Consider the following 288,358-nt stretch of genomic DNA (forward strand, 5'->3'; position numbering starts at 1 on the left):
TGGTGCAATTTTGGCTCATGTTTTAGGAATTTCCATGACGTAATATTCAGTAGACCCGAACGGTTTCTACATGACGTTTGACCAGGCGAACAACCGTCTGTAACAAGTGTCGTTCCAGTTACAGTGCATAGTCAAATTTATCTTACGATTTTTCATTTTATGTATTGCAGATTTAATTCCTGATGAGGACACACGTACGTATCGAAAACGTTTGAGTTTATTTTATTTTAATTATGTTATATTTTGTGTGAAATAAAGTATGCTAAACCCGCTAAAGTTACTATGTTTTATTTCTCTATCGAGTAGTTAAAAGTAAAATTTAGCAATACCAACTATATAGCCTACCTTTACCCAGGTTGCTTATAGTAATTAAGTTATTATTTGCATCATCATTGATTAAAAACTTCGTTTTTTTTCAAATACACAAAAAGTGATCTTGAAAGTGATCTTGATCCTCAAGATCACGATCTTCAAAATCACCTGATCTTTAAGATCAAGATCACCTATCTTGATCTTCAAGATCACCAATATCCTACTGGTGATCTTGCCCATCTCTGGGTGTTCCCTAACTGTAGTCTAAAATGTTAGTTTGATATGCATTGCATATACTCATGCACAGTATATGATTATTCAGATAACATGAAACATTTATCTATCTATAACATTTATCTGTAGATTTCCATCACGCATTGAAGCGGTGATCTGACAATGAAATTTTCTACGGTTCGAGAAAAAGTTTTCTCTGCCTATAAAACGTTGAATGGTAGTTTAACTAATGAGTATATGATTACTTCTATGAATCCCTGTATGATTACATTACATCACACAAACAACCTGATTTATAAACAACTTCAGAGAAAAGAGTAAAAAGAAGAAAGCGACTGCGGCTAGAACTATAGGCTCACTTTAAAGTTATGAATGTAAGAAGAATTATGTACAAACATTTTTTTTAACAAGTTTTGCAATTGTTTTTGAAAATGGAATAGCCTAGCCTAAAAATGGAATAGCCTAGCCTACAAACTTGTTAAAATCTTCTTCTTCTGGGATGTCCGTAGTTAGCTTACAGTTTTCTCAAAAAGTCTGTTTGATATAAATGGAATAGCCTAGGCCTACTTCTATTTCTGCGATGCTTGACAAGTCAACCCACTGTGTTACATCATCTCCCCAAGTTTGTCTTCTCCTGCACCTCTTTCCTTCCATCATACCTATAATCAGAGATGTACGTATACGCCGCATACTTGCGGCGTAGACTTTTTGTTTGCGCTAACGCTTGCGGCCACATTTTTTGGATAGTTTGCGCTTGAGGCTACGCCGTAAAGTTTTCGCGGTTTTTTAGCGCATAGCGTCAACGCATACTTTTTAATGTATTTTTTTCTCTACTACACGCCAATACCTTCCAGCGCTGCAGTTGAAAGAATGTTTTCAATGGGCAAAGACATATTGGCACCAAAACACAGCAAAATGTCAGATGAACACTTTCAGATGCTTGTGTTTCTTCGTGGAAATTCAAAATAAAACTTGTTTGTTTCGAGTGGTTTATACCGTGTGCATGTTTGGCACCAAGCAAACAAAATGAGTTTACACTAGTGTATGCGCTGACGTTCACGCCGCCAACTTTTTTTACAAGTTGCGTTGACGCATACGGCGTATGTTTTTTCGAACGTTTGCGTTTACGCTGACGGCGTCAATATTTTTTGTATGCGCGTACATCACTGCCTATAGCCTAATCACCAATAGGCTGTAGGCTAGCCTGTAGCTGTTCTACTGATTTTCCTAAAATAGTCTCGCGCAAATCATTTTTTGTTTTGCTAAATCGTTTGTCCAATGTCCGTCTATCTTGCACTCCACATCTTTTTCTACTGTAGCCCATAATTGCTTCGTTTGTAATGTGTTTTTATATGATAATTTTAGTAGGCTATTCTTATGTAGCACCAGAGTTGAAAAACAGGATTTATTTTGTGAATTTCTTTGCTGTTGGTCAAACTTTTACTTCCATATGACATAACTGGTTTGACATAGCAAGATAGCCTAATATTCTCAGTTTAAATTGCAAATCTACATTTCTTCTTAAAAACTCCTTGCATTTAAAAAATGAATGCTTTTTCTTGACCGATGCTTCTTTTTACATCATTGGTGCTTCTTTTATCTTGTAGCCTATAATGAGGAACCTTGGTTATATAAAGAGTTAGTGACCTGTTCGAACTGTTTCAGTTTATTGTTCTCCTTCCAGCTTTTGTTTTTTGATTCCTTTTTCTATCAACATTGTTGATAGTATTAAACAATAAATAAAATGAGTTTATAAAAATGATGTAGCCTAGTGTAGGAACTGCGTATGTCCGTAAATAATTATGGTGCGCTGTTTCGAAGGATCACCTCTACGAATCAATATGATGATCAGGGCCGTTGAAAGGATAATTTGGGCCCGGTACCAATAAAATTATCGGGCCCCTAACAGGGGTAGATCTACCAGGCCCACCCAGATTGACAGTGGGCCCACCCAAAATCAGATTCATGAAAAAACAACATGTTAATGTTTAACGCTAGAAGTAGAACAGCTAAGTGGCACGGAATTGTTTATTTCACAGCACTATTTCACAGCATGATATCACTTTAACATTTGTACCACTATACCACTTTAATTTTTGTATGCTGACCCGCCGTGGCATTATTGATGAAGGCCCACCAAGATATAGGCCCACTCATAAATTACCAGTGTTGTACGTTGACGGCGTCAACTTTTTGTTGACGCTGAGGCTAGCGCCGTCAGTTTATTTTTTAGTTGACGGAAGTGATAGCGCCGTCAACTATTTTGCCGATTTTAAGCGTCAAGCGCTATGCGTCATTTTTTGTTTTCATGGAAAATCTCGTTTCACTATGAGAGTTTCACAATGTATTCTGGCCAGCGCGACTCATCCGATTTACCGGCTTTCGCGTTGGTTGGAATGGCTCCCTGGAATACAAGCGGAAGAAGTTCGCCTAATGGTGATCACTCATATCGTGAGCAGTATCGAGAACGAGAGATCAGAGAGGGAAAGCGAAAAATCAATGAATTTCATCGCGGAGGTTGAAGAAACTTTATTTCAAGAGCTCTATGCCCCTGAAAAGAGCTATTTTTTTCATTGACGCGTACAACACTGTAAATTACGTTCTGAATCCGACACTGGCCCCTAATCAAGACACTTCTAAGAAAACAGTGCACTAGATCCAGAGAATATGGAGTGGTTTCTTCAAGTTCTAGGCCTCTTGAAAAGATTGCGGATACCTAAAATTATTCTAGGCCCAGGTCCAAAAGTACCGTACCTCTTGGACCCCCTGTTAACGCCCCTGATGATGATGATTTTGCGCGCTCAAGGAAAGAATTTAGAAGATTTATTGGGCCAATTATGACATAACAACAATTACATTGTTTGGTCATAACCAATTAATAAACAATTCATCATTACAAAAAGTTAACAAAATACAGTACGTACTAGAAGTCGAGCCTAGGCTAGGTCATCATAAATTACCAATGCTTATGAATTCGCTAATAGGTTAGGGTTCAATGTAAATTGCAAAAAAATGGCCTCACTGAGAAGCGTTTCAAAGCTGGGCAAAAAGATTATTTCAGCTCAGCTTAGATGGGCGAGTTCAAGGAAGATTAGCTCAAGCAGCAACCGTGGAACAGCAGATATCTCCTCGACTAAAAGTAAGAAAAATGTTTCTTGGTTAGATTTTTTACTGTTCATTTAAAGTTTTAAGCGATTCTTAATTTTGTCAATGAGCTTATGCATGTACAAATTTTTAGCGGAATAAACTTCTCTAATAAAGGTAAGTATTGTAGATGGTTTTACTACAAGGCTCAATTTAAAAGATATTAAAACTTTATTTGTTAAAATAAAAGTCACCTGAAACAAGGTTTGATTGTCCTAGCCGTAGCGATCGAAATACACAGGCCTGGTCAACGTGTATGGAAGCCTATGTAATTTCGATTTTGAACTCGAAGCTAAATTTTCTAGTTATCCCTTTGAAGTGATGGTTTAGAGCAGTGGTTCTCAACCGGGGTCCGCGGACCCCAAGGGGTCCGTGAAGCGATTTCCGGGGGTCCGCGAAAGTTTTTGAGTTTTCAACATGACGGATAAATTAAGAAATTTAAAAATTGTTTGTGCTTTGTTTATATATTAGCCTACAGTGATTCTTAAACTGTAAGTCGCAACGCACTGGTGCGTCGTTTGAAATTGCTAAGGACATTGCACAAAGGTTTGGTTTCTTAACTAAAATATCATATAAATTACTTAAACCTTTTAATAAGGCTATGTTGGCTATGTTCAACTAAATTCTTTTAAGACAACAGATTGTTGATCAATGATTAATTTAGAAATACAAACGTTAGTCAGCAGTCTATCACCACTCACAGTTTTGCAATGACTGTGATTATAACGAATTAATATTGATTTCAAATGAAAAAAGGGAGAAATTCTTTGTAACAGTCGCAAGTATTCTATTAACTTTTGATAAAAGTTATAGAAAAACATCAAATGAGCATATAGCTTACCGATGTTTGATCCTGTGTGCCAACATATAGCTCATAAGTCATAACATAATTTCGTCAATCTCATCAATCGTCAAGTGCGTTGCGAATTCAGCAAATTCTTTTCAGTGTGTTGCTTTGAAACTTATGTAACATATGATTCCATAAGGAAACGCGATATACCAACATTTCTAATTGAAATTTTTAGTGGTCCGCGACCGCTTCGAAGACACCAAAAGGGTCCACCAAGACAAAAAGGTTGAGAACCACTGGTTTAGAGAATCCAAATTGCCAAAGTGTGATCACCGAATCTCAATAGTCCGAGCCTAGACAGACAAGACTTGCTTTTTTAAGATTAATCAAAACAAATTATAATATTGGTCTTTGCAAATACTGAACTCTAGGTTCATTTGGCCTTTAATATTTTGAAAAAAATTCAAAACTATTTCTGGTAAAAATTAGACTCTTTTTTGCTTGTTATTTTGCTACTTTTTGTTTCATAACAGACTACTCTACAACGATGGTAAGCAACATCGCACCAAGCAGAAGACTGTTCACCCCAAATACGCTTAACGTCAGTGACCGTGTGAAACAAGCAATGATGGTGGTGGACCCTGGTTCAAGACATGCTGACTTTGTATATACAGTCGAGTGAGTTTGATTGTAAGCTGTATTTCTGTTGTCATTCATAAAATCAACATTTTAGGATAAAGTGTATTCAAAATTCAGCCTTAGTTTAATTTGAATGCAAAATTCTCTGTACTCATTTGGATTCGAAACAAAGCGAATTTCGTTTCGTTGCCTAAACTCGAAACAAGTAAATCGGAAGATCAAGGACCTAGGGTTTACATTACTGCGTAGTTTATGCAGTTGGGCATTGCAAAAGATATGTCCTTTTTTTCGTAGCCAGATATTGATAAGTTTACAAACATCCACTACCAGAATGAACTACACAGTTAATTTTGTTGACAGGCCCTGGCCTAGGCCATTGGTTTGAAACCCGTACAAGTATACCAAATTGAGAAGATAGAGCTTCAAAAAAACATATTCTCACTTTGAGAAGAATCGTCCCTTGCATCAATTCGGTGTTTTTTCAACCATACGAACTCAATATTCGTTTTTATCAGATTCGTTCGACAGGCAATGCTGCAGATTGCGAAGGTCAATGAAGACGATCATACTGTCATTACATTGGACGGTAGCGGTGCTTTTGCAACAGAAGCCACTTTACGCACGATGCTGAAGAATACCAAAGGAAAGGTAAAACTTTTTAAACTGCAAATCTCTGGAGTGAATCGTTTGCAAAATGAAACTAGAGCTTCGTCATTGCTTTAGAAATGTATTTAAATATACTGAACAGTGGCGCACGCAAAGCAGTAGGCTAGGGTTAATATTTCGATAATTTTTTATGACGAAATATTAACTGTATTCTCCCGTTTAAGTACACAACCCAACTGTCAAAGAAATCCTGATTCAAGTCTATCGGAAATTTTTTTATGTCAGTTTAGCAGCAGTGTACTATTGAACTATTTTTTTTCAACAACTTGCAGTCGCAGATGTAGCAGGTCTAAAACTCTGCATGACGTAATGCCACAACAAATAAAATACACAAGACACACATATACATGTAGACTTCACTATTTAAAGGATTTCTGACAACTTGCTCACTGGTGTTTGAACATATCCATTATCCATACATCGTCAACTGTTGCATACCTTGCACATTTTTGTGCTTCGCTTCCAGTGCTAGGCTACCCATTTTAGAATTTTTTTTTGTTGTTAAAAACTTTCAAATGAAGGCTATACTTCTCAAATTGCTGTAAGCATTTCCTGCTGCAGCTTGCTCATCTGGGAACAACAACTGATCCTCAAATGTCGAACGCTTTTTTGTAAAGGGGCTCAATTGGGTCGTTATTTGGGTGATAAGATAAGTAGGCGGTGGATGAGAAGCAGCTGTGACAAGAAGGGCAAGACTGGGTGGAGCAAAGTTATGGGAATGTGGGTAAATGCGGAATGAAAGAAAGTTTTTGTTAAAAATGAAGAAAAAAGTTTATAGAAGTTGTGTGCGACTGCTTTATTGTACGGTAAATAGCGAGACTTGGATACTTAAAGAGAGTGAACTGGCAATTTTGAGAGGAACAGAAAGGGCATTGGTGAGAGCAATGTTTGGGGGAAAGAAAAAGACTGAAGAACTGATGAATATGTTAGAAATGAAGGAGACTATTGACGAACTTGCATGGGCAATTGGAGTGAGATGGGATGGGCATATGCTGAGAGAGGAAGGAATAAGTTTCTTCGAAAAACATGACTTTGAAGGTAGATGGAAAGAGGAAACGGGGACGTCCAAAAGTAACATGGAACAAACAAGTGAAGAATGAGGCAGACAAGGTTGGTTTGAAGGATGAAGAGAAGGAGATGGAGAAGAAGTGAAGACAATCACTGGGTGGAGAGATTCGGCCATCCCCACAGGTGGAGGCAAGTTGGATGATGACGTTCAACCCTTTAAAAATGGCGTCGTTCTAAATGACACCTATGAAGTAAATTATTTACTTCATAGGTGTGCAATCGTCATTTTTGCCAGCCTCATCGTTTGATTCTTTGTAAGCGTTATCAGTTTTTCCACTTTGCATTGCAACTAGCACCTCATTAAAAATTTTCAAGATCATCCACGCATACTCTTCGTCGTTTTTGTCACCAACGTGGTCAAAATATATACATATATTTTTTTTTTATTCAATTGTAATATTCAAAGATTTGAGACTGTGCAAAAATCTCAGCCATCCATCAAGCCGACATCTTCAACTGTGCCACCATTCAAAGAGAATAATTCAGAATTTTTGCTGATTCCGTTATCAAATCCTATGCATGGTTGACCTAGTTTGCTGCATCCATCAGATGAGCAGAACTGCCATAGGCAACACCTGCTGCCTCTCTTGGTACCGTGAAACCTTACAACTTTGCCCAGATATCATGAGTTAGCTGACAATTATATGTTGTAAATTTTGTTGCAAAGGAGGTAATTCTTGTTGCAATGGCTTGTCTGGTTTGCAAAGACATGTGCTAAAGCATGCAACAACTTAAATTATCAGACGTAACCTTTTTCATTATTTTTTTTTGTTTTATTTTGTTGGGCAAAGTTGTCCCCAAAGTGGCAACTTTGCCCACAGCTAGTTTTTTGGCTATATTTTACACATTTAGTTGTGGATCAAGCAATTTTAACATGGTATTATACAACTTTGCCCACAAGCAGTGTTTTTAAAAATAACTTACAGTAGAAAAATAACTTTCTGCCCAATTGGTAGGGACTTTATACAATTGGTTACCCTCATGGTCGCGATTAGCCACACCAGGCTTAATGACCGTATATTGAAATCAACTTGTTTATTGAATAGAAGTTGCTAACATAAACAGTAAAGAAATATGAACAACTACTGAACGACAGTATCATCAATCATGCACCTTTCTGTTACACAGCGGCAACAGTGGATGTTACAAAAATGAATTTTTGGATACCAACAGCAAAACGATTACAATACATGTTTTACAGTTTGTGACAAATTACACTGAAAAGAAAATATTGTTTCGTCGATCAAAGATTGGTTCTGGAAGAACGCGAGATATGGCATCAAAGTCCACAAAGGTCTGATCCTTATTCAAGGGCCATGAGTACTTGTCACAAGAAAAATTGTATGGGGGCCTTAAGAATTTGACTTAAACTGAATTGGAAACTTTTCTTGTGATTTGGCCTGATACAATTTGCTATTGTCACCAGTTGTGTTTCGGGAGGTTGAACCAATATTAAATTCCACCACTACCCAATTAGACACCATTAATTCATCTTTGTTTGGTTTTGAAAGAGCTGCTGTTGTTTCCATGTCGGCATTGATATAGATTCCCGTATTTTTTCTGCACAACGTCGTCAGATGTCATATAGTGCCAAAATGTGGTAATTTGGAACGTCAACCTGGTAGACTGCACTAGTGATGGAGCCAGCTGTAGCTCTGGGACCAGAGCTGTGTGCAAGCTTAGGGAACGTTCAAATATTACGTAACGCTTTTTTTCCGAATTTTTGACCCCCCCTCTCCCATGTAACGCCAACGTAACGCTTTTTTCAATCCCCCCCTCCCCCATGTAACGCTTTTTCACTACAAAATCAGCACAAAAAACTACCATTCCGTACTCGAAAGCGTTACGTAACGTTTTGCTTGAAGCCCCTCCCCCCCGATGTGACGCTAACGTAACGCTTTGCATAAACCCCCCCCTCCCCCTCGAAGGCGTTACGTAATATTTGAACGTTCCCTTATCCTAAAAATTATAACTAAACAACAGAGAAAAAATCATAGCCATCAATCCCGCTTGTTTCTGCTGATTTAACACTTTGCTCCTCAAAGGGAGGCCAGATTTGGCCCCCCCCTCATATTTCCTTTGATTATTTGAAGCACAGTAACGCCATGCACTTGGTTTTTCTTGACTTTTCCTAAAATTGCCAGGCGGATCTGATGATATTAAATTTGATGCTAACAGTTGTGTAGTTTTCTTGTAAATTCAAGATTTTGGTGAATTTTTGCTATTTCTAGCTAACTTCCAGCAAAGCGTGAAATGGATTACATTGCGATAACAAGCCATAAGCTCATAATTGCTTCGTGCATCGATATGCGCGAGCAGAGAGAAACGTCCTCTTGTTTTCCTTTGTTTGGTTTGACCTCAATAATACAAAGCGCGTTATTTCTTACGCTACAAAAGAAAAGCCAGTGATCACAAAGCTGTTAATTAGAAAAAATAATAGCAAACGTTTTTTGCGTTATCAGCTCTACAAAGAAGAATAGCAATCCACGATCAAAATAGTAGGCTATGTAGGCCACAAACTATTCAAAACAGTTATTTCAAGTAGATAATATTCATTGACGAATAAAAAACGTTACAATAAGAAATCATGGGTAAAGGCACGAAAACCTGGTTTCGAAATAAACGTTTTATGGAAATACTCTCATTGACAAGCATTGCAATTGCGGAAATGTATGACTGCAAATGCTTTTGGGAGAAGCCGGAGAAATAGCGTTTTTGCAAACAGTAATTGTGAGATACACTCAAAATTATGAGATAGGCTCCATTTACACGTAGCAGCTAACTCGATGGCGTCCTTTCCCTGCTTTATGTCGCCTACTTTTTCTTATGTCCTGCATTATTGTTTCACCGTGCACTGTGTGTTGTTCCAAAGAGCGCAAAATAAAGATGATAATGCCTCATGTACATTACAAAATATTTTGTAATGTAGACAAGGCATAAAGTTAGGCGTCACATTAGACAAAAAACAAATCAGCTTTCTTGATCATTGATTCAACGTCTGAATACGTTGCGTCAATGTACAGAAAAAGAGGCCGGCTATTGTGAAGACCCGCCATTTATAAAGGATCCGATTATACCAAAAGTGAGACAAACTAGTGGATCAAAGAATGAATAAACAATGCTGAGGAAACTAAATCTAAGTGACGAACAATACCGATGTCTTCATTTATCTTGGAAAAATGCTGCCTAAACTTATCAACAAAAAATACAGTAAATAACGGCAAGGATCCCGAAAGCAGAATTTGCTCAACTTTGGCATGAATTTAGTCAGACATTTACAGTAATAATTCCACACATACAATAACGGGCTTTCAACGGCTGTAAGATACATAATAATCAACCTGGTTCTGGGCGGTTTGTGTAACAGCTTAGAGGAAGACACTACTTGAAATGATGCACCACTCAAAATATTTTCAATGAAGATTGAGTCTAAAAACCGATGTGGATTGTGCTTCACAATGACTTCAAGTTTAGGACAGAAAAGGCACAAAAATATCACGATGAAAATAAAGACCTTGTGGGAAATTTTCGAGAATCATAACACGATGCAAATACCAAAAACGCGTAGTTTGCATGCTGGTCTAAGCTGGCCGGCAACCACAAAGGTAGACAATACAGGCAGTTTATATTTCGATAACAGCGCAATAAACATTATAAATACGTAAACCGACAATTTTCTTTTACAAACATTTTACGTCTAATAGTAAATTTTTCCCAACAATTTTTTGTAAAGCGCTTGCAAACCACGGTTTTGTAAAATAGTTCATCATTATTATTTTTTACTTCTCGGATATTCTAAAACGTCATCAGCAAAATCACAAAAAAAAATTTATTACTTCAATGTAGTAGGCCTAAGAATTTTTTATAGAATTGTAGCCACGTTGTTTCAACAAAGAAGCCATTTTTTGGCAATATAAAGTTATAGAAAATAATTTGCAATCATGCAAATGTTTGGGAAGAATCTAGGAAGTCTTCTCACAATCTGGCACAAAATGATTATGTTTATTGTATTTCTGCAATATTTTTTACGACAAACTTTGAAGCTTCGTTATAATCATTTTTATCTTTGAAGTCAAAAGTTAATTTTTTTTTTGGCCAGAAACATAATCGCTGCCTTGCTGATGTTGTCGCCTTTACGCGTATTTTTTGTGCTTCAAACAATAAGAACCCAGTCAGCAATCCAGTCCTTTTACATTGATTCAACATTTGTAAACGTTAAATTTATGTAGATTTGCTGACTGTGGGTTATTTCACATTTCCTTTGTTTACGCATGTTCCTCAATTCACTGTTGTATTGTTTCGACGCTGGAGGACTAAAAATGTTATTTCAAATTCATTGACACAATCTTCAATAAAAAGTGAGCTTCGAACTTAGCTTTGTTGATGTAAATGCTGTATTTTTTGTGGATGTAATTTATGAGTCATGTTTAAAAACACCCGTAAGCGAAATGACTTATGATGTGGCCTGCATGATATTTGTGTTGCGACTTGACACAAATCCACAATTTCAAAAGCACCTAATTTGAACTTAGAAATTTCAGATAATTTCAACAACTTGTTCAATTGTCTTCTCTCTACTAAAAATATTCATACTACAAACTCAATTGTAGACATAAAATACACAAACGAAGATGTAAACAGCTATTCAAGCAGGCTAAGGTGTTACTTATGAGAAATTTGGTTCCATAAAACTAGAAGCTAGCCATGAGTTTCGGAATGCATTAGTTTAGGATAAAAATGTAAGACAACAAACGCAGTTTTGTTTTTTTTCAAATTCGTGTAACAATGTTACTCTGATTGTAACTATTTTAGAATCAGTGAGTAGCTTACAATAAGATTTGCTCGCAAGTCGTAAATTCTAATCAATGCAATGATTCGGCACACCGCACACACACTTCGTGCGTTCGATCGAGCTCTTTGTTATTCAGAAGTTTGCATGAAATCGGATTAGCACGGTAATTAAATAGCGGCAAGTTAAATCAAAATTGTCGTTTTTGGGTACTTTTGCAAAAATTGAAATATCAAGTTTAATATATAAAATTTTAAAATAATGACTTTTCAAACTTATAGACAAATGATTTGCTTTCACACCAGTGCAACTTCTGTTGAAATATCACCAGCGGATAACACGTAACAGCTGATTGAATTTGATCCAAAAATGGCCCCCCCTTGAGCAGTTAACTTCCAAAAAAACGTTGAAAAGCAAAGGGTTAAAAACTGCTAGCAATTAGAGATTTAGCTGAATAAGGTATCACCTCATATTCATGATGTTATTTTAACCAATCACAGCAATGTGTCTCTTAGTGACCTGTAATCAAGTTCATGACCTTAGGTACAAACTTTATAAAAGTTATATGCAAGAAATAGGCAGTTTGTGTTCGCTGGAGTGATCATGAGGAGTGGGCAAAGTTGTACCCAAAGCACAAAATAAGAGGTCACAACCACTAAAATGCCCAAAAAAATATCAAACTTCCTTGAATTTAATAAAAACTCATTAGCACATACTCATGAATAAATATAGAAGCTTTGCATATGGAAAACACTCTGCATGGATAAATGACCTTTGCCCCCCATGTGAAATTTCCGACACATAGTTTTTGCATTTTTTTCCCTTGTATTTTCATTTGGAATTAACTTAATGAAAATAATCTTACAAAGTTATTTTTTTCTGCTGAAACAATTGATAAAATATTCATATTTAACAATATCATCCATTAAACAAAACCAATAAATCATGAAAACCGCATTGTGGTTAGATATACAAGTCACAAATTTTGGGCAAAGTTGTCCACCCGGGCAAAGTTGTAAGGTTTCACGGTAACCCTTTTGTTGGCTCTTATTTGTGTATTGTTCAAAGTTTCGTTTAGCTCATAAGAGCTAAGAACATGTTTAAGATATAAGTAGGGTACCGGTAGCCGACACCGTTTTAGTGATGTTTTCATCTCATACAGTTGGGAAGGAAAAGTGCCACCGTGACGTAGTTTCTTTCAAACCAAAAAAAAACAGGTTGTCCATTAACAGAAGGGCCCGCGTTCTCTTCTCTCTTACATCAAAATAAAACAACTCCTCAAACTATTTCCAACATGTGTCGACATCCACTCACGCTTTACCTTGACTTAGATACTTTGCAGACTATTCTCGATTCCGTATAGGCCTACAAGCCAGAAACTTTAGTTTTCTAATGATCTAATCAATGCACATAAAATTTTATGTGTTCCTGTGATCTGCAGTAGCCTTTTGTCACTACAGTATAGGCTATCTACTTCAAAAGCTGAAAAAAAGCTAAGTACGCACAAGGCGACAAGATTCAACTGCCGTACCGTGCTTAAGTGGGAGATTACTGATAATAAACTAATAATCTATTGTTCTTTCTTAGCTTATTGTTATGGAAAACGGAATGTACGGAAGGCAGCTGGCCCACATGTGCAGGGCGAGTGGAATAAATGTGAAAGTTATTCCTATGAATATGAAAACTCTTCAAGACAGCATGCTGTCGATGAACGACGTCGGTGGCGTGATTGCTGTTCATTGCGAAACTTCATCAGGAGTCATTAATCCAATCAATGAGATTGGCATGATTGTAAAGAAATGTTTACCAGGTATTTTAGTAAACAACGAATCAAGTGAAGGTCTTACAAATGCAGTTGCATTTATACCTTTTTCTTTATAAAATAAATGTAAGTTATAGAGTTTACATTGTGTAAATAGAAAATAATAAAAACTTGTTTCAGACTGCCTGTACTTTGTCGATGCGATGATAAGCTTTGGAGCCATTGAGATCGATATGAAAAACATTGACTTTTTGATGAGCACGTCTTGTAACAGCTTGCAAGGCATTCCTGGCATTTCATTTGTCATTGCAAAGAAGAAGCAAATGGAAATGTAAGATATGAGCCTTAGACGTGAAAATCTTCACAGACTACAGTAGTCACAACAGTTTACGTGTGTTTTTGATCGATCACAATATTTTAGTGACCGGGTAAGCTACGCTGCCAAGAAGTGATATGTGAATGTCTGGCTGAAGGGTTGCTTTCATTTCTACGATTGTCAACTGCAAATCTATCATGTTAAAGATAACCTTCTTCTAGAAAACGAGAATTACAAAAAAATCGAAGTGCAACAGCATTATGTGTATTGAAGCTCCATGTTGCAAAACAAAACCGCTTATTAGTTATTGACAGGATTAATGATCACTACATAGTTAAAATAGCAATAAAAATGGTACGTTTACAATCAAGAACTTTTTTTATTTTATTGTCGTATGTTGATAATTAGGGAGAGTAATATCAACAGTGTTGTTCTGGTGCTCAATAGCCTCTGACCAAATTATCCTGACACTAACTCATTATTTTTAACATTTTTTATTTGCTGAAAAATTTTTAAACCTACAAGTTGTTTTGTTATACTAAACGTTATATTTCCAAAAAGTTTTGAAACTAAATCAAAGAACTTTGCTTGGACTAATTTCCAGTGTTCAGAAGTTTTTTTAAAACAATAGCTTATTGCTCAAATGTCTTCTACATCAAAAGCTGTTATTTTGTAGGATTATTGTGTATTTATTAAAGGGGGAGGTTGGAAAGACCACGAAGGATATTTTTGATTGCAAACCATCAATGCAGCTTAAATTAGTGCTTCGCAACCAGTGGGTCTCCAATATCAAGAAGTAGGAGAAAGTGGGAAAAGCGGAATATTGGAATTTTTCCACCAACGATTGTCACTTTAAGCAATGTCCGTATTATTCATATAGCGAAAGTGATATGGGATTTAGAAAAATTGTTCTGCTTTACCCCAATTTCCCGTCGATCTTACTTTATTTTGGCTTCATGCAAGCAAGGAATACCCTTCACTATAAGAGCGCGCCAACAAATTTTTCTTGGCTGTAGCTGTAACTAAAATCAAATTCTAAAAACAGCCTGAAAACGGACTTTCTTGATACTTTATTGCTTGTGAGCTTGTCTCCTCTCAAGCATCGACTTGATCTGCTAACATCCAATATGCCAGCTCAAGTTTTTCATAAACAATAAGTTGCATGAGGATTAAGGATATGAATGAATGTTTCCTTCTCGCATGTTTTGTTCGTTCGTTTGATCACAACATCTCATTGTGGGTCGCATAAAAAATGACAATAAAGCCTCGACGTAATTACCCAATTAAACGAACAGGTAGAATAGAATTTCAACTAATCAGAAGTTTGAGGTAGAACAGAGAAAAATCGCAAACCGTTCTGATAAAAAGTTAATTAAGTGAACGTTTTGCAGTAGCCAGCGTGACATTTCGATGACGTGGGTTCGATTCCCACCTCTGTCATAACTCTTCTTCTGTCATTACAAAAGTTCAAAACACGGATCGATTCTGGCTGAGCGTTAGAAGGGTCACAATTGGACGGTAGCCACTTAAACATGTTATGATTGGTTGACGGTGTCATTGGGTCTTACTCAGAATTGAAATGTTAAAGTGGCTACTCGTTTTTATATGCTTCTTATAAGGTAAAGAAAGACAAAACTTGCTTAATGATCTGAATTTTTTTTTTATTGAATCTACATATTGCAGTTGCTTCAGAGCTGTGAACTTTTCGTTCTAACATAGCTACAAAATATTTATTTTAGAAGTAAGAGTTTGTCTTTTTAAGTAAACTTCAAAAAAGTTGCGAATCAAAGTCATAAATTTAGGTACACAAACAATAAAGGAGATAGCTTGGTACTTGACATCGGGGCACAATTTGAAGAGCTGGAAAAGAGTGGGCAGTTCCGCTTTACACCACCAACCCATGTCATGATAGCTCTTAAAGAAGCATTGTTGGAGTATTCTGATGAAGGAGGAATGGACGGGCGTGTTAAAAGGTCAGTTTATATCGCTTTCTATTTTATTCATTGTCATAAACGTCTATCAAAAAATTATACTACGAGAGATGATGTTCTAGGCCAGAGGTCTGCAACCTTTTTCTAACAGCGGGCCAAAGCCAAACTTTGCATGGTCTAGGCGGGCCGTAGTCTACTAATACCAGTTTTGATAGATTCAGACTCATGAATTCAAGGCGTTGACGTAGTGCCTTCAGAATATCGGCTATTGTTGTAATACCCTTGACAGGATTCAGCTGAACTAATTGTACAACATCAAAATCTTTGTTTACTCCACGCACAAATATTACCATCTTAGCTATAGGTCTATCTGTCGTGTCTGTGCTCTCATCAATTGCTATTGAGAAAAACTGTAGATCTACAATAACTTTTTCGCTAGATTTTACGTTCTCAGATATCTCTTCTTTTCGTCGAGATAGGATTCTTGCTGAAAGATTAATATCTGAAAAGTAGTTTTTTCTTTTTTCTGGACATATGTTTTCAATAACCTCCATCATACATCTTTTGCCATATTCCCCATCAGTATACGATTTCTTGCCTTTTGCTATCACATTGTGCTACCTTGTGAAACAATTTTCTGATTCATTGGTTTTCCTTTCTTTTGTAACAGAGAAATTTTCTGTTTTAAGCTATTTGTGAGTAAATCAAGTTTATCTTTTCTTGTTTGACCCATTAACTTGGAAAAAAACAGTACGTTTTGTTACATTATGTGACAATTTTTTACCGGCTCGGCTCCAATTTACGATACGTCCGCCTCTGAGTCGTTGGCATGGGTCCGATACTCTGTCGGGTCATACCAAAGACTTTTCAAAAATGATAGCCTACTGAATCTAATTTCTGCTTGGCACTGAGCAATGGAATGGATTCGGATAATAATGTTTACTCAGTTGCGCCGCTATACGGCTGCATTGAAACTGTCTGCTTTGTAAAGCGCTATGAGGAGCAACGCGTTCTACGATAGATACAGCGCTATATAAAAACAAGTATTATTATCATTAGACTATGGCGCTTTATGTTGAATTCCTTTTTACAGAAAGGGAAACGCTGCAAATCAAAGACGTGAGCAGGTAGACACTTTAACATGCATATTCCCAACCCAACCACAAACCATTAACCAATCAGAAGCTACGCAGTTCATGACGTCATCAAGGTTGCGTTTAGAAAGAACAAAGGAAAAGCGCAAATTCTAGCTAAATTAAGTCATCACTTTGTCATCGGTTGACTTGGAGCAGAGGGTTAGGGAGGTGGTAGTCATTTCGTTGACGTGGGAATGCTGGAATGGTCACAATTGGACAGACAACGTAGCATCTGATTGGTTCGTGGTTGGATTGGATATCTGCATGTTAAAGTGCCTACCACGTGGGCATACCAAAATGATTAACGAAAAAGTATTTGTTTTCCCATTCGATTATAATATACCACTGGCAGGGCCATATAATGCTATAATTTGTAAAGGGGCTGCGGGCTGGATAATTTTTCTTGGCGGGCCGTATCCGGTCCGCGAGCCGTAGCTTGCCGACCCCTGTTCTAGGCAATGTTATTTCATTTTAGGCCTAAGAAATTTTGCTTCGAAACTACAATAGCCTATACGTAGTTTTACTCAGGCGAGAAATATCATTTTCACCAAATACTGTAATACTCATTATATGACGGCCTAATAGTTTTTAGAAACCAAAACGCTTCTAGGCCTACTATGTAAATAATGCAAAGTTTATGTGGTGTAACTAGATTTTAGCTTATAGGCTACCGTACCTGTATACTTTTACACAAAAAGCAAAATTTCTATACATGCTTTCTTAACGCAGGTACAAAGAAAACAGCAAGATTCTGAAAGAGGAAATGGCCAAGATGGGGTTCAAGCAACTTCACAAAGATGAAGACAACCCGCAAGGATATTTTATGACAACTTTCATGAATCCGAAAAACCCACTCTTTGTTTTTGAGGAGTTCTACAATAGATTATGCGATAAAGGCAATTTTTACTGGATTAGATTTTTACTTACAACAATGATCAATTCAGCTTATGTTATTTCTGTTGTTTGAAAAATCATATTATTCTGGCTTAGTTGTAACTTTTCGGCGTTAAAATTTCTGCTTTATGAGCTGCAGGCAGTAGCGTTGGCAGGAGGCCCTCAAATTATCCTTTCAACAGATCTGCCTGCAGGTTACGATAAAAGTTGTCATTTTAGTTGGCTTTGTTGAAATTTAAAATCTTATCATATTTTTCAGGTCACGTGATTTCTTCAAGTAGACTCAACCTGACCGATTCCTTTCGCATAGGAAACATTGGCGACATCTATCCAGACGACGTACGAGATTTGGTCGAGAGCATTCGCGAGGTTTGCCAGGAGATGAGAATTGAATTGCCGCTGCAGGAAGAGAATTTTTGAAAACACTTGCACTTTTGTACAACTTTAAATTAGATATCGATATTAATTTTGGTTACTGATTACTTTCTCTTCGCATTAAACAATAATGCAGCAGTAAATGTAACGCCTGACGATGTCAACTAAATGAAAATACCAAAGACATAGATTACATAAATGCGTATGGAAGGTGATTAAAATGCCACAGATATACATTATACTTGATAATTGTTTTGTTTGAAATTTTTAGGCTACTAAATAAAGATGTTAAAAGCAGAATACCCACAAGTCTGAACTACAGTATAATACAGAAGTGATGCTGGGTCGAGCTTGATTAAAGCGAGCACTTTTTGCTATAAATTTTATGAGTTTAGGTTTGTTTGAGTTGGTGAGTTAAGTCAAAGTTGAATTTAGTGAAACAGAAAGTTCTTATGAAGAGATTTTAATGTTACTATCGTTGCATGACACAGCCAAGAACGCTTTGCAAACAAACTGCAACGTCTATGATACCAAAAGCAGCATTGGCACTTTCGAGTAGACTTGTTCATACCAAATTATACAGTAGATTGTAAGTACGGTGGTTGTATACAGGGCTGTGGCGTCGAAAGAAATTTGGCCTGTCGGGGTCGTGTATTTTATGCCCTATTTCACAGGGCAGTGGAGTAGGAATTTTAACTTGTCCAGAGTCGGAGTCGGCCAGTTATAAACCGAGTAGTCGTATATATTTAGCCCGGCGCCACAGTTCTGGTTGTACACTATAACTTCTGCAGTCTACGGTTTAAACCAAAGTAGGGCCCAAAACATCCTGGAAAAGCATTTCTTTGTTCGTGGCCGTACGAACCAGGAAGTCACATCACCCTGTTCCCATTTTAAGGTAAAATTTTCAATGACACTTTTTACTTGACGGCCTTGATACAATTTCTTATTTGCACGTAATTGTTTGGCCTTCAGTAGAATTTTTGTTCGGTACTCTCATATTAAGTTGTTATTTTGGACATCACAAAATTTTGTTCATTAGCAATGCAACTCAGAGATCCCTGATGCAACTGCGTCGCTAGATTTGGAGAGTCACCAAAATCTGAAACCATATGCATCAGATCAATTCTTTGTGAAATTGCTCAAAATCAAGATCACGTAGTTGTCATGAAATCATTTTAATTTTGTTCATTTACAAAAGTATGTCATTTAGAATTGGGTAGCCACAAGACAAGAAATTAGATTATCTGATAAATCGTTTCTAGGAATTTTCCAAACTGACATGATCATGTATTTAACATGATGTAGTTGACTAAAACTCATCATCTAAATTCGGTTTTGTCCCCACTATTGGGGCTGGCCGAATCTTTCTTTGCACCGATTATCTTCACCACTTTTAACCATCTCGTTCTGTCCAATTGTTTCTTTCTTTTACAGTCCGACCACGTCTGCCTCCCCCTGTTTCCATGTTTTTTTAGACGTCCCTTTTTCCTATCCTCCTTCAAAGCCAATGTCCTGGAGGAAACTTTCTTGTTTCTCCCTAAACACTTGCTCAAATCATCTTACTCCATTTGCTCTTCCAAGTCGGTCAATAAAAGATTATTAACTTTTTGTTTATTTAGGCTACATAACTGTAGCCTATGGCAATGGACAGCAAGGCCAGGTAAAAAGTTAAAAAAAATAGTTATATTTCTAAAATGATGGCCTAGGCTTAAAAAAGCATGTCCTATTATGTTTTTGAACGGTTGCCCCCAACACTGCTCGTTCAATTTGAGGGAGTGTGAATCAGAGGGGCAAATCCACAATATTTGTACCGTAGCCTATAACTTGCGAACCGTCGGTAATAGAAACCTGATTTTCGAAAAGAATTGTTAAATATAGAAAACCGGTCACCTTCCTATCGTGAGGAAAAAATACAGATTAGATGACGATGATTGACTGGTAACTTTCATCATGCAATAAAACACATTTAGTTTCAGTTAACCTTTGTTAGGCTTTAATAAGCTGGTTGCAAACTTAATACTATTAAGCAATTGATTGAGTTTCGCTTTTAGCAGCATGATCGTTGCTTACTTCACAGTGTAGATTACAGTGTAATCTGTGTGAATTAATACTATTACTATGTGAATTATTACTATTGTAAATTAATACTATTACTATGTAACATAAAATGGAATGATAATAAATGATGCGGTCATACTAAACAGCATGCAGCGCTTCCTAGCCACTGCACTATACAGTGTGAGTAGCAGACTCGCGCAGCAATCAGCCAGCCACAAGCACAGTAAAGGAAACACAATAGCAATAATAATAACGCAATTTTACAACACATCATTAATCACTTAAATTTAAATTCGAGATGCCATTTTTGTATATAAATTTGATCGCAGTGGTAGTCCAGCACTACGTAAAATTCAGGAAAAAATACAGATGCAAAAATAAATAGGATAGTAATTTGTAGTAGGCTAACGTAGGTTATTTGAAAAGAAATACATTCCCAGTCAAGCTGGTGATTAGGAAAACCCAATTACAGATTCAAAGTATGCAATGCCTGGAAATTCTATAATCATGCAAACTGTATGACAAAGTTCAAATCACACCAAATTATCGTGTTGCACATCGCTGTTTCGGATATTGAATGCCTCGGTACAAGTAGGCTACGCCCGAATGGATAATGATCATAGAAAATCGATACAGATAAGCTAATGGCAACTTTCAGCATCTAACGAACTAGACGTACGTAACAGAAACAGTTTGGAATTAGCTCTCAATAATTTATCAAAAACAGTTGAAAAACTGTAAAGGCTACATTCGATAATAACTTGCAGGGCATTGCAACTCAGTTTCTCTTTCTACAAATTCTTTATTTACAAATTCCTGGCAATTTCAGTTACCTGAATTTTCCTGAATAATTTTGGAGAGGCAAAATGGTTCTCACACCAGCGACGTAGCCAGAAAGAAAGTTTTAGGAAAGAACAAACAAATGTTGAGGGGGGGAATATTTTAATGCATGAAATAAAATGGTTTAAATATGTAGCAACTCTTTGCTACTGACGTAGCTATAGGCTACTGCTTGCCGTTTCTGATTTACAAATAACGTCGCCGTTTGTTTTTCTTCAAATGTTGCAAAATAGCTTCTTTATAAAAGATTTTGTTAACTTCTCTTTTTATGGAAGGCACAATTAGCTGACAATCTCTCTGTGCGTTCATTTTTTGCCCAATTACTAAATTAGAAAAGCCCAATTACTAATTCAAAAGATGAAATGCTTAGAAATTTTATATCCAAAGAAAATGTAAGACCAAGTCTAAGTCCAAATTGTCATGTTACATCGGCATTGCGATTTCATAAAATTTCAAGCAGTTCATTTAATAGGCTAAAGTTGTTCAACTTAGAAATAACATTTTTATGCGGTTGCTGAGATACAAATAAACTTAGTCTACGAGCAGTGATAACAACAATTATAATGCAAATTATGAAGTGCATTAGAAAATAAATTTTATAGCAGCGACAAAATCGCGATATGCGACATGACAATTTGAACTTTGTCTTACGTTTACCTTGAATTTAAAAACCATAACTGTAGGGTAATATGATGTCATAAATACGTAATAAACAGCATTGTTTATCACAGCAGCAAACAAAATCATGGCAAGCGCTTGTAATAAGTTTTTGTTTGCAAAAGTATTTTGAAAATTAGGGTGCACGATAGGGTCCGGGAAAGTTGGCAAAATCTGTATTCTAGGAAGCTCACTCCGTCGCTTTGCGGCTGTATGAACTGCACAAGTTTCATAAGAAATTTGATAAAGCCAAGTTTTTTTGAGTAGTGTAAAGAAAGAACAAACGAAGAAAATATGGCCTTACCAAGTCGGTATGCTCAGTTTTTGTGCATGCAGCAATTAGCAGCTGGATTGCGATGTGTGTCAGCTAGAATGTTGTCGCACGAGACGAAATATCACATTCCTAGACAGGTTGATTACGAAGTGAAACAAGTTCAAGAGACTAAGGTTCCACTACATGCTACTGAAGGTAAGAATTGCTTATTTCATGCTACAATCAAAAACACCATCTCTTCTCTATGGCCTATATGTAAGGCTGTCAGCATATTTTACGATGTTTTATGTTTCGTAGAATTTTAAAACTAAAACAAGTACCAGTAGTTGTAGTTTACAACGTATTTGCAAGAGTATTTTCTACTAAGCTTGAAGTAACTGGATTTTTTTGAACAGTTGTTACAAAGACTACAACTGAGGTAAATAACCTTCGAGTGATTGCCATGAGAAGAAAGCTGTTCACCCCAGGTCCCTTGATGGTCAGCAATCGAGTGAAAATGGCCTTGCTGACAGATGTCGGCAGAAGGCACTCAGAGTTTTCTTATATTACCGCGTAAGTATCACATGACATCAGGAGCTCAGTATATTTTACACTGTGGGGAGCAATAGGCTACTTTTTCGAAACGAGACTATATTCTGATGCAAAAGGTTTTTTATTTGGTTTCGCTTCAAGGTCGAAACCAAACCAAACCTCATTAAAATTTCAGAAAACGTTGTTTTATTTAAAAATGCTTAGAATTGCACCGTGTTTTTCAAAACTTCCAAACCAGCGCTGAATTAAGGCTTGTGAAGAATTACATTTTGCCCAATTAAAATTCGTTTTGAACAATATTACTGCAAACACTAAACAGTTTGCTTTCGATTGAAAATAATAAATATGGGAAAATATGGAATATTTTTGCTTTCCAGCATAAAAAAAACAATAAGCATGCTTGCAGAAAACACTGAACTTTACTTGAATGATAAATAAACGTTTATTGTTTGTTTGAATCATAACTTACCTATTATACATTTTAATAGCCAAAAAAAACGTTTTAAAAGCTAGCCTACGTCCAAAAAATAGTGTTTGAATTTTTTTTATTTTTTTGTTAGATATATCAGGGAAGCCCTTCTTCAAATAGCGAAAGTAGGTCGTGATGAGTACACGACCATCCTCCTCGACGGTAGTGGTACTGCAGCCACAGAAGCTACCATTCAAACGATTATGGGGAAAAAGAACAAAAAGGTTTCGTAATATCTTTTTTTGTAGTTTACTGAAGAAAATTTATAAAATTAGTGAGGAAAAAAGATAGCCTAGTTAATTGGTTTAAACCGTTATCCTTGGACTGAGAGAGTCTCTGAAAAGTTCTTCCTGGCAGTTTCACATACTTGTAGATGTAGAGGCTTTGAACCACTGACGCAGGCCCGGTTACCGAGGATGGCAGAGTGAAGCTTCTGGTTGTTAAAGTGTTGTTGTCTGTAAATTATTCCACCCACTGTATGCAGCTGAATGAAGTTCTGTGCTTAAAATGCAACAATCGAGCAACGCTGATTCAACTCTCAGATTGCGCGCTTGAGCAACAAAATTTAAGGCCAGGACTCCATTCAGCGGCGCTTTGTGTATAGCAGTGGTTCTCATTCTCAACCTGTGGTATATACGTGTACAACCAGTGATTAGTGTTATGCGGGAGCTTTCCAAATGGTACACAAGTAGCTTTCTTCTATAGTCAATATTTCTAAAATCAGATAAAAAATTACAACAATTTATTGTTGATTTGGCTAAAATAAATCAGTAACAGTTTCTCTCTCTCTCCCTAGTGTAGCCTTTGTATTGGCTAAACGTTATGACATTACTATTGCTGTATGACGTACAATCACATCACCATTGCTGGAGAAGAACTTGCAGATCACCTGAGGTTGCTCAGAACGGAACAGATGCATTATTTTCTGGATACAAAATGTCACACACACATTGGTAATCCGTTTTCCGTCAACTCAACACTTCTACCTGTGAGAACTGGTAAACAAGAAGCGATCAGTGACATCTAAGCTGATGAGACAGCGAAAATGAATCACAAAGAATGCTCACTAATCAACTTCTGGATAAACATAGCCTCCACTTACCCGACATTGGCCCACAATGCTGTTCCTGAGCTACTGGTTTTTCTCTCACGGGAGTGTAAGCAAAGATTTTCGGCCATGATAGCAATTAAAACCAAGAGCCGTAGTCATCTTGATGAGCCGAGGCGTTATTTCTGATGCGCGGTTAGTGAGGTTACACCTGGCATCATAGAGCAGCTTGTAGAGAAAAAAAAGTTGCAGCCCTCACACTATAAACTGTGTGTTTTGTAATAATAAGTGCACTTGAGTAACTTGAGTCTTTCTGAAACTAGCTGGTATCCAGCGATAGTAAAAGTTGTCAGGTAGTACGCAATCAGTAAAAGGTTGAGAACCACTGGTGTATATAATTTAGAGTAATCCTCACTTCAGTGTTGACGGCGTCATTTGACGGCGTCAACTTTTTGTTGACGCTGAGGCTAGCGCCGTCAATTTATTTTTCAGTTGACGGAAGTGATAGCGCCGTCAACTATTTTGCCGATTTTAAGCGTCAAGCACTAAGCGTCATTTTTTGTTTTCATGGAAAATCTCGTTTCACAATAAGAGTTTCACAATGTATTCTGGCCAGCGCGACTCATCCGAATTACCAGTTTTTGCGTTGGTTGGAATGGCTCCCTGGAATACAAGCGGAAAAAGTTTGCCAAATGGTGATCAGTAGGGCCATTTAAAGTCATTAAAGTCATATTTTTTTCTATGCATCAGTAAGTCGTGAAATCAATTTTAACGCAAAAACCGCATCCCTATGAGGTATATTAAGAAAGTTATAAAGTCATATAAAGTCATATTTTCCTGGTTAGGTCATAAATCAGCTTTTTAAGTTATATAGTCATATTTTTGAGTTATAAAGTCATACCGTTGTATACTTTAAATAAAAAGTACCAATTTAAGCGGTGAAGCAATTAAGCACTAAGAATGTAAGGCAATTTCTGATTGAACGAAGGCAAACTGTAGGATTAGCCTACATAACACTTACAGTCACAGACCTATATTTTATGAGGTCACACATTGCATTGTGTTGCAACACAATCTGTTCTACTTCTGTGCATTGAAGTGGGAGGTCATGTGAAGTTCAGTCAGTGGGTAAGCAAGCTAAAAAGCTCAACCTTGGTCTACTTATATACAAATACAGTAGCCTACAACTAGGAGCAAACTGAAGAATATAACAGTTAAATATATACAGAGACTTAGACATAGAGAGAATATCTGGTTCAGCATGCCAAAAGTGAAAGAATCAAATGCAGCGAAAGTCAAAGCGATTGTAAAACTTACTAAAGTCATTTTTACGTCTAAATCGTAACTTCAAAGACTCTAACATTCCACCCTACATGAAACTGTACTACAACAGTGGTTTAAAATAAAAGTGGATGTGTATTACTGTTATGTTGCGTATGTTTTACTCTTTAGTTCCGTGAGTGACGTTGTTCGCATGTAAAAATAAACGATTTTCACATAAAGTCATATAAAGTCATATTTTCCAAAAAATAAAGTCATATTATTGATTTTTTAAGGTCATAAAAAAATGGCCCTAGTGATCAGTGATCACCCATGTATTGAGAACGAGGGATCAGAGACTGAAAGCGAAAAACCCATGAATGGCATCGCGGATGTTGAATATACTTTATTTCAAGAGCTCTATGCCCCTGAAAAGAGCGATGTTGGTGCAGTGGACCTCGTTAAAAGATTTATACATGCTAAACTATCACAGCACGCTTGGAACAGTGATACTTTTCCGACTAAACGTTTTCAACTTGTTTTTGAAATACAACACACCAATACCAACCAGCGCTGCTGTGGAACGCATGTTTTCACTTGGAAAGGACAATATGCGCAGGGGCGCCACAATCGGGGGGAAGCAGGGGGAGCGGATGCCCCCCTGCCCTCAAATTTCTGTGGATGGGGAGGGAAGAGGGGGCAATGGTGCCCTTTTAAGGTCATATAAGCTACTGCACACTTTGCAATATAACAATTTATGCTATTCGCTTTTAGCCTAATTATAATGTTCTATTTTTGCCTCAAAATAATATTCACGACACAAAATTCTCCATCGCAGTAAGTTATATTACATCATTATAAAATAGCATGATGCCCTTCCGTGCCATTGTTCTTTTGTATAGCGGACGCTTGTATCATTACTCGATAATGAGGTGATAGATGAGCATTATCGCTATATCTTATCTTAAAACTTAAAAAAATTAGCCTTTCAGCAACAGAAGTGCCCTTTTTTCATACTACTGCCCCTCCAGTCAAAAATCGCTCCGGCGCCCCTGAATATGCGTCCCAAACGCAGCAAATTGTCAGACAAACGTTTTGAAATGCTTGTTTTTCTGCAAGGAAATAACTAATTATATAGGCTGAGCAGCTAATTACAATACAGTCTCAAAACATAATACCTGCTCTTTATTTATAGCTATTGTTAGCCTGAACTTGGTTGAAATATTTCCGTTTTATGAGACGCTGGCAAAAAATAGCGCTAGAAATTAGCGCTGACGCTGACGCCGTCAATTTCTTTAAGAGCTTACGCAGTCCTTTACGCCGTAAAGTTTTTAGGCAATTCGCGCTGACGCTGATGCCGTCAAATTATTTCAATGACGCGTACAACACTGCCTCACTTTAACAACAAGTGGAAACTTCACTGTATTGATCTCCGTGACTTGGCCTGCGTCAGAAGTTCAAAGCCTCTAGTCTCCGCAGAGTCTTCAAAACTGCCAGGATTAAGCTTTCAAGAACATTTTTTTAATCCGAGAATGAGTTTACCCCCATGTACATTCAAACCCAATGCTTTTCTCAAAAAATCCTCCTCCTCAGCACAAATTGATTCCAATATTAGGCTACTTCATTTGCCTTCCACACTTTTTACCCGATTGTTTGTTTACAGCTGCTGATCATGGAGAATGGTTTGTACGGTGAACGCCTTGCGGAGATATGTCAGTGTAGTGGCATACATTACAAGAAAATTCCCATGCACATAAAAGCACTTCAGGAAACGCTGCTTTCTAATAATGACATCAGTGGAGTCATGGCTGTGCATTGCGAAACTTCCTCAGGAATGGTAAACCCAGTCAACGAAATTGGGAGGATTGTGAAGAAATGTTCACCAGGTAGAATCTATGAAATTTGCCATGCAAACAGTTATACATGAACGTGCAATGATCAAAACTATGATACAATAAGCAAAACATTGGGAGAAAAGAGTTTCACATTGTTTATTTCTTTTACAGTATTTACCTTAGGCCTATGTGGTATTTTAAAGTTTAATTCATACTTTACAGCGCGATAGTGTCTCGACCAGTTCGTAACAGAAATAGCCTACCATTCGGGTCAAACGAATGTGAGTACGCTACGTCCTTTTTAATTGCACTCTTCAGGATAATTTCAGTTGTCAATGAAGAGGAAATGGTGAAGAAAACTCATTGACTGATTGCGTATTATTACCAGAATACCAGTGGCTGGTTTAGAAAACAAACTAAAATTTTTTTATCTACTGTCTAAACCTTTAAATCATTTGGCTATGTTAACACTCACAACAGTATTTCTATAAAAGTGTGTCACTTTTTTGCTCAACTTGATTACCTTCAAGTAAGCAAAATAATTACAATAATGTTGCTTGTTACTGATAAAAAAAATCTACCGTGCTTTGAGCGCATAACTCGTTGAATACCTCACTCAGACTGCTTGTTTTTGGTCGATGCCATGACCAGTTTTGGAGCAATCGCAGTGGACATGAAGAATGTTGATTTCTTGATAAGCAACTCATGCAAGATTCTTCAAGGTGCTCCCGGAGTATCTTTCGTCATTTGCCGCAGGGACATGCTTCAAAAGTAAGTTTACAAAAGGTTTTTGAAATATTTATTTCTGTGCTTTACAATGTGACACTGGAGCAACTTATCGATAAGTTTATTTAAAAACGTATTTTTAGTACCATAAACATTAAAAATAGTGGTTGAAATAGTTTTTTGCCCCAATATCAGAGATCTTGTGAGATTCGTTTGTCTGCGACACTTGTCGTTGGATGATTCTTGGTCGCTTGTTTGAATTTTCATCCTCGGCTTACTCAGTCTGAGAATGGAGATTCAAACTAGCAGCAGTTGTTTTTCAATCTCAGTGGCGAACCATTTTTATTCATTGAAGTAGTGTGCCTGCCTCTGCAGTCTGCACGCTAGTGTGTATGAATGTGTAGTTAGATTTACTGTGATGGGGTGGTGGCTGACTAGATGACTGCTTATGGTCTTTCGCTACCATCCTGATTGCGCCATAATCTAACCAACAGTTGTACAATGCATTGTTTTGACAATTACATTTACTCTGCTCGTTTGTTACTATATGGCGCTGTTGAAACAAAATAAATTGACTTGACTTAATTTTTATTCAACAACCAGCTTGCTTGTCAATCGTATCAACAAGCACTAGGCCTATGGTCCGATGAAATGCACAAGTGCATATTCGTCACTGTATGTCTAGAACATTAAAGATCATTTGGGATATTTAAATTCACACTTTGTACTGTAACTAGTGCCGAAAAATATTGTTTTAACGGTTTTCAATAAGCGAGAACCAAACCTTAACCGTACCAACTTATTACAACTGCTGAGATCTGACATCAGAAAAGCTGGCCTGGGATCCCTGCTCAGCACACCACATCTCCATCGATTGCAAAACATCGCAAAGGACAAAACAGAATGAAGATCCTATCAACCTTGTTGAAAGACTGATCGAAGCCAGCGGATGCCAAACGATTTGGCTACACTGGCGGCAGAGACAGTTACAATAACAAACCTTTACCGAGCTTATACTTTTCTGTTTAGCATTCAATCAAATTTTAAAAATTGTTTTAGACATCGCTGCAAAGGTGTTGGGTTAGTGTTGGACATTGGTGCCCAGTGGGATGAACTAGAAAAAACTGGTCACTTTTTGTTCACGCCACCAACTTACGTGATGAGTGGATTTAAGGAAGCGCTAATGGAATACTCGGAGGAAGGAAGTATAAAAGCACGTTTCGAGAGGTAAACCTAAAGAAAAGCTTTTGCTTGATAGGTAGCATGACACCGAAACACTTATTATCTGTCTCATCACACTCTTGTGTTATGTCAACTGCATAGAAAGCTTTCCTCTTAAAGATTACAATTGGCTGTTTTATTCTGAATGGCCCGTTTCGGTGAGTTCGATTCGCTGAGTCTGATCCCTATTCGGTGATTTTTTCAATTTTTTTTTTAATTATCTGGTACCATAGCCTAATTATCATTGCCGTTTTAGGGTCAGAGGTTAGGAACTTACCGAATCGAACTCACCGAATAGTAGCAGACCCGTTTTATTTGGCTTCATACTTTTCTTGCATTTCTTGTTTTATTGGTTCTGCTCTCAAGGCAAATCTAATGATATTTTACTCTATCTCAAGAGGAGCAGACGTTCTTAAAGATTTTAAACTTAGCCTAAATATTATAAGAAAAAGAAGGGGTGTACCATACCTACAAACATTTGTCGGATTGCCTCATGAAGCATGAAAAGGATCTACAAGGATACAAGCTGATTTGTATAAGTTCAACAGTTGAAAACAAAAAGAGCAGCAACTTTTCAAGCACGTGTACTCGTGTAGCTTCAAACAAAGTGAAAATGACGAAAATGAAATTCTTTTTTATGATTAAGAAAACTTTTCTTATCATTTTGTTTCTTAAAGTCTTAAACACCTTCAGTCCTTCATGGCTGATGAACCAAAAGACACGCCTGAAGAAGTAGATTTTGGTTATTTTATTAGTAGCCTATACCCTTTTTTTAGGAAAAGATTTAACAAGCTTTGCATAAAACCTAGCTAAACTTATAAAAAAGAAATTTTCATGCGACATTCATCCTGTATATAAAACATTTAAAGTGCACCAATATTTTCAACTGAAGTCGCTTACTCCCTTTGCTCTTTATTCAAATGTTGTGTATAAATTTATTTGTTTGCGTGATGCAAACCAGACATACATTGATATGTCAACCAGACATTTGTTGACAAGGGCTGGAGAGCACTTAAACCCAAACTTGACAACCAAAGGTGCAATTAAAGAGCACATCGCCTCTTGTGAAACGTGCACTGGCAATGTCTCAATCGACCAATTTAAAATCATCTCTCGAGGCAGATCTGAATGTCAGACTGAAATCATGAAAGCTTTAAGAATCAAACGTAACAATCCGTCTCTCAACCGGCAGTTATTCGCCTGTGGCTCATCGTTCCTATTGTGTGTGTTCTAATTTGTTTGTCAAATGCCTGTAGTTTACACTTCATGCGATCTGTTTTCCACCGTATAATTTACTTGTAATCATTCCTGTGTCACTTGTTCAGTTTGTGCTTTTCAGTCTGGAATGTCGTTAGTATACAGTCACAGTTATAGTGCAAAGTCAAATTTACCTTACAATTTTCATTTTATGTGTATTGCAGATATGTAATTCCTGATGAGGACACACGTACGTGTCGAAAACGTTTGAGTTTATTTTTAATTATGTTATATTTGTGTATGTAATACATCATGTTAAACCCGCTGAAGTTACTTTGTTTTATTTCTCGATTTTCTTTCCCGCCGTAAAAAAAGAATAAATTTTAAAGTCATGCGATTTTCACTTTGTGTGGAGCTACATGTGCTGGAGAGGTTGCTGATATTTTTGTTTTCACTTGTCTAAATAGTTATCAATTTTCGACATTTGATGTAGGGCCACTGTAGACCTTACAAAGACAGCTGTCATCTTGCAGGTACCAGCAAAACACAAAGATTCTGAAGGAAGAGATGAATATAATGGGATTCAAGCAACTTTTGAGAGATGAAGAAAATCCCCTTGGTTGCGTTGTCACTTGCTTTAGATATCCTAACACACCTCGATTTGTTTTCGACGAATTTTACAAAAGGCTAACTGATTATGGTAGGCTACTTTACCTCTTTGTAGTTATTCTAAAAAATTATTTAAGAAAACTACCATTCAACGTTTTCTTGGCAGAGAAACTTTTTCTCTCTACTTTTCTCTGCCTACAAAACGTTGAATGGTAGTTTTATTAAATATTTCTGGAAACTTCCTTGGTTTCATATTATCTGAATTTTCTAAAAAATTGTCTAATGTAATTAAATCACGCCTTTCAAGCAAGTGGCGTTTATAATTTTGTTTTGCCAATTGTCCTTTTCACAGTTTTTTTCAAGTTGCTTTCCTCACACTTTTGTTTATTTTCAACGCATTTGACAGAAGTTGTCCAATGTCCATGCATGTTCTTGCTCATAATGTTTAGGGATTTCTGTCCCGGGCTACTTCGATAAATTAATAATCAAGATGTCATGCTGTATTTGCGACTAAAAGATCAAAATCAACAAAAGTGTAGTTTGTCTTGCTTATCGCTTTGAAACGAAATTTGCTACCCCGTTTCAAGCTAAAGAGTCGTTTGTTGGATGAAAAAAACAACAACACCGTATCAGTAAAATAGCAACAGAGAAGAGAATAAGTTAAACAAGGAATAAGCAATTATTGAACAGGTTAAAAATGCTTGATTTTTTTTTTTAGGACATCTTATTTCAATTGAAAAGATCGCAGCCAAAAAGTGCTTCCGCATTGGAACAATTGGACACATGTACCCCGATGACGTCAAAGAGCTAGCCATCAGCATCCGGGATGTTTGCCAAGACATGAGGATGGATCTTCCACTCACAGACTTTAATGTAGCAGTGAAGTAGCTGTTGCATTACACGAGAATCCGTCTTTGATCAGATTGCAAATTCAGTTTTGCAGTAAATAAAACAAAATACGCTAATACCTTGCTAGTGTTTCTTGCTAGTGTGTTTAGTCCAAATCAGTTGAGGGAGTTAGAAGTTGAAAAAAAATGAAGTCTTTCTCCACGTAACGGAATAACGATGCTGATTTAAAAGTATTGTGTACATCTAAGGCCTACGAGAGCAATCAGGTCTGGTCGAAAAACAATATGAAAAATGGGCTCCAACAAAACAATTTTCAGCGAAACTAAAAGCAAAGAATTTGTGCCATGGGTTGCCTCATATGTCTTAAGCTGAACTTGGCGAAGTTTCGATTTTAACAGCGTATCGGTATGTAAAAACTTCTTTCGTTATGAAAACCACTCGACTACATTTGTAGGAAAATTGCCATTGTTGCTCATCACGTTGTTTAGAAAAAAGTGTAATAGAGTCGTATGGTGTGCACATCTCAAATGCGGTGCCCTTTGCACTTCAACCAGCGTTTAAAAATGTTGCCACATGCATGTAGACAATAAACATAGCTCAACAAAGCATCCAATCTATTCCAGACCTTTTGCACTGCAAAGTTATGGATCACAGCATCAAATAATAAAGATCTTGAAATGTTTGATTTGATGCACAACATGCATAGGCTTTAATCGGTTTTGAGTCATGGTGGGGCATAAACAATTCCTTATAAATTTCTGTGTGCTAAAACCACGGTTTCAACTCGCAATCGTTGGAGGTAGGCTACTGGTTTATGTAAAAACAATTTCAAAGCAATAACATACTTGGAAAAATCGGGGACATCGTGAGTGAGCTCAGGAAAAATGTTTCAAAAGTTGCAATCAATGATTTCCTCGGTAGAGATCATGAGCAGGGCCTCCGAGAGAAATCATGACTGGTCGGGAAACAATTCTAAAAGTGGGCCCCAAAAAACATTTTTCAGAAAAAATACAAGTAACGACTTTGTATTATGCGTTGCATCATGTGTCTTAAGCCGAACTTGGCTACTTTCCTCATCGTGAAATTGAATTCCTTTAAAGTTTCGATTTTAAACAGCATAGGCCTGTCTATATGAAAAAACTTCTTTCAATAATTATGAAAATCAACAAAAATCACTCGACTACACTTGCAGCAAAATTGCCATTGTTGCTCAATATTTTCTCTTGAAAGAGTTGCAGTGAAGTGATACGATGTGCACATGCACACCTCATACATGGTGCCTTTGGCCAGTTGAGAGGAGAATGTAGGTCCGGTACGAAAACGATTTTCCGGCCCCAAGACACTTCCAAGAAAAATGCACCATATCCAAAGAATGCAATATAGTTTATTCAAACTCTCTAGTGTTAAGGCAGTGCGGGCGTGTTTGCTGATGAATTCTTGTCTGTTCGTTGTGTGGAATCCTGCAAGAGCCGCTATTGGGTCGGTGATAACGTCTCCTCCCTTGACAAGTCTGCGTCCCTGCGTCTGCGTCCCTGCGTTGGTTCCAGTCATGTTGTGAATCGAAATTGCTAGGCCTATAGGTGGTAATTTTAGTATAACCTACAGTAGATAAAGGAAAAATTGTAAACACACAATGCGGGCAATGAAAATAGCTCAACAAAGCATTCAGTCCATTCCGAACATTTTGCCATGCAAAATTACGGATTACATCATCATCATGATTATGATGACAGCATCAAATAATAAAGATTTTGCAAGGTCTAATTTGATGCACAACATGCATAAACTGTTCACTCGGTTTTGTGTCGTGGTGGTGCGGAAACAAGTCTTACAAATTTCTGTATGCTAAAACCACGTTTTCAACTCGCAACCGTTGGAGGTACTGGTTTACGTAACAAATTTTCAATTCAACAAAAATACTTCGAAAAGTGTTTCGAAAGTTGCAATCAATGATTTCTTTGAATAGAGATCATGGGGTGATGCGTTCCGGTTTGCAGCTCAAGTTTGCTGGGTAGCTTTCTTTCAAAAGTAGTAGGCCTACTAACGTATCCAAAATGTCATTGTTGTAGAAGTTGTTTAAATTTGTTACACATGCCTGCAACTACACATCAGACATGCAATGATATTTCCATAGGACTTCAAACTTATCGATATCTTGGAGGGCGTTGATACATTTGTGAATAAACTACGAACAGCTAGCGATTTCTTTGCAACATAGCGTACAATAGAATAAATTTTGTTTGTAAGATTGAGCTGGTGAAGCGAAGTTGTTGGAGAGTTCCGTCCCCAGAAAACATTTTTTTTTAAATTCATAGTTCCTATAACAATTTAAGCTTGCGAGCAGCCTACTTTCAGTAAGCTTGCGAGTAGCCTACTTGGGGTCCAAATGCACGATGTTCTCAGGTGACACTGGCATATACTAGAAAGCAGCCTATTTGGTTTCATCAACCAATAGACACGCAGACTTTCCATTCCGTTAGGTAGCTCGAAAAGTGATGAATAAAAAGTATACAAATTTGTATCTGCGAGCTTGTTTTGTTAGTTAAATTTATTTAAAATTTTCAAGTTTACTTAAATAACTTTAAAGGTTTCAACTTAATTTTTCTTTGACGAAAGGCTTCATTCAAGTCTGGCATTAGGCCTAAAGATCCATGTAATTCTGTTAAAAAATCTTCAAGTCGGACTTACAAGTCACAGCCCGTGGGGATCGAGCTGACTAAACGTAAGCTAAGAAATGGTGTGTAAGAAGGGAGTATGACAAAGAGAGAGGCGTAGTGAGGAAATGCTGAGAAAACGTGGTTTCGTTTGAGCAAGATATGTTCCACATGATACGTGACAAGTTATGTCAGCTTGGGCATCATGAACATTTGTAGTTCCGTTTGGAACCATATTCTTAAGACTAAACTTGCGTGTATCTTGAAAGCAGTAGTAACTTTGCCTGATACTTGATAGAAGCGAAACAGTAAGATTTATACAAAATTTTTGTTGCTACCTGCTGAAGGCGTGTATGGGATTTTCAATCAGAAATTCATACTCAAGCCAGTTCATTGCAATTGCCAAAATAATCTTTTGAACCTGTAAAATTTAATTTTCATATCAGACTTTTGTATCATCAACACTCGTAGTTTTCTAAACTTAGGCCTATCTTAGTTGGAAGTGATCAAAAATTATTTCTCGTAACAATAAACACAAAAATTTTGTTAGCGTTGCTTGTTTATTTTAACTGGTGAGTTGCAGCAATGTTGGAAGTTATAGTGAAAAGAAAGTTATCTCGATACGTTTGATTAAAACTTTGGTTTCTTTAAAGGAAGTTCTATCCTCATATCCTGGCACACATCACGGACGCTGATAGTCAAGTCTCTCATGTCGTCTGCGTTCACATGTCCTATGGTACCAATTCGGAAAGTGTTGGGATGGCTTGTCTTTTCCGATGATATAAGAAAGCCTGAAAGCAATACAATAGCTTTGATGCAAACTTCCTGCCAGTAGCCTATTGAGTTGGCAGTTGTTTTAAATCCAGAAATACTTGCTATAAACTAATCACATATTCGAACACTGAGAGTGGCCTCGATCTTCTTGCAAATGTTCGCTCTGTGGCGAAAAATACTTGTCTTCGAACAAAACAGTTTTACTTTAAACTCAATTTCTCGTAAATCTAATCACAGAAATTTTACATCACAAACGCTAGTCAAGTCATTGCACTTGACAGTGGTAATTTTTTATTGTAGTCGAAGTACTGTAACAAGAACTATAATAATATAATCCTAATACTCATGTTTTATTTTGCGCCCATTGCCACAAAATAAAGTAGGCTACACTGCAATCACAGATACATCATCACAGAAAGCAGCAAAGGGTCGTATAGTCACTCTTGACAGTGGTAATTTTTTATTGTAGTCGAAGTACTGTAACAAGAACTATAATAATATAATCCTAATACTCATGTTTTATTTTGCGCCCATTGCCACAAAATAAAGTAGGCTACACTGCAATCACAGATACATCATCACAGAAAGCAGCAAAGGGTCGTATAGTCAGCTGTTTCCTTTATTTTGGTATTGAAAGTGCCGGTACTACGACAGTTTATCAAACGACAGTTGATCGAACGACTATTGATCGAACGACAGTTTATCGAAACGACAGTTTATCGAAACGACAATTAATCGAACGACTGTTTATCGAAACGACAGTTTATCGAAACGACTGTTCACCGAACGACAATTTATCGAACGACAGTTAATCGAAAACCTAACCCCTAACCTAAAACCTAACCCTAACCCTATCCCCTTAACCCCTAACCCTAGTCCCTATCCTCTATCTCTTAACCCCTGAGTATTTCATTGCTTATGTGCTTTGTCGTTCGATAAACTGTCGTTTCGATAAACAGTCGGTCGATGAACTGTCGTTTCAATAAACAGTCGGTTCGATGAACTGTCGTTTCGATGAATTGTCGTTAGATAAACTGTCTTTCGATAGACTGTCGTTCGATTAACTGTCGTTCGACAAATTGTCTTTCGATGAATTGTCACAGAAAGTGCCGGCCTATCACGACACGCGTGGCAGCTGTCATCAAAACCCACCTGTCAAAATGGCAGAAAACAGACAGCAAAATGGCACTGCAGCCTTGTTATCATATTTTTGATTGCGATATATCATACGGGTTATGTTTTGAAGGCGTGCACATGTCCAACGTGTCAAGCAAGTTTTAACTTACTCAATGTCCAGTTTCGTACACTCATAGCTTTTTAAAACATAGACCAAAAGTCGAAGTCGCCTAGTTAGGCTATAACCTACTTCACATGAATGTACGATAATGAAAATTTTTTCTTGCAACTTACCCATATCACTCAGCCTGGTATAAAAATCTTTGAAAATGAAGAGAGGGTTGTTGGGATAAAGGTAAGACGTTAAAATAATACCATTTGGGTTTTCTAGATCAGCAAACAACTGTTTGAAACCCATTTCTGACATTCCCTCTTTCAAAACCTTGGTATTTTCTCGATACCTAAAACAGCAAATTGATGTTTTCGTTGATTAAATTCTAGTGAATTGTAAAACAAACCAATACTTTTCAAATCAATCTTGACAACCGCTTGTTCAATTGAACATTTTTTTAAATTTTGTTTCAAAGGAAATGAAGAACAACAGAATAAAAAATTAACAAAATAGAGTATTATGTAGTTATCAAACGTTCAAGTTTTTTTTTTGTATTTTGACAGACTGTCTTCTCGTTTACACACATGAACCACAGAAAATCTGTGGCTGCAATAGTTTCTAATCTTTTTCTAGCCCTTTGTTTTGAAAGGAAGTATTCATTCAGATCAGGAAGAAAGATTTATAATGGATAGCCATTATTTTCTCACATCCTTGCATAGTCTTACACCTTGACGATGCTAAAAGAATAAAGTAAATAGCCTACTGTAGGACTAGGCTTTTTTTGGAAACATATTTTAAATTATTTGTTGAAATCAGGTAGTTGTCCGCAAGAATCATTGTGAACGTCTTAGCAGGTTACCTGGCAGCTCGTTTCTTTTTCCCACCTTCATCTGTATGCTCAATAAGGGCTTCTTTGAATGCTACCATGACGTGTGTTGGAGGTGTAAACCTGAACTGACCGGTTGTTTCCAGTTCATCGGACTGAGATCCGATGTCCAGAACCAAACCATTTCCTTTGCAGCGATGTCTACGTTGTTGTATGCAGAACAACAATGCACATTCAATTCGGATGAAGGTTTAGAAGCAGAATTCACTATTTGGTATAACTTCTTACAGTTAATGATTTTAAAATAGATATAATTGGGATGATTTCAATACGGTAGAAAGTAGAAACTACTGTAACAATAAACTTAAAAACACTGGCACTGCCAAATTTATATTTTATAATATCTGTACAATTTCAGTTAACAATCTTTTATTATTTCTGTAAGCAGATGCCCATTAAGAAGAAGCATTTAAAAACTTTGGTAGTTAAAAAGTCCAAAACATTGACAAATTAAAGAATGTAATATTTATTAAGAATGTTGCTTGAGAAGAAAACAGACAAAGGTCAATTGCGAGGTCTCATCCATTAAAGAAGGAACATCCATTAATGATCCATTAAAGAATGATGCTGTCGGTGGTAAGAAAAATCTTCAACTGTCAAATAATTGTTGCCAATAAAACTGGGCTGATTGTTCCAGCAACATATGCGGACGTTTCAATCACGTAAAAATAAACAAGCTTTCTAATTGGAATGAGCGTAGCCTCCTTTACAGACATATCAAATTGCAATAAGCTACCTTTCCATCATTTCTCTGTTGGCAATAACAAACGAAATGCCCGGAACTCCTTGCAAGCTTTTGCACGAATTGCTCATCAGGAAATCAACGTTAGACATATCCACGCCAAGAGCACCGAACGTTGTCATGGCGTCGACAAAGTACATGCAGTCTGAAATATATTATGTGATTCATCGTCAACATATCAGTACAAACTCGTCAGGAGCATGAAAACAACCATGCCGATGACCCATATAGTAAAGATTTGACATGTGCTGGTAAGACGAAAGGCTTTATGAACAAAAGTATCAAACTATTCAAAATCAAGTTTTGCAACCGTTTTTCCAACATAAAACTTTAAATCACTATCTCATATGCGCATGTTAAAACTAAGCCTACATTAAAATGAAAATCAAAATATCTGTAACCTCTCAAGAACATGTCGCTTCACACAAAGTGAAAAGTACATGACTTTAAAAGTATTTCGTCAAAGAAAACGCCGAAAAAGGCATTGTTAACTGCAGACAGAGGGTGAACTGCTTCGATGTTAGGGATCTCTTTAGTGCAGTGAAATGATAGAAAAAAACGGTTAAGTCTAAACTGGCAACAAAAATTTTTTTCAATCAAGGCAACAAAAGTTGTCGCAGGTGTTATTTAATACTCTATTCACAGAGTTTATTAAATGAAACCAAATAAATCTTCAAGACAGTGAAATCATCTAGCTCAGTGGTTCTCAACCTTTTTTTAGTTACAGACCCCTGTTAATAATTTTTTAAGTCTGCGGGCCCACACCTAATATTTTCCAAGATATCGATCAGAAAATGTTTAATGCATAACTTACTACTGAGAGATAGTTTTTGTCATATTAGATATACGAGAAACACCCCGGTCTCCCCCTTCATGAGCAAATCCCAGACTTCAGGCTGGGAACCTGTGATCTAGATCGACCATAACTGAGTATTGAGTAATGTGGCCTACATTATCACCCAGGCCCGGATTTAGGGGGGCAGAGGGTGCAGGTGCCCCGGGCCCCCGACTTTTGAAGGGCCCTTTACGTGGAAAAAATGTGATTTTGTGTTATTTTTTTCCTTTCAGCCTTTAAAGTTTCTGCAAAATGCTGTGCAGTGCTGGATTAATGCTACTGTAGACGTAGAAGTGGTTTTTCGCGCCTACGGCGCGAAAAAATCTTTTGCACGGGGGCCCCCCATTAGCTAAATCCGGCTCTGTTATCACCCACACTCTTGCAAATACTGCACAAAAAATAAAACAAACCTGGCGAAACTTTCTTGACAACCCTTCCAACTTCTTCGACAGGATTAACCATCCCTGTTGATGTTTCGCAATGCATTGCAATCACGCCAGTGATGTCCCTGTCAGCAATCATCGCGTCGTTGAGCTTTTTCAAGTTCATCGGAATGACTTTCACGTTGATTCCACTTGTTCGGCAAATCTGAGCAATTCTCTGCCCGTACATTCCGTTTTCCATCACAAGCAACTTAAAATTAGTAATGGTGCATTGGTTAGTTTTTATGGTAATGGAATAGTAAGCTAACATAAGTTTTTCGACATAACAGCACATAAACACGATACATAAAAAGCTTTTTTGGCGTGCCAGACAGTCTTTTAGTGAATGAACGGTTTCGTTTTATGATTTCAATTTTAATCTACATCAGGTCTGGTGTAAACGCTGGGATGAGACTTCTACACCAGAGCAGTTGACAATACCTCCAAACGCTTCACTCCCACCAGGATCAGAGTCACCCCGACAAGATTGAGACGTTTTCAATGCAATACGTTTCAATAGGGTCTTGCCAAATCGCCATCCTGTTTACGTGGATCAGCACCTCAAACGGCACGAAATATCATTCCTCACTGCCCCATTTACGGACCTCGAAATGGAAATGTCAATCTCAGAGTGTTTGATAGCAACACAGTCCAATGGTTACAGTGCTTGGATGGAACAATGTGACTACTACCACCTCATATGCAAGAAGAAGAAGGTTTCATTTTTACATCTTTATTGCAGTTGACACTGGGAAAAGTTTAACGAAAAAGTCTGTTGTAAGACGTAGATCATGTCAATAGTAGGCTTAATGTATGTAAATTAATAATGGTTAGGCTACAACTAGTGCTAGAAAAGCTGGTGATGGCAATCCCCTACTTGTGCAGTAATTACAAAACAAGTCAAATGTGCATCTATGGATATCGGATATAGTCCAGCTAGTCTATATTCATAGCTGGCCTGGCTGTGGAGATAGTCAAGCTGGCTGGTCTTCCACAGGTGCATATATTAACCAAATGGCGTGAATCCAAAGCTCTCCATGTTTAACTTGTAGGTCAAAATACAATCGGTGGGATACGGTAGGTTTAAAACAAAACAATTTATTTATTGATATTGCCTTTTCTTGCCTGGTGTGCAATGCCGTGCATTGTATTTAAAGAAAAACCTTCTGAAATTTCACTTCACAGTATTGTCTTGGATGGAAATTTCAAAAATTATTTACCGGAAGTCTTAAAATATATTGTTGTATCTTAAAATCAGGGCTAAAGTTGGATATAAAAAAGTCAATTAATCCCCCTCCCCTTAGCAATACTAAAAGAACAGGCCTACGCTAACGCTAAAATGTTTACTTTTTTGTTGTTGCCTCCCATCATGCTCCTAAGCGTGGACTCGGTGGCGAAGGTCCCACTTCCATTCATGGGGATGGCACTGTACTCTTCGTCGGAAGCGTTTGCAATTTGAAGCAAAGAGTTTCGAACAAACCTGGTTATTCAAAACATATCGATCAACAGCAGCAAACTTTTCTCCCTTTCACACAGCCGTTAACGTATTAAAACAAAAGTAAAATATTTATTTAAAATGATTAAAGTGAATCGTTGTTTGTGCGACAAAGTGGTGCCTGTATTCAACTCTTCAACCCTTGTTTCCGCATGATTAACAAAAAAGATAAAATTACCACTTATCATCTGACTTAGTAGTTACATACATAATAATTAAACAAAGAACATTTTCACATTTTTTTATTATTGTTTTGTGCTATTAACTGCAAAATAATAAAATTGGCACTTGATCACTCTTAATATTTTGCTCTAAGTTTATATAATTATTTTATACAGTTGAAGTTATTGCTCTTGTTGCGATTTAAAAAAGTCTACAACTGCTGCTTCAAAATAAAGTTTCTCCTTACTTTACTATATAGGCAAAATCAGCATGTCTCTTTCCAAGGTCGATCAGCATAGCTTCCTTAACACGATCACTTACTCCAAGGGGGCCAGGAGTGAAGAGCTTTCTAGAGGGAGCCAGAGGTCTTGTAGGGCCTGTGTAGCCTAGCAACAAAAAGAACAATATTCAACCAGCACAGAGAATGCAAGCTTGAAGTTTATGTTGTTCCAGACTTTCTGAAAATATCTAGCGCATCTGGTGAAGGTTTTATACATTCTACTGAGCAGGAGACTACTTAATCTTGAAAAGTTAAATTAAAGATTTAACCAACAGCCTCGTTTAAGAAAGCTTGGAACAGAAGCAAATATACGTTTTGAAGTTTCGTTATAGCAGCATACTTATCGGCTTTAACATCAGCTGGTTTCTTTGATGTAATCTTTGGTCATCAGACATGTCATACATCTTATCAGCTTGTCGTAGAAAAAACGGAGCAGTTTTTGATACATGCCCAACCTGGTCTTCTGTCAAAAATGCACAAAGTATCAAAAGGTATTCAAAGTTACAGACAAAATAACCAGGGAATTGTGGCCAAGGACAGGCTTGAGAGGCAATCGCACCTCAATTTTTTATTCTGCTTTCCCATCTGGAAAAATATGCTATGATACTATTACAACGTTTTAATTAATCTCTCTCTGATGCAGTGAGATTGATGCAAATAAATAAATAAAATACCGTACGGTACACTTTTAATACATATAATTCATGTTGAATGATGTTTTCCCTCCCAACAGTTCGCTTTTGCCTTCTTAAAATTTTCTTTCTAGCTAACTCACTGAAATACTCATTTTTATTATTTGAGCTAAACATTTTTTTGTTTCAAACAAATTTACGCAATGATTTTGTTCCGAAGCCTGCAAACTTTAACAAATGAAAAGTTTTGAAGAATGCAATGCAAAGCAGCCCATGCACTTTGGATTTCACACTCTCTGCATTTTACGATTTTTCACTTTTCACTCTCCGCATTTTCACGTACTCGTCGGTTTCGAACACGTCACAAAAATATATTTGAAATTATGACACAAGTATGTTTTGGGTTACGAAAAAAACAAACCAAAACGATGGAGCTCTACGCAGAAAAGGAAAATGTTTTAAATATGTTTGTTTTGAAGTTCTTAAATCATCTTAGTTTTGACATGGATTGATCTTTAGATAACACAGTGACATCATATACACATGTAGTCTCTAATTTCTGTCCAGAAAAAAAAGGAAATTAACAGAATTGGTCCCTGTGCATGATAATGAAGAATGATATAAATTATAAAACATAGAAGACCCAACAAACCTGTCAGAAATTATGTGGGTTTAGTTTAGTTTGGGAAACACTGTAATAACTAAATTGATGACAATTTGTTAAAATGATAAGCGCATTTATTCTGCTTGGGTCTTATAAACAGGAGCAGCTATTTGAATCAGGTCTGAACTGACTTACAATAAGATAGGCTATGACGTTTTGGTGAGACGAGCAACGCTTTCGAAAACGAAAACAAGGAAAATTAAACAAAAAGTAGAAGTGTAAATATGTTAAAGAATTTTTAAAAACATTTTCCAGTTTGAGCGGTGTGCTGCTATGCCTACTAGGTTGATAGGTAGGCTATGTGGTATAAGTAGCTAGTTATATTTTAGTAAAGGTTTTTCCACTTCCTTAAAAGTTAACACTCAACGAAAGGGGTTCAGCCTCTATGCCTAAAATGCTGACAACATCTATGAATACCTCTGTTTCCAAATTGCATGTCACTGCGTTTCTTAACGGTGTTGGTCGTAACTGCTGCCGGTGTCATTCCGTTTCCAACGTCCGTGATTTTCCTTGTAATTAAGGGATTCCAAAATCTTCTTATTGATCCCATTTTTCTTTTTTTTTTTGCTTTTTAGATTTTCATATGCTAGGCCTACCTAACTAATTTACATTTAACCCTATGATTTTTATCTAAAAAAACTAGGTATTGGAAGCATCTTAAAACTAGATTTTTGACTAATTAAGCATCCTATTACCGTGGACGTTGCTGCTACAATAGCGACGTCCACGTTATTACCACAAAGTTTTACCAGAAGGCTTCTAAAAGCCTTCCTCATAAAACGCCTACATTAGCAACATCGTTGCTTTTTGAGTTTATTATTTTTTGTTGTGATGGCATTACAAATCCTTTTCTTCCAAAATAATTTTTCTTGTTACATCACAATGCACAGCATTAAGCCCACACTTTCCCAACAAAAAGTAAATTTGAAACCCTCCTGCCTGGTTGAAGTGTGCACTGAAATGTAAACAACACTCAACACTTTTATGGAAAAGAAAAACTTCACATTTTTTTGAGTTTTTTCTATTAGAATTTTTGCTTAATGACAATGTGTTCACAGGCACATACAACCGAATGTGTAATAATGAAATTGTTGCATCATAAATCCTTCAAAAGTATCAGTATGCGTTTTAGTTTCGTATATGAAAAGCACAAGTCATGGTAAATACTGTTCATCTTTGAGAAAAATGCAGTAAAATCGATGAAACTAGTTCGATGGAGAATTAAAGAGGAAAATAAAAATGAGATGGCAAAAAGTGGTACAACTGAGCAAAAAATACGTGGTATTACTTCCGCAACGGATTTGTTCTATTCATCTGCAGTCAAGAAACAATCTCCTTCTTCTTCAAAGAAGAAACAATCACACAGGAAGTAAGAAATTGTAAAACAGATAACGCGATCGCGCTTTCTTTTTTGTTGCCTGCATTAAATATTTCACATCGTCGACGTCAGTCTCGTCTCCGAGGTTGAGTTGAATCTAGCTACGGACTCTAGAAGCTACAAGAGTTTATTGATTTCAAAAGTTTTCTTTTTCCTCTATTATTTTTAAACACCCAAAATAAAGTTTACATTTGAATAAAACCACAGGACTTCACTTGAGGATCGCAGCAGCACATGACTTCTTTTTTTTTGGTGCTGCTATTTTGCATTCATCAAATGCTGGCATTTGCACAACAATCTAACCTCTTAGTGTTATTTATTAAGTAAGAATCGATTTCGCTATAGTAATAGCATCTTCAGCTAGCACATGTTAAAAAGAAAATGTGAAAAATACGTAGAACGAACAAATAAAGCAAGAACTGAACATCAGCCTATCTTGTTTCAACGTAATTTGCCGATGCTTGATATTTGCGATGATTGATATGGTCTTTCGCTGCTTCCTGTCTGTTGTGGTATCTAGATTGCTATGGTGCTATTTTATTTATATTATGTAAAACTATTAAAGTAAAAAAATTGTACCGTACTGTACTATTCTCGCAACAGAAAAAATAAAAGGTTTTTCTTTCTCTCTCACTCTCTCGCTCTATCTCTCTTTCTCTACCTACTCCCTAGAAAAATGCTGACACTAAAATCTATACATTTTGATTATTGTTTTCTGAGCTCAACCGGTGTGCTAAAGCTTTGCAAGAAAAAAGAGATCAGAAATTTTTACAATACGGTATGGAAATCTCAACATTTTCAAAGCACAAACTGCTAAACAGAAAGTGTCATATAAAATGGCTTTTGTAGTATTACTAGTTTTTATTGTTTAAAACTAAAACTATATTTATCTAATAAGAAGAGGGTAAAACCTTCTTGCTTTACATTTACAGCTAAAATTTATGTTAGTTTTTCACCATCACAAAAAGTCTTTCCACTAGAAATTCAATTTGTACTCAGCCCAACCTTCACCACCAGATAATCTCGGGCGGAGCCATTATCATCTTAGTGGTAAAGGCTCAACACGCATAATAACAGCCCAAAGACAAGCTGGAATTTGAAATGAAATTCTTTAAGCTCTCCACATCAGACGCAACAATCCCTCGCAGACAATAACATACTTGCAATTCGTCAGTTTTGTAGCGTGATTTATCCACTTTGGAGACTCTGTAGTTTCCTGCACCGTCCAAAAAAATCCATGCGAATTATTTCTGTTAAATTTTTCAGCATACCCCAATTGTCGGAGTGGAAATCAACACAGAAAATTGTTCACTCCAGGTCCGCTGATGGTTAGCGAAGGGGTCAAACAAGCAATGTTGATTGACGTTGGAACTAAACACATGGATTTTGCATACACAGTCAAGTGAGAAATTTTAAAAGTGTTCTTTTTAATGAGATGTTGAAGTATTCTTCTTGTTTTATTTGAGTAACTTAGCCTATCTATTTCCAGGCTTTGCTGCGCTGTACGCACATGCAAATAAGCATGGCAGTATAGGCCGCCTACTGGTAGGCTACTATTTTACCAACCACACACATTAGGCCTATAGCCTACTCAATATAGTAGTAGGGTAAGTTTTAAGTGCTTTATTTCTCATCGTTCAAAATGTCCATTCAGGAAAAACACTGGTGCAACATTAGAACAATATTTTTATAAAGAGGCCTTAAAAAGATTAAACAGACCAACGAATATTTTTTTCCTGAGTCAAAACATAATTTTCAAGTTACCTTTAACAGATTCGTTCGAAGTTCGTTGCTGCAGATTGCCAGAGTAAGTGACAATGACTACACGGTGATACCTTTGGATGGCAGCGGTACTTTTGCCACTGAGTCTGTATTGAGAACTATGCTTAGTTCGAAAAAAGGAAAGGTGAATGTTATTCAGTAAATAAACCGCTCCTAAAAACATCGCCAGACTAAGACGGTTTTTGATGATTTCTTGCGTAGTGCATCTAACTAAACGAAGGCAATACTTAGAGAAACAAATTTAATGAACTTGTATATCTATCCGAATTTTGGTAAAAGTGTTAGCCTACTTACAAGACTCTACAGTCTACTCTATACAATCTGTATCAGTAAACTGCAATCTTATTATAAATGATTATACGATGAGCAGTTACTTTTGCTTGCAGTTAATTGTGATGGAAAATGGAATGCACGGAAGAAGGATAGCTGAAATGTGCACACGCTGTGGCCTAAACGTGCAAGTCATGCCAGTATGCAAAGAAAGCCTACAAGACGAACTCGTCAATGCCACAGAAAATATAAACGGCGTTTTCATGATTCACTGTGAAACATCATCTGGAATCATAAATCCAGTCAACGAATTTTCAGAAGTAATAAAACGATGTTCACCAGGTAGGTGGTAACTAGCAACGCGGTAGGCCTAACCAGCAGGCTAAGTGCTGACTAGTTTTTAAATCATGTTTCGCCAAAAATTTTAAAATACTTTGTCTCTAGGCTTGATTGTTCCGTGGCCAAAACAACAACAAAGACAATTCTTTAGCTCCATGTTAGAATTATCGTGAAAGGAATCTTCATTTAACAATAAGCAACCAAATTAAAGTATGCTTAGGAGTTTAGCCTACTCATGGAATAGTCTCGATGTGATGAAAGTTTGAATTTAAATCAAATGGATTTGTTCTAGAGATGCAACCTGTCCCCCAATGAAATCAATCAAGCAATATTAGGGGCAATAAAGTGATTCTGGTGACTCTAAAATCTCCGTTCTGGCTTCTCGGTGTCGAAAAGAAGAACTGACGAAAGGTGTTTAGATGTTGGCGAGCCGACTATACGACGGGGAATAAATAATCAAAAAAAAAAAATTATTGGTTAGACTACCAAACGTGATTGTTTTTACTTACTGATTTTAAGTGTTTTTATTTTACTAGAAAGTTTAGTTTTTGTGGATGGCATGACCAGCTTCGGAGCGATAGAGTTGGACATGAAGAACGTTGATTTTCTAATTAGCAACTCCTGCAAATGCCTTCAAGGTGTTCCGGGAATTTCATTTGTTGTTGCTAAAAGGGAAAAGTTGGAAAAGTAAGAAATCAACTAATCTGCAAGCTGTGCCAATTTATTATGTTTTCCGTTTAGCAGAAGAGCAGTTTAACCAAATGGTATCATGATCACAGGAGCCTTTGTTAAAAGTAAATAAAATAAATTAAAAAGTCTTTCAACCGAAATTCTATATGGAAATTTTTGAAGCAAACATGTCTCGTTTTATTTGTACATAAGTCTCTTCAGTTTTAATTTGAATTGTTAAGGTCATTAGTAAAGAGATTTGTTTCATCTTCAACTGTCGTTCGTAGAAAAAGCGTTGTTTCGTTTTCTATACTCTTACTTTTATAAGCAAAAATAGTTTATTTGGGGTTTTATTTACAAACTATACGATATCTTTAACTTAATCACAGCCATAGAAATGCCATAAAGTTGCGTCTTTATTATTTAATTATCCAGGTATAATTAATATACCCTGCGCAAAAACACAATTCCGCAATTGGGCTTCTCTCTAGCACCAGCTTGCTGGGCGTGCAGTTGTTCTTTTACGTTATATTGCCTATTTCATTATTTTTGTATTATATCAAAATGTCGTGCAACCTACACAATAAAAACAATAATTACAGCCATAACGTGCCGCAAAGTCTGCGTTTTTATTAAATAATATCCCGGTGACATCAACTTACTCTGCATAATACAGTATGTACAGTATATACATGGATTAAGAAGTGTAACAGCATAAAGGAACAGCAGTTTGTGTCGTGAAATTGTATCAAGATGGCATCACTTTCATGGCAACTTATTACCATCATTAGACGATTTTTGAAATATCAACATTCAGCTTTAGATTTTGAAAAAGTATAGATAATCAAAATTCTGTAGCGTTATAAAAATTTCGGCCATTGTAAAACAATAGTAAAAGTTCGGTTGATGTCTTCTTATAGTTCGATGTTTTCCACTCAGGCATCGGGTACACACGCACAGCACCGTGCTAGATATTGGTGCTCAGTATGATGAACTTGAAAAAACTGGACAATTCCGGTTTACTCCACCCACTCACGTGATGTTGGCTTTCAAAGAAGCTCTTTTGGAATACGCCGAGGAAGGAGGTTTAGCTGGACGTGCCGCAAGGTAATTACAGTATTTCAATTTTGAAAAAAGTCATTTTTTTAACCCTTGAAACTTTGAGTCATCGTTGAAAACCTCCAATTTACATTAAATCCCAGTATAATTCATGAGGCATTTCCTTTCGTTATGCCTCCGAAAGGGAACAAAACGCACAAGTAATTCAGAATGCAGAAGCAACAAAACCTCAAACTTTGAAATGACCTTGTTTCGTGTTTTTATAAAAATTTACTAATGATTGGTATCGCAAAATGGGGCATACAAAATACGTTGATCAGGTGCAATGCTGCAAAACTTGTCACGGTTCAAAACTGCCAATTCATTTAATTATCAATTTTCGGAAGCATCATTAATATTTGCAAGCATTTGGCAATTTTTTTTTAAATTATGCATCCGATAGAAATTTTAACTTTCTTAATCCAGGTTCAACAACCTCTATAGTTATCTGGCTTTATACATGAGGAAATATTAAGATCGACGTTGAATTCGTTAGTTGTGCAGTCAAACAGTTCATATACAGTTTTCCAATCAGAGGCACCGTCCAAATTAAATACACTGATCTAGTAATTTAATGTCAACACACTAAAAGGCAATCAGTGCTCGTTAAAGTCGAGCAGGGTTAGTCGGCTTACCATGATTACAACATCATGCAAAAACGAAGAGGTCGCCATGTCATTTGCAAAACTGACTAAGCATCACCAATAAGTTACATCAAAAATAAATGATAGTTTCCTCCTTTTAAGCGACGTAGCGTATCCGCCGACAATGGCAAGACATGAAATAATCGCAAAAATATTCCTACCTTATAGACCACCCGTAATTATTAAGTTCGTTAAAGTGCAACAGTAAACTTGATTTTATAAGATCTTATTAAGGTCTTGAAAAGTTAAAATCCTTCCGACCAAGAAATACAGTAAAACATGGTGGTGCAAGATGAACAGATCGAATACACTTCTGGTCTATTAACGCAAACTCTTGATCAGGTACCAAGAAAACACAAGAATCTTGAAAGACAAAATGTCAGAAATGGGTTTCACTCAACTCTTTACGGATGAGGAAAATCCGCAAGGGTATATTGTGACGACGTTTCTGTACCCCAACAATCCATTGTTTGTGTTTGATGAATTTTATAAGAGATTAAGTGACACAGGTTTGGATTTTATCTAATACAATTAACAACTTGCAGATTATTTTGTTGGTTTAAAGTTTAATACATTGTAGCTTACAGTATAAACAAAGATCCCAAAAAAACTTTTAGGCGACCCAGCCAAAGTTTGCTGAATAAGGCAAAGTAGTCTCTCATTTGTAGAATATCAACTTTGTTTTTGCATTGAAACCTGACGTTTGAAATTGAAGATACTGTTGTCTTAAGGTGAAATGAATTTTCTTCAAAATGTTTTAGCCAATCAAAATTTACAAAATTAGAAGTGCATAACCTACATTATTACTGTATAAAGCACACATGCGCTTCGACGATGAGACTATTTCTTTTGCTAGGTTCAAACTTCAATCTTGTGTAAACACGACTGGTAGAAAATTAGCGACATTTTGTTGAACTGCTGTTTACTTTTCTCCAGGTCATGTGATTTCCTGCGAAAAAACAAACGCTATCAACTGTTTCCGCATCGGAAGCATAGGTAATATATTCCCGGATGATATGAGGCATCTGGTGGATTGCATCAGACAGGTGTGCAGTGAGATGAGGATAAAGCTACCACTGGAGGAAATATATTTCTGAAAGAAATCCTTATGTTCTTCTTAGTGGATTGAGCCGGATGTTCAGCGCCAAGTTGTCGCTTTATGAGCAAGTCCGTAGCGTTTTGCGTAATAAATTATTTCGTTCGATGTGACTCGTTGTGCAAGCTCTTCTGCTGACGTAAACATACAATTTCTTGCTTGGAGCACTGAGCAGTTGTAGGTGAATGAATGTGGAGTTTATATGATGGTGAAATTAAATGAGATTACTCTTCAAACTCAAGTTGTCGTTTACATCGTTTTATCATTTCCAAATGTTGAAGTTGTCAGAACTTGTGTTCAGCTGGGAAGGTCATTTTTGTAGTCAATCCTTCTTCATCACGCCACGACTGGTAAGCAGCCTATCGAAGCAAAAATTCATCGACAACGGGTCTCAGCCGAAACTGAATAACCAAATCCAGGTTATAGTTATACAATATTGTTTGCGGCTGTAAGCTAACAAATTTTTCTTAGCATTTTCATGAAGCGCCTCTTGAACAAATTAGCCAGTCAGGTAAATATTTCACAAAGTAAAGCACACTCAGCAAAAAAGAGAAATTTACTGAAACCTCGGTATTCGAATAAGAAAGGTAGGCTTATGCATATATAAGCAGTTAACATACAGCTTTGTTCAGTGTTTGTTCTCGTTCTCACCAAGTCATTTATCTGCTAATGCTTTTGTACTATGATCCGCATTTAAATAGTTAACTTCTCTTTTATTGAATAATACTGTAATTCGTTTGTGTTAATAACTGTGATCTTCATTTCGTTGCGCGAAAAACAACAGCTTAATGATATAGATAAGCAAAGGAGCAAACAAACCTTGATTCTTGTTGCTAGGAAACAAACGTTAGTTGATGTTTAACTTCAGCTTTTAACTTGATACAAAGCGCGAAGTCGGTAACAAATTACAAAGTATGTTTCTCGGCAGCCGATTTGTAGCAAGAATTGACAGCGATAGACACGTGTTTCGCCCATGAGGCTGGGCTCATCAGTATCGCACCGTATTCTGCCACAAATTACAAAGTAGGCTAAGAGATTCATTTAGTTTGCAAGGAGCTAGCTGTAAAAAGATTGTGATAGACGTAGATAGCCTAAAGAATCAAGTTGAGGTGCAAAAGGGGGAGGAATTCAAATAAATATCAGATTAAATGAAGGAGTATAGAACTGATATTTTTTTACAGCATTGTGATACAAGCAAGCTTTACAGCAAATGACCAAAATGGCTGAGTGTCCTGTTGTTGAAACCGGTTTAGGTATTGTGAGAGGACGCTTACTTTCAAAACCAGCTGGAGGAAAACAAGTTTATAATTACACTGGATTACCTTTTGCCAAACCACCAGTGGGCGACCTTCGTTTTGAGCCTCCATGCAAGTAAGTTAGCTGCCTCACCGTAACTGCAACTCTGGACGAATAGCCACGGGGGGCAATTGCCCACTCCCTATCCCGCCCAAAAAATAGTTTTAACACTTTTGCAACGTTTTCATACCATTGTAATCCATGTTGAATAATGTTTTCCCTCTTAAAAGTTTTTTTTTGTAGTTGCATCACCGCTGCATATAAAGTTTTAAACGGTGTGATTTTCACTAATTGAAACTTTTCTTTTGAAAATCGACTGCATCATATTAAGCTTAACCGGAAAGATTTTTTAGTAAACATTGATAATTGTTTATTGTTAACTTTGTGATTTATTATTTACCGTATGTGGTTTATGATCAATCACTACTACACTGTGTTACAGGATATTTAAAATAATTGAATACAAACAAGCGTATCGCTCTAAATTACAGCATTAGGCCTATAAACTTAATAGTAAAAATTTCTTTAAATTATGCAAAAGATTAAGTTTTGCTTCTTTAAACCTTAGATTCTGTACAGATTTAGCACTGACTCTTAAAATCAGGCTAAATTTTTGGGAAGAAAACCTTATCTTTCATAGGTCTTCGAAAGAATCATATTGTTAAACATACTTTAATACTTTTTAACAATTTGTTTATCGAGTATTTTAACCTTTGAGAGATGCATCAAAAAAAGCCTTTTGATACATGTTCGGAAGCTTAGTAGCCTATGACACAAAACTTAAAAGTGTCTGAATTGGTTATCAGTTCAGGTGGAAAATCGATTTGAATCCAATATTTGTGGCGGCCTTTGACATTACTCCATTATTATTTTAGTTTTGTAGCCATTCAAAAACCGATTACCATTTATGAGCTCACAGACGTTGTTGCCCGCCTTGTTGAAAATTCGTACCACGAGCAATGATTGTCTGATTAAAATGTTTTTGATTTTAGCAAGGACTTGTTTGAATACAATCGAGTGGATAGAATTGCAAATAGTATCACACCATTCTGATGTGATAACGACAGCCTTCTAGACATTGCACGTCTTCAGCAACATCCAACTCTGCAATCTTGTAGTGGTCTGTTGAAAATAGCCTAACACAAACTTTACGAGTCTATTCCTTGTACTTGTAGACTTATTTTTGCGATTACTCACAGTTATCTGCTTTCAGAGCGGAGCCCTGGAATGGAATCTTGGATGGTAGCATTGATCCACCAATTCCTTATCAAGTTCAAGAAGATGTGGAAAAGTTCATGAAGTATTTGGTTGTAAGCAAGGAAGTTGTAGCTACAAATGGCGCCATGAGCGAAGATTGTCTTTATTTGAGCGTATATACAACTAATCCTTCAAAAACTGCAAATCTACCGGTCAGTTCATCTATAGGTTATAATTACCAGTATTATTATTATTTCATTAGATATTCTTTTAATTAACATATGGCCTAGCTGCCCTAACTTACGGTTACTTCAAGAAAGACGTGTTGTTAGAAATCCTGTATAACTTTTTATCGCAAAAACATTTCAAAGAACCAATTATTTTGATACCTTATACTGTAGTTTAAATCCAAATGGAATACCCGACTTAAAATAAAAGGATTGTTGGCCTTTATGTGTCATTTTATACTAAATCTTCCAAATTATCTTTATTCGTATGCTCTCGTATATTTTTTGTGTATACATCGATCAATACGATCCGAACCAGCAACAGAAATCGTCTTTTGAATCATTGATTTGAAGATCACCATAGAGTATTTTTTATTGTTTTGTTAGGTTATTTTTGGAATTTACGGCGGAGGATTTATGATGGGTTCGCAAAGTTTTTACAATGGAAATGTTCTAAGCAGTTTGAATGACGTTGTCGTGGTGGTACCCAACTACAGGGTTGGAGTGTTCGGATTTCTGTCAATGAGAAATGAAAGCATTTGCTCAGGAAACATGGGTTTGCTTGATCAAGTGATGGCGTTGAAGTAAGCGTAGATGATTCACAGAAATCCAAGTCAATTATAACAGCTTTCAGAATACTTTCAAGCTTATAGAATTAAATTAAAACAAGCAAAGCAGGTGACAAATTGATGTTTTTAAAATTAAAGCACGATGAAGCCAGCTTCGTTTTTTCTTTTGCAATGTAAAAGTTGTAGGCTTAAGCTATTTGATTCATTAGTCGTTGGTTCTTCACGACTATTTGAGTACCATGTAGTCTATCGTCTTTTAAATCTAGTTCAAGTTTAAAATTGGCACCGTAGGTAAAATTTGCAATCATACGAGCGGAAAGGGGAGAAAGCTAATTCTCATGTCTACCTTTCAACCTACCATTGTAGCCTATGTCTTTTCAAGACAGAGACGCGATATGGAACATGCACTGAAGACGAACGTTGAAGAGTCTGTGTTCAGACTATATAGGCACCTAGCTCGATGATTGGTTAAAGTTTTCGACGCATTGAGATCAGCTAATTCTTAAACATTTGCCAAAAAACTGTAGGATGGTAAGCTACAAAACACAGTTGAATAAAAATGTATTTTTTACTTTTTATTCTGGTATAAATGACCTACCGGGCGTATTTGCAGATGGACCAGAGACCACATTGGCAGTTTTGGCGGCAATCCGAACAACGTCACTATATATGGTGAAAGTGCAGGTTCAATGTCTGTAAATTACCATTTGTATTCTCCATTATCCCGGGGTTTGTTCCATCGAGCAATATCAAGCAGTGGATCCATATGTCATCCTGGTAAGCAGAAAAAGCTGCAGGTTTGAAAACCACTTTACGAATACAAAGCAACGTTTTTGAAGCGTTTGGGTTGCTTTGAACATAGCCGTAGGAGAATAAAACATTTTGAAGGTGCGAACAAAATTTGCTCGAATTTTGTCTTTTCAAATATATTTGTAAAAACGCAACAATTTACAATTTGTCTAAATTCAAGATTTTTTGTAGTAGGGTTGCGACTGCCTCTCTGCACCCCCATTTTTCCTACGCAGTAAAGTTGACAAGGGAGTCAAGGGGGTACTTTTGGACCTGGGCCCTGAGTAAATTTAAAGGCCCGAAACATTTTCAAGGGCCGGAAATTTGAAAAAAATCACAGCATGTTTTTTGAATATAGTTTAAAAGTCTTTTGACTTCAAAGCCGACGATTTCATAGGTACCGAGTCCTAATTTTCTTTTTAACGGCCCTGCTCCTACGGCTATGGCTTTGAAGGTAGCGTTACTTTTATCCATTGTAGTTTTATAATACTGTAGTAGCCTAGTCTTTAGGCCATCACAAATTTGTGAAGTTAGTTACTGAGCAACTCTCATGCACAGCCCACAACTTGTCTGTTTAAAACTAAACAGTGTTTCTTAACCTTTTCTGTGTTTACACCATGAAATTTTACCATGTTTTCTCGTACCCTTTGTTATACTGATCCACGAAAGTGGATAAAAATGTAGCAATGCGAATCAAGTAATTTATTCATAACATATGCGTTGAATGCTTGCATTATTAAAGACATGAGTTTGCAGCACATCAACTAAAATTAGACGCTCAGTCACTGTTGTATTTCCAGACGTTTAATATAAAATAAACAATAATAATAATTGTAGCGATAGCCAACCAAGTGAGAAAACTATTTACCTCTTGTTACTTACTCACTTATGTGCACAAAAACAACTCAATCAATACCAAGAAAGAAACGCAAAACAATCAACTAAGGAACGTGGTAAAGAACGCTTAATTGATTACACGCGTTGCGCGGTGGTAATCAATTCCAACGACTGTACCAGAAAACGCTGAATGTAATTATGTAGTGAAGCAGGTCACAGGTTACATAAAATCAACGTAAATAAAATGACGACCATAACACCTCCCTCGATAATTTTTATACACAAAGAAAAATATGAACAAGACTCCGAATTAAACAATCAAACTCAAAGTCTGAAACGGGCCGGAGGTCTGCGGCGACGGCCCGACCTTCGTGGGTTGTGTGGCCCGAATTCCGGTACAGTCGGTGTGTCATCCGAATCCGTTCGAGCTGAGGTGGAAACAGCGGAGGAGTCGACTGTTGGTGCAGGAGTTTCTCCCGGCTCCTGGTCCTCCGATGATGCATAACGAGGTTGCAGTTGGTCCATATGGCGCCTCCACGTCGAACCATGAGGCAGCAGACGTACCAGGAAGATTCGGCTACCCTGTCGCTTAATCACCTCGGCTGGAACCCAACGAGGATCCTGGCTCCGTCGTGGAGTGAATGATAGCGCGTAACAGGGATCTCCCGGTTTGAAATGTCGTTTTGTACCTTCGGAGGCGTCCGTGTTGTGAGGGTTTTGTCTTACTTTGCAAAAGTAAGAACCTTACTTTCGCAACTGGTGCTGGTGTTAAACCTTACTTTCGCAACTGGTGCTGGTGGGGTGCCGTAAACAGTTTCTTTGGCCACCTTGGCTGCCTCTTCGGTTTCTGATGCAACCTCCACCGCACGTTTGAAAGTAAGTTCATTAGCTCTGATTTTGAATAACGCCTTAAGCACCGCCTCGTTACCTATTGAACAAATAAAACGAGTACGTAAAGCTTCGTCCAATGGATTTGAAATGGACGAGAAGTCACAGGTGGCAGCTGCTTGGCGTATGCGGACGGCTAGTTCTTGAGCTGTTTCACCGGGCTTGCGCTTCATTTCGCTCCAGAAACGGAATCGCTCCCTCACGATGAAGCGTTTTGGGTCGAATTGTTGAGCCATGTAATTTGTAATTTCCGTCATGGTGAGATCGATGACTTCCTTTGGGTTTGTTTCCTGCGCAGCCAAATTTGTTAACATTTTGTAGATTGTAGGTGATTGGTGAGAAAAACCTGCGGCATTTTGTATTGTGCGACTGAATGTGCTGCTACAAAGGTGTTAAACCTCTTCCAATAGTCTGCCCACAGTTCAGTGGTGGCACCGAACGTTACGAACTTAGGTAAAGATACCTGCTGTTGTATTGTTGTTGGCTGTGATCTCGCAGTTTGGGCTCGCATTTCTCGTAGTTGTTCTAGGTGGCGTTTTTCTTGTTCTTGTTGATGAAGTTCTTGTTTAGCAAGTTGTTGGTTGGCATTTGATTGGATGAGTTGAATTTGATCTTGATGACGTTGCTCTTGTTGTCGGTGACGTTCTTCTTGTCTGGCAATTTGCTCCTTCGTCTGGCGTTCTTGGTTGGCAATTTGTTGTTGCAGGACTTCGATCAGCTTCTCCATGTTTCTAAAATCCTGTCGAAATTCTGTAAAGATCCTGCCGACGACGCCAGTTAAATGTCTGTTGTATTTCCAGACGTTTAATATAAAATAAACAATAATAATTGTAGCGATAGCCAACCAAGTGAGAAAACTATTTACCTCTTGTTACTTACTCACTTATGTGCACAAAAACAACTCAATATATACCAAGAAAGAAACGCAAAACAATCAACTAAGGAACGTGGTACAGAACGCTCAATTGATTACACGCGTTGCGCGGTGGTAATCAATTCCAGCGTCTGTACCAGAAAACGCTGAATGTAATTATGTAGCCTAGTGAAGCAGGTCACAGGTTACATAAAATCAACGTAAATAAAATGACGACTATAACAGTCACTTTACTAATTGTGTTTTTGTTATTGCTACTGATTCGGAGTTATTGGAAATTTGTTTCTTCATGAATATGCCTAAATTGCTTTTAGTTTAATACTATTTTTTGCACCCGCAACTTTGGTGCTTCATACCTCCAAGGGGTACACGTAGCCTACTACTGTCGTACCCCTGATTAAGAATCTCTGATTTAAAACGTCCATTGCCTACTGTCGAACATATTAAATAACGTGCAGTGTACGGCTACAGGTTTCCCACTGGAATCCAATGCACCGGCGTACGATGCATTGCTGAAAGAGCTAAACATAACAGAAACGGATGAAAAGAAGATACTAAAACAACTCAAAACACTTCCAGCTGAGGATCTCATGGCAGTTTTGAAAAAATTGTTCATGGTTGGTAGCCCAATACGATTAATAAGATCTAAATTGGCTTGGATGATTAGTTGATTACACTGGTCAACACAATTTTTGGTGCAAGAAAGAAAAAAATAGTTTTGGGCGTTTACGAGGGTGGGGAATCCGAAAATGAAGTCCGTTTTCGCGTATCAAATCTTCCTTTTTCACTGCAGCCATCGGAGTTTGTTTTCGAACTCAGCGACCCAAGTTCAACCTAAAAACAATCATTTTGTTCATGCACTAAAAAGTTGGTTTTAAATTGTTGACCAGTGTTATTATAATAAAAATCAATAAGAGTTTTATGCATGTACGCTACTGACAATATAGTACAGTAACATTGTAGTGCACATGTACAATGTACATAAAACTTATTGTGGACAAATAGACTGTTTGATATTTTATGACGAAAACCTCACTGTTGTAGTGTGAGGCTACCTCGCATTACCACGGTAGCCTGAAGTCTCTAGCGCTGCGTTATCATGATTTGAGTAGAATTGGGCCTAAATAAACACGATATCACGTATTTCTATACATTTATTGCAATGATACACATTTTGTACTCACGTGGACAAGTCACATAAGCTGCACCTGGGTATGCGACATACAGTATGACAATACACTTCACGCTGTAATTGTTTCAAATTTTTAACATTATGTCTCTTTAGATGTCCACCTTCTTTTTCAGTGAGCAATCTCTTACTTTTACGATCTCTGGCTTCAAATCAGCAAACCTGCAAATCCATGGCATTTTGTCAGAGCTTATAGAAGAATATACAATATATCTCTGAATTTGTTGGTAATAAAAATGAAAGTGGGGACAAGGGCCACATGCTACGCCTTTCGCATGAACACGAATATTCCTGATTTATAAAATGTTCGTGTTTAAATTATTTCTAATGTATAGGGTTACTAAACGGTGTTCTTTATCGATTAGATTTTTATTACACTTAGACCCCTTAATTTCCGTAACATTGCTTTGATAAATCTTTTTTACATTTCAGAAAATGATGTTCTTCTCGGTAGTGATTGATAAGAAATTCTTCCCAGATACCACAGAAAAGTTGGTTAGCAAAGGAGACGTTGCACCAGTTCCATATCTTCTTGGTTGTAACAATAGCGAGGGATTTGGCATCATGAATTTGCAGTTCATTCCTGGATTTGATGCTGGGATATCAAAGGAACAATGTGTGATGATGATAAAAGGATTCATTGGAGGAACCGTATATGTGCGTAAGCTGCTCATACATATAGCTTACAATGAGTTTTTATAACACAATCAGTTAGGACTTCTGAGGATATCTTTTGATCAGACTGAAAGACCTCTTTTAAGCTTCGATTAATCACAGCAAACTTCCATACGTGTTATAGATTTTCAACTAGGCTACTAAAACACTCTGCGTCTTTGTATTTGCATTACGTACATAGTCTCAGCATTATTTCTAAAACACGTTAGGGAATGGAGCTTTAAATTTTTCCTGATGAAAAAAAGTCTTTCTGGCAAAGTTTTGCTGTGAGTTTGACTTCTATTAAAAAATATTTCTTCTGTTTCTTAACAACAATTGTGATTTTATTTTGGGATGTCTTCTTTTAACAGAAAGGAATCACAGATTCTGCAATTGAATTAATCCTAAACCAATACCTGAAAGATGTAACGGATGATAAATATAAATGGAGCAAAGTTTACGGTGCCGTTTTGGCGGATTCAATGTTTGTTCTGCCAACGCGTAGAAGCGCCATTGCTCATACAAGTAACTTCTTAAATCTAAAAACTAGTTTCATCAAAAAAAAAATTTCATTCTTGATTTATCGTTTTTTATTTTTATCATTAAGCAAAATGCTAATTTTTCAAATGCAACAAACTGGTTCATATACCTTACTTTAGGACTGTACACAATGGGTTATGTTTCTCATAGTTATATATTCTCATTGCATCAACGGACACACTTGAAGTGAATTTTAAACGAGATTAAATGTGGACATTGTGGTTATGATAACGAAAAAAAAATTAAGGGAGACTGTATTGTATGATACAATTATGAGTTAGTGTAGAACGTTTGGGTGCAGATTTGTTGCGTGGGGCTGGTTAAAGAGTGCTGCCTGTGAGTGCAATAAAGTAAAATCAGGAACTGTCCGCCCTACAGACTACCCCATGGTGTAGATGGCCTATTTTCTATTGACGATGACACAGGGAAGTGGTTAAGCCAAAGTGCCCTGATATTTAGCAACATTGCGAGAGCAGAAAAGATGGATTACGATTATTGCTTTTCTCTGCCTTTTCCGATGTCTTAAAATTTTCAACGTTTATATACGTAGTAATAGGCCTAATTTATTATATTTTAACGGTTAATCTTTCCGTTATCAACAGAAACCAAACAATCAACTTATTTCTACTACATGACGCAAAGTTTGAAGTTCTCTCATGATCCGGAATTTGGTCCAGAGAGTACGAGAAAAGCAAAATTTTGCAAATGCGATCATGGTGATGATGTAGTATTTACTTTTGGAATGCCACTGGATGTCGGAAAGATGAGCATCGACATAAAATTTAGTGAAGAAGAAAAAGAATTGAGTAGGGAATGGATGAAATATCTGACCAACTTTGCCAAAAATGGGTAAGATTCCTTTCATATGAAAAAAATATTTTGTTAAAGCTTTAATGAGTGCAATGCCGATGGTCATTGGTGTGTTGAGCGGCATGTAGTTATAGACTTGTGTTCCTGGTATGGTGAGAGCAGTCTTTTGGTTTATGACTGGAGGAATGCTGCATGGCGTGTTTTTTGTTGAGCAAAATAAACTTAGGCTACCTGCAGATTTGACGCTATAGAAATGTACCGTTTTAAAATGTTAAAAGATTTTGCAGATTGCTTATTATATTGATCTGTAGCCTACAGTAACTTTCCCTGTTGAAATCAGACTGACCATCTTATAGTTAAAAAATACAACCAATCGGGAAGCTTTATGCTTTGTAATTTAAAGATGAATTTTTGTCAACCAATTATGAAAAGATCAATCTTAATATTGTAGCCTATAACGGATGTGTTTTGATAATTTACTGCATACCAAATTTACAAAGAACAACTTGTGTAACATAGGAATCCAAACGAGGGAGTTCCTGTGAAAGTGAAGTGGCCACAATTCACGGAAGAAAACAAGGAATACCTCTCTGTACAGCAACCTTGCTCAGCAAAACAAAACCTGACGGCTGACCGTATGAAGTTTTGGCAAGAAGAAATTGAGCCACTGCTATAAAACAGAAGCTGAAAAAACCTTTGGAGCTTCATAGTTGTTTTAATTTATAGAAAATTAGATTCACTGTTAGATATTATACAAGCCTAGTTATCGTTTTGTGAAATAATATTGTTCAATTGTTCAAGTTTAATTGTGCTATCAAAAAAGTAATTGTAGCAAAGGTGACATCATGGCAACGTAGTCCATCAGATTACCAATTATTGTCTAATAAAATCTTTCTGTTTGTGTAAACCTACCCAGCAAGCTGTCCACTTGAAGCGGTTGACTATCTCGTATATCATTAGTAAGCCTAGTTACTCTCGCAACAACACCCCACCAACCGCATTTTTTAATCATAAATCAATTTCGTGGCACTGCTACAGCATCGTCAGTCTGATAACATTATAATAATGTTATACATAGATTACCAATAGCAGCAAACTTTTCAGTTGTTTATTTTCATCCGATGCAAACATTTGAATTGAGTTCTATCCCAACAACGTCATGCACACTGAGTCAAACGAATGACATTTACTTTTAACTTTTCTGAAAAAAAATTTTCGAGTTCAACATGACCTTTGAACTGATGTAGCTTACATCAGAATTCTCCTGCATGTACATCTCCAGCTCGAAACAGTGACGGTGACGCTCTGTCTGCAGTTAACCTTCATACGTTATATATCAAACATAGATCTTGTTCAAAGAAAATAAAGGGGTGTACCAGCAAACATCTATAAGATTGGCCCATGATACAAGAGAAGAATCCACAGAGAATACAAACTGATGATCTGCATAAATCAACAGATGAATAAAAAAATAACAGTAACCTCTCAAGTAGGCTACATGTGGCTCCACACAAAATGAAATTTAAAAGACTTTGAATCTTTTTTATTTCTTTAAAAGTAATGTCCATAAAGACATTATTGTCTAAAATGACATTATTAAAAGTAACTACGGACAGTGCGAGACAGTCATTGCGAGACAATCATTGCGAGAGAAATGATTTACAAAATACAAGGATTTTAGCACAGTTGCAACACCAAAAAATCTATTTTAATGTGAAGCAAAACATCGGGCATGTGTAAAATTTTGAAAGTATCACAATTCCTTTCATCTGTTTTTATTGATGGGTGGCAAGGTTGTGTGAAACAGACAATTTCTGCACTTGCTTTTTTTTTTTTTTTATGTTTTCGCGCAACTTGCTACTTGCACTTGCTACCTTACAAAATATTTTGTTATTGTTTGTTGTTTATTGTGTTCTCGTGATGACTGTTTATTTTCACACAATAATTGCGCTAGCCAGTGATGGTTTATAAAATAAAATGATCAAATTCAAGAGTGCACCTCAGCCGCATTGCAGTAGCGGAGCAAACGATTTGTCCTTGTGGAACCTAAGCTAAATCAAATAAAACCGAACAACCAGACGGCATTTAACATTAAAATAAACTAAAAATTATAAACGTTTTCGGCCATACTCATGTTGGCCCTTTTCAATTATCCAACTGACAAATGTTCTTCATAAATTGAAATTACAGAGCTGATCTACATACAAAAAATCGAAAAAAGAAACGCATAAGAATGAAACAGCAAGGTAAAGGAGAGGCAAAATCACATGACGCTTAATTGCCTATTACCTCGTTTGAGATGTCTCCACTACCTATAGTGTAGAACAAGGTATTTTTTGCCTCATAAAAATATTAACACTAAAACTTATTAAATTGATTGTTAACTAGTTGAGTGAGCAGTGTGTTTGATTAAATGAAATTTATCCTCGGACTGGGAAAGCTTTTTTGAAAACTTAATCTTGACAGTTTCGCATACTTGTAAGTAGCTTTTGACGCAAAGCCGGTTACCGAGATTGACAGAATGGAGTTTCCGATTGTTGAAGTGTTGTTGCCGGGGAATTATTCTATCCATTAGATGCCGCTGAATGGAGAGCAATCCTCAACGTGCGTTGCTCAAGCGCACACCACAAGAGTCGAACCAGCACAGCTTGATCTTGAAGCCTCTTCCTTCATGAAGTCACGCGCTAACCAATTGAGCTATCGGGGTATATACTTCAAAATATTGCATCATTTTTTAGTTTTTGAAAGTACATAAAACATTTCTACTTTTTTAAATCTACTGCTAAAACCTTTCCATACAGATACACAGCATTTAGCTGCAGCTTCGAGCAACCTTTTAGTCGCTAATTAACGTAAAGTAATGTAAACTACAACTCAAAGTTTACTTTTATTAATGTTCCTATGCCCCCAAGCTGAAAAATATAAAAAAGGGGCGTTAATTCATAATATGTATTTTGTTACAGAAATGTTGATTCAATCATTTTTTTAAATACCCATTGTCGGTATTGCAGGATCGGTTCAAGCAAAACTAGTATTTATCTATGAGTGTCGGTTCCAAATGAAAAAAACAAAGAAATTAACAATACCACAACTATAAGTTTCTGGGCAGCCGATTGTAGCATCGAATAGACAGCGATAGACACGTGTTTCGCCCATGAGGCTGGGCTCATCAGTATCGCACCGTACTGTGTTGAACTATTTTATTCGCATCAGTGGCTCACGGTACAAAAGATTGACACGGTGAGAGAGTACAAACAAACATAGCCAGGTCGAAGACTTTAAGAAACCGGCCTGCCACACCCCGCGGCGGCGGGGAGCGGCGTGATTTATGGGGTGACGATGCACCCGGAGGGTTAAGTCCACCAGCTTAGGTCGCGAGGGCCAGGCTGGGGAGTCGAGGTAGGCTACCTGTGGAGGGAGAGTGTGGATCGAAACACTATATGGCCCGTCCGCAAATTTAGAATGGCGGAGCGGGCCAGGGAGACAGGCTCTTTCTGCATAGCCCAGAATGAAGCCCTGCGACGGACCGGGCGACCCGTCGCGTGTGGACGCTGGAACCGGCAGTAATTGACCGCCGGGCAGCGCCCACGTCTCCTTCACGCGTCCTCGCGCAAGTACTTTGACTCTTATACCCGGTCTGCCAGTAGGCAGAGCGGATAAAATTGGGGTCTCCCACGAGGAAGAGAGTCGAATTATTTAAGGATAATTTGGCTCTCGTGGCAGACGAATATTCAATAAAAATGTGGAGCAGAGGCTCGATGAATCAATATACTGTAATAAAAAAAAAAGATATGTAATTAATACTCACTGGAGAAGAGTAAGCTTTCATTCGGCGAGCACGGATGTGCACTGGCCAGACGTTGAGGCAGGTTCGCCCAGCTGGGTCGGGGAGGCTAGCGATCGAAACCAGAGGCACTGATAGGCTACAGTATCGGTAAAAATAGAAAATTGGGGTAGAAGTTTTGAGGCTGCATCGAGTTGATCAGGGGATCGTGTTGATCAATACATTGAAAGCGGAGCGATGTTGATCCGAGCGGGCAAGAACAGCGTTACAAGGCGAAAGCAGCGTATGACAGTTCGAAACAATTGATTGATTAGTACATAGAGAATCTAGTGATGATTGAAACTGCTTAATTGCTATTAAACCAGTCTCAAGTCACAATGTACATGAGGTATTTTATTTCCTTCCTTTTTACTTTAGAATGATTGTTTTTGAAGAGATTGGAGTATCATATAAAAGAAATGGCGCAGGTTTATAGAAATAAGGTGATGACATAAGGTGATCAATTTTAAGCCAATATTGTTATAAGGTTATAACGTCTAAACGGTTTGCTGTCTTGCGCGCTCGGATACTTACTGCAACGTTATTAGGGAATAAGTTTCTGATCGCTGATGTAGTCTTTTCTATGACGTAGCCCCTCCACAAGTGAGCCCGGCGTTCCAAGCTTTCCAGACGCGGAAGGATCCTTCGATTGAGAGGGAAGCCACTTTTCTAGCCACCTCTGCTACCCCACGAGAAGGAACGCCCAAGGCCGTCAGAGCTCGAGAGCTCGTCGGGGCATAGCTCCCAAGGGAGCCTACGACAAACGGAAGTGACAGGACGTCCCTGCAAGGGCGCTTCCTGTCTTCCTTTATGTTGACACATAACTCGCCGTACTTGTCGTGTTTCCTGTCGGCGGCTTTTCGAAGAGAATCCGCGCCGTTGTCGAACGGACATGTGACGTCACATACGACCGTGACACCGTCAGGGCGTTGCAAGACGATGTCAGGACGCAGATCGGCACCGCCCGCTTCCACGTGCTGTGGAACCGTAGGCTACTATCTATGGAAAGCCCGGGTTGCCATTCGGCAGGCACGTGCCCCACGATCTCCCTCAATACTGAATTGTGTCGTTCCGTGACGACAGTCATCACGGTAGGGCAGTGATTCAATATGTGGGGGAGAGTCTCTTCCGTTTTCCCACACGCACGACACATGGAAGGTAGGTAACGGCGGCCATGGCTTGGTTTTGATTCAAGTGGCATTAGATTCAATCTAGCTTTGTACGCAAATACTCGGTCCGCGTGATCCAGGAGCTCCGGGCGCCGGGTCCAGGAATTTGAAAATCCGGACAGGCAGTGGGCACTGACCGTCTTGCCTTGGTCAGGTTTGGATTCCCACTGTCTCCTCCACCACAAGTCATTGTGTTGATGGAGGGTCGGCACCACTTTTTTCCTTATAGGGGGGATGATTGTGGAGCTCCCCGCGGCCAACTCAAGGCCGCCATCCGGGCGGGCGGACCAACGTACGTTCAGGCGACGGGTGGCCGCCGGAACACGGCCCCACAGGCTCTCGCCTGTAGGGCACGGTCTAGGACGGGCGCCGTCAGGAGGGGGGTCACTATTCAGATAACTGGCCAGTTGGTCAGTCGTGGGATCTGGAGTGCCGAACCTCAGACAGGCATGACGCCTAAGCTGCCTGAGAGCGACGGCAGAGACAATGCTGTCAGGTGACGTCAGCATCTTGAAAGCATGAGCTAGCGAAAGCGTGTCACTTTCGCGACACAAGTTTGTGATGCCCAAACCTCCCAATGCAGGCTTACAGTAAAAGAACGCGCTGCAGGCCCACTTGGGAAGACGCCACGCCACCTTCAAACACCGCAAAACCAGTCGGTCAAGCTTCAGAAGCTCATACTGTCTAAAGCGCCGCACTCGCAGATGGTATGATGCGGTCGGGAGAATGATGGAAGTGAGTGCCAGAAGTTTCTGGCTTGGGGTAAGAAAGGATTTCATCAATAAGAAAATGTGCTTCTCCAGAATGGAGATGAAGGGTTGGGTTAGGGATGCGTCCGAGGCGTAACCGGTTCGAGCGCCGAGGTATTTATACGTCTCGCCTTTGGGGATGACTCGAATTTCCTCCCCGGCAAGAGAGAAAGGTTTCGGGTCGACCCGCAGACGGAACGCCGACACTTTCCCATAGGAAAGGGTGTGGGTTGAACCGTAGCCCGGACCAGGAAGAGAAGGGTTCAGTAGCAGATAGAAGAGAGATCATCTGCTCGCGATCGGAAGAAACGAGACAGATGTCGTCCGCATAAGCCATACAACGCACTTTGATGTCGTCTTCTTTGGCAGGAAGGTTGTAGCCGCAATCCGTTTTGTCACGGACGCCCCTGAGGAGCACCTCGATGACCAAATTGAATAGCAGCCCCGACAACGGGCAGCCCTGACGGACTCCCCGCCCCACAGGGATACGATCGGTTTCACCATTGCCGCAGCAGACGGTGCAGGTGTTGTCGACGTATATGTCGGAGATGCACTCAATAAGGTCTGTGGGGGCGTCGAAATGACGCAGGACCTCGGCTATGCATTCGTGCCGGACACTGCCAAAGGCGTTTCGAATGTCCAGAAACGCAACTGACACAGGCCTTTTGCGTGACTGTGCATCCGAGAGGATGGTGTCGAGCATGAACACATGCTCATTGACGCCCTCTGTGGGCATGAATCCCTTTTGCTCTCGGCTGATAACATTCCCCTCCACCGCCCATCGCTGCAAGCGCCGGGCCAATACGGCGGCGTAGATTTTATAAATGTTTCGGCAGATGGAGATGGGCCGCCAGTTGCTGACGTCGTGCAGGTCACCCTCAGGGTCTTTACATATGAGTGTGATCCTGCTGGTTCTCCACTGGTCCGGTACACGACGGTTGATCCGGCAGGTCTCGAAAAGGCTGTCCAAGAGTCCCCCTCTTAGGTCCAGAGTCTTCCAGAAACCGTAGGACATTCCATCAGAACCAGGAGCGGAACCGACATCAAGCGACTGGAGGACCGCCTCCACCTCCCGGGCCGTAATGGGACCTTCACCGTCATCGACGGGGAAGAGGTTTACACCATCATGCTCGTAACGGTGGGAGTTTATCCACTCGGGCATTTGCGAGCAACTCCCAGCTTCAGGAGCGGTCATGTCGCGTCGAAATCTCTCCTCAATTTAATTTCGCAACGACGGTCACTGTTTTTGCCTTCAACGATCCGGCGGACCGTTCCCTTCGCGTCCCGCGAGAAGGCGGCTCGCAACCCCACGCCCTTACGATATCGGGCTCCGTTCCCGCGCGAACCCCCGCCGCCCGACCGAGGAGAACCCCCGTTCGAACGACGGCGAGCCGCGCGAGCCCGGGCGCCACGATTGAAGCGTGGTTTGCGAGGACGTGTCCTCTTGGGCGGCGAAGTGCCAACGGTCCACTCTTCCAATTCAATGCAGAACTGGTCGAAATTTATACCACCCGCTAAAGTAAGGTTCACTAAACTGCAAAGAGCCCGCCTGGAGCTCTTCGTCTTACTTTCCCTGACAAGTTCAACAGGGTCTTGGATGGATCGTTGAGTGTTGGGTGTGGTGGACATCCCTGGGGTAGTCTGTGGGAGTCCGGAAGCAATCGTGGCTTGGTTGCATGCCATGGCGTCACTTCGGGGTCGAGTCAAGGTTTGGAAAGGGATAGTTGACAGGAAATTAGAGTGGGTGGTTTGGGTAGGTGGGGTAAAAGGCTGTTTTAACAGTCAGTTTAACTCTTATCTTTGTGGAAAGAAAAGAGCCAACAAAACCAGCAGGTGCCAGGGGTAGAACAAGTGAAGAAGGGGTGTTCTTCCCGGCCATCAGCACAAGGCTCAAATACCACAACTCGTTGCAGGCCTAATATCCCCGCGACTACGAAACAAAAGTACTGCAATTTTAAGGCAAAAATTGCAGAACTGACAACTCTAACAACTTGTCAAGCATGTCGGTACTTTTAGGTATTGGTAAACATTTTAAATGCTTATCGCATTATGTTTACCCTCATCTTAATCGGCAAAACTAGTCTGAATTAAACTGGCAACCCTGACAATAAATATTTAGGCGTACCACTTGGCAGCAGTGGACAGTAGCACGTTGCGTTTGTTATCGGATCATAATGTTACCCCCACTGCAACCCGAACATTAATCGAAAAAAATAGTCCAAACGGAATTGGCAACCCTGAAAATAGTTATTCAGAGGTAACCCTTGCAGGTCTCTGATTTAAAAAAAATACAATATGGCTCATATCGATGACTACTTTTAAATCTGACTCATTGAAATTTAAATTTTTTTTTATCTAACCTGGCAACACTGTAAACAAATAACTTAAGTTGAATTCTTCATTGAAATTATTTCATAAAAGTTAGTAATAAAGCTTTGATAGAGAGTTTGCTTTGTTGAACCATAGAGAAATAAAACAAAGTAACTTCAGCGGGTTTAACATGATGTATTACATACACAAACATAACATAATTAAAGGCATACTAAAGGAAAATTTCAAACCGGAATTAAGCATTAAAATGAGTAAACTGAACATTTAAGAATACATTTCAAAAACAATTACCCAAAAAAATTTGTTTTCAATGGCGCTGGCAAGGCCCAAAGTCCAGTGTTTCATTTATTTTCATTTTTTTTCAAAATGACCAAAACGTGCAAACACAGCTCAAGAATACGTCATAAAGTCCAGCAATAACAAAAGCCACGTTACCAATCTGATGTTTTGAGCAAACTGTCTGCTGTTTTAATGTTAAAATGTGCTGTTTTGATGTAAATACATACATAGCCTACAGTCAAATCGCCCGCAGTAACAATTATTGCGTGATCGGTTGATTGCTAGACTTTATGACGTAAACTTTATGACGTTCTTTACAGTCGCACGCTTCGTTGCTCAGGCCAATCTCGTTTTGAAAGCTCTGACAAAAGCACGCGCACAATGGTGGTCAGACCGCAATGGGGCAAAATTTTATTGAAAATTGTTTTATGGTAGCATGTTAAACACAAAGAACGTGGAAAATCGCCAAGTCAGGTTTTTCCTTTAATACCCCTTTAAAAATAAACTCGAACGTTTTCGACACGTACGTGTGTCCTCATCAGGAATTACATATCTGCAATATACATAAAATGAAAATTGTAAGGTAAATTTGACTTTGCACTATAACTGTAACTGTAGCCTATACTAACGACACTCTAGATTGAAAAGCACAATTGGACGAGTGACACAGGAATGATTACAAGTAAATAATACGGTAGAATAACAGATCACATGAGGTGTAAACTACAGGCATTTGACAAACAATTAGAACACACACAAGAGGAACGATAAGCCACAGGCAAATAACTGCCGGTTCAGAGACGGATTATTACGTTTGATTCTTAAGGCTTCCATGATCTTAGTCTTAGGTCTTAAAAAAATTATTAAGTTCAAGAAACCAAGTAACTTTTCTTGATGTTTATCGATCTCAAGTTGAAGAACATAAAAAAACCTTGGTTTGATAATATTATAAACATGTTTGTTGATGTTACCTTACCTGATGTATACAAGCAGATTGTTGTTGTATTTTTAACTCAACTAAACAAAATCACTGGAAAACATAATTCTTATAAACATCAATAAATAAATAAAAACATCATCGATCCTTGTGCGTGATGTCACCGAGAACGCCAACATCGATCTTCAACATCTGTAAAAGACAAAGCGAATAATTGACGTTGATTTCATGTTGACACAATAATTTGTTATAACGTTGATACAACGTAAACAACTCTTACTTTATTTTCCAACCTATCCAGTGCTTCTTGTAGCTTGGATCTTTCCTCCATGTTCGGATCTCTCCCCCTTCCATCTCCATCATCGAGGGATTCCCACATCTCAACTTTATCCTTAACTTTGTGTAACACATCGATGACGTCATCAACAGATAAGAGGTTGTCTTGCGGATACAAACGAACAATCTAAACACAAATTAATCATGATTCAACAATTAAACATGAACAATTTATTTATGCTGTGACTTTTTGTTTATTTATTTCATGTTTACAAAAAAAGTTAGAAAATGTCTGGTTTGATCATATGCCCATTAGCTCGGGCTAAAATGATTTGCTATAATGATGCTCTTTTTAATATTGAAATAAAGAAATTAAAACAAATGTTCTATAATAATGGGTATCCAAAATTGTACTTTGAGAAAATATTGAATCGCTTTATCTCCGAGAGTTCCAACCAAACAAAAAGGCTGAAAATGAGTTAAATATGAAGCATTGCTTGTCTATTCCACTTGTGGGAAAAGAATCTAAAACGTTTGCTCCTAAAACCTGGACAGTTTATGAAAAGGAAATTTGATGTGGACGTTTTTCCTATTTACAAAACATTTAAAGTTAGTTCGTATTTTCAACTAAATTCCCACACGCCTTCGTCTCTCTGCTCAAATGTCGTATACAGTTTTACATGTCCGTGTGATTCGGCATTGACGTACATCGGAATGTCCACCAGACATTTGACCACGAGAGTATGGGAGCATCTGAACTTTAGAGACTTAAAAAAAAGTGCCATCAAAAACCATATCATGGAGTGTTCTTTTTGCACAAATCGAAAATTCTCGGCTAACTCATTTAAAATTTTACGCAAGGAAAATTCCAATTTGACACAAAAAATTCAGGAAGCGCTTTTAATCAAACGCTACAACCCAATTTTTAAACAAACAATTATTTGCTGCAGGCGCCTCCATTCTCCTCAACATTTACTAATTATTGTATCGCGTACCCCGTGGTGCAAATTCTTTTGTAGTCATGCAGTTGCCTTTTCCTAATGTAATTTGTTTTCCGTCTGTCTGTATGTTTTCCACACTATTGCTTTTAATCGCTGCGTGATTTTGCTGCTTATAGTCGGTTATATAGCTAGTTACCTTCAAAAATTGAAATTTATTGCATTTTTACAAATATTTTCAGATTCCTAGTGAATAAAACATTTGACTGTTAAACTATTTTTAAATATGTAAAATATATTGTTATAATGCTCAACCCTGTTGTATTGTTGTGTCTTGCCTGTCTTTGGTACAAAAATGTTAGAAAATGATTAAAATTGGAAACTTGAACTTACTTTGCAAAACTTATTGGAATTCAGACGTTAAGACAACGTAATGCAACGTTGAATCAACGTAACAACTGACCATGAATCAATGTAAACGTTGGTTATAAAAGTTAAACATGACTTACGGATCCAGGCATCGATTTGATCGCCTCCTTCCATGGACGGAATTGATTGGAAGTCATTCTGAGTGACAGACCAAGGAATTCAAGTCGCGTCGTCATCGACTTGAGGAATGACGTCACCGCATGGATGTCATTCTGAGTGTCGGAGGATCTCATATATATCCTCCCTCCATCAAAATGACTTCCTGCTGTGACTGTCACTTCCAAGTCGTTGCCTTCTCGCAGGACTTTTGTGATGGGGATGATGGAGCGTTCATCACTTTGATCTAACAATGAAAAAATAATAGCAATCAATATTAGCTTGGCTAACCAGGTTGTAGTCTAAAACCACAATTTGGTTTTAACCATAAAATAATCAAACATTGAACATAAGTTGTTTACTAAAGAATCAAACATTAGTTCATTCATATGTCAAAAAAATATATAAACAAATTATTTTGAACAAAACTTTCATGTTTGAGTCGAAGTTCTAATTTGAAAATAACCTGAGTAGACTTTCGTTAGCTGGTCACAAAATCACAAGTCTTGTCTTCAACTACTTCGAAGTTTTATCAAATTTGATTAAAATACTTAGGCTAGCTTTGCAAGTGGAAACTAAACCTCTGTTAAAACATTAAACTAACCACAACTTGTAAACTAAAATAAAGTTTGATTTCTTTTTCGATAAATCTTCAAAGCAACTTTAGAACTTGATCATAAAAAATTCCCAATCAGCCATTTCTTGCTGCAGCTCAATTCAAGCTGATGCTTTTTTCAAACTCAAAAGAAACGAACAGAAACAAACTTCAAAACATTTGTTTGATAAAACCAATGAAGCGGGAGCCCGCGACGATCACGTCTGGGTGATATGTGAGTATCATAATTTAAAAGTCTGCCGGCCGCCAGTGGTGGGTGTGGGATGGGGGGCATTTTTCATGGCTCAAAAATGCTCTAGATCAGCCGAAATAGTTACCTCTTGAAGCTCGATTAGTTGTAACGTAAACTGATTCTGAATGATTGTCTGGTAACAGACATTATGGTGGTGGGGGCTCTGTCAAACAAGTTTTATATCTCTCCAAATCTGCGCTAGGTCAGCTGAAAAATTTACAGGATAAAACCAATTGATAATTATTAATCTCTGAGTGTTAAGCTTCACAAAAATGTACGTGACAGTCTGACAGATAAATTTGTTGGTGGGTGTCCCCTGACAGACGACCTAAAAAAAATGACCCTCCTAACTAGAGCTAGGTCAGCTGAAATAATTACTGGATAAAATTGATTGAAAATTAATCTGTGAGTGTAAAGCTTCACAAAAATGTATGTGACAGACATTTTTGATGGTAGGTGTTTTCTGACAGACGACTTAAATTAGGCCTATTTGACCCTCAAGTTTGCACTAAATCAATGTGCAAACTTGAGTTTTGTGCTCCAACCTTCTCAGGAGACTATTGAACAACTTTCCTAAGATGGTATGAACATGCACAAAGGAGTGAGAAAGTTTTCTTTAAAAAGCTTTGACTTTGAAGGTAGATGGGAGGAGGAAACGAGGATGTCCAAAAAGAACATCGAAAAAACAGAATGAGGAAGACAAAGTCGGACTGAAGAAAGAAGATGCGATGGACAGATTGAGAAGGAGCATAGGAGTAAATGCAATCGCTGCAGAAAAAGAATTGGCCACCCCACTACTGGGGACACAACTGAATTCGGATGATGATTGACTTAATAACAAAATCACCAACCAACAATGACATTGTTAAAGAAATACTGGAAAGAACGATGAAGGTTGCAAATTAAACCCATCAACAATATGCCGTGGTGATGTACGATTTAGTTGTTACACAAAAAGCTTACTCCATTCAATCCATCAAAGCCTCTCTTTTTGACATCTCCCCATTGTGCTTCGGAATTTCACACGTCCCTCCATAAATGATTACGGGATAGAGTAGCCTACATATTGTGGGAGTCAAAGATCCTTGCCGAGAGATCATTAAAGTGAAAATTTTACAAGAGGGATACACAGAATTACAACCAACGTCCACGAAGAGAAAGCTATACGATCAATTTTTAACTACTGTAGATGCAGATGAGATTGACAACTTCCAGCAAGCCATCCACTATTCCACCTGACCCAGACAAGGTAGAAATTTGTTTGGTCAACACAAACGTTTCCCAACACAAACGTCTCCCAACACAAACGTCTCTGAACACCGTGAAAAGTATGAAAAAAATTTAACAGATCTATGAACGGAGTGTTGCGTGAAAACTGTCAGGTTTAAACATGATGCTTGTTTTTTTTAAATCTACTTTGTCGAGAAGTACAGAAGTGCGCCAAAATGAATGATGTAAGTAGGCTAAATGGTTACTTAGCTATTGTAGCCTATCGATAGCCTACTTTTACAAATGTATTTCGTTCTGAATCGTATGAAGCTTAAGAGGCATATTTTTACACATGATAGCTATATTAGCACAGAAGACATCATTTTATTTAAAACACATTTTAGGCTATCGCATAGCTCAGTACCCAATTTCCCTTGCTCAATGTGATGATGGGGTATTGAAAACAAAAAAGACAACAGCGACTACACAAATTGGAAGCCTACCAGAGGGATACCACCTTACACACAGAGCCGGATTTAGCAGTAGGCAGAGTAGGCAGTTGCCTAGGGCGGCAAATTATTGGAGGCGGAAAAATATACGAATATATTACATTGATAATACTGTACGTGAATATAATAATTCACAACAGATATATAGGAATTATTAAAACAATGAAATATATATAAATATATATATATATATATATAATAATAATATATATATATAATAAATAATAAATATATATATTATATATATATAATATATATATATAATAAATATAGGAATTATTAAATATGTTATCACATCACACACATTTATAAACAGTGCGGCAAGTCATGTATGGCAAGTCATCGCCCCTAGAATACTTCACGCTTGATTGGTTTTCAACAATATGTGCTGCTTCTTTTATTCTATTCATCTGTCTCGCTTAGTATTGTCCGTTTGTCGTTGTCCGTTATTAGTATTGTCTATTATATTTGTCCGCGGGCTCGAGTTCCTACTCAACTGGGCAGCCCGGTTTGAAATTGTTTAAAAAAAAAACGCTTCCAAGCGGCGTCGAACCGACGTCTTTTGAATTTGGATTCTAGACAGATACGATGCGCCACTGAACCTCACGTCAATAAACTTCTAGTGCAGAAGTAATAAATGCAGCTTTACTTCGTAGTTGAAAGGCAGGTGCAAGAACAAAATGTGTAAACGTATTTATGTTGCTATTATAATTTAAATTTCTAGCATTCTGAGTTAATGTAAATTCTGTCACGTACATTTTTGTGAAGCTTGACGCTCAGAGATTAATAATCAATTGGTTTTATCCTGTAACTTTTTTAGCTGACCTAGCGCAGATTTGGAGGATATAAAACTTGTCTGTCAGAGCCCCCCACCACCAAAAATGTCTGTCACACACCAAACAATCATCTAGAAGCAATTTACGTTACAACTAACTAAGTTTCAAACGGTAACTATTTCGGATGACCTAGCACATTTTTTGAGCCATGAAAAATGTCCCCCATTCCACTCTGTGTGTGGACCACACCCACCACGTGTGGCCCGACAGACTGCCAGATTATGAGTACCCACATACCACTGGACATCGCTGTATGAATAGAAATTGGTAACTTTTTCACCTAGGGTGAACGTCGCGGGCTCCCGGTCTACATGAAAATGACATAGTAAATGTTGAGGAAAATGGACGCGCCTCCAGCAAATAATTGTTTGTTTAAAAATTGGGTTGTAGCGTTTGATTAACAGCGCTTCCTGAATTTTCAAATTGGGATTTTTCCTTGCGTAAAATTTTAAATGAGTCACCAGAGAATTTTCGATCTGTGCAAAAAGAACACTCCATGATATGATCTTTGATGGCACTTTTCTTTAAGTCTCTAAAGTTCAGATGCTTCCGTACTCTCGTGGTCAAATGTCTGGTAGACATACCGATGTATGTCAATGACGAATCACACGGACATGTAAAACTATCAACATATAATTCCCCAACTATCAACATGTTTTCATATTTTCTTCAAAATTTACACATCGTACTTATTTCTAAGAATTGTCCTAAATTTGAAAAACTTTTTCTTATAAAATATTACTGTCTTAATTTCTAAAAAAATGACCTTATTTTCGACTTGCGTCTTTAGGCTACTTGATTTTATTTTCAGCAATTCAAAATATGAATATCACTTTTGTACAAAACAAATGCTCTATTTCCTAAACTCGCTGATTAAATAAAAAACAGATTAAAAATTGGCAAAAAATGCAATTTGAGTGTGAAAAAGAAACTACATATTTTAACCTTTTATCACCTCGGCTACTTTTCAGTTAAACAATGAATGCACTTAAATTGTCAAATTGTGTTTCTTTGGCGATTTCTGTAAAAAAAATTGAAATTTTTTCCTGCATTTGATTTATCAAAATTTAAAGTAAAACTTTCAAAATAAAAAATTCTGGAAACTTGTCACCACTGTACTTACATGTTTCTAGATTTATAACCTTCTTGATGTTCATTGAATTGAAGTTTTAAAATAGCTTTAGCCTACTTTTACTTACCTGCAGCAACTTTCCGGGTTTTTTTCAACAATTCCTTAACAAATAGTTGCCTTTTTTGCATTTTTCTATCTAAAATATGAAAACTTGTCATTAAAATTATGATTTGTAAATGTCGCTTTGATAAGGTAGCAGGACTACAATATATAGCCTACATTTATGTTAACTCTTAAGCAAATTATCAAATATGTCATTAAAATAAAACAAATGTTACCAAATTGCAAGTGAATGTTCATACAAGTTTGCTTCAGTAAATTTCCAGATGATTTATCAGCAAATATTCTACATTTTATAATTTGTTTTAATGGGTCTTAACAATGGCAAACAGGTTTGTATGTCTTACAGCTGCAAAACTGTCAGCTCGATAGCTCAGCTGGTTCAGCGTCGACTATGTGTACAAAAAAACCATAAGATCAAACAAAGCTGGTTCGACTCTCGGGGTGTGGCGCTTAAGCAACGCATTTCAAGGACAGGTCTCCATTCAGCAGCACCAAGTGGATGGACTACTTAACAAACAGCAGATTTTGTCAAACTAGGTAAACGGTCATGAATCAGTGGTTCAAAGCCTCTACAAGTATGCGAAACTGCCACGATTAAGCTCTCAAAGAGTTTTCTCAGTTCGCGGATAAAGATTCCACTATCCCTCAATTAAATCCTATAATGCGACTTTCGAGATGATTCGAATATATTATATTTGCAATCTATGTATGACGCTTAGTGTAATAATAATGTTTGATTAATTACTTCGACTTTGAATAATTAAGTTTGGTTTGTTGTTCTTTGTCACCTTCGCAAACCGCTTACTGGCGATGATCTTTAAAAATTTATGCCAAATTTGCTTCAATGAGTGATAATTTTAATAGTGTTCCAATTATCGCAAACTTGCAAAATCACGTTCAGAGGCAACTTAATGCTGTTGCAGTCATCTATTGTTCAATGAGCTTGTTGGCATTAAAGAATGTAGGGAGGCATTTGGTCACGTACTATCCCATAAAAAAAGTCGAGAAAAAACATGTAGTTTGTCTTCTTTTTTGCAATTGTTTTTCAATTGCTTTGCCCATTCAACCTCATTTTTATAAACCTAATTGACGGCATTTTGCACATAAGATTTCAATAATAGATGCACAAAAGGCGGCCAAAAAAGGTTAAAATAGTAGTTTTCTAGGGCAAGCCTCGAGACCATCTCCAGCAATATTTTATTTGTCGGAGCTCAACTTCTGCGTTGTTCATTTTGTCGACACCCTTTCAAAACATTTCTAGGTTTGCTTCTGCATGCGATGTTATAGACGTGTCATGAAGCCACTTTGAAACTACTGTTTAAAAGTATAACGTCATTTTTAGATTTTTTCCATGTTTGTCGTATTTAATCCATTATTTATATCTATCCCACGTGTGGTCACAAAACACTGAAAACTTGTTTTTATTTGATATAAATTTTGACATTGATTTTGTGGTCTCCATTGGGCTTCTTAATTTAATTTGCATAATTTTTTACTTACCGGTAGGCTTGCGTAGAAATATTTTTTGCGTTGTAGATCTGACACTTTCCTTCAGTGTTTGTGTTTTTGACTTGAGTTGAAAGATAAATGAAGAACTTTGGAAAGATGAACTCGCTGTAACAAATTAAAACCAATTCAACAATTAATGTTTTAAATAATATTTAACTCGTAAGAGAAAGAAGCGCTTACAAACAATTTTTAAAATGACAAAGCAGCAAAAGTTTAAGGCGTGCATATGATGTAAACTTAAAGTTTACATGTAAATCAAAGTACATTTAAACACGGCGACCAAACATGACAATATGTCAACAATATGTTTATTGGGATATTTATTTGTTATACGATAATATTACCAGAAGAGCTTGATTGGTGGAAAGATGATGGCGTTTGTGATGAGGTAGATGCACTTAAAGGTTGTTTGGTTGTTTTGGAGGTTGAGTTGTCTGTAAAATTTTAATATGATTAACTTTAATTTAAATATAATGAAGTTAAAAGACTTCCCTTGTTAGCTGAAATAAATAAACTTCAAAACTGAATTACTTAATTCATTTTTTACTTGGAAATATCTTTTTTCTTAAAGATGTAAATCTTCGCTTCAACGGTTGAGGTTTTGAGTCTTGTAAAGCTGAAGATGAAGCATTCTGGGATGATGATTGAGGTCGATTTGAAGCATTGGACTGTGTAGTCGTTTGTTGAGATTCTTGAAGAAAGGAATCTTGAGGGAGATCTAAAAATAATATATAATATATTATACTGCAGTTGCTTGGGAAAGCTTTTGGAGTGGTTGTAACAAGATACACTTTCCAACTATGTTTATAGCTTAGTTTTGTTTAGAATAAAAAAGATTAACAACAAATAAAATTCAATTATTTGGTGATTGAGATGATTGTACATTATATTTTCGTGACCAATAAACATTTTCACTTAACAAAGACTCTATTAAACTTAAACATGGTGATACCTTTCCACCTGACTAAAGGCGGTAAAACTTGTAAACACAGACTATCAAATAACTGATCTAAACAAAAAAAGACTGCCAGATTATGACAACTAAGGAACCAACACATAACAAAGAACTTGCAAATTAAAGCATTGTGATTAGTAAACTTGCTACTGCGCTGTCCGGAAGAAGGAAAATGTGTGACGTGTCACAATGATGTAATAATCCTGATAGCAAAATTGTTTTTTTTTACATTAATTCAACGTCTACAGATGAATCAACGTGAAATGCACAATTTTTTCTACCTGAGAGTTATATTTCAAATGATTTTTACTTTACAAAGATCACAAGGAAGTCGGTTCAACTCCCATCCAGGAAATATTTTTAGACAAGGCACTTAATAGCGTTGTCTGAACGTGGAACGCAGGTCGGTTTTGTTAGATTTTCATTCACTATTTTCAATTTTCAACCATCGAACATCCGTTTGGCTTCTTGCAGTGACAATTTTTTTTATGATTTAAGTAAAAGCCAAGTTTTAGTTGGCACTGGACACCGGTTAGGAAGATTACAATTCCATCATCCAATGCAGCTTGCTACTAACACAGTCAGTGCTCATATACAAATGATCCCCTACTTCGATGTACACCGCGCTTTATGCAGCTGTGTGGATAAGGCGCTGTAAAGCAGAGATTGCCACCAATACAGGTCCTATCAGGCCCGTAACAAACAAATAATGACTTTGTCTTCTGAAGGCCAACGATCACCAGTATTTTGCAGCACTGGGCCAAGTTCGCCATTTTGACAGAGTCAGTGGGTAGACTATTTTACGTATTGAAAATACAACACGTATAAAAGTAATCACGTTGGACCAGACGTTGGGAGCCGCTGAGTTAGCCACCTAAACAATATTCCTACTTGAAGCGATTTGTGACGTCTGAGATGTTGATTGCATCAGTGTTGACGTAGATTCAATTGGAGGAAGTTGGTTGCCTGCAGAGCTCGATAAATCTATATCATCATCAGTCGTTATCTCCGCCTGCGGCAGATTGCGCATCAACATGGCTTATTTGCTTCCAAGAGTGGCGGTTTTGAGCCAACTCACTCGCCCAGTGTCGTCAAGTGGAGTCCGGTCCATGATTGAATGTTGTCTTGCCATCGTTTTGGTTGTCTGCCACGTTTTCTTTTTCCTTCTACTTTGCCTTCTGTGCAAACTTTGCTGATTCCGAATTGTGATTTGTTAGTGTGGCCGAACAGTTTTAAAACTTTTGATTTTATTATTGTTGCAATTGGATGTAGTTTTGTCATAGTTAGAAGATCTTCTATTTTTGTGTGATTAAGTAACCTTTTGTTGGTCATGCTTCTCATGATGTGATTTTGGAAGGTAGTGAGTTTTTTCATTGTTGATGATGTCCAATTTACGCTTTCTAGACCGTACAGCACGACTGGTAAAACGTAGGTGTTGAAAATTTTTGCTTTCAGTTTGATTGGGAGTCTATTGGATGTTAGAATCTTTTTGTTCTTTTCAAATGCTGCCCAGCCTAAGATAGATCTATAGCGATGTTGTAAAAACAAAATTAATAAATTGATTATTGTTGAAATAATGTTGGTGGCCATGTTGCAAACCGCAGTGCCCACAATTCATTCCCCACTATACAATACACTGCTCTGAACCAGCTGAGTGGTGGAAGAGCTGGAAAATAAAAACTGTCGATGCATATGGGCGATCGCTTAGCTTAGGGGTTCCCAAAGGTGATAAATATATTTTACTTGTAGCTGACAAGAAAGCACATGTAGTATATTGTTCCTTGTCACAACATAGTTACAAAATAGTTAGCCAATATTCCTACTTGAGGCAATTTGTGAAGACGAAGTTGATGGTCGCGTCAGTGCTGACGTTGACGCAACTGAAGGACGTTGGTTCATTGCAGAGCTCGATTGATCTGTAAATTTGAAAAAATAATTTGTTGTTTGTGCAATAGATATCATTTATTGATAGCAGACAAACAAGCAAATATTGTTTATTGCCACAATGTACTCACTGTATAACACTTGTGCCTCTTCTTGGCTGCATAAAGTTATGAACCACAAGATTGAGAAAATACAACTCACAATATCAAAAAAAGTATTAATTACATAATTGTCTGAGCGCTCATTCACAAATAACGTCAAGGGTCCAATTGCCAAAATTGTTGAAAGGAGTATCAAGTATTATTATGAATTTCTCCATTAAGTTGACAAATTATATCTTGACTTGGCCTATTACAACGAGGAAAACCTCAATGATTAGATTTGTTCTTAGTGGTACGATAAATAAACTGTAGATGAAACAAAAAGTTACCTTTGTTTATGATCGGATCCAAAAGAAGTCCTGATATAAATTCTACAACAACAGCCCAGTGGCCCTTCAGCAGATTATTTTGAACAAAATTTTTAAAATCGGTTAATGACATTTCACGACAGATGTATAAAGCACTGAAGTACTCTTGGAAGGTCTGGTGGCTAAAGTATAACCGTTTCTGCCCTTCCAGGAGTGCATATTCTCTGTTTGCTCCCAGTAGAGTGACGACAAGATCTTGAACTTCTTGACTGGAGAGATGTTCTATTTCAAGATCGTCTGCTGTGATTAAAACAGTTCCTTTTTTTGTTGCTTCATACGCGATTTTGGAAAGTTTAATGACAATATCATCTGATATCGAAACTCTAGCGTGTCCGGAGGTTTTAAGGTTTAACAATACAGTATAAAATATTCTGGTCATTGTTGATATATCACCAATTTGTGACGATCCAAGAGATGCTCTCACGTAGAGTTGCAACATCAGAGGGTTGTGGCACAATGATGTTAAATGTGGAGTTTTTACTGAAAGATTGTTCCAAAGGATCTCGGATTGTTGTTGGTCGTTAACTAAGGCGTTGAATAACGTTTTCATGTTGTCAGACGTCAGATCACGAATGAAGTAAGTGCGATTGGGTCGGCATCTTTGAGGAACATTAAGCATAGCATGTGGTCGAGAAGTGAATATCAAGTGACAGTTTTGAAGAAATTTTCCCAAACAAAGATTAGACAAAAGTTTCCAATATTGAAGTGGGGTATTGTGGTTAGTTTCTTCCACATTTTCGTTCAAGTTCCAACTTACTTGATCAAGTCCATCAAAAACAATGAAGCAATTTTCTGGATTGGCTGTCATCCATTCAAAAACAGAATTCTGTTCTTTTTCGTTTAAGTTGTAGTTGCAATCTCCCAACAGAAACTTTTTCATTGTCAGTTGTTTGTTACAGTCATTCATGTCCATAAAAAGCTTCCTTAGGACAAGGTAGTTTTCGTTTTGAGAAAGTCGTCTTGCCAGGCGTTTCGATAAGGTTGTTTTTCCTGACCCAGGATATCCGATTACCGACACAAACCTATTGGTTTGAATATCAGAAACTAATCGATCGATTGTTACTGCTTGGTCAGATTTATTTAAGTTAATTCCTTGACTTTTTGGATTGTACTTTTCATCGTCAGGAATGAACCGTCCTTGGTAAAAATCAACTTTATACATTTCACAATAAACTTCTGGAAAACTCTCTGGAGAAACATCAAAGCTGGACAGATCAACGTCATATTTGGTATGATATTGTTTGCGAGCTGCTTGTTGCAGCTTTTTTAATTCTTTTGTTGAATCTGAAAAATGGAAAATAAAGAAATTATTCGTAAAAATTACTTTTGAATTGGCGATTGGTCTTACTGGTAATCTCACTTTATTGGACTTTGAGTGCGTTATGGTTCAGCAAATATTAGAAGCTTGGTAAAATGTCCAAACATATACGGCTAAGTACACTAGTACAGTTACGATTCTGACTTAAGCTTGTTTAACACGTTATGTGTTTTACGTTTCCCAGTTTTTCAATACAATATTCAAAACTTTTGTGAAGGATATTGCAAATTGTAAGCCTAAAGAATCGGACTTTAGCAATTTTATCAAACCACCACGTTTAAAAGCAGGGCTTTTCGAAACAGTCCCCTCGTCATGTGCTATATGACGAGGGGACTGTATTTCGAAAGCTAGTGTACTCCGCTATTACCACATCGAACTCGCAGCATCAGGCTAAAACAGATGGTTAATATCTACATTGTGAAGTAAGCAACGATCATGCTGCTAAAAGCGAAACTCAATCAATTGCCTATTAGTGTTGTTTTTGATAAAATGAACAAAATGCAAAGAGATGTATTGATACTATCATAGATTATATTATCCCTTTTTTTAAATGTTACTTTAAAAATATCTCCATTCTTATTTCAACAGAACAAGTGACTTTATAGTGTTTTTTATATCATTCCAGCCTCGCAATAAAATCAATGATATATTTTACTAATTGTTATAGCATTTTGCTGTATCTTTTGAGTTTCCGTTGTTACGAAGATTAAAAGTATGATGCTAGTTTGTTATTGCAAAGCTTGGCATGGTTACAGTTGATAGTGAAGCAAGATTTATTGACAATTAAAATATTAATACAGCTTTTTAATTAAAATATGGCAACATATAGCAACAGTGTACAAAGTTTCAATGTCTATTATCATTCAGCTCAATGCTCTGATACTTTTACAACCGAGAAATTATTACCATAGTTATGGAAACTATTTCAATCAAATATAAACAGTACAAACCTTCATCTCCAGATGGAACACAACTTTGCTCCGGCAAATTGTAGATCACCGTTGTATAAAATTGTCTCTGGTCAACCTGAACCACTTGTTGATTAACATGCTGATGGTGAGTTGTAGAAAACTGTCGGTTGTCCTGGTAAGTTAGTTGTTGATGAGTTTGTCCTGTAAGATAACTTATTAAATATTGTTTTGACAATTAACAGCCTTGAATTTAACGTAAGAAGACGTCGATGGCTTGATGTCGGGATCATGGCGATTGCAAGTTTTTGTTATCTTTCAGTAAAATAAAGCAACTTATTTTAAAATGTGTAAAATACATAAAAAACAATGCTATCAACATTTTAGAGCAACCATCAAATCAAATTACCTTCATCAACCACTTCTTCACTTGAAACATCTGCATTTTGTTCGGCGTTGCTGGAAAGTGACATGTTTTTAATTTGAGAATGTCGACAGAATAAAATACTAAAACTTTGTAGTTGCCTAGTTGGTGCTACAAAATGTAATTCTACATGGTTATAACGCCATTTTCCTCATGAAAAAGACAAGCAATTATAAAGTATGATTGAGCAAATCAGCATAGACTCTCGGTTTGAATAATAACTTTGACAGACTCTGGTAACTTTTTAGCGTAGGTTTCTAGCGTCGTGGTACGGCTAAGGTTCTCACCACTACACTCTGACTTATCATCGCCATTTACACTAGCAACAGCAAAATGTACTGTTTTATTTCTACTGTTTTTGATTTGACCACCACTAGATTCGAATCTAAACCTAACGACTACTCCACTGTACCGAAGCCATCAGCAGCTCGCGTTTTATATCCGGATGATCACGTGAGCAAGACGTGGCCAGGAAAACAATAGAAAAAGTAAAACACTTTTAGTGAAAAAGGTTTTACCTCACAGGCATTAACAAAATTATACTCTGTTTTACGTAGTTGTAATGTTGGTTAACGTTGAATCATTTTATTTGCGATTTTAGATTTGGTTGCAATTTGTTTTTTTTTGTTTTTTTTTTAATTTAAAAGCCAGAAGTTGATAAATTTTATTTTTTTTAAATGTTTTATTATTTATTATGACATCTTAACATTAATCTTCTATTTGTCATCTTCACCTTAAAGCTTTAATGTCCCCTGACACTTTGTACAATTTGAATTTTTTTGAACACTACAATGACAAGCTCCACTTGCCATTTTTCTAATTCTTTACGATCTGCATTGCTTGCATTTTTCAATCGGAAGAACCCGCCAAGTTTTGCGGAGCCGTCCGCAGTCCATTGTATCTGCCAGTGTCTGTGCTAAAATGTTTTCTGGCTACTTTTGCGCCGCTGGTGTGTGTTAAACTGTATGCCGTTTAATTTTTGTGTATTTTTTTTGGTTTGTTCATTCGAACATGGATATTCTTGTCTAATGCAAATAAATAATACTAATATTGTAAAGTTTTAAAACACATCGTTTCATTCCAAAATCATTTAATTTTTTATTTGTTTATTCAATTTTGTTATTCTATCGAAACAAGAACGAAATGCATGGAAATGTTAAACCATAGAACAGCGCCTTGAAGCACAAAAAGCTTGACATTGCATATAAAACAAAAAGTCGTAGCATACACAATTACACAATCTACTAAATATTGCTAAGGAGTGTTTTAAAACAAGCTTACTAAACTTCATTGTAACAAAGTATTACGAAATTGTAGACCAGGGCGACCCGGCTTAATTTGTTTCCAGAGTTTTGAAGAATGATTTCTGAGCCAATGACGATGTTGTGTTGTTAATACTATCACTACTTTTTAAAAATATTATGCTGAATAATCAAGTCGCTAAGAAGCTACGTGTTAAAAGATGCAAAGACGTTTAGAACATTAGTAATTGTTTTTTTTTATTTCTAGTTCATGCCTACTTGGTTTCCTGCCATGGAGTAAACTTAAACCACTAAAACCAATACGTATCGTACTTAAAGATCCTTGAACAAGTATAGGAGATTAATAAGTACACTTAGATTTACTTTTACATACTTTACAAGTCACTTGGATTAAATAAGCGAAAATCTGAGTTCGGCCTAACCCAAGCCTTCCAATGTATATTTTAAAAAATCTAGGAAATTTTTATAAAATTCTATCTGTGCAAGTAAATAGGAAAGAACTGGGGTTTTGATGAACAGATTGAACAGATACTTTTCTTATTTAATTCGGAATTCAACTGCAAAAAAAAACTGATTAAAGTTTAAACGATGTTCTTCACATGACGCACTTTTCGAATTAAAAAAAATCACTCAACAACAAAAATAATTCCACGATGATTTCTAGCAAGTAATGCTGACTTGAAGAATGGTCGCTTAGAGCAGGGCTTCTCAAACTATGGGTCGCGACCCCAAATGGGGTCGCGTAATGAAATTTTGGGGTCGTAATGAAATAGTTTAATTTAGTCTAGTGCCGGTAGGTTGTAGTCTTGCCATGATGTCAATTGACCGCAACCGTTAGTGTGAAATGTCGAACGATAAAATATAACCAATCGTAACAATTGATGCATCAGAGAGAGACTGTTCACCAGGCATTTGGTAATAAAATTAAGTTAAAAATTGATGCATCGTTACGCTATCATTGCACCGCTCGCATTATGATTTCAGAGTAGCCTAGCAACTAGCTTCTGAAGGAACTTAGACTAAAGTTTAAAGCAGTTACAAGATTAATTGACTATGGATCAGTGGTTAGGTAGATTCATGTGGTAACAATGGAAGCACAAAGAAAACAATAGATAAATCAGAAACAAAAAGAAAATATAGTGATCATAATGATCCGTTTTAATGTCATTAACGTGGATGTCCCCATAATGGGGTCGCATAGAAATATATTTTTCAAAATGGGGTCGCAGAACAAAAAAGTTTGAGAAGCCCTGGCTTAGAGCATGGTTCGATTCCACGCCTGGTCATATTAAAGTCTTTAAAGTAGATCGATTATGTCCTACGTTTTACATATGCAGACGATTTTGTAGTGAAGTACTTGGTTCCTAAAATATTAATTAGTCCGACAAAAATTAATGTAAGCTATATCGTTATTAGGTTTGGATGTATTTTATCACTAAAAATAAAAGTGGTCCCACAAACCATTGGCTTGTGTCACAGGCTTTCCTGTGGTGAGGATATTTTGTACTTGTTCCGCAACAATTGTCAGTAGTGACAAAAGTGCTGTAGATACATTGTTCTTGCTTAATTGCATTGTTATTCTGCATTTAAACACAACCTTGGAAAATAACTTAAAATTTATAATTTTAAGATTATCATCTGCTTAAGTTGTTCAGCCATAGCATCCATCAAGTAGAGTTTAGTTTGTAAGCCTCATGTTTATCGTGACACAATAAAGTCATATTGTCCTTAGATTCTCAAGTTATTAGCAAGTTGACAAACCGACGGACGTTGGTTCCAACACAAAGCGAGGGTCCTTTACGCAAAGTATGGTATTGTATGACTCGCTACCAACTATAAACAGAATGACCTCACAATGAAAGAGTCTATGATTTCACACACAGCGAAATTAATTTACTGAGAAACAAACATTCAAACATCAGCTCTAATTATTAGGAATCAATGATTCCCATGGACTTTAAGCTAACATGTCAGGGTTAAATTGGGTCAAAGTAAAGCTTTCAGTTCCAACTGTACAAGAATAACTTTTCAATGTTGTTTTTAACACGAACTTTTTACCGGGTCACTGGAACGCGCGGCCTCCATTATATTAAACACAATGAGGAAAGTTCAAATTACCAAAGATCCAAAGAAACCAAGCTATTCTATCGAATCCACAACAACGAGTCTGTTTGTTTTTGTTATACAAGCGTCGTCGACTCACAAGGGAGTTGTCATAGTGATCTGTCGTCTGTGGTGTTCAATAAAGGGCTCAATAAAGAAAAAAAAAAAAAAAAAACTTAAATGTCCAATTTCACACAAGCCAAAAAGTTAAAGACTCTTCAATGCAGAATACTTCAAGAATATTTTATGTTTTTAAAAAGTTGAGACAAAAAACTTGTTTCGTCTTGAATGCACTTCTTTGGTTTTTCTTATTAAGCTCGTTGTCACAATCAATGTGCGAGGTCTTACGACGGGCCGCTTGTATCTCGATCGAGCGTGTTGTTTTGATTGTAAAATTCTTCTGCTATAGGTTATCATCGGTCATTATCCTCTGATTACGAAATCTGTATTATGTAACGTGTATTCTAGGTCATTCGATTGCTACGTGCAGTTCTAGAGTCTTCTTTAAACTTGCTTGTTTATGCCGCTCAATGCAACGTGACCGAACGATGAGTTCGTGTGATGCAACATTACGTAACCTTCTCGAAGTTACTAGACCGAACAAACCTTTTATAAATAGTGGTGTAATTTGCGTAATGATTTATTATGATGATTATTATGAGTTGATTATGAGAGTTGGGTTATGAGTTGCGGATTAGTAGTTGGTGCAGAAATTATTGTTGATTGAGAGTTGAAGTAATCGAATACAAGTAGATGAGAATTGGTGCTGATATAAGTTGTGTTCGAAATTAGAGTTATTTGAGAAGCTGTTCGTTAAAGTCCTTCAAGAAGTTAGATTATCATCTCACTAGTAGAACCATTCGACATTTAATTGACTGCTTTTCGGTTTGACCCATTAAACTACGTCATTGAACCTTTCCAAGTCTTTTTCCTGGTAAGAGATAGAAAGAAATCGTGACACTCGTAGTAGTCTAAAATCTAAATCAGTAGTTCTCAAACTATTTGTCTGGGAAGATCCTTTTTGAAAGCCTTAAAACGGCCACGACCCTTTTCAAATTTTATTATCTGATGACCATAGGCAATTAGGCATAGCTAGCTTTTTGTGTAAACTACAAAGTCCCAAGCTGTATAGTCCCATACAGAAAATAAAAGCCATTATAGAGAAAGAGTCTAATAGAACAATTTAATTAATTGTGTCTCACTCTCTTTCCTGACGTGAAGCAAATTTCGTGTCAAGCAGAAGCTGTTTGTTAAGAAAGAATAACTTAGTATAGCGTTCATTGTAAAAATATATTGTTTTTGTATTGACCAATACTTTGCTTATACAGTTTGGTGAAACCTGGTATACCGAGAGCTGCACGGCTGTGTGCTCTTGACCTTTGCGTGTGACCAAAACGTGATGGCTTCGATAAACGACGTCAACTTACGTCGACAGAAAAGATATGGACAGAAAAAGTTTGGGAACCATTAAACCAGTGGTTCTTAAACTGGGGGGCGCGTTTCCTTTGGGGACGTGAAGATTCTCCAGAGGGGGCGCGAACGTAGATAAGCTGTTGTCCTTGTTACAACTAATCTACTACTGTATTATAGGCTACGAGTTATGAACAGAAATATTGGTAACAACTTACGGTTCTCACTTTGTATCACGGTTACTAAGTGAATGTGACCTGGTTTTGACTTTAGTTCACAGCGCTTATTCTTGCTGTTTTTGTTTAGTTTATTAACCAAGGCCTGTGAGAGGGGGGTACGGAGGGTACAGCGTACCCTTGAAGCCCCGGTACTGTAATTGCTGGGGGGCCCAAAATTGTGATTTTATAGTTTACGCGCAAAAATGTTTGGTTAAAGCCATCCTCAACGACTAAATTCAAACATAAAAGTTGTTATTCTTTAGTCCCAGGAGGCCAGTAATGTAGAAAATGGGCCCGGAAAGGTAATTGAATGCATTGCCGGGATCAAAGTGGTGATTTAATGCTTTAGGCTACGTGCAGAAATGTTTTGCTAAAACACCGTAAATTAAATCATAAAAGTTGGTTATTCTCCTGTCCGGTGGGCAAAATTTTTTTCCCCACAAACTTTTTGTCTCATTTGCATATTTCTGCAAGCGTAGCCATTACTGGTTACCGCGCGGTGCGCGTAACTGTTTTTACCGATTTTCTCCCTCACAGCAGCCGATTTTCGTCCTCCAGCAAGTCCAAATGTAAACATTGAAACATTGAACTTGAAAAAATGTAAATGTTGTATTGATGAAAAATTGTAAATGTAAACATATAACTTGAAAAAATGCGTAGCTTGGAGATACACCTAGTCTAGTCAAGTTTAAAAAAGTTGAGAAAAGAAATCGATTGTGGTCACTAGTTAAAAAGTAAGATTTTCCGAATTGATTAAGAATTAACCCTAACCCATTAGCCCTAACCTTACTTTTTTTGAAAAGCTTTTGTGCACCGCAAAAATTAATGTAGGCCTAAAGAAAAAAATTGACTTTGATGGGCGTCGAACCGACATCCTCACGATTACAAGGCAAAAGACGAAATCACTGAACCAAACGCGCCAACGAAAAATGTTCGCATTCATACAGTATAAATACAAACTCTATGCGAAGTAGCAAAAAGTTCGTGAGAAAAAAAATTCGCGTCCAGGGGAAGCATAGTGTAGCAAAAGCAGGGTTGAGAAAAACACGAGTTTTTTTTAAAAAGCCCAACTCGATAGGAATTTTTGGGCTTTTTGTGTTTTTTAAAAACTATTTGAAAAAGGTAGTTTCATGCTTATTTCACTTCAAAATGAATTTCGGAGCAGGAGCCGGAGTGAATGCTTTCGGAGCAGGAGCGGAACCGGAGCCAAAGAAACTGACTTCGTTCACTTTTGCTAGGCATGTGGACGTGGTGAATGCAAAAGTTAATGAAGAAAGTTTATTGGTCAAATGATTAATTTAATTATGTTTTAACAAGATGTTATATTTGAGCCTTGGTAGAGAGCTTGACTTGTTGTAGGCTACCAGATACAACACTCAGTAACGTTAACGGATTTAACATTTTTATTAAACACACAAAAAAATGAGAAAAATCTACTAAATCCAACGTTTTCAACACCACATAGTGTCCTCATCAGGAATAATTACAAGCTACATCTACGAGAAATAAATTACATAAAACAAACTTGAAATTTTTACATGAAAGCGACACCTCTCAACAGCACCATCAACAACTGACACACGAATTCAATGCATGATACATAAACTGGCGAGGGACAGATCCCATGATATGCACAACACAAAACACTAAATAATAGTTTTGTTGCAGCCTGATACTATTATTGCGCATATTCAATTCTGCAGTAAAATGTTGTGTGGTGTGCAATATACCTAAGCAAACATCACGCATTTTGCCCATGATAAAGGGGGCCCAAAATGAGAGGGGGGCCCGGAATGAGAGGGGTCCCGGAATGACTTTGAACCAAGCGTAATGAGGATAAGTTCAGTGGCGTACGGCCGATTTTATTACTAAAGAAAGAGAAGCCTTAATATTGTTTGCAATAAAACTCAGAAGTCCAGATATATGGAAGTGTGATTCGCATCGTCAAGTTGTATCTTTTTTGTGAGTCGTGCAAGGCCTGGTGCGTTGCGGTTGAAATGGCTTTGCCCGTGGTAGGATTTCTTTGTGGGATTTTCTTTGCCTGCCTTGCTCTTCTTTGCTATGAGCTAAACGCATCAAGACGTGTTCCCCTCACGACCATCAGCACTCTTGATAACGCACCATGGCCGATCTTCATAGCAACTGTCCATACAAATCTTAAATATATCAGCTAAAGCTATTTGGGCTAATAAAGCTATAACCTAAATATATGTTGTTTATTTTATTTTTTTGTAACAGTTTCTTTTTTTTATTTTCCTTTTATATCTTAAATTTTTCTGAAGGTGTTGCGACCGTGCCAAATTTCTCAACTTAATAACTTACTTCGGTCACAAGCACGTTTTAACGTTCGCGTTTTGTCGCTTCTACCTTCTTATCGACCTTTGCTATGTTGACGTGTATTGTTTTTTTGATATGATGGTCAGAAATAAAAACAACTGAACTTTGTGGCTTAACTAAACTTTATTGCTACTGCCATCTCGTGGAAAAAAAGAATTTATTCACTTACAGTGAAATGTAGGCTCTTAAATAATAGGTAGTGCTGCTGTGAGTCTCCACTTGGGCTGCAAGATGTTTGAAATTATGCTGATATGACGTCAAAGCAGTTCCTTCAAGTATTTGTTCTTCAAAACTGAACCGTGTTTTGACTTCACAAATTACATCGCGGAATAAAATGACTCACAAGTCACAACGGCACTGAAAGCAATGCTGGTGTTGTGTCTATGTTGTTCTGAAATAGATAGCAGGATGGGGAAAATGCGTGTGCTGTGTAATTCATTAATTTTCTTCGTGTGAGTTTCTGAGAGCGAAAGTCAATATTTTTACCATCCAAGATTCACGATGTTCCGGGACTATGTGGGAAAGCTGCTATAGAGAGCAGCCAGTCTTTAGTTTCATCATCCAAGACTCATAAACCTACCACTCCGTTAGTAGATTGAAGATGATGCAATCGTTGATGATGTGGTGTGCAATCTGTTTTTCAGCACCACATTCACAAGAGACCATTCCTCATTGCTGCATGGGCGGAAAAGTCCGACGCTCGCACGAAGACGGTTGAGGCGCACCCGCTTGCCTGTCTAGTAGAGTCAGACCGATAGGACAGGTGTCAGCGTTGGGGTTACATGTTACTGAAGTCAACGAAACATTCAAAATGAAAGTTCAGCATCTAATAAATAAAATATTTTCGCGTGCAAACTTTGAAACTAGTCATGATGAATCGAATTGTGTACGCACTAACTGCACAGTTTACAATCAGCATGAAACCAATTTAAAAGACGTGAAATAAAACTTGCAATAGTTTTTGTAGATAGCAGGAAAAGATATACCACCATTGCGATTCATTACATAAGGCTTTTAATAGATAAATCAACTTTCAAGAAACATTCGCTTTTTATAATCGCTTTCAACTTTTAGAACTGCTCCAAGTTATTTTGTGATCTGAAGTTATGGCATGCATGCAAGGAGCAGATTGTTCCGGGCGTTGATATTTGAAAGCTCTTTTGTGTTTATTAATGCGAGATTTAAGATCTCGTTTTGTTTGGCTAACATAACTAAATTGCAATCATCACAAGATACTTGGTACACTAAACCTGAGATTTCGCTTTGTTTCAAGGGATCTTTCCAAGACGGTTCACGACAGAACAAAGGATCACACAATACTTTTGAGCCTCAATGGATTTCCAAGAAAGCATGCTTGATAACGACAACCTAAAAGTTTAGTACTTCCATCTACCCAGTATATGTCTTTTGTTTCTTTACCTTATGTTAAGGGAGTTTCTGAAATAATAGGGCGTATCTATGAAATTAGTGTAAAAGCCGCTTTGAAACTTTTCTTGGCAATAAGTAAATTTTTGTCGTCTTTGTCACACTTCACTCTGTCACACTCGGTGACTGGACTTGCGTCAGTGGTTTAAGGCCTCTATAGTCTATAAGTATGCGAAACTGTCCGGATTAAGCTATCCGATGAAAAAGATTCAATTAATGTCAACAAGACAAAGTCTGTAAGATCTTCTGCTACACAATCTATTCGTTTTCGTTTGGGCCTTCCTTGCTTTCGTTTACCAACTTCCAATCATGCTCCGGTGGAGCTTTGGTACTAAAGACGATTATGAGTTTGTCTTCGTTTTCTTCTTTTACTTCTTCATATGAACCTTCTTCGTCACACCAGGGCTCGAGGGACTCTGCTTTTTACCACCTTAGGGCAGTAGCGGCGACTCGGTCTAGATGTTTGGGCATATGTTGAGCAGCCATTGAATTGATTCGTTATCCAGTTCACGCAGACCACGCACACCATTTGGTGCATGGTGAATGGCGCAGTTGCAGATGGTGTGGTCTGCAGTTTGTTCCTCCTTGCCACAATCACAGATTGCGGATGGAGCCATTTCCTATTTGTGCATGTTGGAGCGGAATAGTGCGACGCCAGCAGCGCGCAGGCGGTTGAGCCGCACCCAGGCCTTTCTTGGCAAATGCATTCCAATTGGGTGAGGGCCTGTGTCGGAGATGAAACTTTGGAGTTTTGAGAAGTTTTTCTTTCACTCTGAGCTCCATTGGTGGTCCACCCAGGTAGCCGCATTGATGGATTGGTCTTCATCTGTTTTCATCAACTGTTGTGCGGCCAGTACAAATAGGTATCTCGAGTCTGCAAACGTTGAATCAACGTAAAATGACGGATTTTGCTGTCTGGGTACTGCAATGTTTTCTGTGTGGTTTCACTGTATAGGCCTAATATACCTACGAGTTGTCTGAGTGTTTACAAATGATTCTATCCAGCTTTGGTAGAATAAAGCTAACACGGTTTATTGGTTATTTTGTAAAGTGATTTTGCTTCTCACATGACGGAAGCAAAACAAAGCAATCGGGTTGGAATGACGCTATTGAAACCCAAAGACCTTGTTGTCTATCGTCTGTGTAGCCTATGATTTAATCTGTGTCTATCCATAGTAGTCTCCTTTTTTACATAAATTTGAAAATCATGTTTTTTTAGTTACTTTGAATGGAGGTTATTTCATTGTACCACAGACAATTGATAGACAACGAAGCAATTGGGTTGAATAACGACAATTAATCCCAATTAACCTACTTTGTTGTCTATAAACGCACAACCGTTCTTTCACAGGCAGCGAAATCTGTCATTTTTACATTAATTCCACGTCTGCAGGCGTTGAATTGATGTAAAAACTTATTATTTGTTATTTAGTTATTATTATGTTATTGCGATTATTTCTCTTATTTAGCTTCTGTTTATTAGTTTCTATAGTAGTCGGCCTGTGGTCAGGTTCATTATGTATTTTCGTTCAAAATTTTGAGAGATTAGCAAACCTATACATTTTCGGAAAGCTTAGACCTTGTGGAATCCGAAAAACGTTGATTACCTTTGCAGAGATGACCGCATGGCCGCCATTTTGAATTTTCAAAATAGCAAAATACTGCCGCTTGTCAACCTGGACCACTTGTTGATGCTGCCGCTGATCAACCTGGACCACTGCTTGATCAACATGCTGATGGACAGTTGTAGAAAACTGTCGGTTATCATGGTAAGTCAGTTGTTGATGAGTTTGTCCTGTAAGAAAACTTATTAAATATTGTTTTGACAATTAACAGCCTTGAATTTAACGTAAGAAGACGTCGATGATTTGATGTCGGGATCATGGCGATTGTAAGTTTTGTTATCTTTCAGTAAAATGAAGCAACTTATTTTAAAATGTGTAAAATACATAAAAAGCAATGCTATCAAAATTATCAACATGTTAGTTGTGTGTGCATGTGTGAGCAGCGATCAAATCAAACTCACTTTCATCCACCACTTCCTCATTTGGAACATCTGCAACTCCTTCGTCATTGTTTGAGAGACATGCAGGCCCGTAACTAGGGGGGGCGCAGGGGGGGCGAAGCCCCCCCTGCAAAAATCTTGGCACCCCCTGGAATAAATTATGTTAATTAGCTCTGTTCGCTGACTTTTTAGTTTTATACTCAATTTTCTTGTGTTGTTTAATTGTAAACATTGTGTGTTTAAGGGTGTGGTAGAATGTTGTCTCTAAAACAAAGTTTGCATAATTTTTGAACGAAGCTGCATTAAAAGAGCGAGTTTTGCCAATACCAAACATTCAAATATCTCAGCCAAGAATTAGCAACAAGAAAACATAGAGACTTAGCTTTATTACCGAAAAATGCCCTAGAAAACATGATCTTATCCTTTTGCTATGCCACCGGACAGCACCATTTTACAGGAATATTTATACCCACATGTTTGTTGAAAATGCTCTCAGAATGCACCAAATTCAAAGTAATTTTTCAAAATTTTTTGCGGGAGGCCCCCCAGACCCCCCGCTCCTGGGTGTCGCCTTTGGCCAAGACGCCGTCGGGCTTTGCCCGCCGGCCGTCAAACCCCCCACCTTTCAAAAATCCTGGCGACGCCACTGACTGTTTCTATGATAAACTAGTCTAATGTAAACGTTGTATTAGGCCTACGATTAATGTTCTTGCGTAAATATACCCACATTGTGTACAAACGTCGTTTTCGTACATGATTCGGAAGATAAAATTTGGGCCCCATCTAGAATACTTTTTGCCCCACCTGCTGCTCCAAGCTAGTTACGGGCCTGGAGACATGTTTTCTTATTTGTGAATCTCGACAGAATAGAACTCTAACAAAACATAGCCTACTACAAAACACAATTGCAAGTGATTACAATGGCGCTTCAGTAACAACAAAAAAGACAAATCAAGCAATTATAAAGTTTGATTGAACTTGTTTTATGGCGACAAACCACCTTGCTTAGCATCCAATTTTACAAACTTGTATAAACGTTAGACACACTATTTTGTCTCATCTAAAGCTTACGCCCGAGGGTTGGAGATTTAGATTGAATGGGTGGAAGGCAAGGAAACCAATTTTCAGGCATGCGTCGTTTAAGTGTCATGTCAAACACACAGTCGCATACTTTTGAGCGGTGCCCTCCCAAGGCTCTCCCCACTCGGTTACGCAGTCGACACATTGTTGCTCTAACTCTGACTTGTCCTCATCAATTAAACTAGAAACAGCGCAATTAAATTTAGACTGTGTGACCAGGAAAACGATAGAAAAAATTAAATGCTCTTCGTGAAAAAGGTTTTTAACTCTCAAGCATGAACGAAGAGACTCTTTGTTTACGTAATTGCAACGTTGGTAGACGTTGAAACATTATTTTTACAATTTCTTACTGGGTTTAAAAATTTAAAAGTTGAAGAAACCCTTTAAGCCCCCGGTGGCCGGTTCGGGCAATAAAATAGGACAAGCGAGGTAATTTTGCAAAAAGGAAGAAAAATTACATGTTGTTTCTCGATTGTTCGAGAGCAAGTGATCTCAAGTGTCCTCCCATGGATGGGTCGCAGTTTGTATTTTACTTATTCTTTGTTACTGTTTCTGTGAAAGGGCAGTTTGTTCAATCCTGCTAGTCAGGTTCGGTAGAAACTAGATTCTAATTGTAGCAACAAGCAAAAAAGTGACAAAAGGACACCATTTTGTGACTATTGATCTAGACATGCTTCCCGCATAGTTGTAAAATCCATTGTTACCAGATGAATTTTCGGGAAGTTGTAGATAAACTATCTCTCTGTAGGTATCATGGCTGATACAGCCCTCGATGTACAATGATGTTCCAGTTTGATCGATCTCGTGCGTCTTGCCAAATTTTAGTAGGGTTTTTGATTTGTGGTTGAAAATTGTGCAAAAATGTGAATCTTTGAGCTCCTCTTGATCGTTTTCCTATTATTTTTCCACTTAAAGATAAATCTTCAAGTTTGCCTTTCCTTATGCTGTGACCCAAGAACTTCAGTTGCCGCATTTCTATAGATCTCATTATCTGCTGCTCCTGGCCCATCTGTTGGAGAACTGCTCTGTTGGTTCGAAAAGCTGTCCATGGAATTTTAAGAATTCTTCGGTAAAACCACATTTCTGCAGCTTCAAGCTTTTTTCGGGTTTTTGTTGTTAGCGTCCAGGTTTCACATCCGTACATCAAAATTGACCAAACAAAGCATTTTAACAAACGAATTTTTAAAGTTTTGGAGAGCTTTCGATCTTTAAAGATTTTTGTCATGGTGTTGAAACTCGACTTTGATAATGCAATGCGTCGTCTAATTTCTTCTTCACATTGGGTGCTTGGATTCAGTATTAAGCCCAAATAATTGAATTTTTGAACCTGTTCAATTTTGTTATCATTGCAGTACACGCAAATTGTTGGTTCAGGAAGACGTTTCGAGACTGCCAGAGTTTTAGTTTTGTTAATGTTTATTTTTAGTCCCTATTTTTTACTGGATGTTTGAACTGCATCTAGAAAAATTTGCAAACCACATTGTGACGTTGCAAGCAAGATTGTGTCGTCTGCATATCGAATGTTATTTATAAGTTTTCCGTTTATATTAATTCCTTCATCAATATCTTCCAGTTCTCTAAGGATGAGTTCACTGTACAAATTGAAGAGATCTGGGCTCATGACACAGCCCTGTCGAACACCTCTTGATATTTCCATCCATTCAGAGACTCCATCGGGAAGCATGACAGCGGCTTGCTGCTTGTAGTATAGATTATGTATCATACGGAAATCTTTATCATCAATCCCAATTCGTTTTAGTGATGAAAGAAGCTGGAAATGGCGTACTTTATCGAAAGCTTTCTGATAATCTATGAAACACAGAAACACATCTTGTTGATGTTGAATTGAACGTTCACACAGCATGCGAACTACAAAAATTGCATTTCTCGTTCCTCTGTCAGGCATGAATCCGTATTGGCAAGCAGATATTTCCGGTAAAATCTTTCTTCGTATTCTTCGGAGGACAATTTTCAAGAGCAGTTTTAATGTATGTGACATTAGACTTATCGTTCTGTGATTTCCACATTCAAGTGTGTTTGGTTTTTTCGGAAGGGCAATAAAAAGAGATTTCAGCATATCCTTTGGTAATTCACCACTTTCATAAATGGTATTAATGAGATTCCACAACAAGCTTATTCCATCTTCTTTCAAGGCAATCAACATTTCCACCACAATTTCATCTGGGCCTGCTGCCTTGCCGGTTTTTGAATTATCTAAAGCCCACTGTACTTCTTCCTTTAATATTGGTGGTCCAGTTTCACAATTAATCATATTATGATCAATATTTTCTCTGTCATCTTGAAAAAGGTCAGTAATGTACTCTTCCCAACGTTTCTTCACATCTTTTGGTTCATAGAGAATTTTGCCATCAGAAGATCGAATGCACTTCGAGGTTAATACAGGACCGGTTTTGGATATTAAGTGTATTTCCTTGAACAGTTCCTTCGGGCTGATGTCTTTAAGCCTTTCAATTTTTTCACACTTTTCTGCTAACCATCGTTCTTTTGCAGATTTGCACTTTTCTTGAATAAATTGATGAATTTTATTATATTTTTCTCGGTTTGTTTTTGACTGTCTTCTTTCTGACATAAGATTTTTTATTTCTTCAGTCATCCAGTGAGGCTGTTTAGTTCGTCTGGTTTCTTTTGGTATAACTTTATCTGCTGCTGTTAGAATACTTGTTTTGAGATTGTCCCACTGATTATCTACTGTTTCGTTCTTTTGGTTAGCTGGAAGATTACCCAGGACAGCATGACAAAAATCTGTTCTTGTTACAGGGTCTTTCAGAGCAGTTAACAAATATTTCGGTTTGCATTTCGGTTGTTTTAAAGTGTTTAAACGAATTTTAATTGTTGCAATTACAGGGTTATGATCACTGTTTGCATCAGCACCTGGATAGGCTCTTGCATTAGAAATGGAAGACCTATATCTTTCATTTATCATAATGTAGTCAATTTGATTTTTTGATCGGTCACCAGGACTTGTCCAAGTATATCGACGTCGAGGGTGTGCTGCAAACCATGTGTTCATAACAGCAAGCTTTTTTCCTTCACACCAGTCAATGAGCATCTTACCGCGATCGTTTTGTGATCCAAGGCCGTGAGATCCAACAGTTTTTCCGTGTTTGTTGCAGCCAACTTTAGCATTAAAATCACCCATCACAATATTCACTTCCTGTGATTTACATTCTTTGTACAATTCATCCAGTGAGTCGTAGAAATCACCAATTTCCGAGTCATCTGCATCCGTTGTTGGTGCATAAGCAACAATCAGATTGATATTGAAAGGACTAGCTTTCAGTTTTACGAGAAGCAAACGATCAGATTTAGGCCAACTACCCAATATTGATTTAGAAAGTTGTTTGTCAATAATCACAGCAACACCTCTTTGATGTTCATTACCTCCAGAATATATAATTGTTTTATCATCTTTCATGAATTGACCAGTTTTTGTCCATCTTACTTCGCAAAGACCCAAGCAGTTCATTCTCATTCTGTCCATTTCTAGCATAATATTGTCCAGTTTTCCTTGTTGATAAAGTGTTCGTACATTCCATATGGCAATTCTTTGAGTTCGTTGTCGGAATGTTTTTGCATTAATTACAGTTGTTGAATGACGATCGAAGGAGCCCTGCAATTGATGACTCCGACTACCGGGCGAGGGGCTCTGGTTTCTTGAACTCGGAGACCCATTTACGCCGTTTCTCGTAGTTTTGTTAAACTTTTGCATCATTGTAGACTTGGCCATAGTACTGAAGTAGGTAGGCCAGTTCCTTTCTTCTGATGAACTATAGTTGAAACTTTAGTTTAACTATAGTTGAAACTTTAGATGAACTATAGTTGAAATCTAAAAACCTTTATGGTTGCTCGCTAAAAGGCGTTATGTAAGCAGTAAGCTGTACCGCGTACACTACTAGTCCGGGGCTGGTGAGGTTGACCTGTACTGAAATACTGAGTGAAACTTTTTTGTAGAAATAGTTAAAGGGGTCCTATAGGAACAATTTTAGAGATGTTGCCACCTTCCAAACCCTGGGCAACATTTCGATTTCGTTCGGTATCCAAAGTCCGTAAAATCCGGAAAATTTGCCAAGGCAAAATTTGGAAAAAGTCTTAATTGGTCCAAACATAGGCATGTTATATATCATTTTAAAGGATTTTTTGTCCAGATTAATAATATTGAAGTCTTAAGTTATTCACAAAAAACTCTGATCAGTTTATCACATTTTCTCCCTCAGTATTTGTTCATTTTGTTGGCAAATTGTGTAAAAATAGAACATGAAGACATGGTATTGCATTGTGAAGTTCATTCTAAACTGCTATGGCATGTCTTCATTACTCTTGTTTGGAATATTTGCATTAAGTTTGTTTTCTCATTTTATTTCTTTTCGTTTTTTTCAGAATATAAAAAGTAATTTGTCTAAATAATAATATGCAGAGTATGGAATCCCTTTTTGTATGCTTCAAAGTATATTGGATTGTTCTGATACGCATAAGCTAGTGGAGGCACAATTGACATTGACACGTAAAGAAAAAGTAAAACAATGCAGCAAAAGAAGAGGTGATCACTTTCATGAAACATTGGATTCAAGCAATGCCTTATATTACCATCAAAACTGTTATCTTACTTATACGTCAAACAATCATATCGGGAGATATCTGAAAAGGAAGAACAAAAATCAAGAAACGTCATATGTGATACGTAGCAAACGATCTTCAAGTACATTTTTTGATTTGAAGAAAAATTGTATAATATGTGGGGAAGCATGTGACATTGAGAAGGATAAAAAGCATCCAGAAAGATGGGAAAAGAACAAAAGCTTCTTGTGCAGAACTGCCCATCATGGAAAGGGAAAGCTATCATTTAAAGACGTACTTCTTCAAGTATGCTTAATTGCATTCGAATTTTGTGTTGTCTGGAAAAAGTTTTGTAGAGTTACAAAACAAATCTTGCTTTATACAAAGTCAATGAATTCCGAGTGTACTTTTTTTAATTCTTTGGGATTAGGCCATGGTTCAATTAGAGATTAAAGAGTAGTATTTAGAGATTAGTATTAGATATTTGCATATTTAAAATTGGATAATAATTCTTTTAGCAATGTTTGGAACGTGGTGATGCAACTGGAGATTTAGTTAGAATCAGAATAGAAGGTGCATGTAGCGACTTGCATGCAGCAGAGGCAAGGTATCAGTGTTACTATTATTAATAAGTCATTATAGTTTTTGAAATATAGTGATATCTACAAGCGTACAGCCTTTTTTTGGTAGGTAGCACAGTGATCTTCTCTAAACTTTGTTTTTGTCTGTGTGGTGCAATATTCCTTTTTAATAAAATGAAGCAACTGTCTTTAATTGCCCATTGTTTTGCTTATACAGGTACCATGAAAAAGTTTAAAGTTATTCCAGAACCCCAAAGAGATCGCATCAGCAAAGCATGATAATTCTATCAATTCACCAGAAATCTCTGCTTTCAAGTACGTTTCGAGGTCATTTAGAAACCTTCCAGACAAATCATGATCATCTTTGGAGCTTCACGAGATGTATAGGGGCCAAGGAGGGCTAAAAGGAAACCGATCAAGATTTATCACTAAATCGAAGGATCACATGAATGGAGAAATCTATGTCTTTTCTTGTCCAGGAGTAGCAAGCATTATGATGTTGAAGCGAAAAGCGTCCCATTTGGTAAAGGCTGTTTCTGAAACCGACAACGATGACGCTGATTCGTCAATGAGTGTCCTTTCAAAGAAAATAAAAGAAGAGATTCGTAAGCTGCCACATTCCAAGAATGAATAAAGTGTTATTGAACCCGAAAATCTCATGAATGAATGCAGAGAGACTCTGATGACTTTCTTGTCAAATATGTCTCCGACTTTCGAAAGAAGTTTACCTGCTGCTATGATTAGATATATATTGTCCGCTGTGGGAACAAAACGTTTCACAAATTACAATTGGCACTGTCACTTCTAGCAAATGACAGGAAATTGATTGAACACTTGCATGAGTACGGGATCACATCTACATATCAAAAATTCCGAAGATTTAAAATATCGGCAGCAGCATCAAGTGACAACAACGATAATGAAGTTAGGTCGAGAGATGGTCTTATCCAAATAATTGCAGACAACTTCGATGCACATATTCTTTCCCAAAATGGCTTAAAACAAACGCACAAAATGGCAACAATCGTTGCCTAACCAACACCAAAATCTGAACCGTCGAAGACACCTATTTCGAGACTGAAACAAGAGAACTTAAAAAGTGTTGAACTGAAAGAAACTGAAATGAAGTATTTCAAGGGGCAAAAGAACCCCCCTATGCCAGAATCATTTTGCAAATACCAAATACTGCCACTGAAGATATTGTGTCATCAAGCTTTGAGTTTGAATAGAAGTAGATGTGACGATCTTTCATTTATTAAGAAGTATTATGCATCAGAGTTATCTCCTGACTTCAATGGATATAATTGCAGGCAGCTGCGAGAATCTGGCATCTCGTTGAAACCAAAATCCAAGGTAACTTTCTTACCACTCATCGATAAAACACCATCTGATCCCTCAACAATTTTGACTGTGATGCATGAGGCTGAAAGGATCACTGCTCAATCAGGGAAAGGGTTTGCTGTTTTCACATTGAATCAGCAACTTTACAAAGTAGCTTTAGATGTTATCTGGTCTGATGCGTTACGATGAAACCACATTATTCCAAGACTTGGTGGTATGCACTGGTTAATGAGTTTCATAGAATGTGTTGGAGTTCTAATGGAAACAGTGGTCTTGTCCCTTGGTTACAATCTGCTTTTGCAAGTGTACCGAAAATGATGACTGGTAAAAAGTTCCCTATGAACATGCGCGCACTACGTTTTGCTGTCATGGAATTGCTTAAGAGTTTCATAGACGATGTACAGTATATTCCTTTGAAGATCTGGAGAAAAGAATGGAATTTTTAGCACAGAAGAGTATGATTGCTGAGCATTGGATTAACAATCTGATAAGGCCAGTTCTGCTTATGATGTTGTTTGTACAAGCAGAACGAGAAGGAGAATTTCCCCTACATCTTTATGCATGTCATCAAATGATTCCTTACTTCTTTGCTGCTGGACATATCAATTATGCAAGGTTTGGGTTATGTTATCTGCTGACAATGTCAAGGTTACCATTTACAATCCTCGACCAGTTTTTGAAAGGAGGACATGTTCTGCGCCAAAGAGAAGGCATATGGAATGGTATTTGGTCTGACATGATGATTGAAACCTCCTACATGAAGTTCGGCAAAGGTCCTAATGGAATCATCGGAAAGACAACAAAGCCAAGAACTTTGCAAATCTGAGTCAAAAGTCAACACTCATGCAATGAAGTATTCCAATCTTTGGATGCCATCAGAGAGAATCAAGAATGTACAATGCCAACCCACAAGGAAGAAACAGAAGTAAGGATGAAAGCAGATCTTACAGACAAGGTAAAGCTCCAAAACTTTCTTGAAACATGCCTCCATCCTCTTGACTTTTCAAACCATCCAGAAAGTGCTTTTGATATGTATGATATCATATAATAGCAAACTTAATCTTTCCATAGCTTTGATCAATGATAGTCACGTCACATGATACACGAATTCATTGTTTTACCTTTCAGTTTGGCTGCTCCATCCATTTTTAGAAGAATGAATTGACAGCCATGTTTAGTGGTAAAAAGACAAGGATTATCATGAACATGAAAAACTCTAAGACAAACTCTTTTCTTTTTTCAGCTTCGAAATGCAACACAAAAGCATGTTCCTGTTCGAAATCGAAAATTGGCTGTACCGATTTTTGTACATGCAGCGATTGCGAAAATGAATGGAATGTTGGCAATAGTCCGAGTGAGAGTGACAGCGACGAAGAACTTTTATCTGCTAAAGAATGACTATGTATTTTGTTAAATAAAAAGAAGAGTTGAGCAGTTTTTCAAAATAATGCTTCTCTAAATTCCTCTTTTTCTTACGATTTTTTATAAAAAAAAATTGTTAATTTAAATAACTTAAATTCAAAATGATTAGAACTTTTAAGACCTCAACATTGTTAATCTGGACAAAAAATCCTTTAAAATGATATATAACATGCCTATGTTTGGACCAATTGAGATTTTTTCCAAATTTTATCTTGGCGGATTTTCCCGATTTTACTGACTTTGGAAACCGAATGAAATCGGAATGTTGCCCAGGGTTTGGAAGGTGGCAACATCTCTAAAATTGTTCCTATAGGACCCCTCTAAGTATTTCTACAAAAAAGTTCCACTCAGTATTCCAGTATAGGTTGACTTTAAAAACCCACTTTCAGCCCCGGACTATACAGGCAAGTTATCAAACTGTAATGTGCTGATTGTAAGTAAACAAAATAGTAGCAAGCAAACGTGTATGAAAATTGCGCGAAGGGGATTCGCAAGAGGGAGCAAGAGAATAACAAATTTAATTAATTTATATCCTTGAATATCACAATGAGTTGAAAGAAAATATTCATTCTTTCAGTTTATTCCTTCCACGCAGAGGTTGAGATACAGCGTAAACCACCTTTTTACTGATGAACGGTAGTCTAGGTTCCTATTTCAAAGCTTTCAGTTTTATAAGTATGATGAACACTGCATCTCTATCGTCAGCTACAGTGAATAGACGATGAAAAGTAGGTTCATTTTGTATTTGTAGGTAGGGTAAGTAGTTATAATTTGTAGAGGTAATTTTGATTAGTTAGTTCTTACAACTTAGTTCGTAATGATTTTACAAGTATTAACACTGGGCTTTATAGTGCACGTGCAACCAATCAGTTTGTTGTGATTAGTTTTGCTTTTGATATATTTGCATAAAAAATCTTTCTTACTTCAAATAATTCTTTTATTTTTTGTTAATATTGAAATCCAGAGTGATTCGTTTCACACTTAAAATACACTATTCAAGTAAACGTACTGTAGGCCTGCTAAGCTTCCAATCTATTTAGTTTAGTCTTATGTTACCCTCCAACAAAGAATTTGTTCATTACCAGGCATAGAAATCGTCACGTCAGATTCCCTTGAAGAAACTTTATCCTGTGATGACATTTTCCTGGAATACTTTAATTCTTTTTTATCTCTCCCGGTAAGACAGGGTTTCATGAACATACTACTTTATACAGTTGCATCGAGTTTTATCAAGTGAAATATAATGTCAATTTACTGTTCATTTAGCCTTACTTCTTTAAACTGCATTAAGATTTATCCATTTCATTGAACCAGTGACAAACAAAACATAAAACAGTCTACATTGATATTTTATCAATTTCGTGTAAAAACGCATTGTATTGACTGAGGTTGTTGTAAAAATTTGAGTACCTTTCAAGTAGCATAGGTTATCAATACTTTGAGATAATCTGTTCATATGTGGATAGAGAAACTTAACAAGGGCTTTTGTAAACAATATCAAATGGTCGGTTAGCTGTCTGTTCAATAGTTGGTAGTGTTTAAAGCTTTTTGTTCTTTGGTATCAAATGACATAGTGACAGGTCTATTGTTATTCACTAGTGAACCGCCCGCTTTAAAATTTTGCTTTCTTTTTTTAAAACTTTGTCGGATTGCTGGCGTTGTATTATGGCAGTTGTTTCACACATGTACTCAGTTCAATTGCGAAATTTTGATCATTAATTTTATGAAATAATGGCAAGAAGACAAGGGAAAATGAGTGTCAAATAGCAAAAATATTAAGTATCTTGTTTTCATAAATCTAGTCTTATTCACGAAATTTATTGACAAATGCGACAACAAAATAAAAATTGATTGGCGGTATGTTTTGCTTTTTCATCGAACGCATACCCTGATACAACATTGATATGACTACAAGGAACAAAATCATTTACTTGCAGCACAAATGTTCTTTTTCAGTAAAATCGATACTGACTCCTTTGTATTTCAAAGACCTTGGGTCAATATTTCAAATCGGTTTTATTTTGACTAACCAACGTATTGTGATGATGAAACAACGTAAGTGAGACTTTCGTGGCTTTGCGATGCAAGAAAGCAAATATTGGAGAAACATTGTTTGGATTGGGATAGAGAAGATAAATTAACCTTTGGCAAATGTTATGAAAATGGTTATTTTAAGTTCAGTAGCTGACATAGCAAGGTGATCTATTCTTGAAAACAGTTTGTTTAAATAACTACATGTGTAAGCTTTCTAGCGGAACAGCAAACCTTACAAATCACAGAAATTTTTATTGATAAAGACTCACCACTACGCTAAGTACAAAGACGCAAGATCTAAGGACGGTGGTTTAATTCTCGATGTGAACAGTTAGCAGCGTATTTCAAGTAAAACCACTCTATTTAACAAAACTTAAAGCCTTAACAATTAAACTAAAAAATTATATGACGCTATTTTCGTGCCTGTTTTTTTTTACTCTCTGCAAGATATCTGTCACCAAACTGATACAATGCAATTTCACAGTTCTGACAAAAGAGTGGTCATGTGATATGTGAACAGTTTTCAATTGACTGGACAACTTCCAGGATAAAGTTGTTTTGATTACAAATTCGTGTTGTTAACTTCGGAGCTTACGTGCTTGCCAAGTTGTAAATCCCGGAAAGATTTTCTCAGTTTGAAGATGAGTTAAGTGCCTGAGTTGTGGACTTAGCTTCGGCACCGCTCTAGAGCAAACAATGTCTCTTGGCAAAACACTAAGGCTAATGACATACTAAAATAATGCAAGCAGCTGGCTCTTTCAATACATGCCCATTCACTGCTTCCTTTTATCTGCCATGTTGCATCTGTGATCGAAGTGTACTGTATGTTGTTGCAATGGGCGCAAAATAAAATGATTATTATGCCGTAATTATCCAAATAGTAAGTTACTAAACTAAATGTTTATTACGACGCTGTAGCTTATCATTGCAACTAGACAATAATAACATCTTAATTAAATTACTTTTACTTGTAGGCATTCCCACAGAGGTTGTGCTATAGCCGGTTTACAGGAACGTTTCATGATTTGGATAAAGAAAATGTTCCAATCGAACCAATACGTCATGGCTCCGATCAGAAGGAACAAGAAGGTAGATGAGCGTAGAGTTGATACTTTGTGACATAAATTAAGATATGTTTCTGGTGGGAATGCAACTGGAAGGAGTCCGGTAACATTTCTTTTTATGCAAATGCTGTGTTTTGATTTCATATAGGCCTATGCTGAAAAGGGAAAATTCTTTGTTTTGATTTACTTTGTTCATAAACTTGTAATTTCAGCAATTTTAAATGTATAACACCACGTTTAAGTTTTAATCTTTATTTAAAAAATTTTAAGGCGATTTATTTCTTTTAGCAAAAAACAATACATCACTCTTAATGTGCTGTGAAAATAAAAATAATTTCTCTGCTGGCTAAGGGCCTGTGAGAGTGTGTATGTAGCCTACTATTTGAAGACTAGGCTAACACGATATGCCTGTATATCTGCTCATTTAACTAACTAATCACTTCTTTCAAATTCATCATTAGATCCTCTCAATAAAGAGTTTCCAATGAGAGGAAACAGCGGAGTCGGATCTAAGATCTCAGTTTACGCAGCCAAAGAAGATGAACGGGAACGTGTTATCAGATGGGCTAGAGAAAAGAGACTGTTCTTGTTTCAGGAGTAAGGGCAGCGAGAGACTAAGTTTGTTTTATTTTATCAACAGCATCAGTTTTTTAATGTAAATCACAAAGTTTATTGGTTTCTGACAAAGACAACTTTTATCAGCTTTATTCAAATACTCAAATACTTTTTAAGTAGTTTTTCTTTTGATATTTTTTGATATTGATTAAAACCCAAGCTATACCAAACATTTGTTCTTTCTGTTATGAGTTATGCCTTTGAAACATAAGAACTAACATTAAAACTTCAAAATACCATTAACATATTACACACAATCATTAAGAAAAAATTTCAAACTTTAATGGACTGAATTCACAATGACTTGTTATATGGTGCCGTAAGACAAACTCCCCTGCTTCAATAAGTCAGCAAACGTCAACTGCTCTGGTTGTGACATAGAATACGACTTCCAACAAACTCAGTTCATAATGAAAGTCTCCTATTTTCAAAAAGGATAAAAAGCAAAAGAAGTCAAGGAAGATCAGCAAAAACATTCATGCGAAGGGTTCAATCTGTTACAAAACACATCCCGGAAGAAATGCAACAGTTGGCTGAAAATCCCCAATCATGGAGACTTTTTATTGACGCTATTTACACTCAACTGGTGTGAAATAAATGATTATTATTAATATTATATCTTTAAAATAAATATAGAGAAATACCATAGAGAAAATTCTCTATGGTTCAACAAAGCAAACTCTCTACCAAAGCTTTAAAATAAATATTCTATACAAACGTGAATAACAACATGGGATGCAAAAATTATTTGTTGAAATCCAAAATCAATAAATTTGCTATCGAACTTTAAAAAAAACCAAACCTTTTTCGTCTATCAAGTTTTCATCAAGAAGTCCAAGCATGCAAAAAGGGTCAGTAAAAAGTTCTATTACAGCCTCCCACAGTAGAATTGCAAAGAGTGCTTACAAAACTGAACAATACAGCTCTATAGAAAATATACTAAAAAATATGGGCAGCAACCAGCAGGCATGTAGATTACAATTACTTGCTTAACTGGGCATTTTCGCAATTACCTTTAAATCTATCCTGCAATGCTTACTTTGATAGGCGTATGCTTGTGGTATAGCAAAGTCAACTTTCCAACAACGCTCTATCATATATTTTTCCTTACAGCACACAGATGTACCGCGAGTTGAAACTTTGCAAGCTTTTACTCCGACCTCTTGACCTACGACGTGGGAGCAGCCGCATAAGAGGATACAGCCGACTCTCCATGGGTTTCGCAACAACCACATCAATCATCAGCGGAACAGGAAGGAACGAATCCCCATCCAGAGTGCTAACAAGCCTCGACAATCAGTCTACCGAAGATTGGACAGAAATGATAAGCACAAAGTATACAGAAACTGTCGACTCAAGGCCAACTAGTAGAGCTTTTAGCCTTCCTCCTAACCTTGGAATGGGTAAGAAATTGTGTCTAAATTAGTTACCAACTCCAAGCAAATAAAGGAAACTAAAAAATGACATCAACAAATATGGCAACACTGACTTAACCAGCGGTCTACGAAAATAGATGACTTAGGCACGTACACAAATGAAAGCTGAAGTCAATTAACTTACAGATAAAAAGTGAACTTGGGTTTTGTACTTTTCGTGAACTTGGGTTTTGTATAAAAAGATATCTAATAGCTCACTGACTCTCATAAAACTACTTTAAGATGTTTCTTTCCAAATTTGGAGACAAACTCTAATTTAAGATATCACTGTTTAGGTCGAACGTGGTCAGCAACAGCAATGTACGACACGTCAGCAACAGAGACCAGCAGCGCAACAGGTGATGACGCAACAATGAGGCATCTCAAGCGGCCAAGAACACACCGGCGACGGTATCCAATCACATCTCCCGCTTCCCGACGGCTTGACCAATCGGAAACAAGCAGAATGAATTTGTATTCTGACTCCGGATTAGGAACAACTGGTTTGGACTACGCACAGAGTGGTGAGACGTTTGTAAAACATCCCAGACAACAAAATCTGTCATTTTTACATTGATTCAAAGTCTGCAGACGACATGATTGATATGACTGGTTTTGTTGTCTGGAATATTATTGGTAGTTTTAATCAAGTCACGTGCAATATGATTTTGAACTTGAAGCTGTAAGTATGCTTGTCATTAATAGCTTCCATTTGTGATATCCAAATGTCATAAAGTACTGGTGCTGGTCAAAAAAATGCGGTATAGTATAAAACATAAATTTATACCAATACAACTTGCAAAGATCCTAACTGAACGTTTCGAAACTAGGAGTTTTCAAAATCTACTTTTTAGTTTTTAAATTGCCGGTAAAAAATCGAGTGAAAAAAAAAACAGTGAAAAAGTTAATGAGAACATTCTGACTTTCACTCCAGTAGGTAGGCTACATGCATCATGACTAGTTGCCCACTATTTTTTTAATCTTTGGCAATGCACAACGAAATCGTACAGTAATTATCAATAGTTAGAATGACTGAAACCAATAAGATAGCTGAGAAAACGCATTTCCTATAATCACTCCTATGGCATATCGTTTCTGAAAACCACTCCATTTGTTTTGTGCTGCAGTAAATTATTATCCATATACCCTTTTTGTAATGAAGTGCCAATTAAGAATAACACTTTCAAATATTTTGATGGAAAGGCAATTTAAATTGTTTTCTCTTTTCGAAAAATTAATTTTTCAATGTCGAAAGTAAATGTTTTGAAAAACGGCAAACAAATATAGGCTACCTAATAGGCTATTTTACACAAAATAGTTTATGGTTTTATGATTTAAACGTGTGGTGTTTATTTTGAAATGGTGAAGTATTTCACTTCTATTTATTCGTGTTTGGCTTGGTAACAACAAAAGAATTTACCGAGGGAAAAAGTGACAAATGATCTTTTGTTTTTACTTCCTTCAACAGAATCGATTTATGCTTGCTGTGGGATAATTTTACTCCTTTTGTTCATGTAACCCGACACAAAAAAAACAATAGTTCCTAGAGTTTCTGATTTAAAAGCCCTTGAAATACTGTATAGATACAGTATATCGTTTAAATGTTATCATTTTACTGCAAGCATATCACATCCTTGAAAAACTCATTGATAACCACAATATACAAGGAGAAAAATAAGAAAATCTATTTATTATTGTGCTCATAAGGTCAAAAAAATGAAGCACTAGCTCTACACACATCCATTCATATCATTAGCAACAGTAGATTGCAATGCCTCAGACTATTTCATTTTTATAGCCCATCGCTATGAGATAATATTATTAGTAGTGGTCACCAAATTGGGTTTACATTTAAAAACTAGGCACGGAAGAGTTTCAATGCACGATGCTGCAGCTGCGAAAGAAGTTTGCGGAAGCTGGCGCTGCAGGCTCGAAGATGGTGATTGTCGCACAACATTTTTCTCATAAGTTTGTACCTTTTCATTTTCAGTTGGAACCAGCGTCAAGACAAGAAACATTGCCACCAGAGCGGACACGCTAGGACTGGGCTCAAGATGGGAAAGCGAAGACGGTTACAGCGTTAGGACAAAAACAGCAATGACGTCATCATCTTTGCCAACCGACGGCTTTCTAACTCCGGGATCACCATCAGCGTGGATGATCAACAGTAAGAAAGTGATTTATTGAAGAAATCTTTATCATCGGACTGAAAATATTTCCTTGGAAGCTTAACCTTAGCAATTTTGTGTACTTGTAGAAACTTTGGACGCAAGGCCGGTTAACGAGATTGGTTGAAATGTTGTTGCTGGGGAATTATTCCATCCATTAGGTGCCGCTGAATGGAGAGCAATTCTTAAAATACGTTGCTCAAGCGCATACCCCGAGAGACGAACTAGCGCTGAGAGCGCTGCTTAATCAGAATGAAAAGACATAGTTTGCTATTAATTTAAGAAGTGTTCTTTAACAAGTGAGGCGGTTATAGTAATCGCGGCTGTTCCAGTTTCATAGTGATATTTGCTTGCCCATCCCCCAAGTCCATGTAAGAGGTTGTGTTGATACTGATAAGGAGGAATGTTGTGTCTTAAGATTTTTGAAGTTCCTCTCGAAAGTTATGAATAAAGCCAATAAAAAGTATTACAGCTTTCATTAACTTATCGCTTTTATTTTACCAGTATTAGGATGATGTGGATTTTTGGACAACAGGCTACTCAAAGTTTTTTGCTGCTGAGCAAATATTTCTCACGATTTCTTATCATTTTTCCAAAAACAAAACTTTGGATAAATTCACTTTAATAACTAAGTTATTTATCTAACACACTCCACCAAAATTATTTTAAAGAAACAAAGTATGAAGGAAAAAGCGCTTTGAGAACCGCGGATTCGCCAAGCAAGCCACATAGAGCAACCATTGTTCTACCAAAGTCCAAGACTCAAGCTCCAACCGTACGTGTCGTGATGGGGTAAGTGAAAATCAGTATCTTTCTGCAAATGGCACAATTCTGCCTTAGACCCTTTTTTGCTTTTCCAAAGCGACAAAGAGTATCAGCATGGAAATAGTGCAGCCTAACCCAATGAACAACAATCAACTTTAAGTGGGCTGAAAATTTTTCTTTTTTAGTTTTTCTAAGAATATTCAATGACATGTAATTTGCATTTTACTGCTTTTATGAAACAAAGATCTGCGACTGAAAATGGAACAACATCCAGCTCATCCAAGGCAGTGAAAGATCAAGTTGATGATGATGTTACTTTCGAGAATGAAACTAATGACGCTATAGACGACGATGACGAATTTGGTGAAGACGAAGGAGAGTTCCTAGATTTTGATGATAGAGAATCTTCATGCGAAGAAACGGAAACAGAAATTGCCTCTATTGAAAAAGTCCACTCAATGTCGATGCAGCACATCAAAGAGCGAATTTTTCGAACGGTAAGTTAGAAACAACGCAATACCAATTTGCAAATACAGTAGGTCTACTGGTATTGTAAAACAATTACAGTAACAAATAATAAAGATATGGGCTATTCAATAATGTGGAAATTGAAAAGGCTTATTAAGCAGGTCTTGTTTTCAATACCACCTAGTCTAGAAGCAGTATTACACCTAACTTACTCTTTCAGGACTGGTTTCATACGGTCATACAAATCCCCAGCAATGGATAGCTTTTTTGAGCTTTGAGACGCAGAAGTTCGACCTGCAATTGTAGAGTTTATGTTGAAAATGCAGACACGTTACAACTTAGCTATTACAACCGGCTGTATTCTATAATAAGCCTACTCTAGCCACAAAAACAAGCAAGTTGATCTGCGTAAGTAAAATTGCTTTTCCACAGAAATCTGGGATGGACAGTTTCTTAAAATTCATCAAAGGAACAAGTGGAGAAGACTTGGTGGAGTTTTGGTTTGATACTGAAGCTTTCAAAGACTCTATAGCCACATATGAAAAAAAGGGGTAACAATAGGTTATAAACTAGATCCTAAGCAAACACATATTCGTGATTACATTGTCACGATATGGTGTTTATAACTCCATATCACCTATACTTTAGACCTGTGTCATTACAAAAGCGTTTGGATTCACATTTTACAGAATCATTCACTATTTACTAGAAACAATGAGAAACTTTTAACCTAAATGCTAAAAGGCTTTCAATCTTCTAGCGAAGAAGCCTCTTTGGAGCTTGAGTCATATAGTCGCTGATACATTTTGCTCAATTGTAAGCTATATGGCCTACTTTCAATTACTGATGAAAACTTGCAGATGTGATTACCAGATCAGTCAATTTTACATTGATTCAACGTTTGCACTTTGCAGAAGATATATCTATGTAAAATTTGCTGGCTGCGTATAAACCTTTTCATCGGCCAAGTGCCTTTAAATACCAAATCATCTTTGAAGCGCCATGATCGACCGCGCACATCGAAAGATGAATCATTGATCTGCAATGCGATCAGGGCCGTTGTAAGGATAATTTAGGCCCAGTGCCAGGGATATCTGCGGTGGGATTGCTCAGAGGATAAGGCGCTCGCTTTCTAATCATGCAATCCTGGTTCGACTCCTGGCTCAAGCTGGTTGTGAAAAAACACCACTCACCTTTACCCAGGGTGTAATAAATTGGATGGGCATATAGTTGCTAAAGAAAAGGCGGCCGAGAGAAAAAAAGCTGGCCACTCTACTCTCGTTAGTGCCGATGGTTTAATGCAGTGAGAAGCTTATTTTCTCATCTGCCGATGCTTGGATCAAGTATGGGACTCACCTCTACCTTACCAGGGAGATTCTTGGGTCCCAAATCAAAACGTTTCTAAAAAAAAAACGCTCGTGATCCAAAGAATATGCGGTGGCTTCTTCGAGCTCCCGGGTCCCTTGAAAAGGTTACGGGTTCCTAAAATCATGCCGGCCCCAGTTCGAAAGTATCCCCTAGATCCCTTTGTGAACGCTAGAGTGCGATTGCTTATAAATAGATGTAGAATCGTGACATTGGAACATTGCTCTTACAATATAAGCTGTTCATCTTGCAGACTCGGTACTTCATCTTCTTCTGACGATGAAAAAGATGATGTGGAAACTGAAAATAACATCCGACTGAAGCGACATCGTTTATTTCGTAATGTTCTTGACCGCCACAAATTCCTTCTAACTGACGAAGCCAGAGAGCAGATACGAGTTGCACAGGTCACAATTATAATAACAAAGAAATTTTTTGACTAATTGGTACAATTTTGATGCTTAACAATCTTTTCAGATGAAAACGTGTTCAATCAGCTATTTTAGTCTTAAAACCAACAAATTTGTGATTCCGTGCATTTTTTGTAGGCTATCTTTTGGATATAAGTTTTGTTTAAAAGTATACCACCTTAGGTTTAAAATAATTTATCATCAGGAGATAGATTTGCCACCTCCAAGTAGCCTACCAGCAGTGTCGGTCTTTGGGGTGTGCAAACCGTGCGATCGCACAGGGCCCGCAATTTACTCAGGAAATGCAGTAATTTTTGTCATTTCCAATGGAAAAAATTCAATTCGATTCACAAGCAAGTACCGTTATCTTTGAAGTCAGTTGCGGCTTTAGAAATTAGCAACAAGAAAACATGGAAACTCAGCTTTATTTCCGAAAAATGCCAGAGAAAACATGATCTTATCCTTTGGCTATGCCACCGGACAGCACCATTTTACAGTTAATAGGTCTATTCATACCCAAATTTTTGTTGAACATGCGCTCAGAATGCACCAAATTCAAAGTAATTTTTCAACATTTTCTGGAGGAGGCCCCCCAGACCCCACATCACTGGGCGTCGCCTTCGGCGAACACGCCGTCAGGCTTTGCCCACCGGCCGTCAACCCCCCCTTCCCCTTTCAAAATACTTAGCTACGCTACTGAATTGGATCATTGTCATTGGGGCCCGCAAAGCACATTCCGCACAGGGCCCGAAATACCCTAAGACCGGCACTGCTACCAGCTTTACAACAATTTTATGTAGTATATCAAGTAATCTCTTCATCAAGTTGGCCTAATCTATTTTATTAAACCAATTAATCTATTAAACAACAACTATAGTAATTTGCAAAATTGTTATAGTTTTGTAGATAGAATGGCCTAAACCTAAACCTCCCTAAAGATACTGAAGTAGCCTACGTTACTTTGATGACGATGGTCACAATATTAAGCTGCATAAATAGGCTCATCTTCATTTCTTAGCTACCATGGCAGGCTGCATGCAATAACTTGCTTCATATGACGTAAATCTAAGCATGCAATGCAGGCCGAAGGAGGACTTAGCTATCACGTGTTTTCAAGGACTCAGTATGACGTACTACGAAGGCTGCGCTCTTATTGGCTACCCAGATTTGTCATTCATAAAGATGCACATCCAATGTTTAAACAGAATCTTGCAACAGGTAGCTGATTGAAAGTTGTTTTATCTTATTTATCTGGTCTTTTGTTCAAGAGAAAACAGTGATCGGTTTGCATTTAATCGACTTAATTCAGCTCACCAACTGGATTTATCGCAATGTGGGAGTAATTGTCGTTAGCAATGAAGATAAACAATCAGAAAAAAGGACTAAAAGTAAACAAACCACAGTCATGTCATATGCACTTCAATAACTGCGCTGGGAGTTTAATTGTAGACCATAAGGAGCTCAAACTCTGAATGTGTAAACCTGTTTTGTTTCAGCTCTTTATACAAATTAGAGCTTTGAAACATAAATTTTTTAGGTTGTTATAGACCGCAACAAACTTATAAAAATGTTGTAGGCCACGATATTCAAACATATTTCTTGACAGGAGTTAGTTGATTTTATTGCTTTATTCGAAATAAATTTAGGAATTTGGGACGACGAGGATGCATTTGCTTACAATCCACCTGTTCCTAAAAAGACGATTTCCTGTCTTCCTCTCCTGTCTATTGGATATGTGAGCTTGCCTGAAACTACTTCAGCTGAAGAAGTAAAGTTGTCTGTGCAGACTCTTGAGGTGGGCTAATCAGGAGCGACTGCAGTTTAGTCCGTTTGTGTTGACCAATCATGCTATGAGAGAGGAAACGTTGTATTCAGTTGTGTTAATAATGTGGAGATTATTAAACGAAAGTTAAGTTGTATAATTTTGCAACGCTGTTTCTAGACTTAGACGCATTGACAAAACTTTTCCCATATTCTTAGATTTTTGGTGGTGTTTATTTCCTTTACTCATTTGCAATCAACATCGTTGATTAATTCAATACATGCAACAGCTGCCAAGGTTTAAGGCCTATGCTCGAAATAAAAAAATTCTTGTAACAGAGAAACACAATGTTAACAGGCTTCAAAGGTGTAATGATCAAAATATTTGCTGAGCTGTTTGAACTGAAGAACTTAGGGATAGTGAATTGCTGGAACCTGGAATGACTTTTTTAAGTTCCTAGACTTCTTTTTTTCTTTATTGTAACATCGAGAAATATAACAGTTGACACTCAGTGCGTACATCACTTTTGAGTACCGATAACTGTGTCACGGTTTTTAGTGTCGAAAGCAAACTTTGCACTAACTAGAAAACCATCGACCTGCATGACGTATAAGTTTTATAGTGTTAAAAAACATTGAGAAAAGCTTATTGAGAATTCAAGTGGGATTGTCATCTGGGCAGGGAGCTGTTAGCAAATAAAGTTTGTGTTTTTTAGTCGGCCACTGCTCAAGTGGTGGCAGCGTCACCTTTACGACCAACTACGTCACAAATACGTATGATGTCCGCTCGATCCGCTTCGTTGCACACAGTGCTGAAAGCTTTGCTGGCGGAATCGGAAGCAGGATTTCCGCTTCGAAATTACATTCAAACGTAAGATATGGTTGTAAAATATAACAAAGTACTGTTGCTGCAATGATTAAGCACTAATAGTAGCCTACGATACTGTATTATTGTGAAACAATACAATTTTTTATTTCGCAATGTAAATTTTAACGACCTGTTTTAGCCTGATGCTGCGAGTTCGCTGTGGTAACAGTTTCCTAGTCATGTGCTATGATGAAGCTAAAATTTCAGGCTAAAACATTGTGATTTGTGAAGTAAGCAACAATCATGCCGCAAAAAGCGAAACTCAATCTATTGCAATACAATTTTTGTTGTGAGTGATTCCAGCGAGTTTTTGTTTGTGTTCTACATCGGCTGCTCCGCTGTTTACTTTCCTCTTCTAACTAACAAATTTGCTTTTTGAAGGCACGAAGATCGTTCAGTTTTAAACGCTTACGATTTTCTGATGTGCTTGGAATACTTAACAGAATGGTGCTCAAATAACTTACAAACTCAGAATACCAATCAAAAGCATGGTTCAGGTAAATAGGCTGATATGAGGCTAGTCTTCACCTGTAGTTTTGCACCTTATTTAATCGTACCATAAAAATGGTAGATTAACGAAGTCGTCTTTTTATAGGCCTAATGGTACAAAAATCTGACAGAGTAGTTATTCAGTAGGCCTACACAAATACACACATACTGTGATACAGAAATACTGTAGGCTACTTTCGGTCATACATACAGTCGTCATAACATCAAAATATTTAGCTTATTAACTTACAAATAACTAACTCAATAACTAACAAAATATATGATTAGTTACTCTTAATTCTCCGTGACGATGTCTTAGTATTTCTTGTTACTTTCAGTTGCTCTTGGATCGCCGGAAGCGTATTCCATCTTCAACACATTTTTATTGAAAGAATCGCCTTTTTACGTAAAGCTTCCCCGTAAGTTATCAACAGTTTCATTGCAGCAAACCTTGAGAAAAGCTGTAGCCCCAGGAGCAAGTGAGTCTACTACATAACAATTTGTTCAAGTTTGTGGTACTTTGTGTATTGCCTGATTCGTTGCATCATAGAGCTGTTCGAAACGATTTTGTGGTAGAAGCGGTAGTGTTCAGAAGAAAATTATTTCTAAACGCAAGAAAGACAAGAAATACATCGAAACAAAAGATTTGAGAAATATGAACATTTTTAAGCCTGAACAGTTTGAAAATCATTTGAATTCGAAGTTGCCATGAAACGAACTTAACTTTATTTCAAATAAGCGAATAAAATATTTCCGCTTTGAACAACCCTATTTTATACCAAACAACCCTACCTGATCTGTCGTTGCTTTCATTATAATTCTCTTAGTTAAAGTGGCTGTAACTGTTTTTAAAGGAACTGTAAGACTAGCTATGCATGGCTTGCTCGTGGGCGACTCTTTTTGCATCTGGGGCGAAAGGTCTTTTATTTTACCCCCTCCGGCCTCCGTATTGACGATATTTTCCGCACCAATGGTGTAGTCCCAGGGTTGATCTCTAAGTGGTCAAAACTGGGTTTTGACCACTAAGCGGTTTAAACCTGGTTTTAACCGGTCAAAGCTAGGTTTAAACCGGTCAAAACTGGTGAAAACCCTGTAATGAGTTGCTTGATCGTGTTCGCCAGAAAATCACTGAAAATGTGAGGGAGATGGTAGAAGGTGAGGGAGGAGAGAGAAGGTGAGGGAGAAGGAAAAGATGAAATTGACTGGTGAATGAAGCATTTGAATATACTGGAGAGACTTGTTAATTCCAATTGTTCAATTGAGGTGTTCTAACTTACATAAAGTAGATAGGCATAGGTAGGCTTCAAAGAACGAATCATAAACTATCCTGTCTTTAATTTTTAAAGCATCTTAGAATATGCATTCGCATTGTTTTATTTTAACTGGATAAAATTTGATGGTAAATGTTTTTCATAAAAAAAATTGTTACAATAAATTCTTGTAGGTACATCAGTTAGCTGTGCAAATTATTCATCGTTCTACCAAGCATTTTTTGGTTCATCAGAAACTTATTTTTAGAATTTGAATTTTCTCAATAATTAAAATAACCAACTGATTAAAATATCAAAAACAAACAGAGAAGTTGAATATTTTTTGTTCCAAATCCAGCATTTAGGTTATGTTGATCAAAACAAAATATAGTTGAACATCATTACTAATAACATGGAGGGTAATACTTTTAATTCAATTGAAAAGCAACTTGATTCATACACTAAAAGGGTTTTGACCAGTTTTGACCAGCAATAGGTGGTCAAAACTGCCTGGTTAAAACCCCGGTTTAAACCGCCGGTTTAAACCGCCCCGGTTTAAACCGATTAACCCTGTGTAGTCCGGATGATGGTTGTATACTTCGATACTTCTCCTTTGAAACGTGTGTTGTGTTACGATAATTGAATCAATAACAACAATAAATAACATCGTTTTATTATGATTATGATTGCCCATTTAATCAACGTGAAATCGCATAGTCTCAAAAAATCAGATTTACAGTTCAATTCAGAACTGGCTTCTGTTTGCGTTGCTGATCCGGACTATAACAAAATGCTACAAAAGAGTAGCCAGTATTTGGTCTCATCAACTAAGACAAGCTAATCTTCTGCTCCAGTGAGTGGACAGAGTAGGCCTAGTGCAATCGCTGATGATGCCGTAAGCGGTTTGTTTTTCAATACCATACTCACCGTAAAAGAAAAACACTGCCTCCCATTGGTGCGGGCACTGTAGCATAATGATGCTTGTTTTTTGCAATAAACCGGTTTATTGGCCAATTGTAACGTTTATCACATGTTGCACGTTTGCAGAACAGCAATCCACGGTTTCTTCGACAATTTTTCGGCATGTTAAGCAATACGCTTTGAGTCTTCTGTCAGTAAGTCTCAGAAAATATCAACAATACGAAGTGAACTTCTATCACGAGTAAGTTTAATTTCAGATCGTCGAGTTTGTAAGTCTGTAGTTAATATACTCTATAGATTGCATGCAAGCAAGAAAGCAATGCTACTGATAACTTTCCGGGTTAGGCCTTGTCGACTTTATACTTACACTTTTCTAAATAACTTCATAGGAATTAAAAAAACTGAGATAGGCAAACGTATTTGGCTACTAATTGTGATAGTATTCTAATTGAATTTATGAGGCCTACTGGACATTGGGAACAGCTGATTCAACGATTGAGGTAATTTTTATTTGCTTGGCGTTTGAAATGAAAGTAAATTCTGTCCGGTAGCCTACTGGTTTTAGCAGTAGCGTAGCCAGGAATTTTGAAAGGGGAGTTGACGACCCAGCGGCGGGGGGTCTGGGGTCCTCCCCCAGAAATTTTTGAAAAATTACTTTGAATTTGGTGCATTCTGAGAGCATTTTCAACAAAAATGTGGGTATGATTATTCCTGTAAAATGGTGCTGTCCGGTGGCATGTTTTCTTCGGCATTTTTCGGAAGTAAAGCTAAGTCTCTATGTTTTCTTGTTGCTAATTCCTGGCTGAGATGTTTGAATGTTTGGTATTGGCAAAACTTGCTCTTTTAATGCAGTTTTGTTTAAAATTAGGCAATTTTTTTTAGACTGAAAGTATCATTCTCAAGCATAAAGAGACTGAAAGCATCATTCTCATTATCGTGACGTCACACCCATGCCAAAGGGGGTTGTAACCCCCAACCCCCCCCCCCCCCCTTGGCTACGCCACTGGGTTTTAGTATTGATTGCGTTTGTAGGTGTAGGTCTTACCATTCACACAACAAAGCGAATAAAACTTTTTTTTCTAATTGTTCTACAACTTGCCCTGTAAGTTATATGCCGTTAGTCTGCTCACCAATAAACTTTAACAGAGCTCGTGAAGGCAAAAAGCGTGTTTCCACTCCACCTGCAGTAAAAACAATTCAACCTCCATCATCAGTGGCACAAAAAAGTGATGAGAGCAGTACAACTGTAAGTGAAACTACTACCTTCAGCAAGCCATGGTTTACTGGTGAGTAACCTACTCGATTAGACTGCTCAGTGCTAATATTAGTAGCACACTAAATAGAAAAATGCAACGGAATATAGCCTACAATGCAGCAAGCTGAAGCGAACTTATCACAAGCTATGAATACCAGTGAATGTTTGGTTTAATAACTTTGTGCCCTGCAGGCACTTCCTATGTTAAAGTGGGCTAATTATTCTGCAGGCTATGCTAGCCGAAATCATGGCTATTCCTCTTTGTTCGACAACGATGACCTTCGCATTGTAGTGTCTCGCGAAGACGCCATTGCTTGAATTGATCAAAGTGAACTTAAGCGATGACGCACGCAAATAGCACACGCTAGCTCTTGACCAGTCAAAAGCTACCATCCACCAGCTTCATACAGTGGCAAGACACGCCGAGACGACTAGAACTGGTGAAGTGCTGCAGCATTTATCAGCCTCCACAACTCTTAAACTTAGTTATTTCACCCGCCTGTCCTGTCTTTAGGAACTTGGGGGGTATTTCGAACTACGTTTCGTTGCTTATACTTTGCGTCAACATTTTAAACACGTGACCATTTGGGGTAACCCGTTGCATCTTGGTCATCAAACGCTTTAAAATGACAGCTATTGCTGGCTTGAATAATGTGAGTCTCTGTTATGGCGTCATATAGGCGCGACTCTCACATTTTATGTCACATTTTAGTGAAATTTATACAGCTACAACTTATAGGTCACCCCGCTTTATCTAACTGCATTGAGACTTTTTGCATAGTGGTCTATTTTTCAAGCATAAATTTACCGTACTATATTGAGGGACTTGACATCACTAATCACATGCGTTACCTTATATGCTAAGCCCCCAGACCTTGGTGACATCACTTTGTCAAAAAAAATACAATAGAAATAAAAAATAAACAAGAAACGGTGTGACAAAGTGAAACAAACAATGGCAGATGATGACAGCACAGAAACGGATTCGGCGAGTACGATGTATTCATATGACGTGGAGAGGATACGTCAACTAGCAAGTGCGATACGACAGAAAGGAGCAAAGAAGCCGCAACGGTTTTTATCAAAAAAGCCGGCTCAGTCAAAAAAACTACTCAGAAGAGGCAAAACAGCGATGCGGAGTCATCAAGCTTCCAAGGTAAACACCAAATTCATCACTGTTGAAAAAAATTGGTTAAGAAACAAGATTTCTTCCGTACAGACTAAATGTGACGAATTTTTTTCGGACGTACAGTGATCTAGATTTTATTTTTTGTAACTTAACGGTAACCTCTTGCATGATGGGAAGTTTGTATGAATAGTTTAACCAGGGCTTTCCAAACTATGAGTCATGACCCCAAACAGGGATGCAAATCGTAAATGTAGGGTTGCCAGACAAGTTAAAGTGTGCTCACAGCGAATTGTTTACGCTGCCAGCGAATAGTTTACGCTGCCAGACAATATAAAGTGTGCTCACAGCGAATAGTTTACGCTGTAAACTGCCCATTAGAGGGAAGCATAAAAGTGATTTTTTGTGAATGGGGTCGCACAATAAAAATGTTTAAGAAGCCCTGGTTTAAAAATCAAAAAACTTCAATATTGCTTAATAACTTGATTGTGGTAAAATTTCAAACAAACGTAATCAACTTTTAAACCTATACAGTATCAATAATTTAAAGTATCATATACAGTATCAATAATTTAAAACATTAAAGTAAACAAACAACATCGAGCCTCATTGTAGAACAACCATTGATTGATTGATTGATTAATTGAATCTTTATCCTCGGACTGGGAAAGCTTCTTGCAGAGCTTAATCCTGGCAGTTTCGCATACTTGTAGAGGCTTTGAATCACTGACGCAGGCCCGGTCACTGAGATTGACAGAGTGAAGTTTCCGATTGTTGAAGTCTTGTTGCCGGGGAACTATTCCATCCATTAGATGCCGCTGAATGGAGAGCAGTCCTTAACGTGCGTTGCTCAAGCGCACACCCCGAGAGTCGAACCAGCGCCGCTTGATCTTGAAGTTTCTTCGTTCCAGAAGTGACGCGCTAACCAATTGAGCTATCGGGGCATTTCGTTTGCTGTTGCCATTATAGGCTACTATCTTTTTTGTCATGACGTAAGCCTAATGAAGAAAATTGAAATTGTATCACGCTAAGTTAATTAGTAAACAAACCAATATCGTGTAAACTTAGACCAAAATTTACAAGTAAAAAGTTGAAATTGACAACAGGTTCAATTTACTCTTCCTGGAACCGAAGAAGAAGGAGAAGAACCAAATCAGGACGCAGAAGAAGAAACGGATGAAGAAGAGGAAGAAGAAAGTGAAGAAGCTCGAAAGAAAAGAAAGAAAAAGAAGAAAGCGTTTTTGAAAGAACATCCCAATCGCATGACGTTTATGGAGATAAAAGAAAGCAAACTGCTGTACACATTCTTGAAGAAATATGTGTCACAATGCGAAAGTGTGGAGGTAAACAGGATTGCCTAGGCCAGTGCGACTCTATCGACAGAACAGACTTAATACCCAAAGCATAATATGGAAATTTCAATTGTAGAAAACACGTTCTTTTAATGGCTTACTTGTCAAGTTATGAAATTTTAAGTTGAATGTTGAAATATAAAATAGTAATTAACGCTTTACTTCAACCTAAACTTGACACGCCTTACAGGTCAACTGCGCTATTTATTTATGAGCTTGAAAGCGATTAAAAATTGAACATCATCAACGTGCAAAGTAACCTTTTCACAAATTTTAATATGTTCAACATATAATTTCAACGACTTCGTTTAATATAGTCAAGTTCAGTGCAGAAAATAATCTCTGCAAGTAACTGACATATGGAAAAATACAATGGAGTAGTCAAAAAAAATGTTTCTATTTACAAATAAACATTTAGCATTCAATCATCTTTGCTAAACACTGTATAAAAAAAATGTCGAAACTGGCATCACAGGGTGCAGTTTTGTATGTGCTCACAGCCTCACATAGCCCACCAGATTTGGCTAACTCCGGCCTAGCACATATCTCTGTAAGGAAGCTCAGGGCATGCTCAATTGCTCAAGACTATTTAAATTGTTTGCCTTACAATTTGTAGATTCAAAATGTGATGCAAATGTATCAATTATGCGATGCTTTGATGGGGATTCCTTCATCACAAGTGGAAAGAAAGAACATACTCTCATCAGAATTGGTTCGAACATTCCTCCATTCTACAGGTACAACAATGCGTTCAAGAGTAACCAGAAACACGCAGATATTGGTTTAAAACTAATTTGTGTTTCTCCGGAAGAAAATCTTTGCAAAAACTATAGTCTATGATGATACAACGATAATCAAAAATGTACTCTAATTGCTAGCATGTTCGATTTTACTTGAGGCGGAGAGATGCTATTTGCGCACTACTGTTATTAAAGAATTAAACTTTTATGAAGAAAATCCAATTATTGCAACTTTTTTGCAGGTCCCAAACAAATAGCGATGCCGAACGAAAGAACAGCTCAATTTTTTTCGGAACTTCCAAATCCCACAGACAACTCCGTGCAAATGCTCCAAAACTATGTGATGCCTACGCTGGATCAAGCTGCTGCTAATTTTTCGCTTGGCTTTGGCACACTCCTCAAAGTATGTCAGTAGATTACAATCTTTTTACACAACTTCAACGTCGCGTTACGTTGAAGAAACGCAAAACAATGAATTTTGTTGGCTGGATATATGTTGTGTTTCACAAATAGCTTACGTGATTGCATTATGACATCTGCCCTTTGAAAGCATCAAATCAAAAAAATAAAACTTTTGATCTTTTTAGGAATACAAACTTACAATACGGAGCGACCTGGGTCAGCATATGAACAAAGCTGAACTTGCACTTCGCACGCTCACACTGAAACCAAGCAGCAAGCGACGGAAAGCGCTGGGAAAACATTCAGCGCGACAGGCGCCGACTAGTGACCATAAAGTTATGTTTATGGAAGCTCTGGAGAGCGCAAAAGAAGGAAGCCTACCGATAGAACTTATTCATTTCTACAAGTATTTGCAGGTAGTTTTTGGAAATGCGTTTCATGTTTCAAATTTTATATGGCCAATAGCTACCATTTTATGAAAATCGAATAGCTTATTGATGCAATCGACTATCTGTGTCCACATTTGTTTACTTACGTTTTGAAAGATGGATATTCATCGATAGGCTTACTGCTTTCGCTTGGTTGATTGTCCGCCCCGTTAGCTCAGTGGTTACGCGCCTGGCTCAAGATCACGCTGAGCTGGTTCGACTCTCGGGGTGTGCGCTTCAGCAACGCGTTTCAGGACTGCTCTCCATTCAGTGGCACCTAGTGAATGGAATAACTCCCCGGCAAGAACCCTTCAACAATCGGAAACTTCACTCTGCTAATCTCGGTAACCGGCCCTGTGTCAAGAGCCTCTACAAGTATGCGATTGCGAAACTACCAGGAATAACCAATCAAAGCTTTGTCAGTCCGAGGATAAAGATTCAAAACCAACCAACCAACCATGTCTTATATCCTTCTATTGATCTCAGGGTTTCGGAGTACAAGAAGGTTTTCCTTTGATTCACAACGATCTCATCTTCTACGTGGAAGTCAGCAAGTTCATTGCGTCGTTTCACGAAGACTACGACCTGGTGACGCTGAAAAGGAAAATAATCAGCATCCGCGACTGCTTTATCGATTCTCAAATGGACAAAACGTTGCAGGTCGACAAACACCACTGAAGAAACAATAAGCTGTTTCTTCGATTGTAGCTAAGTGTACGCTTTATTAAAATTTTAAACGTTTATTGATTTACTTCAGCTCCAAAATCCAAACTTACTAAACAAATTAATACGTAATTAGATTTTAAATCATGAAAAGTATTTTGATTCTATTTAGATAGACATTAAAACTGGAACTGCTGAGAGACTACGCAGAGCTATGGATTCGTTTGTGGGTGATAAAGGTCGCGATCCACACGTGCACACGCTGTTTGACGACGCCCAGCACACTGTGTTCAACGAACTACTGCCTTTTTGGGCTGGTTTCGTCACAGCAATGACGCCTTCTGAAAGAGAAGGCAAACGTCCAGGTAGCTTATATTGGCTATATCACCACCAATTGGTCATGCCGCTGCTGACAGATACCTTCTACTGTAAGCCTACTTATATTTCCACGCCCTGCTGTCTTTTGTTGTTTGCACCCAAACGATAGGCTATCAGGTTTCTCTCATTATCCCGTCATTTTCTTTTTCACTTTCTAAACTCTCTTTGAATATTTGAGTTTTATTTTTAGCTAATGATTGATAGTCTTATAAATTAAAAGATATTGATATTTACTTGCATGAGAAAATACTTTTATACTTTGTACTCTTTTTTTGATGTTGCTTTGATATTTTAATTAGATCATTTCTATAAGTATCAAAATAATTTTAAGAAAAAGTGTTAGCATTTTGTATCTTGCGTTGTTTTTGCAGTCTTGAAAAATGAACGGTTGCAAAAAAGAAGATTGGAAGCATTTTTGAAAACCAAACACCCTAAAACTGAATATAAACTTCCAGAAAATCAACCCAAATTTGACATGACTGGTATCGAATTTAACTTCACCGTAAACTCTGGCATACAGTGGAAGGTAGAGTATGAGAATATTACGACGATCGTTTTAATTATTCAGATTCTTATCTAAAAACTGATACTTTAAGAGTTTTTATGTGACAAAAACACCTTTCTGACAAGTGATAATCGATCTACGGTGGCCAAAGCTGTTGAACCAATTGACCTTTTCTTTATTTGCATCAGACAGGAATATCTATATTCGAAAAAAAATACGCAAAAAAGGTATACAGTAGTAGCCTACAGTTTATTTTAAAATTTTGTTGTTTTGATAAGAATACCCTAAACAGTAAACACCCTTTAAAGGTAAAACAAACTTGTTCAAAGGAAGTTTCACTGTATCGCCTTTGTAAGCTAACAGTTTTCTAGCTTATATTTGTGAAACAAACTCTTTGTCAACAAAGTGAAGGAACCAAAACACCCATTCACTCATTTACTTTGAAAATCAAAACAAGTCAGGGCTGTGAACTCAAATTTGCAAAGTAAAAATCGAAACTCGAATTCTTTGAGGCTTTTGATTTTAAAATTGTACATTTTTCTGAACACGTCAAGAAGTGGATGGAAATTCAATGTAATAGAAATATGGTACCGAATGCTTTGTGAAGAGACCTCTAATAAAAGCAAATCTAGTCACAGCCCGGATAAGTTGTCATTTGTTGCATATCAAAAACATTGTCTTTTTTTTATCTAACAGAGAAACGTACCTACAAAACAAGAAATTTACTCAAGATACCTCCGCCGTATGCAAGGAAACCAACAGTAGACTAGTCGTTGCAATGAAATCAAAATCACTTTAGCCTATTTAAATCGTAGATGGAGGTGCTGGCATCACGAAACATTGTCGTGTAGGACAATGTTCATCAATAGCATTCATGAAAAGCCACAATATCATGCATAAACTCAATGGTTTTAGATTTTTTTATATCATTTTAGCTCAGTGGTGGATCCAAGGGGAGGGGGCGACTGACCCCCTAAAACACAAAAAAGTAAATTTATTTACGATGTATTTGCAAGGTCGGATTATTGTGAACCTACACATCATTGTGTTTTGTTGAAATTGCCCCCCCCCCCTTTAATCTACTTGCTTGATCCGCCCCTGTTTCAGGTGGTTCAAAACATGGAAGGCAGGCATAATCAAATAATTAGGTCCTGGCTTTATCCACTGCCATGTATGACTATATCTTGATTGATAATAGCTTACAATTCATTCATATTACTTAGTAGTAGCACTAGCAACATACTTTTTTCATCATATCCTTCAATCGTTCACTAATTTAGGCTTGGAGTGAAGCTTCATCTAGCCGATCAAGTACTCCCCCTGTGACTGGTGTCATCGAGGTAGTGAAGGCGCCGCCTATTGGCCAGAGAAGAATAGTGCGAAGGTCTGGCTTTACCATCCGAAAAATACAAAGTAGCAAAGACGCACCAGCCTTTCCCAAGCCATCTTTCGATAGAAGAAAAAATGCAGCTGGAGCGAAACCAATGACGAAGTCAAAAACACGCAACGCAGCTGCTAAGGATGTTACAAACATTGAAGTCTCCAGCAACATGAAATACGCTACGTCAGTTTCTTAAAGTCGCTTTTTCTTGTGATTAACCTATCATTGATATCAATATGTTTCAATGTTAAGAAGTGTAGCCTACGTTGATAGCAAATCTACAACAATGAAAGTTGTATTTGGTATTGAGATGGACTGATTTTATAGACTAGCTAAGCAAAAATCAGGAATAATCGATTTTTAGTGCTTGGTAGCATTTTGTATCAACTTAAATACATGTTTTACATCAAATCTCTGTCAAGATTGCGAAGGATTGGTAGCCTAGTAGGCCTTAGATAAAAAGTATTATGATACAGTAGGGCTAGTCTACGATAAAAATATAATAACAACATTAACAGGAATTGAAATTATAGCCCATTGCACCCAGCCAAATACAACTCTATCAAGTTTAAATTTAGGGTTTCTTATCCAGTGGCGTACGCAGGATGATTGTAAGGGCGTTTTCACCTTTTTATTGAAAGAAAAAGGCTATAAGTCAAAGCCTAAAATGGTAGTGTAGAGGTGAGTAGGGTAAGATGAGCATCTTTTTGCTTACGTTGCTTTTGTAATAAAACGGTATGCGTTGAAAAATTTTGAAAGGGGAGGCTTGAGGCGCCAGTGAATTAGTCACATTTAAGATTGAGTTTGATCACTGTGTCATTTTTTTTTTTTTACATATTAATATTTATATGCATAGGATTGCTCAATGCTCAGCTAGTCAGCTTAACTCGACAAAAATTGTATGGAGTTGGTTAAGCAACTCCATCAAGCTGAAGCATCCTCTTGCCAGTCTATTTCAAAATTGCAAGGCATTGCTTTAAAACATAACCCAGACAGCCACTGTATCGCTTCCACATCTGGTAATGATCTAATCAAATTCGTACCCGATATGATAAAACTCTGAATCAGATAAAATGATTGTCTGGGAACACTACATTATTATTTCGTTTAATGATGCTAATAAACATAAGTTCAACGGTTAAAAAATTAAATCTATTTCGTTTGGGGTAAGTTGAGCAATTGTTCCAACGTACCTACTTCAATTTCACACTTTACCTATCCTGAGTTTTCTGACAAAATTAAAAATGTTTTAAAAGCTACAAAGCTAACCAATTTAAACGTTTTATTGAATATCCTTACCTATCATACATACCATAACAACAACAACAAATTTCATTTACATAGTGTAGCAATACAAATATTCAATTTTTGTGACTAAAAAAAAGTTGGATTTTTCGACGTAGACGTAAACACAATACTTGCATGTCATTGTAAACTGCGATTCTTATTGGACATATAGCAGATGTATTGACCGAACTACTAACTAGCACTATTGGCAACATATTCTAAACAAAGAAAAAAATTTCGCCGACTAGTTTTTGAAAACACAGGGGTTGCTCAATGCTCATCTTACCTCACTGTGCACACTTCAGGGCCGGATTTAGCTGATGGGGGGCCCGGGGCACTTTTAGATCGGGGGGCCCCCGTGCAAAAAATTTTTTCAAGCCTACGGCACGAAAAAACATCTCTACGTCTACAGTAGCATCAGTCCAGTACTGCACAGCATTTTGCAGAAACTTAGGCCAAAAGGAAAAAATAACACAAAATCACATTTTTTTCCACATAGGGGGGCCCTTCAAAAGTCGGGGGGCCCGGGGCAACTGCCCCCTCTGCCCCCCCCCTAAATCCGGGCCTGGCACACTTTACCCTAGGTCCCCCTGGTCACAGCGGTAAACCATAATCTCTTCGTGGGAAAATTGTAACATAAGATTCCTGGATCCGTTCGTCTGTATGTAATGACCGAAAAAGAAACACTCTTCTGAAACGTCTATTCAAAAAGTGTATTTTTGTAAAATTAGCCCGCGGCTATCGAAAATGGAGTGCAACGCGATACACCACTAAAAACTTGTCACTACAACAAACTACTTAGATAAAGACGGAATTTTCGTCCAGCTGACAAGCACTAAGCAAACAGTTAAATATGCTACCAACTTTCAAGCAACCATTTTACAAATGACCAGAATAGAATACATTGCAATATTTTAAACTCACGTACGCAGTTATTGTGACGTCATAGTGAAACATTGTGAAGTAATTCTCAACAGGTGTGATACAAGTCTTACGAACGATGGTGCAATCTTGGCTCATTTTTAGGAAAAATTCCATGACGTAATACGCTAAGATTCAGTAGACCTGAACGGTTTTTATATGACGTTTGATTTGGTAAACAATTGTTTGGAACACCCCCTACTATATAAGTAGTCGGGCCTATAAACACCAGTAGCCTACAGTATAAGATTTACTAAAAATGAGGCTGGGGGACTATTAGCAATGCATTCCACACTTCTTGATAAAGACTGGCATTCGCTTCAAGCAAACAGTTTGTTTAGGTTAGGTTCTGTATCAAAAACGTTTTAGTAGACAATTAAAAATACTAGCTTTTCGAATTAGAAACAGCTTGGCTACCTACGTATAGATTTTGCATTGAAAACGAATAACATGACAACAAAAGTGTTTGCAAAACTTTACAACTTCTTAGACCAACTTTTGTCTGAAGTCGTGCCGCACGAGCAGACCGTTGAAGATCCCCTGCCAATCCCCATATTGTATAGGCTATTAGGGTGTCCCACTTTTAGGCGACTTTTTATGAAAATTAGGTTCGGGTCAAATTCTGACTGGATTTTCGTCGCTGATTTCAAAAATGATGTTATTTTTTCATTTTGAACATCTATGACGTCATACCTTATGAATCCCTGAGTTGAATATAACCAACATAGCCTTATTAAAAGGTTTAAGTCATTTATATGATGCTTTTTAGTTAAGAAACCAAACCTTTGTGCTATGTCCTTTGCAATTTCAAACGACGCACCAGTGCGTTGCGACTTACGATAACTTTTTGCTGGCGACCCCTTTTAATCTCCTAAAATTTGTCGCGACTCTTCACGATTATAATTACAAACAGTGCGAAATATACATTTGTTATTAAAAAGCTTAAACCTTAAAAGCTTAATCTTGAAGCTTCTTCGTTCACAAAGTCACGCACTAACCAACTGAGCTATCGGGGCGAATTTGATTTAGTGATTTGAATAAAAAAAATTTAAAGGTTTCAAAAACATTTTAAATACTGAAGCATTGTCGTTTTCCGTTTTTGTTTTGTTTGTTTTTTTGTTTTTTTTTTTTTTTTTATTTTTTTTATTGTTTTTTTTATAGTGTGATTATTTTATTATTACTGTGTTACCTGCAACAGGCTAGGGTGGCAGCTGACATAGATGACCTTACAGGTCTTGCGTTGTAATCCTGTTGTGCTGATAGACACTCAGTTTGTATGTACTTTTTGTTTGTTTATCGCCAACAAAACAATAAACTGAACTGTCGAAGAAGGGTTTCAGAAGATATGACTGGGGATCTGTTTCAAAAGCAAAAGTAATCCCATGAGAAACCAAACCGCAAAAAAACACCATGGATTTTACTCCAAAAACAGAGATCCAAAACAACTTTAGTTTTGGCATCAATGAAGGGAATTCACCGTACTTGAAACTTGTCGGTTGCGTCACGACGGAAGCTGTTATGTAATATGTTTGTTCAAAATTGCTGCACTATGCTCTGGCAGTCTGGCTGCAGCTGGCAACTGATGTAGTGTTTCAGGCAGTTGTGTGATTCGAAGGAAGTGGACTGGTGATATGATAAAAAAAATTTTAGTCTTTGACAATCATACAGCAATAAAGAATGAATCATGCTAAGCTTTATTCCAAACAAATTAATTGGCCCACATCATGGTGACAAATATAAAAGGTTGAAAAGCAAAACACAAAACTTGCAAAATCAGAGTAGTTTTTTTAGTAGGCCTACTACTCTCCCAGCATGTTCTATTGCATTTAACAGAGTTACTTTATCAGACAACATCTACGTTATTGTGCAGATGTACATGTCTCGACCTCACTCAATAAGATGAGTTATATATCATTCATTTATAAAGATGAGTGGAGGGTTGTTCTTCTGTACCGGTACCTTAGAAGTCAATTTTGCTAAAATGCGACGTGTACTTTGTAGCCTAGGTTCATCCTTGTCCAATATTTTGTTGCATTCAGTATAGGCTAAATTAATTATTAACCAGTTTACTACTAGTTTTCTTTGTACTCTGTAGAAAGTGCTCTATATATAACCTTTAATTCTCATTGCATATGTTTGAAGGCTGTGGCTATATTTACACTATATAGTGTAATAATAGCCTCCATAGCGTTGCCAGATAAGGAATTCTGCCCTAATTTGAGAAAAGTTAAGCTATGTAAAACAAAAACTTGTATTTTGAAAAAAAAAAAAATTCCTGGGCAAAGATTAAAACCCTAATTTTATTCCTAACTTTAACCCTTACCTTAACCCTTCCTAACTTTAATCCTAACTCTGGCAACACCTGATTGTGGAAAAATAGCCACTTCCATGTTGAAATACTTCACAACTATTAAGTCTTCCCCTGTTAGTATAATTCATCAGTTACAGTATTGCGCTGTTATATTGTATGTATGAATGCAATGTGTATGTTTGTACAGAAGATACAAATTGTAATGATATCAGCAAGGGTCACATAACACTGAACAATAATTTTTTGGAAAAAATTTGTTTATCATAATTGTAGAATTTTTTTTTTTGTGTTTTTTGGGTTTCTGATTTGAAAAATAACATTAAAATTTTTGTAATGTCAATAGTTCTGTCACAGATTAAAATTTTATGAAATCATGATTTCAAATTACCGTATTTATCCGTGTATAAGTCGCAAAATTTTGCACCAAATCTTGCCCAAAAAGGTTGAGGTGCGACTTATACACGAAGGTGCGACTTATACACAAGGTTCTGAACTTCTGACAAACAAATGCTACAGATCGCGCGTTAGCGCTGCTATTAAGTGTTTGTATTTTGCGTGCGAGGATTGCGAGCATCGCATTGACCTGTTTGCTGCACAGCATGCATGTAAATTTTAACGCGAACATCTCACATGTGCGATTGTGCATGTGCGGCTTGCTTGATTGCAATGAGAATGGGACAAACTATTTGGCATCAGTTCTAATATTTGCGTTAAATTTTGGGGTGCGACTTATACACGGATAAATATGATAATATGTATATATCACAAATAGCTCTTGCATGGCGTAAAAATTGTGTACCACATTTAATAAGTAAAAACAGTATAAGACAAACAGTATGGACATCTCTAATTAAAAATATACATTGGACAGAGGAATTTGTTTGTATGTTGTGTCAACCTACCGTACCAAACTCCAAATGTAATTTTCCATCATTACTTTATCCCACCTCTCTTGGTAGCGTTTTTCCAATTTAAAATGTTTTGATGAAAGCGTTCACCATGCTCTTCGTTTACATCGCCCAAGTTATCACAGAAAAATTCCTAATGAAAATGCAAATAGTCCAATAATGGCATGCAGCATCCAAGCTTTTGGTAGCTTTCAATCAAGTTTGGCATGACCATAACATGGTCTTCTTTTCTTTTGCTACCAAGAAATCCTTTCACTATCATTCGAAAAGCTTGTCATGCATTTTTTTTCCAAAGCAGTGATTAATTCCTCCTGTTCTTTTGATGCCAACATTTTTCTTATTTGGGGCCCAACAAATATCCCATGCTTAATTGCTTATACTTCAGCTTCACAACCGTTTGAAAACATTGAGCGAATGTGTTCAAAGACACAAACTTGCTGGACTCAATGCTTTTACAACTGTTTAGCAAATCCAAGTTTTATGTGAAGGTGAAGAAATACTTGAGAGGTATGTTTTTGACATTGTGGAAGCTTGGGGTGAGTTCTTTGCATGTTAACCAATCTTTTATCAAGTAGTGCTGCTCTTTTATTCCACAATTAAAGAAAACAAGAATGTTTGGTACCGGTATAGCCGCCTTGCAAACCCAACAAGAAAACAATCATTTAAAAAAAAATTACACACATGCCAATTGTGGTTCTTGTATTGTGTCAAATCCAACAATGTTTTCACAGATTTGTGATTTTTTATTTAAACAGAATTTGCAATTTAGTTCCTTAAACCATCCAGCTTGGGTTCCTGGTTTCATTTGCTGTTCTACTTTTTCTTACCAAATTAAACTATCTAAAAACATGCTAACCCTATTAACTGCAAACTCCACTAGTCACTAACGTCCTTATTTTCAATGGCTGACTATGGTATAAATAACAAAGACTTATCCACTAACCCAACTCTCCAGAAAATGTGGTCAGTTGCAAACGGCCAAAATTTTAACCTATCATGTGTTGAAAATTTCCACGTTGCAAGTTTGTAGCTTTTCACTATCATCTAACAAGTGATGAAAAGAAGTAATAAATTATTTAAGCAAGTTGTGTGATATCGAATCGCACTTCAAAGAAAATTATAATCTCAATTAATGCACAATATTTTGACTAAGTTGCAAACAGTGAAAACTTTTTCACAAATCTGGTCCAAACCATTGACACTAGATAGAAATTAGCACCAAATTCGGCATCAGTGACCCCAACAACATATAGAAACACTGAATATAACAGATAAACAAAAAATTGTTGCCTTGTGTAATCAATCAACCAACTTTCATCCATGTACATACAGTTATTTTGATCATACAATTAACCAGCATATTAGTATATGGCCTGATACGAATAGAATCATTGTACATAATGGTTTATTTTTGCCTCTAAGTTGTACTGTGAAAACTAAAAGTAGCAACAGATACAATCAGCAACCAAGGAAAAGCTAGGTTATGGTATACAGTGTATATAATATGTACTTTGTGAGTGTATATATACTTTGTGAGTGTAAACTATACACTCACATAGTCAGCGAGATGCCTTTGTTATGAATTTACAAGTAGCCTAAAAGATTATTACAGTCTTACTTGTAACACATTTTTTTTTATTGCGGTATATATATACTGTAGCCTATTATGTTTTGGTACACGACAACTGGGCGAGACAAAGTGGGCGATACCCACTTGGGCGAGACCAGGTGGGCGACGAGACAAGTGGGCGACGGACCAGGTGGGCGACGAGCCAAGTGGGCGACGGACCAAGTGGGCGACGAGCCAAGTGGGCGACGGCCAAAGTGGGCGACGGAATCGAAAGTTTAGCCATTCGGAAAAAATATGACTTTTAATTTTTACTTTAAAATACAATGATTGATTTGTAGAAGGGAAGCCATGAGAGTTCTCACGCTGAGTTTCACGAAGCATTAGAAGCAACATTTTCATTATTTTTTGTGTAATAGCGCTTTGCATTGTGACATCATCTTGACACATCATTTTGCAATTTGCGGCGTCAGGGTTTATCGTGAAGCTTAAGAGAAACCTCTCAGGAAAGAGACAAACGAATGGCCAAAGAGTGGTTGAAGTCAGTTATGAACGTTCCCTAACCGTTATCAAAGCTTGTCAGTATAAAATATGACTTTTAATTTTTACTTTAAAATACAATGGTTGATTTGTGGAAGGGAAGCAATGAGAGTTCTCACGCTGAGTTTCACGAAGCATTGGAAGCAACATTTTCATTATTTTTTGTAGTCTAGTAATAGCGCTTGCTGTTTGATGTTAATTTGCATTGTGACATCATCTTGACACATTATTTTGCAACACACAATCCCATACGCGCCGACTTCCGGGGGGCGGCGCCCCCCGTGAATTTATGATTGAGGGGCAACAAAAATCGCTATTACAAGTGGTGTTTCAAAGATAAAATACTATACGAAAGAGATTTTGATCATTTAATCGGACTTAAAGAATGCCGAAAGCGAAAAACAGCCTACGTTGCTCTCGCCCGCAAAACAGCAGCTGATCGCATGGCTTTCTCTGGAACGTGAATTACTACTGAGATGCGCACGGCATGCACGCTCACATTCGCACACTGCTTATCTTCCCGCGCGTGAGGAGCAACTTCAAAGTCAAAACGCGTGGTAGCGAAAAAGCAAATGCGAGGTTACATGTTTATTCTTATTTCACGAGTTATCCAAACGTCCGTTGGATTTTTGGTGACTTCAAATATGAAATCGATTTTAGTAAACTTTATCGAGTTGAAACATCGACGCAACGAACAATTACGTGAATACAGCTTAAAGAAAAAATGCATTTTTCAAAACTGTCATCCGTGTTTTGCTTCAATAAACACTGTATTGATGTAAATATTGTGAAAATATATACATCTCATTCATTGCCATACACTCATCAATATACACTCCTGCGCTACCGTGTAGTAGCCTATAGTACTCGAGTATAGGTCGAACCCCTACTTTTGAGCTGAAAATCGGTGATATTTCCTTCTCCAGTGTATAAGTCGAATAGCTTCCGACACTACCATTCGATGGTTCATCTAAGTATTGGCATTAACATACTTGGAGGACATTTCAAAGTAGATCTTAGAGTAACTTATGCTGCTGGAATAGTCACGTAACTATTCAGGGCAATATCAAGTAAACCAGCTAAATTAGACACGCTATTTTCAACGAGGTCTTCCCGCTGTGAGATCAATTATGATTCAACAGAACGCATTGTTTTGTTCGCAATGTGTGAGAATTAAATCGAAAACCGATAAAAGAAAAGGTGTTTATGGTCTTGGTCGCAGATATTGCCTGCCTTAACGTCGTCTCTTACCGCTATTATCACCTAGCCAACCTGACATCATTGTTTTATGCGGTCGCTAAGGTTAGACATCGACTTCAACGATCATGGAATGTTACGTAATAAGAACAATTACGGTACTGTATATCCTACACGCAATAATAAAAAAATTGATCTTTTCAAACAGCTCTTTCTGCTGTTTTGTCTCGTGAGCTTTGCATATATTGCTCAATGCTCAACAAGTGCATAAAGTTTAGAATTGACAAGAAATCATTGAATCATCATCATAATCCATCATCGGTTTGTTTCCCACTAGTGGGGGTGGCCGATTGTTTCCGCGCAGCAATTGTTTTAATCCCTTTTCTCCATTTCACCCTGTCCCTTGCATCTTCCTCCTTCAGTCCGACTTTTTTAAACTCATCCTTCACTTGTTTCACTTCACTTGTTTGAATATGAAAATTAAGTTTGAACCACTGCCAATACAGGTATTCAAAACTTTTACTTCGGCCTTTTACTCCGTAATCTACGTCGGCAATGATTTTTCTGCAGTAAAAATGCGTTCATTTTGTAAACTGCAGAGCTGGAGACAATAGCTTGTCCCGTGTATAAGTTGAACCAACCTGTCTTTGAGGTAAAAATCACTTGCTAACATCTCGAGTGTATACGGTCATTCGATAAAAGACTAACTTATTAAGACTTTCGATAAAAAACAAAAGAGAAAACACTTCACCGTTGTTAACGCTTTGAAGGTAAGTAATTAGCAAAACGAGCGAAACGAGGTAATAAAACTGATAGCGGGTTTCCACTCTGCTTGAGATTATGATTTTTTTGCGTTTTATTTCGATAGCTTCACTGTCTTGATCGTTGTTATTCACTCGCACGAAAAGGAAATGAATCGGCTTGTTTTCCAACTGTTCCAATTATGAGCTAACAATATCAAAATTTTTGCGACTAGGCATACTGCATGCGTAAAAGTAAAACTAATCGTTTCAAGCAGCGATTCTAATAAATTCGGTTTGCGATCTAGGTGTCAATATAAACAAGACAGTAAGCTTAATCAAAGGCTATTTTAATTGAGTAAAATAGCGTTCTCGTTATGACGTCATCACCTTTCTCGCCCCCAAGGTTTTTTGAAAAGTCGGCGCCTATGCACAATCCAGTCTCTGAATATTATAAACACTTGCGGTAGGTCACTAGGTCAGCCAGTGGTGAGATCTTAACTACTAAGTAGCTGGTTTGGTAGGTACATGCATTAGACATTTGAATGTTCGTAGTGATTTTCAAGCGAAACAGAAGTTTTTGTTAGTTGTTCGAGTGTGTTATTGTTTAAAATACATGTAAAAACTTACATACGAATCATTAACTACGGAGATTAGCATAAATTTGATGCTCTAAAAATAATCCATTAAAATAAAATTTTTGACAGAATATCTAAAACTAAAGTCATATTTTTCAATTTTTAGGTCATAACAAAATGGCCCTAGTAATGACTGTCAGTCACAATGTGTTCTGTAAACTGCTGATGCGGCTACGCAGCGTCTAGACTAGAGCATTCGGATTAAAGTTTTATTGGTAGCCTACTTTCACATACAACATTGTAAATGTAAGTTAATGGCAAGTCTCTATGAGACATTGGATTTTCCGCGCACATACGATTTATTGCGTCAAGAACACTAATTGTGCGCTGTTTTTTTTTCAGTCATTGACCGATTTTTTAGAAAAATGTCCGAAAAAAATATAGCCTAGCCAATTCGGTCAAAATGTGCAAACAAATATACAGTCAATTCGGCCAAGTGTTGCAAGTTTGAGTTTCGCTGATGAACGTTGAAGAAACGTTTGTCTGTTCCAACTTTTCTCAGGTAAAACACGACAACGTTTCTCAGCGAAACTTAATGTTGTAGCTAGTCAGAAAGTGCAAATTTTGGTTTGTATCAGCTACTTGAAAGGAAATATTTTCATCAGAAAAAATGACCGAAATAAATAAAAAATGACCGAATTTTTACAAGTCATTTCGGACAAATGACCGAAAAGCCTCAGCGAAAAAAAAAAAACAAACAGATTGCGCGTGCTATGTTGGTGGCTGCAGCGTTTTTATTAGGATCGATGGTGACCGGAAGTTTTTGCAACATACTCCATCGATAATGATGTTTGAAATTCTTGATGATACGTTGGTCTGAAAGATGGACAGAAGAAGTTGTGTTTGCTGGAAATAAAACACAACTTCTACTTGCTTAAGGTGAGCTTTGTCGATGTTGTTGTTACGATGGTTGTTCAAGAGCTTTTCCCGTGCCTTCCATATCCGTGAAATTTGCGTCTGTGCCACATCAAATTTTGCTGCAACAACTCTCTGCGGCATTTTCCTTTCTAATTCTTTGATTACAATTAGGCTACTCTTACTACCACTCTTTGACCTTTCGTTTGTTTCTTTTCTGAGGGGTTTCTCTTAAGCTTCACAATTAACCCTGACGCCGCAAATTGCAAAATAATGTGTCAAGATAATGTCACAATGCAAATTAACATCAAACAGCAAGCGCTATTACTAGACTATGCTAGACTACAAAAAATAATGAAAATGTTGCTTCCAATGCTTCGTGAAACTCAGCGTGAGAACTCTCATTGCCTCCCTTCCACAAATCAACCATTGTATTTTAAAGTAAAAATTAAAAATCATATTTTATACTGACAAGCTTTGATTAACGGTTAGGGAACGTTCATAACTGACTTCAACCACTCTTTAGCCATTTGTTTGTCTCTTTTCTGAGAGGTTTCTCTTAAGCTTCACGATAAACCCTGACGCCGCAAATTGCAAAATAATGTGTCAAGATGATGTCACAATGCAAATTAACATCAAACAGCAAGCGCTATTAGTATTACTAGGCTACAAAAAATCATGAAAATGTTGCTTCCAATGCTTCGTGAAACTCAGCGTGAGAACTCTCATTGCCCCCCTTCCACAAATCAATCATTGTATTTTAAAGTAAAAATTAAAAGTCATATTTTTTCCGAACGGCTAAACTTTCGCTTCCGTCGCCCACTTGGCTCGTCGCCCACTTGGCTCGTCGTCCACTTGACTCGTCGCCCACTTGACTCGTCGCCCACCTGGTCCGTCGCTCACTTGTCTCGTCGCCCACCTGGTCTCGCCCAAGTGGGTATCGCCCACTTTGTCTCGCCCAGTTGTCGTGTACCGTTATGTTTTACACATTTTAGCTTTTATTTTGGAAGCAAAACTTTGTTTCATATGTGGACATAGCATAGTTTCAGGATTATACAGTTTTAAGATGAGAAACAGAGAAGACTGGAGTTTTTTTATTCTGGATTGCAGAAGCGATGTTTTGGCAAACAGCCATATTAACCAAAACAATAACTCGACGACATAGTTGTTGTTGCTTATTTATGCTCTAACATTGCATTTGTAGTAGACTTAAGGTACGCACAATCAGAAAATTGTAGAATAAAAAATTTGAACTGTGTAAAGTTTTGAATACACCGTGTACAGTATTAAGGTAAATTAACTCAGGTTTGCTTTGACACTTAATAGCACCCAACGTTAGGGGAGCAGCTGACTCAAAGATTAAATATCCCTTCACTGATTCCTGTTGTATCGCATCTGTGATCGCAGTGTACTGTTTGTTCTCGCAAAATTAAACGTGATTATCATTATTTCAGTGCCAGATAAGTTTTAGTTCAGCGTCGAATTTTATAAAAAGGGGTATTTCAATCTTGATGTATATTCCGGGCTTTATATCATCCACTAACGGTTCAATTTCTTTTACTGTGTCATGTACAACTGTACGTATGTGACTTCAGCTTTGTTGTCCATAAAGCAGCATATAACCTAGATCAATCACATCCTTGCTTAGTGAGTTTGGGTGCCCTTTGTGCTACAATGTTGTAGCCGGTCTTTTGGTGATGACAGCTTTCATTGACATTTAAGACTTCCATAGAAGTCCAAAAATGATAGATTTATGTTTTTTATGGTGTTAAGCTAGTGCGTTTGCTATTTTATTTTAATAAAATAGAAGCATAAAATGAATTTTAACGTTTCACAAAATAGTGATAATTTTATTTTAATCAATAAAAACAGCACCAGGAAAATATTACACTCTACAGCTCATGCGGAATTTATCCCAATATCTGTGCTTTAATTTACGAGCGTTAGATTTTTCTACTTTCATTTGGGAATAATAGTATTCTAATTTCAGCCACCAGAGTATTCCTTTGACCACTGATGGCTATGGTTTGCTACAAAGTAAATAATGCGACTATCGGGTGTATGAATATCCAGGTGTTTTTGTAGCCTTACCAGTTAATTGCACGGTAATGTGGTTGACGTTATATATTTTCAACTTGAACTAACAAACACTGACGGGCGTAGTTGCTTTGCGCGTTCCTGATTTCTGAGCTTATGGAGTGCTGCAGCGTAATGTAAGTCATTCATCATTCCCGATTGAAGTCTTTGTGGTTGAACCTGTAGTAGTCTACAAAAATAAATCTTCAAAAGCGTAGCCTAGTCACAGTGGCGTAGCAACGCAATATGCCGCCCTTGTATTTTTGTACGAAACGCCGCCCCTACCCCCCCCTGACACCGTCGTAAAAGCTAATTAAAATTCCACACAACAGAAGAATTAAAGCAGTTTTGTTTAATTTTATTGAAAATTCAAAATAAAACCACTTCTTACTCAGACGGCTGAAGGATTCTTTGTCTCCTTTAATTAATTGCTTGCTTGAATGGCCCTTCTTTATTTTGAAACCTTTCGGACCCTAGTTTGATTATCTCAACTCTCATATTATGAGTTAATGTTTCTGGTCAAGTAGTCACATCGTTATGAGAATAATAGATAGCATCTGTTTTATCTTTCTCTGACAGTGTTTCATTCACAGGCTTCCAATGACCACTTTGTTATTGTTTTGCTAGAGGTAGCCTGCACTTCTTCTTCCGTCTCAATTTGATGTACGGTGCCGTAGAGATTTGCTGTGCTAATCTCTTCTGTTTTGTTTAGCAGAGGTAATTTTTACGAACTTCAAAATGGTACCTTCATTCTTTTTAGTTTCTCTTCTCTAGCTTTCTTTTTCTTTTTAAAAAAATCTTCACTTTCTTTTACTCTCGTCATAGGCAAAAATTAACTTAAAAAGATTGCAACTTAAATCTTGTTCTGGAATCTGCAGCACATTAGTTAAAAACAATAACCATAATTGCAAGTTTGCGGAGTTAAGCTAAGTGATCTATTTGCAGAGGTGGGCACCCGCTACTTTGAAAGTAGCGCGCTACCCGCTACCGCTACTCGGACAAAAGTAGCGCGCGCTACCGCTAATTTTGTCTAAAATGACACTAGGAAACACTCTTCAAGTCCCTAGTGACGCAAAAATGACCTTAAAAACGAATGTTATCATTTGTTTACACTGTCATTTTAACGTCGTTATAGAAAACACATTTTAAGGGAACTTTATTGTTACGCATCTTTCAAAAACACGACATTTCAAAATGAAAGTCACTAGGTCCTGTCCGCTTTGGCTTAAGCACATCTTTTCCAACAGAGAAAAGTCTCTCCACCGCAGCACTGGAAAGAATGGGGGTATTGTATTTAATGAACAGATGTTTTAACTCGGTATTCGAAAAGCTCAAGGACTTGCTCCTGTCCGAAAAAAAGGCGTCAACAATTGCTGCTTCCTTAATCTGCACCGACGTTTCACGGGATGGCGCCAACACACCAAAAAATTCATCCTTGGAATCGTGGCTTGTGTTGGTGTCACTCTTGTCGATATCACCTGGCTTGATGTCTCCCGCAACAGTCGACGCAACGACCGAAACTTTGCAACCAAACCGATTATATAGCTGCTTGACCACGCCAATGTTGCTAAAAAACGAGTATTTTTTTCATTTTAAATTAAAAAGTAGCGGGTAGCGGGAGTGCGACTGAAAAAAAAGTAGCGCCTCTCCCGCTACCGCTACTTTGAAAAAAAATAGCGCCGCTATTGCAGCCGCTACTTCAACTAAAAAGTAGCGCGCTACTGCCCACCTCTGTCTATTTCAGACCTGAAACTTTAAACCTTTCACTAACCTAACCCATCTTCACACATGAAGATGGAGGAATCCCCTCTATCTACCACAGACAGATAGTAAAGGTGACAGTTGACTCGATGACCTCACGGTCTATTCCTGTCTCCTCCCGAAAGTGAAATAAACATTTCATTTGACCCCAATTAAATGTAGTCCAAAAAACCAACCTCTCATACAAAAGAAGAAGAAGCAGTGAAATAAACTTAAAACTAATCTGAACTTAACTACCAAAGCTAAATTGACTGAGCAATGCTATAGCTTACAAGTTACAACCGACATTCTATCATTACTTCAACAGCATGAATATCATCAAACCGTCACAAATACCACATGGTGAGGCACAACCTAAAAAAGTTGCAAATTAGATTATAGGCATAACTTGTTTAGTTTCTTGGCTTCACTTAGATCAGTGTTAACTTAGGTCGTTTAAGTCTGAGTCTCTCCGAGAATAAACTAATGTGACTGTCGTTGTTCGTTTAAATTTTAAAACGTTATCACATTTTGCCGCCCTCTAGCAACGTGCCGCCCCTAGATTTATCCACAAGATCCAATGGGTAGTTACGCCACTGCCTAGTCATAGCGTATTCCTTTTTTAGAAAGACTGTTTGTGTATTTTTCTAACCATTGCGCAAACGAGTTAACTGAAATTGGGCATGCAGTAGTTGGCATTGAGATGGCGGTGAAACAAAAATCGAATAATCTCAAGAAACCTGTAAAACAGCTTGGCGAACGGATATGCAAACAAGGTGTTAGGAGAAAGGGTACTTTGCGTAAATATGTGGCAACCCTGTGAAACGTTCCCACTGACCAGAAATCAAGAGAAAACACTTGAAGTAGAAGGTAGAAACGTGAAAGAAAAAAAGCACCAAAGGAAAAGGCTGAAAGAAACATGTTTTCGATGGAGCTGATATGTTTTAAGAAAAAAAAAGATTTAGTTAGTAGGATGGTTCAAGGACTAACAGAGACGAAGAGAATGGAAGGCTCAGTAGGTAACGAAGATATCGCGTAAGAGAGGATACGGAAGGTGTGGATGATACAAAGCCCGGAATATACATCAAGATTGAAATACCCCTTTTTATAAAATTCGACGCTGAACTACAAGAAGATGCACAAAGCAATAAGAATATATATAGAATATGCTTGTGATAACTTACTATGGAATTTTGCTTAATACTCTGGAATTTTTTATCGTTTACGTAAATAGGTGTTGAAAGAAACTCTATGCAAATTGTTTTATGGGTTAATAGACCTAGTCGCGAACAATATACAGTAGTATCATTATTATATGGGGCACTGCAACTAAAACGCACCTCCGAGAAATAGATACCACGCTCAATAATGTAATTGGAATTAAAACAAGAAGTTCTAAAGTTTTATCACATTATTAACTTATTTACTAACCTTATTATTAACGTATAAATCCTCAAATATTTTACAACGAAAAGATATGTACAACTCGAAGTTGCTATATTTATGCATAAACTCTTCAATAAGAATTATTGAAGACGTAAGTTATGGAACTCAGTCTCATTTTGTGGAAATTGAGTTATCACCAAAAATATGTTGTAGGATGGTCAGTGCCAGTCCTCGCGCAAAATTTGATTTGATAGAAGGATAAATTTCGCTTTAACATACGCTGGTATTTGCATAGACATAAAAGATTAAACAACGATGAAAGAACTTTAAATTGCTTTATCTCAAAAGTCATATTGTAGGGTTAAGTAGTTCTTCAACTTTATGTCTTCAATTTATCTCTCGTTTTTCAGGGTTGTTCGTTAAGCTCGAGAATATTCACTCACACAACGCTCGACAATTAACCAAAAATGTTTATTTTCTTCCTCAAATAACGAAATCCGCAGCACGCAATCAACTAGCACATAAATTAAGCAACTAAATTGTGGAGTGAAATAGAACAATCAATAAGCATGCATGAACAATCAAGTCATGCGCTTCTGTCAAACAATGCAGCTTTTACTATCATCCCTTTATTGAACTGCTTGTACGGACCTCATACTTCACTGTTTGGTCACATACGTTGCTTCAGCGTTTAGCTATACATTATTTTAAACTGTAAGCTATTTAAAATTTTTAAATTTGTGTCTTTTTATACAAGAAGCCCTTTGACATGAAATTGATTCAGAAAATCGCAAGGCTTGTTAGTGTTTCTTGCCTATATATATTTATGTGTTTGTATGTAACTTATAATAACTTATTGAAAAGCAATTAAACAATCTCTCTCTCACTCAAATTAAACCATCGTGAAAATAATAAATCCGCACCGGCGATCCCACACAATAGGATTAAAGACAGAAAAAGGTGATTTGATCCTCTGTTCTGTTCAAACGCGGTGATCATTTTTGCTGGCGTCTTCACTCGTACTACGCTGCTGCAGGATGCGACAGAAAGCGGATGTCTGTCTCTGACAAGTACACTACAAACCCTCCGTCATCAAACAGTTCAACAAAGCAGGTTACACAGCGCGCGAGCTGTTCATTTTGCGATAACATAACTATAGTCAGCTAACGCTTGTTTGGTGTAATAGATTAGTTTTTCAATAAGATCAAATATTTATGAAAGCTGTTTATGAAAGCAAAATTAGCTTTTTACTTTGTGAAACTTGCTAAGACACGCATACCGTACTTTAGTTAAATGGCCAAGTAAAAACGAAATTGGGGAAGTAAAACTATTTAATTAAAACAGATTCTCAATGGAAACCTTTTATAAATTCATGTGCGTTTTTGCATCTTCAGTGAAAAACAAAAAATTCATACTTGGGAGTAATTTGCTCTTGCTTGAGAAAAGCCTGTTTACTTTCTTGCTTACTAATGTTTTGCAACTTTTGCGTTAAACCAATGTTTCTTTATCTGGCCACTGTGGCTAGTTTTTGTTCTGTGATTTCGTCAGTGGTAAAATAGCAAAACGCTTCTACATTTTTTTTTAAATATTTCAAGTGTGCTTACATAAATGCACAGAAAATCAAACCTATTGAAAAAAATAAATGTTATTCTTATTAATAATTATTGTTTTTCGCGTTTTATTAAATCAATTTGGCGCATTTCCAGCAACGTGAGCATTTTTATTAGACGGATGTGTTTAAATCGCTTATTCGTTTCAGTTATGTAATTCAGATCCACTTGAGTGTTACGTAACTCTAAACACATCCACTAATGAAGAAACACGAGCCAACGAAAACTTTTAGTTTCACCAATACAGTGGCCTTTACCTGGACATCCTTATCGCCCCAGGCCTAAGTTAGCGGTGGTGTTTCATAACTGCCATTTTTTTCTTGTCCTGAAAAGCTTTATTAATCTCTGCTTGTAGGTCATTGTCAATACACACAACCAAGTCACAGCTAGAGTTTTTACTGCTGATTTTTGTACATGATAATTCAATGGCTAATTCAGGATACTGGCTAAAAACTGCTAAATTAGAGCATGGCTCTGTTGGAAGGTCACCAGCGCACGCAATGGAGTCAGAACCTACTCTGTATGTTGGGATTTTAACAGGTAGATTTATATGTCTTAAAAATCTTTTAGCATCATGTATAACTGCAACTTCAAACCTACACTGCAGCATCTGCAATTGTTTTGTTTTTTATAAATAATCGAATATATACATAATATACGAGAAAAAATTGTGATAGAAGATTTACCCCATAAATTGATGCTCAGGAAAAGGCAGTGTATTAGCTTATCTATGCTATATTGTTTTTTGTACCTTAATTACTTTTGAAGAGTTTTGTCAACTGTGATTGAGATGAATGGTGTATTCTTTCAGCTAGCGATCGCTGCTGCCGAGGAGAAGTTAGAGATATGACTGGGCCCAAGCTGCAAGAAATGGTCGGCTTAATTGAAAAGTATGTACATTTTTCAGCTATTGTTGCTTTAACTTAATAGACAGCAAATTCCGTCATTCTTACGTTTATTCAATGCTTGGAGATATTGAATCAATGTAAAAATGACAGATTTTGCTGTCTGGGATACGCTTGCATTAAAAGAGTAAAAAGACTAATTACAACTAAGAAACCAACTTCTTCTTTTCCCAGACAACAAAATCCATCATTTTTACATTGATTCAACGTCTGTAGACGTTGAACACAGTTGGTGATCACCTGCGAACACGCAAAGTTCAAATTGTGACATTGAAGAACCCTCACAATAAGTTCTTTCATAATTTATCAAAGCTTCCGCCAGTGTGTCATCTTTGCTGACCGCTGACGGTTCCCTAGCGGTAATGATGCGCCATTTTCGTTCAATAAAGTGATGTATAAATAGTAAAAACAACTTTTTCAACAATCGGACTGTCACATTAAAGCACATAGGCAATCAATCTTCATTGGCATTCCATTACCAAGCAAGACAGATATTTTTTGCAACTGCAGCAAGGCTTGTACGCTATGCTTTGTTCCGTAATCAATGCAGCTTTGCTGATCACTAAAATTGTTCAATTTTGTTAATTCGGTTTTTCCTAGTGAGTCTGCCTGGCAATGAATCTGTAGTGAAACAAATCCCCAATTCGAAGTTTATTGTTGCAAACTGAATGGAACTGAAGTGAAGCAAGCATAGAATAGAAGCAGCAAAGGAACTCAAGACAAAATTGTGGCAATAAAACAATCAGCATATGTTACTCAAAACAATACTACATCTGAATCAATATATTATAATTTATTACTTTCATATCATATTATCGTCAGAATATCGCACCTGCAGGGCAAATTACTGAATTTTAACTTTCGTTATGTAATCACTTTGATAATTGTGAAGCGCATGATCCTCAGTAAACAGATTATGCCAAAATAAGGCAAGAATCTTTCCATCGAGGCTTCCAAGCATTGTATATTAATGACTTTGTTGTTTTTCTTCCAGATATCGCGTGATTGTGAAAGTGAACAAAATCGTTCCTGATGAGGTCAACGAAATAAAGGTAACAAGCTGACAAGCATTGTGACGTATTTTTCACCATATCATCGCACACCCAACCACATAATGCAGCAAGACTTCATAATATTAATCACTCGCCCGTTAACGCAGAAACTCATCAAATGACATGCCTTAACATCGATGACACTCCTAAACATGTATTTTTGCATTGATTCAGCGTCTGCAGACGTTGAATCAATCTATTAATGACGAATTTTGCCATCTGGTTAGAAGCTGCTTTAAATCATCCATGCATCGAAGCAGAAAGTTGATGTTGTGTCAGGTACAATTACAGTCAACACCCCAGACAACAAATCAACCGTTTTTTACACGTCTGCAGACGTTGAATCAATGTAAAAAACGGTTGATTTGGATTTTCTGTCTGGGACGATGTATTTTTTAAGTTATTTCTTATTTTCCAGGATACCTTACGGGATTGGGCTGATAACTTGGGTTTGAACCTCATCCTGACCACAGGGGGAACCGGCTTTGCCCCTCGTGACGTCACCCCCGAAGCGACCAGGGCGGTCATTGAGAAAGAGGCAACCGGCATGATGGTTGCAATTTGTGTTGCCTCATGTAAGGTCACTCCGAACGGCATGGTGTCAAGGTGAGTGACATGAAGGTGTTGTCCCGTCCTACAAAATTGGCCCTTTTTACATTTAACGTATGCAGACGTTGATTCAATGTTCAAAGGGCAAATTTTGCGAGGATGCCGTAGAAACATGTTTTTCACGTATTTTCGGTGTAAAACTTTCTGCCTCTGCATGCATAGTGTGGTTGTCTTCTTCAAACGATACCCAAAAATAGTTCTTTTGGACGCTTATGTTCCAAGATACATACCAGAATGTAATGATGGATTTTCGGCTTTTGTGAAACATCTAAAAGATTTTAAAGATTCAGAAAGTAATGAAAATACGTTCAAATCTATATGAATACCCCGCCATTTGGTAGTAGTAGTGTGCAATTTTTCAAGAGATCATTTCAAAAGCGTTTCAACACAGAACGTATTTCTAGTTATTATGAGCCAGTTCCCATCACGATTTGAGTTATGTAACTGCTGAATATGCTAAATATACGTCTCGTGCTCTTGCAGTCAGCCACGACTTCTAATTCCAGGCGTAAGTTGGCATTTGATGGCAATACCCTGTGATAATGTATTCATGGCCACCTGGAGATGCGGCCTGATTTGTCACATTTTGCAGATTTTGATTACAGCTACTGCTAGTGCTTGACTGACATTTTTTTAGATGTTTTTACTTTTTGCGGTTTCCTAATGACAAAAAACTTTTTTGTTGCCTTGGGGAAGCAGTAGCAAGTGAGAAAAAGTAAGTTGAAAAACGCAAAATCAGACTGTTATTGAAAATTAACAGTCTGACTAAAATCTACAAAATTAAATTTTCTTTGTTTTTCAACATGTGAGGATGTTAAAAGCTATTGTGTCATCTGGGGAAAGAATAAAGAAAGCGTAAAAATCTAATTGTTAGAAAAATTTATTTAAACGTTCGCCCAAAGTTAGAAAAACCTGGAAATTTCTGCAAAATGTGACAAATCAGGCCGTATCTTTAGGTGGCCATGATGTATTATTTTCATAATATTATTGGTAGCATAGCTACTCGGGTCTTATGTGCTTCACCAAAATCAAAACCACACATATATATTAACTGTAGTTCGACACCACGGTCAGGTGATATCTCTATTTATCGAATAGAATTTCTTTTGCTACCCAAGTTTGTGTTTCCCTCTCTAAAATTAAGAAAATTTCTCGAACTTTTTTTCGTCTTATTACTCTTTGCGTCGATAACTTCCGGTGTGACTTTGTTTGGAAAATGTGGCATTTTTTTGAACGAACATGCAAGGTCTGTTATTGTAACGCACCATCAAGGAAACGCAGTGTGCTCAGTGCTCACTCATAAGTTCATGCCCCGTTGCCTTGACGACTCAAGAGCGTTGCATTCTGATAAAACACCATTCTTCTTTTCTACCTGACAACATTCGCTAGGATTTTTGATAAGCTTTCCTGGAAAGCGTAAATTGATGGTTAGGTTGTTTGCGTATGTTGCCATCGCAGCGCTTCAGGCTACTCAGGCACCTGACTGTAGGTCTGCCTGGCATACATGTTACTCTTCTTGGTAATTCAACAGCAAAATTTTATCATTATGTAAGCTTGATAGTTGCACACCGATACGCCACATTTCATCATCACTGCTAAATATACTCTAAAACCACTAGCTTTTACAATATCATTTTGCTTACATTAGACACAACTGCTACTAAAACTTTTCAGTATTACTTACATATTTGCAATAAGATGGCATTGATTCCATGTGGCTTTTGTTGCCTTATTCAGGTTAATTCTGTAGTATTTCTTCAACCAGAAAAAACAAATGTTGATTGTTTTTGTTAAAGGATTTCTACACAGTTAATCTTGTTTCAACTCAATTATATGCTCAGTGAAACACAATATACTGTAGATGTGATTTCAATACGCTTCATTGAATGCGATGTTTTCAGATAAACATCAATTTGTAGCTCCATATATATTTCATTTTGTTTATCAAGATATGAAACATGTTTTTTTTTGTTCCAACTACAAACGATATGGTGACATGGCTTATTTATTGCTCTACATTTTCGCGACTGAAAGATTTTCAAGTTTTGCATCTTACTTACGGTAGAACAGCATGGTTTTGCTGACTCATCTTCAGGGTGTGATATTACCATCGATGCTATTATTTTTAAAGTCTTTATAGTGACTTGATCGGGAATCGAACCCAGCTTAACAGAACCAGAGGCGAGACCCTAACCATTGGGCTACTGGGATAGCTATATGATCTTGTAGCAGCATTTAATTTCTAAGCCCGCATTGAACTTAGTTTGCAGTTTAACGTTACCAATTACCACTGTTTTACGTAACAGGGCTGTTTGTGGAATTAGGAACAATGCACTCATCATTAATTTGCCCAGAAGCGTAAAAGCGAGTTCGGTGAGTGCACACTTGGTCTGTGGTTTGTTACATAAGTAAAACGATTTATGACTTTCTAATTTTTTTGTCACTGGGTATTTCTCATTGCAAGACTTTAAGAAACCCGTTTATTTTTGTCGTGCTTTTTCATACATTGTTTGTTGCTGAAACAATCAGTTAATAGTTTCTTCTTCCAGCACACTGGATGTGTGTGAATTTAAATTCGAGTTGCATAACGACTAACGTCCATAGATAGATACATATCATTCAAATTTGACTTCTAGTGTTTCCAACTTTGTGGTTTCTGCAACAGTGTAATCTTTTGATTTCACTGCGGTTTAGAACGCCTTGTTACGTAAGTTGGCGAGATGTGATTTATTTTTGACTTGCTTACATAACTATGACACGGAATTCGTGCATGCCAGTGCTAATTAACACGTTGAGAAAGACCAAATGCGATAAATTCTTAGACGAAGGCGAACGGCGCCGGTTAGCGTGGTTTTGTTGCAGATATTTTTAGTGGATCTGTTGGTTTTGGATCTTCTTTTTTTCAAAATTGAACTAAATGCAATGAAAAGCATTTTTCGTTTTTTGAAAAAACGATTCTTTTTTACTGTACGTTGCCATATTGTCACGTTTATTGCTTTGTGAAAGCATTTTTATATCCGGACTACATTTGTGTACAGGAATGTTTATCCGTTGTCTTGCCCGCCCTCCCTCACGCAATGTCCTTACTTCAAGACAAGACAAACGACGTACGACGCTACCACAACGAGACAACCAGCATCGCAACCACATCCCAGCGTTGCGTCAGCCGTGGAAGCGCAGCTTCTTGCTGCAGAAACGGTACCCTCCGCAGGTCCTTGTCTCCCCCGAGGCGGATACACAGTCCAGCCCCTTCTCTCGCTGCTTCGGAGCATTCCTTGTCATCATTGGTAATTACTTGTGTTTTATTTTGGTTTCTTGCACATTCATTGATTGATCTTATGAGGTCACGTGACTTTGACGTGTTTCAATTCAAAGTGAGCACGACGACTGATCACCTTGCTTTTTCTCTACTTAATTTAAGACATTCTTAACTTAACACAATGGAAAAATCACTAATCAATCTGAAGTTGGTTTAATAGAACCTTGCTTCTTCAGGCGGAACGCTTGGACCATTCCTCCTCAGCCAATCGCGGGCCGCCAACTCACATTTTGGAGCAGCCGGTCATCAGCAACAGCCACCACATGATGAGGTCGACTAATTTATTCGGTCAAGGCCTTTTGTCCGCAGACGACCTCAACATTGGTGATGATAATGACTTTGGTCTTCTGGGAATGGAAAAAAAGCCAATGGCGGTAATTGATTCAGTCCAGATTCAATCAGCAGCTACCATAATGTGGTTGCAGGCAACGGGCAACACCCAGACAGCAAAATCCGTCATTTTTACATTCATCATACGTCATTTTTACAACGTCAACGTCTTCACGATGAATCAACTTAGTTATATAGGGACAATAATTAAGGAATCGGGACAGATGGATGCACAAAACATCAAGCAAAAAAACAATTCATTTATTAGATCCCAGTATGAGGAAAGCATCATTATTGTGTTATTGCAATGTCAGTTGAAGGATTAAAAAAACACAAAAGTTTTGTTATTTACACAGGTAAACAACATCACTATTGAGTCATTGTAGAAGGGGGTGCGAGAACTGGTCAATAATTTCAAAGTGGTGCCACGTAAAAAGGTTAAGAACTACTGGTATAAGCTGTTCACTGCACTGGCGGCTGTTCAGCATTGGTCTGGTGGTTTGTTAAACTTTCTCCTTTCACCAGGATGTTGCTTGTGTTGGTGCGAACCTTTTTTGATTGGCAGGTTTGTAGACTCAGAGAACAAACAACACTACTTAGGTCAAGCTACTGCTGGGAAAATTTTCTCATTTTTTATATATTTAAGATATTTTATACAGTATATAAAATCTTCTGTTATCAAAATATGAAATTTAATTGAGCAATTGTTTATTTGCGCAGGCTCGAATTGTTGGAGACAGACCGGCGAGCAGAAGCCAGTTGTCAGATAGCGCTGTTTCAGGTGAGTGGTTATTCACTGAAGCGTGACTTTTAAGCAAACCGAAGTTCGATTAAATGTTTATTTCCGTTGTGTGTTTTTTCGGTCTAACGGGCAGATGCTAATCCGTGCAGAAGTAATGCCCGCCTTGCGCAGGTTTTTTTGTAAATTTGTGGTTTGCTGCATTTGCTCTCAAATCGCTTCCTTTCCGTTTGTCCGATTAAAAGCATCATTTCCCTCTTCAATCGATTGTCCACTGTCCATATGTGAAAATTATATATGTTAGCAACAAAGGTCACAGCACTTCTCATATAAGCGGAAACTTCAAACTCGTCGATAGCCTGGTCTTTGTCAGTGGGTAAAAGCCTTACTCCTTTTCACAACTACAAGCATGTTGTCCCAGCTGTTAAAAGCAGTCAATTTTACATTGTTTCCAAGCCACGAGAAACTAAGTTCGATGACAGTGGATTTGTCAATCAGTAAACAAGATGCTCTTATTGGAAGGGAACTGAAAGCAATGTGCTGGAAATTTAAAAGCTTCTCACATCCGGAAGGATAAAACCCGCTGTCCAACACCACGTTAAAAATACGAAATTTTGCACCCATCTGCACAAAACAGCCTGTTTTTCTAAAACAACACAGGTTTCAATACGTTGGAAGTCACCGACAACATTCGGGTATCTTCAAACAATTATTTTTGTGTAAAGGTCTTGGTTCAGTGGATTTCAGCAGCAAAGTTGCTCGCAGACTGCGTACATCTCCCTACCCAATGACATCTATGGACAAAGCTTTCTCTTTAGTCCTTAGCAATTCCCTGGCTCTTCCTGTGTTAGTGAAATATTATAAAGGTAAGCAAAAGAAGCAAGCATTTATCATGTTGAAGAAAATGCGTTTTCGGCATCTAGCTTTCGTTAAGCATTTGACAAGACAAATTTACATTGCACTAAAATTAAAGTAAGATTTTCCAGAGAATAGATTTATGTAACCAAGACAAATACAGCCACAACACGTGATAATTTATTAAAAAACATGCGTGTGGTGGTTTAACAAAGTAACTGCTCTACCATATTGGTATTACAAAAATAGATGTGGCAAGGCTAAGGCTGCTTTTCATCTTGTGCTGCTTTTCTGTTGTCAATATGGAAAATAGCAACTACAGGATATGATTGTGTTACTCATTAGCCCGTAATAGTCTTCTCTTGTTTAAAGTTGTTGGCCTTGTTCTTTTAGAAGCGTTCGGTTACGTACTCGCTGAAGACGTTAGAGCGAAAGGCCCTCTTCCCCCCTTCCCAGCATCCGTCATGGATGGCTATGCAGTTATTGGTAGGTGAAAGAAAACAATTTTTTGTATAAAAGCAATGACGTTTATTCAGTAACAGAATGGTGGTTTTAGTATTGAAGATATTCCCTTAATGATCAGACTTTGTGGTACATCGTTAATATAGAACTCATAGGAAGATTGTTTCAACATTTTTTAGCCATAAACTTTTTCATGCTGAAATCTCAACTTGATCACATCATGACGTAATCCACATTATGACGTATTTCGTTCTTCAGCCTCGGACACTCCTGGGGACCTTGAGGTTGTTGGTGCTTCAATTTGTGACAGGACGAACAACAGCTTTCGGGCAAGCCGAATTTCTTCGGGAAAAACAGTGCGCGTTGCCACTGGTGCCCCATTACCCCTTGGCACCGACGCTGTGGTCCCCGTAGAAGATACCATGCTTCTTCTAGAAGCTGATGATGTAAGTCATGCAATAGTTGTCGGATCTGACGAGACCGTAACTTGTCTTTTGTTACAATAATGATTGCTTCATATACTATGAAGTTATGCGTATGGCGTAACATGTTTATAAGAAGGAAATTGATATGGCTATCTTGCCATATACTTACAGTACGTGCAGTTACATTAGTATTTTGTAAGCAAAAGCGATTCAAACGTGGTATGGTATCATTTCATACTTTTCTTTCGTCTGTCGTCAACTTTGGACGGTAATTATATACGTAAATCTAACATCAATGAATGCAAAATGTTGTCATAATGTTGCACAGGGTGAGACCGAACTTCAAGTCCGCATTTTAAAAGCGGTTCAGACTGGACAAGACATCCGTCCAGTTGGTCACGACATCAAAACAGGAGAGGTGGTGGTCAAGGCTGGTACCACGCTAGGCCCCTCTGAGATCGGGCTTCTTGCCTCAGTCGGTGTCACCAATGTACATGTACATCAGAAGCCGGTTGTCGCGGTGTTTTCAACAGGAAATGAGGTACATAATTGACATCAAAAAAATTAATTTTATTCAATTTTTCCTGAGGCAATTATTAATTGTTCTGTGTTTATTGTTAACCTAAGACCTGTGCATTATTCTGAATACAACTCGTTTCACTTTGTTTCATGCATTTTTCATCGCTTCAATTTTTTTCAACTTTTTTCTCTTCACTTTTACCTTCCTGTCGTCTCCTTTTTATGCTTGGTATGAATTCAGCGCATTTGATTGGCTCACCGAGAGAGGCGCAATGTTTGATCGTTATGCTTGCGCAGTAGAAAACAACTTACGTAAAACTGTTGTGTTGCATTGTCAACAAATTCTGCAATAAATCACTTATTAACGGAGCACTATTTGCACGGATTAGGCTTGTTTTAGTTTTGATTGACATGTTGCAGTAAATATATAAAAACTGTTTTCCAACGAATTGTAAACAAACGTTTGTCTTCAATTTTACTCAGACTGTTTCCTCATTATAAAGCTTTGGTAGAGTAGAGAGTTTGCTTTGTTGAACTATAGACAAACAAGGTTACTTTGTTTTGTCTGTCTATGTTTCCTAATTGGTCTCGAGTCTTAGTCGTCTTTAGACGAACCGCTCAAGCAAACTTAATCAAGATTTAGTAATTTATTTCGCATTTTCAACATCTTAATAACGTTGATCAAACGAGAAAAACTCTTTGAATCAATGATACAAAAGATTTCAAGTCTTTGCTACAAAAAACATGAATATAAACAAACACCGTTGCTATCCACAGCTTGCCGACCCTGACACACAAGTCCTTGGACCCGGGGAGATCCGGGATTCGAACCGGGTAACCCTGATCCTTGCTCTCCAGCAGCAGGGTTTCAAAACTGAAGATCTTGGAATTGTGACCGATGATCCAACCAAGCTGAAGGCTGCCTTGCTGCGAGCCTGTGAGAAAGGTGACGCGTGCAATTATTTTGTCAGCAAAGGCATTTCTGCAGTTTAAGCTCTTTCAGGCTTTATCATGTTAATGTTCGATAAAAATACCCGCAAATGTTTCAGTTTGATCAAAGATGATTTTACACTAAACTGACTTCTAGCTAAATGTAAATATCTCATACGGTATTGAAATCTATGTTGCTTTTTGTAAAGACCTTTTTAATATTTATTTGATGACGCTCAACTAGGATCAATTCCGTTACCCGAAACGTTTGTAGATATTTGTGTGAGCAATAATACTGTTTTTTTTTAGTCTTTTTGTTTGCTGGGCTGCTGTATCCTATTTTTCGTATAGTTTAAATGTAACTGTAGTTCGGAGTACTGTAACTTTATTTTTTGTTCAAATACCGTTTGAATAATAATATACTTTGATTGCAGCTGATGTGATAGTTACCACTGGCGGAGTTTCCATGGGAGAGAAGGATTACATCAAAAGTCTGCTCATCAACATTGGAGCTACCATTCATTTTGGCCGCGTTTTCATGAAGCCCGGGTAATTATTTCAGCTCAATATCATAACCTGGCACAGTGCAAATTGTATAACTTATATGTTGCACGTAGTCTGCTGAATCACATCCTAAGTCGTTTATTTAAAGTAGAGAATTTTGTGATTGGTTAATTATTATAAGTGTTTTCTGGCTGCACTACATTCATATTGTATGACAGTTTATATAATGCAACTGTTTTCTTTTCTTTTTTTCAATTTAAAAATTAATCCTAGTAGGCATACCTAACAATGTTTTCTCTTCAGAAAACCCACCACTTTTGCCACCATCGACACGCAGAGAGGAAGAAAGTGCTTTTTCGCTTTACCAGGTAGGATTCTTCACATTGAAAAAAGTGCTTTTTCTGATAAAAAAAATCTATAATTTGTGTTAATCAGCAAGTAACTATTTCCCCAGCAAGTTATCAGCCTTGTTTTACATTAGCAGTAATAAAGACCATCACAGCCACTTCTGTTTAACTCCACATTTACTGTACAAGCTATGCTCCTCGTGACTTAGTCGCTAAACGTGACAATTAACTTAGTCGTAATGTTTAGTGAGTAACACATTTTCAAACATAAAACCGCTTTGTTTCCAGGAAATCCTGTATCAGCCATCGTCACTTGCAATCTCTTCGTGCTTCCTTCTCTTAGGAAACTCAGCGGCAGCCCTGAACCCCGGCCGACGATAGTCAAAGCAAAGGTAGGTTTAGAGTTGCTATTTACCAAGAGCGATAGCTTCTAGCACTTACTCGCGGTAGGGCCTATACATCTTGTCTGCGGAGAATTCTTTTTGACATCTGAGTTTTCTGAAGAAATATTTTTTCTGCGTTTAAAGAAGTGCTTCATTTCCCTTATAGTTAAAGTTTTGTGCCTGAAGCTGTTTGGAGTTTTCTCAAATAAATTGGAGAAATAGCTATGCATGTCTTGTTTTACTCTCAAAAAGAGGAATCACTTTTTTATTTTAGTCTTTGACATTCTTCCAATGTAGCAGCTTCCAGTTGCAATTGACAAGATGACAATGTATTGGAGTGGAATATAATTTCAATTCTCATTTTCAGCTCTCGTCCGATCTTCGTCTTGATCCTCGTCCGGAGTACCAGCGAGTCCATCTTCGTTGGGAGCCACGAGAGGCGGTTCCTTGGGCGGACAGCACCGGAAGACAAGTGAGCAGCCGACTTCTGAGCATGATCAAAGCAAACGCCCTCCTGATGCTGCCTCCGCGGAGTGACAACTGCACCACAATAAAACGCGGAGAGGTTGTAGATGCATTGGTAATCGACCGGCTATGAGCTCTCTGATTGGTCAACTACCGTGTTCAAAAATCACGTGGTGCTTGAAAGAAGAGCGAGGGCGGGAAAGGATGAGAGATTGCCATGTCAAGTTGTGATAGGCGACAAACTATGCGCCGAGCGGTCGCCCGTCGCCTACTTTTTTCTGTATTGACGCAATGCCATCCTGTTTATCATCTGTTCCATTGATTACGAAAATGAAGCACTTTACTATCTAATGAAGTGGAAAATTGCCTGGTGGCTGCTGGTTAACATTATGGATGAGATGATATTGTTGATTGTATGTATTTCCTCATTCAATGTATAATTCTTATACACTCGTTTGTGATGATTGTTCAGCATTCTATTTTACCTAAATTGTGACGCATGTTTTCCCTCATTGTTTTTTATTTTGAAAGAAACGAGACAATATGTTTATTGAAGACATTGAGCGTTTTCAAGCCTTGGCCGGACTGTAGCCTACGCTTAGAGGTGTGCTTTTATTATTTCATATCACCGCATTTCCGACTAAGGTTTGGAAACTAGGAAAGAAACCCCTAGGAAAGAAAATCTTTTTCTCTTGGAAATAAAATTATTTTCATCTGATATGTTAACGCCACGACAGCCCTCTTCGAATTTAAACAAATCTCCCTTCCGATTTTACACCATATCTTATATTTAGTCTTTGAAAAAAAACATTGCTACGCCAGTCCAGTTTATGTTTGTCTGATCATTGTGCAATTGTGGCCTATGTCTTAACTGTTTCCTATCTAATCGTTCTTCGTTCGAATTTTAATGAAATTTATTGTGGAGCATTTCCTGACATAGCGTGGTACCTCTCTTTACACTGTATTCCTATCCAATCGTTGTTCACAAAATGTGTAAGGTAGGCCATCGAATCGTAGGTGATTTCGCCTTTGTAGGCCTCCTCTTGCTCATCTGATGATCTTGTCATTTTTACTGTTATTGAATACTTTTTCTAGTTCTCAAATCAGTATTTTTCGTCATATGTTGAATCAATGTATCAAGACATGATTTTGCCAGCTAGATTCAGTCGTACTTTTCATCTGTTCATCTTTTTTTTTATAACAAACATACTTTGCAGCATTTATCGTGACGTAGAATAGCAATCGCTGTTGTATAACGCATGCTCTGCCAACCACACGTCTATTAATTTGTGACATACGAAAATACATCGCTTTTATGTCCCCGGTACTTCTTTGTTTGAGCTTCTGGGGCCGAACAGTCAAATTTTGGTTTTATCATCTAAACCTTCATTGGTTGGTCGAAGATGGCGCAGTCGTAGGTGATGTGATCTGCGGTCTGTTCTTTAGCACCACATTCGCAAGACACCACTGTCTGCTGCTACACTGAGGCTACATGTCAGTACCAGTGGTATAGCTAATATACGCAGTATGGTGAGGACCAGAAGTGGGCAGTAACGCGCTACTTTTTTGGTAAAAGTAGCGGTAGCGGCGCTACTTTTTAGGAGTAGCGGCTGCAATAGCGGCGCTATTTTTTTCTAAAGTAGCAGGAGAGGCGCTATTTTTTTCAGTCGCACTCCCGCTACCCGCTACTTTTTAATTTGAATTGAAAAAAATGCTTGTTTTTTTTTTGCAATATTGGCGTGGTCAGTATAATCGGTTTGGTTGCAAAGTTTCGGTCTTTTCTAGCTGACGTCAACTTCTTCGGCGAATATCTCCGTGTGATGAAGCCTATCTGCCAGGCTTTAGACATTCTCCAGGGCGAGTCCAAGGCGTATTACGGAGTTTTGCTTCCAACCATCACAATTTGCGGGAAGAAGTTGACCGAGATCAGTAATCTTGTGACCTGTGAGCAGGGCCGTTGACAGGATTTCTCGGGTCCGGTACCCATTTATTTTCGGGCCTCCTTCATCGACAATGTTATGAATATAAAGGTTGTGTACAAAATTTTATTGCTGTGCTGTTAAAATGAGGATGACACATGCCGTTCAATGTAGAAAATTAAGAGGAATATCATTTATGTATTCTCAAAGATTTGTTGTATCCACGAATTTCCCAACTGTGCCATTACGCGTTAGGGATTTCTCCATAAACCGCAAAATCCTTGCTCTTAATCACGATCTTCGTCGATATGTTTAAAATTGTTGGAGTTTTCGACTGAAATTAATTCTTTGTAAAGTAGAGTAGCCGTAGGAGAGTAAAACATTTTTGGGGGGCGAAAATAATTTTCCCAAATTTTGTCTTTGCATATATATTTTCAAAAATACAAAATTATTCACAATCTCTGAGAGTCATCAACTTGGCCGTGTACGAAATACAAGCAAAAAAAACACGTACAACAGCAAAACAAGGCTGAACTTACTTTAATCTACGTTCATAGACCTGCCTGTGTCCCAATTAAATGAACCATCAAATTAAAACATTCTTATGTATCACAAAAAATATACAGTATATTAAGCCTAACTGGATTCAAAAAAATTTGAACGGAGACTTCACCAATAACTGGATAACAATAATTGCTGAATATTCATGTCACCAGATTATATGAAAATCTCCAGCCCAACTTCAATAAAAGGCCTGACCAAAAGTAGCTCAATCTTTTCAATTCAAAGATAGTCCAAAGACTCAATATTTGTAAATTTGCATTGAAAAATACTAAAATGACAATCCGCTTAGGCCTACTTATCAAACCAGTAACATTACTTAATCCATGCTGCTTCAAATCCTACAGCCTGAAAAGAATTGGACAGTTTACCATGCTATGTGCATCAAACTTCCACCTTTGAACAAAACTAGTTTTGATACCAAAAATATTGATATTATATTACAATATAATCATAGTCAATGTTTTTTCAGAAGATCATTACAAAGATAATCTTACTTCACAATGAAGCTGCTAGGCCTACTCAAATCACAAGCACTGAAGAAAAATGACTCCCAGATAATAGCTTCAAACTCAATCGTTGCCCCAAAATAGAGACCACATTACCAAAACATGACACAAAATAGCACTGTTTACATTGCCTGATATATTAACGTCATGAACTGGATGACAAAACAACATAACATGTGTCTTTATATTTGATTGTTGTTGCTCTAATACTGTGTCATAGATAATAAATAGCTGAGCATATCAACCCTAGGACTGGCAAAGACAAACAGCAGTTTATACAAAAAAATTCAATACAGAAAACAGTTAAAATATAGCTCACAAAAACATGAAATTAAATCCAGGAAAATTCACAAGTTGTTTTTATTTAATATACTTTTTCACTTTGTACATAACTACAGTTAGTGGCCGGGATCAATGCTCACAAAAGTGGTGCATACAGTATGTGGCCACACAACTGTTGTTTATTAAAGTTTATAACAAATGCTTATTTTGTTTGACCATATCGAAAAATGATAAGCTATCCTTGTAGTATTTAAGCCAAGTTTTTGCGAGCATAGCATAACTCATGTTAAAATTGATTTATCCAATAATTGGATATTTTTGCCCAAATATTTTTACAAACAACTACATTAGTGGGATATAGAGAAAAAACAAAAACTTCATAAGTTCACCAGAACCCAGCAAGGTTTCAAAATTCTACCAATGAAGGAATGTAGGCTAGTGTGATATTCTAATGAATATCTGTAATAAGCTTATCTCAGCTTGCCGAAGCATTATTTTGCACTTTTTTCGGCAAATACTGAATCGAAACTTATTCTGTCCAAATTTTAATACCAAATATAAAAGTTTTCAAATTGTCGATACTCTGTTTTACATTCAAAGCAAAATGTTTTTTATACCAAATGCAACACTATAAAGTTACTAAACTGGTAGAACGTTGAAAACTTATGGTAAAAATTGATTTGTCCAAATAACTAGACATTTTTGCCCAAATGATTTTTTATAATCAACTACATTAGTAGGATATTGAGAAAAAACAAAAAACCTCGTAAAGTTACCAGTACACAGTAGCCTAGGCTTTTAAATCTTACCCATGAAGAAATGCAGCCTACAGCCCTACATGTTAGTGAATATCAGTAATAAGCTTACCTCTGTTTCCCAACTGTATTTTTACAGAGTGTTCTGTTTTGCAGTTGTCGAATCGAAACTTATCATTCTGCCCAGATTGCAATACCACATGCAACAGTTTTCAAAGTCGGTGATAATACATTTACATTCATTGGATAATATTAATGTAGGCCTATCTCATAAATTTCAACAATTATGTAAAGTTTTTTAACTGGTGAGGCATCGAAACATTGTGATAAGATTGATTTGCCCAAATAACTTGACATTTTTGCCCAAATTTGCGACATTTTTTTTCAGCGGGGAAGCAACCGCCCCCACCTCCTATGGCTATGATTTGCAAGTAGCTAGAAGTGATTACCACCAAAAATATATATATTCATAATTAAAGAGTGGGTGAAGAAAAATATTTTGTGTTTTTGAAAAAAAATCGTGGTTAGGGAAATCACTATACCCGGAAGGGGGCCCGGTACTTTACCATCTGACGGCTGAAGTGGCTGTTTTAACCTCTGATGGCAATTCCTTTAGATCTGATTATATTAAGATCTTGATAATGTTTGAGGTCGAGGGAAATCTTTTAAATCCGGGCCCCCTAAATATTCCGGGCCCGGGTCCAAAAGTACCACTTAGACCCCCCTGTCAACGCCCCTGCCTGTGAGGAGTTGAAAGTGAAAGTCCTTGAAGGGGTGAAGAAACGATTCAACAAGTGCTTCAACGACATGAAATGCGTTATGGCATCATGTCTTCATCCCTCCTTCAAGACGTTGTGGCTACAATTTCTGCACTACGTTTCCACGGATGATGCTGACGCACTGCGAGAAAAAGTCAAGACAGATGTAATTCGACTGTTGCGTAAGCCATCAAGTCAGGTTGATACTGAGAAGAGTGACACCAACACCAGTCATGACTCCGAGGATGTATTTTTTGGAGTGTTTGCGCCATCCCGTGAAACGTTGGTGCAGATTGAGGAAGCAGCAGTTGTGGACGCCTTTTTTTCAGACAAAAGCAAGTCCTTGAGCTTTTCAAATACCGAGTTAAAACATCTGTTCATTAAATACAAAGTTCCTCAATCTGTTCATTTAATATCACGTACTCCGTGGTGCAAATTCGTTTGTAACTTAATCATGCAGTTGCCTTTTCTTAATGTAATTTTTCGTCTGTCTGTATGTTTTCCACTCCAGTGCTTTCAATCGTGCGTGTTTCTCGATGCTTTTAGTTAGATACGGTAGTCACTGTCAAGAAGTGAAATTTATTGTAGTTTATAATTATTTACAGATTCCTGATGAGGACTTAAGTTAAGTCGAAAACGTTTGATATGTTGAACTATTTGTAAATATGTAATATACTGTTGTAATGCTCAACCCTGTGTTATTGTTGTGTCTTGCCTGTCTTTGGTATAAAAAAGCAAACTCTCTCCCGAAACTATAAATACAAAGTACATCCCCATTCCTTCCAGTGCTGCGGTAGAGAGACTTTTCTTTGTTGGAAAAGATGTGCTTAAGCGAAAGCGGGCAGGACTTAGTGACTCTCATTTTGAAATGCTCGTGTTTTTGAAAGATGCGTAACAATAAATTTCCTTAGAATGTGTTTTCTATAACGACGTTAAAATGACAGCGTTAACGAATGATAACATTCGTTTTCAAGATCATTTTTGCGTCACTAGGGACTTGAGTGTTTCCTAGTGTCATTTTAGACAAAAGTAGCAGAAGTAGCGTTAGCGCGCGCTACATTGGCCCGAGTAGCGCGCTACTTTTGTAAATTGGTAGCGGTAGCGCACTACTTTTGTAAATTGGTAGCGGTAGCGCGCGCTATTTTGGCCCAAGTAGCGGTAGCGGGTACCCACCTCTGGTGAGGATTAGGGGCACGGAATATTCAAACATTTTCGCGATCCCCCCCGAGGTCTCAACTTACAGCGTGTGAGGAAAACGGTTTCCAACTTTTGTGTCTGTCCATAAATTATTAGCCGTAGTAGATTTAACCGTAAACTGAAGACGAAGACAGCCAAGGAGACGTTTAAGCTTATGCTGCTGCGTCGCTACCTGACGACCAGCTTTTTAAGTGCCGGAAATTTTAACTCAAGGCGAATGAACAGCAAATAACTAAACATCAAAGCATCCCGGGTTCACTGAAGAGGCGCTGTAACACCAAGATGAAGCCTGTAACTGGAATACTAACTTAACACTGAAAAAAATTCAGATATTCCGAAAGCAAATAACTCTGCAGACCAAGCGCATATTTTGAATCACATAATAATAGATTTTATTTCTTTCTTGCAGTTTCAGGATCATTTTGCGGGCCTTGTCAATGTTGTTGCTCGTTCACGTCGACATTGCAATCCCAAAAACGTTTCACGTTGTTACCAACAAAAATAGGCTGTCACATGTTTTTATCGTTTTACATTTAGAATAGTTTCTATCTGTCTGTCTTATACGGTTTAACGTCTCTTGGTCACCGCATTGTGAGGGTTGGTTATTATTGTTATTGAATTTCGTTCAAATCACCTCATGTGAAGTCAAGTAAACGTTATTTAACGTTTTAACAACTGAAAAATAAGTTGTTTTTTAGAAAAGAAACGATTTTCTTTGGAGTGATAGTAGACCTTGACAGTTTATCAAATAATCAATTCTAGTTTTGCAACCACAACCGTTGCGTATTTCAACGTCAGCTAACCATCCGCTGAAACAATCTCGATGAAAACACAAAAGATATAAATTCTCCTCCAAAGCCATGATGATGCACACAGCAATTCATTCTTCCAGTGAGGACTCCCTTTTGCCAGGAAGCGGCCTCTGTCCAACCAGACGTTGTATGAAACTAAAAGACTGATTTGCCAGCTGGGTGCAGTCAGGAGCTCGTCTTTTCAGCTTCCCAGGAGTGCTTTTGGTCCAGGACCTCCCTTGAGAGTCTAGTAGCCAAACTTTGCGTTGAGACTTGTTGTACCGTCGCCAGTTTGACCTGAAAATATTTGAACATTCGTATGAAAACATCACTAACCAGACAACAAAATGCGTCATTTTTACATTGATTCAACGTCAGCAGACGTTGTTAGACAAAAGTTAGATCAAGAACTTTCACTGACAGACCGAAATTTCTGATATGATCCGGTACTCATCAGAAGAGATACAATTGTTCCGAAAGTAATGATTTCCATTTGACTAAAAAATTTATTTTAGAAAAAAAATCGCAAAAAATAAAAACTTGGCTACGATAAGGGGGATCGGTGTCTGACTGGCGCTTAAATTAAATAAAGCACGTAGCTAATTTGTTTCAACAAAGCACAAAGCATTTGTTTCAATCGCAATACTTATTGAACAGGGTTTAAGAACAGTACCTTCTCATGATGAAACATTTTTCTGATTAACTAATGAATAGTTATAAATTATTATTCTAGGTTTGTTTGCTTAGATTTTAGAGTAATGAAACTTACATTTCGAAATAAAATATTTGGCAACCCTGGTTACTTTTGAACCGCTACAACTCCGGTAGAAATATCAAACCACATTGGTGCATTATCTAAAAACGTTGAATCAACGCAGATTTCATCGAGGTTCATACCTTCCGGAGGCATCCAGTCCGCGTAGGTGGGGTCGTCGCTGCAAGTTTGTCCTGGAGCGGGTGTGGATGAGTCGGTCTGGAAACAAAATAACTCATTTCCAACACTGCATATTTGTAACCTATACGTCTTTATTATGCTTCAAAACTACACTGTGGACGATTGTAGTCAATGATAATTTTCCAAATAAATTTAGTGTCTTAAGAGGACATACTCTCATTTTGAAGAATGTTAAGCGCTCACAATGAGCAAGTTACCGATTTTTACATCGTTTCAGCCTAGTTAGACGTTGAAACACAGAAAACAAAAACAATTTTGCTTAATTTTAGCTGAGATAGCTCAATTTTTCAGTTGAAAACCACAAATACTTGGCAGCGGACAAATGATGATAATTAATTCACCACATAGGTTCTTGACAATTAGATCAAAATCCAGTCTCACAAAGACGTACAGGAACCCGATATCTCCGGTTGGAAGCAAGAGATTATTTACAAGTTTGTTCATTCTTGAAAACATCATATCACAAAACAGTTGGTGAAACAGCTTACGCAGTTGAGAACAAAACGTCTATGCAATGTTAGTATTCCCAACAATTTCATTGCGAATCAGCAGACTTTATACGTTCCACAAAGTCACCACATATCGTCAGAGTAAAACAAACCTTTTTGTTTTTCCTTTTTCTTTTCTTCGACATCTCACTTCCATCAGTCTTTCCATGCTCTGCAAGAAGCAAATGCAAATTCATTGCTCAGTTGTCGCATGGAACCGAAAATTAACGCATAAGCACCCGCCATTAGTTTGCATTGCGGCATACAGGCATCTCAACATGCACTGTATCCTAGACAGTAAATCAGTCGATTTTTCGTCAAACTCCCTGCAGACGTTGAGTCAATGTAAAACATGACTGGTTTGCTGTCTGGGATGTTGCAAAGATGCAATTTGCAACACGGGAAAAGGAACCAAGATATCGTTTAAATATGGGTTGTTACTATATTTTCATTAATTAATATTTCTTCGAAAAAAAGTTTTGTAGAATATTCAAGTTACTTTCAAGAGCAAACAGATCAGGTCGATAGATTTGATTGCGAAGTCCACAAGTCAACACGTCAGTCATCATCTTACGTTAAACAAACGCCTTTGAACGTTTAAATAATATAAATTATCCAAAATTAAAAACATTTTGCGGAAATCCAGACGCAAATCAGTTGCTTTTACACTGATTCAACCTCTGCAATGCAAAAAAAACAAACTGATATGCTATGTAGAAAGAGCCTCACCGTCCAGTCCCATCAACCTATCTTTTAAATCTTGTGGAAGAGTTGGACCGAATGCTCTTTTCCTCTGCCGAGTACTGTTCGTGGATATTTGGACGGTTTCTGTTGAAGCCATCGTCACGTCATCAGGCACAGTTTTAACAGCTGCAAACGTGACATCATTTGCAACATCTTTTTCAGAAGATGGTTCTTGGTTTGAAACTTCAGTTTTTGATGACGGCAAATCGTCATCCTTGGCGAGGGTGGCTTCGTCGTCAGCATTGCGGGCATCCAAATCTGTAACGTCATGCCAAATAGTGGAGATATTTTTTGCAGGTTACCACCCTTGCAGCAAAATCGATTTTTATTAATTTGATTTACCGTCTACAGACGTTGAATTAATGTAAAAAAATCCGATTTTGTTGGTTAGAATGGCTGTGTTGAAGAGTTTCTTGCCAAGCAAAACAAGTTTTCGCTTGATTTCTTCGAAATTCAAAACATGCGCAGTGTCACTTTAATTCACGCTTCGTTGACAAAAAATTTAACAACGTTCCTTGGCTTGCGACGGTAAAACGAAGACTTAAACTCACCTCCAGCAACAGAAGGTTCGGTTTCTTCAGAACGCGATGAAGGTGCTGTGGTGGTGTCCGCATTCACAGACGTGACGTCATCGTCGTCTTCTTCGACGACGTCATCGGCTTCTTTGAATGTCATTGGTTGATATTTGGGAGCTGGTGAATGAGTGCTCTGTTTCATTGGATTACAGTTAAGCATTAGTTGATGTAGGTAAAAAGTTGATCGGAAATGATCGTCTGCAGACGTTGAATTAATATCAAAATGAGAGATTTTGTTGTCTGGGGTGTGGTAACAGGCAGAGCCCCTCTTGGACTTGTAAAGAAAAGGTTTACACGAAAAAGAAAACTACAATACTCACCGGTATCAACAAGCCCTTCTTTTTTCCTTTCATTCGGCCAATGAAAGACACTGACTTCGACGCGGCACTGAAAATTTGAAGCAACGTTATGTTTGTGAGATCGTTAAAGGTGCAAGTGAAAACAAAACAGCATCTAAATCAGACAAATAAAGAAACCGGACGAATATTTCTTTTATAAATTCGTTCGTTTTCAATTAAACGTACTTGCTGCGCAATTGCTGTTTGTTTGGTGTTTTTTATGCTATTTGAAAAAAAAGATTAGATATCAAAGTAAATTCAGAAAGCCGAAATTTGACATAATAGAGGACAGGTTACGAAAACTCTGGAACAAATACACTCGCTCGTGGTCTACCTGTTTAACGCAGGCAAGGCAGCAGGCCGCGCTATCTCAGCCAGCTTCACAAGACGAGCGGATTCCTTCCGGGCCTCAAAGAGTCGCAACTTCATTTTGGAGCGGGTGACGGAATCCAGCGTCTTTCCGGACTTCACCTGGAGCATGAACTCCTCCAGCGGATCGGCAGCATCTTGCTTCGTCTTAGTGGCTGGAAATTCAAAAAAATCTTAGACTTCTGCAACACTGGATAAAAGAATCAGTCAATCACGCCTCACAGCATGTCAAGATAAGTTTAAAGAGATTTAGGACATTTCGATCTTTTGGCTTGGAATTTTCGCTATTCTCAAGTCTTGTATGTTTTATTATTTTTACCCTATTAAAACATGAGGTTGTCATATAAATTGAAGCTGGAGCATCCTGTAATCAGTAGTCGTCGTATCCAGGCGTACGCCTGGTAGTTGAAAATTTAGATTAAGTGGACGGGAAGGCAAGGAACCAATCTTCGTGTCCACCTAGAGGCATGCCTTATCAAAGACACAGCCACGTGCCCTTGAACGATGTCGAACCGGCGCCTTCTCGAACGCTCAACTAAGGCTCTTACAACTCGGTTATGCAACCTACAGCATCTTGTTATCAGTGGTGAAGCTGCATCATGCGCAACAAACTCTCGCTACTTCAGAAAGAGGGTATGCACTATGCAGTTTGTTCACATATATACAGTGTTCTATTTATATCTCCATTCTCCATGTGTTTTTCACGAAATCTCGCAAAGCCTTATCAATGCACTACGTTAACACATTCTCTAGACAGCGATACCTTGCTTGTCTTTATCAAGTTGCTTTTCAATCTCTGATATTTCTTTTTCGAGGTCGTCAAGTTGCTTTTTCTGTAAAACCCATGAAGACGTTAACATACAACTGGAAAGCAAGTAAACTCAAACTGGAAAACTTTGGTTAAAACCGCCCTAAACCAGTAAAGCGATGTCGTAATGCCAAAACCTGCTTTCATTATAGTTTGTTTACGAAGGAAGGAAACTTTATAAAGTGTTCGCCTGCGTCTTCAATGCGATATTAAAATCAAAGGCAGCGACCACAAATCATGAATAACTATGAAAATATTTCAACAGCAAAAGTTCGTCAATTGTAATGAGGTTTGCGTTATTTTAATGTCAGCAACATTACCAGGGACTCATATGTTTCAGGGTTATCGTTCGAGGATTTCTTTTTGACACCAACTCTAAGCTTTCGCTGTCGCCTCTTCTTCTCTAGGTCACCGGTTCGATCCCAGAATTGGTCCTCATCACTGTCATAGAAATCTTCTTTCTCCCATTGTCTCACCTTGCGGCGATGATGCTCTGTTCAAAAAAGATGAAAAAACTATTTTCTCGCAAATCTGAGTAGGTTTGGTTGTCTATGAAAAGTTGCGTTTGTTAGCAATGAATAATGAATCCAACAAGAGAACATTAATAGTGCCTGTTTAGACCAGACATTGCATTCATTAACCGTGTAGTGGTGAGATACGGTTACAAAGAAAGTCTATGAGACGTGGCCAAACAATTGGTGCGCCCATCAACCAACCAAGCAAACTGCCTTCTCACAAATTTCACACGTTGTGGCTACATTTGATGTGCTTTCAATACTTACCGGATTGTTTAAACATTCCGTATTTATCAAGGAGTCTGCAAGCTTCCAAAGCACAGTTGTTGGTAGCATCTCGTTTTTTCCCTGTCAGACTGGCCTCGGCTACAACAGCCTTCCCAGATGGCGTGTCAATGGGAAGCTCCAACCTCACGTTCCACTGGCCTGGCCGCCGCTCTGTGCAATCAAACTCCACTTCCATTCCTATTGACAAAAGTACAATATATACAACAATAAAAACCTACAACATTTAAGCGTGAAACTTACACCATAGCCCTATGAGAAGGTTTGCATCGGTATTCGGTAGCATAACAAAACTACCTGCAAAACTAAAAGGGCTGGGTCTCTGTGTAGTTTGCTCACGGTTTTTGGTTGCCACAGCACTCTCAATATTTCAGAGCTGCTTGGGAGTATCCTTGCAAAAATGACGTTGGTAAAATATCAATCTAACGTTGACGATTATGTTTTACCTTCCTTTTCATAGAAATTTTTCAACGCTTTATGTGGATCCTTGACATAAAATGGCTCTTTCTTGTCCTGAAGTGAAAAGGTAATTTCTTGATCTTGTTCGTCTTTATCCTCTTCATCCTCATCACTTTCTTCTACAGCTTCTTCCACTGCATAAAGGAACCAAACATTTTATATCAATTCTTAAATTGGCGGAGTGTAATTTAGTTGAAGAATATTTAGAGTTAAACTGGTACTGTACTTAGAAAACGGAGAAATAAACTTTCTCCTGATTTCGGCTTCAAACATTGCATTCACACACAAAACTAACCGCAATAACCCAACACCTCTGACAAGATTACCTGGAAGCGCAATGTGATGTTAATTAAACTCATCTTAATGAAGGAAAACTCACACATTCCCCAAGTAATTCCAGAATCATTGTCATCTTGCTTCTTTCTATATGAGGACACGTTTTCTAGATCCTCTTCATCACTATTTTCATCACCCGTCATCATTTTTACCAGATCTTTTTTCTTTCGAGCAGCCCTATGTAAATTAGTTCGTACGTGACACTTGACCACAAGGATAGACTAACAAAAAAATGGACCAAATAAGTGGGTGGTCAGATTAAACATGTGCCAATTAAGCGAGGTTAACTGTATTAAGATTAAAATAAAATTCATAGCCGTATTAGTGGCACTGTAACTTGACTAGCCTACACATGGCTTCTTTTAAGACAATATTTGTAGACAATATTGGCTTCTTTCATGTGTAATAACCGGGCGACATGGAGCAATGTCACCAGACAAAGTATAATAGACATTTGTTGGCGTCCAACCCTCTCAATACCGGAAACAAGAGACGTTAAATCGATAAACACCTATAAAGCTGTGTCGTTTGAGGCCTTTTTACATGTGACACCGGTATACTGCAGATAACGCCACTATTTCTGGTCGTGTACAAATAGCTAAAAATACATGACAAAAAAAGCTGAGTTAATGCAATGCGCATAAAACAATAACTATAATATACTTTTTAACGAGTCTTATGTCAAAGCAGGCCTCTAAGCTCCAACTGGCCAAGGTTGCCGAGAAGTCGTTAAATGACCTCCAAATCTACTGCGCCAGTACCTGTAGGCTCTGTTTGGTTACCGGAAAAATAAGGAAGCTTAAAAGCCTGGAAAGCAAAATACCTTGTTTTTTCAAGCAATTCCGTAGCAGTTTCTTCTGACTCTTTTTCCTCGTCTTCTGGTGGTCCCTGACAAAGAAGAAACAGACAAGTGAGTGAAACTAGACAATATTTTGGTATGCAATAAGGCTTCGGTATTACGATAACAACAAATATATATATATATACAAATACAACTTTCAAATCAAAGAGAAATTATCTCTACTTTAACTCAATGGATAGCTCTATGAAATAACGTTTGGAACAAAAAGCAAATAAGAAACCTTATCAAAAGATACAGGGTCTGCTACTATTCGGTGAGTCCGATTCGGTGAGTTCCTAACCTCTAACCCTAACCCCAAACCCCTAAAACGGCAATGATATTTAGGCTACGGTACCCAATAATTAAATAAAAAAAAATCGAAAAAATCCCCCGTTAAGGGATCGGACTCACCGAAATGGGCCATTCCGAAAGATACAAGGCTAGGTGTAAACTACGACAAAGCTGTTTTATTTGTTATACAGCACAGGTAAAAATCCATAACTACTGCTGTCACCTGCAAAATATACATGCGAGAACTGCCTCCAAACTTCATCATATGACCAACTTTTACTCGGTAATATTTTTCTGAAGGGACAGGAGCTTTGTTAAGGAATGTGCCATGAGTACTACCTAAATCCTTCAAGTAAAAGCCAGCGGTACCATCTTTTTGAAATTCAACATCGTCACTTTCAGTTGGCCTGCCGAACTGAAGCACTGCATGATGTCTGCGTAATAGAATATTATCATTTTTTTTTTCAAAAACAAACAAATTTAAAAGTACGGGTATTAAAATCTATCTATTCTCTCTATGTTGTAAACATTACGTATTAATATAATTGCTTACTCTTTATCTAGCCAATCTACAATGTTCAGTCTGTTTACCACAATTTTACCAATTATTGTCATTATATCTTTGTCATTGAAACTTGCATTCTAGAATGTGATACAATTGTCAAGTAAAAATATGTTTTTGCACAACACCAGTCGATCCCTGGCAGGTATGAAAATGGATTGCTCTCAGCATTTTACAGCACAAACAGTGCTAGTGCAGCTGTTTAGAGATGAAACCAAATACATTATTAGCACATATCTATCTATTCTCCCAAAAAGGGGTGAAGCAGGAACATCAACTATTGCCATGTAGTATTTGTAAGTTCTGAATAAGAAAATACACAACTTAAAGCGTACCGGTATATAAGTCTTCCTTGTTCATTTAAAAACATCTACCACTTTACAAATTACCTTGAAATTGATGGGTGCTCTAAAACAATGTCACAATCTGATAATCTGCCGACAACAAAAAACTCATTTTTTACTAGATTTATTTTTTCGACGATTGCACCAGTCTTTAACACTTCCAATGAGTATGCCTGAGAAGAGTCTTCCTCGCATGAACAGCTCCAATCTGGCTTTTCATATTTCAGTTTAGACGCTGGAGTTTTTTCCTTTTTAGTTTTGTTTGGTTCATGTTCAGCCTTTGTGTCAACTTCACTGCTTTTGCCTTCACTATTACTGGTGGTTGATTTACTGATATCTTGCTCAACAACCTTATTTTCAGTTTTGGAATAATGTTTGAGAAACTCAGACGCAGATGGTCTATGTGGTTTGTATACTTGGGATGGTAGGCCAATGGCTTTTGGACGAAAAGAAATTGGAGAACGTCTTTCCATCAATATGTCATTTTCGTTCAAAGATGGTAAACTTGGTTTGGTAAAGAGGTTTTTTTCTCCATCTGCACCAACAATAGATTCATTTTTAGCAATTTCACCAAAACTTTCTTTTTTGGCAGGAAGCTTTTTAGCTAAAACTGGAACTTTAAAAACTGTAGTGTCAGTTGATGTTGTTTTAGTAGGAATATTACTGGAAGATTTTTCAATGTCTTTTTCTCCCTTCTCTTGTGTACGTTCCTCGACAACATCGCTTTTATCCATGGTCATCCACAAAACAAAAAAATATTATTTTCTGTAAAAAATACAAAGCATTTGAGAAACTAGAGCCGTAACAGACTCTTATAGAAAAATAGTGCCAGATGTTTTGTCCCTGAGATCTTTTGTCCCGACGTTTCGGCCCTATAAGACATCGGCTACTTTGGTGGAAAGTGCGAGATTGAGAGTGGAAAAACATCGCCGAAAGATCTCAGGAACGAAACATCTGGCAAGCGTGCGAGATTGAGAGTGGCAAAACACTGTAACAAAAAAAAAGTTTTATTATATTTGAAGTCAGCATGTAGGCCTAGCTGTAGCTGTATCTAAAATTGTAGCTAGTTAGCTACAATCGGGTTAATCAGGTTGTGGTTAATCCGAGTGACCACACGCTCGCCCCAACCGCGCGACGGTGGCGGCACCCTTGTCATTTCATGACAAGACAAATTGCAGACCAGAAGGCTTACTCTCAAAGAATCGCAGTCAAAATACTGTTCTAGCGATCACGGGTGCAACCTAATTCGTACCATGAACAATTTGTACCGTCAGTTCGTACCTTGAAAAGATCGAGAGAAAAAATTAAAAAAAGCCGAAGTCGCTAATTGCAGTTTCCACAAACATTTTAAAAGGGTTAGGGTATCGGTTAGGGGTCTGCTACTATTCGGCGAGTCCGATTCGGCGAGTCCGATTCGACTAGTCCGATTCGGCGAGTTCCCTATTCGGCGAGAGCCTTTTTCGGCGAGTGCCCTATTCGGCGAGTTTTTGAAATTTGTGAAAGGAAATTATCGGATACCGTAGCGTAATTACAATTGCCGTTTTTACATCGTTTTAACGTCGCTAAACGTTGAAATCGTGCAGAAAGGAATAAAAATAAAATGTTTAAACTATTAAATTACAATTCGTCATGTCAGTTCAGTTGTTTTTATTTCTGACCATCATATGAAAAACAATACACGTCAACATAGCAAAGGTGTAGAAAAAGGTAGAAGCGACAAAACACGAACGTTGAAACGTGCTTGTGACCGAAGTAAGTTATTGAGTTGAAAGAAACATACGCGCCGACTTCCGGGGGGCGGCGCCCCCCGTAAATTTATGGTTGAAGGGCAAAAAAAATGGTGATGACAAGTGGTGTTTCAAAGATAAAACACTTCGTGAAAGAGATTTAGATAATTTAAACGGTCTTAAAGAATGCCGAAAGCAAGAAAAGCCTACGTTGCTCTTGCCCGCAAAACAGCAGCTGATCGCATGGCTTTCTCATGCGGTATGGAAGTTTCAAAGTAGATGGTAGAGTAACTTGCACTGCTGGAATAGTCACGTAACTATTCACTGCAATATTAAATAAACCAGCTAAATTAGACGCGCTATTTTCAACGAGGCCTTCCCGCTGTGAGAAAATTATGATTCAACAGAACGCATTTGTTTTCTTCGCAATGTGTGAGAATTAAATCGAAAACCGATAAAAGAAAAGGTGTTTAATGGTCTTGGTCGCAGATATTGCCTGCATTAACGACGTCTCTTACCGCTATTATCACCTAGCTAACCTGACATCATTGTTTTATGCAGCCGCTAAGGTTTGACATCGACTTCAACGATCATGGAATGTTACGTTATAATAAGAACGATTATATCCTACACGCAAAAATAAAAAAATGATCTCCTCTTTCTGTTTTGTCTCGTGAGCTTTGCATATTGCTCAACAAGTGCATAAAGTTTAGAATTGACAAGAAATCATTGAATTTGAAAATTAAGTTTGAATCACTGCAAATAAACGTATTCAAAACTTTTACTTAGGCCGACGCGATTTCACACTTACGTAATCTACGTCGACAATGATTTTTAGTGCGTTCATTTTGAAAATTGCCGAGCTGGAGACAACAGCTTGTCCCGTGTTAGTTGAACTTGTCTTTTTGAGGTGAAAATCACTTGCGAACATCTCGACCTTTACTCGAGTATAGCCTACTGTATTCAATAAAAGACTATAAAGACTTTCAATAAACAACAGAAGAGAAAACACTTCGCAGTTGTTAACGCTTTGAAAGTAATTAGCGAAACGAGGTTAATAAAACTGATAGCGGGTTTTCACTCTGCTTGAGATCATGATTTTTTGCGTTTTATTTCGATAACTTCACTGTCTTGATCGTTGTTATTCACTCGCACGAAAAGGAAATGAATCGGCTTGTTTTCCAACAGTTCCAATTATGAGCTAACAATATCAAAATTTTTACAACTAGGCGTACTGCATGCGTAAAACTAATCCTTTCAAGCAGCGCTTCTAATAAATTTGGTTTGCGACCTATTTGTTAATATAAACAAGACACTAAGCTTAATCAAAGACTATTTTAATTGAGTAAAATAGCGTTATGGTTATGACGTCATCACCTTTCTCGCCCCCCAAGGTTTTTTGAAAAGTCGGCGCCTATGGAAAGAAATTTGGCACGGTCGCAACACCTTCAGAAAAATTTAAGATATGAAGGGAAAATAAAATAAAGAAAATGTTACAAAAAAAAATAAAATAAATTTTGTTTATGTCTATAAGTTAGTACTTTTGAATAGTTAAAATGATTAGTTTGGATCAACAAATGTGTGGCCTACAGCTTGGATTGAAAGGAAATTATCGGGTACCGTAGCCTAGTTATCCCGACCAGCAAAAATTTGTTCCAAGAACGCAGTTCATTTTTACATTGTAGTAACAGAATGAAAAGGCTAACCAAATGTGTGGCCTATCGTGTTAACGTCGCTAAACGTTGAAATCGAGTAGAAAAGAAAACTTTGCTGACTAGGATACGTTGAAACTGAGAAACATTCACAGAAGCCCTACGATTTGTTCCAAGAACCCAGTTAGCCTAACAGTTCATTTTTACATTGTAGTAACAGAATAAAAAGGCTAACCAAATGTGTGGCCTACTGTAGGCCGCCTATAGCTTGGATTGAAAGGAAATTATCGGGTGCCATAGCCCAGTTATCCCGACCAGCAAAAATTGCCGTTTTTACATCGTTTTAACGTCGCTAAATGTTGAAATCGTGTAGAAAAGAGAACTTTGCTGACTAGGATACGTTGAAGCTGAGAAACATTCACAGAAGCCTTTCGAATTGTTCCAAGAACCCATTTAGCATAACATTTCATTTGTACATTGATTCAACGTCTGAATACATTATCTTAAAAATGCAACGTATCGTAGGGCTTCTGTGAATGTTTCTCAGTTTCAACGTATCCTAGTCAGCAAAGTTTTCTTTTCTACACGATTTCAACGTTTAGCGACGTTAAAACGATAGGCTACACACTTGGTTAGCCTTTTTATTCTGTTACTACAATGTAAAAATGAACTGTTAGGTTAACTGGGTGGTCACAGCGGTAAACCATAATCTCTTCGTGGGAAAATTGTAACGTAAGATTCCCAAATCCGTTCGTCTGCATGCAATGACCCAAAAATAAACACACTTTCGAAACGTCTATTCAAACAGTGTATTCCAGTAAAATTAGCCCGAGGCTATCGAAAATAGGTGTAACGCCTACACCTCTAAAAAAACTGTCACTACAATACAGATTAATTGGATAAAAGACGGAACCTTTGTCCAGCTAGCAAGCACTAAGCCAACAGTTAAATGAGCGGCCAACTTTCAAGCAATCATTTTACGAATGAATCAGAAAAGATATCAATATCTCAAATTCACGTAGAAAGTAACTGTGACGCAATAGTGAAATCAATTGTCACGCAATTCAAAACAGGTGTCCAAAGCTAGTGAACCAATGCATTCATGTTTAAACAGGCCCAAACAAGTCCTAACAAGTTTGACACAAGTCTATGAACGATGGTGCAATTTTGGCACATTTTCTAGCAACTTCCATGACGTAATATTCAGTAGACTTGAACGGTTTTATATGACGTTTGATTTGTACAGAGATTGGCCGTAACATAGCGGCCCCTAGTTATGACAGTCTAACATGGCATAACTAAAAAAGAATTGAAGGACAATCGTGAGCCAATGAATAAAACACACGATACACAAATTTTTTGAATCACTCACGTTTAAGTTAATACGCAAATACAAAGGGCATGCAAAGAATGAACAGCAATAAGAATAAACACGACGATACATGAAATTGGTACCATAGGTACACGCTAAATGACGCTATATACAATAGTTGCGATAATAACCGACTGTTCCGGGCTCAGACAAGTATCGGCCGCCGCAGACAAACCAGGCTCAAACCCTAACACTTAGGTGTTCTTTACGGGGGCGAGGCACGAAATATCCCTCAACACGTAGTCTACTTTCACTTTCCCCGTACTCTCATCATAGTTGCAGACGGCAACTTTGGCTCTACGAACCACAGGCTTCCCTTTCCTAATTTGTGGAACTACCTCATGCACCCTCCCAAGTTGATACTTCCCACGTTTACCAATGTCTTGGAGAGAACCTACCACTACAAGTTGACCAGGCTCCAAATTCTCGGCCATTTTTAGCCATTTTTTCCGGCCCTGAAGACCTGGCAAGTAAAAATCGATCCATTTATTCCAAAACTGCTGAGAAAGTGACAAATTGAACCGATAATCCCTTCTTAATTGGTCACGATCATGTGGTTGCCCAACAGCACAGTATGGGTCTAAGTATGGGGTCAAAAGTGAGGCAGGGGTGATGACAGTAAAATCCCTAGGGTCGTCGCTCAAAGGTACCAAAGGGCGTTCGTTCACGATCCGAACGGCACTGCCTGTGTACGTAAGCAGTTCAATAAAATTGGGCTTACGAATTGAAGAGTCCAAAATGTGAAAAAAGTACTTGGTCATATCGGCCACGAAACCAAATCTGCCAAGACGCAATCTAGCCAAGACATCTGCCAGAGGGTTTAACAAGTCAAGACACGAAAACATTTCATCATTAACACAAGTTCCTCGAAATTCAGACTTGCCATCGTAAACAACACGCTTTTTTAATTGTGACGTCACAAAGTATGGTAAATACCATTCAAATCCCTTGACATTTCCTGCTTCACCCGCGCGCTCAATATAGCCATTAGATTTAAGATCTTTCATGGTGTCAGTAAGGAAATCACGAAGTTCAGGTTGTTTTAAAGCTTTCTTTCTTAAAGCAGCAGCTCTATCTGACGCCAACACAAAATTGTTAGGTAGATCAATATCTTCCTTCAACGGAACAGGTATCTCAAATCGACCATCTTTCAACTCAATATTCGGTTCGACAAGTTCTCTAGCCAAAATATCATTGCGAGACAATTCACAGGTTTCATTTTGCAAAGTCAAATCCTGAATGACTTTATTCAGGTCTGCTATTTCCATATCGCGAGACTCAATTTTACGCTGAAAGCCAGAGATGACATCCGACTCTGAAGACGTCTGCACTCTGCACACTTTAGCAACGCTTTCAACTAAGGGTGACTTACCACCACAAGCCAACCAACCGAGAGGAGTGAGTAAAGCATGCGGTTCACTACGATTTTCACCAACACGTTCTTCTTTTGCCCACATCAAATAAGCGTTGTCATTGCCAATCAGTACATCTACAGTACTACAATCATTCAAATGAAACATATTCACGTCATGAAAATGACGGAAACTACTTAAATCCTGCTTATGTGGTAAAGTCTTAACATCGTCAGCCCAAGCTGGGTTAACCACCGAGGTTATATCACAAAACAGTTCATCAGTCTCTAACGACTGGATGTTGAGTTTAACAAGGTCAGCACAAGTAGGTTTCTGACCAGCCAGAGTATCCATTTTAAACGACGCTTTATCATACGGTTTAAGACCAAGTTCGCACACCAAGTCACTCGAAACAAAGGTCAACTGCGAACCAGGATCATGCTGACAATACACCAACTTCGATTTGCCAGTCATTGGATTCAAAACACGAGCAGCAGTAACGCGGTTAAAGGCTGCTTTAACATTTCCAATCTTAACATTACGCACAGGAACTCTGGCACCAGCCTCATCTTTACCGACCAAATCCAGAGAATCACGTGACGTCACATAAAAATCATGCAGAAGAAAATAGTGTTTCCTATCGTTGGTGGGTCCACACTTACGACAGTTATTTGCATGATTACAGTCTCTAACCATATGCTGGCGCAAACAATTCAAGCATTTGCCAGCTTTCACAATGACATCTCTCCGATCTTTAGGTGTCAAGCGCAAAAATTCTTTACAATTAGACAAAAAATGATATTCAACTTGACCACGTGACGAACAACAAAAACATGCCGGTAGGTCTTTACGTCTAGCCTCACCACCGCGCGGTGCGCCAACAGCAGTCGAGTACTGCGAACTTCCTGACATGACAATATCATGGGGTTTTACAGACGTCTGCCTAACCGGACATGAAGGCAATTTTCCTTTGCCAAACTTTTTAAATTGCTGCGACTCCCCAGAATCGCCCATTAGCATAATGCTAAAATCAGTCGACTTGCGCGTTTCCTCCCGTACTACAAATTCAAACAAACTCTGAAAAGTAGGTTCCTCAGTGCTACCATACTGATCACCTAAAAAGTCAAGATAACGCTGCTTAGCGTCAAACGGGAGTCGCTTAGCCAAATCCAAAACAAAACGTCCTTCTAATTTATCACGCTGACCATAAGCTTTCGCGTAAAGCAAACACTGCGACAATTCATCTTTAAACTCTTTCAAATCACTGGAAGAGATAGAAGTCAATTTGCTACCATAGCGATACTTTCTAATTTCTGGTTCTGCAAAAAGACCTCCACGAACCCCAAAACGCTGGGACAAGCGAGCTAACGACATTTCTATCCTGTCTTCCTCTGACAAGCCAGGAGTGTCGGAAACCAAATTAGCAATCGTTTGTGCAGCTGTTCTAACACAAGCTGCTTGCAACAAAGTCAAACGAGTTCCCTTGAAGGGCGAAGCTGCCATCAAGGCCATAACACGATTTTTAAAGAAGACAAATGGCATATTATTACCATCGTAACCAATCAAGGCCGCCTTATCGAAGAACGTCCTACTATTTTGGTATTCAAAAAAGCAATCCTGCTGTTGAGAACTCGATTTAGCGGGAGAAGACAAGCTATATCCCTTAAGGGGCTGAGTGGGCTCAGTCACATGCACAGCCCGATCACGATCCTCAAACACGTTAAAATCAGGAGACACGATACGCCTCTCACAACCACCCAAATTACGTGTAGCTGGGCGATCAGCAACTAGCGGCGCAGAAAACTTTGAAGGGGGCAAAGCATTACTGCTAATGGCGGCCCCGTGACCTGTACGCTCTGGGGGAGGAGTTCGGTTGTAATTTGCAGACCTTGGCTCTACAGCCTTGGGAAGACCCTTAGCCGCGGCCCCGAGACCTCCTGAAACAGCTGGAAAACATGTGGATTGTACAGGTCCACTTACAGATTGAACAGGCGTCTGGAAAAGGTTAGGTAAATTAAACTGCGATTGATGTTCACTTCTGGAATGCCTAGAAGAGCCCTTCCTAGAGCTACGCCGGGAGCCCAACTCAGAACGGTATTCAGCTAAAACTACCTCTTTACGTTGTTCGGCCCTCAACTGAGCGTCTTTGAGTGCGAACTCAGCAGCTCTAGCTTCAGCTTTCGCGGCGGCCTCAGCAGCTCTCGCGGCAGCCTCTGCTCGTTCGGCCTCAGCTCTCGCGGCAGCCTCTGCTCGTTCGGCCTCAGCTCTCGCGGCAGCCTCTGCTCGTATGGCCTCAGCTCGTATGGCCTCAGCTCTTGCGATGGCCTCAGCAGCTCTAGCTTCGGCCTCAGCTTGGATCTGGAGCTCCTCTCGTCTTAACTGTAGGTTAATTTGTGCAACTATCCGTGACGAGCTCTCAGACATCCTAGTGCTTACATTTGAGGCGCTATCCTCAGGATGTATGTCAGCATCCAACCTATCTGAGAACTCACTTTCTTTTTGTTCGAAGTTATTTTTTAACGAGTTAAATTCGGGATCTACCCTATCACGAAGTTCTGCCAAGATTGCAGAGTTAACAATTTTACTCAAAAGAGCATGGAAATGCCTTAATTCCTCTTCTAAAGTAGATAAGTTAGATCGAAAAATTAACAGTTCCTGCTTATCACTCAAAGAACCTAGGGCTACAGAAAGTTTCCCGATTTGAGTCAAAATATCCCGTCTAAGATGCCGGGCCTCTCGAACTGACTTAGCCTCATCGTTAATGGGTCCCTCCCCAGAATGGCCTGCCCGACCGCAAAGAACATCATCAGGCTTAAACTCAGTCGAGTCGACGGCGGTCGAGTCCCTGTCGCCACCGAGTGTAGACATATTAAATGTTAGGGCTAAATTTAACAATTAAAAAATTAAGTTACACAAACACACAAATTAAGTTATAAAAAACTTAACTGTAAAGACCGTAAAAATACAAAAAAGAATTTAAATGCACGATACCGTAGCTGTACGAGTATGTGAAGTCCAAACGTCCACAAAACTTGCTTGGATTCTTCCACTTGAATCTTCAAGCACAGATGGATTGCCTTTAATCTTCTTTCTTGCCAATAAATGTCAAAGTTATTTTTCTTCTGTACCAAACTGAGAAGAAATGTCTTTACTTTTCTTTACTTCTTTAGACTACCAACCAATAAGATCTTCTTTTATTATTTCTTTGCTTCTAAGTGCTTCTTAGCCTACCAACTAACAAACTTCGTCTTTTATTTTTTATGGTCACAGCGGTAAACCATAATCTCTTCGTGGGAAAATTGTAACGTAAGATTCCCAAATCCGTTCGTCTGCATGCAATGACCCAAAAATAAACACACTTTCGAAACGTCTATTCAAACAGTGTATTCCAGTAAAATTAGCCCGAGGCTATCGAAAATAGGTGTAACGCCTACACCTCTAAAAAAACTGTCACTACAATACAGATTAATTGGATAAAAGACGGAACCTTTGTCCAGCTAGCAAGCACTAAGCCAACAGTTAAATGAGCGGCCAACTTTCAAGCAATCATTTTACGAATGAATCAGAAAAGATATCAATATCTCAAATTCACGTAGAAAGTAACTGTGACGCAATAGTGAAATCAATTGTCACGCAATTCAAAACAGGTGTCCAAAGCTAGTGAACCAATGCATTCATGTTTAAACAGGCCCAAACAAGTCCTAACAAGTTTGACACAAGTCTATGAACGATGGTGCAATTTTGGCACATTTTCTAGCAACTTCCATGACGTAATATTCAGTAGACTTGAACGGTTTTATATGACGTTTGATTTGTACAGAGATTGGCCGTAACACTGGGTTCTTGGAACAAATTTTTGCTGGTCGGGATAACTAGGCTACGGTACCCGATAATTTCCTTTCAATCTAAGCTGTAGGTCAAACATTTGTTGATCCAAACTAATCATTTTAACTATTCAAAAGTACTAACTTATAGACATAAACATGATTTTTTTTGTAACATTGTCTTTGTTTTATTTTCCCTTCATATCTTAAATTTTTCTGAAGGTGTTGCGACCGTGCCAAATTTCTTTCAACTCAATAACTTACTTCGGTCACAAGCACGTTTTAACTTCGCGTTTTGTCGCTTCTACATTTTTCTCGACCTTTGCTATGTTGACGTGTATTGTTTTTGATATGATGGTCAGAAATAAAACTAACTGAACTGATATGACGAATTTTAATTTAATAGTTCAAACATTGTATTTTTATTCCTTTCTGCACGATTTCAACGTTTAGCGACGTTAAAACGATGTAAAAGCGGCAATTGTAATTAGGCTACGGTACCCGATAATTTCCTTTTAAAAATTTCAAAAACTCGCCGAATAGGGCACTCGCCGAAAAAGGCTCTCGCCGAATAGGGAACTCGCCGAATCGGACTAGTCGAATCGGACTCGCCGAATCGGACTCGCCGAAACGGGCCATTCCGATCGGTTAGGTATCAGTATCCGCAAACAAACAAACTGAAAAGATCGCGAGAAAAAATAGAACATCGCTGATTGCAGTTTCCATTTTTCCGCAGTTTCCATTTTTCCGCAGTTTCCGCAAACATTTTAAAATTTCCGGTAATGATCCTAAGAGTTTGCCGAAGTCACTGATTGCAGTTTCCACAAACATTTTAAAAGGGTTAGGGTTGATCGGAGTTTCCGCAAACATTTTAAAAGGGTTAGAGTGTTTCCGCAAACAAACAAACTGAAAAGATCGAGAGAAAAAAATAGAACATTGCTGATCGCAGTTTCCGTTTTTCTGCAAATATTTTAAAATTTCCAGTAATGATGCTAAGAGTTTGCCGAAGTCGCAGACCGCAAACATTTTAAAAGGGTTTAGGGTTGATCGGAGTTTCCGCAAACATTTTAAAAGGGTTAGGGTTGATCGGAGTTTCCGCAAACATTTTAAAATTTCTGGTATTGATCCTAAGAATTTTTGTTTGTTTGCGGAAACTGCGATCAACAACTTCGGCTTTTTTTTATTTTTTCTCTCGATCTTTTCAAGGTACGAACTGACGGTACGAATGGTTCATGGTACAAATTAGGTTGCATCCAGCGATCACAACACCCCGGTCTTCAACTAGGTCGTCTGTGAATGATTCGGCGCTCGGCCTCGACACCTTGGCCGCGACCGACCTAAATGGCCTTCACGCAACTTCGCCAAGCGGTCTTTGAAAGAAAGACAATCGCCCTATCTTTGCCCGTTCGGAGCGCGAACAAATTGTCGCTGTCAGGAAGGATTCCGACTTAGAGGCGTTCAGTCGTAAGCTGGCGGGCGGTAGCTTCGCGCCGCTGGCCGATCGGCCAAGCGCACATAGAAAATGTTCGAATTTACGGTTCCTCTCATACTGAGCAGAGTTGCTGTCGTGGCGACCCTCGGTCGGGAGATGAGCGTTTATCAGTAGGGTAAAACTAACCTGTCTCACGACGGTCTAAACCCAGCTTATCCTTATTGGTGGGTGAACAATCCAATGCTTAAGGGTCAATTCAATTTATTTTTCATTGCTGGCGTGAACATGTAGAGAACGGCAAAGTAAACACACGAATTTGGCACCAACAAAAGGGAAAGATGGCAAAACCAAAAGGTTTAAAATATGCAAAAACAGTGTTTGGATGTCACTGTTTTTAATTTGCACAGCCACCAAACCTAGAATTTGAGATGAAAAAGATTAAAAAAAATTATGTGAAAATACTACAAAAATAGGCTACAATTACAATCAACACTTGCCAGTGCAACAAGGGCGATTTTAACCACCAGCTGAAGTTAAACATAACAAGCCCAATCCCTTTCTTCAACCAAAGAAAAAATAGGCCGAAAATTACTGTACAATGAACGCCTGCAACAAGGGCGAAACATCTGGCAAGCTAGGGCCAAAACGTTGGGACGAAAGATCTCAGGGACGAAACATCTGGCAAGGGGCAAGCTACAGAAAAAATAAAAGCTTTCTCTCCAAAAGAGAAAAATCGAACTGAAACATACGTTGCTGCTGATTTTAATCAACCTGACCACCAGTGTTGCCATCAGTGTTACCACACAATTCAATTCAGTTTGTTTTTATTTCTGACTATCACAACGAAAAAACAATTTATGACAAACATATAGCAGAGGTCTAGAAAAAGGTAGACGCGGTAAAACGTGGACGTTATAACGTGCATGATACCAAAGCAGGACAATCGGTTTAAAATATGGCACGGTCGCAACACCTCAATACATTTTTTATAAATTTAGAAAAAAAAGATAAAGAAATAGGCCAGTGAATTTTTTTTAACAATTTATATGAGTAAAAAAAATAAACAACAAAGGCATTAAAAGTAAAAACAAAGGAAATACTAAACTCCGAAGAAATGCGTCATAATGTACCATAATTATGGTTTGTTGGTTGGTTTGGATGGTTTTAAATCTTTATCCTCGGACTGACAAAGCGTTGATATTAGTTTCAGTGACGATCGGTGAGGGAAAGCAAGGAAAGCAGTGCTTACCTGAGCGAAAACTAGGCAAAATATAATGACTGAATTTTAGGTTTAACTTGTTATTATTTTTATCACGCCTATTTTAACTTGAAAATTACTGTGTTCGTGACTAGAATTACTCGTAACGCTTGTGAGTAGTCTAAGTCCTCACCAAACCGCATGTCTTGCCTATAAATGCCAATTAACGCAAACGCTCCTGTCAGAAACAACCACTGAGGCTTCAGGGAAATCAACTTGAAAAGTTGCTTTCCCCACGTCCAAAAACGTCAAAAAACGTCTTCGTTTTATCCAATCCTCACTCGTTTTGCAAAACGTCACCAGCTGCTTAGCCAATCGGATGTGTTATGGTTGGAGTTGCTTTCCCAGTGACGTCAATGCGTTCAATCGCTAGACTAACTGGTCATACCACTCATACGCACAGAATGGTCTCTCGTCACGGCAGCAATGGCTCGTCATTGTCGGCAGCAATGGCCGAGTGGTTAGCGCGTTGGGCTCGCAGTCGAGAGCCTGTATGTTCGACTCCAGCCACTCGCACTTGCTGTTGTTTCTCTGGGCAAGAAACTTTACGATAATTGCCTCTACCCAGTGATCGATTTCGAGTAATGGGTAGTACCAAATTTAAGTCATAAATAGAGTAGACAACCGGAAACAGACATTGTCGTCGGCTGCAGCGTGGGTCAGGTGTACGTCGGAAGGCGTAGGGGAAAACCTCCTACAGTGCCCAGGTTCCTACAGTGCCCATATTAAAATTTTACCCACAATGCATCATCAATTGCGCGCCCGAATTCATTTTGAGATGTCCACGTGCCCAATGATTTCTCGCATGTAACGTGAAGATGCAATGTGAAGTACTTGGCAAGTGAGAACAGAAATCATTTTTTTAGGAAAATAGAAACTTTTTTTTGGAAGAAAGGAAAGTGTGCATGTGACTTCATTGCTCGTGTTACAGTATTGTCAGTTACACTGTGGATAGTTAGTTAATGTAGGCAAGCTTTGATACTGCTTACTGCTTGTAATAATGTAGTTTATAAATATTGCAGCACATTTTGTCCAAAATGGCGACGGCCCCAACAGTGCCCATCAGTGACAGAGCCTACAGTGCCCAGGGGTGGGCACTGTTGGATCTATATATTTTTTATTGATAATGAGCAACAATCTTCAGATAGGTTTACTTTTATTGGTTTTGTCCAGACAATAAGTTAATAATCTTCTATACCATATTTTCAAAATGTCCAGCAGCCTACAAAGAAGCTTGTTAGACATCCAGAAAATGTCATGAAGAAAGCATGCATGGAGGTGATGGTGAAAGGAAGATCAAAACAATTTGTATCTGAGGAGTGCGGCATTTCTCGTAGAACAATTCGGCGCTATTTAGCTAAGTGTAAACGAGATCTAGAGAATATTACCATGATTAATTTCAATCAAAACTACTCCGTAAACAGAATTTTCAATGACCAAGAAGAACAGAAACTTTGTGACTATCTAATAGAGTTTGCAAAGCACCATTTTAGTTTTTCAATAAGAACGTTAGAAAATTGGCATACGAACTTGCTACGTATACAAATATGACAAAAAAATACCGGAAGCGTGGAAGGCAAATACCATGGCTGGAAAAACATGGTTAGAAAGTTTTTTTATTTCTTCATCTGCTTCTTTTGTTGTTGATTAGTGTTGTTCATGTTATGTTATATGGCTTGAATTCAACATTTTTGTGTGGTGATGAATATTACAACACAAGATAAGTAGCATATGACCTTTTAAGCAGTATAATAATGTGATGCTTTGTAAAGTGGGCACTGTAGGTACTCCCCATGGGCATTGTATGGGACCAATACCCTACAGTGCCCACTTTTGAAAGCAAGTTTTTAAAGGGCTACCAAACAAAAATTAGTAATCCCAGAACTTAGACAAATAGGCCAAGAAATGGAGAAAACCTCAAACTATAGAATAAAAATCAAAATTTCAATGTTTCTCTGCAACTTTTTTCAAAATTTATGAAAATGTAAAAAAACTGGGCACTGTAGGAGGTTCTCCCCTACACCGATGCATAGCGCTCAAGTCCGCTTTCCCGCAATGCAGGATAAAAATAAACAAACAAACAAACAAACGGTACACAGCACAGCATCATAATGGCGAAAAGATTGTTGCTGTTTTTTTATGTCTCGTCGCCATGTAGGGGAGATGTGGGACCAATGACCCTTTTAGCACACTTTGGCCACAATTTTTCAAAGTTTGACTCTCAGAATCACCAAAATCTGCAAAAAAGTCGTCAGCAAACCCATCTACCTACATGCCAAAAACCAAATGAATATCTCTAAATTTTATCCTCCAAAACTGAAATTATAAAAAAATTAAAAAGTGGGTCATTGGTACCATACATGTGGGACCGATGACCCACCGTCGTGGGACCTTTGACCCACCCTTACAATCGAGTCAAAAACTACACAATACTTTCCGGTTTTAAGTGTTGTTTTTGATTTCGCTCAAAAAATACAATCAAAACAATACGAAACGTGAAATTTCAAGTCTTGCATCAGAAAAGTGTTCATTTATACAATGTCACAACAAAGTCACAATGCATCATTAAATGTCATTGCGATATAAATCTTCGTTAAACCGTATAACCCCAGAAAGCCTTTTGGTAGCTGCTACCTGTGTATAGGTTTGTCAAAAATGCACACAATTTCTGAGCGCTTCACCTAGCAAGGTCCTCAATATCAGGAAACACAAAAGCATTTTTAATTTTGACGCTCCTCTTCAAAAAAGAAATCTCAAAATCTCCATCCTCATGAGCACTATTCAGCAACAGGCCAGCAAACCTTTTACATCTTCCTTCACTGGAATACACTTTCACAAGCGCATAGCAACCAGATTCATCACTCTGCTTTGGCCAAGTCGTCGCGTCATGACGTAACACTTTTCTGACTAATGGCACAAAGTGTTTCTATCATTATTAGTCTTTCTTAAACTGACATTATGTTCTAATACTTCCTTCAAAGAATTGTTCAACTCTTCTTGTGAAAACAAGAAATATTTATTTTTGCAAGTAGGCATATTGAAGCTAAAAACAAATAAAATAACATTGGGGGACCTTTGACCCCCCTGATGGCAACTGGCAAGCATGGGTCAAAGGTCCCATATCTGCTCCATATTGGCATTCATGCAATGGTTAAAAAACCGGTGTGAATTTCTACAGGAAACCAATGCAGTTCTATCAACAAAACCCATGGTGCATAGCCTAAACTGAAAAAAGTATTTAAAAATGTTTTCTCTTATTCGAAAACAAAAAATGAATGCGTCCGAAAAAACTTACTTTTTTCCTCTAAAAACAATTCTGCCTCTTAAAATCAAACTAGCAAGTCTGAGTTGACCAAAGCACATGTGCTTGACAAAGAAGAAATCTCGACACTAAAACAACAAATAAAAGAACAAAACGCCTACAGGATGGCGAAATCGAGCCTATGGTCGTTGGTCCCACCCTGCTCATTGGTCCCACATCTCCCCTACTTTAGCCTACTGTACTAGCTTTCATAGTCATGCCTTTGCCCTTTTTACAGCGTTGATATAGCGTTACTTCGCCAATGAACGTTTAGGTGCGGATGCAATATTTAGTTGGTTAAGCTTCTATACGCAGGAGGTAAACTTATCCAGCTTTTTGTACAAATTGCTTGCGGTTGTAATGTTTAGGCCTAAGTGTTAGTTTTTGTAGTGTAGGCCTAACTGAATATCTGAGAATGAACATTCATGACGAATTAAATATTTAGACAACTATTATTCCATGTCTAACACTGGATTTTGGTCCTGCAACGTTAAAATTAAGATTGTTCATGACTTCTAAACATTAAATGGATGTATGATCACGACATAGGCGAAGCACAATTTGACAGATTTATATTTTTGATTTGTTTTGGAAATGCTCTCAGAGCGCACCAAATTGGAAGTGTTTTTCAAAAATTTCTGGGAGAGGCCCCCCCAGACCCCCCGCTGGAAGTGTTGCCTTCGGCAACACGCCTTCGGGCTTCGCCCGACGGTTATGCCCTTCGTGCCTTCTACCTTGCTGCAGCATATTTCCAAGTTGCTTTCCCAACGGTTTAAGCTACCGAACGTCACTGAGTTTCGCATACTTGTAGAGGCTCTTGACGCAGGGCCGGTTACAGAGATTGGTAGAGTGAAGTTTCCGATTGTTGAAGTGTTGTTGCTGGGAAATTATTCCATTCACTAGGTGCCGCTGAATGGAGAGCAGTCCTGAAATGCGTTGCTCAAGCGCACACATTGCAGGCTGATAATGAACCATCTCAGCCTGGTTGCAATTCAATCAATTAATCGATCAATCAATCATTTTATTTTTCGTCATTAACGCGTCCGGGACGAAAAAGATACTAACTACAAAAATCGATATAAACCTACCAGCACGTTAATGAACGGGAAAAGGTGGCAAAACCTTGAAAGGTTTAAAACGTGCCTGAATGAAAAATTATGTAGTAGGCTATATATCAGTAGTTAGCACGGCCACAAAACCCAAAAAAACAAATAGCAAAAAATAAAACAAAAACAGAGAGAAGCACACATGTAGTAACTAATGACAGCCTAATGAAAAGTGTTGTGGATTGAATTTGCCAGTTCCAATATTGATGTGGATGAGCAGTCATAATAATAATAATAGGATGGAGAAAGAAAACCGGACATAAAAGAAACCCATCCTCAGGCAAAAGCCCGTTTCAATGTGGCCTAGGAGAGCAGGTGTTGAGCTCTTTCTATGGTTAGACTGCACATCACACAGTAGCCTAAGACGATTGAGGTTTGATATCTAGTTTAAGTTATTGTTTCTTGTCTTGGTGGGTGATGGAATGGATGAGATGATGATGATGGTAGATGATGATGTCATGATGGTGTTCATGATGAAGCTCTCATCCCCTTTTGCGACGTGTCGTGTTGATTATGGAGTATTTCGTTTGCTGTTAATATCTACAAACATAAAAGTACAGCACAAGCAATCGATATTATTGTTAGGTAAGCCTAATCTTTTGTAAATAATTTTGGATTTCCACTGAAATCTTCACAAGAATGCAAGAAAGCCTTTCTACGTTGTCTTTCTATTCAATCTATTGCGTGTCCGTTTTGCTTAAAGGTTGTTTTAGTTTGTGAATAAAAAGTGACTTTGTATCAGTCTTTGTAATTGAAGAAGGAAATTCGTTCCATGTTTTCGCACCTGTGAATTCTATTGAATGTTGAGTAAGCGTTTTTGAGAAGTATGGAATGTTTAGAGAATCATTATCATGGTTTCTTGTAGACAGGCTGTGAACCTCTTTGACATATTTAAAAAGGTTGGTGAAGCAATCTGACAGTAAATTGTTGTGAAATTTAAACACGAAAACACCAACTTCCAGTTTGAACAATTGCTCAATTGATATCGGGATCTTGCTACAACTATCATTGTTGGGACGGAAAATACGATGAAATTTGTCACAGATTTTTTGAAGTTTTTGTATAAGTCCTTCGTTGCCATATTTCCAAGTCGTAATGCAATACCTCAGGTTACTTTCAATTAAAGAATGGTATAAGCAGATCAAATTTGACAAATTAAGGCAGGGTTAGCCAGATTGTCCTTTGAATGGGCAATGCTTGCAGAAGGCCGTTATTTACAAAAGCACCATGGATAAAGGCCCGAAGGTTCTTAATTAGGCTACATTGGTTGTTGTAAAACTACTTTTAAAAAACGTTTCTCCAAAACTGCTTTGTACGTGAATGATTTGTCGTGTGAGCTGAATAACCTTGCCGTAGGATGCTATGTTAGGAATTCCTGCCTTAATCACATTATTTATGCAGATGATGTATGTTGTTTTGCACCCAGTATTAAGGGCCTACAAAGAATTATTGATGTGTGCCAGCAGTATGCTATGCATAGGCGTAGCCAGGGGGGGGGGCGAAAGGGGCCATGCCCCCCCCCCCCAAAATTTTCAAAGTTTGGATTCCGAAGTTGAACCCTTTGTTGAAAATATAATATAATTTGTATAAATTTATATTGTTTTTCAAGACATCTGGCTATTAACACCCTCCAGGACTTGTTTTAGACACACAGAAAGACACCAATGAGTTTTGCAAATCGTAAATCGCGCAAAGTTTACGCGATTTACGTTTCTTTGAACTAATTTGTGAAAGCAACTTCAGGATCGCTTACTCTGTTGGTTTTTTTTGTAGTTTTTATGTAGCTAAGTTTTTTTGTGTTCTCTAATTTTAGCCGCAATTTTTGCCCGTTTGTCTGTAACAGCTACCTTTAATAAGTTAATAGCTGTTAAGTCAGTAACATACGAAATTATACAAAATACGTATGCGAAACGAAGCTTGTCAAACAAGAGCTAATGACTCATACGACGAAGAAGAAGAATACAAATATTCCCTGAAAGTGTTTCCAGAAAGCGCTATAATCCATTATTTGAGTGTAATTTTGCAAAAATTGTCCGGGGGAGCATGCCCCCGGACCACCCTAGTATACGCGTGCCTTCGGCACGCTCTAACCCCCCATCAGCTTTATTGCTTCTCTTTCTTAACCCACCAGGAAACGCCACTGCAGATGTCTTAAATTAAACAATTTGTCGTTCTCTTCAATTCATCAAATATTTGCCCCCCCCCCAAATTTTTTTCTGGCTACGCCACTGATGCTATGTTGCATGACATTATATTTAATTGTAATAAAACTGTTGGAGTTATGTTCAAAACCAAGTTCTTAAAACTTGATTTCCAACCGTTTTTTTATCTGGTTGATGAATGTATTCGTTTTGAAACGACAGTAAAGTACTTAGGCATTGTGATTAACAACATGCTGTCTGATGATGAAGACATGAAAAGACAGCTCCGGTCACTTTACTGCTCTGGCAATATGCTGAGAGCAAGATTCTCCAGGTGTTCTACCACTGTCAAAAACGTATTATTTCGATCCTATTGTATGCCAATGTATGGATCTCAGCTGTGGTGTAAATATTTTTCTTACAGTATCAATCGTCTACGTGTAGCGTATAATAACAGCTATAGAATTACATTTCATATTCCGAGACGTATAAGTATAAGCTCTGTGATGGTAACTAACAAAATTACGACGTTTCATGCTCTCCTTCGTAAAAGTAGGCCTTATATATAAATTTACTGATCGCTGCTTTAACACATCGAATACGTGGATTCAGCATTTGATGAATTCCGAGTGTTATTATCAATCTGCTTTCTTCCAGCATCGTGATCGTGCTCTCCAGCCTGAAACTTGTGGTTAATATTTGTGTAGTACCGATAGCTGCTACTCGATTTCTTTGTGTGTTTGTATCCTATGGACCAATTCTACTTGTGTCTGAAACAAAATCCAAATAAATAAATAAATAAATGTTTCTTCGTGGATAGGTCTAAACGAAACAGCACGGAACTATCTAAGGCAGTTTACATGGTCCATCCATAGTTGTGCTCGGCCTTATAGTGAAGGTGGTCGTAGTAATTGTGGCCTCTGTTTGGCTGAAAAGCTGGCCATTCTGAAGGCAGATAGTGGCCACCTTCTGAACAAGCGTTCGGAACTGGTGGGTAAATGTCGTCATAGAAACAAATTTAAACTCAAGTACCGTACTTTAAAATAAAATAAATTCCTTTTAATTTTCACAGGTTATAAATTTAAAAATAAATTTCATTTGATTCTTATAGGTTATAAATTTAAAAATAAATTTTATTTGATTTTTACAGGTTTTTAAAAATAAATTTCATTTAAATAGTTCAGGTTACTACATGTTACTTCATCGTTATTGTATTTTGCTTTTTTGTGATGTCACAGGTGTTGGCATTGTCGCGGTACTCCCCTCCATGGAACCCAAATAATAATGTGTTTTGTGCATCACTGGGGAGACAAGCTCGTAGTAGCACGTGATTGGTCCTCTCTTCCACAGTTCTGGAATGTGACGTTAGATTTAGTGAGAGCGCAGTGTTTGTTTCTTCGTTATGAGAGATGCGCTCCTCTCTTGTAAGAAGCCATTTTTATTTCTGAAACTTGAAAAAGAAAGTTAGTTCGTTTTGGATGTCTGCTTAACGGTCGCTTATTACAGTCAAGCACTGGATATATGTTTAAATGCATAATCGATTTATTTCGGATCTTGTATCAAAGTAATGATTATATATTGGAGATACAACCCTCAACCTTTGGATGTACAGTAACGTGGAATAAACTACTGGACGCAGTGAACAGTGAATACGGTAATAAGTAGGCTACACAGTTATTGTTATACAGTTACACGGTCGCGTCGCCGAAGCGACTTCCATCACAGTTGCTTCGTAGACCGTGTGGCGCTTAGCAAAGGGCTAAGCTGGTGACCCCAACCCATCCATACGCGGAAAGGCGACATTGGTGACCCCGACGTGATTGGATTTGGAACGTTGCAACAATTTTTTATGTAACTTAACTTGGCCTAATTCAACCAACATGGAGTTTATTGTTATTGTAGTGTCACTTTTGGCTATTGTGACGTCATTTTTAACTACCTTACTGTATTTCGTAGTACGTAGCATTAATACTAAGGCAAATAATAACGCCACAGAGGCTTTTCACACTGCTGTACAAAATATTATGAACTTGTCGGCAAACGTACCAGTATCAAAAAAACTTAAATTACCTGTGTTTACTCATAGCAATGTGCAATTATGGTTATCATTGTGTGAATCTGCGTTCATGCAGCACCCTGACATGAGCTCACGTGATAAGTTCGATTGCATCGTACAAAAATTTGATCCTAAGCAATTGGCTGATATGACAGAAATTTTGGATAATTGTGTACATTGTGATTTACCGTATGAAAATTTTAAAACTTTGATCACTGCCGAGAATATGAAGTCCTCTACGGAGAGACTTCACGAGTTCTTACATGGTAACAAAGATCGAGGCCTTAAGCCGACCGAGCTCTTAAAGCGTTTACGTCAGTTAGTTGCTATAAACGGTCGTGTTCCTGAGAATTTTTTTCCTCTCCTTCGCATAGTTTTTCTTGACCGTCTTCCTCCTGGAGTGCGACAACTTTTAACCATCTGTAAGGGTGACAATCTTCAAACGCTCGCCGAACGAGCAGATGACATCATTGCTGCGGGAGAGCCATCTAATTCTGCTCCCACGCAAGATACCAATAAACAGCCAGAAATTAACTTCCACTTGGAGAACCGCATTTCTTCACTCGCGGACCGCCTGGAGGAGCTCCAAACCTCCATTACTGCTTCTTCTGACTCTCGTTCATGTACAACCTCGATGTCTACACTGAGCTCGCCTGCGAATTTTAGGCGCTCGGAGCCGAGTACCTCTACTCCGAAAATTACGGACTTCACCGACTTCAAACCCAAACCGAGGTCCAATGACTCAAGGCGTGTTTTATGCTATTACCACCTCACATATGGTAATAAGGCACATCGCTGTGAAAAACCTTGCTCTTGGGTCCCAAGAGGCAAGCCAAAAAACGAATAACGCCGAGGGATGGACGAGTGGGCAGCCTCGGCTCCGCAGGACCTACGACACATTCCGCTCTTTTCATGATTCTTGACACTCTTACTGACATTAACTTTTGTGTTGATACAGGATCGACCTTTTCGTTGTTGCCGCGTTGTTATACCGACGTTTCCGAACCGCAATCCAGTCTACGCGCAGCTAATCACACTGCGGTTAACATTTTTGGCGAAAGACCATTGACTTTGTCGCTTGGTTTTGACCGCACATTTGAGTGGACGTTCCGCGTTGCAGACGTAGATTTTCCCATTCTTGGACTGGATTTCTTACGCCATTTTTGTTTAACACCTGACGTTGTTAACGGCCGTCTCCTACAGACGACCCCAGCCGATCCCTGTGTATCGAGTACTGACTTTGCTCCTGATACGGATTTGTCTACTTCACCTACTGATGCTTCTGAAGTCCAACTCTATTCTGATGCCTGTTCACCTTCTGCGAGCACGGCACAGATTCCTGCTGAACTAGCTTTCCTAGAGGAAGAGTTTCCTTCTGTTTTTGAGCTGGAGAACTTCAACCGTCCAGTTCGCCACACAACGGAACACTATATTCCTACCAATGGTCCACCTGTGTGCCAACGGGCACGACGACTATCTCCAGAAAAGCTGGAGGGTCTCCGCAAGGAACTGCAGACGCTCCTTGACTTGGACATTATAGAACCGGCGAACTCTCCATACGGTACACCAGTACACCTTGTACCCAAGCCAAATGGGCGGTACAGAATCACGGGTGATTTTCGCTTGCTCAACAAACAAACCACGAAAGACTCATACCGCATACCCTATCTTCACGACTTTGTAGACCACCTCTCTGGATCCACTATCTTCTCCAGCCTGGATCTCGTGAAGAGCTACCACCAGATACCCATAGCAAAACAGGATCGTCACAAGACGACCCTTGTGACTCCAATGGGGAGTTACAACTTCAAACGTACAGCTATGGGTCTCTCGGGTGCCGCACAGACGTTTCAGCGCTTCATGGATGAAGTGCTGCGGGGTCTTCCCTATGTCTATTGTTACATTGACGACGTCCTCGTCCATTCTCGAGACTTAGAGGAGCACAAACGCCACCTATCTCAGGTGTTCAAACGTCTTGACCACTACGGTCTCATCCTCAACAAGGAAAAATGTTCCTTTGCGGTACCCGAACTGAAGTTCCTAGGACACCAGCTCGACTCGAGCGGCATACGGCCGCTTCCTGGCAAAGTCTCAGCTATCCTGAACTTTCCTCTACCCACCACCGTAAGACAATTACGATGTTTCCTGGGTATGCTCAACTTCTACCGCATGTTCATACCACACTGTGCGGAAATCCTTCAACCTCTGTACACTTCCTTACCGCCTGGTAAGTCGTCAAAGAAACCTCTGATCTGGACTGATATCATGAAGCATGCTTTTGAGACTGCGAAACAGAGCCTCGCGAAAGTCACGTTACTCTCTCACCCCGTTCATGGTGCTCCCATCCAACTAGTCACAGACGCGTCAGATACTGCCGCTGGCGCTGTTGTTCAACAACTCATCGATGGCGAAGCCAAGCCGCTCATGTTTTTTTCTCGTTTCTTTAATACAGCTCAACAGAAGTATAGTGTCTTTGACAGGGAGCTTACAGCCATGTACCTCGCCGTCCGACATTTCTCCTACTTCCTTGAGTCACGTGATTTCACAATCTTTACAGATCACCGTCCGCTAGCTGCAGCTTTCAGCGCAACGATGGCGAAAGCCACAGCACGACAGTTACGTTACTTGGCCTACGTAAGTGAGTTCTCCACTGATGTTCGCTACTTAAAGGGTAGTGAAAACTTGGTCGCAGACTGTCTCAGTCGCGCTGCAGTCAATGCCATTTATGAAGATGGTATCAACTTCGACTTTTGTGACCTGGCCATTGCTCAACACGATGACACCTCCTTAGCTGACTTTCGTATGAGTCCTACCTCTCTTACGTTGGAAAAACGACTCCTACCTGAACACGGCATCTCCATCGAGGGGGATACCTCAACTGGACGCTTTAGAGTCCTGTTGCCGACGACGTATCGCCAAACAGTTTTTGACAAACTGCACAACCTCAACCACGGAGGAATCAAATCAACACAACGCCTTATTGCTCAACGCTACGTTTGGCCTGACATGAAGGCTGACATTAAAGCTTGGGTTAAGACATGTGTCTCTTGTCAACGCGCCAAAATTCAACGGCACGTCTCGGCGCCTCTAACTCATTTTCCTACTCCTGACAAACGTTTTGCGAATGTCCATGTTGATATCGTTGGAGAACTACCTGAGTCCAGCGGATATTCGTATCTCCTCACCGTTATTGACCGCCACACGCGTTGGGTCGAAGCCCTACCGTTGACCAGCATTACTGCACGTGCATGTGCTGATGCCTTTCTCTGGGGTTGGGTATCACGCTTTGGCGCCCCTGTCACCATGGTCACTGACCGTGGTCGACAATTCACCTCTCTCCTGTGGAAAGAGCTATGCCAATACCTTGGGTGTGATCATCGTACAACTACTGCTTACCACCCTGCTTGCAACGGATTAGTTGAAAGGGTGCATCGCACACTCAAAACTGCCATCAGAGCTCAATCCAACCCAAACAACTGGTTCTCCCACCTCGGATTGGCACTCCTGGGCACTCGTGCAGTGATAAAGGAAGATCTTGGTTTTTCTTCTGCTGAAGCCACACTTGGCACCACCCTTCGTTTACCAGGTGATTTTTTTGCAGACCCCGTTGTAGGTCCTGTCAATTCCCACTACGTGCGTCAGTTACGTGATTTTGTCAACAATTTTCCTTACATACGCCCGCGTCATGGCAAACGCTCTGTTTATATGGACGCTGACCTTGACACATGCTCACACGTTTTTATACGACATGATGCAGTGAAGGGACCGTTACGTCCACCTTACGACGGGCCTTACCGTGTAATCGATCGTTGTGAGAAGTACTTTACCGTTGACATCGCTGGTCGCACTGATACAGTTACCATTGACAGATTAAAACCTGCTTATATGGACACTTCCCCTGATGAGGATTTTTCAAGTCATGCCGAAACGTCACTGCCGTTTCGAGACGATACGTTCTTAACTTCTTCGACTTCTTCTATGCAGTACGTTCGTTCCCAGGATGATCTTAGGGTTTCCGATGAGCTCCCAGTCTCATCGACCGCTTCACACTACGTGACACGTACCGGCAGAGAAGTCAGGTTACCTACTCGTTTCCGGAAGTGATGAACCCTTGCCTTTACCGTACCTTTCTGCTGTACACAGTTCCTTTTTTTTACCTTACCTTGAGTCTAGGGATTCTGTGTTCGTGTCCCTTCGTTTCTCTGGTGAGTCTTGAACATCTTTGAGTATGAGTGTGATTCAAAATTTTTGACTTACTTTAGACACCTTCCTTATGAAGGACTCTTACTGCCTTGTATATACTTTGTAGATATTCACCTCCAACACTGCTGTAGACTGGGTGACACAACTTTGAAAGATCAGAAGAAATCTAAGGACTGATTGGACAATTACGGACATTATGTCATCGCGAGCAGGGATATTCTGCATGTCGATCGCTCACGTGATACTGCGGCCGTTCCGCGGGATTTTTATCACATCCGGATTGCTACTTGGAATGACCGTCATGCTAGAAGAACAACGATCATTCTTCTCCGCCTGCTTCATGCCGTAACAACGACCATCAGCCGATTCACCCAGAACTACCAATAATTTTGTCATTTCGTTTTGTATTCTTATCGTGTGTTCGCATAACTTCGTACCCACTTAGAGGGGGAGCTATGTCGCGGTACTCCCCTCCATGGAACCCAAATAATAATGTGTTTTGTGCATCACTTGGGAGACAAGCTCGTAGTAGCACGTGATTGGTCCTCTCTTCCACAGTTCTGGAATGTGACGTTAGATTTAGTGAGAGCGCAGTGTTTGTTTCTTCGTTATGAGAGATGCGCTCCTCTCTTGTAAGAAGCCATTTTTATTTCTGAAACTTGAAAAAGAAAGTTAGTTCGTTTTGGATGTCTGCTTAACGGTCGCTTATTACAGTCAAGCACTGGATATATGTTTAAATGCATAATCGATTTATTTCGGATCTTGTATCAAAGTAATGATTATATATTGGAGATACAACCCTCAACCTTTGGATGTACAGTAACGTGGAATAAACTACTGGACGCAGTGAACAGTGAATACGGTAATAAGTAGGCTACACAGTTATTGTTATACAGTTACACGGTCGCGTCGCCGAAGCGACTTCCATCACAGTTGCTTCGTAGACCGTGTGGCGCTTAGCAAAGGGCTAAGCTGGTGACCCCAACCCATCCATACGCGGAAAGGCGACAGCATCAATCTGCTTGGTTTCAATCTGGACATTCTAATTGAGGCTTTGTGATAACTGATGGAGGTAGCCCTTTGTAGCTAATTCTGAAGGTTTTTTTTTTGCAGATTAGATTATGGTTATAGTATTTAATATGTTTTTAGGAATTACAGAATTAAAGGTATTCGCACAAAGTTGGAATAAAAGCTGTTGAAACTAACGTAGGCCTAAATGCAAACTTGATTGATTGATTGATTGAATTTTTATCCTCGGACTGGGAAAGCTTCTTGCAGAGCCTATTCCTAAACTTTATATTACCGGACGAATTCGTCCGATTGAGCAGTAAAAGGTTAAGCGCACACCCCAAAAGCCGAACCCGCGCGGCTTGATCTTAAGGTTTCTTGAGATCTTGAGCGCGAAGTCGGACGCTTAACCAACTTGGATGGTTCGTGTAAAGAAACGTAGACTACCCTATTAGAAACACAAGTGCATTACAGCAACACCGTAGGCTACATGATTTATCGAGAAGCACTGATTGCGTCTGCGAAACCTATGGAATAGCTAGTCGTTGTCTGAAGATTTTTCTTCTTGGGTGAAAGTGGTAAACTTCATTAAAGCCTGATCATGGCTCTTTCGCCTGTTTGCATAGCTTTGTTGTCACTGGGGCAAAACACTTAAACATTTTGCTGCATGCAGAAATGCAATGGCTATCTGAAGGCAGAACTGTGATTGGATAGAAAGCATAGCTAATACTCATTCAATGGTGTATCATATGCGACTTATACTTAGGCTATCAGGCTCTTGCGTAACTGCAAAAATTAACAAAACATTTTGATTTGGAAACGAAACAAAACAGTATAGGCTACTTGGGGCCGTAAATATTCAAGTGTCAAAACTAGGGGTCAGGTGCTTTAAAAACCTTGAAAATTGCATGCCGAACCTATTAGGGAACGTTCAAATATTACGTAACGCCTTCGGGGGGGGAGGGGGGTTTATGCAAAGCGTTACGTTAGCGTCACATCGGGGGGAGGGGGTTCAAGCAAAACGTTACGTAACGCTTTCGAGTACGAAATAGTAGTTTTTTGTGCTGAATTCGTAGTGAAAAAGCGTTACATGGGGGAGGAGGGGATTGAAAAAAGCGTTACGTTGGCGTTACATGGGGGAGGGGGGGTCAAAAATTCGGAAAAAAGGCGTTACGTAATATTTGAACGTTCCCTTAGTCAAACTTCGATAGGCTACTACCGTATTTACTTGATTGTAAGCCGCCCTTGATTGTACGCCGAATGCGATAGTGTTAAAAATTTAATGTAAGCCGCCCTTGAATATAAGCCGCAATTACTGTTATATGATCTTATAATTTTGAAGCAACCCTGACCATAAATAAAACTGACAACTCCTTTTTTTCTTTCAAATGCACGTCATAAATGCATGTGACAATTTAAAATGCATGTCACAACTTCACAATTGTCGGCATCAGACAACGCAGTACAGCAAAACATCTATGGCAAAGTCGACAAGGAAAAAGGCAAAAACAAAAAAGAAAAAATGTAAGCCGCCTTTGATTATAAGCCGCCCTTGAATTTAAGCCGCAAACATGATAGAAAAAAAAACTTTATAAGCCGCGGCTTACAATCAAGTAAATACGGTATGCCACCCTTTGGGACTGAAAGAAAGTGGCATAGTAGCGAGAGTTTGTAAAAACAGCCTTGTGACGTGACAATGTAATGCCACCTTGTGTTGTACGATTATTTGTACGAGGAAATCCAATCTGAGCCAGACGATGTTAATCTGCTCTAGATCTGGGAAGCGCTGCCTGCCGAGGAAAAGATGCACGAGAACGAGGAGGTCAAGTTGTCTGACTTTCTTGAAGCTGATGACTGCCTCGAGACTGGTGGGTCTTTCATACTGGACGAGATTGCGAAGGAGATGTTGCGCAGCGAAGAGCCGATTGAAAGCGAAGATAATGAGATAACTTTTGAGGAGGAAATCGTTTTGTTCGAGGAAGCCCAGCAGCATGAAGCACTGACCGGAAGTTCATGCAGCAGAGAAGCGGGAAGCCCAGTGTGATGCAAGCATGCGATCGGCTAGACGACGAGGTGCACGAAATTCGCCGAAAGAACATGCGCCAGCTGACGATTTCTCTGAGTTTTAGGCTGAGCTACAGTAGATAACTTGAGAGAACACATTACATGCACATAGGCTACATATACATAGCTGTAAGAGAGTAAAGCCTTTTGGGGGGCAAGCAAAATTTGCCCAAATTTTGTCAAAATTATTCTAACTTCAAAATGAAGCAGCTACAGTATACATACATCTCAAGCACTGAGGATTAGTGACCTGTAGCGCCAGAGAGCTCTGTCGTCTCTGACGTCACACGTACACGTCACTAGAATCTTCCAGAAGACTCCGCCTTGAGCGCATAACTGCACGTCTCGGGAATTCAATTCAGCAATCGGGAATTCAACTTCTGTAATCAACGTCACTATGCCGAATTCCTACCTTGGTTCATCGTTATGTAGAATTGCAGTCGTGTTGCGTTGTGTGATCATATGTAAAACTCGCAATCTCACACTAGTACCTTCTTAAAGAAGTTAAGCTCATGATTTTAAATCAATCAGTCGTTTGCTATGTGAAAATCAGTCGTTTGCTATGTGAAATTTAGTCTTTTGTAGAGTTCTACAACATGTAAAAATCAGAGTGTGTTAAGTTTTTGCTATGTGAAAATCAATAGTTTGTTGAGTTTTTGTTCAATATGAAAAGTCGGTTCTTTCAATATGGAAATCAGTTGAATGCAATATCAAAAGTCAGAACTTAAAACCAGTATCAAGAAATCAGTCTTGGTAATTCTAAAGCAATATATCAGTTTCGTTGTTGCTACCGTTTTCTATTTTTGGCACTGCCAGGATGACGTTTGGATCAGTTTATTGTTAATGTAGCAGCGACGACATTTCGTATCCAGTTGTTGGTGGTGGAGCTTTAATATTCCGGTGTTTTCCTTTACTTTCTGTGTTGCTGGATCGAAGATTAAAAACTATAAACAATTACGTTGTGAGCAAGCATTGATCTTCTGAGTTGAGTTAGTAAACAATACAGCAGCGTAATCGACCTCGTGTCCTATCATTCCTTGCCGACTTTGCCCAGGAATGTTGCCATCCCACTGATGGCTGTGTATGGGTGGATATGCTGAAAGCAGCGTCCGCTACATATTTCTGGTGACCCCGACGTGATATTTGCTAACTGTGAGCTGTAACGACGCGATCTTACTGTGAATTAATTACTTGACTTAACTGTGAATTGACTGAATGTGAACTGATCGCTGGATGCACTGGATTATTCTGGATTATATCACGGATTATAACAAGCCTGCCTTTCATCGGACGCTCCTTCAACGACGACGCCGTGGGACTCAAGTTAAGTAACATTAATTCATGATGTTTGAATACTCTTTTTACAGTATCGTAGTAGCCGTAAGCCTTTTTATTTCCCTCGTCGTTGTCGTCCTTGGCCGCCGCCTCACTCGTGGCGCGCGATCGGGGCGTCTTGACAGCAGCAATGACGATGTGTTTCGCCCCCGTCCGGACGACTCCCTTCAGGCACTGGATTGTGGTGTCTGCAGGCACCCCAGGCCCTATGGCATGTCGTTGCCGAGGTTCTTCGAGACGGACGTATCCCTTTGGATTGAGCTAGTCGAAAGCTTCTTTAGAAATAGGGCCATTGATAACACTGACGAACGATATGACTTAGTTATACAGGCACTCAACGAGCAGCAATTGCATAGGGTCGCCGACGCCGTCGTCGACCGTGACGGTTGTGACGACCCCTATGCCATGCTTAAACGGGCCCTCCTGCGCGAGTTTGGTCTCACGGAGGGAGACCGTGTGGGTGCCTTGTTCCACAAGACGCCTCTCGGAGCCGAAAGGCCATCGACTCATTTAATTAAAATAAGACGACTTTTGGGTAGTGCTGCTAGAGAAAATACATCCTTGTTGCGTGAATTGTTTTTGGGCAAGTTACCGACTGACGTTAGGCGCATTCTAGCCGCGCATGCGGGTGATGATTTGGAGACGTTGGCGCGCCGAGCGGATGAAATAGTTAAAATCTCAAGCGGCGATGATGCCGTGGTGCAGGGTTCACGCAGTCTTTCCTCGCAGGCAGACATTAATCAATCTTTGGATAGGCGTGTCTCCGCATTGTCTGAGTCTGTACAGTCATTCGATCGCAGGATGAACTCTTCCGGTAGTGAGATTTCTGGGAGCTTCAGGACGCCTGCCTGTCGGGCGTCCCCCTCTCTCGCCGCTCGGAGGCCCATGCCCTCACGTGACAATCTTCGAGGTCGCCCCTCACTCTGTTTCTATCACGATAGGTTTGGTCCTAGGGCCCGTCGCTGCGCCCCTCCTTGCAACTGGGAAGGAGCAAAAAACGTATCGGGTCCAACTTCAGCAGAGCGGGCGAAGTGGGGACCATCAACTTAAACTCCGGCGCGATGCTTCGGCTCTACGACCCGCACACGAATCTAACTTTTCTTATTGACACCGGTAGTAGCCTAAGTATACTTCCCTGCCGTTCCTTTAATCGTGCTAAACCCTCTAGTGTTCTTACCGCTGTGAACGGCTCGCCCATTCGGGTGTTCGGCAGCGTGCGCAAGCGGCTCTCACTTGGCCTACCCGTCGCATTTGAATGGACTTTTAAGCTCGCTGATCTGCCTGTACCCATAATAGGCATAGACTTTTTGTTGCATTTTGGCCTGTCCATTGACATTCCTAATAGGCGCCTGATTATGCCGAATCGTGATAACTATGCTAATCATGTGCGACACACCGCACCCTCTAGCGGACCGAAAGGCAAGGACTCCAATGTCACCGAGCTAGGCGCCTACGCATTCTTAAACGTCGAGTTCCCGAAGGTTTTTGCCCTGGAAAACTATCATCGTCCGTCTAAACATGAAACGTGTCATCATATTCTCGCTTCTGGTCCTCCCACAGTGTCGCGCGTGCGCAGGTTATCGCCCGAAAAGTTAATACATCTGCGCGAGGAAATACAGCACCTCTTAGATCTGGGTGTCATTCGCCCTTCCAATTCTCCCTGGGCCTCCCCTGTTCACATGGTCCCAAAAGGGGACTCAGGTCGCTACCGCATCACGGGGGACTATAGAAATCTCAACCGTCAGACCCGGCGCGATACTTATCCGCTACCCTTCTTGCATGACTTCGTCGACGCGTTGCATGGCTCTACCATCTTCTCTAGTCTGGATTTGTTCAAGTCTTACCATCAAATCCGTGTCGCCGAACGGGACATTCCAAAAACGGCCATCGTTACGCCCATTGGCGGCTTCGAATTTTGTAAATTAAGCATGGGTCTGTGTAATGCTAGCCAAACGTTTCAACGCTTCATGAACGAGGTTTTGCGTGGATTGAACTTCGTGTTTTGCTATGTCGATGATGTGTTAATCTTCTCCAAAAATAAAGAAGAACATGTGATCCACCTGAGGGCAGTTTTTCGACGCTTGACTCACTACGGGCTCATTCTCAATAAGGAAAAATGTGTGTTTGGTGTTCCGAATGTAAAATTCTTAGGTCATGAGGTCAACTCTGAAGGCATTCGACCCCTTTCTGGCAAGGTGGAAGCAATCCGGAAGTTTCAGCGTCCACTACAGGCAGGGCAGCTCAGGAGGTATCTTGGCATGGTGAACTTCTACCGCAAATTCATTCCCGACTGTGCACGGCTCTTGCAGCCGCTACACGGCATCTTAACTCCTAAGCTATCCGGTCAGAAACCGATACCTTGGACCGATGATGCAATCTCAGCCTTCGACAGGTCGAAGGAAGGCTTAAAGAGCATTTCACTGTTAGCGTATCCAGCCCCCGGCGCCGTGACCTCTCTCGTCGTAGATGCATCTTCCACTGCTGTCGGTGCCGTGGTCCAACAGGAAATCGATGGTAAACAGAAGCCCATTACTTTCTTTTCCAAATGTCTGGATAATACTCAGAGACGCTATTCTACATTCGACCGTGAGTTGTTGGCAATATACCTCGCCTTAAGGCACTTTAGGTACTTCCTGGAAGGTCGTAAGTTCGCCATATTTACGGATCACAAACCTCTCATCACTGCCTTCAAGGGTACGCTTGCCCATGCTACAGGTAGACAGTCTCGACATTTCTCTTATATCTCGGAATTCACGTCTGATCTACAGTACATAAAGGGTAAAGATAACGTCGTAGCTGACTGCTTAAGTCGCCCCCAGATAAATGCCATCTTCGAATCCCACTTCTGACACCGCCGTCCTGGGTACGACGTAAAACTGCATCCCTCCATCCCATCTTTCATCAGTTAGGTGCCGTTCTTGCATAAAGTTATCGTATTAATTACAGCAGTCTTCGTCCTGGGCATGACATAAAACTGCATCCATTCATCCATCCATTCCACCTTTCCTTAGTTAGCTTAGTCATCGTTTTTGCATACAGTCTTCAAAGGAATTACAGTAGCTCTCAACCACTTCTTAGTCCTGGGTAAGACTTGAAACTGCATACATTACCTCAGTTAATCACTCCCTCGTTTAGCAGTTCCCCGCTCTGTAGTTGTCTTTAGGAGCTTTAGGAGTTGTGTCTTAAGGAGCTGCGCTTCCCTCACATAGGCGTGCGACGCAGCACACTTCCCGTATATAGTACTTGCTATAACCCTTGTCTGACCACCGCTGTTTTGTTCACGTAGCGCCTCGTTGTTCACCCTTGTAGTCACTGTTGCTAGGATCTTGCTTGTCAAGGTGGTAGCATAGATATAAGTCGACATGCTGCTTGCGACTAGCTTGCCCGTCGCTTTCTGCCTTTTTGGCCTTGTTTCGTCACAGCTGCTCGCATTCATCTGTCCACCGCTTCCTGCTCTGTTGGACCGGTTCCACGCTCAGTCGCTTTGCACAGCTAGCATGCTTTCAGTCTATCTATCTTTCAGTTCCTATGTTTGCTGGTCGTCGTGAGGCTAGGTACTTCAAGCCTCGTCACTTCCCCTGGTTGTCTGCTGGCACTACAGTCCTGGTCTGGTTTCATTTAAACGTGTGTCCGTTTTTCTCACCTTCCCCGTTTGGTTAGAATACCCATCCTGCTGTCATGACGCTTTGCTCTCGCGTCGCGGTGTGTGGCAGTTTGTACGACTGCTTCGCACGGCCGTTGTCCGGACTGTCCCTCCGTGTCGTAGAGAGAGTGCGCTCTGTGCCCTCTGACGTGCTTCATCAATTTTCACAACTCAGTCGTCGTACTGCATATTAACATTATCTGCATCGTCAGTGTTCACCTGTGATTGATTAGTGATTAGATTGTGTTTGTCATTGTAACTCTCCACATTTTTTTAATTAGAAATCATCGAAGCCGGATGTCCGCCGCACGAGACCTCTGCTTCAACCAATCGAGAGCCGACCAGCCGCTCCCCGGAATCAGAGGAACTGTTAGCGCTCGCGCCGTGCGGAGGGGATCCGATCCCGTCTTGTTGTTCACCGTGTGTCTATGTTATAATACGCATCTTGTGCCTCGCCTGTTTCATTTCATGCTGCAAACATCTCATCAGAAGTCAAACGGCCACCCCGTTTTCCTTCTTGCGGGGGTGTCTGTAGCGCCAGAGAGCTCTGTCGTCTCTGACGTCACACGTACACGTCACTAGAATCTTCCAGAAGACTCCGCCTTGAGCGCATAACTGCACGTCTCGGGAATTCAATTCAGCAATCGGGAATTCAACTTCTGTAATCAACGTCACTATGCCGAATTCCTACCTTGGTTCATCGTTATGTAGAATTGCAGTCGTGTTGCGTTGTGTGATCATATGTAAAACTCGCAATCTCACACTAGTACCTTCTTAAAGAAGTTAAGCTCATGATTTTAAATCAATCAGTCGTTTGCTATGTGAAAATCAGTCGTTTGCTATGTGAAATTTAGTCTTTTGTAGAGTTCTACAACATGTAAAAATCAGAGTGTGTTAAGTTTTTGCTATGTGAAAATCAATAGTTTGTTGAGTTTTTGTTCAATATGAAAAGTCGGTTCTTTCAATATGGAAATCAGTTGAATGCAATATCAAAAGTCAGAACTTAAAACCAGTATCAAGAAATCAGTCTTGGTAATTCTAAAGCAATATATCAGTTTCGTTGTTGCTACCGTTTTCTATTTTTGGCACTGCCAGGATGACGTTTGGATCAGTTTATTGTTAATGTAGCAGCGACGACATTTCGTATCCAGTTGTTGGTGGTGGAGCTTTAATATTCCGGTGTTTTCCTTTACTTTCTGTGTTGCTGGATCGAAGATTAAAAACTATAAACAATTACGTTGTGAGCAAGCATTGATCTTCTGAGTTGAGTTAGTAAACAATACAGCAGCGTAATCGACCTCGTGTCCTATCATTCCTTGCCGACTTTGCCCAGGAATGTTGCCATCCCACTGATGGCTGTGTATGGGTGGATATGCTGAAAGCAGCGTCCGCTACAGACCCATAGATAATAACTTCAAACTTAATGCTTGCCAAATAATAGAGACCACATTACCAACAGCAACAGCACTGTCTACATTGCCTGATGCATCAACTGAATAAATTGGATGAAAAAATAACATAATACTTGCCTTTATATTTGATAGCTGTTGCTATAATACTGTGTTATGGATGGTGAATAGCTGAGCATATCAACCCTAAGACAGGCAAAGACAAACAGCAGTTTATATACAAAACCTCTTCATGGAAAACAATTAAACTGTAGACCACAAAAACATGAAATCAAATGCTAGAAAATTACCAATTGCTTTGATTAATATACTTTTTCACTTTGTGCAGGCCAATAGTTAATTGCTGGGATCAAATACTCATAAAAGTGGTAGGCCTATTTTAGGCTATATGAGGCCTCACAACTATGGATTTTTAAAATTTATGACAAATGTTTAACTTGTTTAGCCATCTAAAAATGATAAGCTATCTTTGCAGTAGCCTATTTAAGTTAAGTTTTGTGAGCATAGCATTCCTCTTGGTAAGATTGATTTGTCCAATAAGTGGATATTTTTGCCCAAATATTTTTACAAACAACTGCATCAGTACAATAGAGAGAAAATCAAAAATCCTTATAAGGTTACCAGTGTGGCACGAAACAGCTTAATCCACTTTCGGGACTTTGCTCAATTTACGTACCATAAACCTAAGTTGTTTCTGATAGAAGGTCGACTTGGCTTCGCTGAGCACCCCACCCAACATCGGGAGCTCCCACTCTCGCATGTAAGGCAATGTCAACCAACGCTGTGAGGACTAGTGACCTTCTCCCGCACCAGCACCCAGCAGGGTTTCAAAATTCCACCGATGGAGAAATGTAGGCTAGTGTGCATTGGCAACTCTAACGAATATCTGTAATAAGCTTACTTTAGCTCGCCAATTGCATAATTTTACTCTTAGTTTCTGCAGATAGTGAATCGAAACGTAACATTCTGGCCAAATTGTAATACTAAATTTTCAAAAATTGTTGATGCTACATTTTATATTGTATTTCATAGCCTACAAAAAGCAACACTACAAACAAATAGCCTAGGCCTATGCAAAGTTACTAAACTGGTAGAATGTTGAAAATTCATGGTAAGAATTGATTTGTCAAATACTGAGACACTTTTGCCTAAATGGATTTTACAAATAACAACATTAGTAGGATATTGAGAAAAAAAGCAAAAACCTCATCGAACTACCAGTAGGCTACCCAGAAGGCTTTTATATCTTACCCCTGAACAAATGCAGTCTACATGTTAGTGAATATCACTTATTAGTAATAACAAAAGCTTAAGCTTAGCTCTGTTCGCCAACTATGCTCTTTTACACTTATTTTTTGCAGTTGTGGTATCGAAAGTTATCATTCTGCCCAAATTGCAATAGCCTACCACATGCAATAGTTTCCAAAATCGATAATACATTTTACATTCTTTGGCAAATATTAATGTATCTCATAAATTATAACAATATTATGTATAGTTCCTAAACTTGTAAGATGTCGAAAGATGAAAAAGTTGATTTTCCCAAATAACTGGACATTTTTGCCCAAATTTGCGGCGTTCTTTTCTCAGTGGGAGGGCGACTTAACACAAATCCAATAAACCCAAAAATACAGTTAAACAAGTTTAATTTAAAAATTCTAGCTCGAACCAAGAAAAGCTCAAATAAACATTGAACGAGCTAACATCTTTTAGTTTAGCACATATGTTCTTAGGCAAAGTTGGGGACATAGTGAGTAAATGAAAACTTCAAATGAAAACTTGCAAAGTTAATGAAACTTCCGCCATTTTGCTTTTAGTAACCTTTGGAATTTAGATACCAATTACCAATCAGATAAAAAGCAATGTTACAAACAAGGCTTTGCTATTCTTGGAAAATAAATATCAGCAATAAAAACAGTGCCACTCCCCAGATATGAGAGCAAAACGATAAAATTCTATTTCCCCCACAACATGTTGTAGAGTCTATTTCTTCTTGACCCTCCGTTGTGACAGTGTTTATTTGATTTAAAGTTGAAGTTTCACTAGTTCTGGTAGTGGGATTTACATCTGTGGTAGCAGGAGGCACTATACCGCTGTTAAGTCTTGTGAAAAGGTAAGGAGCTTCCTAAAATTAAATTGAAAATTTGTGTTAAATTTTCAGAAATGGTAGTTCATTGTCCTTAGGCCTGCATTAATTTATATTTAATTTCCGATAAAAAGGGCTAAACTAGAACTTCTATTCTCTCTCAGTCCCTTTCATCTTGTTTACAATAGGTCTATATTTTGTTTCTCGTTACATTTTTGCCACTAATTCATCAGTTTTATATACAGTTAATCATTTTTCGCTGTCTTAAAAATTATCAACACAAGATGATCTTTCATGTTCTTTTAAAAGCCTCAAAACAGGAACTAGCAAGAGAAAAAGATGATTACCTCTGTAGGACACTTGAGATCAGATCGCTTTGCAGCAGTAGATTTCTGCTCAACCGGTTCCAGCTAAATGTAAAAAGAAAGTAAGCTACAACAATATTACTTTTATTCCGATGAACAACAAAACTGGGGTAATTTAAGTTAAAGCTTTGTCAATTTTTAGTTTTAGCACTTTGGTTTCAACTCGGCTTAACCAGAAAATCAGAAGAAAAAAAACTGATTTCCTGGCCGGGTAAAGACATGGACTATGGCAGCCAGCTCAGTTACTGCAAATAGTATTAACCCTTGGTTAAATTTGAATTTTACATCGTGACATGTCAAAAGAAATACAATTGTGTCCTTTAGCTTATTGGAGAAGAACGTATAGTGAAGATGATGTTAGAGTATGAAGGTAAGAAAATCGCAGTAAAGATCATAAAAAAACACAATCCAGCTTGCAGTCCCTAAAAAAACAGCAATTGTTGCATAGAGACTCTTAAGAAGTTGGATAGGCCACGACAAGACTATTGTTCTTCAAACTTACCAAGTTGTTCCATAAGTTCAAGGCGCACATAGCATGTCCTTTGGTGCTGAAGTGAAAGCAATCAGGAGCAAAATATGAAGCATCAATCTTTCCGCTCTGGCGTAACAAAAGATGCAGGTTATCATTTAAAGTGCTCATGGTTAGCTTACTGTATCTGTAGATCAGAATATTCATTAAAACATGGACATGAAAAACATCGAAAATCTCGTAATCTTTTTTGTGATATTGAATCAAAGTAAAATGACAAAAGTGCAATTTAGTGCTTTATGAGTTCATTATTATTGGTTACTTTAACTTCTAACGCTTTGGCGAAAATGCAGAGTTTCAAAACCAAGATGAAGCGAAGAATGAAATTTTAGTCTCAAAATCGACGTTTTAGTCTCAAGTTAAAGACGACATTTTAGTCTCAAGTTAAAGACGACGTTTTAGTCTCAAGTCAAAGACAACGTTTTAGTCTCAAGTTAAAGACGACGTTTGAGACACAAGTTGAAGACGACGTTTTAGCCTCCTCAATAAATCGTAGGTCTTTTTCTTGAACAAAAAATGGTAGATATCTTCACTTAAAATACGTATAGGCTACATACGTAAAATACTTGCATACATAAAATACATACAACATTTATTGTTGACAGAGTTGTTGTTTGTTGCTATTGTTTATTTATTGTTGCTATTGTTGACAGAGACATGCTTGGGTTATATCGTGATAATGGTCTGGCTATTTTGCGTAATTTATCTGGTCCTAAAGTTGATCGTTTGAGAAAAAATGTCATTCAATTATTTAAACAACATGGCTTAAATATTACTGTGGATACTGGTCTAATTGAAACTGATTTTCTTGACGTTACTTTGAATTTGCTATCTGGTAAATTCTGGCCTTATCGAAAACCCAATAATGATCCCATTTACATCCATGCCCAGTCCAATCACCCACCCAACATTAAGAGACAAATCACGATTATGATTGCAAAGCGATTGTCCGCCACATCATTTGGCCAAAATGAATTTGATAAGACCGCATCTGTTTATAATGATGCCCTATTGAAAAGTGGTTTTGCGGAGAGAGTTTGCTACAACCCTGCTAATAAGTTACGAACATTTAGGAAAAGGAGTCGGAAAATTTTATGGTTTAACCCTCCTTTTAGCTTGCAGGTTGATAGCAATATTGGTAAGGAATTTTTCAAACTTGTTTCCATACACTTTCCGCCCCATCATAGATTGCATAAAATATTCAACCGTAACGCTATTAAGCTGAGCTACAGTTGTACTCCGAATGTTGCAAGCATCATATCCTCCCACAATAAAGCAATATTGCAGACTGATAATGAACCATCGCAGCCTGGTTGCAATTGCAGGGTGAAGCCAGATTGTCCTTTGAATGGGCAATGCTTGCAGAAGGCCGTTGTTTACAAAGCTACCATTGATAACGGCCCTAAGGTCCTTAATTACATTGGTTGTTGTGAAACTACTTTTAAAAAACGTTTTTCCAACCATAAATGTACCTTCAATGATAGGTCTAAACGAAACAGCACCGAACTATCTAAGGCAGTTTGGGACCTGGACAAGGGTGTTGATCCTAAAACAACTTGGTCCATCCACAGCTGTGCTCGGCCTTATGGTGGAGGTGGTCGTAATAATTGTGGCCTCTGTTTGGCTGAAAAGCTGGCCATTCTGAAGGCTGATAGTGGCCACCTTTTGAACAAGCGTTCCGAACTGGTGGGTAAATGTCGTCATAGAAACAAATTTAAACTCAAGTGCTTCAAAATAAAATAAATTCCTTTTGATTTTCACAGGTTATTTTTAAAAAAAATTTCATTTGATTTTTACAGGTTATAAATCTCATTTAATTTTCACAGGTTTAGAAACAGATTTCATTTCATTTGTTCAGGTTATTACAGGTTACATCATCACAATTCTTTGTGATTTTCACAGGTTATAATTACTGTATGAAAAAATTAAATTTCATTTGATTCTTACAGGTTATAAATCTCATTTAATTTTTACAGGTTTTTAAACAAACAATTTCCATTTATTTTGTTCAGATTACTACAGGTTGCATTGATCATCAAACTGCATTTTGCTTTTTTGTGATGTCATAGAGGTTGCCATCAAGTTGCATGGTTTCCAGATGGACAAATTAATTGAAACTTTGTAGTCATGGATGAAGGTAGCCCTTAGTAATTCTGAGGTTTTTTTTCTGCAGATTGGATTACGGTTATAATATTTAATATCTTTTCAGGAAGTACAGGTTTAAAGGTTTTTTTTTGCAGATTAAATTACAGTTGTAATATTTAATATCTTTTCAGGAATTATCGATTCATTACTTTTTTTGCATGTGTTTGCAGACCTTCTGATGATCCGTTAGGTGAAACAATTTGTAAAGGCTTCAGATAGTAATAACTATATTTGATTTAAAATACATACAATATATATTCATGCATAAGAAAAAAATATTTAAAATACGTATATTGCTGTTTGAGCACTTTGGCAACGTTGGCGGTAGTAGGCTACCATTTTTGGAGCTTAGTTTCACAAATGGGAAAACGTCACACGGAGATATACATTTCCGTGGCCACACTGCTGTATTCGAGGGTATACGGCGGTATACGCAGTATACTCTCTGCTTTTTCGAGCAACTGTTAGTAGGCTATACCCTTTGTTTTTCCAAAGAGAGTGCGTATGCTATCCTTAATTCTTGACAACTACTAACTAACTACTTAACCCTTTGAGGACCATTAATAATGTGAGCTGTTTGATGTTTATTAATTGCAATGGACTACCTGTGGCTATCAATTCACCGCTAAAAAATATGTAAGATCCTGGCTGCTAAACCACCGATCAGCTAAAGATATATAGCCGAGCTGACTGCACAACCGGCTGCATTGCCGAGTGGTGATAGCCCTGAAACGGCACTCGAAAGGCGCCGGTTCGATACCGCTTACGAGCATGCTGCTGTGTCTTTGGCAGGACATTTTAAGGCATGCATGAAGGTGGACACGAAGATTGGCTTCCTTATCTTTCCGTCCACTTAATCTAAATCTTCAACCACCAGGTCTAAGCCTGGATGCGACAACAAAAAGCTAAGAATACTAGATCTCAAATTTGTAAAGAGGTTAAAGATGTAGACTGTTTGGAATGTATTTATAGAAAAATAAACAATTGTGTACCTCTCGTCCAATTTTGATGTTGATAATTCATGTTATGGTAGAAATAGAATAAGGATTAGTATTTTGCAAGTTGTGTATTATTTATCTTTTTGGCAAATCTGACAGTATATCCTGTGCTTTTTTTACGAATACAGCACTGCGTGGCCATACCCAGTGTACCTACTGCACTGAGGTGGCCGGAAGGCAAAAACGGTGTGCACTGTCTGCAGTTAAAATACGTATACGATACGTTATTGCTATATTTTCAATGACTTTAGCCTAACTATTAGCTACAACATATGAAATTCAATCAAGTCTTACTTCAGTCACTGGCAAAGCAGTATGCTGTAGAAATGGTTGCAAAACAACAGTGAAGTCTTCTCTTGTATCATACCTGCCACTGTCAATCAGCTGCTTCGTCAACTCCTACAGTACCGTACATTCAGCATTACAACTCAATCAGTCAATCAACCAAAATTTATCCATTGAACACTACAACGTCTTGTTTGAATAAAGGCCACCACGGTTTGAAATATGACGCAAATAGCCTACTCTATTATCTTGTAACCATTGTTTTCCTTCAGTATGAAAACCTGTGCACTGTATCTGCATAAATCTCCACAACCGGAAATTATGGAATCGTAGGGCTACATGAATTCTTTCACCTCTATAATCCAGTTAGCAAATCAAGTCATAAAGTCTTTTATCTCTAATCCAGTCAGATTTTCAAGTTGATTTAACGTGTGCAGAAAACGTTCTGATTTACTGGCTAAGAATAAGCTCACCTGATATCTTGCGTTGTTATTTTTAATCTTTTCCCTTTCTGTTTCGTTAGCTGTAGCAACATAATTACATTCAAACAATTGCGGGTAATTGCAACCAGGCGCAGCCCCTTCACCGTCAGGAATCCCAGGAAGTCGATATATTTCAAGAATCTCAACTAAGTTCACTAATGCACGAGGAACCTGAAAGTGAAAGCTTTTCGTCATATATTCTTTTTATCTTCCAACCGAAAATTTTATTAGATCTTGCGACAAGTTGGTTCGCAAAAAAAAGCTAGCCAAGTTACTGTGCAGAATTAGCCAAAGATCGTTAGATGCTACAAAGATCAGCAATTCAAACTTAGAAAATTATGCCAAGTAACATATTACACCACGAGGTTTAATTTCAGTAGGAGTTACTCCCGAAAGTTGAGTTAATATGACTGAAGGTTTAGTCTGGATGCTCCAGGATTCCGTTTGGTTATTTGTATATTTTCAATAAAAATAGAAAAAGCATAGCAAAGTTTGTTGTTTTAACGAAAGTGCTGTAATTATTTTGTAAAGTTTTCAGTCAATGACACTTGACATTTATCATCTTTATTAAGACTGAAAAATATCATGAGTCTGCTGGTAGACAAACTAAATCATAACTGAAGTGCTTTTGGGCGTTGATGTTTTAAACATGCGACTGTAAGAGCAAGTGGGCTTGGTGGTTTACTTTTAGGCTACAATGGTGAAGTCAGTTTACGATGATCAATATAATCCAGAAAAAGTTGCCTACTTTTTTATGAAGAACGTCCAAACTCTCTCTCAAATGTTCAACGTATTTTTCAGGAAAGGCATCTACGTCTTTTTTCAAGGAGCATAAATCGTTTACTCCAATAAAGATGGTTATTATTTTCCAGTCATTTTCGTAATCTGTCCTTGAGTCATTTCGCATGCTCTCAATCAAATCCACAGCTTGAACTGCCATATCACTAAAGCATAAAACTTAGGATAAGCTTCATTACATACAGACTTGCTTATTCTGAGAAGATGGATTTCAAACTAAGCTTACTTTTGTTATAACATAGTGTTTGCAAATCAATCTAACAGAAAACCAAACGCCGAACAATTGCAAGTTTCAAACCTTATTTTCTTTTATTATTGCTTACCTTGCTCTTGCACCCGGAACAGCTGCGTTAAACCACAACAAATCTTCATCTCCGGGTGTAATCCCTTGGGAGTACCCTTTTAAAGCGTGATTGAAGTTTCGAAGAATATCTTAGAAATAAATAATAACTTAAGCGATCTGAGTTTTTTTATATAGAATATACTGTGAAGGTTTGTTTGGTATGCAAATAACATGGACTTCATTTTAAAGCATACGAAAAAACGTGAACTTAATATCTATCTAAGGTACATTGATCATTGTACTTATATTTTAACTTCACTACAAATCTTATAACTTACTTGGAAATGTCAGTGACGTCGTCATGTTGGCATCTCCACCAATACTCCAAGATAGCCCTCTATAAGCGTAAACTACACCAGCGCCTCTTTTAGCTTCTGCTCCCGTTCCGGCCTATAGCACAAAACTTATTAAGCATTAAGTTGAACACTACTTTGATTCCAGGTAGTAACTCCAACTTGGTTTCTATTATAATTTACAAAAGAATATGGAATTGTGGATCTTTGAGGAGGCTAACACAAAAGTGGAGAACAAAAAAAATGTTAGATATTTTTTCAATAATGTGATGTTACAGTACGTTCAAATTTATTTCTTGGTTTCACAGCCAAATTGCTTTTGAAGATCTTAAAGTCAAAACACATCTAATTTATGTGGGCTGAATGTAGGAAGCACATTTAAACACATTGGAATGTGAAACTTAGCTGAATGACCCATGTTACATAAAAAAAAATAGGCATTTTTACACAGTATACAAGCTGGAATTACAAGAAAAGAAAACGGAAGAGAATATTCAGCCGCAATGGATTAAGCCTTACTTTGCAGTTTTGTGGGATGAGCCTGGAACTTTCTTCATAATTTTGAGGAATCATGTGACCAAGCACTTACCCATATCCACCACTGCATGGGTAGGTTATAAGTTATGCGAGACATAGAAATAGCACTTGATGCTGTTGTTTTTCAGCAGAACTCTCACCAAGACAATCTTATAACCGGTAATGTGAATTTTATAGTGTAAACTACAATAGAAATTTAATCATTCTAAAATTGGTCCAACTAAGATGCTGACAACAGAAAGAATCTCACCGTTAATGAGTCCCCCATAGCTCCCACAACATCGATATCACTCGGCCGAAGTTGGTGTACTGCGTGAAAAGTCAAAGGCACAGCTTGCTTAGAAATAGATTTGAATGGATGAAAAGTCGTGATTTAGAAACTTAAGAAAAAATATGATCCAAAAATAAAAAAATAGATCAGGCAATTTGAGATTTTATTGTTACTGCTCGATTTTTTATGGGACGGTTGTACTTTGAAAATGATTAAACTTTAAAGTAAGCTATAACTACAACAATCATAGCCTAAGTATAGGCCTAATTGAATACCTTTTGAAACCTGATTTAGAGACAGCTCAATTGTTTTTAGTCAAAATCGAAACTATACTTGTCAAACATTCTAATGGAAAAATTACCAGATAGAGGCTTTCGAGAACAACGAAGCTTTATGTTAAAGTCATCGATGCCAATGGTTTTCTGAAGTCTTGTTGTTGTCTAGAAAACAAGTAAATGATAACTCTAAAGTTGGTTGAAAATAAGCAATATTAAATTGTAAATGAAATTTCTATTTGAATAAGAACCTTCTGATGATCCCAATAAAGGTGAAACAGCCTGTTAAGGTTTTTAGTGAATAGTAACTGTATTTGATATACTATATATTAAATTAATGTGTAGCATAGGCTCTACCAGTCTATGACGTACATTACATTATGCTTAAAATAAATTAATGCAGCCTTTATACATTGTAGTTATTTAATATAGGCTATAGTACAGTGGCTCTCGATCTTTTTTTCAGCGTGACACACTCAGAATTTCTTTCGGTTATATGACAAACCAAAAATGAATTGATTAGACTCGTACAAAAACAAAGTTTTTGTTTGGATATTTATTTGTATTTTGTATCACACTCAAAATGGTCTAAATTACAATCAGTCATAACAAAACAGTCATAAAATGTCAACAAACATCGGCCTACTCAGAGATCTACTTGCATAAATGAAACAAATAGAAAAGTGTAGAGCATGTAGTAAAATTAACTCAGTTAAGGCAAAATTACACTGAATTAAAACCACAAAACTTTTAAATTTAAAGTGTTGCTCAGTTTAGTTACGAAACCAAATATTTCCGCCGCCCCTAGAAATTTTAAATTTTTAAACGACGCACCAGGCCGTCGCGACACATAGTTTAAGAACCACTGCAGTATAATACTTCTATAATATTTACAATGATACATTTGCAGATCTACAGCACAGATATGTTGCTTATATTGTAAAATACAAACAGAAACGTTGGCTTGATCTACTTGCCAACCTTCTTCCTATTTCCAGTTCTTTCCAACCGTTTAAGCTTTTGCAGCCAAACAGCTTCCAAATCTGAAGTAAAATACTTTTTTTTTTTCTTGGTACTACGATTCGGTTTCATGAAGATTTAACATTAATAATAAGATTCAATAATATGTGGAAAATAAGTGGCAAAAACTTTTTAAACAACTAGTAAACGTCTGTCCGCGTAAAGGTTGTAGCCCCATTCTATTTACAATTTGTAGACTAAATTAAGTCCTACCATTTTCAACTGCTCTTTCAATCTCCTCCCTGTTTTTCTTATTTCCTTTAGTTGTTCGTTTTGCTTGATTTGCATCCATCTCATCTCCGCTGTTAAGTCTTGTATAAATGTAAGGAGCTTTCTGGAAAAGATTGCGAAAGTCGTCAACCTCATGAAGAACTAAACTATCAGCCCAAATCCTGCATCCAGAGTCTTTGAAGGGATAACTTTGTCCTGTAACTATAGCCTACCAATGGGATCCTCGGACCAGAAATTAAGGCATTTTTTTATGAAAAAGCACTATATTCAAAGAATACGCAGTGCAGTTTCAAGTTCCCGTGCCCTTTGGAAAGCTTACGATCCCCTAAAATCATCCAGGGTCCAACAGTACCCCTTGGACTCCCCTGTCAATGCTACTACCTGCATTTATTCGTGTCAGTAAGTCAAGGCCTATAATGAAGTGTTAGAAAAACGTTATTGTACAGTATTATTTGGACTTTTTGCTGACGATATGTCAACCGAGTTTATCTGAAAAGAAGATAGCTTAACAAAACTAGTAGCTAAGTGCTACGTAGTATAGGCTACTACAAGTTATAATGTATTTAGCCTATATGCACTACCAGAGTTGGACATTTCAGATCAGCGACGCTCCATGTCGTTGACTTGCTTCCAACCGGTTCCAGCTAAATGTAGAATAATATTGTTAGTTTATAAATAGAAGCCATGAATAATTATTAATTAGCTATAGTGTAGCTGCGTTTAATTCATGTTTCCATTACCATGTTGTTCCACATGTTGAGAGCCGCCATTGCGTGACCCTTGGCATTGAAGTGGAAGCAGTCAGGACCAAAATACGAAACATTTGTACCTCCATTACCTGTGCTCTAAAAACAAAAAAGAAATCATTGGTCATTGGCAGCAAGAGTGTATTTGCAGTAATTCAAATTTTCAAGCCTGGTCATTCTTTAAAATTACAACTATAGGCTACATTTTAGAAGAAAAAAGTTGTTTTTAAATTTACTTTTACATGTTTAAAGTTAATCAGTACCAGACCATACCAAACATCATTTAATATATAAGCTTGTGAAAGTACTTTGTATATGAAGATTCATACTAACCTTTGAGCTTTCAGTCACCATGTCCAGAAGGAAAGGTTGAAGAACAACTGTGAAGTCGTTTCGTGTGTCATATCTTCCACTGCGGATCAGGTTCTCAATCAAAGTCTGCTCGAGAAATAAAGACTGTTAGTCATAGAAGTTGCAATCTTGCATGATAGTTAATTTGTTGGGCAGCTTTTATCTAGAGCTTTAATCTTCAACTAAAAGTTTAAAAGTGCGTTACTTTTTTGTAAACCTTTGTATGCAACTTTATTAAAACACAGTAAATATTAAAAATTTCATAACTGTAGCCCATATTTGGATGATGCAAAGAACCATGGGATATGACTTTTGCAATAGCACCTACTACGACATCAATGGACCTCGCAAGAGGTCGCGGAAAGTCAGGAGTTCGTAAGTTAATAGAGGTTAGGAAAACCTACTAAAATTTAAGTAGTAAAGTTTATGTGTTTAAAAATAATTTCTTACACTTTACGCCACAAATTCACAGGCTTGATATTTCTTTAAAGGATTTGTGACTATAAAAAGGTTGAGAAACCAATGATCTAGTGCGTGTACGTTGCGCTGAGAAAAAAAAAAGTAGTGGTAAAGTGTGTACGGTATCTTGTCGATTATACTCTAAGCCAATATTGATGTTTTATGTGATAACAAAGAAAAGATGTAGGCCTACAGCAATTGCACAAAGCTTATCTGCCTGGTATACTGCGTTCTTTTTCTTTATTCGTTTCAGTTGTTCATCATCAGCATTCACAACGTTATCACAAAGTGTAGATAGAGCAGCTCTGCAATCGACATTTTCAGCAAATTTTTCTTTGCAAAAGAAAGATATATCAGGCATGTGAATAACATTCACTAGCGCACGTGGCAACTGAAACAAGAAGATAACACGTGATTGAAATATTTAAAGAAGTATAATTTGTTCAGTTTGTGTTTATTTCCGACTAGCAGAGAAAAAGTATGTTCTATTTTTATAATATTGCAGAGGTTAAACAACATGTCAAATACAAAAGTATGCGACAAGCTTGAAATCAAAATAAGACACTAATAAAACGGTAGCCTACTGTCAGAATAACTTCAAATGGTAATAAAAATGTTTGAAGTGACCAGCAGAGAATTTCTTGATTTTCCTGAAATTAAGTTGGCTACGAAGTATTGTCTTTATTTTGACTTGAAACGTGAATCAATCTATAGTTAAAATTATGTGTCAATTCCATTATGTTTTACCTCGGCGTGGAGAATATCCAAGCTTTCTTTCAGGTGTTTGATGTAACTTTCAGGATTCACTGTTTCATCACGGCTGAGTGCACGCAAATCATTCCAACCCAAAACAATGGAAATTAATTTCCAATCATTTCTGAAACGTGTTCGCTGCAAAGTAAGTTCAAGAAGATATCATTGACTTATTCGTTTAGCATTGTTTGGCGCTCATAATTACACTCGGAATAGTTTTGCCAATGTCGCAACGCGTTCTGAACTCAAACAAAATATTAAGGATTAAGATATTGTAGAGTTTTTATCTTTACAACATCTTACAAAACAAAAGACAGCTTTTAGTATGCATATTTCTATCTTTTGTATAATAGTATAGTTTTTACGTACAGCGCTGCATATATCACAGACATGCGTTGTTCTCGGCGCTTTGCAAACAGTGGTGCCGAAGTAGGGGGGGATGGGGAGGATATATCCCCCCCAATATTTTGGTAGCATCCCCCCCAATAATTTAGAAAAAAATATTTGCTTTGAAGTTGTACTTCGATTTAGTTGTTGGCAAGTATCTCCAACTGCTGTTGTTTTTCTTTTATTGATGTTTGATCACAGTTCTTTACAATCAGTTCATCGACAAAGTTATCTCTAAACTAACCGAAAGGTTTGAAAGTAGCTTGAATTCCGATTCGGCAAAGTATAAAGAACTCGCACGAATTTTCATGACCGGCTTAGTTTGTGAAATGGTTAAAAATTATCCAGAGCTGGATAGACTATCGATGAGTTGTCAAATTGATTCATTCAGAATCTCTGTACGATGCTAAAAGAGCCTACCAGGCATTGTCCGAGTTAGAAAAACATCTCTATTCTCAAATTCTCCAGCTGATTAAGATCGCCGTGTTAAGATCCTCTTAGTTTGCCTGATAAGCTGTGCTGCTTGAGAGAGGTCGTTTTCCAATCTTCGTAGATTGAAAACTTGGCTGAGAAATACTTTGGGACAGGAAAGGTTGAATGCTAGCATTGTTTGCAACATTCACCAAAATATTCTTAATGACATCAGCATAAATGACGTTGCTAATGAGTTTTCAATGCGCACTACCGTAAGACGCAATATGTTCGGTTGCAACAAGTTCTTGTGATGTGTTTGAAAGTTATTATTTTGTCATAAATTTATAGATGTTCTTCTGTAGCTTCGATTGTTTTCAGTCTCCAGACTAGTGACTTTGTCCTATAGTACACTAAGTGTAGTGATTCTAGTAAAGGAGAGGACAAGAAGAAATCTGTTTTTTTTTTTGTAAAAACTAAGTATTCATTCGAAGGTCATAGGTTCGAATCCCGCTGGTTGTACCAATTATTGTTTGCTTGTTTCTTAATCTTGCAGCAGTCATTCACAAGAGCACCGGTAGCACTTTTATCTCCATGATTTCTTATCTGTAGGTTATATTATGCTGTGATCAGCTGATTTACCGAGGTCAGGTGATTTTTTAATAAACTTAATATCGGTAAGCTACCACTAAAATTGTGTATAAAAATATGTATCCCCTCCCAATGTTCAAAATCGTCTAAAATTTGATAAAATTTTGATTTATCCCCCCCAATCCTCAACTAACTTCGGCACCACTGTTTGCAAAGCAGACAATGTTAGTGCAGCGGTATTTGATTTAATTTTAAAGCTTTTTACATTTTGAATTCTTTTATTGTTAATGTTTGAAACGGGACTATAAAATTAGACCAATCACCTGTTCAAAAAAATACTTGTGGTTTTAAGCTTGTTACGTTTTATCAATTTTTAAAGGGAGCCATGACCCAATGCTCCCTTGCATAATTATGTTAGTATCATTTTTCCACCAATCCTAAATGGGTAACTTACGCAAAAGAAAACAAGCATATAAAGTCATTGCCGTGGTTACAAGTCACTTAGTAAATCTGTAAAGCGGGCCAGTGGCTGATTTCGGTTTGCACGCCATGTTCGACTCCAGCCACCCGCACTTGCTGTTGTTTCTCTGGCAAGAAACTTTACGATGATTGCGTCTACCCAGTGATCGATTTCGAGTAATGGGTGGTACCAAATTTAAGTCATAAGTAGAGTTGACAACCGGAAACAGACATTGCCGTCGGCTGCAGCGTGGGTCAGGAGCACGTCGGAAGGCGTACACCGATGCATATAGGGCTCAAGTCCGCTTTCCAGCAATGCAGGATAAAGATATGAAAAACAAACAAACAAACAAATGCAAGTGTACTTACTTTGTCTTTTCTCATTCGTGAAACCAGTTCTCTCGCTTGCCTTGGCATGTCCCTGAAATAAAATTGTTTTTTCATCACTTATTATATCCATCAGCAAGAAAGATCCTAAGTCCTCAAAGTCAAATGCAAAAACTCTAAAGTGCTTTACGTTCTCAATAACCATCAGTGCACATAAATACTGAAAATTGAAACACTAATTTTTGTAACGGAAACGTGTAAGGTGTGATGATTTGGTTTTGAATCTTTATCCTAGAACTGACAGAGCCTTGATAGGTTATTCCTGATAGTTTCGCATACTTGTAGAGGCTCTTGACACAGGGCCGGTTACCGAGATTGACAGAGTGAAGTTTCCGATTGTTGAAGTGTTGTAGCTGGGGAATTTTTCCATTCACTATGTGCCGCTAAATAATTATATTTGGTAGCAATAATTATAATTATTGTAATTTGAAAATCTTAAAACAATGTAGGCTAACTTATAGTAATTGTGATGCGATTAAAAATTTTGGTGGTGTAATGTAATCGAACCGAAAACCATGCGTTTGATGAAACTCTGCTGCACACTGCAGTAAACTACAGTATGATAAATACAAGCCAAAAATATTTTGTAGAAATACTGTCTGGTTTAGATTTATTTTATTTTACCGAGATCTTGCTCCAGCCACAGCGACATTGAACGACGAATCCTGAGTTGAAGTTTCAGTTCCCATGGAGTAACCTTTGAGGTTTGAGTTAAACTTTTTCAATATGTCTGAAACAAATACAAACAGAAAAAAGTATACTTTATAAAGATTGTAACAATAGCTTTTTTTCCAAAATTTATAGTCAATGTTCTACTTTACTACAATTGAAATTCTTGCAAGGGAAAAAATTGTGGTGCACACCTGATATACCTCAATATTTAGTTCAAAATAATAGGCCGAGCTTTTTACAGTAATACAAGCTTGCTGAAACATGATTTTGAAATCTTTTTAATTGAAACTTTAGTCAGTGATTAAAATTTAGGCTATTTACTTAATTCGCAGCTTAAAATACCCTAGTAGGCTATATATGCTTACAATTGCAATTTTATTATAAAAAAAATAATAATGTGATTTTGTTGTCAACTGATGCGGTTTGCATGGCAAAATATGTTGGCCGATAACTGAATAATGGCAAAGGAACAGAAAAACGAATTCATTTCTTATGCTCACTCGGTATAGTTAATGCAGTGCTCAAACTTTCTTCTCCTCCAATAGTCCATGAGAATCCTCGACTTTCAATTCCAACACCAGCCTAAAAATTATTAAATTTGTGAAATAAATTACACATATGCAAATAAACGAATTAATTAAACTGAGCCAAGGTGAACTCTCAACAGAGCTATGGCCTTGAACTTGGATTAGTATGTAGGTAGCCTACATATACACTGCATCGAGTTCAATTTAACTACAGATTGATTTATGCAAAGTTTCCTTGAAACTATTCAAACTTTTGGTAAGAAAATTTAGCACAGTAGCTATTACTGTTTTTTGTGTGTGTCATTAAAAGTGCTTCTTTATCAGACTAATCAATTTAATGGTTCGCTTTTTATTGGTTGCAAATAGTGGGAATCTCATTTTGGCGATGACAATGACAATGTTTTCCCTTAAAGTGTTGAATGAAATCATAAGTTCCACCAGGTCTTGAACCTGATTTTTGTTTGCAGATACAGCGCTGTTTGTATCAATATAGGTTATCTAATGCGTCTTTGCATAAACACCAGCTTGCTTATGCAATATAAGAATCGAAACGACAAATTCCAAACCTCATTCAACGCAACCCGGCTTTTTTAAGCAATGACTATTCATACAGTCCACATTTTGGATTGTTTTGTACGGTTGAGGACGGCGCTTTTATGTTTTTCGTTACATTTATGCATGGTTTAGAATTGATAGTGCTATTCCATACATTCTTGTAAAATTGTAATTGATGTTACAAATTATGGAGTTGTTTCAGCATTTTGGCCTTTGCATAAGGCGCTCAAAATCCGGCTAATCATTTGCACTCGTCCGATTGAACTATGCACACAACTGTACTACAGTAGGCATAGTGTATGCTTGCTAGCCTTCCCATGCACACTTAGGCTACACTTTTTAAACACTTCCATGCAGTTGTTGTACCCATGTACCCCTACAGATTGTGGTTATGATATTCATCACATGGTGCATCGTGGTAAAAATCGTCTGGTTTAGACGGTTTTGGTAGCAATAAAACTCTATGTGTTTGGTAATCAATCCAAGAACTCGTCTACAAAATTTCAATTCCAATTGTCTTTGTCAATATTTCAGATGTCATGGTAGCGTACATAGTGCAGTAGCATTTGCTGACAATTTGAAATCTGATTATGCCATTTATGAACTTGATTAAATCACGCACTTGGAAAACAATATTACTCATCAAATTATTCTCTTTTACTTCATGGCCATTGCCCTCTCTACAAAAATATGTTTTAATACAATTAAAACGTTTTTATACCATTGTAATTCATTCATTGATAGCGTTCTTTTTTGCGTTTCGACCAGATAGGCGAGTAAGAATTGACATAAAAATAGCCGGACCCGGACATTTTTGATAACAACCATTTTTCTTCATAAAAAGATGGGTTACCTGTTTGACACCCCAAATTTAAAATTCGGCAAAATTCGGACATGGGGAAAGACCTTTTTCACTGGGGCAATTATTGATCGGCGCGCCATCTAGCGGAAGAAAAATTTATGTATTTTCTGTCGTGCTAATTCCCGAATTTCAAGTGAAACAAGGATGATTAACATAGTGTCTAGAATTACCCTTCAGCAAAATTTGCTATTTTACGTTGATTCAACGTCTGGCAACGTTGAATCGACGCAAAATAACATATTTTGTTTGCTGAGTGCGTCATGTAACAGAATTTAGGCTCCAGTGATAGTGTAAAAAGGTGGTCCCATACTTGATTCAAGTGTTGGGTATGAGAAGATAAGGTCCTCATTGTACTAAGCCTTTGGCACTAAGGAAAGTAGGGTGGCCAGTTCCTTTCTCTCGGTCGCCTTTCCTGCAGCAGTTATGCCCACCCAATTTATTACACCCTAGGTAGAGATGAGCGATGTTTTCAACAACCAGCTGAAGCCGGGAGTCAAACCAGGTTTGCATAATTGGAAAGCCAACGCCTTACCCGTTGTGCCATCCCACAGTGAAGTGGTTGTAAAATTCTAGAAAGTGCTAATTAACTAAGATAGATTTCGGAAAATGTAATTTCGTCTGTTACAACGAATCTGACGAACATGAAAATTACGGACACATAAAATTACAGTAGGTAATGAGTTATATCTTGAACTTTCACAAAGAAAAGATTTCAGAAAAAGCATAATTAAGGAGTTGGATAACAACTATAACATCATACCAGCCAAGTCATTAAATCCATTGCATCATCGCTAAAGCTGCACAAAAATACTTACCTGAAGAAATAGGTCGTTACATAGGTAGCCATTCTTACGTCGATGCAATGTCGCGAGACTTTTATAGTCAATTGGCATTTTTATACATCAGGTCACAAGATCGAGTATTCTCTTGGATGTACTACCCCAGACAGCAAAATCTGTCATTTTTACATTGATTCAACGTCTTTAGACGTTGAATCAATGTAAAAATGACGGATTTTGTTGGCTGGGACCATCCCTTGGTCTTTGTGCAAGTTATGATCAAGTAATAGCGTTTAAACGATCAGCTACTGTAAGCCAAGCGAATGGTGATAATACGGATGAGGTAATGGACTGTACAAGTCATCCCGGCTTTTTCTGTCAGTGGGTAGCAGATAACTTCGATTTTAACGAAGATAGTCTGACAGGTCATGAACTCATGATACAATTCATGTGATGGGCATTGTAAATTGTCAAACACCAAGAATGGCAACTCGACCACTAGTTATTGAAAAAAAACAACACATCAGTGCAACTAAACTACTAGAATCAGGCAATTTTGGCAATTTAGTCAAGTCGTATACTGGTGCAAAGACAGGTACTTGGAAAGACATACGAATCAAGCAGCTGAACGTCTCTTGCGTGTTATTTACGCACCATGGATGGCTTGACACTCTATGGCTGTGTTCAAACATATTCAATTCTAAGCCAGTACAATGGCAATGGTTCATGGCTAATGTAGTTCAAGGTGAGTTTCAGGTTTCGTCAGTATCATTTAATCCTATGATACCGCTTAATCCCGCAACAGATGAAGCTGTTTACAATACAATGATATTCGTTCAAGACCAAGCGAGAAAAATGAACATACGTTGTACACCGCTAACGTTTGACCAACCCCTCTACTTCAGAGCATTCAAAATTAAACACTTACACAGGACAATTTTGGTATTTTCAAAAATGTTCACTTGCAACTTGGTGGTTTTCATCAACTGATGTCCTTTCTCGGAGCAGGATGCAAACTGATGGAAAGAAGTGGTTTAGATGATTTATGGAAAACTGCGTATGCAACGAAATCTTTGCCAAAAACGATGGAGAAGATTTGTAGGCTACAACGTTTCAACAGGGCATTATTGCTGATACTCGTGTAAATATGGATAACGTCTTAATTATTGGTAACAATATTATTCGCATAATATGTGGAAAGAAACTGAAAGAGATTTCGCTGAAAAGATCTGACCAAGCAAGTACATTTGCCGTTATGCGAAAAGCCTTAAAATATGAAGATAAAGAGATACACAATACACATGTCATTCACCGAAATCTTTCACAAATTTCTGTCTATAGACTGTTTGCAGGGGTCATTGGAACCGGACAAATTTTCGTATGAACTTGCCAATGTTCCACCATCACTTTTCTCAGATAACGGAAGTATACGAAAGTCTCGGACATCTGCATTGTTCAAATACATAATCTTGCAAAATGAGAATATTTTGTGCACTAATTCTCGATTATCTTGTATTTCGATTGTATTTGATGGCTGTGCTTTCATTCACTGACTTTCCTGGAATATGAAAAATTTACTTGAAATGTTCATTCAATATCTTGTAGCCTACGCGGGAAAATACCAATATCAGAGTTGTTTTTGACAATTGTGATATTCAAACAACCAAAGGAGCAGAGCAAAAGCTGACCACATCTTGTCCCAACGTAGCAATTCGCTTAGACATACCCATTCCGGCAAATAAACCCGCATTTTTATCAAATAAACGTAACAATTTATAAACTTACTTTAGGATAATCTTAGTAGTAATGACTTTATTGTGGACAAGGCCAAAGGAGAAAGAGACGCTGATGTTGCTATGGTCCGTAAGGTTCTGGAAGAACATGAAACCTATGGTCAAGTACAGGCTAACTGTGATGGCTGACGATACTGATGTACTCATCCTTTTGCTTTATCACGCACCATGCGGAAACTGCATTTACATGAAAATGTCTAACGCGAAAATTTCCATTCGTCGAGCTCAGCTTGCTCTCGGAGAAAATATGTGCCGATCTTTGCTATTTTGCCACGCGTTCTCTGGATGCGATACAACATCCTGCTTTTACGAAACGGGAAAAGTAAAAGTTTTTAAAATCTTGAAAGGTCTGGACAAAGTGCAACGTAAATGTGCCACCTTCGGAAACAAGGAAGTTTTAAAAGAAAAGACATTTCCAGAATTGGAGAAGAATTCTCCCAAATTTTGTATAAGCAAGTGTTTTCCATGAATACTTTGAATTTATTGCGCTACCATTACGCTGTATCCTCACAATATATATCAGTTGAAAGAATACCTGCAACAAGTAGAGCATGCTACTTTTACAGCCTTCGTGCGCATCATCAAGTGTCAACATGTCGTCATTTGAAAACTGTGCTGAATCTTACTTTCTATGGATACAAGGAAACAGCTTCTGGTCGGGTCCCAATAATGACAGATAATGAATGTGCACCCAAAACCTTTTTGAAAGAAATTAGGTGCAATTGCAGGAGCGCTAAGCGTTTATGCACATTTTGTGGTTGCTCCAAGAAAGCCTTTAAATGCAATATTCACTGTGCTTGTGAAGCTCAGTGTGAAAATTCATCACTTTTAGAGTGTTAGATACCCAATAGCTGTGAGTGTAGAAGTATATATTTACTTTAATAAAAATAGTTGCATCCCTAGAACGGGACCTCAAATTGTTACTGTGGTAGTTTTGGAAGTAAAATATTTTTGCAATGAATGATTAGTAAATGAAAGTGAACGCATATATTAAATGTACGCTGCCTTTTTTGTTGAAGCAAAGCAATAATACTGAATAAACGACATTAAATGGTCTCCAGATAAGCATTAATTGCTCAAATCGCTGACGTTTATCTTTCTAATATACGTTGATTATACATCTGCCAACGTTGTATCACCACTTGTTTCAGTTGCTAATGTTGTTGAAGTGTCATCAAGCCTACATTGAATTACACTTTAACGTAGGCAATTATAATTGTGTGAAAATAATTAAACTGTAATAAATGGCCAAATACGTCACAAATATGGGCATCGGCAGAAAAAATGCAGGGGTGGGGGAGAAGCGGGGGTTGGGAAGGCACAATTTTTGAAGCCAAATCCATCTTGTAAGCTGCAACATAGGAAAGAAAAGTTCTAAATTTAAAGTAACATTTGAGTAGTTAGGTGCAAAAATTGTGAAAAAAATTACTATTAACGTATGATGTAAATGGTTGTTGCGCCTACGGCGCAAAACTATTCAGAGAAATCAAAAAACTGAAGTAGAATTGGTTGAAAACCTGATGAGAAAGTGTTTGCGTGGAAGGCGAATACAATTTTTGAAAATTGCACTCTCGAGCAAATTACATGTAAATCATAATCTTGGGGAGGGGGGTAAGTGCCCCTTCCCTGCCGACACCCATGATCACAACCTTTTTTTAAAATATTATTACACTTATGTTTTTGTGAGTGTTAATTACGTGTATATGCTTAATCAGTTGCATTTTACTTAGAGGAAATATTTCCAACCGCTAGATGGCGCGCTATGAAAATTTAATATTCGGTTTTGGGGCAGTTCCCCAAGTCCGATTTTTGCCGAATTTTGGAATCGTCGGTCTGACTACCAGACAAGCCTCCTGCAACCAAAAAATGGTTGTTATCAAAAATGTCCGGGTCCAATGTCACTTCTTACTCGCCTAAGAGCGGCGGACGGATATATTTTCAAAAAGTTCCTTCTGATGATGGTTGGCTATTTGTTTGTGGATTGCAAGTATGTGTCGTGTGGCTGTCTTCGTGTGTACTTGAATAAACTTTTAGTCAGCTTGAATCAGTTTGTGATGATTTGAGGCCTAACTTTGGAACCGTTCCTGTTGTACAAAAAAGCACAGCTGTTGGATGCAGCATGCAGAGTCCGTTTATGATTCTGCAAAATTCGGTTGTTGCAATGTATTGGCTTTTGAAAAGCACACTGACCGCACAGAAACGACAGCTGGTTGGAATGTTTAAACAACACCTTATGAAAACATTAGAATTAAATATTTTTGATGTTGAAAATTGAACTTTAAACCTTGGTCGGTCATTATTTGTTGGCTTCGCGTGCAAACACCCATCATGTCATCTATACCATTTTCATGTCATCTTCACTACATTTTTCATCATTCATGATCATCAGTTTAATATCATGCTCAAATAATAAGTTAATTAATCTAAATTCCTGTACCCATCAGTAATCAATTCCTATTCAACATCACACCACTGTCGTTGCTGCGAACACTCCATTTTACTTAAAGCGATGCACTGTACATAGTATTTTGTATATGTAATATGTTTAATATGTAAATAATATGTAATATGTAATAATATGCCGTATGTTCATTGTTTATTCTTAAATGCTCGTGTTGTTGATTTTTCTTTTTTATATTGGTTATAAGGTTCAGTCGTCCCCGCATGGTTTCATCAACTGGCCACCTCCAGTTGCTTTAGATATGTGGAGCCAACTAGTTCTTCCAACCAATTCATCTACTTTAAACTGTTAGGTTTGGTGGCCGTGCTTAATTTACTTTTGTGTAAACCTTTAAACCTTGTAAACCTTTAAATCTGCATCGCATGCACGTTTTAAACTTTTGTAGTTTTGCCACATTTTCCTTTTGTTGGTTTTGTTCCCGTTCACTATTTGTAACTTTATCATTGCTGTTGTTTTCCGACAAAGAAAAATAAATTGAATTGAATTGAATTGAATGTGGAAAATGCGTTTGAAGTTAGATGAAAATTTTTCCATCAAATTAATTTTGCTTCAAATTTCGGCTAAATCTATTTGTAGCAATGTTTCATAGCATTTCGATTGCCCTTTTATTGGTTTTTGAAGTGATTTTGCGCAACATTGGACACAAAATAATAGGTTTTTGAAATATGTTTTCGGCCAACTAACTTCGACGTAGCTTACAGGCCAAAAGACGGCTCTTCAATGTTTAACGCTCCACAAGTGTTGGAAGTGATCGAAGTTAAACACCATCACAAATCATAAATTTTGACCGAAACAATGATGTTATGAAAGATAAAAGGAAGGAAGCAAATGACAAAGCTACTTCTTGAGACGAATAAGATTTCATTGCAAAATAAAGAGGAAAACAAAAGTTGGGTAGTCTATATGTAGGAAACAATCAGACAATTAACGCCTGGTGCTTCCTGAACATCATTTTTTGATTTAGTTTTCGTTTCTACAGAGCTCATTTTGTTGCTTCACAGTCTATCGACGATAAACCTGAGTTCAAATAGAACCATAACCTGACAATGAAGCTCTGAAACCACATTCCACTTTCATTCAATTAAATGAGGTTCATTGGGCGTTTCGAGACCCGGAGAACTATTGGTAGATTCAGAAGGGGTGCCATGGCACCTAACACACAAGAAAACGACTTCATTCTACATTGTGTTTACAAGGTCGGGTTAAAGTGTCATTATCACTCCAGAGTGGGTTTGGTGCAATGTATATTTTTATGGCTTTTTTCACAAAGGATGCCATTTTGGTGTTTTGTTAGTGTTTTACGTGCCAAGAATATGAATATTAATGAAATCGCTACCATTCTCCAACTTCACCAGCGAGATTATCACATGAAGAAAGCTTATTAGGCTACATCTGAAGATATCCATAAATCTAATGTTAGTGACACGTCATTTAGGCTATTTTGTCACGTGCATGGCCTTTTAGCCTGCAACTTAAAAGCTTTTTGTCCGAGAAACAGTCAGTTTGCTGTATGGTTTAATTTTGCAATTTTGCGAAGACTACGATTTTAAACACCAGTTTACAAAATACCGGATCAAAGCCATTACAACATGCTCCCACTGTGTCAACACAACAGGCAATAACTATCATCTATGGTCAACTTTGGCTGGTCAACTTAACTGAATTGGTGTTTGTTTGCAGGCGGAGCAGTGAAAAACATGAACTATCACAAACGTCACTTTTAGTCCGTTACATAATCTCTAAAAGTCTAAAACATAGCCTACATTTTTGAAACACAAATCTTTCTGTTTAAATTTTTAAAAGCCACTGCTGTTTTTTAATGCGGCTGTTCGAGATGTACAAGCCTACGGTAAAAGTTTTCCCTTACATAAATCAGTCAAAATCATATTGATGTGTTACCGTAATTGAGCCTCCCATCGCACCAACTACGTCAATATCTTGTGGTCTTAGTTGATGCACTGAAATGCAAAAGTTCAAAGACAGTAAATGATTTTATGAATATTCCAACTTTTGTCTTCATTTCAAATAGTAGCTTAGCCTTCAACACTGCATTTAACATGCCAAAACCTTTACAACTTTGCATCAGTCCATCAAGTTTTTAAAGTACCCCATACAGCTGGGGGGGCAAGATTACGAAAAAAGGGCACTTTTGTTTACTAAAAGGCCAATTTTTTTTCAAGTTTTAAGACATCGCGATAATGCTAATTTATTAGCTTACTATGTATTGAGTAATTTTAGCCTACATGTGTCCGGTATACCTACAAAGAAGGGCATCATGCTATGTTATCATGATGTAACCGACCGTCAAGCCTTAAAGCAGTCTGCGGCCATGGCTGCTAAGTAGTGCTTGAATGACCGCCGGTGCTACATCCTCAATCGGCCAGGTTTGGTAGGCACTTTTACGTATTGCACTGCCCGAAGAGGCAACCGCAACCATGCGTATCGTATATGACTTTACTAGTGTTTTAGTCACAACTTTTCTCATAAACTCCATTGTTTGCAGTCACTACGATTCTTCTTGCACTCAGTTCAGTTGAAGAAGAAAAAATAGTATTAGCAGAGGGTGGGAATCGAACCCATGCAATCGAAATTATTACTCCTCTGCCCTAACCATTAAGCAACGTTGGTTGTGGCGATGCATGCAGTTAAATTTCTTTGTATCAAAATCTTTCGATAAAGACGACCAGTTAATCACGTGTTGAGTCATGTCACGCATGATAGCGCTACCAACGTCAGCGATGTCGTATGTCACGCATGGTTGCGGTTACCTTTTCGGGCAGTGCAATACGTAAAAGTGTCTACCGCCAGGTTTGGCCGCCGGTCTCTTCTAGCCAATTATTTAACTTCGCAATAGACTGATCGTGGTGTAACTGTGGAAAATGTGTAGTATCAAAGAGTGACGCAAAATTAGGTCAGCGCGTCATAATCGCCACTGTTGCATTGTGCGAGAATATTTGTTATTGATGGAATATATCCATCTGCGATCACCAGCGCTGTAAGTCTTATTTGTAATTTCCGACGTTTATTTTAACAAAGTCTTAATCCGAAGTGCTAATTTACATCGGCTGGCAATATTGTCGTTTTTATGTCGATTCGATGTTGTCGGACATTGAATCGTTGTTAAAAAGGAGAACTAGGTTAGTTGACATCCAAGGGAAAAACATTTTTGGATCATATTTTGCAAAAATTATGCTTCTTTTAGTAATGTCTTTCACATCATTGAAATACTTATTTTATTACCTTGCCGTCATCGTCAACACATGTCGAACGTTGTTTTTCGTTGCTAAAAAGAATTCTAGGATAGTGACGAACTTCTTTAAAATCAGCCACATTGGAGACACTCGTGCGAGTGTCGTTAGATAGTCCCGCAGTACTGGATTACAATCCCGATAAAGCAGTTATTGCGTGGTGCAACAATTCTATTGTAGGACGTCGCCCAGGCCCAGACTTCAACATCGCTAAGTGATCATTTTAGCATTGTTGCAAGTTTAATTCTATTTACTTGTGCTATCGTTATTTTTATTTTGTATTTTGGTCTCCAAGCACGCAGATTTGGCCGCCGAGAAGGAGCTCCCGGTAGGCCACGATGGCTGCCGGAAAAAAACGAGTTTTATGGCCTGTACTGTGTTGCAAAATTTTGTGCCGTAAATATTGTTTTGAGGCAAAAATGAAAGATTATAATTAGGCTAAAAGCGAATAACAGAAATTGTTATATTGCAAAATGTGCAGTAGCTTACATGACTTTAAAAGGACACCATTGCCCCCTGCCCCTCCATCTGCAGAACAATTGAGGGCTGGGGGGCATCCGCCCTCCCTGCCATCCCGCTTCCGGCGCTCCTGACCCCATAGACTATTTGGGTATTACTGTTGAAACCCAAATGGAATCAATGTCTTTTAAGCCATGAAAAAAACAAATTCCAAATGCTGGTTTTTGCTTCGTAACTTCCATAAAAATGTAATCTGCTTTAGTCTACACCAAGACAAAAAAGTTTCAAATTAATTTTTAAAGAGCAATTTACGCAGCAACAAACCATCATTCGGCTTGGAAAAAATATTTTTGAGTGATAGCCTACTTCTGCCTTGTTGTCTAATAAACATTGCTGGAAAAGACAATGGAAGCCAACAGCTAGCTTAAAATAGAGTTAGTTATAGCAGCCTATATAGGCCTATAAGGTTTGCAGCATCTACTAGTTCATTAAAGGCCACATTGGTTGTGACAGGCCTACATACGATGATGTAGCCTGTGGTTTAAGATGAAGATCTCATAAAATTTAGGTTTGCATTTCAAGTATTGAAGAGTGGGGAGGTTACTCTTCCCTATTACAACGGGCTGTGCATTTTTCAATTATAGATTGATTTTTTTTTCGAGCTATTATTGGCTATCCTGTTGTTTCACTCCGTTCACATAGTACAAAAACGTAGCCTAATCTTAATAATCTTGGCCTAACCACGGATAACCAAAGTGCAACTTTGAGCTACGTTCGATTGTTTAAATTAATTACTTACCACTCAGAGGTCCAGGGAAGCATTCGAACGTGACATTAAAATCATCGCTTCCAACCATCCGAGTACTCTTGGATCCATGAAAGGCAACAAAACAGGTTATTTAGAGTCTTGGTAAAAAAGTCTTATCACATTTGAGAAAATTCAACGTATCCTCTTTGTGATCTTGTGATCAGCTTTATTCAAACTAAACGCTATTTGAAATATCAACACAACCTCTTAAAATAGGCAGACCACACCATTTGCCACTGCACCATTTACCATGCGCCAAATGGTGTGCGTGAATTGGACGATGAATCATTTCAATGGTTTCCTGACATCTGCCCAAACATCTAGACCGAATTGCCGCCACTGCTCAAGGGTGGTAAAAGGCAGAGCCCCTTGATTCTTGGAGTGGCGGAAAAGGTTCATACGAAGAGGAATCTCTTGGTAGCAAGAAGGAAGAAAAACAGTTTACAAATAAGATGAAACAGTAAAATTGCAGAAAAGCAAAGTAATTTACGGAGGGTTCTTGCCTTTCTTAATCCCCCAACCAATCAGTCCATAAGTGACAACCAAAAATGAACAAGCATAGCCTACCACTGTTTCAGGTGGCACCAGTTGATCCTTCATCTCCAACTCTGCCAATGTTTCTATCCATTGCGAATTACCTTTTACAAATGCAATAAGTATATGGTATAAGTTTTAAAGCAACCTAGCCGGTATCATAAATATGGTGGTATTGGGGATCTTAACCTGCTTTAACACCACATCAAGAACACCTTAGTGCTTTTTCGTAGTTGGCGTTTTATGGAGAATATCTATGGTAGGCTACTGATATTTTGCATTCATCACATGCTGGCATTTGCATTTGGCGCTTGGATGTCTATGGCAGTGCTACTCAAACGCCGGTACGCGTACCGGTGCCGGTACACGAGCACATGTCTGCTGGTACGCGGTCAGTTAGGAGAAATTGTAAATTGAGTAATTCGTTTTATGTTGATCAGAACGTCTATATAATAATTTTTAGGCAACGATAATGTTCAATCTGCTTTCCCAGCTATAGACTGTTTGGTGGCCCGCTACAACGACGACTTCCAGTTACGTCACAAAGAAATGTTATTTGTGAAAGCACAGACATTGGAAACATGGCAATTTTGATGGTGTATGTACGTTATGAATATGAAGGCAAATTAAAAGAAGAGTTTTTTTTCTCTGCCGCTCTTCCACGTAGAACAACTGGTGCAAAAATATCAAAGACTATTATTGATTACATTGAAAACAAAGGATTAGATATGAAGAATTGCGTTGGAGTATGTTCTCATGGTGCTGCTGCAATGATAGGAGAAAAATCGGGAGTAATTACACGAATTAAGCAGTTGGCTCCAGAATGTGCTTCAACGCATTGCTTTATTCATAGGGAAAGTCTTGCAACCAAGAAATTGTCAACGAAGTTAAATGATGTGCTTTGCAAGGTCGTAAAAATTGTTAATTATATCAAAGGAAGTGCAGTTAATTCAAGACTATTTGCCCTTTTATGCGACGATATGCAAGCAGATGACAGGCAACTATTATTTCATTCTAGTGTGCGTTGGCTGTCGAGGGGAAAAGTTTCATCACGCGTAGCGTATATGAGCTCCGAAACGAACTGGCAGTATTTTTGCGTGACAGAAAGCCAGATTGGGCGAAGCTGTTTCTAGATGAACAATGGCTTGCTTTGCTAGCTTACATAACTGACATTTTTGTTATTATGAATGGCCTTAACACTTCAATGCAAGGAAAAAATGCTTCAATTTTTGCAACAGCAGATAAAATTGACGGCATGCAACGAAAGCTGAAAGCATGGAAGATTCGAGTCTCGAACAATTGTTACGACATGTTTCCTAAGTTAGCTATACTGTTGTTGACGATGCTGGAGACAATTTGGACGTAAAATGTGTTCAAGATACTGCCACAGAACATTTGTCAAATTTGGTGGAACGCATTCAACATTATTTTCCGAAACAAAAATTTCCACGAAGTGGAAATGAATGGATTCGAAACCATTTGCACCAACTGTAAACGTAGTAGAGTTAAATATAAGTGTCGATTTAAAAGATAAATTATTGGATCTATCTGCTGATGAAGGTTTGCGAAAATCTTTTGAATCAAACTCCCTTGCAAGCTTCGGGGTCAAAATAAAAGCAGAATATCCGAAACTGTGTACCATGGCTATTAAAACACTGCTTCCATTCCCTTCTACATATCTATGTTAAGCCGGCTTTTCTACCATGAGCTGTTTAAAGGGAAAACACAGAAACGCGTTGGATACCCATGCTCCACTTCGAGTAGCATTGTCTTCCATTAAACAGCAATTGGATAAGCTGGTTGCAAATAAGCAAGCGCACACTTCACATCAAAATTCGAAAGACCATTAATAAAAGTGTTTTTTACTTGTTTTTTTGTGTATTTGTTACAAAAGTAATAATACTTTGCTCTTGTCTTGTTTTCGCAAATTGACCGGGACGCCAAGTGATGGAAGGTGCTCAGCCGGTACACGGCATAAAAAAGTTTGAGTAGCACTGGTCTATGGAATGGGATTTTAACAAATTTTGCCAGTTAGAAAAACATTTACAAAACGCATGACTTTTTTACATTGCTTTAACGTCGCTGGAAGTTTGTGCTATGTAAAAGAACAGCATGTATTCATAAGGATCCCAGACAGCAAATCAATCATTTTTTACATTGATTGAACGTCTGCAGACGTTGAATCAATGTAAAAAACGGTTGATTTGCTGCCTGGGATGCTACCACATTCAATTTTGGTAGGCTGCATTCTTAAGCTCAACGTAATGCGCAAATAAATTGTGACGGCTTGTTATATGAGGTGAAACAAGTAAGTTTTTAGACAGGTTACAACTTGTTTAAAATTGTATGTAGTTTTGCAAAGGTTTCAACAAAAGTCTTACCCTGTTCGATGCTTGCCGACAAGTTCTGTACACCTGCTAGTACTACCAAGCATATTATAACAAACCGATAGAGATTTTTTGACATTTTGATTTGATCTAAGTTCTTTATCATCTAAAACATACAGCAGGCATCAGCAGCATAGAAACTACACAGCATTTTAATCTTCATCGCATTGAAAGACCTTTAGCTGGTTGTAAAAACAATTAAAATCACATTTTTAAATATCTACCTGCAATACTTTCCTGGTGATGATCGCCTGAGCCTGATCTAAGCTTTTCCAAAAAAAATGTCTAGGCTACAGATATTATTGCATTAGCCAAGAGTATATACTGATATTTTTCTTGAAAACATGGACACCAGAGTCGCGAGAAAAGCGTAAGCGTTTCAGTTTTCAATCACAAACTTTTTTTATTTATTTTTGGTTAAAATTTGCTACATGGCACCACCTTTTGACGAAGCGTTCTGAGACTGTAAAGTAAGGCGTGAAGCTTCACCAAACGTGGCTAACGGGTAACGGCAAGTGTTTGTTTGTTAGGGAAGGCTAGGCACTTTAACATACCGCACTCTTCGAAGGACATAACACAATAATGCGTAACGTATATGACATCACTGGTGGTTAATTAGTCACAATTTTCCTTATCTTGTCCTTGCAATTTTCTTTGCAGTCGATCCTTCTTGCACTCCCTTCAATTGCAGAAGAAAAAATAGTATTAGCAGAGGGTGGGAATCGAACACACGCAATTCGCTTTAGAGTTTCCGATAATTTTACGCTGGATTGCAATTGTTTCTTTGAATAAACTTCAGTTTGTCATAATCACTGTAAATCTGTAACGCAAGGTGAAAGTAGGCTAATACGAAACCGCTGATGGGTTCTGTAGGCTAACACTAGCAGAAGACAGAGCCGGCCTCAGTGTTTCTCCATATAGATTGCTATTTTTGACTCACTTCGGCTAACAATTGTAGTTTTTCATCAAACATCCTCTCCCCAACCCAGCAACGACACACCTGAGGTGGAGTAGCCTACCCACGGGAGGTATGAGAGAGCACCCCAAGAAAATTTTGAAAAAATATCTTAAAATTGCGCAGTGTCACAATCAATGTGCGAGGTCTTACGACGGGTCGCTTGTATCTCGATCGAGCGTGTTGTTTTGATTGTAAAATTCTTATGCTATAGGTTATCATCGGTCATTATCCTGAAGTAACCTCTGATTACGAAATCTGTATTATGTAACGTGTATTCTAGGTCATTCGATTGCTACGTGCAGTTTTAGAGTCTTCTTTAAACTTGCTTGTTTATGCCGCTCAATGCAACGTGACCGAACGATGAGTTCGTGTGATGCAACATTACGTAACCTTCTCGAAGTTACTAGACCGAACAAACCTTTTATAAATAGTGGTGTAATTTGCGTAATGATTTATTATGATGATTATTATTGAGTTGATTATGTGATGATGGGAGTTGTATTATGACGAGTTGATTATGATGAGTTGGTTATGAGAGATCATTGCTGTAATAGTAGCAGTTGGTAATAGAAGCAAAGAATTATTGTTGATCAAAAGTTGAAGTATTGCATACGAGTAAAGCAAGTTGATGCTAATATAATTTCTGATTGAAATTAAAATCGTATGAGAAGCTGCGAGTGGATTACGTTAAACTTGATCAATAGTCGCAAGCATTGGAATCTATTGCCGTTTACTGTAACTTTGATTAATTGTTGGAAGTGGTGAACCATTCGTTGGAGTCCTTCAAGAAGTTAGATTATCATTTCACTAGTAGAACCATTCGACATTTAATTGACTGCTTTTCGGTTTGACCCATTAAACTACGTCATTGAACCTTTCCAAGTCTTTTTCCTGGTAAGAGATAGAAAGAAATCGTGACATTCTGGGGGCTCGTCCGGGAATAACCGAAAAAGAATAACCGAAAAACCGAAGATTTACCAAAAGAATAAATCAACAACAAGTTGTCAAAATGTCGGATACCGTCAAACATGAGATGATTGAAGACTTAAGCCTGGTCTACACTTCAAGCCCGAAAAGCGCAAACGCCTGCCTTGTCCAGCCTCGACTGACTAAAAACTGTCTACACTGGCAAATTTGATCTTGCAACCGTGTGTATTCAAGCGCTAACAACGTCACTTTCTGCTTGGTTACATCATCTGGCTGGAAATTCGCCTTCAATTGATTCAAACTTATCAATCAAACGCATCCATCGCTGTACTGACACAGTGTAATAGGTCAACTGAAAATAATCTAGAATAGTATTGTAGGCCTACAGCTATCCTTTAACTTGTACAGTTAAACACTGCAATCAATGCAAGGCTAGCAGGTAGGCCAACCCAAGTTTGACCAAAAGCCTGGTGAAGTGCTACCTGAACCTGACCAACAGCTAAAGATAGTTTGAATCCGTCTAAGAGGTAGGACCACCATACTAGCTGGAAGGCCAACTTTAATCATACCAACATCCTAGTGAAGTGCCACCTTAACCAAACTAACAGCTAAGTAGGCCTATGTAAGACTTTTTTAAACTTAACCTTTTAATTTTTATCTACACTCACCAACTAACCTATTAACTGAAACAGAGTACCATCTTTCCAGAAAACTGAAACTGCCTTTCCGCCAAGTCCCACAAAATGCCAAGACCTGAGCTCAAACTAAATTTTGAGCCAGAACCTTGGTCAAGCGAATCTCTCCAGAGCGTAAAAAAAGCTCGCGATGACCAGACATTTTCAGGCCGAAGGCGGCGCTGTAGCCGAGAGAAGATTTGTCTTAAATAAACAAAGAATGCGCGACGCTCAGCTCAAAATATTGTGTAGTGTAGACCAGGCTTTACGGAGCATGGCTGAACGAATGGGGCTGAGTGACAATGATAAGTCTCAGTTTGTGATGGAAGAGTATCACAAGATAATGGCCCAGAAAGCTCAGCGAGAAGCTGACGAAAGAGAAGATAGAAGAGCTGCTCGTGAAATAAGGAAAGCAGAATTTGAAGCTGAAGAAAAGCGAGTGGTCACAGCGGTAAACCATAATCTCTTCGTGGGAAAATTGTAACATAAGATTCCCGAATCCGTTCGTCTGTATGGATCGACCGAAAAAGAAACACTCCTTGAAACGTCTATTCAATAAGTGTATTCCTGTAAAGTTAGCCCGCGGCTATCGAAATCGAGATGCAACGCCGTACACCACTGAAAACTGTCACTACGATACAGATTACTTGGATAAAAGACGGTACTTTTGTCCAGTTAGCAAGCACTAAGCAAACAGTTAAATGTGCGGCCAACTTTCAAACAATCATTTTACGAATGACCAGAATAGATAGCAATATCTCAAACTCACATATGCAGTACTGTGACGCAATAATGAAAGACAATTATGATGTCATTCAAACAGGTGTTTAAAGCTGATGTAATATTTCCTGTTTAAACAGGTTTCAAACTGAAACAGGCCCAAACAGGTCCAAACAGGTTTGACACAAGTCTTATGAACGATGGTGCAATTTTGGCACATTTTCTAGCAACTTCCATGACGTAATATTCAGTAGACTTGAACGGTTTTTTATATGACGTTTGATTAGGTGAACCATTGTCTGGAACATAGCGTACCCTAGTTATGATAGTCTGACATGGCATAACTAAAAAAGAATTGACGACAATTGTGAGCCAATGAATAAAAACACATGATACACAAATTGTTTGAATCACTCACGTTTAAGTTAATACGCAAATACAAAGGGCATGCAAAGAATGAACAGCAATAAGAATAAACACGACGATACATGAAATTGGTACCATAGGTACACGCTAAAATGACGCTATACACAATGGTTGCGATAATAACCGACTGTTCCGGGCTCAGACAAGGGTCGGCCACCGCAGACAAAACCAGGCTCAAACCCTAACACTTAGGTGTTCTTTACAGGGGCGAGGCACGAAATATCCCTCAACACATAGTCTACTTTCACTTTCCCCGCACTCTCATCATAGTTGCAGACGGCAACTTTAGCTCTACGAACCACAGGCTTCCCTTTCCTAATTTGTGGAACTACCTCATGCACCCTCCCAAGTTGATACTTCCCACGTTTACCAATGTCCTGGAGAGAACCTACCACTACAAGTTGACCAGGCTCCAAATTGTCGGCCATTTTTAGCCATTTTTTCCGGCCCTGAAGACCTGGCAAGTAAAAATCGATCCATTTACTCCAAAACTGCTGAGAAAGTGACAAATTGTACCGATAATCCCTTCTTAATTGGTCACGATCATGTGGTTGCCCAACAGCACAGTATGGGTCTAAGTATGGGGTCAAAAGTGAGGCAGGGGTGATGACAGTAGAATCCCTAGGGTCGTCACTCAAAGGTACCAAAGGGCGTTCGTTCACGATCCGAACGGCACTGCTGGTGTACGTAAGCAGTTCAATAAAATTGGGCTTACGAATTGAAGAGTCCAAAATGTGAAAAAATGCAGTTTTAAATTGTTTAACCATTGCCTCTCAGGCGCCACCTTGCGCCGGAGCATACGGAGGTATAAATTCCCAGTTTATCTTTCTCTGTCTCAGGGCGTTGTGAAATTCAGCTGATTCTATCAACTCGGGTAACTTCTTAGATGCTGCCTGAAAGGTACTTCCATTATCGGAATAGATAGCATTAACCTGCCCACGTAAATCTGTAAACCTTGTAAAGGCAAGTAAAAAATCACTCAGCGACAATGACGTAACCAGCTCAACATGAATAGCGCGAGATGCCATACATGTGAACAAGAGTCCCCAAGCTTTTTTGTGACTTCTACCTTCAACAAAGGTTAAAGGTCCAAGATAGTCTAAGCCGCAATCAAAAAAGGGTTTCCTATGCGCAGTTGTGCGAGACAAAGGTAAATCAGACATGAGCTGCCTTATAGGCCGTGCTTTCTCAATCGCACATACACCACAATCATTAAGATACCTCTTCACGGAGGCATTACCATTAGCGATCCAAAACTTCTGTCGCGTAGACAACAAAGTGTGCTGTACTCCACAGTGCGCATTTCCATTATGATGCGACAGTACAACAAGCCTAGTGAAGGGGTGCTTCGAAGGCAAAACAATCGGATGCTTTGCTTCAAGAGAGATCTCGGGAGAATTGCTTAAGCGCCCTTCAATGCGGATTACACCAGCGTCATCTACACAAGGTCTGTACTTTTTAAGTGAACGCAATTCTTTCAAGCGTTCCTTCTCACGTTGCGAAGCGCCAACACTACCTCGCTTTATCACTTCCTCAAGGGCATCCGGCGATCGTTTGGTCATTAAATGTACCACATCGCCATACACGCTCTTCTAAACAAACTTCACAGCCAACTCTGAAGCACTGTTAAGATAAGATGCATCCAGTTTTGGCTTCACAAAGCTACGCTTTCTCGTTTTACAGCACAAAAATTCAACAAAAGCAACCAAATAAGCGATTCTCTTTTTCATAACATACAAAGAAGGTGCGGCCTCGATCAATCTGTGAAGACTACCCTGTCCAACGTCAAGCGACTCCTCTTCGTCACGAAGATATAGGCTATGGACAGGTACTGGAGTGGCATTTTCTACAGATGGAATTTCCTCACACTGGTAGAGAAGACTAGAACCATTTAACCACAACTCTCGAAATTCTTTCTTTGTAATAAGATTTGGCCTTGTGCCAACATCAGCTGGGTTCATATCGGTAGGGCAAAAACGCCAATCCTGGGCTCCAGACAACAATAAAATATGCTCAACTCGACGCGTAATAAACTTATTCAAACGTAAATCAGGGTTTTTAACCCACTGCAACACAGTACGAGAATCACACCAAAAATACTTCAGGCAGTCGGGCATCTTCAATGCCTCGTAGGCCTGCTTCACGAGTCTTGCTGTATTTAAAGCGGCAACAAGCTCTTTCCTAGCTATCGGCCAAGAAAACTGATTTTTTACAACAATGGTAGATTTACCCAGAACGAAAGACACACTCGGAACTCCGTTAACCAGTCTACGTAAGTAAACAACAGAAGAGAAAGCTTGATTCGAAGCATCACTAAACCCATGCAATTGATATGAAACAATATCATCCGGACTGCACAAACCAGAGTTTGCAAAATACCATCTCGGTAACGAAAAATCCTTAAGCAGGTCCAAAGAGCGAAGCCACGACTCCCACTCTTTAACAAAGCTATCAGGGACCTCGGTGTCCCAATCAAACTTGTCTATCGCCAATTGCTGAAGTATAAGGCGTGCTTTTAGAAAAAATGGCGCTCCAAAGCCTAGCGGATCAAAATTTTGTCCAAGCTGACTGAGCATACTTCGGCGCGTGTGTTTAGCTAAGGGCTTTAAGAAACATGCGATACGCATCTCGTCAGACTCGGTTTGCCACACACAACCCAATGTCTTCGCTGATGGCAAAGTCATATTTTCAGTCTGAAAGTCAATGTCACGAATCAAAGGTGAAAGCATCTCATTATCCAAATTTGACAAGACAATCATAGCCTCCTTGTTAGCACTCCACTTAACAAGTTTAAACCCACGGCTATCAGACAAAGCAATTGATTCATGAGTGATTTGCTGAGCTTCCTCTAAGCTATCAGCCGAAAATATAAAATCATCCATGTACATATTATTTGCAATATTGCAGAGAGTCAATTCACCAGCGCTGCTGGGATTCTGCTCGATCATTTTCTTTATAGCCAAGCAAGCGATATATGGGCTACTCTTTATTCCCCAAGGGTGTACACAAAAACGAAAGGATACCATCCTACCACTCTCAAGGTCATCATCTTCAAACCACAATATACGAAACAAATCCCTTTGCGACTCAGGTAACTTTATTTGAAAGAAGCATTTCGTCACATCAGCCATGAGACCAAATCTACCAAGCCGAAATCTAGCCAAGACATCTACCAGAGGGTTTAACAAGTCAGGACCCGAAAACATTACATCATTAACACAAGTTCGTCGAAATTCAGACTTGCCATCGTAAACAATGCGCTTTTTTAATTGTGACGTCACAAAGTATGGTAAATACCATTCAAATCCCTTGACATTTCCTGCTTCACCAGCACGCTCAATATAGCCATTAGATTTAAGATCTTTCATGGTGTCAGTAAGGAAATCACGAAGTTCAGGTTGTTTTAAAGCCTTCTTCCTTAAAGCAGCAGCTCTATCTGACGCCAACACAAAATTGTTAGGTAGATCAATATCTTCCTTCAACGGAACAGGTATCTCAAATCGACCATCTTTCAACTCAATATTCGGTTCAACAAGTTCTCTAGCCAAAATGTCATTGCGAGACAATTCACAGGTTTCATTTTGCAAGGTCAAATCCTGAATGACTTTATTCAGGTCTGCTATTTCCATATCACGAGACTCAATTTTACGCTGAAAGCCAGAGATGACATCCGACTCTGAAGACGTCTGCACTCTGCACACGCGTTAGCAACGCTTTCATCTAAGGGTGACTTACCACCACAAGCCAACCAGCCGAGAGGAGTGAGTAAAGCATGCGGTTCACTACGATTTTCACCAACACGCTCCTCTTTAGCCCACATCAAATAAGCGTTGTCGTTGCCAATCAGTACATCTACAGTACTACAATCATTCAAATGAAACATATTCACGTCATGAAAATGACGGAAACCATTTAAATCTTGTTTATGGGGTAAAGTTTTAACATCGTCAGCCCAAGCTGGGTTAACCACCGAAGTTACATCACAAAACAGTTCATCTGTCTCTAACGACTGGATGTTGAGTTTAACAAGGTTAGCACAAGTAGGTTTCTGACCAGCCAGAGTATCCATTTTAAACGACGCTTTATCGTACGGTTTAAGACCAAGTTCGCACACCAAATCACTCGAAACAAACGTCAACTGCGAACCAGGATCATGCTGACAATACACCAACTTCGATTTGCCAGTCATTGGATTCAAAACACGAGCAGCAGTAACGCGGTTAAAAGCTGCTTTAACATTTCCAATCTTAACATTACGCACAGGAACTCTGGCACCAGTATCATCTTTGCCGACCGAATCCAGAGAATTACGTGACGTCACATAAAAATCATGCAGAAGAAAATAGTGTTTCCTATCGTTGTTAGGCCCACACTTACGACAGTTATTTGCATGAACGCAATCCCTAACCATATGCTGGCGCAAACAATTCAAGCATTTGCCAGCTTTCACAATGACATCTCTCCGATCTTTAGGTGTCAAGCGCAAAAATTCTTTACAATTAGACAAAAAATGATATTCAACTTGACCACGTGACGAACAACAAATACATGCCGGTATGTCTCTACGTCTGGCCACACCACCGCGCGGTGCGCCAACAGCAGTCGAGTACTGCGAACTCCCTGAAATCACATTATCATGGGGTTTTACCGACGTCTGCCTAACCGGACATGAAGGCAATTTTCCTTGGCCAAACTCTTTAAAATGCTGCGACTCACCAGAATCGCCCATTAGCATAATAGCAAAATCAGTCGACTTGCGCGTTTCCTCCCGTACTACAAATTCAAACAAACTCTGAAAAGTAGGCTCATCAGTACCACCATACTGATCACCTAAAAAGTCAAGATAACGCTGCTTAGCGTCAAACGGGAGTCGCTTAGCCAAATCCAAAACAAAACGTCCTTCCAATTTGTCACGCTGACCATAAGCTTGCGCGTAAAGCAGACACTGCGACAATTCATCTTTAAACTCTTTCAAATCACTGGAAGAGATCGAAGTCAATTTGCTACCATAGCGGTACTTTCTAATTTCCGGTTCGGCGAAAAGACCTCCACGAAGTCCAAAACGTTGGGACAAGCGAGCTAACGACATTTCTATCCTGTCTTCTTCTGACAAGCCAGGAGTGTCGGAAACCAAATTAGCAATCGTTTGCGCAGCTGTTCTAACACAAGCTGCTTGTAACAAAGTCAAACGAGTTCCTTTAAACGGTGAAGCTGCCATTAAGGCCGTAACACGATTTTTAAAGAAGATAAATGGCATATTATTACCATCGTAACCAATCAAGGCCGCCTTATCAAAAAACGTCCTACTATTTTGGTATTCAAAAAAGCAATCCTGTTGTTGAGAACTCGATTTAGCGGGAGAAGACAAGCTATATCCCTTAAGGGGCTGAGGGGGCTCAGTCACATGCACAGCCCGATCACGATCCTCACACACGTTAAAATCAGTAGACACGATACGCCTCTCACAACCACCCAAATTACGTGTAGCTGGGCGATCAACAACTAGCGGCGCAGAAAACTTTGAAGGGGGCAAAGCATTACTGCTAATGGCGCCCCGTGACCTGTACGCTCTGGGGGAGGAGTTCGGTTGTAATTTGCAGACCTTGGCTCTACAGCCTTCGGAAGACCCTTAGCCGCGGCCCCGAGACCTCCTGAAACAGCTGGAAAACGGCTCGGGTTCCAAATAGCGACTGTCAGAACAGCGACTGTCAATAGAGCGACCACACGACAGCGATTCATTTAAAACAGCGACTGTCAATAGAGCGACTACACGACAGCGATTCATCAAAAACAGCGACTGCCACAACAGCGACCTCACTTCTTTTATTAAATCTAAGGCTTACGCGCACACGCACTCTTTCACCCCCTCCACACATACCTTCCATCCCCCACACCTCTCTACACACGTATGCACGCACAAATAGGCAAACACTGCGTAGTGAAAGATTGAAACCAAAAGGGACTTTAAAACAACATTTTATTTGGACTATCCATAGAAGTCACATGATTTAAAAAGAAATAGGCTAGTCAAGCCAAACAACAGAAAGTCGTCAAGCCTTGCAATAAAATTCAGGGTCTAGAAAAAGATTGAAACCAAAAGGGACTTTAAAACAACCAAAAGTCTTGCAATAAAAATCAAGCCACGTTTATTTCTAAATTGTGAGCAAGGGCTCGAAGGAACTGCCGCAGATCATACTGGCCTCGATTTTGCTGTACAACAGTGATTCGTGTGTTCATTGTCACGTATCTTTTCATTCGCTGAGTCAGGTCTCTGCCTTGTAGTAGCTTTGTCGCTGAGTCAGGTCTTTGCCTTGTATTGTCAAGCTGGCGCCTTACAGAACCACCCAATTTGGCCTCCAAGTCAAAACCTGCTGACTGGCATGATATAAATCCAAAAACTTCTCGCTATAGCTAAATTGAAAACTAGTTGTGTTCAAATTTGGCGCCTACAATAAATAAAATTCAAAAATATGCCACATAGGTGCCAGATGGGGCATTTTTATGGCACTTAAAGTGTTAAGTCGCTATCATAACAGTCGCTGTTTTAATGCAGTCGGCATTTATACAATCACTGTTTGGAACGTCGCTCACTTCATTACGTCGCTATTATGAAGTCGCCATTATGACAGTCGCTGTTTTGACAGTCGCTATCCGGCCTGGATGCCCTGGAAAACATGTGGATTGTACAGGTCCACTTACGGATTCAACAGGTGTCTGGAAAAGGTTAGGTAAATTAAACTGCGATTGATGTTTACTTCTGGAATGCCTAGAAGAGCCCTTCCTAGAGCTACGCCGGGAGCCCAACTCAGAACGATATTCAGCTAAAACTACCTCTTTTCGTTATTCGACCCTCAACTGAGCATCTTTGAGTGCGAACTCAGCAGCTCTAGCTTCAGCTTTCGCGGCGGCCTCAGCAGCTCTCGCTTCGGCCTCAGCTCTCGCGATGGCCTCAGCTCGTACGGCCTCAGCTCTCGCGGCAGCCTCAGCTCGTATGGCCTCAGCTCTCGCGATGGCCTCAGCAGCTCTTGCTTCGGCCTCAGCTTGTATCTGGAGCTCCTCTCGTTTTAACTGTAGGTTAATTTGTGTAACTATCCGTGACGAGCTCTCAGACATCCTAGTGCTTACATTTGAGGCGCTATCCTCAGGATGTATGTCAGCATCCAACCTATCTGAGAACTCACTTACTTTTTGTTCGAAGTTATGTTTTAACGAGTTAAATTCGGGATCTACCCTATCACGAAGTTCTGCCAAGATTGCAGAGTTAACAATTTTACTCAAAAGAGCATGGAAATGCCTTAATTCCTCTTCTAAAGTAGAGAACTTAGATCGAAAAATTAACAGTTCCTGCTTATCACTGAAAGAACCTAGGGCTACAGAAAGTTTCCCAATTTGAGTCAAAATATCCCGTGTAAGATGCCGGGCCTCTCGAACTGACTTAGCCTCATCGTTACTGGGTCCCTCCCCAGAATGGCCTGCCCGACCGCAAAGAACATCATCAGGCTTAAACTCAGTCGAGTCGACGGCGGTCGAGTCCCTGTCGCCACCGAGTGTAGACATATTAAATGTTGGGGCTAAATTTAACAATTAAAAAGTTAAATTACACAAACACACAAATTTAAGTTATAAAAAACTTAACTGTAAAGACCGTAAAAAATACAAAAAAGAATTTAAATGCACGATACCGTAGCTGTACGAGTATATGAAGTCCAAAAGTCCACAAAACTTGCTTGGATTCTTCCACTTGAATCTACAAGCACAGATGGATCGTCTTTAATCTTCTTTCTTGCCAATGGATGTCAAAGTTAGTTTTCTTCAGTACCAAACTGAGAAGAAATGTCTTTACTTTTCCTTGCTTCTGTAAGAGTGTAGACTACCAACCAACAAATCTTCTTTTATTATTTCTTGTACTTCTAAGTAGTTCTTCTGCACTAGCTGACAACAAACACGTCTTTTTATTTTTTTATGCCTTCAAGTGCTTCTTGGCCTACCAGCTAACAAAAACGTCTTTTATTTTTTATGGTCACAGCGGTAAACCATAATCTCTTCGTGGGAAAATTGTAACATAAGATTCCCGAATCCGTTCGTCTGTATGTATCGACCGAAAAAGAAACACTCCTTGAAACGTCTATTCAATAAGTGTATTCCTGTAAAATTAGCCCGCGGCTATCGAAATCGAGATGCAACGCCGTACACCTCTAAAAACTGTCACTACGATACAGATTACTTGGATAAAAGACGGAACTTTTGTCCAGTTAGCAAGCACTAAGCAAACAGTTAAATGTGCGGCCAACTTTCAAACAATCATTTTACGAATGACCAGAATAGATAGCAATATCTCAAACTCACATATGCAGTACTGTGACGCAATAATGAAAGACAATTATGAAGTCATTCAAACAGGTGTTTAAAGCTGATGTAATATTTCCTGTTTAAACAGGTTTCAAACTGAAACAGGCCCAAACAGGTCCAAACAGGTTTGACACAAGTCTTATGAACGATGGTGCAATTTTGGCACATTTTCTAGCAACTTCCATGACGTAACATTCAGTAGACTTGAACGGTTTTTTATATGACGTTTGATTAGGTGAACCATTGTCTGGAACAGCGAGCACAACTTGAAGCTGAAGAGAAGCGAGCACAACTTGAAGCTGAAGAAAAACGAGCACAGCGTGAAGCTGAAGCAGAAGAGAAGCGGGCGCAGCGTGAAGTCGTAGAGAAGCGGGCACAGCGCGAAGCAGAAGCCGAAGAGAATCGGGCGCAACGAGAAGCTGAAGAAAGAAGAGCGCAATAGGAATTGGAAAAGATAAGACTTGATTTAGAAAGACAAAAGCTGGACATTGGTGAGCGATCTAATTCTACTAACGATAATGCTCGAGATGTTATTGTGGCGCAAGTTAGACGTCCAGATTTGCCATCATTTGTTGAAGAAAAAGATGAGTTGGATAGTTATTTGTTAAGATTTGAAAGATATGCTACAATAGCCAAATTAGAGAAGTCGACGTGGGCTACCCAGCTAAGCATGTTATTATCGGGACAAGCTCTTGATGTACAGTATATTCAAGACTTTCGCAAGAAGAGGCCATGAACTACGACAGATTGAAGTTAGCTCTGTTAAAGCGATACAATTTTACCGAGCATGGATACCGTCAAAGATTCCATGAGGCAAAGCCTGAACGACACGAAAGCCCAGGTCAATTTATTGAACGTTTAAGAAACCTTTTGTTAAAATGGTTTGAACTTTCGGGGGCCGATCAATCATTGGACGGATTGGCAAACCTTATAGTTAAGGAACAATTCACAGATTCATGTTCAAAAGATCTGTCTGTTTATTTAATGGAGAGAAGTCCAAAGACTCTAGAAGACATAGCCAGTGTGGCGGAACAGTATTTAGTTGCCCATGATGAGAAGTTGTCGACTGAAGAGACGTTGTCATGCGATAATGACGAAGGACAATTAAATAATTTTGAAGGAGGTGCTGTTCCAAGAGATGTACGTTGTTTCAATTGTAATGGCTTAGGTCATAAGGCTGTTAACTGCCGGAAGAAGACTAACAGAAATCATCAGGAATCGAGGAAGTGGTGCAATCGTTGCAATAGGCAAGGACACGAAGCGAAGGAATGCAAGGACAAGTCGTTTTCCCTACCGAATCAGTCTGGAAAAGATAAAGACACGGACGTTTATCGATGTGGTTGTGCGTTTATGATTCCTGAACCCACGCTTGGGAATGAAGGATCGGATGAAGATGATCAGTTGGAGAAGAGAACGGGAAAGAAGACAAAAAAAGATGCTTACGAAGAAATAATACCTGAAGATTACCTACCAGTAGTGGATGGAAAAGTTGGAAACAAGAAGGTAAAAGTTTTACGTGATTCTGGTTATACGGGTATAATGGTGAGGAGAGATTTAGTAAAAGACAGTCAGTTAACGGGAAAAACTGGAATTGTGATGTCGATAAATAACACTTCAATCCAAGGACCGTTAGCGAAGATATATATCGAAACTCCGTATTGTAGTGGAACTGTGAAAGCATTATGCTTGCAAAACCCTTTAGTTGATCTTATAATCGGAAATGTTATTGAGAGAAATTCTAAAGTTACTTGTTATTCTTGTGGCAAGACTGGTCACTTTGCTCGAGATTGTTCTGCAGATAATCAGCGACGATCTCACGGTCATGGATACAATGAGCGCGAAGAACCGAGGGGAAGAGGCAGGCGACGACCATTTGGAGTTTGCTATAGATGCGGTAGACGCGGACACTTCGCCAGGGAGTGCGTTGCTGACGGTGGACATTCGGAAAACAGACGTTGCCGTGACAACCATTGCTACCGATGTGGGGAGATTGGACACATAGCCAGGAGCTGCTCTTTTGATGAAAAGGCTTGCTATAACTGTCACAGAGAAGGTCATCTGGCCAAGGACTGTCCGGAGAGGAAGTGTTTCCGATGTAAGAAGATGGGTCATCTTGCTCGCCGGTGCATTGAAGACATTGAGGACGATGGAAACTTTCACAGTAAACGTGACTATTGTTTTGAGAAAAGCTATCGTTGGTAGATCATGCAACGAGGAACTATATAGTTCTACTGTTGAGATGATATATAAAAACGCTTGAAGGACTCCAACGAACGGTTCACCACTTCCAACAATTAATCAAAGTAACAGTAAACGGCAAATGATTCCAATGCTTGCGACTATTGATCAAGTTTAACGTAATCCACTCGCAGCTTCTCATACGATTTTAATTTCAATCAGAAATTATATTAGCATCAACTTGCTTTACTCGTATGCAATACTTCAACTTTTGATCAACAATAATCTTTGCTTCTATTACCAACTGCTACTATTACAGCAATGATCTCTCATAACCAACTCATCATAATCAACTCGTCATAATACAACTCCCATCATCACATAATCAACTCAATAATAATCATCATAATAAATCATTACGCAAATTACACCACTATTTATAAAAGGTTTGTTCGGTCTAGTAACTTCGAGAAGGTTACGTAATGTTGCATCACACGAACTTGTATCGACTGCTGTCTCGCATTCGTCATCAACCTATATTCTGCAGTGCAGTTATTTTAATTCAATTGCTTAGCCTACCGTACTCTCAACTGTTTCAAGTTTTAATTAATTAGCATTGCGTCTGGCAGCACTCGCCAAGGGTGACTGATTTCGCCTATAAAACAGACTGGTGTGGTAATCTTCTTTCTTTTTCGATCTACGCTCTCACCGCGGGAAGTCAGTGACGTTTCTGAATCCGCCTTGATCGCTTCACACGTGGCTTAATACAAGATGTACTTTCTGATACCAACAATCTAGTGTCGTTGTCAGCCACTCTTAGTCAGAAGCATTCAACCAGCCAACCTAGGAACGTTACAATGGTGCCTCGATATCAACAGAACTCACGACTTGGGAACAAGACCTCACTCCATTTCAACAGAACTGACGACTTTGGACCAAGATCTCAGTCCATTTCAACGGCGGCTGGTAATGCTATCATGTGTTTTTTATTTTTCTTTAAGTAATTACAATTAACTACCGTCCTTGTAATTATCTAGCACTGGAGCATACATTCACTATTTTCAACCACTTAGGCTGCAAATTTTATTCCATGATACCTTATTCTTGTGGTTGCTATAGAAACCACTGCATACAAAATTATTTTTTAAGTATCTGTACAGTAATCATCTAGTAGCTTACTGTAGCCTACATTAATCGTTTTCAACCACTTATAAATAATTTCTATTCCATGGTACCTAATCCTTGTAGTTGCTATAGAATCCACTGCATAAATTTTTTTTAACTTGTCGCAAGTAACTAGTACGGTAGCCTACAGGTAATTGCCGCCCGTATTCCTCATTACTCTGCCCACTATGCATCGATTTCCTAACAATTGCAACGTTTATAACACGTCATGATGTCTCTCTGCGCTCACGTCACTTTGTACACTCTTTTACTTAAGCCTACTGCCACCTTGTGTTATACTTAACGTCATCTTGCCGCAACTTGTGTTGCTGTTTTGTATTTTATTTTGCCTAAGCAGGCCTATCTAAGCTTACGCCATGACAACGTCATGTACTCTCTGTGCTCACGTCACTTTGTACACTCTTTTACTTAAGCCTACTGCCACCTTGTGTTATACTTACCATCATCTTGCCGCAACTCATCATCAGCCGGCAGTTGCCGCCATGACCATGTCATGCTACGTATGCTCATTTATTGCTAGTTTTTTTTAATGTATCCTATCTCAGCCGGCATTTGCCGCCATGACCATGTCATGCTACGTCATTGCACCATTTTTTTTCTGCTTGTGTTTGTCGCTTTTTTTTAATGAGTGCTGAGCATACTCAGTACCCATGTACTACGACTCTCATAGTTTCATGTCTAGTTTCCTACTGGTCACAGCGGTAAACCATAATCTCTTCGTGGGAAAATTGTAACATAAGATTCCCGAATCCGTTCGTCTGCATGTAATGACCGAAAAAAAACACTCCTTTGAAACGTCTATTCAAAAAGTGTATTTCTGTAAAATTAGCCACCTGGCTGTCGAAATTGGATGCAACGCCGTACACCACTAAAACTTGTCACTACAGAACAAATTACTTGGATAAAAGACGGAAATTTTCGTCCAGCTGACAAGCACTAAGCAAACCAGTTAAACATGCGACCAACCTCTTCAAGCAACAATTTTAAAATCAATGACCAGAATAGATATCAATATCTCAAACTCACGTACGCAGTACTGTGACGTAATAGTGAAAGACATTGTCACGCAATTCAAACAGGTGTTCAAAGGTGATGATGCAATATTTCATGTTTAAACAGGTTTGACACAAGTCTTACGAACGATGGTGCAATTTTGGCTCATTTTTTTAAGAAAAATTCCATGACGTAAGATTCAGCAGACTTGAACGGTTTTATATGACGTTTGATTTGTATAGAGATTGGCCGTAACATAGCGGCCCCTAGTTATGACAGTCTAACATGGCATAACTAAAAAAGAATTGAAGGACAATCGTGAGCCAATGAATAAAACACACGATACACAAATTGTTTGAGTCACTCACGTTTAAGTTAATAAGCAAATACAAAGGGCATGCAAAGAATGAACAACAATAAGAATAAACACGACGATACATGAAATTGGTACCATAGGTACACGCTAAAATGACGCTATATACATACAATAGTTGCGATAATAACCGACTGTTCTGGGCTCAGACAAGTGTCGGCCACCGCAGACAAAACCAGGCTCAAACCTTAACACTTAGGTGTTCTTTACAGGGGCGAGGCACGAAATATCCCTCAACACGTAGTCTACTTTCACTTTCCCCTTATTCTCATCATAGTTGCAGACGGCAACTTTAGCTCTACGAACCACAGGCTTCCCTTTCCTAATTTGTGGGACCACCTCATGCACCCTCCCAAGTTGATATTTCCCACGTTTACCAATGTCTTGAAGAGAACCCACCACTACAAGTTAACCAGGCTCCAAATTGTCGGCCATTTTTAACCATTTTTTCCGGCCCTGAAGCCCTGGCAAGTAAAAATCGATCCATTTACTCCAAAACTGCTGAGAAAGTGACAAATTGAACCGATAATCCCTTCTTAGTTGGTCACAATCATGTGGTTGCCCAACAGCACAGTATGGGTCTAAGTATGGGGTCAAAAGTGAGGCAGGGGTGATGACAGTAAAATCCCTAGGGTCGTCACTCAAAGGTACCAAAGGGCGTTCGTTCACGATCCGAACGGCACTGCTGGTGTACGTAAGCAGTTCAATGAATTTGGGCTTACGTATTGAAGAGTCCAAAATGTGAAAAAAGTACTTGGTCATATCGGCCACGAAACCAAATCTGCCAAGCCGCAATCTAGCCAAGAGATCTGCCAAAGAGTTTAACAAATCAGGACGCGAAAACATTACCTCATTAACACAAGTTCCTTGAAATTCAGATTGTTTTAAAGCCTTCTTCCTTAAAGCAGCAGCTCCATCTGACGCCAAAACAAAACTGTTAGGTAAATCAACATCCTCCCTCAACGGTACAGGCATCTCAAATCGACCATCCCTCACCTCAACACTCGGTTCAACAAGTTCTCCAGCCAAAACATCATTGCGAGACAATTCACAGTTTTCATTTTGCAAGGTCAAATCCTGAATGACTTTATTCAGGTCTGCTATTTCCATATCACGAGACTCAATTTTACGCTGAAAGCCAGAGATGACATCCGACTCTGAAGACGTCTGCACTCTGCACACTTTAGCAACGCTTTCAACTAAGGGTGACTTACCACCACAAGCCAACCAACCGAGAGGAGTGAGCAAAGCATGTGGTTCACTACGATTCTCACCAACACGCTCTTCTTTAGCACACATCAAATAAGCGTTGTCGTTTCCAATCAGTACATCTACAGTACTACTATCATTCAAATGAAACATATTCACGTCATGAAAATGACGGAAACTACTTAAATCCTGCTTATGTGGTAAAGTTTTAACATCGTCAGCCCAAGCTGGGTTAACCACCGAAGTTATATCACAAAACAGTTCATTCGTCTCTAACGACTGAATGTTGAGTTTAACAAGGTTAGCACAAGTAGGTTTCTGACCAGCCAGAGTATCCATTTTAAACGACGCTTTATCGTACGGTTTAAGACCAAGTTCGCACACCAAATCACTCGAAACAAACGTCAACTGCGAACCAGGATCATGCTGACAATACACCAACTTCGATTTGCCAGTCATTGGATTCAAAACACGAGCAGCAGTAACGCGGTTAAAAGCTGCTTTAACATTTCCAATCTTAACATTACGCACAGGAACTCTGGCACCAGTATCATCTTTGCCGACCGAATCCAGAGAATTACGTGACGTCACATAAAAATCATGCAGAAGAAAATAGTGTTTCCTATCGTTGTTAGGCCCACACTTACGACAGTTATTTGCATGAACGCAATCCCTAACCATATGCTGGCGCAAACAATTCAAGCATTTGCCAGCTTTCACAATGACATCTCTCCGATCTTTAGGTGTCAAGCGCAAAAATTCTTTACAATTAGACAAAAAATTATATTCAACTTGACCACGTGACAAACAACAAATACATGCCGGTATGTCTCTACGTCTGGCCACACCACCACGCGGTGCGCCAACAGCAGTCGAGTACTGCGAACTACCTGACAGCACATTATGATGGGGTTTTACCGACGTCTGCCTAACCGGACAAGAAGGCAATTTTCCTTTGCCAAACTTTTTAAAATGCTGCGACTCATCAGAATCGCCCATTAGCATAATGCTAAAATCAGTCGACTTGCGCGTTTCCTCCCGTACTACAAATTCAAACAAACTCTGAAAAGTAGGCTCATCAGTACCACCATACTGATCACCTAAAAAGTCAAGATAACGCTGCTTAGCGTCAAACGGGAGTCGCTTAGCCAAATCCAAAACAAAACGTCCTTCCAATTTGTCACGCTGACCATAAGCTTGCGCGTAAAGCAGACACTGCGACAATTCATCTTTAAACTCTTTCAAATCACTGGAAGAAATTGAATTCAATTTGCTACCATAGCGATACTTTCTAATTTCCGGTTCGGCGAAAAGACCTCCACGAACTCCAAAACGTTGGGACAAGCTAGCTAACGACATTTCTATCCTGTCTTCTTCTGACAAGCCAGGAGTGTCAGAAACCAAATTAGCAATCGTTTGCGCAGCTGTTCTAACACAAGCTGCTTGTAACAAAGTCAAACGAGTTCCTTTAAAGGGCGAAGCTGCCATCAAGGCCGTAATATGATTTTTAAAGAAGACAAATGGCATATTATTCCCATCGTAACCAATCAAGGCCGCCTTATCGAAAAACGTCCTACTATTTTGGTATTCAAAAAAGCAATCCTGTTGTTGAGAACTCGATTTAGCGGGAGAAGACAAGCTATATCCCTTAAGGGGCTGAGGGGGCTCAGTCACATGCCCAGCCCGATCACGATCCTCACACATGTTAAAGTCAGGAGACGCGACACGCCTCTCACAACCACCCAAATTACGTGTAGCTGGGCGATCAAAAACTAGCGGCGCAGAAAACTGTGAAGAGGGCAAAGCATTACTGCTAATGGCGGCCCCGTGACCTGTACGCTCTGGGGGAGGAGTTCTGTTGTAATTCGCAGGCCTTGGCTCTACAGCCTTCGGAAGACCCTTAGCCGCGGCCCCGAGACCTCCTGAAACAGCTGGAAACCGTGTGGAGTAGACTGGACCACTTACGGATTGAACAGGTGTCTGGAAAAGGTTATCTAAATTTAACCGAGATTGATGTTCACTTCTGGAATGGCTAGAAGAGCCCTTCTTAGAACTACGCCGAGAGCCCACCTCTGATCGTTATTCAGCCAAAGCTACCTCTTTACGTTGTTCAGCCCTCAACTGTGCGTCTTTGAGTGCGAACTCAGCAGCTCTCGCTTCAGCTTTCGCGGCGGCCTCAGCAGCTTTTGCCTCAGCTCGTATGGCCTCAGCTCTCGCGGCGGCCTCAGCAGCTCTCGCTTCGGCCTCAGCTTGGATCTGGAGCTCCTCTCGTCTTAGCTGTAGGTTAATTTGTGCAACTATCCGAGACGAAGTCCTAGACATCCTAGTGCTTACATTTGAGGCGCTATCCTCAGGATGTATGTCAGCATCCAACATATCTGAGAACTCACTTACTTTTTGTTCGAAGTTATTTTTTAACGAGTTAAATTCGGGATCTACCCTATCACGAAATTCTGCCAAGATTGCAGAGTTAACAATTTTACTCCAAAGAGCTTGGAAATGCCGTAAATCCTTTTCCAAAGTAGATAAGTGAGATCGAAAAATTAACAGTTCCTGCTTATCACTCAAAGAACCTAGGGCTACAGAAAGTTCCCCAATTTGAGTCAAAATATCTCTTCTAAGATGCCGGGCCTCTCGAACTGACTTAGCCTCATCGTTACTGGGTCCCTCCCCAGAATGGCCTGCCCGACCGCAAAGAACATCATCAGGCTTAAACTCAGTCGAGTCTACGGCGGTCGAGTCCTTGTCGCTACCGAGTGTAGACATATTAAATGTTGGGGCTAAATTAACAATTAAAAAAATTAAGTTACACAAACACACAAAATTATTACAGTAGTTATAAAAAACTTAACTGCAATGACCGTAAAAAATACAAAAAGAATTTAAATGCACAATACCGTAGTTGTACGGGTAGGGGAGATGTGGGACCTATCGGACAAAATTGACCTAACTCCTATTATTTCTAATTTTCAAAGCGGTGTTGAATGTTCTTATGTGTTTTTATTGACTTACATTTATAACGAACTCATACTGACCCATAGACAGGGGTTCCCAATAATAACAATAATTTTATTTACATATGAAAAAGAAGACTCAAATGTCCGAAGGGTCCCCACCGGTGGGGATCTTTCGGACACAGGGTGGGGATCTTCCGGACATAATAAAATGAAGTAAAATATCATGAAATAATATTTTTACAGCTTTAACAATTACCGATGTTACAAAAACTGTGAAGATTGGCTATATAAAAATCTTCTTCAGAACACGATTTTATTTACAACCCATACAAAGCCAGATCAGCCCCAAACCTAAAAACTTCACGTAGTCGTTTCGTAGTGGCAACTGGGATGGTTTGGGAAACACTTAAACAATGTTATTCAACGTAACTGATGCTGCATCTACTTCTTCAAGAAAGTGAAATCCGTCTTTGATCTTTTGTAATCGCTTTACAAAATTTACCTCGAAACCACCATCTTCATCAGGTCCGGCACAGATTTTTCCGATAAAATTTTTATGTTTTCCCTCTGATGAAAAATCTTTAATGACAGCAAAATCTCCAACTTCCACCTTGTGCTCCATACCTGACGTGACTGTCACCTGACGTGACCCGAGATTTCACTTATTCCACTTAAGATAGAATCATCGTTACTTACAGTGTCCGATGATAAGTGTACAATTATATCACTTTCGCTGCTGGAAGAAACAGCTCTTTTTGGGCGTTTCGTCGGCAGCTTGTTGCGACGTGAAAGAATAATTTCTTTTTCTGGAGTATCTGTAATTATTGCATTCTTGCATCTATTTTTATTGGAACGTTTGGAACAGTGGGGACCTTTCGGACAGTGTCTCTTTATCCTGTCCGAAAGGTCCCCTGACCTCCATTTTGACCAAACTTACAAAATTTTTTGAAGTGAGAAAGGCGTTTTTATCTAAACTCTATTCCTTCTGTGACCATTAAACAAACTTAACCAAACAGCATAAATAAAGTTACAAGAATATTTCAAAAAATGTCTCTAAACTCTAAGAGTATCTGGTTCACTATTTTTACTTTGAAGCATGAAAATCGCTTTTCTCTTTACAAATTTACACCTCTTGCTTAATGTTTACAAAAACATGTGGTCTGATAAAGAATGAAATCTCGGATCCATAGAAGAAAAATAGCGCGTCACGGTCACGTGGTATCAGAAATATGCCGCTGTCCGATTGGTCCCCGTGTCCGAAAGGTCCCACATCTCCCCTATATGAAGTCCTAAAGTTCCACAAAACTTGCTTGGATTCTTCGACTTGAATCTTCAAGCACAGATCGATTGTCTTTAATCTTTTATCTTGCCAATGAATGTCAATGTAGTTTTTTCTTCAGAACCGACAAAGAAACGCCTTTAATTTTTAGCTTGAAGTTCTTCAGTACCAACTGAGAAGAAATGTCTTTAATTTTCTTTTGCTTCTGCACCAAACACTAGACAGAGTAACGTCTTTTATTCTTTATGTGCTTCTAGTGCTTCTTGGCCTACCAGCTAACAAGTCACGTCTTTTATTTTTTATGGTCACAGCGGTAAACCATAATCTCTTCGTGGGAAAATTGTAACATAAGATTCCCGAATCCGTTCGTCTGCATGTAATGACCGAAAAAAAAACACTCCTTGAAACGTCTATTCAAAATTGTATTTCTGTAAAATTAGCCACCTGGCTGTCGAAATTGGATGCAACGCCGTACACCACTAAAACTTGTCACTACAGAACAGATTACTTGGATGAAAGACGGAAATTTTCGTCCAGCTGACAAGCACTAAGCAAACCAGTTAAACATGCGACCAACCTCTTCAAGCAACAATTTTAAAATGAATGACCAGAATAGATATCAATATCTCAAACTCACGTACGCAGTACTGTGACGTAATAGTGAAAGACATTGTCACGCAATTCAAACAGGTGTTCAAAGGTGATGATGCAATATTTCATGTTTAAACAGGTTTGACACAAGTCTTACGAACGATGGTGCAATTTTGGCTCATTTTTTTAAGAAAAATTCCATGACGTAAGATTCAGTAGACCTGAACGGTTTTATATGACGTTTGATTTGTATAGAGATTGGCCGTAACACCTACCTATCATCAGCCGGCATTTGTTGCCATGACCACGTCATGCCTTGCAAATTTAACAACTTGTGTGCCTGCATGTATCGCCATTTTTTTTGTAATGTGTCCTTATACTGCTTATGTGTTACATTTTAGCGGTCGCTACTTTGTATCAATTTCGTTTCAGACGCGCCCATCAACACGGTTGCTGCGAGACTTGATGCAAGACCTCAAGGGATTTCAATACAGCACCACGATGATGTCACGACAAGCTCACTGATGAGACCACCTCAACATGGCACCACAGCACCCCATGTTCTCCACGACTTGCACTGAGTTGAACAGTCCCTCATCACATACCTCAACCACGAGATGCCTCCACGGAGATGACCTTCAATACGGCTATCCACAGCCGGCGACGCAACCAACATGGTAAACCCCATGTCTGCCGCTACTTCCTGCGACACACCTTCGACGTGCAATTGCTGCATCGTTCATCACTCAAGCCTTCTCTGCGTCAGAAGCACACCGCGACGTTTCAAGTCTTCTTCTCGTCAGAAGCACACCGCGACGTCAACCAAACCAGTGCCGCTATTTGCGCCACTTTCGACATGCAATGGCTGCATGTCACACAGCTTGCAATTATACAAGCTGGCCTCCTTCGTGTCATATTCGTCCCGTATCAACGGACTCACAACTCAACAGCTGTCGTGCTCGTCATCCATCAATGGACTACTAACTGAACTGCTTATCACCTGCTGTCGTGCTCATCACATATCATCGAACTTCCACATCAACTGCTGTCTCGTCCTCCCTCATCAAAATACTCGAACTAATAGTATGACTTTGGAACATCCTGTCTCGCACAACCGAGCGCGCAACGTTAGGCTACATACATTTTTTTTACCTTTCTGGTTTGCTTCCATGGGTGTCAGGTTCTATCTCTTCGGAGGCAGGACATGGACAGCCATGGACGCTTACCTGTTTGTATATATGCTTAATTTTTCTCTAAAAAAAAAAACGCTTGTAAATTTTTTTTCTCTCATGGCTGATTTTACAGTTGCGCCCCAGTATTCAATTTCAGTTGCGCCCCAGTATTGAATTTCAGTTTCTAACCCTAAATCATAACTTACTGTTTTCGTCATTCACGACGTTTCATCTACGTTTCAACGTCGTTTTGACTGGGGCCAACGTATGTACCGACTGCTGTCTCGCATTCGTCATCAACCTATATTCTGCAGTGCAGTTATTTTAATTCAATTGCTTAGCCTACCGTACTCTCGACTGTTTCAAGTTTTAACTAATTAGCATTGCGTCTGGCAGCACTCGCCAAGGGTGACTGATTTCGCCTACAAAACAGACTGGTGTGCTAATCTTCTTTCTTTTTCGATCTACGCTCTCACCACGGAAAGTCAGTGACGTTTCTGAATCCGGCTTGATCGCTTCACACGTGGCTTAATACAAGATGTACTTTCTGATACCAACAATCTAGTGTCGTTGTCAGCCACTCTTAGTCAGAAGCATTCAACCAGCCAACCTAGGAACGTTACAAACTCATCGTTCGGTCACGTTGCATTGAGCGGCATAAACAAGCAAGTTTAAAGAAGACTCTAGAACTGCACGTAGCAATCGAATGACCTAGAATACACATTACATAATACAGATTTCGTAATCAGAGGTTACTTCAGGATAATGACCGATGATAACCTATAGCATAAGAATTTTACAATCAAAACAGCACGCTCCATCGAGATACAAGCGACCCGTCGTAAGACCTCGCACATTGATTGTGACACGCAGTAAGAAACTAAGTTACTTTCAGCCTAAAAACTTTGTTAAATGATGCTGTAACAAAGTGTGAAATTTTTGTTAAAAATTTTTTGAGGTGGGGAAGGAATTGATTATGATCATGGTTCATTGTTCAGGGTTCAAGCAAAAAGAAGTCAATGGCAATAAGTCTTTCAGCCTACATTTGCGACAAAATTTCGAGAGCGATTGTTGTATTTGCTAGCAAGGAAATGAATGAATGCTCGACTGTATCACTTATTTATCATTCTCTCTTGGGCCTAGGCAATAATAGTTGATTTCGATAATGAAGCAACAATGATTCTAATTTTTTCGCCTAGTTTTGTCTGTGAGAAAATACTGTCTCGATTATTTTTCTAAAAAAAAATGTAAGCTGAATTGTTATAATTCCTGTGTGTCTGCAGACCAAAAATAACACATTGTACAACAATACAAAAACGCCTCGGGAGCAGGATTTGGCCGCGGCCGGACATTGGACACCCATGATTTAATTAAACCTTTTCAAGACTTTTTGCAATGAAAAGTTACGGATCACAGCATCAAATGATAAAATTTTGCAACGTTTGAATTGATGCACAACATGCAGGCTATAGTTAAGCTACTCTTTTCAATCAGTTTTGAGTCGTAGTGGAGCGCAAACAATTCTTGACAAATTTTAGTGTGTTAAAACCACGTTCTCAAATCGCAACCGTCAGAGGTAGCCTAGCTACCAGAAAAAAAAATCATAACAAAAAAACTATTTGGAAAAACAGTAATACAGAAATCATTTTAGTTTAAGATTTTAAGTCTTGAAGCTGTTCAACATAGCCTACCTTAACACGAAAATGATGTGTTCTTGATGAGAAGCATCTGGAGTGACATCTACAATAATTGAGAAATACTTGGAAGTACGCACTTCATACAAGAATTTGTTTATTATTGAGTTGGTAGGCTACATTTTTATTTCAGTACCGGTAGTAAAAATGGGCCCTCCTCAAAAGTGAAAAAACAAAAACTACTTGATTTTCCTTTACAATGTTTAGCTAGAGGGGTGATTTGCCCGACTAGCCCCCTTTTCGGAGCCTCTGACAATCAACTCCAACTTCTAATATCAACTGCTACAGTAATACCAGTGACGTTCGGTGGCTTAAACCGTTGGGAAAGCAACTTGGAAATATGCTGCAGCAAGGTAGTAGGCACGAAGGGCATAACCGTCGGGCAAAGCCCGAAGGCAACACTCCTAGCGGGGGGTCTGGGGGGTCTGGGGGGCCTCTCCCAAAAATTTTTGAAAAACACTTCCAATTTGGTGCGCTCTGAGAGCATTTCCAAAACAAATCAAAAATATAAATCTGTCAAATTGTGTTTCGCCTATGTCGTGATCATACATCCATATAATGTTTAGAAGTCATGAACAATCTTAATTTTAACGTTGCAGGACCAAAATCCAGTGTTAGACATGGAATAAAAGTTGTCTAAATATTTAATTCGTCATGAATGTTCATTCTCAGATATTCAGTTAGGCCTACACTACAAAAACTAACACTTAGGCCTAAACATTACAACTGTTCACGAAATTATGGCCAAGTTATCTGTCTCCGTATTGTGACATAGATTGTCGCGCAATCGTGACGTCATCATTGCGATGCACTGTCACGCTTGAGCGACAATCTCTCGTCATTCTTTCTCTAATTTTCTAACTTGTGTTTTCCAAACGTGTTGCGTCTTTCTTTTACGATGTGTGAATCTAACGGACGGACGTAATAAGAGTGTGAAGTGACTATTCCACATCACAATTGAACCCGTCTCTTGTTAACAATATACCATCAATCTTCACTCAACACATGTGGAACTTGAGTCGAAAGTTAGGAAGAAGACAGGTTGGATAACAGCTCATACATAGCGGTTATCAAAAAAGAAAAAACATCTTCAATTGTGTTAAACGGGATGTCACTTCAATCGTGAGTCTGTAGTTACCGTACCCATCTTCAATTGTGTGGCTCTGGTCACTTCAATCGTGAAGCTACAAGAATTGTTTTTTGCTGGTGTTGTAAAACGCATATTGCTGGCCAACCGAAGCGGCCAAAGAACAGCAATCGAAAAAGCGAAACCAGATCTCCAGCTAGAGAAGTCACTAATTCTACTGTGGGGCAGTATAAGCATGGTTACTTTATACTGCCTGAAGCGGCTGGGGAACGGTCACCAGACCAACAATCCGTCGACGATCGAACTGTCCGAGGAGAGCAAGAAACTGTGTTATTCCACCGACCACAAGACGAAGCGCGCGACGCCATTTTGAAACTGGATCACGTGGACAAAGAGTGCGACGCTTCTCGTAAGGGCAGTGGTGCGAGGACTATTTCCTGCCTCTGGTCAGTGTGCTACTTATTTGATTGTGTATGTTATCAAGCTTTTATAGCAAATTTGTGTAGCCTACTGCAATTTAGTAGTAAAAGATAATTTGTTGATTACCCTACATATTCCATTTAATAAGTTACTGAAATAACTATGAGTGCCGCTTCCCTTGAGGACTGTCTATGGGTCACGGGTGGGCTGGGGAGTGTACAGGGGCTGGTCCGCCGCTCTTTGGTGGGGAGAGGTGGATCTGTCGCGGAGAGTGGGGCCACCGTAGCGCGGCCTCCGGTGAGTGGCTCATTAGCACGATCACAATTGCCCTCAGAGGTCGGTAAAGAGGAGGTTCACCAGGAAGTGTTAGGGCTACCGAATGACAGGGAAGCACGTCAACGAAGGCGTCAGCTACTTAATGACATCAGTGCGGCCACGAGACAGCTTGAGGAATTGAGAACTAGAGACCAAGTCTTACAATTTGAATCACAGCATGTCAAGGCTCTAGATTGGAGGGTTAGAGACTTTTGTGCCATTGCGCAGAAAGAGGACGCCGAACCTCGAGTCGCCCCCGAGTTTGAGATGTTGGTGAGGAGATGTAAGGAACGATGGGAGGAGCTAACAGACTCGCTCCCAGTCAATTCAGCTTCCCTGCCAAACATAACAATTGGGGTCCCTCCCTCATCTGCAGGGAAAAGCAGAAGGTCTGCGCATATTCTAGCTCAGATTGATTTGGAAACTCAATTAGAACAGATTCAAATTGAGAACCGCTTAAACGAGGCGCGAGAGACAAGGAAATTGAAGGAGGCCCGGGAACAGGAAGCCCGAGAAGAGCGTAAGCTGGCCAGAGAGCTGAGGGAATTGCAAGTGCGAGCAAGCTTGCAGAAGCAGATGGCCATGTCGGAATGCTATACAGAGAAGACACATAGCTTGAGGAGTTATCGCACGCGGGATTCCAAGACGAGCGCCCAGGTGAAAGAGGGTATCCATTTCAATGAAAGCGAGAAACCAGCTGTTTCAAAAAAGGCCCCTAACGCAGTGTTGTATAAATTCTGTGCCCATATGGAGGCTGCTAACGAAGCAGATAAGTTAATGGCTCCTAGCTTGAATGTACCTGTCTATGAGAGACCTATTAGACCTCCGCCAGGATTTACTGGTACTACTAGGTATATCTCTAAGGGTAGTGCAGTCCATGATGGGTATCATGGCTTACCCCTGCATGAAAGTGACGTGATGGCAAGGAGAGAACAGCAACCGCCCCTAGCCTACGACGGAGCGTGCAAAAAGGCGTCAAGGAAAGACTATCTTGACATGGCCTCGCTCATAAAATATGACGGGTTTTCTATGCCCTTTATTGTTTTTAGAAACGAGATAAATGCTTTGTTAGAAAAATGCCCGTATGAGGATATGAGACTGAGCTTGATTAGAGCAGCATGTATTAAAACTGCTGCGCAAGACATAAGCTTGGTGATCAGTAGCACCCCAGGTTACAACGAAGCAATGCGTGCTAATATGGCATTGGAGCGTTTGTCTTTAAGATTTTTTGTTCGCTGCGGTTTTAATTCTGAGGCTTGTGTTAAAAGTATCCGATTTGGGCCGCGTGTGTCGGGGGCTGACATTACTGGTTGGCGCAAGTTTCGGGCAGAATTACTAGATTGCCAAATATATGCGGCAGCATACAAGCGGTTGGACTACCTTGAAGGGAAATTTGTCTGTGATCTAGCTAAACGTTTGCCCGTTTATGCGCGTCAACGCTTCATTGATTTCTTAGGTGATAAATTTGGTTGTACGGCGGACCCTTCCTTTGATAGTTTGTTGCAGTTTGTTATTGCGGAAGAAAATGCGAAATCAACCGACTTTGGCGTTTGGTTAATGAGTGAGGACCATAAGTCGAGCAATAACCATTCTTTTGGTAAGTCGGAGAGTAAAAGGGACGCGGGTGCATTTCAAGTGAAACATACGGCGGCCAAGGTTGACGGCTATGGTAATATAAATTCCGCAAGGTCAAAAACGAGTGTCTCGTTGTGTGAGTGTTGCCTTTCGTTTGGTGTGAATGTGGATCATGGTTTGGAGGTATGTCATCGTTTGCAGGGTATGACTGTGGCAAAGCGTGAAGAGTTTTTCTACAAACATTGGCTCTGTTATAATTGTGGAGGAAAGCATCGGGCTAGAGATTGTCGCTGTGCCATGAACTGTGATCAGTGTCAGGATGCTAACTATAAAACGCCGAAGCATTTCGCTATGTTGCATGAATGGGTCGTTAATGATAGGCCAGCAAACAAACCAGTTCCAAAGAAGGTACGCGAGTCCGCTGTGGACAAAGTTGACAAGTCTGCGGTTAATAAAACTGGAGTTCAAGGTAGAGAAAAATCAGTCTCTTTGAGAAATGTGAAAGTGACACCTTGTAAAGTTTTAAACCGAACAGTTGCTGTGAAGGTCATAAACCCGGCAACTGGCTTAGAAAAGTTGGTGTACTGTCAGCTTGATTATGGATCCCAGATAACGCTGGTATCAAAATCTTTGTGTGCAGAGTTGGGTTTACAGCCCTATGAAAACATTTCCTTTACCATGAAAACATTAAACGGTGATGCGAAAGTTGATGCTGGTTTGGTCAAATTTGTGGTAAAATCGTTGTCGACTGGTGAGAGTTTTAATATAGATAATGTTGTTTGTTCGACGCCATGGAGCGATGACATTGAAACCTTGCCTCATAAGCAAGAATTGAGTGGTTACAGACATTTTGATGACATTAGTGTGTTTGAATTAGAAAATCGTCAGACTGTGGACATTTTGATAGGCGACGACTGTCCATTCTTGTTAACTGTGCTTGAAGAGCGAGTTGGTAAAACGTTGTATGAGCCGCACGCGATCAACACACCGTTGGGATGGCTAGCCGGTGGGGGGCGGTCTCCTCTTTGTTCGGACAGTCGTGCCACAGTCAGGAAAGTACAGGTTTGCGATGATCTTGAGAACGTGAACTGGTTGAAACGTGAAAATTTGACGCGCGACTGCATGGTGGATGAATTAAGGCAGGAGTTAAAAGAGGCCACGCTGGCAGATTCGCGGCAGAGCATGTCACTCGCTGATAAGTTTTGGGGTCACTGGACAGATTTCTGCCTACCTAAGTTGCGGGGTCGAAGAAAATGGAGAGACATCTGTCGCAATTTAGACCCCGGAGACTTGGTCCTGTTATGGGATATGAATGATCGCCCTAAACGAGGGGACTACCGAATCGGCAGAGTGGTTGAAATTTTACCGCAGCATCGAAAGGGAAAAGAGTTTGTGAGAAGGGTGAGGGTGGCTGTGGTAGCATGGGACACTAACACAAAGAAGTCGCACGTTGAAACCGTGCTTCGTGATATTTCTTGCGTTGCTCTGGTGGAGGGCGCGCGGACACGCACTGCTGTGCTCGCTCCAGTTGGTTCGGGCCCCCCAGATGGACGTTAAGGGACGTCACTCATAGAAAATGTGTTCACTTTATTATTAATGTTTAATTGTTTATGACTTGTGTGATGTATGATGCTTATGCTCGCTGTTTACAAATTAAATAGATACAGTCTGGCTGGAACCGTATGTATTTATCAAGTACATATTGTCACTTTGAGTTACGCCAATATCGCTTACAGCAAATTTGCTTGGGATACCTGTGACTTAAGCTGAGCATCTTATTCATTCTTTCACATTTAATTTAGTATCTTCATATGACAACTTTGTTTTTGTATAACTTTAGGTGTATTGTGTGTTAGTACTGTAATGTCGTGTGAGCATGGTCCGTTTTAAATACCTTCAGACAGCAGTGCGGGACTACAGGTTCATCTACATGACTGTGTCGTATGTATGTTATTTATACGACAATATTATGCGACATTGCAATTATGTTTAATGTGTGTTAGGTATGGCCAATGTTGAATAATTTCGTTTAGGTAAAAATAATCTTCTGGAAGATGGATATTGTAATATTCATCTTAGTTATCTGTCATCCAAGTTATCTGTCTCCGTATTGTGACATAGATTGTCGCGCAATCGTGACGTCATCATTGCGATGCACTGTCACGCTTGAGCGATAATCTCTCGTCATTCTTTCTCTAATTTTCTAACTTGTGTTTTCCAAACGTGTTGCGTCTTTCTTTTACGATGTGTGAATCTAACGGACGGACGTAATAAGAGTGTGAAGTGACTATTCCACATCACAATTGAACCCGTCTCTTGTTAACAATATACCATCAATCTTCACTCAACACATGTGGAACTTGAGTCGAAAGTTAGGAAGAAGACAGGTTGGATAACAGCTCATACATAGCGGTTATCAAAAAAGAAAGAACAACAACCGCAAGCAATTTGTACAAAAAGCTGGATAAGTTTGCCTCCTGCGTATAGAAGCTTTAATTAAGGAACTAAATATTGCACCCGCACCTGAACGTTTATTGACGAAGTAACGTTATATCAACGCTGTAAAAAGGGCAAAGGCATGACGATGAAAGCAAGTAGGCTAAAGTACATGGCGAGGAGACATAAAAAAACAGCAACAATTTTTTCCCCATTATGATGCTGTGCTGTGTACCGTGACGAGAGACCATTCTGACGAGATAGTCTAGCGAATGTTCGCATTGACGTCACTGGGAAAGCAGTTCTAATCATAACACATCTGATTGGCTAAGCAGCTGGTGACGTTTTGCAAAACGAGTGAAGATTGGATAAAACGAAGACGTTTTTTGACGTTTTTGAACCTGGGGAAAGCAACTTTGATAGTTGCTTCCCTGGAGCCTCACTGGTTGTTTCTGACAGGAGCATTTGCGTTAATTGGCATTTATAGGCAAGACATGCGGTTTGGTGAGGACTTAGACTACTCACAAGCGTTCCGAGTAATTCTAGTCACGAATACAGTAATTTTCAAGTTAAAATAGACGTGATAAAAATAATAAGAAGTTAAACCTAGAATTCAGTCATTATATTTTGCATAGTTTTCGCTCAGGTAAGCGCTGCTTTCCTTGCTTTCCTTGCTTTCCCTCACCGATCGTCACTGAGTAATACGATATGTGAATTTGGTTGGTTGGTTTTGAAACTTTATCCTCGGACTGACAAAGCTTTGATAGGTTATTCCTGGTAGCTTTGCATACTTGTAGACTTGTAGAGGATCTTGACTAGGGATTGTAGATCATAGGGACGGACGCGAAACTTCGTCCACTTTTGGCTTATCCGCAACATTAGAAGGGTTACCATACGTTTTTTTTCTAATTTACAAAATATTTTACGTTTTATGGGTTACCGTATATAAGAAGAGTGAAGTTGGTTTTAAAGTAATTTAAGGTTTTTAGTTGAAAGCAAATCAGCAGTAAAGCATAAAAATGTGTCAAATTGGCAATTGACCCTTCTAATGTTGAAGGAACAACGGAGTTGCGTGTCCCGTAATGTAGGCTACCGTCTCTAATCCTGACGCAGGGCCGGTTACCGAGATTGGCAGAGTGAAATTTTCCGAGTGTTGAAGTGTGTTTGCCGGAGAATTATTCCACTCACTAAGTGCCGATGAATGGAGAGCAGTCCTGAAATGCGTTGCTCAAGCGCACACCCCGAGAGTCGAACCAGTGCCGCGTGGTCTTAAGCCAGGCGTGTAACCACTGAGCTAACGCGGGGGACAAATTTTGTGATCACTTCACGCCGTTATAGCCTCTTTATTGTGTAGGCCTAATGTGTATGTATGAATCCACACCCATAGGCTACAGTTGGTAGCACATGTTTTGAAAAATAGACCTAGCATTTAGGCTAGCCTACTTATGATAGAAATAGAGTTCTTTCTTTATTTCCTAACCCTAAGGCAGGCCCGGATTTAGAGGGCAGAGAGTGCAGGTGCCCCGGCCCCCCCGACTTTTGAAGGGCCCCCCTACGTGGAAAAAATGTGATTTTGTGTTATTATTATATTTTCTTTCAGCCTTTGAAGTTTCTGCAAAATGCTGTGCAGTGCTGAATTAATGCTACTGTAGAGGTAGAGGTGGTCTTTTTTCGCGCCGTAGGCGCAAAACAATTTTTGCACGGGGGCCCCCCATCTAAAAGTGCCCCGGCCCCCCCATCAGCTAAATCCGTCCGTGCCTTAAGGGAGAGAGAAACTTTTTATTTTATAACTGAGACCTTTACAAAACGACTTTTTTATCTGCATTTTTTATCAATGAATATTTGAAGGAACACAAGGAACAAATCTTGAAAACTTCCAAAAACACCGTTGCAGTTCTGCTTCAGTTGATTTGACAACGTTATGTAATTGTGAGAAAAATGTGAATACTATAATAATAACGACAACCTTTTAGAGTACATGTTAATTCAAATAGAAAAAGAAAATGATTGGTAGTGGCTGTTAGCCAGGACCTTTGAAATTCTTCCTGTGAAACCTTTGAAATTCTTCCTGTGAAACCGTTGATACGGGTTTAAAGTAATCGCCCCTTTTTTTAATAATGTAATTGTTTTGGACTTTTGTTTTTGATTCAAAGCTGAATTTGCATCCATCCAGGCTAGGGTTGCCAGATTGGGCACTTTTACGCCCAATTGGGCTACTTTTGATTTCTCCAGGCGCCAAAAATTCGCGTTGGGCGCGCTTTTTTGGTTGGCGCCCAATTGGGCTACTTTTTTTACAAATATAATATAACTTTTTATGTAAAAATTGTATCATGTTTAAAATTTTTACCTAATTCATAATTATTTCATTGAGGAGTAGCGTTTTTGGAGGCCTCGGTCAGGCAGGGTTACCAATTTGGTACGTATAAAAATGCTAATTTTCAAAAATGTGCATGTTTAGGCTTTGATATCTGGCAATCCTGGCAACTTAAGTGATCCAGGTTTTCATGAAAATGCAGTGGACATCAGTTCAGCTTGTTTTTATTTCTGACGATCACAACGAAAAACAATATATTTCAAACATAGTGTAATCCTGTGTTTAGTGTATTTCTGGATGCATCCAAAGCATTTGATAGAGTTAATCACAATATCTTATTTAACAAGTTAGTTTCACGGAATGTTCCTATGTGCTTTGTACGATTATTGAAGCATTGGTATAAAGAACAAATAATGAGAATAAAGTGGGGGAATCAAATTTCTGACTCCTTCCATGTCACCAACGGAGTAAGGCAGGGAGGGGTTTTAAGTCCTTACCTGTTTTCTTTGTATATAGATGACTTATCGACTGAATTGAATTCCCTAGATGTCGGATGTAATACTGGTTCATCTCACTTGAATCACCTATTGTTTGCAGATGACTTGTGTGTATTTAGTCCAAGTGCTAAAGGTACCCAAAAACTCATTGATGTGTGTGAATCCTATGCTTCTAGACATGACATTATTTTCAACTGTAACAAAACTGTTGGATTGGTCCATCAATGTCGCAAATTTAAAGTTTTGACTTCTCCATGCATGCGGCTATACAATACACAAATTAAATTTGTTGAACAAGTGAAATATTTAGGTATACTGATTGATGATACCATCAGTGATGACGCAGATATTAAAAGGCAGGTGCGATCTCTTTATGTCGCTGCCAATCAGCTTAGATCCAAGTTTGGAAATTGCTCTACCGAAGTTAAAAATGTAATGTACCAATCATATTGTATGCCAATGTATGGTTCGCAACTATGGTGTAACTATAAAACTTCTACTTTAAATCGCATACGAGTTGCTTACAACGACTCGTACAGAATTATCCACAATTTGTCAAGATGCGACAGTGCTAGAGTGTATCAGGTACAGAACGACGTGTTAACATTTGATGCTCTATTAAGAAAAAATTGCTATGCATTTGTAGAACGTTGCAAAAGATCAATTAATCCACTTTTGCGCAATGTTATGTCTTCTGATTGCTACTTTAATTCTACATTTTATATTCACTACAACAGTATTTTGTACGTTGTTTGATGTAGCCTGCTTGATGTTGTGTTAGTCTGATATTTTGTGTGATGACTGTTAAAAATTTGAATTCTATGGACTTTGAGTCTGATTGCAAATAAATAATAATAATAATAATAGCAAGGGTCTAGAAAAAGGTAAAAGCAACAAAACACGGACGCTATAACGTGCATGACGCCAAAGCAGGACAATCAGTTATGGCATGGTCGCAACACCTTAATAAAGTTTTTACAAATGTAGAAAGATGAGAAAAGAAAGGCTAGTGAAATTTTTTTTAACAATTTATATGAGTAAAAAAAAGATAGTTTCTACGTTAATCGACCAAGGTGGGTTATCAAAACTGTTGATGGTCTTGAGGGGAACACTCTTGATGCGTTAGCTCATCACGAAAAGCAATTAAATCATTTTTTGTGTTGCTTGGTGTGGAACCGGTACTTGTTTGTAGTTATTTTAACAAACAGTTGAGTGTATGCATGGTTGCCAATTTGTCTGAAAGATGTGAAGAACTGGAAAAACACTTATAATTTGAGACTGATGATTAAGCGCTCTTGAATAATTTTGTATAATAGCCTATTTCTTTGCTTGGGCTCCAATTTGGGCTCTATTTTAGAACCCCAAAAAAATTGGGCTACTTTTGGGCTACTTTCTGCATAAGCTTGGGCTCTTTTTTATATTAACCTCTGGCAACCCTAAGTTATGAATTTTTTGTATCACAGAACGATGTCATTCTCTCCTCTCTCGTATCAGTAAAAACAATTCATATGCACTAACAGCACTATTTATATTGAATACAAGCAGTTTAGATAGCAGCCATTGTGACATTTAATGGTAAAGATGCAGACCATTTGTCAATTATCAAGTTCAGTTTGTTTTGATTTCTGGCACATCACAACGAAAAGCGATTTATGCCAATCATAGCAAAGATCTAGAAAAAGGTAGAAGCGTCAAAACGAGAACACAATAGCGTGCTTCGTACGGTACTGAAACAGGACAGCCAATTTAAAAAATGGCACTGTTGCAACACTGTAAGAATTTTAAAATAAAAAATAGTGAAAAAGAGCAAGTGAAAAGTTAGTTAAGAAAGATAACATCCAAACCTTTTACTAAGGTAACTCAGTGTCTTTGGCATGATTGGTTCTGTAATTTAGTCAAGACGTAAACTATCACAAGGCTTGAAACATGACACTTATCATTTGAGGTATAGGCTACCGTACCGTAGCTGTTGAAACTAAAATGTTTTTTTCTTTCTATCCAATTTAGTGGAAGAGTTGTGGAGTAGACCTAAACATTTTTTCTTGAACTAGAACCTTAGGTTTTTTTTGTACAATGCATTCATCAATCAATCATTTTATTTTTTGTCATTAACGCGTCCGGGACGAAAAAGAGACTAACTGCAAAAATCGATAGGCTATAGACCTACCAGCACGTTAATGAACAGGAAAAGGTGGCAAAACCTAGAAAGGTTTAAAACGTGCCTGCATGAAAAATTATGTAGTAGGCACGTTAGCAGGCACGTAGTAGGCAGTAGGCACGTTAGCGGATCAGTAGTTGGCACGGCCTCAAAACCCAAAAAACCAATAGCAAAAAATAAAACAAAAACAGAGAGAAGCATACTTGTAGTCAGTGGCGGCTGGTGGTGTCTGTGAGAAGTGGGGCTGCAAACAATTTGCTGGGGGTCTCCCCCAGAAAAAATTGAAAAATCGCACTTAATTTGGTGAGTTCTGAGCATGTTTTTACCCCAAATTTTGAAAAAATGCATTCAAACTTTATTGAATAGTTGATGTATTCCTAAGCTGTATTTAAAAACACTAACAGTACCGGTAGCCTATTGCTTTGGAGACAAACTTTACTAGTATTGAGCTTAGTCTTGACTAGCCAAGCCGTTGCATACAAGGTTCAAGTGATTTTGAGATGCCCTAGCACAGGGGTGGGCAACGTGCGCCCTTTTCCATTTTTTGTGCAGCCCTTCATCTTCTTCCAGCTATTTTTCCTCAAATAGGGGTGCTGGTTTAGGATCGGCCGCCTTGGTTAGTGACGTCACAAAAATCTGTGACGTCAGGCAAAAAAACGCAACTACTTTTAGGAAGGGTGCAAAAACGCGGAATAGAAGTAAAAGCGGAAAGCCTATTGATTTTTAAATATTTGTAGGCATTATTATTGATCTAGCGCTAACTTAAACTGTTACTATTTTATCTACAAAACGAGCAATCGTGGTTCAGTATAAGCCACCCACAGTTTGCTGTGATCGATGAATACTGCCTCCACCAAATATGCTGTAGCTTTTTCATTTCTGCTCGGATTCTAACAATTTTACTATCGTTGGATGGCATTATGATTCATCTACTCGAATGGATTAATTGCCAGTCTAAAGTAGGCATTACATTTATGTAGCGCTAACTTAAACTTTACTATTTTGTACCAATTCTCAGCAATTCAATTTTTACAATAAAAATATCAAACCAACACAAATTAAAAGAGTATGTCTTGGTTTATTCATATGTTAACTTTCACATTTATATCTAATCCACAAAACGAACAATCGTTGTTCAAACGTAACCGCTCGACGAAGCTTTTTTCCAATGCATTTTTCAAGGCGATTCGATCGTGGTTCAGTATAAGCCGCCCACAGTTTCATGTGATCGATCAATACTGCCTCCACCAAATATGCTGTAGCTTTCTCCTTTCTGCTCGGATTTTGACAATATTCCTATCGTTGGAAAGCATGATGCCTCACCTACCCGAATGGATTAATTGCCAGTCTAAAGTAGGCATTACATTTATGTAGCGCTAACTTAAACTTTACTATTTTGTACCAATTCTCAGCAATTCATTTTTTACAATAAAAATACCAAATCAACACAAATTAAAAGAGTATGTCTTGGTTTATTCACCTAACAACTTTCACGTTTATATGTTATCTAAAAAACAAGAAATCGTTGTTCAAACGTAACCGCTCGACGAAGCTTTTTACCAAAACAATGCAAACACTAAGCGATCAATTTCGAGTGTTCATTGTAAGCCACCCACAGTTTCATGCGATCGGTGAATAGTGCCTCCACCAAATATGCTGTAGCTTTCTCATTTCTGCTCGGATTTTAACAATTTTACTATCGTTGGATGGCATTATGCTTCATCTACCCGAATGGATTAATTGCCAATCGAAAGTAGGCATTATATTTATGTAGCGCTAACTTAAACTTTACTATTTTGTAACAATTCTCAGCAATTCAATTTTTACAATAAAAATACCAAACTAACACAAATTAAAAGAGTATGTCTTGTTTTATTAACCTAACAACTTTCACGTTTATATGTTATCTACAAAACGAGAAATCGTTGTTCAAACGTAACCGCTCGACGAAGCTTTTTTCCAATGCATTTTTCAAGGCGATTCGATCGTGGTTCAGTATAAGCCGCCCACAGTTTGCTGTGATCGATGAATACTGCCTCCACCAAATATGCTGTAGCTTTCTCATTTCTGCTCGGATTCTAACAATTTTACTATCGTTGGATGGCATTATGCTTCATCTACTCGAATGGATTAATTGCCAATCTAAAGTAGGCATTACATTTATGTAGCGCTAACTTAAACTTTACTATTTTGTACCAATTCTCAGCAATTCATTTTTTACAATAAAAATACCAAACCAAACTGCGCGGCTGACTGACTGTAGATGAAGCCTAATGCCACCCAACGATAGTAAAATTGTTAGAATCCGAGCAGAAATGAGAAAGCTACAGCATATTTGGTGGAGGCAGTATTCATCGATCACAGCAAACTGTGGGCGGCTTATACTGAACCACGATCGAATCGCCTTGAAAAATGCATTGGAAAAAAGCTTCGTCGAGCGGTTACGTTTGAACAACGATTTCTCGTTTTGTGGATAACATATAAACGTGAAAGTTGTTAGGTTAATAAAACAAGACATACTCTTTTAATTTGTGTTGGTTTGGTATTTTTATTGTAAAAATTGAATTGCTGAGAATTGTTACAAAATAGTAAAGTTTAAGTTAGCGCTACATAAATATAGTGCCTACTTTAGATTGGCAATTAATCTATTCGGGTAGATGAAGCATAATGCCATCCAACGATAGTAAAATTGTTAAAATCCGAGCAGAAATGAGAAAGCCACAGCATATTTGGTGGAGGCACTATTCACCGATCGCATCAAACTGTGGGCGGCTTGTAATGAACACTCGAAACTGATCGCTTTGTGTTTGCATTGTTTTGGTAAAAAGCTTCGTCGAGCGGTTACGTTTGAACAACGATTGCTCGTTTTGTGGATTAGATATAAATGTGAAAGTTAACATATGAATAAAGCAAGACATACTCTTTTAATTTGTGTTGGTTTGGTATTTTTATTGTAAAAAATGAATTGCTGAGAATTGGTACAAAATAGTAAAGTTTAAACCATCAGTTCCAGTGTTTATTTGTGAATTAGGGTTAACTGATTCGTATAGATGAAGCATAATGCCATCCAACGATAGTAAAATTGTTAGAATCCGAGCAGAAATGAGAAAGCTACAGCACATTTGGTGGAGGCACTATTCACCGATCACATCAAACTGTGGGCGGCTTATACTGGACCACGATCGAATCGCCTTGAAAAATGCATTGGAAAAAAGCTTGGTCGAGCGGTTACGTTTGAACAACGATTGCTCGTTTTGTGGATTAGATATAAATGTGAAAGTTAACATATGAATAAACCAAGACATACTCTTTTAATTTGTGTTAGTTTGGTATTTTTATTGTAATAAATGAATTGCTGAGAATTGGTACAAAATAGTAAAGTTTAAGTTAGCGCTACATAAATGTAATGCCTACTTTAGATTGACAATTAATCCATTCGAGTAGATGAAGCATAATGCCATCCAACGATAGTAAAATTGTTAGAATCCGAGCAGAAATGAGAAAGCTACAGCATATTTGGTGGAGGCGGTATTCATCGATCACAGCAAACTGTGGGCGGCTTATACTGAACCACGATCGAATCGCCTTGAAAAATGCATTGGAAAAAAGCTTCGTCGAGCGGTTACGTTTGAACAACGATTTCTCGTTTTGTGGATAACATATAAACGTGAAAGTTGTTAGGTTAATAAAACAAGACATACTCTTTTAATTTGTGTTGGTTTGGTATTTTTATTGTAAAAATTGAATTGCTGAGAATTGTTACAAAATAGTAAAGTTTAAGTTAGCGCTACATAAATATAGTGCCTACTTTAGATTGGTAATTAATCCATTCGGGTAGATGAAGCATAATGCCATCCAACGATAGTAAAATTGTTAAAATCCGAGCAGAAATGAGAAAGCTACAGCATATTTGGTGGAGGCACTATTCACCGATCGCATGAAACTGTGGGCGGCTTACAATGAACACTCGCAATTGATCGCTTTGTGTTTGCATTGTTTTGGTAAAAAGCTTCGTCGAGCGGTTACGTTTGAACAACGATTTCTCGTTTTTTAGATAACATATAAACGTGAAAGTTTAAGGTGAATAAACCAAGACATACTCTTTTAATTTGTGTTGATTCGGTATTTTTATTGTAAAAAATGAATTGCTGAGAATTGGTACAAAATAGTAAAGTTTAAGTTAGCGCTACATAAATGTAATGCCTACTTTAGACTGGCAATTAATCCATTCGGGTAGGTGAGGCATCATGCTTTCCAACGATAGGAATATTGTCAAAATCCGAGCAGAAATGAGAAAGCTACAGCATATTTGGTGGAGGCAGTATTGATCGATCACATGAAACTGTGGGCGGCTTATACTGAACCACGATCGAATCGCCTTGAAAAATGCATTGGAAAAAAGCTTCGTCGAGCGGTTACGTTTGAACAACGATTGTTCGTTTTGTGGATTAGATATAAATGTGAAAGTTAACATATGAATAAACCAAGACATACTCTTTTAATTTGTGTTGGTTTGATATTTTTATTGTAAAAAATGAATTGCTGAGAATTGGTACAAAATAGTAAAGTTTAAGTTAGCGCTACATAAATGTAATGCCTACTTTAGACTGGCAATTAATCCATTCGGGTAGGTGAGGCATCATGCTTTCCAACGATAGGAAAATTGTTAAAATCCGAGCAGAAATGAGAAAGCTACAGCATATTTGGTGGAGGCAGTATTCATCGATCACATGAAACTGTGGGCGGCTTATACTGAACCACGATCGAATCGCCTTGAAAAATGCATTGGAAAAAAGCTTAGTCGAGCGGTTACGTTTGAACAACGATTGTTCGTTTTGTGGATTAGATATAAATGTGAAAGTTAACATATGAATAAACCAAGACATACTCTTTTAATTTGTGTTGGTTTGGTATTTATATTGTAATAAATGAATTGCTGAGAATTGGTACAAAATAGTAAAGTTTAAGTTAGCGCTACATAAATTTAATGCCTACTTTAGATTGGCAATTAATCCATTCGAGTAGATGAAGCGTAATGCCATCCAACGATAGTAAAATTGTTAGAATCCGAGCAGAAATGAGAAAGCTACAGCATATTTGGTGGAGGCAGTATTCATCGATCACATGAAACTGTAATGTAATGGGCGGCTTATACTGAACCACGATCGAATCGCCTTGAAAAATGCATTGGAAAAAAGCTTCGTCGAGCGGTTACGTTTGAACAACGATTTCTCGTTTTGTAGATAACATATAAACGTGAAAGTTGTTAGGTTAATAAAACAAGACATACTCTTTTAATTTGTGTTGGTTTGGTATTTTTATTGTAAAAATTGAATTGCTGAGAATTGGTACAAAATAGTAAAGTTTAAGTTAGCGCTACATAAATATAGTGCCTACTTTAGATTGGCAATTAATCCATTCGGGTAGATGAAGCATAATGCCATCCAACGATAGTAAAATTGTTAAAATCCGAGCAGAAATGAGAAAGCTACAGCATATTTGGTGGAGGCACTATTCACCGATCGCATGAAACTGTGGGCGGCTTACAATGAACACTCGAAATTGATCGCTTTGTGTTTGCATTGTTTTGGTAAAAAGCTTCGTCGAGCGGTTACGTTTGAACAACGATTTCTCGTTTTTTAGATAACATATAAACGTGAAAGTTGTTAGGTGAATAAACCAAGACATACTCTTTTAATTTGTGTTGATTTGGTATTTTTATTGTAAAAAATGAATTGCTGAGAACTGGTACAAAATAGTAAAGTTTAAGTTAGGCTAGCGCTACATAAATGTAATGCCTACTTTAGACTGGCAATTAATCCATTCGGGTAGGTGAGGCATCATGCTTTCCAACGATAGGAATATTGTCAAAATCCGAGCAGAAATGAGAAAGCTACAGCATATTTGGTGGAGGCAGTATTGATCGATCACATGAAACTGTGGGCGGCTTATACTGAACCACGATCGAATCGCCTTGAAAAATGCATTGGAAAAAAGCTTCGTCGAGCGGTTACGTTTGAACAACGATTGTTCGTTTTGTGGATTAGATATAAATGTGAAAGTTAACATATGAATAAACCAAGACATACTCTTTTAATTTGTGTTGGTTTGATATTTTTATTGTAAAAAATGAATTGCTGAGAATTGGTACAAAATAGTAAAGTTTAAGTTAGCGCTACATAAATGTAATGCCTACTTTAGACTGGCAATTAATCCATTCGGGTAGGTGAGGCATCATGCTTTCCAACGATAGGAAAATTGTTAAAATCCGAGCAGAAATGAGAAAGCTACAGCATATTTGGTGGAGGCAGTATTCATCGATCACATGAAACTGTGGGCGGCTTATACTGAACCACGATCGAATCGCCTTGAAAAATGCATTGGAAAAAAGCTTAGTCGAGCGGTTACGTTTGAACAACGATTGTTCGTTTTGTGGATTAGATATAAATGTGAAAGTTAACATATGAATAAACCAAGACATACTCTTTTAATTTGTGTTGGTTTGGTATTTTTATTGTAAAAATTGAATTGCTGAGAATTGGTACAAAATAGTAAAGTTTAAGTTACCCGCTACATAAATATAATGCCTACTTTAGATTGGCAATTAATCCATTCGGGTAGATGAAGCATAATGCCATCCAACGATAGGAAAATTGTTAAAATCCGAGCAGAAATGAGAAAGCTACAGCATATTTGGTGGAGGCACTATTCACCGATCGCATCAAACTGTGGGCGGCTTGTATTGAACACTCGAAACTGATCGCTTTGTGTTTGCATTGTTTTGGTAAAAAGCTTCGTCGAGCGGTTACGTTTGAACAACGATTGCTCGTTTTGTGGATTAGATATAAATGTGAAAGTTAACATATGAATAAACCAAGACATACTCTTTTAATTTGTGTTGGTTTGGTATTTTTATTGTAAAAATTGAATTGCTGAGAATTGGTACAAAATAGTAAAGTTTAAGTTACCCGCTACATAAATATAATGCCTACTTTAGATTGGCAATTAATCCATTCGGGTAGATGAAGCATAATGCCATCCAACGATAGTAAAATTGTTAAAATCCGAGCAGAAATGAGAAAGCTACAGCATATTTGGTGGAGGCACTATTCACCGATCGCATCAAACTGTGGGCGGCTTGTATTGAACACTCGAAACTGATCGCTTTGTGTTTGCATTGTTTTGGTAAAAAGCTTCGTCGAGCGGTTACGTTTGAACAACGATTGCTCGTTTTGTGGATTAGATATAAATGTGAAAGTTAACATATGAATAAACCAAGACATACTCTTTTAATTTGTGTTGGTTTGGTATTTTTATTGTAAAAAATGAATTGCTGAGAATTGGTACAAAATAGTAAAGTTTAAGTTAGCGCTACATAAATGTAATGCCTACTTTAGACTGGCAATTAATCCATTCGAGTAGATGAATCATAATGCCAACCAACGATAGTAAAATTGTTAGAATCCGAGCAGAAATGAGAAAGCTACAGCATATTTGGTGGAGGCAGTATTCATCGATCACAGCAAACTGTGGGCGGCTTATACTGAACCACGATTGCTCGTTTTGTAGATAACGTTGTTTCTCTGGGCAAGAAACTTAACGATAATTGCCTCTACCTAGTGATCGATTTCGAGTAATGGGTAGTACCAAATTTAAGTCATAAGTAAAGTAGACAACCGGAAACAGACATTGCCGTCGGCTGCAGCGTGGGTCAGGTGTATGTCGGAAGGCGTACACCGATGCATAGCGCTCAAGTCCGCTTTCCCGCAATGCAGGATAAAGATAAACAAACAAACAAAAACAAACAATAACATATAAACGTGAAAGTTGTTACGTTAATAAAGCAAGTATTTTTATTGTAAAAATGAATTGCTGAGAATTGGTACAAAATAGTAACAGTTTAAGTTAGCGCTAGATCAATAATAATGCCTACAAATATTTAAAAATCAATAGGCATTCCGCTTTTACTTCTATTCCGCGTTTTTGCACCCTTCCTAAAAGTAGTTGCGTTTTTTTGCCTGACGTCACAGATTTTTGTGACGTCACTAACCAAGGCGGCCGATCCTAAACCAGCACCCAAATAGGCTAAGGCTATTTAAATTAAGACTATTTTTTTCTCGATTTACACAATTTCGAAGCTTAAGAAGTGATACGACCATTTTTTCACTCCCCTGTAGGCTACCTGTGAAATAAGTTTTGTGCCTGTACCCTGTAGTAATCTAGCTTGAATTGAATTCACTGCAGGAGGATGACATTCTTGTACAAAATTGTAATAAGATAAACTGCATTGCTGAAAATATGAATTAGTGTTTATTTGATGTGCGGCCCTCCTGTAAGCATTACATTTTCCTAACTAGCCCTCATGTTAAAAAGGTTGCCCACCCCTGCCCTAGCACTTCCTATAACCTGTTGAATACCCTAACTCTACAGCTAACACTTCTACATTCGTGGCTCATCGCTACTCTGCGAAATAAAAACTAACTTTAAAAAGTCTGTAAAGTTATTCGGTTAGGTGGGGCTGTTTTCCATGCAGCCCCAACAGATTCAAAATTGCTGTAAAATACCAAAAGAGGTGGAGCTTCAAGGATAATTTTTAGCCAATCAGAGCGCTTGAAATCCAGAATCTCGGGCTGCAGAGCAGTTCGCCCAAAGTCGGTGTTGCCAAACGAAACTTTTAATATTTTAATTTTCAATCCGCAATTTTTAAGTGATAAAAGTAACCGGGTCGGACAAATACAGAGGAAAACATATTTTTCCTCTTCTCTTTCTTTTAGGTGGGGCTGCAGCCCCATGGCACGAGCCGCCACTGCTTGTAGTAATGAATGACAGCCTAACAAAAAGTGTTGTGGATTGAATTTGCCAGTTCCAATATTGATGTGGATGAGCAGTCATAATAATAGGATGGAGAAAGAAAACCGGACATAAAAGAAACCCATCCTCAGACAAAAGCCCGTTTCGATGTGGCCCAGGAGAGCAGGTGTTGAGCTCTTTCTATGGTCAGACTGCACATCACACAGTAGCCTAAGATGGTTGAGGTTTGAGATCCAGTTTAAGTTATTGTTTCTTGTCCTGGTGGGTGATGGAATGGATGAGCTGGTAGATGATGATGTCTTGATGGTGTTGATGAAGCTCTCATCCCCAGCACAAGCAATCGACATTATTGTTAGGTAGGCCTAATCTTTTGTAAATTATTTCGGAATTCCACTAAAGTCTTCACAAGAATGCAAGAAAGTCTTTCTATGTTGTCTATCTATTGCGTGTCCGTTTTGCTTAAATGTTGGGTGCTCTTCCACAAGACGCCCTGTTGGTCAACCAGACAAAATGATGACGTCACACATTGGAATGGACTATTATGAAGGAGAAAGTGTGGGGTGGAAATGGAACGAAATACACCAGAAGGAAATTGTCTCCCATTCATTCATTTCTTGTTCAATTTCAACAAATTTGCTATTGTTGGAAAGCACAAGCATAGATCTAACCAACTAAATTAGTACCAAGTCCCAAAATACTACTAGCTCCATCTGGTGGCCACCTAAACTTGACCAAATTCAAACCATTATCAAAAGTTTATTTGCAATGATAAAAACATTAAACGACAACCAATTAAAAGAACTTGTTACTGTTTATTGAAGTGATAACTTTCATTTTTATACCTTATTTAATATATGAGCAATCGTGGCCACCTAAACTTGACCAAATTCAAACCATCACCAAAACTTCATTTTAAATGATAAACAATCTAAATCAAATCCAATTAAACGTCTTCCAGTTCACGCCCTGCATGTTCACGATAATTAATTGTCTCCCATTTATTCATTTCTTGCTCAATTTCAACAGATTTGCTATCGTTGAAAAGCACAAGCATAGATCTAACCAACTAAGTTAATACCAAGTCCCAAAATGCTAATAGCTCCATCTAGTGGCCACCTAAACTTGACCACATGCAAACCATCACCAAAACTTCATTTTAAATGATAAACAATTTAAATTAAATCCAATTAAAAGAACATGTTACTGTTTATTGAAGTGCTAACTTTCATTTTTGTATCTTATTCAATATGCGCGCAATCGTTGTTCGAAGACAGCCCCCCAACGAAGCTTTTGCCCAATGCATTTCAATGGCGAATCGATCGTCTTCCAGTTCACGCCCTGCATGTTCACGATAATTAATTGCCTCCCATTTATTCATTTTTTGCTCAATTTCAACAGATTTGCTATCGTTAAAAAGCACAAGCATAGATCTAACCAACTAAATTAATACCAAGTCCCAAAATACTACTAGCTCCATCTGGTGGCCACCTAAACTTGACCAAATTCAAACCATTATCAAAAGTTTATTTGGAAGGATAGGAACATTAAACGACAGCCATTTAAAAGAACATGTTACTGTTTATTGAAGTGCTAACTTTCATTTTTGTATCTTATTCAATATGCGCGCAATCGTTGTTCGAAGACAGCCCCCCAACGAAGCTTTTGCCCAATGCATTTCAATAGCGAATCGATCGTCTTCCAGTTCACGCCCTGCATGTTCACGATAATTAATTGTCTCCCATTTATTCATTTCTTGCTCAATTTCAACAGATTTGCTATCGTTGAAAAGCACAAGCATAGATCTAACCAACTAAATTAATACCAAGTCCCAAAATACTACTAGCTCCATCTGGTGGCCACCTAAACTTGACCAAATTCAAACCATTATTTAAAGTTTATTTGCAATGATAAAAACATTAAACGACAACCAATTAAAAGGACATGTTACTGTTTATTGAAGGGCTAACTGTCATTTTTATACCTTATTTAATATATGAGCAATCGTTGTTCGAAGATAGCCCCCCAACGAAGCTTTTGCCCAATGCATTTCAATGGCGAATCGATTGTCTTCCAGTTCACGCCCTGCATGATCACGATAATTAATTGTCTTCCATTTATTCATTTCTAGCTCAATTTCAACAGATTTGCTATCGTTGAAAAGCACAAGCATAGATCTAACCAACTAAATTAATACCAAGTCCCAAAATACTACTAGCTCCATCTGGTGGCCACCTAAACTTGACCAAATTCAAACCATTATCAAAAGTTTATTTGCAATGATAAAAACATTAAACGACAACCAATTAAAAGAACATGTTACTGTTTATTGAAGGGCTAACTTTCATTTTTATACCTTATTTAATATATGAGCAATCGTTGTTCGAAGACAGCCCCCCAACAAAGCTTTTGCCCAATGCATTTCAATGGTGAATCGATCGTCTTCCAGTTCACGCCCTGCGTGATCACGATAATTAATTGTCTCCCATTTATTCATTTCTTGCTCAATTTCAACAGATTTGCTATCGTTGAAAAGCACAAGCATAGATCTAACCAACTAAGTTAATACCAAGTCCCAAAATACTACTAGCTCCATCTGGTGGCCACCTAAACTTGACCAAATTCAAACCATTATCAAAAGTTTATTTGCAATGATAAAAACATTAAACGACAACCAATTAAAAGGACGTGTTACTGTTTATTGAAGGGCTAACTTTCATTTTTATACCTTATTTAATATATGAGCAATCGTTGTTCGAAGACAGCCCCCCAACGAAGCTTTTGCCCAATGCATTTCAATGGCGAATCGATCGTCTTCCAGTTCACGCCCTGCGTGTTCAATGGCGAATCGATCGTTTTCCAGTTCACGCCCTGCATGTTCACGATAATTAATTGTCTCCCATTTATTCATTTCTTGCTCAATTTCAACAGATTTGCTATCGTTGAAAAGCACAAACATAGATCTAACCAACTAAATTAATACCAAGTCCCAAAATACTACTAGCTCCATCTGGTGGCCACCTAAACTTAACCAAATTCAGACCATTATCAAAAGAAAAGTTTTCAGTAGGGGTACGAAGAGTCATTCCGGGCCCCCTCTCACTCCGGGCCCTCTTTGTTTTTGGCAAAGCGCGTGATTTTGCTTAGGCGTATTGCACACCATACAACATTTTACTGCAGAATTGGTCATCTGTGCGCAATAATAGCATCAGGCTGCAATAAAACTATTATTTAGTGTTTTGTGTTGTGCATAGCCTATCATCTGATCTGTCCCTCGCCAATTTGCGTAGGCTGTCCTGCATTGAATTCGTGTGTCAGTTGTTGATGCCGGTGCTGTTGAGAGGTGTCGCTTGTAGCTTACAGCTTTAATGCAAAATTTTCAAATTTTTTCATTTATTTCTCTTAGATGTAGCCTATAATCAGTCCTGATGAGGACACTATGATTTGGTGTCGAAAACGTTGGATTTAGTAGTTTTTTTCTTGTTTTTTTGTGTGTTAATAAAAAAATGTTAAATCCACTAACGTTACTGAGTGTTATATGTATCTGGTACTACAAGTCAAGCTCTCTACCAAGGCTCAAACATAACATCTTGTCAAAACATCATCAAATTAATCGTCTGACCGATAAGCTTTCTTCATTAACTTTTGTATTTACCACATGCCTAGCAGAGGTGAACGAAGTTACTTTTTTTTGACTCGGTTCCGTTCCTGCTCCGAAAGTATTGACTCCGGCTCTTGCTCCAACTCCAAAATTCATTTTGAAGTGAAATAAGCGTGAAACTATCTTTTTCAAATAATTTTTAAAAAACACAAAAAAGCCCAAAAACACCCGAGCTTTTTAAAAAAAGCCAGGGTGTTTCTCAACCCTGCTTTTGCTTTCCTATGTCCTCCTCCCCCGAACAGGAGAAAAACCAACTTTTACGATTTAATTTTGGGTGCTTTAAAACGGAACATTTTTGCACGTAAAGCAATAAATCACCACTTTGGGCCCCTAATTTGCGCGCAATGCACTCAATTACTTTTCCTGGCCCTTTTGCTACATTACGGGCCCCCCAGAACTAAAGGATAACAACTTTTATGCTTGAATTTAGTCGTTTAGGGTGGTTTTAACCATCATTTTTTCGCGTAAAGTATAAAATCACAATATCGGGCCTCATAACAATCACAGGCCTGGGCCCTCAAGGGTACGCCGTACCCTCAGTACCCCCCTCTCATAGGCCCTGGGTCTCCAAGCAAAATATTCAAACACAAACGGTTTTGGAACAACAAATATTCGTGCTTGTACGAAAAGCATACTATGTGGCTTCAGGCCACACCATCACTATTGATAAACACGAATATTCGCCATTTGTTGATAACGTACAGATTTGTTCGGAGGATTTGTTGAGGAATCAGCATCGAATCGGTGGACCTGGCCACATCGTCGCTATCGATGAGTCCTTGGTGGCCAGACGAAAACGAGGAAATTCACAAGGGCGCCCAGTGCCACAGCAGTGGATTTTTGGCGGGATTGACACCACAACAAAGTAAGTTATGTATTATGTGCATGTTTACGCACTACAACTATACCTACGCCTAGTCAACTACGTTCGAGCAGGTGAGCAATATCACTTGGGCTTGGGATTTGAAGGAATATTTGACAACACTTTTATTTAACCCACCCTCCTTAGGGCACGTTCTTTTGCTTCTCAATGCCTGTAGATGTCCCTAGTAAAATTGTGCTATTAGAGAATGCTTCATCGTAATGGTATCGCGGCGGGACAAGGCTACACTGGAGGCAGAAATTCTACGCCACATCGCACCAGGAACAGAGATTCATTTCGATGAATGGGGAGGATACTCCAACTTGTCTAGTGAGTGTTTCTTGTAGTTCTATTTTAAAATGATATACACTAACATGTAAACACTTAACGTAGATTATGTTAAACATTAAATGGATTGGATGAAGTACATAAAGTGCATGTAGATTAAACATTTGTGTAGACTAGGTGTACTGAGAGTAAAAATGTGTAGGGGAGATGTGGCACCTATGAGACGAATACGACATTATTTCTAATAAACGTTATTTTAAAGCAAACCATAAACTAAAGCAATTTTATTGCAAAGTTTAGTCATTGTTTCATAACATAAAATTAAAACAGTGATGACTGTAGGCTAATATTCTTTATTGTTTTTTTTTCATTATTAAAAAGTGTCAGATAACTGTCCCATAGGTTGCTTACATGCATGATCAATGGGACAAGGGGCTATGTCCCAGGGGACACTTTGCTAGATACATCAATTGATTGTCAAGGCTCAAGGGTATGATGAAATGAAAGAGACTCAAGAGAAAAAGAAGCAGAACTTGTTTTCTTGGTTTTCATCAATAAATAGACCCGCTTTTCTTTTCAGACATGATAAAATAAGACACTTTAAAGGTTCAATGAATTGAAATCTAAAAAGGTAGCCTATATACTTTTGCCATGATCTATAGCAAAGTGTAGTGTAATAAGGCTTTTCAAGATTGTACAAAATAAAGCAGTAGCTCTTATCTACATCCCTAGTGAAAAATACTTTTTAAGTGAAAAAAATTCCTTTCAGCCTTAAAATAACGTAGGAATGTAGGAATATGTCCCAAAAGTGATTGCTTGCACAGCCCATTGGTCATTCAAACACCAGTTTGTGTTTAGCTTGTCTGAAGACATATCACAGTACAATATGTACTTTTCTGTTGTGATAGCATCAGACCCAACCATATGGCTTAAACTGTCATGCCAGGTCCCACTTGATACAACTTATTCATAGTGTAAAAACTGTTAACAACAGTTAACCATTTAAAGTTACTTTGGGAGCAGAAAAAACAATCAACTGACCTCGCCACTTAACTGCACAGCTCCTTTTCAAAAAGCACGATGGCTCATGTCAAAAGAATTATGTATCCATTAAAAATAAATTTACCAATTTAACATGTTTTTGTTATTTCTATTTGGAAACCGTTGCAGCAAGCATTTTACGCTGAAATTTATTTAAAGTTGCTTTCGTATTTTTTTAGATCTTGGATATCGCCACCAAACGGTCAACCATCACCATCATTATGTTTCGGCCACAGGGGTTCATACAAGCCACATTGAAAACCTTTGGCTGAATTGTAAACGGAAATTTAAAAGAATGGGTGGCACCACAAGGCACATGATACCTGGGTATCTTGATGAATTTATGTGGCGACATCAGTTTCCACGGGGACGACATTTTCCTGAAATTCTATGCGCCATAAGGGAGTCCTACCCCTTACTGTAGCCGCCACATCGTCCATTTGCCAAAAAAAAAAACAGCCCTTTTCAGGGCTACCTAATGATAAAAAAGAGTTGCTATCCACATACTTTGTGATATTTATTCTATAACAAACAAACTAGGCTAACAAAAGTGCAATGTCAGATGAAACAAAATAATTTTTTTAACTTACGTTTGTAACATGATTTTTGTGTGTCAACGTTTAAAATTTGGACCTGTGAATCATTTTGTTTACACACACGGATGCCTTTGGGAAAATGACTTCGTGTGGTAAAGAAAGAACACGAGAATGCAAGCCCAAGTCATTTCATTACGGTTTCGTTACTTTCCTTTGATCCATATTTAAGCCTAGGTTTATTAGGCTTAGCCTATGTGTTGTGAAAAAATTTCTAAGCATTGAACAAAACATAAGGATCCGCACCCACTGTCTCGCTGGTTGTTGTTGCTTTTTATTATTTGCAGAGGTTTCTCCATCCAAATAGGAACAATTTTCTGGCTCCTGCACTTGGAGCTGACATCACTTGCTTCCTCAACCGAGCTTTTCCAGTTGATGTCGACTGAGGGCCGAGTGACAAAATTCTCCCACGACCTCCCAAAGGATCAAAGTTCTACACCGCTCTAGAGCACACATCGCTTTCCTATTGATCAGTGTTTGTTACATTACTTCATTCGGACAAGCCATTACACCACCAATTAGGCTATTTGTGTGCCTGATCCTAATCCTTTTTATGACTTTAGCATTTTTTCAATATAAATGGGAGACAATTAATCATCGCGATCACGCAATGTGAATCCAGAAAGACGATCGATTTGTCATTGAAATGCATTGTGCAAAAGCTTCGTTGGGGGGCTGTCTTCGAACAACAATTGCTCGTATATTAAATAAGATATAAAAATGAAAGTTAGCTCTTCAATAAACAGTAACATGTTCTTTTAATTGGCTGTCGTTTAATGTTTTTATCATTGCAAATGAACTTTTGATAATGGTTTGAATTTGATCAAGTTTAATTGGCCACCAGATGGAGCTAGTAGTATTTTGGGACTTGGTATTAACTTAGTTGGTTAGATCTAAGCTTGTGCTTTTCAACGATAGCAAAT

General features: G+C 38.4%; 11 protein-coding genes across 13 annotated transcripts; 6 read left to right on the top strand and 5 right to left on the bottom strand.

Moving 5' to 3' along the window:
- Positions 1–3,471: 3,471 nt before the first annotated feature.
- On the top strand, positions 3,472–18,358 carry LOC145784338 (2-aminoethylphosphonate--pyruvate transaminase-like). Its single transcript, XM_082596138.1, has 8 exons — positions 3,472–3,685; positions 5,014–5,158; positions 5,635–5,767; positions 13,230–13,452; positions 13,585–13,735; positions 15,523–15,693; positions 17,517–17,683; positions 17,941–18,358. The coding sequence occupies exons 1-8, from the start codon at positions 3,559–3,561 to the stop codon at positions 18,099–18,101; spliced, it is 1,278 nt and encodes a 425-aa protein (XP_082452264.1). The 5' UTR covers positions 3,472–3,558; the 3' UTR covers positions 18,102–18,358.
- A 3,379-nt stretch (positions 18,359–21,737) lies between these two features.
- Positions 21,738–31,748, top strand: LOC145784354 (2-aminoethylphosphonate--pyruvate transaminase-like). The gene is made up of 8 exons (XM_082596157.1): positions 21,738–22,080; positions 22,281–22,437; positions 22,977–23,109; positions 26,857–27,079; positions 27,649–27,799; positions 28,814–28,981; positions 30,706–30,872; positions 31,500–31,748. Exons 1-8 carry the CDS (start codon positions 21,906–21,908, stop codon positions 31,667–31,669), a joined length of 1,344 nt encoding a protein of 447 aa, XP_082452283.1. The 5' UTR covers positions 21,738–21,905; the 3' UTR covers positions 31,670–31,748.
- A 3,083-nt stretch (positions 31,749–34,831) lies between these two features.
- Positions 34,832–43,198, bottom strand: LOC145784617 (2-aminoethylphosphonate--pyruvate transaminase-like). Of its 2 annotated transcripts, none has more exons than XM_082596481.1 (9): positions 42,822–43,198; positions 41,449–41,568; positions 41,076–41,214; positions 40,519–40,651; positions 39,160–39,382; positions 37,909–38,059; positions 37,146–37,313; positions 36,469–36,635; positions 34,832–35,075 (listed from the first exon to the last, which is right to left on the bottom strand). In XM_082596481.1, exons 1-9 carry the CDS (start codon positions 42,952–42,954, stop codon positions 34,915–34,917), a joined length of 1,395 nt encoding a protein of 464 aa, XP_082452607.1. In that variant the 5' UTR covers positions 42,955–43,198; the 3' UTR covers positions 34,832–34,914. The 2 variants fall into 2 exon arrangements, with proteins under 2 accessions (XP_082452607.1, XP_082452606.1); XM_082596480.1 differs by having other exon boundaries at positions 41,449–41,571; positions 42,822–43,196.
- Positions 43,199–43,562: 364 nt separating this feature from the next.
- Positions 43,563–49,839, top strand: LOC145784841 (2-aminoethylphosphonate--pyruvate transaminase-like). The gene is made up of 8 exons (XM_082596681.1): positions 43,563–43,773; positions 45,049–45,184; positions 45,556–45,688; positions 45,951–46,176; positions 46,710–46,860; positions 47,782–47,949; positions 48,927–49,093; positions 49,521–49,839. Exons 1-8 carry the CDS (start codon positions 43,644–43,646, stop codon positions 49,679–49,681), a joined length of 1,272 nt encoding a protein of 423 aa, XP_082452807.1. The 5' UTR covers positions 43,563–43,643; the 3' UTR covers positions 49,682–49,839.
- A 1,032-nt stretch (positions 49,840–50,871) lies between these two features.
- LOC145784450 (cocaine esterase-like) lies at positions 50,872–61,541 on the top strand. Its single transcript, XM_082596266.1, has 9 exons — positions 50,872–51,051; positions 52,190–52,385; positions 52,788–52,984; positions 53,583–53,746; positions 56,829–56,974; positions 57,979–58,203; positions 58,572–58,725; positions 59,343–59,589; positions 60,070–61,541. Exons 1-9 carry the CDS (start codon positions 50,891–50,893, stop codon positions 60,224–60,226), a joined length of 1,647 nt encoding a protein of 548 aa, XP_082452392.1. The 5' UTR covers positions 50,872–50,890; the 3' UTR covers positions 60,227–61,541.
- Positions 61,542–67,837: 6,296 nt separating this feature from the next.
- LOC145784784 (uncharacterized) lies at positions 67,838–80,397 on the bottom strand. Its single transcript, XM_082596635.1, has 10 exons — positions 79,953–80,397; positions 79,462–79,554; positions 78,530–78,622; positions 77,231–77,401; positions 77,028–77,117; positions 76,675–76,788; positions 75,179–75,247; positions 70,562–70,824; positions 69,119–69,301; positions 67,838–69,030 (listed from the first exon to the last, which is right to left on the bottom strand). Exons 1-10 carry the CDS (start codon positions 80,368–80,370, stop codon positions 68,977–68,979), a joined length of 1,548 nt encoding a protein of 515 aa, XP_082452761.1. The 5' UTR covers positions 80,371–80,397; the 3' UTR covers positions 67,838–68,976.
- LOC145783945 (uncharacterized) lies at positions 80,381–82,743 on the bottom strand. Its single transcript, XM_082595706.1, has 4 exons — positions 82,627–82,743; positions 82,260–82,421; positions 80,473–81,275; positions 80,381–80,410 (listed from the first exon to the last, which is right to left on the bottom strand). The coding sequence occupies exons 1-4, from the start codon at positions 82,688–82,690 to the stop codon at positions 80,381–80,383; spliced, it is 1,059 nt and encodes a 352-aa protein (XP_082451832.1). The 5' UTR covers positions 82,691–82,743.
- A 14,464-nt stretch (positions 82,744–97,207) lies between these two features.
- On the bottom strand, positions 97,208–98,229 carry LOC145783947 (protein CFDP2-like). The gene is made up of 2 exons (XM_082595707.1): positions 97,502–98,229; positions 97,208–97,211 (listed from the first exon to the last, which is right to left on the bottom strand). Exons 1-2 carry the CDS (start codon positions 98,227–98,229, stop codon positions 97,208–97,210), a joined length of 732 nt encoding a protein of 243 aa, XP_082451833.1.
- A 4,779-nt stretch (positions 98,230–103,008) lies between these two features.
- Positions 103,009–126,628, top strand: LOC145784317 (uncharacterized). 2 transcript variants are annotated; one of them, XM_082596115.1, is made up of 27 exons: positions 103,009–103,128; positions 103,486–103,577; positions 105,409–105,523; positions 105,960–106,095; positions 107,227–107,516; positions 107,825–108,052; positions 109,519–109,695; positions 110,368–110,488; positions 110,706–110,958; positions 111,362–111,480; positions 112,548–112,701; positions 113,787–113,922; positions 114,351–114,499; positions 115,182–115,336; positions 115,715–115,830; positions 116,161–116,301; positions 118,120–118,234; positions 119,140–119,279; positions 120,211–120,404; positions 121,481–121,717; positions 122,343–122,463; positions 122,709–122,869; positions 123,054–123,284; positions 123,783–123,956; positions 124,132–124,324; positions 124,709–124,863; positions 126,123–126,628. In XM_082596115.1, exons 1-27 carry the CDS (start codon positions 103,122–103,124, stop codon positions 126,417–126,419), a joined length of 4,407 nt encoding a protein of 1,468 aa, XP_082452241.1. In that variant the 5' UTR covers positions 103,009–103,121; the 3' UTR covers positions 126,420–126,628. The 2 variants fall into 2 exon arrangements, with proteins under 2 accessions (XP_082452241.1, XP_082452242.1); XM_082596116.1 differs by lacking the exon at positions 126,123–126,628 and adding an exon at positions 125,539–126,091.
- A 17,745-nt stretch (positions 126,629–144,373) lies between these two features.
- On the top strand, positions 144,374–157,170 carry LOC145783901 (gephyrin-like). The gene is made up of 17 exons (XM_082595662.1): positions 144,374–144,539; positions 144,811–144,889; positions 145,899–145,956; positions 146,375–146,562; positions 148,872–148,938; positions 149,604–149,852; positions 150,061–150,258; positions 150,935–150,995; positions 151,679–151,819; positions 152,202–152,294; positions 152,529–152,716; positions 153,024–153,236; positions 153,992–154,160; positions 154,579–154,693; positions 154,952–155,016; positions 155,284–155,387; positions 155,746–157,170. The coding sequence occupies exons 1-17, from the start codon at positions 144,425–144,427 to the stop codon at positions 155,974–155,976; spliced, it is 2,334 nt and encodes a 777-aa protein (XP_082451788.1). The 5' UTR covers positions 144,374–144,424; the 3' UTR covers positions 155,977–157,170.
- Positions 157,171–162,202: 5,032 nt separating this feature from the next.
- LOC145784390 (kanadaptin-like) lies at positions 162,203–171,286 on the bottom strand. Its single transcript, XM_082596202.1, has 15 exons — positions 170,571–171,286; positions 169,843–170,053; positions 169,311–169,375; positions 168,531–168,664; positions 168,139–168,285; positions 167,675–167,872; positions 167,213–167,385; positions 166,848–166,917; positions 166,050–166,239; positions 165,698–165,764; positions 165,354–165,510; positions 164,788–165,060; positions 164,172–164,230; positions 163,513–163,588; positions 162,203–162,912 (listed from the first exon to the last, which is right to left on the bottom strand). The coding sequence occupies exons 1-15, from the start codon at positions 171,263–171,265 to the stop codon at positions 162,863–162,865; spliced, it is 2,565 nt and encodes an 854-aa protein (XP_082452328.1). The 5' UTR covers positions 171,266–171,286; the 3' UTR covers positions 162,203–162,862.
- Between the last annotated feature and the right edge of the window lie 117,072 nt (positions 171,287–288,358).

This window comes from Aplidium turbinatum, chromosome 15 (assembly GCF_918807975.1).
Source record: "Aplidium turbinatum chromosome 15, kaAplTurb1.1, whole genome shotgun sequence".
Lineage (NCBI taxonomy): Eukaryota > Metazoa > Chordata > Ascidiacea > Aplousobranchia > Polyclinidae > Aplidium > Aplidium turbinatum.

Bases quoted from the DNA above. Each gene is read 5' to 3' on its own strand.
- LOC145784450 (XM_082596266.1), top strand. From the start codon at position 50,891: ATGACCAAAATGGCTGAGTGTCCTGTTGTTGAAACCGGTTTAGGTATT. The intron at 52,985-53,582 runs GTAAGCGTAGAT...GCGTATTTGCAG, and splicing joins GATCAAGTGATGGCGTTGAA to ATGGACCAGAGACCACATTG. The intron at 56,975-57,978 runs GTTGGTAGCCCA...TTTACATTTCAG, and splicing joins TTTTGAAAAAATTGTTCATG to AAAATGATGTTCTTCTCGGT.
- LOC145784354 (XM_082596157.1), top strand. From the start codon at position 21,906: ATGGCCTTACCAAGTCGGTATGCTCAGTTTTTGTGCATGCAGCAATTA. The intron at 27,800-28,813 runs GTAAGTTTACAA...AAATTGTTTTAG, and splicing joins CGCAGGGACATGCTTCAAAA to ACATCGCTGCAAAGGTGTTG. The intron at 28,982-30,705 runs GTAAACCTAAAG...GTCATCTTGCAG, and splicing joins ATAAAAGCACGTTTCGAGAG to GTACCAGCAAAACACAAAGA.
- LOC145783901 (XM_082595662.1), top strand. From the start codon at position 144,425: ATGGCTAATTCAGGATACTGGCTAAAAACTGCTAAATTAGAGCATGGC. The intron at 149,853-150,060 runs GTAATTACTTGT...TTGCTTCTTCAG, and splicing joins AGCATTCCTTGTCATCATTG to GCGGAACGCTTGGACCATTC. The intron at 154,161-154,578 runs GTGACGCGTGCA...CTTTGATTGCAG, and splicing joins GCTGCGAGCCTGTGAGAAAG to CTGATGTGATAGTTACCACT.
- LOC145784338 (XM_082596138.1), top strand. From the start codon at position 3,559: ATGGCCTCACTGAGAAGCGTTTCAAAGCTGGGCAAAAAGATTATTTCA. The intron at 3,686-5,013 runs GTAAGAAAAATG...GTTTCATAACAG, and splicing joins AGATATCTCCTCGACTAAAA to ACTACTCTACAACGATGGTA. The intron at 13,453-13,584 runs GTATTTTAGTAA...AACTTGTTTCAG, and splicing joins TGTAAAGAAATGTTTACCAG to ACTGCCTGTACTTTGTCGAT.
- LOC145784390 (XM_082596202.1), bottom strand. From the start codon at position 171,265: ATGACCATGGATAAAAGCGATGTTGTCGAGGAACGTACACAAGAGAAG. The intron at 165,765-166,049 runs GTAGACCACGAG...TCAAATTTTCAG, and splicing joins GCCTTGCCTGCGTTAAACAG to TGCCGCGTCGAAGTCAGTGT. The intron at 163,589-164,171 runs GTTTGTTTTACT...TTTTGTTTCCAG, and splicing joins GAAAAAGGAAAAACAAAAAG to ACCGACTCATCCACACCCGC.
- LOC145783945 (XM_082595706.1), bottom strand. From the start codon at position 82,690: ATGTCACTTTCCAGCAACGCCGAACAAAATGCAGATGTTTCAAGTGAA. The intron at 82,422-82,626 runs GTAATTTGATTT...GTTATCTTACAG, and splicing joins TGAAGAAGTGGTTGATGAAG to GACAAACTCATCAACAACTA. The intron at 81,276-82,259 runs GTTTGTACTGTT...TCCATTTTTCAG, and splicing joins TGTTCCATCTGGAGATGAAG to ATTCAACAAAAGAATTAAAA.
- LOC145784841 (XM_082596681.1), top strand. From the start codon at position 43,644: ATGAGATGGCAAAAAGTGGTACAACTGAGCAAAAAATACGTGGTATTA. The intron at 45,689-45,950 runs GTGAATGTTATT...TTTTGCTTGCAG, and splicing joins TTAGTTCGAAAAAAGGAAAG to TTAATTGTGATGGAAAATGG. The intron at 49,094-49,520 runs GTTTGGATTTTA...ACTTTTCTCCAG, and splicing joins TAAGAGATTAAGTGACACAG to GTCATGTGATTTCCTGCGAA.
- LOC145783947 (XM_082595707.1), bottom strand. From the start codon at position 98,229: ATGGCCAAGTCTACAATGATGCAAAAGTTTAACAAAACTACGAGAAAC.
- LOC145784784 (XM_082596635.1), bottom strand. From the start codon at position 80,370: ATGACCAGAATATTTTATACTGTATTGTTAAACCTTAAAACCTCCGGA. The intron at 75,248-76,674 runs GTAAGTAAAAAA...TTCATATTTTAG, and splicing joins ATTTCTACGCAAGCCTACCG to ATAGAAAAATGCAAAAAAGG. The intron at 69,302-70,561 runs GTAAGTCATGTT...ATTTGTGTTTAG, and splicing joins TCAAATCGATGCCTGGATCC to ATTGTTCGTTTGTATCCGCA.
- LOC145784317 (XM_082596115.1), top strand. The intron at 110,959-111,361 runs GTAAGTTAGAAA...GCTTTTCCACAG, and splicing joins AAGAGCGAATTTTTCGAACG to AAATCTGGGATGGACAGTTT. The intron at 119,280-120,210 runs GTGAGTAACCTA...AAACAATGGCAG, and splicing joins CAGCAAGCCATGGTTTACTG to ATGATGACAGCACAGAAACG.
- LOC145784617 (XM_082596480.1), bottom strand. From the start codon at position 42,954: ATGGGATCAATAAGAAGATTTTGGAATCCCTTAATTACAAGGAAAATC. The intron at 40,652-41,075 runs GTAAGGAGAAAC...TTGAATAACCAG, and splicing joins GATTTTGCCTATATAGTAAA to GTTTGTTCGAAACTCTTTGC. The intron at 39,383-40,518 runs GTAAACATTTTA...ACTAATTTTAAG, and splicing joins TGGGAGGCAACAACAAAAAA to TTGCTTGTGATGGAAAACGG.